The 243,793-nt window shown below is 40.7% G+C and overlaps 2 protein-coding genes and 1 long non-coding RNA gene across 13 annotated transcripts; 1 reads left to right on the top strand and 2 right to left on the bottom strand.

Moving 5' to 3' along the window:
- The first annotated feature begins 8,738 nt into the window (after positions 1–8,738).
- Positions 8,739–176,941, top strand: epb41l2 (erythrocyte membrane protein band 4.1 like 2). Of its 11 annotated transcripts, XM_059981552.1 has the most exons (23): positions 8,739–9,073; positions 77,479–77,590; positions 81,037–81,538; positions 88,129–88,350; positions 98,462–98,566; positions 103,002–103,044; positions 104,493–104,568; positions 113,906–114,124; positions 121,682–121,769; positions 125,751–125,903; positions 127,570–127,667; positions 140,979–141,151; positions 142,197–142,378; positions 149,494–149,529; positions 149,725–149,787; positions 150,575–150,721; positions 155,318–155,479; positions 155,936–156,457; positions 156,921–157,049; positions 157,407–157,505; positions 164,815–164,895; positions 167,188–167,301; positions 176,684–176,941. In XM_059981552.1, the coding sequence occupies exons 3-22, from the start codon at positions 81,047–81,049 to the stop codon at positions 167,293–167,295; spliced, it is 3,198 nt and encodes a 1,065-aa protein (XP_059837535.1). In that variant the 5' UTR covers positions 8,739–9,073; positions 77,479–77,590; positions 81,037–81,046; the 3' UTR covers positions 167,296–167,301; positions 176,684–176,941. The 11 variants fall into 11 exon arrangements, with proteins under 11 accessions (XP_059837535.1, XP_059837542.1, XP_059837539.1 ...); XM_059981559.1 differs by lacking the exon at positions 77,479–77,590 and having other exon boundaries at positions 155,936–156,013; XM_059981551.1 differs by lacking the exon at positions 77,479–77,590 and having other exon boundaries at positions 8,740–9,073.
- Positions 176,942–186,828: 9,887 nt separating this feature from the next.
- On the bottom strand, positions 186,829–195,494 carry LOC132400524 (small leucine-rich protein 1-like). Its single transcript, XM_059981562.1, has 2 exons — positions 195,294–195,494; positions 186,829–187,001 (listed from the first exon to the last, which is right to left on the bottom strand). The coding sequence occupies exons 1-2, from the start codon at positions 195,427–195,429 to the stop codon at positions 186,862–186,864; spliced, it is 276 nt and encodes a 91-aa protein (XP_059837545.1). The 5' UTR covers positions 195,430–195,494; the 3' UTR covers positions 186,829–186,861.
- A 38,492-nt stretch (positions 195,495–233,986) lies between these two features.
- LOC132400267 (uncharacterized) lies at positions 233,987–240,368 on the bottom strand. Its single transcript, XR_009514202.1, has 3 exons — positions 239,901–240,368; positions 236,247–236,327; positions 233,987–234,349 (listed from the first exon to the last, which is right to left on the bottom strand). It is a non-coding gene; the product is annotated as an uncharacterized LOC132400267 (long non-coding RNA).
- Positions 240,369–243,793: the final 3,425 nt, after the last annotated feature.

Raw genomic sequence — 243,793 nt, 5'->3', positions numbered from 1 at the left:
AAGACATCTCACTGCTCTTAGTTTGTAAAAATCATCTGCTACTTCATTTGGCAGTAAAGATGATCATTATTTATCTTTTTATTATGGGTTGCAGCACTGCATGATGAGATATGATGAAATATGACACACTGCATGCCGTGTGTCAGCAATTTTTTTGCGTGAGCTATCTTGGGCACGTGTGCCATTAGACTGCCACCCCTGTCCTAGAATCTCAACTTTGCTCTCCCTATTCTTTCCACTTCCATGTGCTCCTCCTTGGTGAATACTTAATTAACCACCTCACTCATTCCTCTGGCTCCACGTATATTCTTGATTGTCCTTGAGAGGGCTATTTCCCTTGCTACCCTCATACTCCTAAATTATTTATAAAATGTCTTGGGATTCTCCATAATCCTACTTGCCAAGGACATCTCATGATCCCTTTTAACGTTTCTAATTCCTTACTTGTTACCTGATTCCTTTATTTTGCTCAGGAGCCTTGTCTAGCTTCAGCTCTTAAGCCTTCATCATTTTGACTAAATTTACAATAATTTTGTCATTCAAGGTTCCCAAATTTTGCCATCTTTGTCTTTCATCCTCTCAGGAACATATTGGTCATACAGAATGGAAACTGAAAGCCATATATACAGAATCATACAGCATAAAACAGACCCCATTTCAAAGCTGTAGCAATCCCCAGTATATGGAGAAGTGCTATACTCTTCAACATATATAATGTGCACATACACTGTTAAAGGCAGATGCAGACATTTCAGCTGCATAGGAGGATACTAGAAACTTTGTGGTATTGAATTCTGTAAACTGACACAACTCAGAGTTGCATAGAGATATGTAACAACGTTTTTCTGTGAATTTTATCATTGAAGATTGCACTTTTTATTGAACTGCCAGAAATTGTGTACTGGTTACTCACGACATTGTTTTGACATCACTAGAACACATTAACACAATTGCTAGACATCTGTATCATAACTGGAGTTACATCTTACAACCATCTGTGCTGCAGAGGAACGCCATGATGAAGCACACAAAACAAGGCTGAGAGTTTTGCAAGCCTTTGAGATAGTTAAATCAAATTCAAGGTTGTATTTTCTCTGCACTTGTTGGTGCTAATACCATGCCTTATCTGCACTCACCGGTACTGACAGGGTTCTTGTCTGCATTCTGGAGCGATAGTGCTATGTATTGAAAACCTCGGGGGTATTTGTATTTAGCTTGCTTGAAATCTGACATAAGTGCTGTGTGTTCTCTGATCTTAGTAGAGCCTGTGCTGAATGTCATATGAACTCATGTTGTGTTAGCACAGTGCTGTATCTGAACTCAGCAGTGTAGCAGAGCATGTTTTTAATCTTGAGAGTTTATCACTATGTAAGTAAGTCGAGACATGTATGTGGCTTTTGATAGCTCCTCAGGTGATGTCTTGGTGTATTTAACTAAGTAATATGGTTTAATTATTATTATAGTTTTTTAAGCCTTTAAACTTAAGTTGCTTTTAAGAAAAAAAGTCACTTTATCTTTCCTATTCACACTGTTCCATACTATTCAATGGTCCTCAAAACGTTATAAATCGTATATTTTAATTGATGATAAAGCTCTAGTTTCGATCCACCTAAGGGCTTACAAGAAATTGTATAACGGTTGTTTGTAGTACAGAATTGTTTCATAAGGAAACAAAAACATTGCCCACACAGATCAACAACTAACCTGACAAACGTGCATGAGCACAAAGGCATGAAGGGACAGTAATTAAATAAATATAAAATATTACAATAATAAGGATAAGATTGAATTCTTCATTAAAATCATGAAGGCTATTTGTAGTAAATTATTTATTTTCATGTATTACATTGATCACATGATCACATTGAATGGCAGTGCTGGCTCGAAGGGCTGAATGGCCTACTCCTGCATCTATTGTCTATTGTATTTATAGAGATACAGCATAGTATACACCCTTCCAGCCCAGCAATCCCTGATCTAACCCCCGCCTAATCACGGGACAATTTACAATGACAAATTAACCTACCAACCAGTTCATTTTTGGAATGTGGGAGGAAACCAGAGAACCTGGAGGAAACCTACATGGTCACAGGGAGAACATACAAACTCCTTACAGACAGCAGAGAGAAATTAATCCAGATCACTGATACTGCAAAGGTGTTATGCTAAGCATCATGCTACCGTGATGTAAATGCCTTTGTAAGACCATGCAACTTTAATATATGGGAGCAGAATTTGGATAGTCAGTCAACCAAAGCCTCTACAATATGCAATCATGGCTGATTTATTTTTCTTATCTCCATTCTCTCACCTTCTCCACGTAGCCCTGGACCCAGTTACCAGTCAAGAGAGAACCTATCAATCTCTCCTTTAAATACGATACATCCAATCACCCAGCCTCCAAAGCCCTCCATAGCAAAGAATGCCTCAGATTTACTACCCTCTATCTGAAAATACTCCTCTTCATCTCAGTCCTAAAGGGACACCCCTTTATTCTGATACTGTACCCTTTGCCTTTGATGAACTGGACAGTAGCCACAATTTCTTAAATGTAGACAAATTCTCTGGTCCTGATGGGATGCACCCCAGGATGCTGAAAGAAATGCATTTATGATCGTTTAACAAAATTACCTAAAATGCCTAAAATGCCGCTGTTTCCCAGGAACAGAAAAGGCTACAAAACAGAAAAATGTAAGAATATGTTCTTATGTTTCCACACTAGGCTGTGATCGAACCAATGAGGGTACTCTCCACTGTGCATCTATGGGAGTTTCTCAAAGATTTTGGTGACATGCCGAATCTACACAAATTTCTAAGGAAGTAGATGCAATGTGCTGTCTTTTTTGTGATGATACTTATGTGCTGGTCTAGAGATTCTGGCGAGCCTTATTCTTTTGTTAATTTTTAAATGTTTCACAGTATTACCATAGTTAATAACCTACACACACATCTGAAGTTCAGAAAGACTTACTTCATCACCCCTCCATCATCTACCACCTTCTGCCTCACCTGGTTTCACCCATCACCTGTCAGATTGTACTTCTTTCCCTCTCCTGTTCTGATGAAAGGTCTCGGGCTGAAATGCCAACAGTTCTCCCTCTCCAATAATGTTGCCTCACCGCTGAGTTTCTCCAGCACTGTGTGTGTTCCTCAAGACCCTCTGCACCTGTAGAGTCTATTAAATTTATGATTTTCAGAAACATTTAAAAACTAGGCTAGGGGTGTGGATTTGACAAAGTTTTCAGTTGGGGATGTTGGGAGGTTGGTGGGTGGGTGGGGGGGGGGGAATAAGTTCAGTAAGGGTATCCTCAGTGTAGCAGGCCCTGCCACTGCTCAGGCTACAACAGTTTCTGAGCTGTTTCAGGTCAGAAACATAGATTTTCCACATCTGTATTCAGTAAGTATTGGCCTGGGCTAACTGTAGGTTGTGATTCTGTGTGGTGAGCCATGACCATAGCAGCTGGCCCATAGTTATTTTTGGTACTAAACCAACCCGCACATAGAATTCTAAGTAGCATATTCTATTCCTCTCCACCCAAGGGTTCATACTTTCTTAAGTTTTAAAAAAAACTTCATTATCACACAGTAGCCAGATTCAAAGACAATCTCATATCCTTCTTTGTCAGCTTCCTGTCCAAGTCATAGTGTCTGATAATTTACCCGGAAGCTCCCTTATGTTAGCAGTTGGCTCTGCCACTGTTAAATGGATCTGCTGCATGAATTTGTATGTCCTTAGATTTAATGGCTCCTGACAATTCTCTCTCCCCTTTTGTGTACTTCATCTCCTCTCTAAGACTTCTTCAAAATTTCTTGTGACTGACTACATTTCCAGAATTCATACTGAAACAAATTTGATAATTAAACTATCGTAGATATTTAAAATGAACTCAGGTACGTTCATCATCATTCCCAGGATAAATCTACTTTTCTAATATCCTAGTGTGGTATTGTTGGAATTTATCAGGGAAGATAGAAATTCTGATGAGACCCAGTTGTTGAAATGTCAAAACTGATGTTTCTGCATTGTCTTCTATTCACAGCCATCTATGACATTTCTATATAATCTGCAGTAAAGTAGTTAATGATGAATGGTCTTGGCCCAAAACATCGACTGTTTATTCCTTTCAATAGATGCTGCTTGACCTGCTGAGTTCCCTTAGCATTTTGTGTGTGTTTCTCTGGATTTCCAGCATATTATGCTAATAAAATAGTTTTACTAAATTATAGATCTTTAATTTGATCTGATTTGGATCTTTTATACTGATATTGTTCCAGAGAAGCATATTCAGGATACTGATTCCAGCTCTAGGTGGGAAATCTGGAAAACTCATCACTGAATTGGTTTGTATCTTTCAATACAATCACCTAATTATAGTATTACTCCTGGGTTTGGCTTTCAGTCTGCAGCAGCAATTATGTTGGAATCCCAGGTGGCAAAATCTCAGAGTAATTAAAGGACCTTTCAAAGGATAGAACTAGGAGGAAATTGATCAAAGCAAGGGTGAGGTTTTATTGTGTAGTCAGAATGCTCAAGGACAGTTGTGCTTCACTTTAATGAGACATTGCCTGATATACTGCTGGAGAACGGATAAGCCTCTCCAGCCTTAGGAGGAAGAAACCTACTGATGTCTAACGTGGCTAAGGAAGCTGGTAGCCAGAACATCGTGGTATGCCACTGGATTCAATGCAAAATAAGCAGTCTAAGATCCAAGCAAGAGAAAATCTGCAGATGCTGGAAATCCAAGCAATACGCACAAAGTGCTGGAGGAACTCAGCAGGCCAGGCAGCATCTATGGAAAAAAGTATAGTCGACGTTTGGGCTGGCGACTGTACTTTTTCCCATAGATGCTGCCTGGCCTGCTGAACTCCTCCAGCATTTTGTGTCTGTTGTCTAGCGAACCAGTCAAGTTAGGAAATCACTCAAATCATTCACACACCTTCCCTCTATCTGGCATTAAGACTTAATCCAACACATATAAAATCCAAAATATAAAAGCAAGGTGGCAAGGCTGACACTTTATAAGGCTTTATAACACTCTTGGAGTGTTGTGGGAGGTTTTGAGCTGCTTATCTAAGAAAGGGTGCACTGGCTTTGGAGAGGGTTACAAGAAGGATCCTGGTAATGAAAGGGTTAATGTTTGATGGTGTTTGATGTATCTGAGCCTGTACTCACTGGAGTTTAGAAAAATGTGTGAGGATCTCATTGAAGCCTATTGAATATTGAAAAGCCTAGACAGAGTGGATGTGGAGGGGATGCTTCCTATAGTGGGGGAGTGTAGTGCCAGAGGGCACAGTCTCAGAGTAGAAGGAAATTTCTTTAGAAATGAGGAAGAATTTCTTGAGGCAGAGGGCAGCGAATCTGTGGAGTTCATTGCCACAGACAGTTGTGGCAGCCAAGTTATTGGGCATATTTAAAGTGAAGATTGATAGTCAGGATGTCAAAGGTTACAGGGAGAAGGCAGGAGAATGGAATGAGGGGGATAATAAATCAGCCAAGATGGAATGGCAGACAAGTGAATGGCCTAATTGGCCCTTCTATCTTATGGTCTTATAACTACATATCCACATCCTTCCTAGTTGTGTTGTTTTCTTCTATATCACCATCTATCCATCAACCCATCAGCATCATGCATCGATTCTTCTGCAGTTTGATTCCTTTCCCTAATCATCACCTCTTCCAAATAACTGGATGACAATTAGGCAAAGATATACCATATCTTTTTATCTGTTCTTTCATGAATAGAAGAATGAGAGAGAGAGAGACTTCTGTTAATTATAAATTATTATAAATTACTACGATTGCACATTGCACATCTAGATGGAGATGTATCATACAGATTTTCACTCATCATATATGTGAAGGATGTAAGAAATAAAGTCCATTCCATTCCTTTATCATGTCCTTCCATTCTCACTAGTCTTACAAGTCCTATGTGAAGACTCGGGAATACTGTTGATCTCAGATGTAGAAGGATTCTTCATTGCTGTTTCCATAACAGTTTTGTTTCACCAGTCAGGGTTGTTAGCCCTGAGCTGAACCCTCTAATCTGGAGGACTGATGAATTGCTCTGGCCTCCAGCCTTTGACTTTTTCAGCATGGGTAATTCTACCAAGAGCCAAAGCACAAGGTCCTGATGCCAGCCAATGTAGCTCTCTGGGTCATGGAGACGCACAAGCCTCCAAACCCAATGACAGCTGAGAACATGGCCCAATTGTTGGGTGATTACAATGGGGTTCTGCTAGATACATATTGCAGAAGGAGGTCATAGTTAAAAGGAACTATGGGTTCAAGGAAAGATTCATAAGAATCGAAGTTTTGCTTTCCTACAATTTTAAAAGTACATTTTAAAAATATCATAATTAAAAGACACCTACAATGTTTGTTCTGGATGGGCTTGAAAACCTGTTAGCAATATTGTGAAACACAAACTGCGTAACTAGAAATGGAGAATCAAATTCAAAATTTGTTTCATGCCCAGATTGATGCAATAAGATTTGTGCAGACGGCAGATCTGATGACCAATAGGAAATATTGAAGGGATTTGAGAAAATCATAGATCCTTGTGTAATTCAATTGCAAAATTTTAACATAATTTTAAACCCCACATTTGCATTTTTCTCACACAGTTTGCAAATGTGGATGAATCACCTGGTGTGGAAACTTGTTTTCCTCGGACTGTTTAACTTCCAGTTCCTTTTCTCCTTGCCTTTTTTTCTAGTTTTGATTTATTAAATAAGCAGCTGAAACTATGCCATGTTAGCTATTTAGCATAAAGACATTGAGGTGCATCAAAGTTAGTGTAGATAGTATCTTAAATATTCTAGGCTTCTGATGACTCTGACTAAACCGATAGTATGAAATGCAAAAAATTTCAGCTGTACTGCTTGTTGTTCAAGCTTGTATTTGTTCAGGCTTAAATCTTGTAATTGCCTTAATTGGCAGACTTCTGTGACATTCTGCTGGTTTGCTCTAATGTCCTTGGACATGAGAGGCTCTACTGTCGACATAAATATACAGCAATATCCACTAGCACGTTTAGCATTCTATTCAGGGATTAAATTTTGATTGATTTACTGTGGTTATGATACTGAACTTATAAACATTGATTTAAATTAAATCATAACATAGCAAATTAAGGAATTAATATTTTTTTTCCAGTTCAGTTCCTTTTTATCTTTTTATTGCTTGCTACTAAACAATTATTTTCATTGTATGTTTTTTGTTTTATACACAAGTTATACCAAAGTTAATATTCTTTCTGGCATTAAACAACAGAGTCAAGGAATTAACCACTTATAAAGACAAAGTTTTTGAAAAATTCCAAGGTAGAATGCTCTGTTGGAAAAGAAACAATGAGTTAACTAAACAACTGAAAATAAATCAAGAGTAGAGGTAATGAAAAATGAACAGCTGTAAGTGGGGGAAATGCAATGGGTTTAAAGAGCTAGGTAGCAACCCTGTCTGGCATTATTATCTTTAAAAGGTCTCGGCCCGAAACGTCAACAATGCTTCTCCCTATAGATGCTGCCTGGCCTGCTGCTTTCCACCAGCATTTTGTGTGTGTTGCTTATCTTTAAATATGTTGCTTTAATGCGTAGATTTTACAGTTTTGGATCACTAACTACAATAATTTGGGTGGTACGGTAGTGTAGTGGTTAGCACAACGCCTTACAATACAAGCAATACGAGTTCAATTCCTGCTGCTGATTGTAAGGAGTTTGTACTGTATGTTCTCTCCATGACTTGTGTGGGTTTCCTCTGGGTGCTCTGGTTTCCTCCCACACTCCAATGTTGGTAGGTTAATTGGCCATTGTAAATTGCTCTGTGATTAGGCTAGGATTAAATTGAGGGATCGCTGGATGGCACCGTTCGAAGGGCCTGAAGGCCCTATTCCATGCTTGGGAAACAAACAAACAAATAAATAAATAAATTGTAATCTTCCTGTGCCATCTTCCAGTAAACTGTTTTTATAAAATACTATCCAGGTGTGTTAATAAACATTTTTCACTTTCTAGTCAAATACCTGGTTTAATAATATAGACAGGAGGATGAGTTCCCCCTTCATCAATCCTATCATTTCATTAGTAAAGCTCAATATGCTCATGTTTTTTAGTCATTTGATTGGGACACTAACCAATGAGAAGGCAGCAAAAGCACTGCCAAAAAAAAACAACATCCATCATCAAGGACCTCCACGATCCAGGCCATGCTCTCTTCTTGCTGCTACCATGTAACTGTTCCGTATTTGCGCAGTTTGTCATCCTTTGCACATTAGTCTTTGTGTGTAGATTTTCATTGAGTCTATTGTACTTCTTTGTTCCACTGTGAATGCCTGCAAGAAATTGAACCTCAGGGTAGTATTTGGTGACCGAGGGAAGGAGTGGGGCTAGATATGTTGATGAAGTGAGGGGGGCAGTGCTCAATGTGGTGATAGAAAGAGGGGCTGGGTTGTCTGTGGTGGGGCTAGATATGTTGATAGCGATGGAGTGAGGGGGCGGAGCGGCATATTGTAATGAGTGAGGGGGCGGAGCGGCATATTGTAATGAGTGAGGGGCGGGGCTGCATATTGTAATGAGTGAGGGGCGGGACTGCATATTGTAATGAGTGAGGGGCGGGGCTGCATATTGTAATGAGTGAGGGGCGGGGCTGCATATTGTAATGTGAGAGGGCGGGTCTGTACGTGGTGATGGAGTGAGGGGGCGGGTCTTCACGTGGTGATGGAGTGAGGGGGCGGAGCTGTAGTGAGGCTCTGAATTCCGCCCCCAGCTGCTCGTGGAAACGGCATCAGTTCAGCGCGCGTTCGGGGGGGAATTTCAAGCGCGGCGACGCGGGCGGTGTTTACCGGCGGCTGCCGCATCTCTTTCCTTTCCTCCGTCACGGCGCGCAGCTCGGCTTGGCTCGGCTCGGTTCAGCGCTGCGGTAGGGTGTCCGAGGCGCGCTGGCGCCGAGCGAGCAGCGGAACCCCGAGCCAGGGTGCGGGGGGCTCACCTCCCACTGGAGATCTCTCCCGAGAGCAGCGGCGCCATTTTGCGTGGTGATCACAGATTTTCCTCTTCAAGATACTGCTTCCATGTGAGTTTTATTATGTATATTTTGTCTTTCTTGAATTTCCCCTCCTGAGGTGGAAGAGCTGTGATTCCCAGTATCGAATTACCCAAGCGGTAGAGTAGAAACCAGTTATCTTCACTGTAACCCGCAACCCCTCAGCAACTCGTCTCACATACTCAGGGGAGGAGGGGGTAGCTTTCTAAATATTAATTTGATTGTTTTGCATGTTATTTCCCTTCTTGCAGTGTAACGGTGTGCGTTATGAAGGGGTGTAGTAGCTGTATGGCAGCCTGTTTCAAAGTGCCGCGTCCAATGTTGCCTCGCCCACTTGTAGGCGAGAATGAAGTGTAGGAATACTTCACCAAGTTTTATTTTGTGATCCTTTTGGGTGAACTATTGGTATTTCAGAATCCAATGTTGTACCGTTCTTGTGTTGTGCAATAGTTTGCGCATATTCTCAAGCAAAAGTCCCTTTTTCCGGATGGGCAAGAATTGATTACTGTGGTAATTACAAGAAATACAGTGGGCTTCATGTGTTTGTCTTCGTTATGGTCGTGAAGCGTGTGTACATCTTCGTAGTATTCGCGGAGTCTCCAGTGCGCGTCTCTGTTCCGTGACTATTGGATTGTGCTTTTTCAATGATAGCGTTGTTATTACTTGTCGCTTGCACATGCTGTTTTCTTCTCATTTTGTTAATTTGCACTGAGGAAAATCTGTATTTAATTTCACTTTTCCTTTTGAAAGCAATCAGTATTCAGGAGGAATTTAAGTAATAAGGGTTATATTCTACAAGGTTGAGGATGAGGACGACATAATTTTGACGTTTTGGTGGTTGGAGAGTCCAGACCAGGGGTTCCCGACCTTTCTTGGGCCATGGGCCCTCACTAAGGGCTGTGTAGACCTCAGGCTGCGCACCCCTGGTCTACAACGTACATTTATCATGCACAACTTGACCTCGCTGTACTTCTCTTCAAAGGCAGAATGTTTGCAAGTGTGGTTGACGACCTTTTGAAGGCGTTGTAGCGGTGAAAAAATGTGTTGTATGAATGTACACCATTCCTTTAAAGAGAATTAATTTATCACTACAAATAGATATGTGCATTATATGATTGCCTTTATGGTGACTTCGCTGCAGACCGGTTAAGACTGGAACTGATTATCCAAGGAAGGCTGGCAAGGTATGAGGATTGGGTTAGGGCGACTCATTAATAGATTTGAAGTGAATAGGCAATGATCTACTTTTAAGAAATGAATGTAGATATAGCTATACATCCCCTTCGTGAGTAAAAACATAGAATATTGCAAGCCAAACAAAAGTTAAGGATAATAGATTAAATGTGGAGACGTTTTTTAAAAAAAAACGTAGCGTGCTTGATGACCGTGGTTTCATAACGGCAAAAAGAACCAAGAGTTTGAATGAAAGAGTGAAAGTAAGTTGGAATAACTTCTAAGGAACAAAAATGTGGACTGTTTTCAATTTTCCATGGGCATGTAAAAAGATAATCAAGGGCAAATGTACTCAGGAATATGGGAATTTATAAGAAGGGACAGATGAATGTAGCAGCAGCCCTTAATGTAGAGGCTTGACTGGAAGATCCTCATCCTATTGTGGAGAGGCCTGTGAGTTCCTGAGATCCAGAAAACTATACTCTTTGGAGTTTAGCCATCTGGAACTTAGCTCCTGCTAGGATCACCCATGACGTTAAGGTCAAGGTGGGAGGTTCTAGAACCAGGGGTTCCTAACCTGGGGTCTGCAGACTCCTCGGTTAGTAGTAGGGTTTCGTGGCTTAACAAAAGTTTGAGAACTTCTGTTCCACACGGTGATCCAACCAGGATCTCAATGGTGAAGCTGTCAGAAAACAATGACACATCATAACAGCAGTGAAGGCTGAGAAAAGCTACATAGTGAAGGGTCCCTAGTTGTCTTGCATTAGATGCCACTGGACACTGGTCTGTCAAGCACCTGTGCATCACCCTTTCCACGTTGAACAAAGTCTTGCATGTGTGTTCTCCATTAGGGGAATCCACTCTAAATATGTGCATCCCAGGATTTATTTATTTATTTAGAGATACGCGTGGAACCCTTGCAGTACAAATGTCTTGCAAATGGTGTTGGAATTAAACTCCAAACACTACTGAGCTATAATAGCATCACACTTACAGCTAGGCTATCGTGGTGCCCCAAGGAGATCAGTCTATGCAGTCACCTCATGACCCACCAATAGACAACCCCTTAAGAGAATATCATACTCAATTTGAGCAATCACAGTACAATATTACTACTGTGAACAATCCAAAAATGATGGACAAGGGCAAGTTGTAGGATTAAGATGTGATATGTACTGGGATGGATTGACATACAGTATGTCTAGGATTGAATTGGAATTTTACAAAGTTCATGCAGGAGATGATGAACATGGATGATATCGGGGTGGAATTGGAAGCTCAGCACTGATCTTTCAGACTAAAACAGGTTGCATATTTACTTTTCAGCCCAGAAGGTAGCTACTGAGAACTAGAATTTGGAGCCCAAAATAGAACAGACATGCTTGACGAGGTGGCCCTTTGTGTGACAGACAAGGTGACAAAGGAAGAGTGTGGGGCCCTTTTGCAGCAAGGGATATCACTGAGTAAATTGCTGCAATTGGAGTTTTGAGCTGAAGTATGAACAATGTATTAATTTTTATCAATGCTGAAGTGCTTCAATTTTTTTTGCGCTTGTTGGTCTTTACAAACTGTAGCAGGTGTCTTCAGACATATTTCCCAGTCAACTGCATTAAGTATGCCACCTGAGTTTATTTTTCCTCTGAGTACAGAGACAAAGCTAAGCTCTACTCCTACAATGGTCTCATCACAGCTGTGTATCAGTCCTAATCAGCAAGGCATCAGCTTTCCTTTACACATTTCTTGAGCAAACAAACAGCTGTGTGAAGAGATGGCAAGAAGGGGGTGTGCAGGAATGAAACATAGAATATAGAAACATAGAAAACCTACAGCACAATACAGGCTTTCGACCCACAAAGCTGTGCTGAACATTTCCTTTCCTGAGAAATTACCTAGGGTTACTCATAACCCTCTATTTTTCTGAGCTCAATATACCTGTCCAGGAGTCTTGTAAAAGACCCTATCGTATCCGCCTCTACCACTGTCACCGGCAACCCTTTCCACGTGCTCACCACTCTCTGCGTAGGGAAAAAAAAACAACTTACCCCTGACATCTCCTCTGTACCTACTTCCAAGCACCTTAAAGCTGTGCCCTCTCGTGTTAGCCATTTCAGCCCTGGGGAAAAAGTCTTGACTATCCACATGATCAATGCCTCTCATCTTATACACCTCTATCAGGTGTCACCTCTCATTCTCTGTTGCTCTAAGGAGAAAAGGCCGAGTTCACTCTACCTATTCTCAAAGGCATGCTCTCCAATCCAGGCAACATCCTTGTAAACCTCTTCTGCACCCTTTTATTTCCCCATCCCTCCTATAGTGAGGCGACCCGAACTGAGCACAGTACTCCAATTGGGGTCTGACCAGGGGTCATTACCTCTCGGCTCCTAAACTCAATACCACGATTGATGAAGGCCAATGCACCGTATGCTTTCTTAACCACGGAGTCAACCTGTGCAGCAGCCTTGAGTGTCCTATGGACTCAGACCCCAAGATCCCTCTGATCCTCATCACTGCTAAGAGTCTTACCATTAATACTATATTCTGTCATCATACTTTACCTACTGAAATGAACCGTCTCACACTTATCTGGGTTGAATTCCATCTGCCACTTCTCAGCCCAGTTTTGCATCCAATCAATGTCCCGCTGTAACCTCTGATAGCCCTCCACGCTATCCATAATACCTCCAACCTGTGTCAACAGCAAATTTACAAATCTATCCCTCCACTACTTCATCCAGGTCATTTATAAAAATCACAGAGTAGGTGTCCTAGAACAGATCCCTGAGGCTCTACCACTGGTCACCGATCTCCATGCAGAACATGACCCATCTATAACCACTCTTTGCTTTCTATGGGCAAGCCATTTCTGGATACACATCCACATATCAATTTCCCCTTGGATGCCATGCCTCCTTACTTTCTTCATAAGCCTTGGAGTGGTACCTTGGCAAATGCCTTGCTGATACTCTGCAGCTACTGCTCTTACCATCATCAATGTGTTTAGTCACATCCTCAAAAAAATTCAATCAGGCTCATAAGGCACAACCTGCCTTTGACAAAGCCATGCTGACTATTTCTATTCATATTATGCCTCTTTAAATGTTCATAAATCCTGCCTCTCAGGATCTTCTCCATCAGCTTACCAACCATTGAAGTAAGACTCACCAGTCTATAATTTCCTGGGCTATCTCTACTCCCTTTCTTGAATAATGGAACAACATCCACAACCCTCCAATCCTCCGGAACCTCTCCCGTCCCCATTGATGATGCAAAGAACATTGCCAGAGGCTCAGCAATCTCCTCCCTCGCCTCCCACAATAGCTTAGGGTACATCTCATCAGGTCCTGGTGACTAATCCAACTCAGTGCTTTGCAAATGCTCCTGCACATCCTCTTTCTTAATATCTACATGCACGAGCATACTCAAGGTTTAGTGGTACAACCTCCAATCAAAGTTAGCAAGACCAAAGAATTGATTGTGGACTTTGGGAGAATATTCATCAGTTTTCATTAAAGGGCCAGTGGAATAAAAAGAAAAGTAGCTTAAAGTGTCTGGGTGTCAAGATCTTGGTGGACAGCTTAGCATGTTGTTGCAATGCTGAAGGCGAGTCGGTGACATTTTTTAAAGAGTTGGTAGATTTGGTACATCACTTTAAAAAAAAAACACAACTCTGATTTCTCTGTATGTATGATGGAAAGCATTGTGACTGGTTGCATCACCTCCTGGTATGGAGGCTCCTATGCAAGAGACTCAGCCAACCAGTTAGCATGATGCTATTACAGCTCGGGGTGTCAGAATTCAATGGATCCTGTAGGATTGTTCCTAACTGGAGCACTACTGAGATATTGCTTAGATTGTGTGAAAAGAGCATAGATTGTTTGTGGATAGCTGGACTGTTATTGCCACTCTACATAGCTCTAATGTATTTTAATTTATTTCTGGAATATGCATCTGCCAGTCAGCCTTAACTGTATCTTGCTGTTATGATGTATACAGTTAATTTATGTTGTAATCTTCACTACATTTTGAATTGAATGATCTTTATTGTCATTATACATAGATACAATGAAAATCTGTTTGGCTTCCTCTCAGGCAATTAAATAAAGTGGTAGATAAAAACAAGACAGCAATAGAAAAACAATATTAAATAGTTAAGTAGCAGCAGCACCAGAATATCACAGTAATGCACAAAGTGCCATTAGTGCAAGTATTTGAGTCCTTGTGTGTGCTCACAGTTTCAGTCATTGTTCTGTGGGAGTGGTGTGACGGAGGCTACAGCTCTGGGGTAGAAGCTGTTCTTCAGTCTATTTGTTCTGATTTTTAGTGTCCTGAACCTTTTGCTGGATGCCAGTGGGCCAAATGGAGTGACCGGGGCGTGTGGTGTCTCCAGTTATGCTGATTGCTTTCCTCCTGAGTCTGCTGGAATAGACGGTGTCCAGTCCTGGGAGCTCCATCCTGACAGTTCGCTGGGCCGCCTTCACCACGCAATGCAGGTCTTGCTGCTCAGCAGCTGTTCAGCTGGCACACCACACTGTGGCGCTGTTGGTCAGGATGGTTTCAGTTATGCTTCTGTAGAAGTTGAGCAACAGCTTTTGAGGGAGTTTGTCCTGTTTCAGCTTTCTGAGGAAGAAGAGTCTTTGTTGTGCCTCTTTTACTAACAGCGAGGTGTTTGTTGGTGGTCCATGTCAGCTGTTTTGACAAAATTCCATGGAATTTTAGGTTTTCCACACTTTCCACCGTGTATATGGGGGGGGGGGGGTATGTACTCTGTCCTTTGATCTCCTGAAGTCAATGATCATCTCTTTTGTTCTAGAAGTGTTAAGGACCAGGTCATTGTTCTTACACCACTCCATCAGATGACCCGCCTCGAGCCCGTAGGCTGCTGCGCAGGTTGACTCTGTGGTTAAGAAAGCATACTGTGCATTGGCCTTCATCCTCGTCTGAGATCAGGCCAACCACTGTGGTATCATCCGCAAATTTAATTATGGAGTTGAAGGTGCAGTTGGGGGTGCAGTCATGTGTGAAGAGTGTGTAGAGCATAGGGCTCAGCACACAGCCCTGCAGGGTGCCTATTTTTAAGATGAGGGTGGTGGAGGTGTGCTTACCAACTCTGATTTGCTGTGGTCGGTCTGTGAGAAAGTTCATGACCCATGAGCACAGGGAGGAACCAAGGCCAAGAGTGTTCAGTTTGTTGACCAGTTTATGGGGGATGACTGTGTTAAATGCAGAACTCAAGTCCACAAATAACATCCTCACATTAGTGTTCATCTTAATGACAAAATTATCAAGAGATTTTGGAATAATTATTGTTTACAGGGAAAGCGATTGAACCTGATTGTGACTTATTAACCAATATTTCAAATTGCTATTTTTAAATTTTGCACAGAAACAGCAACAAAATTAGCTAAAGTTTTCCATATTTGAATACAATGGATTCCAGTTAATTGGGGCACATCAGGACCAGTACATTTTGCTCCAAGTAAGCAGTTGCCCAATTAGCTGAAGTTCCATGAAAATTGTTAAAATTGTTTTTAAATAATTAATCAGTTTTGTATGTATTTTAATGTAATTAAATAAAATAGAACAAATGAGAACATTACCAATACTGATGGATGGTTGTCTATTGTATCCAATGATGACAGAAACCTTTGGAAAAGCCAATGCACTGGGATGGTTCCATTGTCTTCACCTCAGAAGTCTTGGTCCAATGTTATGCGTAGTCGCCACAACTAGGGCCTATCTTGGTTGCAGTGGATGACTATGATGTCTTCAGTGTCTTTCATGCCTTTACTCTCCATAAAGTGTTGCAGAACTTCTTTAGATCTTGGATGCCACCATTGATCTCATCTGCCCAGTCTGCTGCAGCCTACTTTGCATGCTAGGACAGGCATATCCCTATCTCACTGGGGTATGAGACCTGCCTGCTACCCTCACTTGGTTCAGCCTGCCTGTTAAAGTGGTGTACTGGAGTGTGACTGCCTTCTTGTGCAAACAGCTACTTGAAGCCACAGGTGAGAGCTGAGTGTCTGGAGGGGACCAAAGATGAGTGAGCTGCCCTGGAATGGACACGACAAGCCTCTTCACCAGAGGTGCTACACCTCATTAGGCTCCCCATGCATCTACTAACAGCTTGCAACTAACGGGCTCCTTGACCAGCTGCAGGGATGACTGGCATCAAGGCTGTGAATTCACTTTCATGAGCTTTAGTTTTTTTTGCTTTCATTGTTGGCACACTTTGCTCTTTTTTTACACAATGGGTGTTTGATTTTTTTTATGGATTCTGTTTTTTGTTTTGTGACTGACTGTAAGGAGACGAGTCTCAAGTTTGTATATAGTATACATGATACTGTACTTTGAGCTACCAATACTGCAACAGTACTATAAAACTGGATGAATTCCTCTATCAATAACTATTAAGAGCTAATACAGTATGCTGGCATTTTCTTTTGACAGTAAATGAACAAAATCAGTGCAAGTGCCTAGTACAGACAATGGACTGCCTTCAGACAATTCTTTAGATGATTTCATCCTCCAAATCTTCATTTTCATCGTAGCATTCAAAATGATTGTCAATACCTTCAAATTCTGTGTAGTGTCTAAGTTGTTGGAGTAGAAAAATCAATTCATTTTCACTTCTAGCTGTTTCTGGCATCTCCAAGCCTGAATTCTTGAAACCCCACAGTGAGCAAATGAGTTCTGAATTGTTTTATTGCTTATTTCTCACCAACTATTAGTGACAAAAAATCTGCTTTTTGAACAGAAACGTATGCAACTCGCTATTTTTAGATTATTTGCAGTAAGCACGGTGTACTGTCTAATGACCACACAATTGCATGGGACATGCTAATTAGAAACTGACAGGTCTCCTGTCCCAATTAAGCAGCATAGTGTCCTAAATTAATGAAGGAAATCTGTGAGCTTTTTCTCAATTAGGTTTTGTTCTTCTTCGAAAGTAAGTGGCTGTCCTGATTAACTGATGACCAATTAACAATGGAGTCCATTGTTTGAAGGATAATCAAGTTGTGGAAGCAGCTGTTTTGTGTAGCAACATTTTAAAAGCTAAAAAGATGCATAATAGTAAATGCCAAAAAAAATGCATGGTATCTTTTGCTGTTTTATAACGTCAGTTATATAACGGTTGGGTAAGTAGCTTTTGGGGTTTTCATTGAGATTTCATTAGGTATTTTTAAGTGGCCCATCTCCAGAGAAAGTTCTCAGTAACTGCATCTAACTTAATTGCATTCCTCGGCAAGTTGACCTGGATATAGAGTGTACCAAATGGATCACACCTTGGAGTCGATGACAGTGAGCTTTGACTGGATGGCATCTTTCACCACATCAGTAGTTGTTCAGCATCAGTTGAGATTTATCTCGGTGTTAAATAAAAGTGCATTGGGAAGTATGACTGTCTCATTTCTGGAGCAGTCCCATGATCAAGTGGTGGAGCAGGCTCAAAGGCCCAACTGGCCTAATTCTACTCCTAAATCTTATGATCTAATCATCATAAAAGCTGTATGTAACGTGACATGTCCTCTCAGCATCAGTCAAGCAAAGACTTGATGTTTGTTTGAATGCTGTGGTGATGAGGCATTCTGCCAAATAACTTTGATGTTCCTCTTGGGCAGCTACCTTTTCATGATCTTCTGTGTCCTTTTCCTGCAGGATATTTGACTTGTGTTCTTCTGAATCAAACATCGTAACAGTGACATGGTATGACAGAGTGACTAAAAAGTTGCATCCTTCTGTACACTGGGGATGGAAAGCACTTCTGCATACTAGGTGTTTGTGTACTTGGTCTGAGCATAACTTGATGTGGCCATCTGATTGTGGAATGCTCATTACATAATTTCTGTTTTTCCAAAGTTCCACGAGCCCAGTTCACTTTTGAGCTTCAGATAAACTGTTTGGGCTTGATGTAGGGTTTTGGCCCAAAATGTCACCTCTTTATTCTTCTCTGTAGACGCTGCCTGACTTGCTGATTTCCTCCAGCATTTTGTGTGTGTTATGAGTGATGAACAGACCTGATGGTCAATGGGGTGCAGAGTTAACCATTCCCAACCCCCCTCCTGAGAACTACAAACTATTGCTTTTGCTATATATATATATATATATATATATATATATATATATATATATATATATGGAGAGGGAGGGAGAGAGAGAGAAAAAAAGAACATGGGCAAGAACATCTGCTACAGATAAGAGGGGGAGAGAGACTGTTGACTTACTATTGTTTGACTCTTCCTGGATTATTTACCTTCCACTACAAGGACTTTACTTTGCTCGTTGACATTCCTCAGGAGATAGCAGGAGTGGCCTGATTTGATGGACACAGTCATTCAGGGTTGATGGATAGCTGAGACCCTGTGAGTGGGGGTAAAAGATAGGTCTGGAGAGACACCCTTCAGACACACCAGTGGACACTGAGTGTTGGGAAACCACGGAAAGGTGGGGCTTCGAAGACCGAACCAGGAGATCGGTTAGTAAAGCTCAGTGTTACAGCAGGGCCGGTGGGGACTTGTGTGTGTCCACTCATGCCAGAGTGATGAGTCCACCACAGAAGAACGGTCTAGCTGAAGACCAGAGGGGCCATAACTGAATGACTACAACGACACAACGGATTAAGAAAGCCACAAAAGGTTTGCCTGCCACAGCTGTTGCTGTTACATCTTGCTTGCTCTCTCTCTCTCTCTCTCTCTCTCTCTCCAACGATTTCAATACAACAACCATAACCACCTCAGCATTTATGAACTGAACTCTATACTTTCCTATGACAATTCATTTACCCCTAGACATCGATAGAACTTGTTTATTATTGATTATTATTATTCCTACACTTTTAGGTTTATTACTGCTAACTTTTTTATATGTATATTTGCATTTTTGATATTGTATTGTGTAGTTTACTAATAAACACCTTTAATTTGGTACCACCAGACTCCCAACAGATACTTCTTTCTCTACTGGTCAGACACCCAGTTATGGGGTACGTTACAGTGTTATCAAAGATTCTGGGTGGTTGTTACGATGTTGATATAGGGTGTGCAAATAAGAGGACCTTTTTATTTAAAGACAGTTTATTTCCTGTGAATGAGAAGGAAGGTAACAATACTATTTCTTCACCATTGTACACTAAATTGCTTGTTTCTCACGCTTGCTTCTCCTCCAAGCCTTATTCCCAGCACTCTCAAGTAATCATATTTAACAGTGAAATGAACAAAAGGGTCAAAACCAGGCAAACAAGAACAGGGGAACTACAGTGATGGTTGTAGATGCATATCGATCTTTGGATGAGCTGCAGATTCTGGTAGAAGATGATGCTGTTATCCATGCAGGCCAAGTATTTCCTGTGGAGTTTGCGCTGCCTTGAATTGACACTTTGATGTTTGTGTCCCACTTGAAGGACGTGGTAGAAGTCCCTGTGCAACTCATTGCAAATATGCCAAGCAATATATTGTTAAAACTGTATTATCAAGAATTTGTAATATTTAATTTAACTGTTCTCAGATCCCTTTTACAAGTAAATCTGAGGATTTTTTTCAATGCCTTCATTAGCAGAAGAGAAGTACCCATGTTTTTTTGTTTGTGTCGGATGGAGAGTTGGCTGCTCCATGTATTTTAAGGCTCCTTTGAAACAGTTTTTAAAATAATTATTGAAATCTAGTGTTCTCTTTGGTCTATTGAAGCTCTTTAGTTAAACATTTTGATGTCTGATTGGGTTTTGAATTTTACTGAAAGCACTTTACTCGAACACAAATCTTATTAAACCCAAGACCAGACATCTTGGAGAAGTTGCTTGCATTGTTGAAGACTAATTTAACAAATTAAGGAATTATTTATGTTTAAAACTCTAGATATAGATTTAGTGCTGTGCAGAGTAATGAGAAAGAATTTTCTGTGATGCTGATGATAATAGCAGTTATTGCCTTGATGTGTGCTTGTAGTAAGTTGATGTGTTCTTTTGAAGCCGTTTGATTTCTAGAAAGGCAACAGCAGCATTTCTGGTGTAAACGATCTTATTTTTGTTTTATTCCTGGTGATTTATTTTGTGGTGTACCACTAATATGGATGTTTCTTGTGTAAAAATAACTGACCAGATTTTAGCCCCAAAACATCTGAAATGCACGGAGTACTCCATCTGGCCCTTCTAATAGACAATAGACAGTAGGTGCAGGAGTAGGCCATTTGGCCCTTCTAGCCAGCACTGCCATTCACTGTGATCATGGCTGATCATACACAATCAGTACCCCATTCCTGCCCTCTCCCCATATCCCTTGACCCAGCTATCTATAAGAGCTCTATCTAACTCCCTCTTGAATGCATCCAGAGACTTGGCCTCCACTGTCTTCTGGGGCAGAGCATTCCACATATCCACCACTCTCTGGGTGAAAAAGTTTTTCCGCATCTCTGTTCTAAATGGCCTACCTTTTATTCTTAAATTATGGCCTCTAGTTCTGGACTCGCCCATCAGCGGGAACATGCTTCCTGCCTCCAGTGTGTCCAATCCCTTAATAATCTTATATGTTTCAATCAGATCCCCTCTCATCCTTCTAAATTCAAGTGTATACAAGCCCAGTCACTCCAATCTTTCAACATACGACAGTCCCGCCATTCCGGGAATTAACCTTGTGAACCTATGCTGCACTCCCTCAATAGCAAGAATGTCCTTCCTCAAATTTGGAGACCAAAACTGCACACAGTACTCCAAGTGGGGTCTCACCAGGGCCCTGTACAGCTGCAGAAGGACCTCTTTACTCCTATACTCAATTCCTCTTGTTATAAAAGCCAGCATGCCGTTAGCTTTCTTCACTGCCTGCTGTACCTGCATACTTGCTTTCATTGACTGGTGTACAAGAACACCTAATCTGCTCTCATTCATCAAGATTGTAACTGATCACTGAGCTTGGCATTATTTTCCTGTACTATCCTGATATACTATGATTTCCTTTAATAGCCAGTGAGGTTGAAGGCTGATGACCCATGGAATCTGTGATGAGACATACTGTTCCAATGATAGGCTGATGCTGTTTCTCTTTAACTTGGTCCTAAACTTGTAAAACCCTGTGAGAATTTTGCAAACTTTAATGAATATAGCACATTTAAAGGACAATACCCACCTTTTTGGCTCATGATATTGTGTAAACTCATTAACTTTTAAGATCAATCTAATCCGTAATCCTTAGTCCTGTTTTTCTATTATCGTATCTAATAGTTTCATAAATGCCCCTAGTATATCTGCCTCTAGCTTGTCCAATTTATCCTCAAAACATACTCTCTAGTATAGGCAGCATCCTGGTAAATCTCCTCTGCATCCCCTCTAAAGCTTCCACATCCTTCCTATAACCAGAATAATTTCAAGTGTGATCTAATCAGGATTTTATAGAGCTGCAACTTTATTTCACAGCTCTTGAAAACAACTTGGTTAATGAAGGAACTCGATCAAAGGTAGTGGCAGGAATTGAACCCTGGTGACCTGTACAGTAAAGCATTGTGTTAACCACTATGCTGCTGTGCCACTCCCAAATCACTAAAAGCGGGGGTCCCAGATTACATCTCTGCGGAACACCACTGTTCACTGCCCTCCAGGCAGAATATACTATACATGCGTCCCCTGTTATGAAAGACCTACTTTAGTTACCTGTTTTTGCTAACAGAAGGTGTTTTCACTGTTCCGAAAAAAGGCAGCATGTGCCCAAAGCAGCCAAGCTCCTGCCCCGGAACTGCATTCTAGCCGGCATTGCTTAAACACGTGCCTGTGAGTGTCTGTGCTTTATGTCGATATATTTTGTGCATCTGTTAGCAAGATGAGTTCTATGGTATCGGAAAAGCCGAAAAGAGCATGTGAGGGTGTTAAACTTAGTGTAAAACTAGACATAATTAAACGTTTCGATCATGGTGAAGTAAGGACATAGTGAGTTTGGCTAAGGAGGCTGGGTTTGTGGAAGTTGATGAAGATGATGAAGAGGTTTTGGCATCCCATGATGAAGAATTCAGAGATGGAGCTGATGAAGAGGAAAAGATAACAATTGAAACCGCACGCAGTAGCGAACTGCCCGAAAGTGAAGTTATCCAGGAACTGAACATGAGGCAGTTGCGTGAGATTTTCGCTGCAATTGTTAACGCTGCAATGATTGCAGAAAAGAATGACTTTAATTTTGAAAGGGTATGTAGGTTTAGGGCATATTTGCAGGATGGTTTGAGTGCAAAGAACTGTATGATTGAAAAATGCGCAAGGCTAAACAGTCAAGCATACTGTTGTTTTTCAAGCCTTCCACATCAGCCACAGCAGACAATGAACCTCGACCTTCAACACCGAGGAAGGCAGACAAAGAAGAAGGTGACCTGCCTACCCTGATGGAAACAGATGACGATGAGACGTCACCCCAGTCTTCCACCATCCCAACCTCCTACGACTCAGCCAAACACACCACCATCAGTGTACTCACTGTCTTCCTGATTCCAGTAAGAGAAACTGAGAATGTGAAAAGGGTAAGGGGTACGTGTAGAGGGGGTGGGCGAGGGGTAAGTGTAGCAAAATATGTAGACAGGACAAGAGAGAGGTACGTCATTGGGGAAGTAAGGAGAGGTAGCTAAAATAAGGTGCCAGGCCAGACGTGGAGACCACAAGGAAAAGGGGACCTGCGACCACAAGACAATATGCTTGACAAAGTATTTTGAGGATACCTATTTCAAGTGTTTTGAAGTGCATCAGTATTAATTCTAGGTATTACGCTTTAACCTTTGCTAATTCTGAGTATTTTGCATGCTTAGCTATGCAATAGCCAATCAATTGATTAATTTGAATCAGTAACCATATTTGCGAATGTAGTACCCTGCTTTTGGGTATAAGTATGACCTTTGTAAACCGACAAATTGGGAGTTGGCTACCGTACTCCTGAAGTGCGTAAGGGCTGCAAACTCCTCTCCGAATAAAAGCTGCTTCAGAGGTAATTTCGTGTCTCTGGTGTTTTTCCTCAACTGAGCCGGTAACAGTTACAGGTTGACAATTGAAACTACACTGTACATACATTATTTCTACTTTATATAGGCTGTGTATTTTTATGTGTTATTTGGTTTGATTTGGCCGCTTCATAGCTTAAAGGTTACTGGAGAGTGTGTTACTGGAGAGAGTATTTCTGCCGAGAGCGCTTGCGTGAGATTTTCGCTACGGTGGACAGTACTGCAATGATGGTAGAAAAGTATTCCTACTTTATATAAGCTATGTATTTATCAGATCATTCCTGCTTTTACTATGTATTACTATTATTTTGGGTTTTGTGTTATTTGGCATGATTTGGTAGGTTATATTATGAGTCTGCGAACACTCTCAAATTTTACCCATATAAATAAATGATGATTGCTTCTTCACTTTACGATATTCCGGCTTACGAACCATTTCATAAGAACGCTCTACCTTCGGATAGCAGGGGAAACCTGTATCTATAAACACACATTGTCTTTTTAGGCAGTTAATTTAGTATCTACACTACCATATTTCTCTGGATCCAATGCCTCCGACTTTCTGAATAGACCATCAATTGAAGACTTTGTCCAACCCCTTACTAAAACCCATATGCACCAGAGCTACTGCTCTATCTTCATTAATGTGCCTTGCCACATCCTCAGCATGGTAAGACATGATCCCTCACAACACCATGTTGACTATCCCTAGTAAGAGTGTTTCTCCAGTAAATCTTGTAAATTTGTAAATCTAGTCTCAAAAATCTTCAAAAATTTGTCCATCGCTGAAGTAAGACTCCAGTTCCAAGGGTTATCCTTACTCAGTTCCTTAAAGGAATAACATTTGCCAACATCCAGTCCTCTGGTACTACTGCTGTGGCCAGCAGGGATGCAAAAATCATCATCAAGGCTCAGTAGTCTCTTACCCTTGCTTCCCATAATAACCTGGGATATATACCATCTGGCCTGAGGGCTTATCTATCATATTTTTTCAAAAGTTCCAGCACATCCTCTTAACATCAATATGTTCTAACAAATTAGCATGTGTTACATTGCCTTTACAAATGTTAGGGTCTCTATCATTGGTGAATACTGAGGAAATGTATTCATTCATGGCCTCTCCTCTGACTCGAGGAACATTTCCTCTATTATCACTGATGGGTCTCACTATCAGTTTAACTATTCTTCACATGGGTGAAGAACACCTTGGGAGTTTACCTTACTCCTACTCACCAATACTTTCTGACCCCTTCTAGCTCTAAGTCCATTTTTCAGTTCCTTCCTGAGTACTTTGTAACTCTGTAAAGTTCTATCTGATCCTTGCTTCCTAAATCTTGAGTAAGATTGTTTCTTCATCTCTTTTCAATCATTATTCCTTCACCCTACCATCTTTCCCATGTTTCCGTGGGGCAAATCTATCCAGAACTCCATGCAAGTGCTCCCTAAGTAACCTCTACATCTCTGCTATACTTTTCCCTGAGAACGTTCCCCTCCCCTAATTTAATATTTACCTATACTGTTTGCTCCTATGCCTCTCCAAAGCTTGTAGCAAACTTCAAGGAGTTGTCACAGTCTCCAATCGATCTGACACCTGACCTGTTTCATTGCCTACCACCAGATGCAACATGGCCTCTCCTGTAGTTGGCAGTCTGAATATTGGTCCTGGATACCTTTTTTAAAAAAAATGCCACTCCATCCAAACCTTCTGCACATAAGAGGTGCCAATCACTCTGCTTCCCATCTCCTACAAACTAATTTAAAACCTCCCTATCAGCTCTAGCAATGAGCTCTACTCATTCTTTTAAGCCCCGTATATTTTAGGGTTTCTTTATCTAAATGGTATATTAAAGAAAAACTGACGTCATGTCTATAGACAGGAAGTATGCCCTAGATTACTGTTGAGTTGGCTTTGTGGCATTGCCAACAGGAAGTGAGTTTCAGTATCTTTGTTAATATTAGGGTTGTAGTTATATGCCTTGTTGAGATTAAAATAACATTTCCTTCTCTGTGTCTCTGTCATAGTTCTATATTTTAGTGATAAGGTAATGGATCACCAACATTTCTTTCAGTAACTTTTTAAATGTTTTATTCAGATGCTTTCTGCATGGATACTGATGCTGCCAAGAACAAATTAAATAGAACCCAGCAAGAGGGCATTTGATTCATGTCTACTCTGCTATTTGATTAGGTCATGGTGGTTCTTTAAACTCTGCTCCACTTTCCTGCGCTAACCCCATATGATTTTAGTCCCTCAGTCCCTTTTTTGAATCTACTCTGTAATGATCCCCTGAACTCTAGTTTAAGGATATCTTTCATCCTCATCCGGTTTGAATGGCAAGCTCCTTATTATAAATCTGTAAACTAGATATCCCAGCCAAACAAAGCATCATCTCTGCATTTAACCTGATAGGAGCTATTTACAGAAATTATAATTGAATTGTCTTGCCTCACAAATTCAAGAGAACGAATACCCAGTTTGTGTAATCTCTCCTTGAAGAACAAACTGCCAGCGACAGTGATAGAAGTGGCTTCATTTGTAACATACAAGAGAAGTTTGGGTAGATACATATGTGAGATACTAACGGTTATGTCTAGGTCCAGGTAGATGGGATCACACAGAAGACCAGGTTGGCATGTACTAGATGGGCCAAAAGACCTGCCTCTGTGCTGTGGTACTTTTACTTTATGAATATGCACATGCTGTTCAATGAATCTGTAGGAAGTAAATCCATCCTTGGGTCAGGAGAGAGGACGTGTACATATTTTAGATACTCATCTGAGCTCTTGGGTAAATGGAGCAGTACATCTCTACTCTTCACTCAAATCTGCTTACAGAAATGGCCAAGGTAATATTTGCCCTCTTGTCTGTACACTGCCACTTAATTTTCCATGACCATTGTAACAGCCGCAATGTTATTTGAACACAATCAGATTTTCTTCATTAAAATCAAGTTGGAAAAGTCGAGGCATCCAGAAATATTTCATTTCCATTCACTTAATACCCAAATCTTCATAAAGCCTCTGTTTGCTCTTTGTAGTCTATCCTACTGCCTTGTTCTGTATCATCTGTGAACATGGATGTATTCCACTTGATCTTTTCCAAATTGATTTTAGGTTGTTGACTAGCTAGGGCGCCAATACTGGTACTTGTGGCGCCTCATTGGTTAGGGCCTCCTGACTAGGGAAAACAAGTTTATTTCTGTTCAGTTTTGTGTCCAAACTTCAGCTTATTCCACTATATTATCTCCCTGTACTTTAATTTTGTTTAATATACTTCATTGAAGGCTTTCTGAAAATCAAAATACACCTCATCAACTGATTTGTCCTTGTCTATTTCGCTAATCACAGCTATTTTAAAGAAACAGGTTTATTAATAGTATAAATCCATGTTAACTCTGTCCTGTCTTACTGCTGTTTTTTCAAATACTTAATTGATCCCAGCAGCTTCCCTTCTAATATTGGGCCAACTGGTTTCTAGTTCTAGTTGCATCTCTCCCTCCAGTGGTGAGGTTATCTTTCAAACTTTAGTCTGCTAGAACCATTATAGAAAATGTGGGCCGGCAGTGCATCTGCTGTCTGTGTGACCACCCCTTTGAAAACTCAGATGGTACCAGAGTTTCAATGAATGTTGAATGGGAACTCTCACCGCTCTTTTATTTGTGAATTATGTAAATAGTATTCTGTCGTAATCGTATTCAGCAAGCTAGGTAGTCCTGAGTTGTACTTCTGGATTGCTGCCTGTCACGTGCCTGCAAGGGTAGAAACAATCTGCCAAATCATCCTAAAGCGTGGCTGAGAACCTGGTGTAGGGGGCTGGGCTTCGAGTTCTTGGATCATTGGGATCTCTTCTGGGGAAGGTATGACCTGTTCAAAAGTGACAGGTTGCATCTGAACCCGAGGGAGAACAATATTCTCGTGGGCAGGTTTGTTAGAGCTGTTGGGGAGGGTTTAAACTAATTTGGCAGTGGGTGGGAAACAGAGTGAAGGGATTTGGGATAGGACATATGGTAAAAGAGCAAAGATAGAGTGCAGTCAGACTGTCAGGAAGGGAGGCAGTTGATATAACAAAATTGCAGTCAGCAGTGTGTGCATCAGTGTATTAGGGATGCAGAATCATAAAGGGTAGCAAATACAGTAAATGCTGTACAGTGTTACCTCATTCATAGAGTATAAGAAATAAGGTGTATGATCTTGTTGCACTATTACAGATTGTCAGTTATGTTGTGGCTATCACTGAATCATGGCTGAAGGATAGTTGTAGTTGTGAGCGAAATGTCCAAGGTTACACGTTGTATCAGAAGGATAGCAAGGTAGTCAGAGGAGGTGGCGTGGCTCTGCTGGTAAAGAATGGCATCATATCAGTAGAAATATGTGACTTAAGATTGGAAGATATTGAATCCTTGTGGATTGAGTTAAGGAACTGCAAAGGTAAAAGGACCCTGATGACAGTTGTATACGGGCCTCCCGAAAGCAGCTGAGATGTGGACCACAGATTATAATGAGAAGTAAAAAAAGGCTTGTTAAAAGGTCGTGGGAGATTTCAGTTTGCAGGTCAATTGAGGTAATCAGGTTGGTGATGGATCTCAGGAGTGAGTTTGTTGAATACCTGCGAGATGGCTTTTTAGATCAGTTTGTCATTGAGTCTACTAGGGGATCAGCTATACGAGGGGTGTTATGTAATGAACTGGAAGTGATTAGGGAGCTTAAGGTAAAAGAACCCTTAGGAGGAAGTGATCAGAGTATGATTGAGTTCAACTTGAAATTTGATAGGAGAAAGTGAAGTCTGACATAGCAGTATTTCAGTGGAGTAAAGGAAATTAAAGTGGTCTGAGAGAGGAGCTGGCCAAAGTAAATTGGAAGGAGATGTTGGCAGGGATGACAGGAGAGCACCAATGGTGTGAGTTTCTGGGGGAAAGTGAGGAAGGTGCAGGAGAAATGTATTCCAAAAACAAAAAAAAATACACAAATGGCAAAATAGTACAACCGTGGCTCACAAGGGAAGTCACAACTAATGTAAAAGCAGAAGAGGGTGCATTCAGCAATGCAAATATTCGTGGTAAAACAGGATTTGGAAGATTTTAAAACCCTACAGAGAGCAACTAAAAGAATCATTAGAAGAGATAAAGTGAAATACGAAAGCAAGCTTGCAAACAATATCAAAGTGGATAATAAACGCTTTTTCAAGTATGTTTTAAAGAACTGCTAGAAAATGAGGCCGGAGAAATAATAATGGGGACAAGGAGATGGCAGATGAACTAAGTGAGTATTTTGCATCAGTCTTCACTGTGGAAGATACTAACAGTATGCCAGATATTGAAGGGTGTGAGGGAAGAGAAGTATGTGCAATTACTATTACAAGGGAGAAGGTGCTCAAAAAGCTGTAAGACCTAAGGGTACCTAAGTCATCTGGACCAGTTAAACTGCACCCTAAGGGCTCTAAAAGAGGTAGTGGTAGAGATTGTGGAAGCATTAGTAATGATCTTTTAAAAATCATTGGACTCTGGCATGGTTCCACAGGACTGGAAAGTTGCAAATGTTACTCCACTAAGGCAGCAGAAAGGAAGTTATAGACCAGTTAGCCTGACCTCAGCGGTTGGGAAGATTTTGGAGTCAGTTGTTAAGGATAAGGTTATGGAGTACTTGGTGACACAGGGCAAGTTGGGACAAAGTCAGCATGGTTTCCTTCAGGGAAAATCCTGCCTGACAAACCTGTTAGATTTCTTTGAGGAGATTACAAGTAGGATAGATAAAGGGGATGCAGTGGATTCTGTATATTTGGACTTTCAGAAGGCCTTTGACAAGGTGCCACACATGAGGCTGCTTACCAAATTAAGAGACCACTGTATTACAGGAAAGTTACTAACAAGGTTAGAGCATTGGCTGATTGATTCTTCTCTGTGGATTGTCACCTTGTCGTGGTAGAGAAGCTTGTGTGGTCCTGATATCCCGAGAGCAATGCTGTCTGGAGCTGTGCTCCTGGTAAGGTCACCCATGGCAGTAAGGTCGAGGGTGAGGTCCCTAACAAAGAACAATCCAACCAAGACCTCAGCGGTGGAACAGGCAGACGAAGTTACTTCGAACTCAATGGCTGTGAAGGCGGATGAAGGCTGCAACAAATCCATCAGCTCCAATCGTCGTGGTTTCCATGCCATTGGAATCAATTGGTTGATTAGTGTTTCTTCGAGTGCAACATCAAGTACAGGTTAAACAAGTACATGCACAGGCGTCTTTGGTCTGTGACACGGAATGTAGACCATCATACTCGACCTCGAGGGATAGCCACACCGATTGGCTGATTGGTAGGAGGCAGCAAGTGGGGATAAAAGGATCCTTTTCTGGTTGGCAGCCAGTGACTAGTGATATTCCACACGGGTTGATGTTGGAACCGCTTCTGTTTATGCTTACAAATATCAATGATTTAGATGATGGAATAGATGGCTTTGTTGCCAGGTTTGCAGATGATGAGACGATTGGTGGAGGAGCAGGTAGTGTTGAGGAAACAAGTAGGCTGCAGAAGGACTTGGACAGATTAGGAGAATGGGCAAGGGGGTGATAAATGAAATACAATGTTGGAAAATGCATGGTCATGCACTTTGGTAGAAGAAATAAATATGCAGACTATTTTCTAAACAGGGAGGAAATTCAAAAATCTGAGATGCAAAGGGACTTGTGCAGAACAAGGTTAACTTGCAGGTAAAGTATATGGAGAAGAAGGCAAAGGCAATGTTAGCATTCAATTCAAGAGGTCTAGAATACAACAGTGGGGATGTGATTTATAAGGCACTGGCGAGGCCTCACCTTGAGTATTATGAACAGTTTTGGGCCCCTCATCTTAGGAGAGATGTGCTGGTATTGGAAAGGGTCCAGAGGAGGTTCACAAGGATGATTCAAGGAATGAAAGGGATATCATACGAGGAACATTTGATAGCTCTAAGCCTGTACTCACTGGAATTCAGAAGATTGGGGGGGGGGGGGATCTCATTGAAACCTTTTGAATATTGAAAGGCCTAGACAGAGTAGAAGTGAAAAGGATGTTTCCCATAGTGGGGTAGTCTAGGACAAAAGGACATAGACTCAGGATAAGGGGGGGAGGGGTTCCATTTAAACCAGATGCAGAGAAATATTTGGCCCGAGGTTGGTGAATTTCTGGAATTTATTACCACAGGCAGCTGTGTACGCTGGGTTGTTCTTGATTGGACATGGCATCAAAGGTTACAGGGAGAATGCTGAGGACTGGGGCTGAAGAGTGGAATAAAAGGATCTGCCATGATTGAATGGTGGAGTAAACTTGATGGGCCAAATGGTGTAATTCTACTCCTATGTCTTATGGTCTTGTATTGGAGGAGCCTAACAAACTCTGGGTACAAAGATGCAGCCAATATTCAATATTTCTTTATTAAAGTCTATTGACTAACCCCACTATGGATGGTCTAAGCCTGGCTGCAAATTAAGGTTGGGCACGGGGCAAGGTTGGCAGCCTATGCCCGACTAAGGGTGATGAGCTGAAGAAGACTGTGTCTTTAATATATTGATATGACTTTGAATGTTTTTGATTGTCAATAGTTTAAAAAGTCTCAGCAAGAAATCTTCCTCTTAAAATTGAGGATTTGAAGATTGGTAAAACTAACCTTGGCAGTAATGTTGGCAGTTTTCATTTAAAAAAAATATAATACAATTTACTGAATATCTTTAATGCTATAACTACACTTTGTGTGAATGAAGTTTGTATGGTACTTGAGGGAGAAATGGCTGCATTTTGAAGCTCAAGTGTTTTTTCAAACATTGTATTTGGAGTATTGATAAACTAGTGTTCTATGGATGGCAGCAGTGTTGACTGAAGCAGTTTCAAACATGAAACCTAAAGTACTTACTTTAGTGTGGTTTAACTGGTTAGGCAAACTGCTTTTGTATTGGGCTGGTTTTTCACATCACTAAAAGGGACGATGGTTGTGGTATACTTCTGCTTATTAGGATTTCCTATTTCATGCAGCTTTATCATCAACTGCATTTAATGTGTTTATTTATAAAACTGTGATTAAATAAGCCACATCTTGTTTTTACCGTTGTGTACATTGTGGCTGTTCGTGTTTTTAAATTTGACTTAAGGGTGGAGGTCCACACTTGCTATTGAATGGCACGAGTGGATTCTACAGCTTTTTATGTAGCAGGCATGTGGTTATTCTGTGAAATGGTTGAAAGTATTTATGAAGATAATGTACATATCTGCCAACTTGGTACACTTATTTTTTAATATAAGAATTGCTTACTCGAGTTTCAGGTTTAATAATATAAAGTGGTCATTTTGGCATTTCTTTAACTGATTATAAAAATAAATGGGTAGCAATCTAGAGTGAAGATGTACATTGAGTTATTTATTATTAACATAAGTGATGTGGCATTGTAGTCTCAGTTCTCATTCCCTGCAGTGGAGAAACAGCAATTATTTTCCATTTAATTACCCCCTGGGATATACTCTTCTCATTGATGCATTGCACGTATGCTTTAACTTTTGTGTTGTACATTCAAACATGGAATTATTCTTTTAATTCTGTCTAGTTGCACTGAAAAAAGATTTACTGAAGGGGTCAGATTTGAATGGCTAGATGCTCATCTTCTCATTTTAGTTGGGCTGGATGCCCAGTTTTAAGTTTGGTGCACAAGGATCCCCCTACCTTTATTCTCTTGCCTTTTATCTTGCATGTTATTTTTTTACTGTAGGCTGAAAATGTTTGGATGTCTTTAACCTCTTGAGGGAATGGTCTAATGGCTTGCCCTGTTAACCAACTACCATTATGGAAGTAAAGGAATCGAGTTGATAATAGGAGGGAAATTAATATCTCTTCAAGAAAGAGAACTGGGATGGAAATAGATTAAGATGAGAGCTTTTCTTTGATTTCTTCCTTCTCAATCTTTTTTTTCTATTGGCATATGAACTATGCAACAAGATCTCAATCTTTAGAAATCTAGGTTGTCACTCTCTATTGTAGAACTGCTTGGCAATGTGAGTTTGAAATTAATGCTACCAAACCCCACACGAAGCATCATTTGACACTGCTTATTAAAAAAGAATGCAGTTGTAGGGCAATCTGTATGCATTATAATTATCCTGAATATGAGAGAATTCTTAAGAAACTGATTGTTAACTTAATCCTTGCATGGCCACCTGCACCAGGCGGCAACAATAGTCCCAATTTCCACTTTGTCCTCCTGTCTGAAGAACCAAGGATTAACGGTCAGGAGAAGTGATGTAGTTGCAACAGATTGGCTCTGAAAATCTGCTGATACAATGATTCAAGTATTACGGTAATCGACATCCCTGTATATGTAACAGGATAATTGAAATAATTTTGGCAACTAGTTAACTACAACCATTCCGCTCTTCTTCCAACCTTACCAAGGTATAGTCCAAAAGCACTTCAGTGGCATTGGTGATATTGATGATTGTTGCCACTTCTGTTCCTTGGCAAAAGAAAATCTTTTGTCCTGCTTTATTGCACTTTGGATTTTATTTCTTCTAGCACAATTTGTTTGAGCGTTTTGTAGCCTTGTTTATGTGGAGTTTCCAAACAAATATCTAAGCTTATTTATTAGCAGCAACACTAAACTCTACCACAATCAGTAATCTTATGGCTGACATTTCCCTCCTACAATGAATTTAGTGGGAACTGCACCAAGCATACTTATAATGATGAGGTGCTAGTCTAGTGATGAATTACATACTTGGCCAAATGCATGTAGTGTTGAGAACCAGACAACCTCAACATGAGCAGATTAGAACAAAGCTCTGCTATACCACCACAGCCACTTGTGAATAATGATGGACAATTGCAAAAAAGGATGAAGCTTCAAAAACACGTCCTCAGTGATGGACGGGAGTGGGGGGTGTTACTCAGCAAGTGAGGGCTTACAAAGGCTTGAAGTATCTTCAGTTTGGTTTAGCAAGAAAAAGAATGAAGGATAGTCTACTTTGTCTTTCTGCTAAGATCTCCCATCACAGATCCCAGTCTTAAGCCAACTTGATTCACTCCAGGAGATATAAAGAGATCAAAATCAGGTTTATTATCACTGTCTTGTATGGCATGAAATTTGTTTTATGGCAGTGCAGTGTAAATACATTAAAATTTTACTGTAACTTGTGAAATAGTGCCAAAAAAGGAATAATGAGTTGTTCAGAAATCTGCCAGAGGGGAGGGGAGGAAGCTAGTAGGCTATGGGACTTAACTATTTCTCAGTTGCAGTACAGAGACCTGCATTCCATAGCTAGGTATGCTTCTAGCCAAGTTGTTTCAGTACTGGACCTGGCTTTGAGAAAGTCTTGTTCCAGCATGATCCAATCTTGCTAATATCCCAGTGATTAATCTATGTCCTCAAAGTAATGGATACTATAATTGAGAGCTGTTGACAGAAACCATCCACCTATAACCTATTTGCCTATGCCTGGTGGGTTTCATCAGACCCATTCAGTTCCAAACCTCCTCAGGACCTAGGTCCAAATGCAGTATTAAGAGTTGAATTCCAGAGATGAATTGAGACTGATTGCTGTAGACGTCAAGGTGGAATTTGAGTGGCATGAAGCTGTCCTGGTAGAACTAAACACAAAAGGGAAGATACTCTAATGGTCGGAGTAATAACCTACATAAAGGAAGATGAAATAATTGAACAGTCCAGTGAAAGATTAAAATTTGAGTGCCTAGCGGAAGAGTGAAATTTGAACAATGTGAAGCAGTCAAGTCTGATTTCTTCCGCTTAATAACACATTTGTTCACAAAATACGTAGCTCAAAACTTTAATACCTCCTAATTAAGTTGCCAGTATCCTTTGTAATTAGAAGGAAGGATTAGATCCTGTAGCCAAGATAAATTGGCTTTGGTACTCTAGTATGCAAGCTGAATCATTAACTTGGCCCTAATCTTCATTCTCATTCCTCCCAGCAGTTCCTGTACAGCACTGACCGTTTGCATATTGGTTGGTAATATGTCATAAACTTCCTTTCCAGCACAATAGATTCAAACCTTCAGCATGCCAACAGGTGCAAAAGACGACCAATGGGTTCAGAATGTACATAAGTGCACATCAAGTAGCTATATGCAGCTGCTTCCTTTATGAATGGGTGCTTGACAGTGCCAAAACTGTTGCTTGTGCATTCTGACCTTTTACTCAGGCAGTTCATGTGGGGTCCATAGTTGCCACTTGTGAGATGGTGTCATTCTTAAGTATACAGAGCATTTGAGAAGCTCAGCAGGTCAGGCATTGTCTGTGAAGGGAAATGGACAGTAGATGTTTTGAGTCAAATCCCTTCACTTGGACAGTTCTGATGAAGAATCTTGACCCAAAATATTGACTACCTGTTTCCATCCGTGGATGCTATGCCCTGTTGAATTCTCGAGTGTATTGCCTCAAATGCCAGCATCTGTAGTCTCTTGTGTCATCGTTTATTGTTGTGCATTAGTCATGGTTAAGCTATATAATAAACATCTGAAGTGTTTTAAAGAGATCTAGATTCTGGGGATGTCAGAAGGTGTATTGATTGGGAAAAGTGAAGTTGGATGTGAAGCATATCTTCATAGAAGGTTGAAACAAGGCCTGAAAGGTCTTTGGCTTTAAAAGATATTGATAGGGCATGGAAGTGATTATCCCATGAATGCAACATGAAAGAAGTTGAATTCAAGGATTGGATTTGTGAAGATAAAACTGAACTACAAGTAGAGAAAGGTACAAAAAAGAATGGACATTAATTTGGCATGGTTGTGAATATTTAAGAAGGTAAGAGTAGATGGGTTTAGCTTCTCAGCCTATTACTTAGAACAGACATTGACCAGTGTTGTATGTTGATTCATCCAGCTAGGGATAGTGACTCTGGGTAAAAATTCTTGGTGAGGATGGGATTTTTGTGGTGGAACTGAAAATGATTGCTTGCCTCCATCCATCCATGGAGAAAATTGCTATTATCTTTCATATCATTCAAGTGTTAAGTTGAATGATGCAAAGGATAATAAAAAATAGATATTTTGAGACTATTTCATATTGAAAGGCAAAAGAAGAATTGAAGTTGGCTAAATGCTGTAATCCTCCAATTTAGGATGGTGTTGGTGAACCTCTGCAACTTCTGGCTGGTGGCTATCGAAACAAGGATAGCAGTTAAATACTTCGTTAACTACTTTTTCTGGCAAACTATCATTGCAAGTAGTAGTCTTGGAGGCAATTCGATGTGACAGAACCAAGGTGAGGTGGCAGGCCAGTTGCCAAGGGTGTGAAAGATTGGGCACAGGCCAAATCGAAGCCACGTTGTCCAGGCCCCAGAATTGACTTTATTTCTTACATCCTTCATATACATGAGTATAAATCTTTACGGTACATTTACATATAAATGTGCAATTTATAGTAACTTATAATAGTATGTACAACAGGACGTTCAATATAACATAGAAATACAGTTGTATCAGAATGAATTAATCAGTCTGATGGCCTGGTGGAAGCAGATGTTCTGGAGCCTTTTGGTCTTGGCTTTTATGCTGCGGTACTGTTTCCCGGAAGGTAGCAGCTGGAACAGTTTGTGGTTGAGGGTGACTCGGGTCCCCACTGATCCTTCGGGTCCTTTTTTACACACCTTTGTAAATGTCCGGAACAGTGGCAAATTCACATTTACATGTTGATGTAATGGAGATTTGCAGACTGAATCGAGGCAGCAAAGTCTGTTGTATCTATGTGGCAGAACCCATTGTTTGGTTGGAGAGTGAAAAGATCAGGGTGTTGTGGCCTTAGATGAGGTATGGGCTCATTTATATCATTGCTGTAAGACTGGCATGGTGCTGTGCTGAAGTATGGGACTCTATGGACTTCAGTTCGTAAATGCTATTTGCTTTGTGGTTACCGTTTGCATAATTTTTTTCATTGCACCTTGGGTGTTCGGTCTTTTTTATGGGTTATTTCATTTTTCTATGGGCTTGATGTGGTTTTTATTCTCTACACATTGAGTTTTAGACAGCCTTTTTAATATAAATATATGGAATTTGCTTTTGGGTTTCTTTGTTTCATGGTTTCCTCTTAGGAAGTGAATCCAAAGTTGTATAATGGACACACTGATAATAAATGTAATTTGAAAATAATCCCTAGTGGGGCAAGTTTGTTTGATAAAGCCTAACACCTGACATTGCATATTTGAATCAACTTAGTTTACATTGTCAGTTTCATAGCTGTCTGTGACATATAGAGTTTTTTAGCATGTTGCACTAATTTCATTGTTCTTTTAAAGATCAGTTCAATTGGTCTGTCCCATTGGCCTGTTTCCCTAACATTTTTTCTCATGTTTATGCTTTTGAAAACTATGTATTTTCAGTCTTGTTTCTACCATTTTTAAGCATTCAGATCATGCCTTTTATTTTATTCAAAATAAATTTCCTTGTCTCCAATGTTTTTACAATTATACCTGCCAGTAATAGACTTTCTACTGGTAAAAATTTTCTCGTTAAGTTTCTCTTCAGTGAATTTGTGTTCTGTACAGTGATATACTGTAAATAGTAATTTCTTTATTCATAGTTTCAATTCTCAGTCATGCTTTTGGAATTTCATAATGTGTAGAGCTATACATTGGTCTATCGAGTTATGCTTTAGCAAATGATAAACTGGAATATTTAACCTTTACACCTGAAAATTAACTGACCACTGTCTTGCCTTTCATTCCACTGCACCACATCTTGGGAAAGATAATGGGCTTATTTTATATCTTTTAAATGTATATTGGGAATTCTATGTAGTGAGAAGTCATTTTCCAATTTTTTGGTGAAAAAATATATATTCGAAAGATTTTGAGGCTCAACTCTGCCACAGGAAAATTGTGAATCTTTGTTAGAGTAAATTTGATCCATTAAATTAAAAATTTAACCAGTTTTCAAAATACTTTGAAATTGCATCATTATCTACTGCTCTAGATGGCACTGTACTCTTCCATGACTTTAGTGTGGCAGCTACGTAGCTGGAATATTTGGCTAATTATCATTGCTTTCTGATTGTACAAAGGAATGGAACAAATTTAATCAGTATTGTCATTTCTATTTAATATCGCACATTATTTTCCCTTTCCTGCTTCCTCATCTGAACTTTCCATAGTCATAAGTTTCCATTGCATACATTCGTGTTTGACTTTGTGACTTGTGTCATTCAAATCAACATATCCTCTTGAGATTTTTATTGAGTTATAATGGTTGAGCAAAATGTACGTATCATTTGACAGTTGATCCTGATTTTTGGCTTATTTCTAAGATTCATGCAAACAGTATACTTCTCAATATCAGTAAAGATTTTAAGTATTAGCAAAGCACTATAGATTTTATACTTTTATCTCTTGGGTTGAAAACTGACACATTTATTTTTGTTTAATATTGTCAACTGGGCATTTGGTACCCAGAAGTTGTCGGACATTCTAATCTTGTATTTGTCAAGAACATATGCTGGTAATTCTAAGCTTCTACTTTTGAATAAATTGTTCAGTAGCACAGAGCAGAAAAGAATCTATGGGGGTGTGGGTGGGTTTGTTGATCATTTTGCAGTAGTTAAGATCTGGGTTGTTGAAATACAGACTCCTGTGGTTCAATGGTGAGGCCCACTTTATGTTCTCAAAGCATCTATGGATAGGCAATAAATACTGGACACCCACACACTACGAATGAATAAAAGTTATGCAGACAAAATTTTGATGTCACTTACAGCAAAAGAAATGAGTACTTGTCAAGTATGATCTATGTAACCTTTCAAAAGTATTCAAAGCAAGCTATTTGTTCAAGAATTAAAGTGCATTATGTGTGATATTTCTGTTGATTTATATAGTCTGTGTTTACATTGAAACAGATGAAATACTATTTAATCTGTAGGTGTAATACAATTCCTTATTACTCCCATCTCTTAATGAATGTTGGCTTTGAGCAGGATGTTCTCCTTGTTCTAAAATTGAATTTTGACTAGAAAGAAACTAATTTCTTTTTTCACAAGAAGTTCGGGAAGCTAAGTTTTGAAATTCTAACTGCAGTTTGGAAAATAAGTTTTCTGGTTATTTGTCCTGCTGTTAATCTTGGGTTTGCTTCATTCTTCTGCAGTGGAGAGTCTGGTTGGTCCTATTGCTTATTACAATGCATTGCTTATTGAAATTATGGCAGATATTTGTGCTAATTAATATTATAGGTGGGGTTAGTGTCAAAGTTTAGAAAACAGACTTTTATTTCATAATTTTCTTTATAACTTTGCACTACCAAATTCTTGGTTTTTGTGCTTTTAAGGATTTAGAATTTTCACTCTCCCTTTTACTGAGGTGCAGAATTGTACAACATGGAAATGGACCCTTTTGGCTTCCATTGTCCCGCCAAAACTGTGATAATCTCCTTATGCTTTACCTATCTAAGTCAATATTCAGATGTCCTTTAGACATTGTAATTGTGCTTCTATTACCTCCCGGCAGCTTGTTACATATAACCATTGTCCTCTGTAAAAACACACCTTCAGATCTCCTTTGAACTTCACCCCTTACTTTAGAACTGTGCACAGTACATACTCCCCGCCCCCCAACACTATCTACCTCTGCCCTAGAAAAAGACTGTCTACCCTATTTACGACTCTCACAAAATTGCTAGTTTCTATAAGATCCCTTGTCAGCCTCTGATGTTCCACTGGGAGTAAACCCAGCCTGCCTAGTCTCTCTAGAAATGTAGCATTCCATTACAGCCAATGTTCTGGTGAATTATCTCTGTTGCTAGCACATCCTGCCTATAGTGTGGTAACCAGAATTGTTCATAAAACTCTTGAGTGTAGTCTGAATAATGTTCTGTGCATATGCAATGTGGTGCCTCAGCTCTTCAGCTCAATGCCTCAACTTATGAAGGCAAGTATATTTCATGGTGCTATTCACCTGTGTTAGCACTTTCAAAACAATGTTTTCCTGTTAATTGGGGCAGTCACTTATTTAGACAATAGACAATAGGTGCAGAAGTAGACCATTCGGCCCCTCGAGTCTGCACCGCCATTCTGAGATCATGGCTGATCATTCACTATCAATACCCAGTCCCTGCCTTGTCCCCATATCCCTTGATTCCCCTATCCATCTGTAACAAAGGCCAACATTCCATTTGCCCTCTTCACTGCCTGTTGCACTTGCTCATTCACCTTCATTGACTGGTGAACTAGGACTCCTAGGTCTCTTTGCATTTCTCCCTTACCTAACTCGACACCGTTCAGACAATACTCTGCCCTCATGTTCCAGCTTCCAAAGTGGATAACTTCACATTTATTCACATTGAATGACATCTGCCAAGTATCTGCCCACTCACTCAGCCTATCCAAGTCTCCCTGTATTCTCCTAACGTCTTCTTCGCATGTCACACTGCCACCCAGTTTAGTATCGTCATCAAACTTGCTGATATAGTTTTCAATGCCCTCATCTAAATCATTGACATAAATCGTAAAGAGCTGTGGTGGGACAAATCTTACCAGAAACAAATCGAGAAAATAGGCGGGATTCCCTTAATTTATTTGGGATGCTATGCCATTTAATTGGGGCAGGAGAGTGTTGCCAAACACTTCCTAAATAGTGTCAATCATGAGCACGTCATGTGTGTTGATAGACAGTACACTGTGCTTAGAGCGTATAGTTTCTTAATACTGCTACTTCTGTGTGTGCAAAAAGCAGTGATTTTTCTCATTAATAGTTGGCAAGTAATAAGCAGTAAGACAAATTAGAACTGTTTTGCTCACTGTGGTTTCAAGCATTCAGGCTAGGAGATGCCAAAATGTCCGGGAGTGAAAATAAAATGAGATCACTACTTCAAGTTAGTAACTAATAATTGGAAAGTATCAGCATTCATCTTGAATGTTATAATTAAAATGAAGACTTGAAGGATGCAATCGTCAAAGCAATGTTTGATAGCAGTCCACTATGTGCACTGTTTGCCCTGATTTTGTTCACTGGCAGTTTATGAAGAGTACACCTTAGCATACAGTGAATGAATTCCTTCATTGAAAACTATTAGAAACAATACAGTTGTACTGTTTTATTGACTTTTTTTATATACCTTTATAATACTTCCATGAAACTTCCGTTAATTGGGGCAGCTGCTTAATTGGACCAAATGTACTAGTCCTGATGTGTCCCAATTAACGGGAATGCATTGTATTTTATATCACTTCAGTGCACTTCTGGCAATTAATAGAGAAAATAAAATGACTTAATCATACTGGCAGTTTGAAGTTGGAACACGGAACACACTTCAGATCATTTTGTTGCAAAATGGCTTCATCCTTGGAAAGCTGAATTAGGCTCAGAAAATTGACTTGCATGGTATTGTAACAGATGATGGGAAAGGAGCATTTCCTCTCAGTACATTGGTAAAAACAAACTAAAACATCTTGCTTTAATTACTCAGAATTGTAAAACATACATTTAAAACTTGGCAGTAGAAATTGTTTGGTATGTTTTTCCTCTTCATGCTGCTTGGTAATTGACAAAAGGACTTGTTGATTGGTTTGGCACAATTTTTGTTCAGTTTTTTTGTTACAAAATCATGAAACTACAGAAAATTGTTGGAATGTAGTCTTTTCTCTCAACAGACAGTGAACAATCATTAATGCATTCTTATTTTATTTCTTCAAAACTCAAATGCATGTTTTCTCTTCAACTAGCCAAAATTTAGTTTAGCTTGCAAAAAAGAATAAAATGTGCAATATTCTTCTTGTGCTGATCATCAAGGTGCTTTCAGTTGTGTTGTATTTAAGTGATGGGGAAACTTGTAACAGCACTAACCACATCCCTCAGAATTAATTGTCAGGACAGAAGAATGAAATTCACTAGTAAACTGCCACAGGATTCTTTTTATTTTGGATATTTTGTATGGAAATTTTTCAGTTCTCCACCCCAAGACAGCAATGTAAAGGGAAAGGACCTCCCACATCAAGTGACTTCCACTGGAGACTGCAGTCACCTCCAGATAGCAGAACTAACTGCTGCAATATATTTACGCACCAGTTTGACCTTTGTCCTTCTCGATTGAGGGTAAAATTTGGAAAAAGCTAGGATGTGTTGTTTTGTAATGTGCTATTCTACACTACAGCAACTTAAGGAAACAGTCATTCCAGTTACTACTACTTATCCTTGCTGTGTTCTAGATCTATCAATAAATTTTTTCAATGTAAGAGTTCTGATTATAGATACTAATCTTCTTAAACAGAAACAAAAAATTCATTTCTTATGAACTATTAATGTCATTAGAGAAAAGAGAGAAGATGAACATATGTCTCCCCTCTAACTTCCAGAATACAGGATGTTAACAGGAAAAGTTCTCTCTAGACATGGGCAATATCTTATATATTACTAAATACCATTACATATCTCACTTTATGCAGTAATAGAAATGGGTTATTCAGCCATCAGGCTATAAGACATAGGAGCAGGATTAGGCCATTCAATCCATTGAGTCTGCTCTGGTATTTAATCATGGCTGATTGTTGCTTTCAACCACATTTTCCTTCGTTCTCCCCATAATCTTTGATGCTCTATCAAGAACCTATTCATCCTCTGCTTTAAGTATACCAGATGACTTTGCCACCACAGTCATCTCCTTAGAGTCTCTAACCTGCCAAATCATGCATGAAGTCTACTTCAACTCAATTTTATCCATGTTTGGCATGGATATCTCAGTTAAACAGATACCAGCCAGAAGTGTATTTGTAAGAATAAACTCAAATGAGTTAATGACAATTCATCAATTGAAATGTATTTTTAATATTTCAGCCAGCAAATTATGAAAATATCACATGATCAGAGGTCTAAATGAACAATCATAATTCAAATTGATCAAATATTTTGATCAAAAAGATAAGTATCAAGAAAATTGCTGGTTTTATTAATTCATCTCTGGAAACACATGCATCCAAATGTTTGTGCTTTTTCTGTGCATTATGGGTAGTCGTAACTAAATACTTTCTTTGTTAAACCAGCAATGGGAAATTTGGGCTGTTGCCTGTCATTGAAATGTCATCAACTACAATATAGATATCTGGCTACTTGTAAATAGTATTCTTTGAGATTTGTTAGTATTTGAGGTTAGTATAAAATGATTGAGAAAACACATTCATTCAAACCATTTGTGAGTTTATGATATAATCATAACGTACTGGCTGAATCACTGCTTAAAAACAATCACTTGAACTGATGAGTTGTCATTCAATGGAAGCATTGCTCTTAAAGCATCTTGTTTGTGAGCTAACATTTACAAATGCACTTCTGGCCAGCATCCCCCGTGGCTCTCCAAACTTTGTAATTATCTGCGCTAAGTTATTGCAAAACACACTGAAATGCTTTAGTAAACAAAATATTTTCCACCTTAGATGATATTACTGTACATGTAAAATGTTTGGTCCTTATTACCAGAATGGAAAGGCGGGCTGCAATAGATTTTAAGGTTGCGTCAGGACTGCTGAACCACGATTTCATTTGTAGTCTTGTTTCAGATGTGGTTGAAAATAGCTGAAGTTCAGAACTGAGATGACAGTGAATCCCTTATGATCAAACTTGACTCTGGCAATATGAAACCAGTGAAATTTGACAGTGTGAATGCAAAAAGAAACCCTGGCATGAGTAAAAAAAAATATGGGTGGCTAAGACTGACAAACCAAAATCTAAATGGTTGTAAAATCAGCTGCTTTCAGGCATTTAATCAAATATTAAGTTCCCAGTTAAGGCTTATCCATCAATGTGCACTGACTGTTATTTCAAGCAGTTATGAGCTTTACATAAAGGAAATATTTGAGTATAAAATACTTTGAAATGCAAAGTAAAATAAAGTAATACCAGTTGAAATTGAGTATTTCTAAGTTTATATTTTCTGTCCAATTCTCCTTTTGCTTCAAGTTGAGAAAATGACTCAAAGGAAACTTGAATCTTTGACAGCTATTGTTAATTGAGATTTTGTTGCTTGAACAATTGCATAAGTGTGGTTAACTGTTAGCTGAACAGCAAAGATCTCTTTTCCTTGAATTTTGTCAATGAGTTGTAAACTCATCTTGTCGAACCATGGTTTTCCTTATCATCATGACATTCTGATCTGGATGGCTTTGCAACTTAAAGTTAAAGCTTCCATAGATTTTTGAACTAGTGATGGCGATGAGTTTCCAGGTGACGGCAGTATGTGTCTTGGAGGAAACCCACAGGTAGCAGTTCTACCACATATCTGGGGTCCTTGAAATGGGATACTTATGATAATAAGGTTGTAAAACACTGTTTAAAAATTTAGTCCTTCCAAGCTGAAGAAAGTTTTCAGGGCAATGAAGACAGATGTTCAATATTAAATTTCCAGGCCTTTTTTTCCCCCTCTCTTCAGTAGTTGGCTTTCTTCGGCATATCCTTTTATGTAGGGCAAAGCCAATCATAATGTATGAGGCTTTGTGGTTGATAAATTGTCTAGTCTTTCTTGCATGGCATTTTAATCATTTGAACATCAAATTGAAAAATAATACCAGTTATTGCAATATTGGAGTGCAAAAATTTTTAATTCATGCTATATTTTAAAAGGGTGTGTTCTGCTTAATATTTATGCTGCCTATGATCAAATGTCACTCGAGCAAAAGTATTTCCTTCATTCAGGATGGCTCTGAAGTTGGGATTTTGTTTTCCTTGAAACTTAATGTTCAGTTGAATACTTCAGCTGCAACTGGAAAAATTTAAAGAAACACTGTACTATCCCAATACTTAATGTCATAAACAAGGGAATCTGCAGATGCTTGAAATCTAAGCAACACACACACACAAAATGCTGGAGGAACTCAGCAGGCCAGGCAGCATCCACAGAAAAGAATATAATTGACATTTCAGGATGAAACCCTTCGGCAGGACTGGAGGGGGGAAAAAGTTGAGTAGAAGATTTAATAGGTGGGGGGGAAGGGAGAGGGAGTGTCCAGATGATAGGTGAAACCTGGAGTTGGAGGGATTAAGTAAAGAGCTGGGAAGCTGATAAGTGAGATGACAGTGGGGGGCATTAGTGGAAGTTTGAGAAATCAATGTTCATGCCATCAGGTTGGGGGGTACCTAACTGGAATACAAGGTGTTGTTCCTCCAACCTAAATGTGACCTTATTGTGACAGTGGAGGAGGCTATGGATGGACATATTGGAATGGGAAGTGGAATTAAAATGGGTGGCTACTGGAAGATCCCACTTGTTCTGGCAGATGGAGCGTAGATGCTTGGTGAAGCAGTCTCCCAATCTACGTCGGGTCTCACCAATATACAGGAGGTCGCATGGGGAGCACCGAACACAGTAAATAACCCTAACAGACTCACAGGTGAAGTGTTGCCTCACCTGCAAGGACTGTATAGGGCCTTGAATATTAGTGAGGGAGGAGGTGTAGGGGCATGTGTAGCACTTGTTCTTCCCCCACCCAATCAACATTAGCAAAAGACTAAAGGTAATTTTTTTAACTGCACTGTGATCTTCCTGTTTGCAAATTAATCTCCATGTTAAATCTGTGACTGTATTTCACTAGTTTTGGGATATGAATGCTATAATATAAGCATAAGATGTGGAGAAGGTCTTGGAGAGGAAGGATATACAGTCAGCCCTCCCTATCCGCAGGTTCCGCATGCACGGATTCAACCAACCGTCGACCGGGAAAACCTGGAAGTTCTCTCTCCAGCACTTGTTGTTTGAGCATGTACAGACTTTTTTCTTGTCATTATTCTCTAAACAATTCAAATATAACAGCTATTTACATAGTATTTACATTGTATTAGGTATTATAAGTAATCTAGAGATGTTTTAAAGTATACGGAAGGATGTGCATAGGTTACCGCGGAACTGAAAGTCGGATCAGGTACATCCGGTATTGTTTAGTGTCAGTCAAACGTTTGTGTTAATATATAGTATATATTTTACCTTTCTGTGCATATAAACTCTTAAGAAATGTAAATATTTCAGTAATTAAGCCACTGCATTGCTTAGTAATAATTGTAGCTTTCATCGGGCAGGGCCTTTCACATGCTCCATTATTCTCACTTTATCCTTTAAAATTGTTCCGGTCATTGACCGACTGTCGCCTAATGTTTTTCCAGTGACTGATGGTGTTTCACCACTTGATCTCAACAGGCAATACTCCAAATTTGGCCTTACCAATGCCTTGTACAATTTTAACATTACATCTCAACTCCTATACTTAATGCTCTGATTTATAAAGGCCAGCATACCAAAAGCTTTCTTCACCAACCTATCCACATGAGATTCCACCCTCAGGGAACTATGCACCATTATTCCTAGATCACTCTGTTCTACTGCATTCTTCAATGCCCTACCATTTACCATGTATGTCCTATTTTGATTAGTCCTACCAAAATGTAGCACCTCACACTTATCAGCATTAAACTCCATCTGCCATCTTTCAGCCCACTCTTCTATCTGGCCTAAATCTCTCTGCAAACTTTGAAAACCTACTTCATTATCCACAACCACACCTACCTTAGTATCATCTGCATACTTACTAACCCTAACCCCATCATCCGAATCACTAATGTATATGACAAACAACATTGGACCCAGTACAGATCCCTGAGGCCTACCACTAGTCACCGGCCTCCAACCTGACAAACAGTTATCCACCACTACTCTCTGGCATCTCCCATCCAGTCACTGTTGAATCCATTTTACTACTTCAATATTAATACCTAACGATTGAACCTTCTTAACTAACCTTCTGTGTGGAACCTTGTCATAGGCCGTACTGAAGTCCATATAGACAACATCCACTGCTTTACCCTGGTCAACTTCCCTAGTAACCTCTCCAAAAAATTCAATAAGATTTGTCAAACATGACCTTCCACGCACAAATCAACTTTGAATGTTCCTAATCAGACCCTATCTATCCAGATAATTATATATACCATCTCTAAGAATACTTTCCATTAATTTACCCACCACTGACGTCAAACTTACAGGCCGAGAATTGCTAGGTTTACTCTTAGAATCCTTTTTAAACAAAGGAACCACACGAGCAATACGCCAATCCTCCAGCACCATCCCTGTTTCTAATGACATTTGAAATATTTCTGTCAGAGCCCCTGCTATTTCTACACTAACTTCTCTCAAGGTCCTAGGGAATATCCTGTCAGGACCCGGAGATTTACCCACCTTTATATTCCTTAAAAGTGCCAGTACTTCCTCCTCTTTAATCATCATAGTTTCCATAACTTTCCTACTTATTTCCCTTACCTTACACAATTCAATATCCTTCTTCTCAATGAATACCAAAGAAAAGAAATTGTTCAAAATCTCCCCATCTCTTTTGGCTCCAAACATAGCTGTCCACTCTGATTCTCTAAGGGACTAATTTTATCTCTCATTATCTTTTTGCTATTAATATAACTGTAGAAACCCTTTGGATTTATTTTCACCTTACTTGCCAAAGCAACCTCATATCTTTTTCCTTTTCTAATTTCTTTCTTAAGATTCTTTTTACATTCTTTATACTCCTCAAGCACCTCATTTACTTCATGCTGCCTATATTTATTGTAGATATCTCTTTTTTTCAGAACCAAGTTTTCAATATCCCTTGAAAATCATGGCTCTCAAACTTTTAACCTTTCCTTTTAACCTAACAGGAACATTTTCAGTACCCTCAAAATTTCACTTTTAAATGACCTCCATTTCTCTATTACATTCTTCCCATAAAACAAATTGTCCCAATCCACTCCTCCTAAATCCATTCGCATCTCCTCAAAGTTAGCCTTTCTCCAATCAAAAATCTCAACCCTGGGTCCAGTCCTATCCTCCTCAATAATTATATTGAAACTAATGGCATTGTGATCACTGGACCCAAGGTGCTCCCCAACACATACCTCTGTCACCTGACCTATCTCATTCCCTAACAGGAGATCCAACACTGCCCCTTCTCTAGTTGGTACCTCTATGTATTGCTGCAAAAAAACTATCCTGCACACATTTGACAAACTCCAAACCATCCAGCTCTTTTGTAGTATGGGTTTCCCAGTCTATGTGTGGAAAATTTAAAATCTCCCGCAATCACAACCCTGTGCTTATTACAAATATCTGCTATCTGCTTACAAATTTGCTCCTCCAATTCTCACTCCCCATAGGTGGTCTATAATACACCCCTGTAAGTGTTACTGCACCTTTCCCATTCCTCAATTCCACCCAAATAGCCTGCCTAGATGAGCCCTCTAATCTATCCTGCCAGAGCACCGCTGTAATATTTTCTCTGACAAGCAATGCAACACCTCCCCCTCTTGCCCCTCCGATTCTATCACACCTGAAGCAACGAAATCGAGGAATGTTTAGTTGCCAATCACACCCCTCCTGCAACCATGTTTCACTAATAGTTACAACATCATATTGGGGAAATTAAAATCTCCCATCACAACAAACCTGTTATTATTGCATCGTTCAAGAGCCTGTATCCCTATGTGCTCCTCGATGCCCCTGTTGTTATTATTAGGTGGTCTATATTTTAAAAAAAGTTATGTTATTGACCCCTTCCCGTTTCTAACTTCTTCCCACAGAGACTCAGTAGACAATCCCTCCATGGATTCCTCCTTTTCTGCAGCTGTGACACTAACTCTGATCAGCAGTGCCATCTCTTTTGCTCCTCTCCCTGTCCTTTCTGAAATATCTAAAGCCTGGCACTCTTAAGTAGCCATTCCTGCCCCTGAGCCATCCAAGTCTCTGTAATGATCACAACATCGTAGCTCCCAAATACTCTAAGCTCATCCACTTTGTTCATGATACTCCTTGCAGTAAAGTTGACACATCTCAAACCATCAGTGTGTGTGTGTCCCTGCTCTATCACTTGCCTATCCTCCCTTTTGCACTGTCTCCAAGTTTTCTCTATTTGTGAGCCAACCGCATCTTCCTCCATCTCTTCAGTTTGGTTCCCACCCCGCCCCCCAACAATTCTAGTTTAAACTCTCCCCAATAGCCTTTGCCAACCTCCCCACCAGCATATTGGTCTCCATGGGATTCGAGTGCAACCTGGCCTTTTTGTACAGGTCATATCAGCCCCAAAAGAGGTCCCAGTGATCCAGAAATTTGAATCCCTGCCCCCTGCTCCAATCCCTCAGCCATGCATTTATCTTCCAGCTCATTCTATTCCTATACTCACCATAATGTGGCACAAGTAGTAATCCTAAGATTACTACCTTTGTGGTCCTGCTTCTCAACTTCCTTCCTAAATCCCTGTAGTCTGTTTTTAGAACCTCCTCCCGTTTCCTGCTTACGTTGTTGGTACCAATATGTACCACTACCTCTGACTGTTCTCCGTCCCACTTCAGGATATCATGGACATGAACAGAAACATCCTGGGCCTCCTCTTTTGCCACAATGAGACTACTGTCAGGTTGGACGAGCAATCCCTCCTATTCTATCGAGGTAGCCTCAAACCTGATGGCATAAACATTGATTTTTCCAACTTCCATTACTTTCTGCTCCCCCTTCCCTCTTCAGTTCCCCACTCTGACTCACATTCTTTTCACCTGCCTATTATTTCCCCCAGTATCTCTTCTCCTTCCCTTTCTCCCATTGTCCTCATTGTCTTCTTTCTTCTATCAGATTCCTTCTCCATCCTTTTACCTTTTCCATCCAGTGTCTGTCCTCCACCATCCCTAGCTCACCTGACTTGACCTTCTAGTTTGTACTTTTCCCCTCCCCACCTTATTGTTGCTTCTTCCTCCTGCTTTTCCAGTCCAAGTGAAGGGTCTTGGCCCAAAACATCAACTGTTTATTCATTTCCATAGCTGCTGCCTGATTTGCTGAGTTGTTCCAATAGTTTGCATGTTCCATTGTTTGCTTCACCATTTTCTCTTTACACAAGGGCTGCTTGACGAAGACTTCAGAGAATTTTTGTTTATTTCAGATTTTCACCACAGCAGTTTTTTGAAATAAAAGATGTTGGCTGTAGAATTCATTATATAAAAGCATGACCCTTGCTCTTGGTATCATCTGGCTGATTCAGTTCAGTTTTGAGTTGAGATTTTTTTTGCAACAGTTCAGTTCCAGGAAGGAAAAATCCAGCTGTTCCACAATGGAACAGATGTTTGTTATGAAGAAATAACAGGCTTTGTAGCAAGCAGAGTTGCTTGTAAACCAAGCAGAAATCATTTTTATAAAATGATGGGTGTTAAAAGTAAAGCTTCTAGCATTTGAGCTATTGATGTCCACTTAAACAGCTTTTGTTTTGCTACAAAATATCTTAAGTAAAATTTTAGTTGTTTGAATTAGGCTATTTATAGAAAGCTGTCAAATATGTTAAATTTGGAAAGCTGTTGTCAAGGAAGTGAATTTTAATTGTCTAAACAGTTTTTAATTGCAAATTATATCAGATGAAAATCTGGCTATTGGTTTTCTCATGTGCGTCACAGAAGTGCACAAATTGATCTAAGTTGTCTAAGTTGTCACTGCAACCTGAATAGCTCCAGTCCCCATTAAAAATGTGATTATTTTTAAGAACCACTTAAACAGTTTACATAAACTGTTGGTGTCTGCTGCACGCAATGAAGGTGGTGAACTGGTTTTGAAGTTTGTTCCCTTTTTTGCCACAATGACTTCCTGGCAGATGATTTAGTACCAGGCTTGATGCCACATTTTGTTCATAGGTTCAAAGTAAAAGTTCTCATAATCCTCATGAAAACATCTAAAGTAATTGTTCGGACAACACTTAGGGGATCAAAAATGTAGTTTCTATTCTTCACACCTCACCCTCCCCCCTTTAGGTTTTGTAATTCCACAGAAACTAATTGGAAGAACAACACAGAAACGCAGGGAAATGTGTGTAATTAGCTTCTTTAGCAAGGTGCCCACGTATGATGTGCTGTAATGACATTCATGCATTTATTTCATACAAGCTGTAATTATGTAAGCAAAGAATGCTTAATCAGACAATATATTTACAATATTTCTCAAATATTACTGAAATATTAAATACTCTACACACATCTCTGCTTAGCTGTAAACTCCAACTCAGTATAACTAAACTCCAATCTCAAACAATAACGAGGTGGCCTACAGGGAAGAAGTCATCTTCCCTGCAGCACTTTTCCATCATAGTTGCACAAATTGAATATTTTCAAATTAATTCAATAAAAATTTCTTATCTGCGAGTCATTGTTCAGAGAAAGTTGCCTAAATTAAGCACTAATTACTTTTACTTGGTGGTTTAAAAAATTCTTTTAAAAATGCTATTGTAAAGTATGTGCAGATATGTTCAGTATCTGATTTGTTTTACTATTCCTCAAACTATCTCAAAAGTCTGGGCATAGTAGCTGTAATTTCACCTCCTGTAGAGATTTTGATGGGGTATCTCTCATTAGTAATTTTTTATTATTTGACCTGAGGCAGAATAATTAGTGTATATTATTGTTGCGAGTACCACAAAACATTGCAAAACTTAGTTTGCATGCTATCCAGGTATATCATGACATGCGCAAATACATTGAGGTAGTAAAAATGAAAACAAAATGCAGAATATAGTGTAGCAGTGACAGTGAAGGCCTACTAGAAGTAGCCAAATAAGGTGCAAGGGCCATGGCAAGTTAGATTGGGTGATCTAATCTTATGGTAGGTCAGTTCAAGGACTAAAATGATAGAAGTGGTTCTTGAGTGTGGTCGTAACTACTTTCAACCTTTTTATTTCTTCTGCGTGACAGAGTTTATAACAGGGTTGGGAGGGTTTTTGATATGTTTTTATATGATATGTTGATATGTTGCTTTCCCAAGGCAGTGGTAGAGCTGACAGTATAGGTGATTTCATGATGTTCTGGATTGTATTCACTGTCATTTCCAGCAATGCAGTGGCAATACCAAATGGTGATGCATTCAGATGGGATGTTTTCTGTGTTGCATCTTAAAACTTGGTAAGAGACATTGTGGACTTGCTAAATTATTTTAGGCTTCTGAGGAAATGGTCATTGGTCTACTTTTTGGTCTATAGTATCACCGTGTTTGAGCTAGGGTAATTTGTGATGTACATCAAACAAATTGAAACTTTTAGCTATTTCCATTTCACCACCATTGATGCACACGAGGATACTCCACCATGGTTCTTGAAGTGAATGACCAGCTCCATTTTGCTGGCATTGAGGGTGAGGTTATTGGCTTGATACCATGCCACTAGACTCTCTGCCTCTCCCTCCCTTCTTCTTGGACACCATCTTGTCATTGTTTGAGATTTGGCCCATTTTGGTGTCACATTTCAAATTTTCCAACTCAGAACAAAGCGGCATTTACTTATCTATGTGCAAGTGCAACAAATTGTTGTGAAAAACTATATACTCCTTGTACCTCTATGAACTGCAATTCTTCACTGAGGTATATAGGTGTTCAATTGCATTCAAACTTCAAAAAAACTATATTCAGCTGCATCAATATCTTCTACATGTTACCTGAATAGCAGTCATTGAGAAAATAAAGGAAAGGTGTTAGCAACCAAATCTGTTGGCAAGTATTTAAATAAAAGAAAGGAAGGAATAAATAGTAAAAGCAAAATATGAAAAGTTTTCTGCGTTACTTGAGGCTACAATGGGGGCGGGGGTGTGAAATTTCTTTTGTCCCTGAATATAACACATAATATTTATATTGAAGAAAATAATTATGCAATTTTTTAAATGTTTGTGTGATATCTGTATTTCACTGACAGTTGGTTTCCCAAGGAATATTATGAAGGATAGAAACTGATTAAATTTGAACATAGTTATAAACTATTAAGCTTGATTTGCCATTGTTAAGGTTGTTTTTTTGTTCTGCTTGAATCCTTGGTTAGAATTTTATTTCCAATTGTTTCAAACTATTTCTATAATCCTTGTGCCTGCTTCTCCATTTGATCGTTTATAACTGATCTTTTTATCTCCTTCAGTTTCCTGCATCACCCTTGTCCCTATTTTTGATTTCAATGAATGTTCAACAGCCCTCATGGGTAAAGAATTCTACCCTTTTTGGCAGGGATTATAAAAGCCAATATAACAGGAAATAAAAATAAAATATCTAATACATAGAAAGTTTCACTTGTTTTTGACCTTATCTTTGTTTCCTTTTTCCTACTATGCGCATTTTTTCAACAAATAACAAAATGAATTGGATTGTGCATCTGGTGAATAAAATGTTCAAGTTATCATTTCCATACTGCCTATAAAGAAAAATGTTTTTCTTTTCCTGACTTGAATAGAGGGAGGTCAAGGCAAGATATAATTGAAATGTATTAAGGCTTAAGACTGATTTATAGTTGAGTATGGGCTATGCCATAGCCCACACCGTAGCCCTGATTTTCACTTCTGCGTTGCTGTACGCCACAGCGAGCATGCGTTGGTGTGTGCCAAAACACTAGTTGGCGGTGGAGTTTCTGTGCCACTGTGAGTTTCTTCATGAGAGACATGGATGAGGAAATGCATTTCAAACATTTACGCATGTCAGCAGGTAGATATGATTGATTTGGTTCATCTATTTTGTATCGGTGTATGCACAGCCTAGAGACATGGGTGGAGAAGAAGCAACCAGAAATGCATAGGAGGAAATGAGATGCTACCAAGCAGACCAATCACAGTTGTTGCAGTTTGCATCGCTGCGACACTTGAGTAACTTTTCTGGAGAGGTGCACGTCACTCTATGGCGTAGGGTACCTACGGCATAGATGCGACGCACAAGTATAAATCAGCCTTTAGATATACAGACTAGAAGAAAACTATTTACCTTTGCAGAAAGATTATGTGTAGAGGGCATATAATAATGGGATTTATAGAAAGAAGTTGGTTGTATTCTTTTGCTTTGTATGCATTGGGTGTCTGGAAAAACTTTTATTTGTCACATGTACCGAACAACAAAATATTGAAACATAGTGAAGTGTCTCATTTGCTTCGACAGTGCACAGTTTGAAGATGTGCTTGGAGCCACCTGCAAGTGTTGCCATGCTCCTGGCGCCAACATAGCATGCCCACAAGTTGATAGCCCTAACCCAAATGGCTTTAGAATGTAGGACAAAATTGGAGCACCTGGAGGAAACCCATGTAGTAATGAGGTGAACATACAAACTCCCTAAAGACAGCAGTGTATTTGAGCCCAGTCACTGGCACTATAGTGGTGTTATGCTAACTGCTAGCTGCTGTACTGCACACAATTGCTGGTTGAGAATAGTAGAAAGAAAACCTTACTGCATTCAAAAAAAGTACTTAGAAAATCAAGTGCTCACTCATTTCCTACAAGACTACAGACCATGAATTGTGAACCCTAATAAGGCCAAGGAGCTGTATTTCTTTTTAGATTATATTGGCTTTTAAAATGCTGAACATTTGTTTTCTTCAACTTGAAGGTCAAGAATGATGGATCCAATGTTCATAACTTCATTTATTTTTCAGAGCTGATGGCCTTGAGCTGCATCATACAACTTGGGTACCTTAGTATCCTGCTCTTTCCAGAGATTTCTAAACTCAAGTTGAAACTGTTTGCTAGCTCCTTGATCCTGACCTCAAGCAATTCTGGCAGTGAAGGCTGTAATTCCTCTGTCACTGACATTATAATTGGATAATCAGTTTCCTCCCTTCCATAATCAACAATTGTTCTCGTATAAAAGTCTTGCCTTGGCTGTTCAATCCTATGCCAGTTCATTGATCACCTATTGAATGGATTGTTTTGATTTACATTGGTTGTTGGTCTCTCCCTGGTTTAAATACAAACAAGATTTTGTTTTGGAAGGAGGATCAGCTTTTTTAACCAGAGTTAAGTGAGCTGTTGCTAGCTGTTATCAGAGGAAAATGCCTTGGGTTCCATGCAGCAAGAATTGATCGGTGAGGCTGTGGACATGTTTCGGGGGAATTTGAGGTTCATGGTGCATTGTTGAATCATTGGGCTCCCTTCCAGAGAAGGTGGGACCTGTACAGAAGGGACAGTTCATTTGAACAGGAGGGGGAAAGTTTGTTAATGCTGTATAGTGGGGTTTGAACTAGAGTTGCAGGGGGATGGGAAACCAGAGTGCCAGAACAGTTAGTGGAGAGGTTGTGGAGGCAGATTTTGTTAAAACCCCAGACAAAGCTACGAATCAAAAGGTTGATCATTGTGTAGCTCATGTCCTGAGCTGTGTATATTTCAAATCAAGAAGTATTGTTGGAAAGGCAGATAATAGTGTTGGAGATAAGGTACCTGGGCACTTAATGCCCAAGGATACACATAGTATTGAAAGGACAGGCAGGAAAGCAGAGGGGGCGGTGTTGCTTTGTTGGTTTAAAAAAAATGTAATCAAATCACTAGAAAGAGGTGACATAGGATTGGAAGGTGTTGAATCATTGTGAATAGAGGTAAGGAAGAGAAGGAAGTCAGAGGATCAGAACGGGAGTGCAGCGGGAGCCATTTTGATTTTTTCTTATTCTCATCGGAGTTAAGAGAGGCGTGACTGCACAGGCGTGTGACGTCGGGCAGTGAAGCGGGGAAGATTTAAAAAGGACACAGCCTTAAACAGCGGACAGCGTCATTTTGCTGGCAGTGGAGTGAGCCAGGAGTAGAGTGAAGGATTAAGGGCTTTGGCTCAAACGGGCTTAGGCGGAAGAGGGTGAGGCAAGGTTTCAGTTTTTCCTGTTATTTGAGGAAAGGGGATGTATAAGTATGAGGACACCTTGTTGTTCTCGGTGTCAGGTGTGGGAGGTCCTGCAGTCTCCTAGCCTCCCGGACATCTGCGCCAGGTGTGCCGAGCTGCAGCTCCTAAGGGACCATGTTAGGGAACTGGAGCTGCAGCTTGATGACCTTCGTCTAGTCAGGGAGAGTGAGGAGTTGATAGAGAGGAGTTACAGGCAGGTGGTCACACCGGGGCCACGGGAGGCAGACAGGTGGGTCATGGTTGGGAAGGGGAAGAGTCAGGTACTTGGGAGTACCCCAGTGGCTGTACCCCTTGACAATAAGTACTCCTGTTTGAGTACTGTTGGAGGGGGTGGGCAGCCTACCTGGGGGAAGCAACAGTGGCCGTTCCTCTAGCACAGCCACCGTCCATGTAGCTCAGAAGGGTAGGGAAAGGAAGAGGAAAGCAGTAGTAATAGGGGACTCGATAGTTAGGGGGCCAGATAGGCGATTCAATGGACGCAGTCAGGAGACCCGGATGGTAGTTTGCCTCCCTGGTGTCAGGGTCCAAGATGTTTTTGATCGCGTCCAAGATATCCTGAAGTGGGAGGGTGAGGAGCCAGAGGTCATGTTACATATAGATAACAATGACATAGGTAGGAAAAGAGAAGAGGTCCTGAAAGGAGAATATAGGGAATTAAGAAGGCAGTTGAGAAGAAGGACCACAAAAGTAGTAATCTCGGGATTACTGCCTGTGCCACGTGACAGTGAGAGTAGGAATGGAATGAGGTGGAGGATAAATGCGTGACTGAGGGATTGGAGCGGGGGCAGGGATTCAAGTTTCTGGATCATTGGGACCTCTTTTGGGGCAGGTGTGACCTGTACAAAAAGGATGGGTTACACTTGAATCCTAGGGGGACCAATATCCTGGCGGGAAGTTTTAATAGAGCTGTTAGGGAGGGTTTAAACTAATTTGGCAGGGGGATGGGAACCGGAATGATGGAGCGGAGGAGAGGGAAAACAGAAATAGATCTAAGGTAGTGAGCAGTAAGGATGTCAGGAAGGATAGGCAGGTGATGGAGCAAATTTGCAGCCATTGGGATGAGTTGCAGTGCAATCAATGCAAAAAGTACTGGACTTAAGGTGTTATTCTTAAATGCACGCAGCATAAGGAATAAGGTGGATGATCTTGTTGTAAAGTTACAGATTGGCAGGTATGATATTGTGGCCATCACTGAGACATGGCTAAAGAATGCATGTCTCTGGGAGCTGAATGTCCAAGGATACACGATGGAAGGATAGGTAGGTAGGTAGAGGGGGTGGTGTGGCTTTAATGGTAAAAAAATGATATTAAATCATTAGAAAGAGTTGACATAGGATCGGAAGATATAGAATCTTTATGTGTTGAGCTAAGAAATTGAAGGGGTAAAAGGACCCTGATGGCAGTTATCTATAGGCCTCCAAACAACTGCAGTGATGTGGACTACAAATTACAACAGGAAATAGAAAAGGCTTCCCAGGAGGGCAGTGTTATGATAATTGTAGGGGGTTTTAATATGCAAGTGGATTGGGAAAATCAGGTCGGCACTGGATCTCGAGAGAGAATTTCTAGAATGTCTACGAGATGGCTTTTTAGAATAGCTTGTTGTTGAGCCTACTAGGGGTCGGCTGTACTGGATTGGGTATTGTGTAATGAACCATAGGTGATTAGAGAGATTGAGGTGAAGGTACCCTTTGGAGGTGGTGATCATAACATGATTGAGTTCACTGTGAAATTTGAGAAAGAGGAGCCGAAATCTGATGTGTTGGTATTTCAGTGGAGTAAAGGAAATTACAGTGGCATGAGAGAGGAACTGGCCAAGGTTGACTGGAAAGGGACACTAGAGGGAAGGACGGCAGAGCAGCAGTGGCTGGATTTCTTCAAATACATAGTGTAAAAGAGAGGTGAGGGATATTGGGCTACTGGGAAAAATATGTTAGAGAGGTAGTACTGGGGTACAATGAAATTGTGAATGAACTGAATAAGTATTTTGTTTCACTCGTCACTGTGGAAGATACTAGCCTTATACTGGAAGCTCCATGTGTCAGGGGTCATGAAGTGTATGAAGTTACCATAACTAGAGAGAATGTTCCTGGGAAACTGGAAAGTCTGAAAGTAGATAAATCAACTAGGCCAGATGGTATACACCACGGGGTTCTGAAAGAGTTGGCTGAAGAGATCATGGGGGTACCAGTAGTAATTTTTGACAAGTTACTAGATTCTGGAATGGTTCCGGAAGGCAGGAAAATTGCAAATGTCACTCCATTCTTCAAGAATGAAGAGAGGCAGAAGAAAGGAAATCATAAGCCAGTTAGTCTGACCTCAGTGGTTGGGAAGATGTTAGATCTTCTTATTAAGGACCAGGTCTTGGGGTATTGGATACACATGAGAAATAAAATAGGCTGGAGTCAGCATAGTTTTCTTAAGGAAAAATCTCGTCTGACAAATCTTTTGGAATTCTTTGAAGAAATAACAAGCAGGATAGACAAAGCAGAATCAGTTGACTTGGATTTTCAGAAAGCCTTTGACAAAGTGCCACTCGTGAGGCTCCTTAACAAGCTACGAGCCCATGGTATTCCAGGAAAGATACTAGCATGGATAAAACAGTGGCAGATCGGCAAGAGGCAGAGTGGGAATAAAGGGAGCCTTTTTTGGTTGGCTGCTGGTGACTAGTGGTGTTCAATAGGATACTGTGTTGGGACGGATTCTTTTTGCATTGTATATGTTAACGAATCCCATAACTGGGTCACTTACCAGCAAAGATAGAGAGGTCCGTTGAAGTCTGATGGTACTATTTTTAACAGTATTTATTAGTAAAAATACACAAAAATAATATCAATGCAACCATACAGATAATATACATCGTCAATACTAAATCTAAAAGTTCGGGTATAATAATAACCAATAAGAAATAGCTCTATCGTTGACTAGGGGATAATGTATTGTCTGATGGAAATATAAAAATCACTCAGTTCATTCAGGCTGCAGCCTTTTGGTTGTCGCTGTGTTGCACTTTGGTGGAGAGAGAGAGAAATAGGAATAGAATGGGAACAGTTACCGCTGCGGGTTTTCCAACTTTTATGATTTAGATCCTTCGGGAGTCCAGTTGGGGTGGCCGTTCACTTGTGGCCTCTCCTTTAGCTAAAGCCGTTCTTCCGTGGTGAGGCTGCCAATCCCAGGCCAAGGGAAAGGACGCACACGAGCCCCCCACCGGCTGTCGCTATTAAACGCGTCACAGGATTTCTAGCGTTTCTCCTGGTGCGTCTAAAGGGGTTGTTCCCCAGACCCTCTTTTATCCTTACTCACGGGGTCTCCGATGTCAATCAGATTGGGATGATGCAATCCCTCAACCAGCCCCCTCTGTTCATCCCCTGAGGGGCTTCAATGAATAGTACAGTACTCAATACACAATTCCGTCTCCAAGAGACAATGACCGTTATCAGTGGCTTTGTTTCTGCTGAGGCCAGGACACATTCCAAAACCTTGTGGATTCTCTCTCATTTCCTGGGTCCCAGACATGAATTAATAGCGCTCTTGCGATTCTCAAAAAGGAGGGGGTGACTTTGTACCCTTTGGCCCTGCGTAGTAGCGGCACATTCGTAGCATATGTCAATGATATGGATAATGGAATTGATGGCTTTGTCAAAAAGTTTGTAGATGATATGGAGGGGTAGGCAGTTTTGAGGAAGTAGACGTACTACAGAAGGACTTGGATTAGGAGAATGGGCAAAGAAAAAGCAGATGGAATACAGTGTTGTGAAGTGTATGGACTATTTTCTAAATGGAGAGAAAGGACAAAAATTGAGACACAAAGGGGCTTGGAAGTCCTTGTGCAGGATTCCCTAAAGATTAATTTGCAGGTTGAGTCTGTGGTGAGGAAGGTAAATGGGTGTTGGCATATATTTCAAGAGAACTAGAATATAAAAGCAAGGATGTAATGTTGAGACTTTATAAAGCACTGGTGAGGCCTCACTTGGAGTATTGTGAGCAGTTTTGGGTCCCTTAAAAAGGATGTGCTGATGCTAGAGAAAGTTCAAAGGAGGTTTACAAAAATTATTCCAGGTTTGAACGGCTTGTCATATTATGAAGAGCGTTTTTTGCCTCTGGGCTTGGTTCAGAAGAATGAGGGGTGACTTCATTGAAACCTATCGAATAGTGAAAGGCCTTGATAGAGTGGATGTGGAGAGGATGTTTCCGATGGTGGGAGAGTCTGAAGACCGGAGGACATAGTCTCAGAATAGAGGGGTGTCATTTTAGAATGAAGATGAGGAATTTCTTTAGCCAGAGAATGGTGAATCTGTGGAATTCTTTGCCAACGGCAGCTGTGGACGCCAAGTCTTTATGTATATTTAAGGCTGAGGATAGATTCTTGATTGATCAGCACACGAAGGGATATGTGGAGATGCCAGAAGTTTGAGACTGATAGGAAAATTGGATCAGCCATGATGAAATGGCAGATCAAATGGTCTAATTCTGCTCCTGCATCATATGGTCTATTTCTGGATTCTGGTTACTTTGCTGTCTTTAAGCAGTTTGATCAGGGTGGTCTGTATGGACTTGGGTGCTTATACGAAGAATGACTCTGCATGCAGCCTACAGTGGGTTAACGGTGCAGCACTGAACTAACCCGAACACGACTGGACTCATGGTTTGATGTTTGATATTGTGTTGTTCGCATGCTTTTTGCTGCTTGTGCAATTTTTTTCATGTATTGGGTTTTTGATGTTTTCTTGAATGTATTCCATGGTTTTTCTGTTTTGTAGCTGCGTGGGGGGAGGACAAGTCTTAGTTGTATTCTGTATACGTACTTTGATAGTAAATGTACTTTGCGTCATTGAATCATTTATTTACACGTATAAGGGATTTGCTGTGCTGATAGCATGATGTGTGAACAAAAATTCAACAATTATAATAAAGAATTATATAAAAATAAATTGGTTAAAGTAGATATGGAATAAAATGTACTACATGAATGCACATTTGCGTATTTGCAATATATACAGTATTATAAAAAGTGGTTTAAAGTGTTTACAGTGCTTTTGTTTACTATGATCTTGCTCTTAACTAACAACTATCTTCATCTTTACAGCTTAGCGGTTCCCTTGTCAGTGTACCCAGTGCAACTTAACGCAAGTGAATAGTTTGAGTTGTGTTTATTGAAAGATGCCCCCTGTACAGTCTTGTGCAAGATATAAACTGTTCCATTTCCTAAAGAAGGTAATCATCCGATCCTGCTGGAATGTATTAGATCTGTTATTCCAGTAAACAGAACTACAAAGCTTTTATTATATTGACAGTGAAATGACAAACAAGAGTGCCTTTCGACCAATGCGTATTCCACTTGTTCTTGGATAGGGCTTACACTATTCAGCAAGTTGTTGAAGGAAACACTGGCTTTTTGAGCTCTCATGTGAACCTTGTTTAATTTTGTTGTGCCAACAAGCTTCATCAGATTCTTCTCTCATCAGGAGCAAAGTAAGCAGTTTGTTGTTTTGTCACACAAAATTTGTAGACTTCAATGTTCTTAAGCTAAATTTGCTTTTTTGTCAGTTGTGGTGTAGCATTGAAGGATTGTTACATGTGATGTTTTTCCTGACATCATCTTTGCATTGTTTTTATTGCGATAGATGAATTAGTGTGAGAATATTTTAATTATTTCGCTTAGTGAGCTTTTCAGTAAAGGCACAGTTTTTGGAATTGACAAATTAATTTTTTCACTTTAAAAAAAACAGTTCAGCATTACCATGTCTACTAGCCACCGACTGTTGGCAGTTGTGTTTCTGGAGTGGGATGGTGTTAAAATAGTTTGTTTTAACATTACACAAATTTTGATGGCACATACTGTTGCCTGATATAACTGGCTGTAGGTACAGCCTTAAAAGTCTTGAAGTCTAATTTTTGTCAGTTTTTTTCCCCATAACTTGTCCTGAAGGGGAAAGGAATGATTTCTGAAGTATTTTGTATATTTTCTGTATTTCATAAATGCATGAATCTAGAAGTTATTTGCAAGTGCACTCAGTGTCATATTGCCCTAATATGAAAATAACTGTCATACCCAATCAAGATTGATAGATTTATAAGTTGGCACAGTAGTGTTGCGGTTAGCACAAACTCTTTACAGCACCCCCAATTGCCAGTCGAAATTCAGTTCCCACTGCTATCTGTTTGTACGTTTTCCCTGTGACTGGGTTTCATGCCATATTTATAAATTCAGAATCAGGTTAATTATTACTGTCGATGAGAATGATATTGGGCGATAGTCATTAAGACACTGGTATAATTGCTGTCAAGGACCTCCAGCAACCAGGGCGTGCCCTTTTCTCACTGTTAACATCAGGTAGGAGGTACAGAAGGCTGAAGGTACACACTCAGCGATTCAGGAATAGCTTCTTCCCTTCTGCCATCTGATTCCTAAATGGACATTGAATTTTTGGACACTACCTCACTTTTTAAATAGATATTATTTGTTTTGCACAAATTTTAATCTATACAATATATGTATACTGTAGTTGATTTATTTATTATTTTATTTTTTTCTTCTATATTATGTCTACCATTGAACTGCTGCTAAGTCAGCAAGTTCCATGACATGTGCCAGTGATAATAAATTTGATTCTGACATTCCAATGATGTATGGGTTAGCGCATGTTCTGTTGACACTGGAAATGTCAAGCACAGCCCTCTGTGATTTGATTTGATGCACACAACACAATCTTTTGAAGTACATATGACAAGTAAAGCTAATCAGTATCTTTATATGTGTTTAACGACACAACTGAGGAAAACAGGATACGTAAAATCAAGGTCTGTATATAAATAATTCAATGTTTGAGCTATATGGCTATAATTCAGTAAAACTAGAAATAACTAACTTATTGCTAGTTTGGATAAAGCTTAATCCCTAGGTCTAAATTTTTTTATGATGGGTAAAGTAACTAATGAAATCTCAATGTTCTTGTTGCCTGCATTGTGAAACGGGGAATATTGCTGCTAGAAAGGAAGGAAATATAATAATAATAATAATCATCATCATCATTTTCAACAGACAATTTCTGTCCAGCACCCATTGAACAGAAGATGCAGGAAGAGTTTTGAAGGGGTAAATCTTCATACTGAAGATGGCTATTCCATCCATTCTACTTGTACTGGATCTCAAAGCTGCAGTTTTCCTATTTCATGCCCATGAACCTTTTTTTATTCTGAACTCCACTTTGTTTCAAAAGCTTTGAAACTTCAGGAGAACAATTCCAATACTGAAATTATACCGTGATCATTCTCCTTCTCTGTTTCAATGTCTACCCCTATCTTCATCTCAAGCCAAACAGTTCCTTTACAATTCCAGCTTTCAGTGAATATGGAGAATTGCCTTGGTATTTTCTTTTTCCCACAGAAAGCAGGGTGATTGCCACTCAGTCTATTCTTGATCATTAGTTGTCCTCAAAAATATCAGGTGGCCCTGAGTCATCAATAACCTCCATTACGGATGTCCAGATATGGCTTTTGCCAGCTCCAAATGTGACAGCCTTGGTCAAAATAAGCCCAAGAGGTGAAGTGATCGTGACCATGAAGGCAGGATTTAACCAATTGTTGAATAGGGTCTCCTTGGTAAATCTGAAGTTAATGAGCATTAAAGGGAAAGCATTGGTGGTTAGATTCTTACCATGTATGAGGCTGAGGTTATTCTGCCTCAGTTACTTGCCAGTTGTCCTATGTATAACTAAGTATCAACATCTTTCCGTCCATGATAAAGTCTGTTCAAGGTGGACTGCACAGTGCCTGCAATTCTGAAGAAACTCGACATCATCCAGGACCAAGTAATCTGCCTGATGAGTGGCGCCCCATTTATCACCCTAAATATTGATTTGTGCCACTATAAGTGCAGTGTCTATGTTATTTGTGAAACACATTATGGTTATTTCAATAACCATGCCTGCGCCACTGCGGAAGAGGAGGGCAGTAACTACAAGGAAATGCCATCACTTCCCAATTTTCCACTCCCAAGTCATGTATTTTCCTGACTTGGAAAAGGCACTGTTACTCTTTCTTTGCTGCAGGGTCTGAAGGCTCATTTCAAGCATATTGAGGAATACTTGATTAATAATTCTCAATTGAATGCCAATCTTGAGACCACAGAGGTGATTTTGTTCAAATGGAAATTGAGTTTAGTCCAAAAAAAGATCATATTGGTGATGAGGTATGTTATTGGCTCTACCTATTAGAGTTTGAGTTGATCTGGTTTGTCACCAAAGACTAACAAATTTCTGTTTGTTGTTTGGTGAAAAACATTCTGACTTAGTTTCAACACAGTCTGGTATGGAAGCCCCTATACACAAGATTGCAGAGGTTGTTGACTTGGCTAGCTCTGTCACAGGCACAACCCTCCTCACTTGTCAAGGACATCTTTAAGTGGTGGTGTTCAAGAAGGCAGCATCCATCAGAAAGGACCCTCACAATTCAAAATATGCCCTGTGCTTGCTACCATCAAGGAGGGGGTACAGGAGTCAAAAGATGCAGACTCAATTTGGAAACCGCTTCTGCCCCTCGGCCATCAGATTTCTGAATTGTTTATGAAAATATGAACTTGTGGCGGCTCATTTCCTAGCGTATGCGAACCGACTCACAATTAGATAGCCTACGGGGGTTTGCGAGCACAGAGCTTTGGAGCCTCTTCGCCATGGGGGGCCGGTTGACAGAGGCTTAAAAGTGAGGCTGAAGTTTTCGAATAAAGTTTTTCCTTCGACTGCAGTTACCGACTCCGTGTCGTAATTTTAGCGCTGTTTGTAGCACACCGCTACAATTGGTGACCCCGACGGTCCAAACGATTTTTGGACCAGAAATGACCGACGCCGCCTCTGTTCATGCGGTTTCGTTGAAACTGCCGGGTTTCTGGACACAGCGCCCGGACCTATGGTTCCAGCAAGCCGAAGCCCAATTCCACGTTCGCCGGATCACCTCAGAAGACACCCGCTACTACTACGTGGTGGGCTCCCTCGACCAGGACACAGCTGCCCAGGTCGCGGAGTTCGTACAGTCGCCCCCGGCAGACGGCAAGTACACGGAATTCAAAGCTCTGCTCCTCAGGACTTTCGGACTCTCTCGGCGTGAGCGGGCTGCCCGTTTACTGCACCTGGATGGCTTGGGCGACAGACCTCCATCGGCTTTAATGAACGAGATGTTGTCTCTGGCCGAGGGACACACAGGCCTCATGTTTGAGCAGGCATTCCTGGAGCAGCTGCCCGAGGACATACGCCTGCTGCTGTCCGACGCGGATTTCAGTGACCCCCGGAAGGTGGCAGCCCGGGCGGACTTGCTGTGGAACGCCAAAAAGGTGAGCGGGGCGTCCATCGCACAGATCACCCAGCCACGCTCCCGGCAGCAAACCAGTCCAGGCCCGGCCGCAGAGCCCACTAACCCCCGGCCCAATGACCACTGGTGCTTCTACCACCAGCGGTGGGGCGCAGAAGCCCGCCGTTGCCGCCCGCCCTGCAAGTTCCCGGGAAACGCCAGGGCCAGCCGCCGCTGATGGCTACGGCGGCTGGCCATCGGGATAGCCTCCTGTATGTGTGGGATAGCAGGTCGGGACGCCGCTTTTTGGTCGATACTGGGGCTGAGGTCAGCGTTTTACCTCCGACAAGTTACGACACTCGCAGCAGGGCACCGGGTCCCCCCCTGAGGGCCGTGAATGGCAGCACAGTAAGGACCTATGGCACCCGTCAGGTGCAGCTACAGTTCGGCCCCAGCCAGTTCACGTGGGACTTCACACTGGCCGCCGTAGCCCAACCGCTTCTGGGTGCGGATTTTTTGCGAGCTCACAGCCTGCTGGTTGACCTGCCCAGGAAGAGACTGGTACACGCCGAGACCTTTCAGACGTTCTCCCTGGGCGCGGCCCAGTTGCCAGCCCCTCACCTCGGCTCCATCACGCTGTCCGACAACGACTTCACCAGGGTCCTGGCGGAGTTCCCATCGGTTCTGGCACCGCAGTTCACAGCAGCCATGCCCAGGCACGGCGTACAGCACCACATCCCGACACAGGGACCACCCCTCCATGCCCGTGCTCGGCGGCTTCCCCCGGACAAGCTCCGACTGGCGAAGGAGGAGTTCCAGAGAATGGAGGAATTGGGGATCATCCGGCGGTCCGACAGCCCCTGGGCTTCCCCCCTGCACATGGTGCCCAAAGCGACGGGGGGCTGGAGACCGTGCGGCGACTACCGCAGGCTGAACGAGGCTACCACACCGGACCGCTACCCTGTGCCGCACATTCAGGACTTTGCGGCAAACCTGCACGGCGCCCGGATCTTCTCCAAGGTCGACCTTGTCCGAGGGTACCATCAAATCCCGATGCATCCTGACGACGTCCCCAAGACGGCTCTCATCACCCCGTTTGGCCTCTTCGAGTTCCTCCGCATGCCGTTCGGCCTGAAGAATGCCGCACAGACGTTCCAGCGGTTAATGGACGCGGTGGGACGGGACCTGGACTTCGCGTTCATCTATTTGGATGACATCCTCATAGCCAGCGGCAGTCGTCAGGAGCATCTGTCCCACCTCCGTCAACTCTGCGCCCGACTGAGTGAGTACGGTCTTACAATTAACCCTGCCAAATGCCAGTTCGGACTTGATACCATTGACTTCCTGGGCCACAGGATTACTAAAGACGGGGCAACCCCTCTGCCCGCTAAGGTAGATGCGGTCCGCCACTTCCCCCGACCCACCACGGTCAAAGGCCTTCAGGAATTCGTAGGTATGGTCAATTTCTACCGCCGCTTCCTCCCTTCAGCTGCCCGGATCATGCGCCCCCTGTTCGCCCTGATGTCGGGTCCGAGCAAGGACATTACCTGGGACGAGGAGTCCGCCGCCGCTTTCGTTCAAACGAAGGAAGCTTTGGCTGACGCCGCAATGCTGGTACATCCCAGAATGGACACCCCTACCGCCCTCACAGTGGATGCATCAAACACGGCAGTCGGTGGGGTGCTGGAGCAGCTCATCGCAGGTCGCTGGCAACCCCTGGCGTTTTTCAGCAAACACCTGCGGCCACCCGAGCTCAAGTACAGTGCTTTTGACCGGGAACTGTTGGCGCTCTACCTGGCAATCCGGCATTTCAGGTACTTCCTGGAAGGTCGGCCCTTCACCGCGTTCACGGACCACAAACCGCTTACCTTTGCGTTTACGAAAGCATCCGACCCCTGGTCATCCCGCCAGCAACGCCACCTGTCCTACATCTCTGAATACACAACGGATGTCCGGCACGTCTCGGGTAAGGACAATGTCGTGGCGGATGCGCTCTCTCGCCCTACCGTTCATGCCCTTTCCCAAGGGGTAGACTTTGAGGCACTGGCAGAGGCACAGCAGGTAGATGAGGAGATTCCGAGTTACAGGACTGCAGTCTCTGGTTTGCAGCTCCAGGACTTCCCCGTGGGCCCAGGTGAGAGGACCCTACTCTGTGACGTCGCCACCAACCAGCCCCGTCCGGTCGTCCCCGCAGCCTGGCGGCGACGTGTTTTCGACTCCATTCATAACTTGGCGCATCCCTCCATCCGGACAACTGTCCGGATGGTTTCCAGCAGGTTCGTTTGGCACGGACTCCGCAAACAGGTCAGTGAATGGGCCAGGACGTGCATGCACTGCCAGACGGCCAAGGTTCAGCGGCACACCAAAGCCCCACCGCAGCAGTTCCATCCCGCCCACCGGCGTTTCGACCACATTCATGTGGATATCGTGGGCCCCCTGCCAGTGTCGCGCGGAGCGCGTTACCTCCTGACTATCGTGGACCGGTTCACAAGATGGCCAGAGGCGGTCCCGCTCACCGACACCACCTCCGAATCTTGCGCCCGAGCCCTGATCGCCACCTGGATATCCCGCTTTGGTGTACCAGCCCACATTACCTCCGACAGAGGCGCCCAGTTCACCTCCAGCCTGTGGTCAGCTATGGCCAGCCTTTTGGGGACTCAGCTGCACCACACCACTGCCTACCACCCACAGTCGAACGGGCTAGTGGAGCGTTTCCACCGTCACCTGAAGTCGGCCCTCATGGCCCGCCTGCGAGGAGCCAACTGGGCGGACGAGCTTCCCTGGGTCCTTCTCGGCATCCGCACAGCGCCCAAGGACGACCTGCACGCCTCGTCGGCCGAGTTGGTATACGGCGCGCCCCTGGTCGTCCCCGGGGAGTTCCTACCAGCCCCGAGGGGGCAAGAGGAAGAACCCGCTGCAGTCCTGGGCAGACTTCGCGAGAAGCTCGGTAACCTGGCCCCCATACCCACTTCACAGCATGGGCGGCACCCGACCTGCGTACCCAAAGACCTACGGAACTGTAAGTTTGTGTTTGTACGAAGGGGCGGGCATCGGCCACCGCTGCAGCGGCCATACGAGGGGCCGTTTACGGTGCTCCGGAACAACGGGTCCACGTTCGTGCTGGACGTTGGGGGGAAGGAGGAGGTTTTCACGGTGGACCGCCTCAAGCCGGCCCATGTGGACCTGACGCAACCGGCCGAGTTTCCGGCGCCTCGGCGCAGAGGCCGACCTCCCAAGCAGGTTCTGGCCCAGGCTGTGGACATTGGGGGGTGTATCGCCGGTTCTGGGGGGGGGGGGGTTATGTGGCGGCTCATTTCCTAGCGTATGCGAACCGACTCACAATTAGATAGCCTACGGGGGTTTGCGAGCACAGAGCTTTGGAGCCTCTTCGCCATGGGGGGGCCGGTTGACAGAGGCTTAAAAGTGAGGCTGAAGTTTTCGAATAAAGTTTTTCCTTCGACTGCAGTTACCGACTCCGTGTCGTAATTTTAGCGCTGTTTGTAGCACACCGCTACAAACTCTCCTTTTTTTCCCTTTTTTGCACTGTTTATTTTGTAATTGTTAACAAATTTATCTTTGCACTCTACTGCTGCCACAGGACAACAAATTTTGTGTCTTTTAAGACATGATAATAAACGCTATTCTGATTGTGCTGTACTATTTAAATGTATCTTGTTTTGCAGTAGATGACTTTGTTCACAGAGCATCTCACAAATGGTTTTCCTTAACTTGTGTGAGCTTGTAAATTTGTGGAGCTACGAGAATGGGTTAGCTGGATTGTCCTTTCATTATAAAACGTATGAATGACATCTTCCTATTTATGACCATCCTGTGATTAACAGCAGGTGGAGAAAATTGAGTTGAGGTTTCCAAATTATATCAAGCTTATCTTTTCCATTATTGGATCTGACTGTTTAATAGATTAGATTGATAAATTGATATTTTCTTTGCAGCTCAACAATCAATTATTGGCTTGTATTTTACTGAGTATAATTATATACAAGTAACTGCCTAGTCTGCTTCCTAGACTATGCAAGTTCAGTGTGTTCTTCTAATTTTCCTTCTCTGTAGTATGGAAGAGGTATACCACAAAAAATGTTATCTTAATCTTCTTGGATCTCAGCTTTTCCTTCACTTAATAAACCTCTATCACTGTTCATTTCAACAACATTGTTCTATCAACACTCAGTAAAATGAATGTAAAGCAACAAGTATTGTGCTGCTTTCCTGACATCTGGAAGAACCTTGGATTTAAACAGCAGAATCCAACACCCTTTAGCATTTTCTAAAGAATTTTTATTTTTATGCATGCCAAGTTGTGTATATTTTAATTTTATTGTCATGTTTACTGTATACTGTACTGTTCTACTGTTGAAAACAAGCTATTTGTACCTTGTATGCTAATGACAAGAATAAACTTCAGCAGATGGAAATTCTGAAACTGTTTAGAACCCAGATTTTGTAGCGATTTGGAATCAGATTTATTATTGATATGAGGTATTATAACTGACATATTGGGAAATTTGCTTTTTTTTATGACAGCAGTACAGTACAAGCCATAAAAATTACTACAAGTTGCAGAGGGAAAATGTGTAAAAGCAGGATTGTGGGGTAATGCATAGTGTTCAGAAATCTGATGGTGGGGAAGAAGTCATTCCTAAAATAGTCACAGAACACTACAGCACAGAAACAAGCCCTTCAGCCCATCTAGTCCATGTCGAGCCATTAATCTGCCCACTACCATCGACCTGCACCCGGACTATAGCCCTACGTACCCCATGTACTTATTGAAATCTCTTTTTAGCGTTGAAATCCAAGTCATATCCATCACTTGCACTGTCAGATTGTTCCACATGCTCTCTGAAAATATTCCCCCTCATGTTCCCCTTAAACATTTCACCTTTCACCCTTAACGCGTGACTTCTGGTTGATGTCCTGCCCAACCTCAATGAAAAAAGCCTGCTTGCATTTGCCCGTCTAGGCATTTCATAATTTTGTGTACCTCCATTAAATCTCCCTACAGTCTTCTACGTTTTAAGGAATTTTAACATGCAGGTCAATTGGGAAAAATCAGGTTGGTAATGGATGTCAAGAGTGAGTTTGTTGAATGCCTATGAGATGGCTTTTTAGGATAGCTTGAGCCTACTAGGGGATCAGGGTGTTATAAAATGAACCAGAGGTGATTAGGGAGCTCAAGGTAAAGGACCCCTTAGGAGAAAGTGATCATAATATGATTGAGTTCAACTTAAAATTTGATAGAGAGAAAGTAAAGTCTGATGTAGCAGCATTTCAGTGGAGTAAAAGAAATTACAGTGATATGAGAGACGAGCTGGCCAAAGTAAATTGGAATGAGGTGTTGGCAGGGATGACAGCAGAGCAACAGCGGCGTGATTTTCTGGGGGAAAATGAGGAAGGTGCTAGATAAATGTATTCCAAAAACAAAGAAATACTCAAATGGCTGACATGGAAAGTTAAAGCTAATGTAAAAGCAAGAGAGTGCATATGACGAAGTGAAAATTAGTGGGAAGATGGAGGATTGGGAAGCTTTTAAAATGCTACAGAGAGCAACTAAAAGAATCATTAGGAGGAAAAAAATGAAACATGAAAGCAAGCAACATCAAAGTGCATAAGAAGACGTTTTTGAAGTATGGAAAAAATATAAGGGAGATGAGAGTGAATATAGGACCACTAAAAATGAGGCCAGAGTAATAATAAAGGGGGACAAGGCAATAGCCGATGAACCAGATGAGTATTTTGCATCAGTCTTCATTGTGGAAGACACCAGTAGTGCACCAGATGAAGGGTGTGAGGGAAGAGAAGTGCTGCTCAAAAAGCTGAAGGACCTAAAGCTACATAACTCTCCCAGTCCAGATGAACTATACCCTACAGTTCTGAAAGAGAGTGATAGAGATAGTGGAGGCATAGTAATGATCTTTCAAAAATTATTAGTTGCTGGCATGGTGCCAGGGGACTGGAAAATTTCAAATGTCACTCCACTCTAAGAATGGAGGAAGGCAGCAGAGAGGAAATTATAGACCAGTTAGCCTGACCTCAGTGGTTGGGGAGATGTTGTAGTCAATTGTTAAGGATGAAGTTATGGAGTACTTCGTGATACAAGGCAAGGTAAGCATGATTTTCTTGAGAGAAAATCCTGCCTGACAAACTAGTTGAAATTCTTTGATAGTACAGGTAGGATAAATAGAGGTGCAGTGGATGTTGTATATTTGGACTTTCAGAAGACCTTTGACAACATGAGACTACTTACCAAGTTAAGAGCCTATGGTATTACAGGAAAGTTACTGGCATGGTTAGAGCATTGCTGATTGGTAGGAGATAAAAGGATCTTTCTATGGTTGGTAGCCAGTGACTGGTATTCCACAGGTGTCAATGTTGGGTCCGCTTTTTATGCTGTATATGAATGATTTAGATGGTGGAATAGATAGTTGTTGCCCAGTTTGCAGATGAATCAAAGTGGTGGAGGGGCAGGTAGCTTTGATGTAATGGGTAGGCTGCAGAAGGACATGGACAGATTTCAAAAATAGGCAAGAAAGTGGCAAATGAAGTACAATAGTGGAAAATGCATCGTCGTGCACTTTGGTAGTAGAAATAAATGACAGGCTATTTTCTAAGTGGGTAGAAAATCCAAAAATCTGAGTTGCAAAGGGTCTTGGGAGTCCTTGTGCAGAACACCCTAAAGGTAAACTTGCAGGTAAGTCGGTGGTGAGGAAGGCAAATACCATGTTAGCATTCATTTCAAGGAGGTATGTAATGCTGAGGTTTTATAAGGCACTGGTGAGGCCTCACCTTTGAGTATTGTGAACAGTTTTGGGCTTTTCGTCTAGGAAAAGCTGTGCAGGCATTGGAGGAGGTTCTACAGGGAAGATTTCAGGCATGAAAGAATTATATGAGCAATGTTTAATTGGTCTGTAATCACTGGAATTTAGAAAGACAAAGGGTATCTTATTGAAACCTTTTGAATGTTGAAAGGCTTAGACAGTAACTGTGGAAAGGATGTTTTCCATGCTGGGAGAGTCTAGGATAAGAGGGCACACCCATTTAAACAGGAACATCAATTTAAACAGGTGTGGAGAAATTTCTTTAGCCAGAGTGTGGTGATTTTGTGGAATTTGTTACCACAGGCAGCGGTGGAGGCCAGTTAGTTTGGTGTATTTAAAGGAGAGATTGATAGGTTCTTGATTAGACATGACTTCAAAGGTTACAGGGGAGAAGGCCGGGGAGTCCCATCACTGATCGCTGCAGCACACCACTAGTCAGAGGCCTCCATTCAGAGAAGCAAATATCTACTACCACTCAACACACACAAAATGAAGGAGCTCAGCAGGACTGGCAGCATCTAGGAAAAGAGTTCAGTCGACGTTTTGGGCTGAATTCCTCCAGCATTTTGTGTGTTGCTCAGCATCTGCAGATTTTCTCTTGTTTGTGATTGGTCTGCAACCACTCTCTGGCTTCTCCTGCAAAGCCAATGTCTAATCTAGTTTTCTACCTCATCTTGAATGCCAAGTAACCAAACCTTCTTGACCAACCTCTTATGCAGGACCTTGTCAGTGACCTTGTTAAGGTCCATGTAGACAACATCCACTGCTTTGTCTTCAACTTTTCTGGTAATTTCCTCGAAGAATTCTAAGATTGGTTAGACAAGAACTGTCACATACAAAGCAACATTGACTATCACCTAATCAGTCCCAGTCTATAGAAACTTAGAAAACCTGCAGCACAATATAGGCCCTTCGGCCCACAAAGTTGTGCCGAACATGTCCTTACCTTAGAAATCACATAGGATTACCCATAGCCCTCTATTTTTCTGAACTCCATGTACCTATTCAGGAGTCTCTTAAAAGACCTTATCATATCCCCACGCTCCACCACTGTTGCTGACAGCCCATTCCACACACTCACCACTCTCTGCGGTTTAAAAAAATAAAAACAACTTACCCTTGACATCTCCTCTATACTTACTTCCAAACACCTTAAAACTGTGCCCTCTCGTGCTAGCCATTCCAACCCTGGGATAAAGCCTCTGACTATGAGGCTTGCTGGCTTATAACTTTCTTATTCTTAAGAGCCTTTCTTAAATAATGGAACAACATTAGCTATCCTTTAATCCTCTGCTAGGGCCCCTGCAATTTCTGCTCTTGCCTCCCACGGGGTCTAAGGGAACAACTGGTCAGACCCTGGAAATTTATCCACCCTAATGTGCCTCTGCAGCAAACACTCCCCTGCCTGTTAACTGTATAGGGTCCATGACGTTGCTGCTGCTTTGATTCACTTCTATAGACTCTGTGTCAATTCAGAAGTGAGTCAATTCAGATTCAAAAAAAAATCCATTTACGGTCTTCTGCCCCCCCAAATCTTTTTTAGCCCCCTGCAAAGGACCAATTTTGGCCCTTACTATCTTTTTGCTCTTAATATATTCTGAGAAAACCCATAAGATTCTCTTTCACCTTATTTGCTAGAGCAACCTCCTGCCATTTTAGCCCTCCTAGTTTCTCAAGTGTTCTTCTGCATCTCTTGTATTCCTCAAGTACCTCATTTGTTCCTGCCTGCCTGTATGTGCTGTGCACCTCCTTTTTCTTAACCAAGGCCTCTATCTCTCAAATAACAGTTCCCTAAACCAGTTATCCTTTCCATGTATTCTGACAAGAACAAGCTCTGTACTCTCAGAATTTTCCTTTTAAAGGCCTCCCACATACCAGGTACGCCTTTGCCAGAAAACAACCAGTCCCAATTCATGCTTGCCAGATCCTTTCTGAACCCATCAAAGTTGGCCTTTCTCAATTTTAGAATTTCAAACCTGGGATCAGACCTACCCTTCTCCAAAATTACCTTGAAATTAATGGCATTATGATCACAAGATGCAAAATATTTCCCTGCACAAACTGCTGTTTCCTGCCCGGTTTCATTCCCTAATAGGAGATCTGCTATCACACCGTCTCTGGTTGGGACTTCTATGTACTGATTAAAAAAACTTTCCTGAACGCATTTGCAAACTTTCCCATCCAGCCCTTTTATAGTATGAGAGTCTCAGTCAACATGTGGAAAGTTAAAATCACCTACTATCACACCCTTGTTGCTTGCAGCAGTTTTTGATCTCTCAAGTTTGTTCCTCTAAATCCTGCGGACTGTTGAGTGCTCGATAATGTAATCCCACTTGCTTGATCTTACCGTTCTTACTCAATTCTACCCATAAAGCCTCACTACTCAAAAAGCTCTCCAGCCTGTTCTATCTGAGCACTGCCATTTCATTTTCCTTGACTAGTAATGCTACCATCACCAGTTAATCCCTCCCTTTCCGTCACATCTGAAACAATGGAATCCCAGAACATTGAGCTGCCAGTCCTGCACCTCCTCCAATCAAGTATCACTAAGGGCTACAATGTCATAATTCTGCGTGATGAGCCATGCCCTGAGCTCATTCAGTTTTCCTATGATCCTACAATTCTTGCATTGAAATATCTGTGGGTCAGAGCATTAGTCCCTCCATGCTTGACCTTTCGATTCTTGACTTTGTATATAGGCTTAATTACATCTTTATCAACAACCACTCCATTAGCTGTTCCGGCACTCTGGTTCCCATCCCCCTGCCACTGTACTTTGCACTAGCAATCCTTCCTATGAGGATATTAGTTCACCTCCAGGTCAGGTGCAAGCCATCTCTTCTATCCAGGTCCCACATTCCTGGAATAGAGCTCGATGATCCAGTAATCTGAAGCTCTTCTTCCTGCACCATCGCCTTGCGTGTTAAACTGTATGATCTTCCTCTTTCTGGCCTCATTAATATGTGGCACAAAAACAACACTGAAAATTTTGAGTGAGGAACTTCAGGTTCCTCCCTAATGATGGTAATGAGAAGAGGGTATGTCCCAGATGCTGAGTCTTTAAAGATGGATGCTACTTTCTTGAGGCACCACCTTTTGAAACTCTCCTCAGTGATGAGGCTGATTGTGCCTATGGTGGAGCTGGTTGTATTTACAACCTTCTACAACTTCTTTCAATTTTGTGCATTGGAGCTTCGACACTAGCTGGTGATGCAACCAGTCAGAATGCTTTCCACTATTTGCTTGTTTTTATGACATGTCAAAGCTCTTCGAACTCTTAATGAAGTACAGCCTCCAGCGTGACTTTATGATTGCATTAATGTGTTGGGCCCAGGATAGATCCTCTGATAGATCCTTGGCTTTGTTGATGTTGAATGTAAGGTCATTGCGATACCACTTAACCAGTTGATCTATCTTACATTTTCATGATCTGAGATTCTGCAGTGGTGTCTTTAGTGAATTTATAGATAGTGTTAGAACTGTGCCTAGCCGCAGTCATGTAGTGGGATTAGAGCAGAGAACTCTGCATACTTCCTTGAGATGCACCTGTGGTTGATTGTCAGTAAGGAGGAGATGTTATTACTGATCCACACAGGTTGTGACCCCTCACTGAGGTCAACAATCCAGTTTTAGAGGAGGTATGAAAGCCCAGGTTTTAATCCTTGTTCACTAGCAATGAGGGGATGATTGTGTTGAATGCCAAGCTGTAATTACTGAACAGCCTGATATGGATATTGCTGTTCAGGTGATCCAAGGCTAAGTGGAGAGCTGGGTGAGTTTGTAGATCTGTGGTGACAGTAGGTACAAGAAACTGGCCGTTCCCCCAGTAGACTTCATGAGTACTGCAATCCAACTCTTGAATGCAGTTACAAGAACATCTAGCAAGAATCTCTAGAAGATCAGGGCTTCAATTTTTTCCATGAATGGCCCTTGTATGCAATTTGGGTTGTTGATTAATCTGTCCCACAAACGTGCTTTACATGATGTAGTGATGCTGTAGCTTGGGTGCTGTTGTCTTCCATGTTAGAATTTTTTACAACTATTTTGTTGAAATACTTTTTAATGTAGGATGAGAAAAATTCATGTAATTTAATATTCAACCCTGCTTGTTTATGCCACTTGTGATACTTATGGCTTTTTTTCCTCCTTCGTTACAGCTACTAACATTTGCCCCATAACCGTCTCACTTCTCCCTTCTATTTATTCATTCAACTTTAAAAGAACCGACTTTAAGGGATTTTTGGGATCATGTTACACTGTAGGACTTGTTTTTAACAACTGTTTAGGTGAAATGATATGCTTTATTTGAAGCTGTGCTTGGGAAAACTGACATCCTATCTTGAATAAACCTGGTAGTTACAGTAGATTACACACATTCTATAATCTGACTCCATAATTTACATGAGAAGAATGTGTCAAATGAAGCATTATAAGACGATGTGGAACAATTGAATTAAAGGATGCATTTGTGCAGAACTTTGGAACAGATTGATAATCAGACATCTTTTCCAGAAATACTTGCAGGTTGCATCGTACTTTTATTCCCTTGAAACATCATGTGATACAAAATGTACAATAAACTTTCTTTCTGGTCCCCCCCCCCACCTTAAATAATATTGTTTTTACAAGAATCTCAAGGAAGTGAAAATTGATTCTCCATTTAAAAGCCAACCCTTGTGTTAATAGCATTCCAGTTTTTTTTTGATTATGCTGCTGCCCCAGAGGTCTGAATTCTGACAATATTTACTGAAAGAGAGATGATAAAGCAAAGTTCAAAATGTATTTATTAAAGTATGTATGCTTTATACAACCTTGAGATAACACTCCTTCCAGGCAGCCACAAAACAAAGAAGCCATTTAGAACCCATTAAAGCAACAGAAGATTGTCAAGCACCCAATATGAAGAGAAAATAAACACAAATCAGCGCAAACGATAAAAGTAAGCAAATAGCACTGAGTGAATTCACAGCCAGGCAGATTCGAGCTGAAGTCCAGTGCAGAGAGAGATGAGTAAACCTTGTGGAGCAGCGAGCTGAATCTGCCCATAATTTGCCTCCAGCCCCAACACGCTGACCTTTTCAATCTGGCCCAGCACTTATTTCATACAAGCCTCCGGTTATTCCTTGTTCTCTGACCCGGACCCCACCGCTTCGATGAGCTGTCAGGCCCAGGCCCCGTCGCCTTAATTCAGCCTGTACCCAACCTTTCCAATTTGGCTTGATACTTGAGTCGATCAAATACTGGATCTTTCCTTGATCTTGGCCCCGGGCCTGTGCTCTGCCTTGTCTCTGTTCTGCTGCATCAAATTGCCTCCAAGACTGCTTCAGCAACGGGCAAACATTGGCTCATTCCCTGTTCTCCAGCCCAAACCCTGCCACCTTGATTCGGTCTGTGCATGTTTTGCAGCAAGCATCCTACACCTTGGAGACTTCAGTTCATACTGCAAAAATGCCAAGTCGTATGTGTGGTTCAAAAGCTCAACCCGAAAGGGAAGTTACAGGCTATTGTTTGCAGTGATCATTTATCAGAAAAAGTGTGATAAGAAGGTATTTAGTAGTTGTTTGTTTTTATTTGCCACCAGCATTTAGTCATTGAGTTTTGCCAGCATGATTTTAAACTCAAAGAGCATATGGTCAACAGCAATATATTCTATATTTATAAATTAAAATTTGTAATAGTGATTGTAGGCTGTATTAGGTGGGTGGGGGGGGGGGTAAGAGTGAAAGGTGAGAAGTAGGAGACCCTTCCTCCTCCACCCCCCACCCAAATCTGGAATGTCCTTTGTCAGGGAAAGTGGCTTCCCTTCTGCTCTTTGATGGACACCTTTTCCTCCATTTCTCCACCTTCCTCCAAATCAGAATCAGGTTTGTTATCACTGATACATATTTTAAAACTTGATTTGCAGCAGCATTACAGTGCAATGTTGAGGCTCTATAAGGCATTGATAAGACCTCACTTGGAGTATTGTGTGTAGTTTTGGGCTTCATATTTAAGAAGGGATGTGCTGACGTTGGAGAGGGTTCAGAGGAGATTCATTAGAATGATTCCGAGAATGAGAGAGTTAACATATGAGGAATGTTTGACTGCTCTTGGACTGTACTCCTCGGACTTTAGAAGAATGGTGGGGGAACTCATAGAAACATTTCAAATGTTGAAAGACATGGACAGAGTGGATGTGGAAAAGTTGTTTCCTATGGTGGGGGAGTCTAGTATGAGAGGGCATGACTTAAGGATTGAAGGGCGCCTATGCAGAACAGAGATGCAAAGATATTTTTTTAGCCAGAGGGTAGTGAATCTATGGAATTTGTTGCCACGGGTGGCAGTGGAGGTCAAGTCATTGGGTGTATTTAAGGCAAGAGATTGATAGGTATCTGAGTAGCCAGGGCATCAAAGGTTGTGGTGAGAAGGCAGGGGAGTGGGACTAAGTGGGAGAATGGATCAGCTCATGATGAAATGGTGGAGCAGACTCAATGGGCCGAATGGTCGACTTCTGCTGCTTTGTCTTATGGTCAATACCTAAAAATACAGTGCCTATAAAAAGTATTCACTCCTTGGAAGCTTACATGTTTTGTTGTTTTACAGCATTGAATCAGTGGATTTAATTTGGCTTTTTCTGACACTGATCAACAGAGGAAAACTTCTTTTGTGTCAAAGTGAAAACAGATCTCTACAAAGTGATCTAAATTAATAACAGGTATAAAACAAAATAATGGATTGTAAAAGTATTCACCCCTTTTAATGACACACTGAATCATCATTGGTTCAGCCAATTGGTTTTAAAGTCACATAATTAGTGACCATGTGTAGTCAAGGTGTTTAAATTGATTGTAGTAAAAATACACCTGTATCTGGAAGGTCCAACTGGTGGTGAGTCAGTATCTTGGCAAAAAAAGACACCATGAAGACAAAAGAACATTCTAAGTAACACTGTGGGGAAAAAGTTAAGCACAAGTTAGGAGATGGATACAAGAAAATTTCCAATTTACTGAACATCTGGCGGGGGGTGGGGGTTGGTGCTATGTTGGGTAACATAATTGGGAACCGACATTGAGTTGGAGTTGTGCTTTAAGAGGCTGGCCTGCCGTGGTAACATTATTACGCAAAGATTTTTTGCAAGCTTTTGTGTTTAGGTTTTTGAGTTCAATAAAATGTTACAGGTTTCATTAAACATAAAATGCCTCACTTTGTTTCTTTTGCGAAAACCTACAATATCATTTAATTTTTGGCCATTTCTCACATCTCCAAGACTGAATGTTTGAAAATGCAGTGAGCTAAACTGTTCTGCATTTTCTTACTGCTTTTTATTCACCAACTATCAGTGACAAAAATCACTGCTTCTTGAACACAAACACCCGCAACTGATGCTATCTAAACTGTTTGCTCTAAGCAAGCTGTAGTGTCTAATGGCTGCACAAGTAACCACTTGTGCTAGTTTAAAAACTGGTTAGCAACAGTCTCCTGTCCCAATTAACTGGCATCAAATAAACAAAAGAAATCCTGACTATTTTCTTGATTAGTTTTTGTTCTTCAAGAGCTGCCCCAATTAATAGTGCAAAAAGAGAGGAAAATAGTAAGCAAGACACACAATGTTGGAGGATATCAGCTTTGGAGGAGAATAAACCATCAATGTTTTGCACCAAGACCCTTCAGGATAGTGAGGGAATGTTTATGGTTCCTGCTCATTCCCTTCTCCTGGTTGTTGTCTTCCCACTCTGCTTTAATCCTGACTGATACTTCCATTTCCCCACAAATGCTACTTGACCTCTGAGTTCCTCCACAATATTGCTTGTTTAAGGTCAAACTGCTTTCATTCAGTTTTCTGCTTTGTGCAGATAGTGATTTACACAGTATTTAAAGTTGTAATCAGGATATTAATGAACTTGAAAGTTTATGTAAAACTAATTATAAGAGTTGTGTGTGTCTAGCAGTCAACTGTATGAACCTTAAGCATAAGAATCAAACACAGTTTGAGTTGTTGCAGGAGGTCTGTACATTATGTTGCTATTTTGTTGCCACCTACACTGAAAATGTCAGAAGTACAATTGTCTAGCATACTGGAAGAATTCAGATGTTCTGAAAAGTATGGAATGATTCACAACTATTAAATAAGTAAAGCAGAAACTCTGAATTTGTTGAAAGTCTTCCAGTGCAGTCATGGAATTGTTGAGCTTTCTTGCATAGCAAGAGGCCATATAGTTAAATTGTTCCCACACTACCACTGTTTCCACATATCACTAATGTGTTTACTCTTCCAGATATTTATCCAAGTTATTTTAATCTAATTCTATCAACTGCATTCCAACTGAAGTTTTACATTTTTCCTTGCATTATCTAATTATTTCCCAATCGAATTAAATGTAAATTTGAGTAGGAAGAATCCAGTACTGTATTTTAAAAGAAACTCTCAAATCAGTACAAGCTGCCAATTATTTAAATTAGTGAATTGATTCATTCAATGGTAAAAGAAACAAGATCTTTTTTTACCCCCTGACTGGAGTATTATGTTGGTATGCCTTTTGAATATAATTTTCTTTTGGATAAGTAATGCTACCACTCTGAAGGACTGAGGTAATTAAAAGACAAATAATCCTCTTGGCTTTTTCTATCATTGTTCCACCAGTGTGAATGGTGTCACTTTCAATGTGATTGTTCTACAGTCAAATTTCCTATTTTGTACTGGGTCTGCAGAAGAAGCAATGATTTGCTCTGTTTGCCTATCTTTGATTCATTTGAGTCTAGGAATCGATTTACTGCCTCAAATATTGTCAGTAACTTTGCCTCCACTGCTTTCAACAATAGAATTTTACAGGTTCACTACTTGGAAATTTCTCAACTCATTCAAAAATGGTTTTGCCCCATAACCTGAGATGCTAATCCAGGTTCCCAACCTCGGGTTCACAGGTGCCTCAGTTAATGATAGGGTGGCCCATGGCAAAAAAAAAGTTGGGAACCCCCAGAATTATCCCTTTTTGTTCTAAATTCCCCAACAGGGTATCTGTCCTCCTTGTATTCAGCCTTGTCAGACTTTACTGTATTTCAATGATATTACCTCCTTCATCTAAACTTTAGTGAACCTAGGCTTGCCTGTTCGGTCCCAGATATTGGTCTGGTGAAGTTTAGTTGCTCTTCCTCTATGCTGAGCATATCCTTGGGTAAAGGGATCAGACCAAAATTATGCATAATTGCCCAATTGTGGTATACCAAGACCAGTTGGTACACCACACTTTGCTGCTCTTATGAAAAGCAACATATCATTGGCTGCATTAAGCCGATGCATGTGCATGCCTGCTTTCAGTGACTGGTGTTACAAGGCCGTTTGGTTCTAGTTTGTGTTTTCATCTGCTCTGATCTTAGTTGTGCTGTTTCTCATTTATAATTTTGCATTTATTTACTTTAATCAGCCACACATTTCCTTTTTCACTCAAATTGTCCCCATTGCTTAAAAGCTTTGTGTCCTCCTTGCAGCTCTCAGTCCCATTATTTTGTGTAAATGTAAGCTTGAAGTATTTTATTTGGTTCCCAGTAGAACATATATTCCTTACTGGAGCAACTTCATAACTACTAGATTGTATGAATGGGCATGTAACTTGAAATGGTTCATGGAATTTGAAAAACTTACTGTGGCATTTTTATCACAATCATTTAAGCTTCTTGACTAGAGTACACTGCCCTTTGCATTTGACAATTGAATCTGCCTTTTTGGATCATGCATGTGCAGTTCGATCTGGTTGAAAATGACTAGATGGAGCTGAATGCACAGACTACAATGGCACAACAGTTGGGGAAATTAGACAAAATTTTACAAATTTCTAATACATTTATTGTACACCAACATTGTCCTATTAGGTTTTCTTTTTGTTTCTAAGGAAGCTACTCAACTAATGTATCAGTTTAAGTACATAATGTAACATTATTGGAAGAGTCAGTTATTTACCTAGTAACTTAATATTTTAAATTTGTTATTTATCCGATGTTCATATTTGAAACTTTTGCTGGGGGGGGGAATAACCCCGCAAATGTGTTAAGGAAATTATTGTTGAGATTTTGATAATAGATTGCAGATCAAGTGAGAATTTTAAAAATTCAATTTTTCTAATTAAAACTTTCTAATTTGTTAAAATATTCTTTTTGCAATTGTAGTTGACCAATTATGACGACCGAAGCTGGATCTACAGATCAGGTAAAGGAAGAGTCAAAAGAAATGGAACAGGGTGATTCTGAAGCATCAAATCCTGACAAGTCTGCCAGTTTAAATCAGGAACCAGAGAAAGAAATCCAGGAAGATAAGCAGTCTGAATCCACAACACAACCCCAGGAAGAACAGGAGTCAAGTCCTTCAGCTTCAAGTGCAAGTATGCAGGCCACTCCTAGCAGTGACAAAAAGGATCAATTGGGTGGTAAAGGATTGTCCCGTTTTTTGCCTGGATGGTTAAAAAAGCAAAAACCACTTTCCCAAGTGGAAACTACAGAAGGGAAGGAAGCCGATGAAGGCATTCAAGCTGATGACAGAAGTTTAGAAAATGAACAACCAGAGTTAATGAAGACTGCATTAGAAAATGAAGTAGTGAAAGGAATGGAAGAAAAGCAGAGCCATACAGGTGAAATAAAGGAGCAGCAGTCTTTGAGTAGTGCGGAACTGCAGGTAAAATTGATTATGATTACCATTTTAAAATGCAATGCTGTGCTGTTATACTGGATTTCTGTAATACTGAATCTCACACACTTGACCTTTTTTGTCACATCTTATTTTCAATTCTCTTTCAAGTCTATATTTTGTGGAGTGCAGTTTTAATAAAGATCTGAGTTTTGCAACATGATCCAAATTGGGGAAGGATAACTTGGATTGTGGGGGGAGAAGAAGCAGATGATGCTTCAAGTGCATATTAGTTCTGTGTAACATTTATAGAACATGTATTTGAGTATTTTCAGCTTTGTTAGCTTGTTGCATGACCTGTAATATATCTGAAAATAGATATTTTGTGAACATTAGCTTGACCCGAGAAAGAATTTTATTTAAGGCACTGAACCTTCTGTTCATTTCCAAAACTGTAATTTCAAGTAGATAATCAGGGCACCTACTGGCTGATTTTTTTTTGGTCTTTTTAAATAGTTTTAAGTATGGTGATGTGAAGTTTACTGGACTAGATAAGCCTAAGGTCTCTCTAGTTCATCTTGTGCAATTTTTAAAAAAATGCTGCAGTAATTTGATGTATAACGCTAAACTGCTGTCACAGAAACAAATTTTATGACATATATTCATGATGATAAACCTGATTCTGATACAAGACTGTAAGATATAGGAGCAGAATTAGGCCATTTGGCCCATTGAATCTGATCTGCCATTTCATCATGGCTGATCAAATTTTCCCCTCAGCCCCAATCTTCTGCTTTCTCCCTGTATCCCTTTATGCCCTGACTCATTAAGAATCTATCAACCTCTAATATACCTACAGACTTGGCCTCCACAGCTGCCCATGGCAAAGAATTCCACAGATTCACTACTCTCTGGCTAAAGAAATTCCTTGTCTCCATTCTAAAAGGATGCCCCTCTATTCTGAGGCTCTGTCCTCTGGTCTAAGACTCTTCCACCATAGGAAACATCCTCTTCACTTCCACTCCGTTAAAGCCTTTCAATAGGTTCAATGAGGCCACCTCTCATTCTTCTGAATTCCAGTGAATAATACCAGAACCATCAGATGCTCTTCCTATGACAGGCCATTCAATCCCAGAATCATTTTCATGAACCTCCTTTGAACCCTCTCCGGTTTCTCAGATAAGAGGCCCAAACCTGCTCTTAATACTCCAAGTGAGGCCTCACCAGTGCTTTATGAAGTCTGAACATTACATCCTTGCTTTTATATTCTAGTCATCTTGAAGTGAATGCTAACATTGTATTTGTCTTTCTCACCACAGACTCAACCCACACACTAACCTTTAGGGAATCTTGCACGAGGACTGCCAAGTCCCTTTGCACATCAGTTTTTTTTTTGTATTTTCTCTCCATTTAGAAAATGGTCAACCTTTTCATTTCTTTTACCACAGTGCATAACTATAGATTTCTTGACACTGTATTCAATCTGCCATTTCTTTGCCCACTCTCCTTCTCCTCTAGCCTCTCAACTTCCTCAATACTATCTGCCCCTCCACCTATCTTCATATTGTCCGCATATTTTGCAACAAAGCCATCAAATCCAACATCCAAATTATTGATGTATAATGTAAAAAGAATCCGTCCCAACCCCTGTGGAACATCACTAGTCACCCCGGCAGCCAACTAGAGAAGGCTCCCTTTATTCCTACTCTGCCTCCTGCCAATTGGACACTGCTTTATCCATGCTAGAATCTTTCCTGTAATACCATGGGCTTGTAGCTTGTTAAGTGTGTCACCTTGTCAAAAGCCTTCTGATAATCCAAGTACACAACATTAACTGATTCTCCTTTGTCTGTCCCGGTTATTACTGCAAAGAATTCCAACAGATTTGTCAGGCAAGATTTTCCCTTGAGGAAATCATGCTGACTGCGACCTATTTTATCATGTGCCTCCAAATACCCTGAGAGCTCATTTTTAATAATTGATTCCAACGTCTTCCCAACCACTGAGATTAGACTATCTGGCCTATTGTTTCCTTTTTTCTGCCTTTCTCTTCTTGGAGAGTGGAGTGACATTTGCAATTTTCCAGTTTTCTGGTACTATTTCAGTACCCAGTGATTCTTGAAAGATCATTCCTAATGCCTCCACAATTTCTTCAGCCAACACTTTTAGAACTTTGGGGTGTACACCATCTGATCCAGGTGACTTATCTACCTAAGCACCTTTCAGTTTCCCAAGAACTTCTCCCTATTGATGGTAACTTCATACACTTCATGCCCCTGACATCTAGAACTCCACCATACCACTAATGTCTTCCACAGTGAAGACGGACAAAAAATACTTATTCGGTTCATCTGTTATTTCCTTGTCCCCCATTACTATTCTCCATCGTTGAACTGCATCTGATATCCATTCACACCCCACTTTATATATCTGAAGAAACTTTTGGTATCCTCTTTAATATAATGGGCTAGGTTACTTTCGTATTCCATCTTTAATGACTTTTTTAGTTGCCTTTGTTGGTTTTTAATAGCTTAGCAATCTCTAACTTCCCACTAATCTTTGCTCTATTATATGCCCTCTTTGGCTTTTATGCTGGCTTTGGCTTATTTGCCATGGTTTTGTCATCTTTCCTTTGGAATACTACTGCCTCTTTAGGATGTATATTTCCTGTACCTTCTGAATTGCTTCCAGAAATTCCAACCATTGCTGCTCTACCATCATCCATGCCAGTGTTCTTTTCCAATCAATTTGGCCAATTCCCCTCTCATATGTCTTAATTCCCTTTACTCCACTGTCATACTGAAACATCTGATTTGAGCTTCTCTTTCTCAAATTCTGGGGCGAGTTCTATCATCTTTTGATAATTTTTCCCCTAATGGTTCTTTTACCTTAAGCTCTCTAATCAATTCTGGTTCATTGCACAATACCCAATCCAGAAAAGCTGATCCCTAGTGGGCTCAACCACGAGCTGCTCGAAAAAGCCATCTCGTAAGCATTCTGGATATTCTCCCTCCTGTAATCCAGCACCAACCTGATTTTCCCAATCTACCTACATATTGAAGTCTCCCATGACTATTGTAACATTCCCCTTTTGACATGCTTTTTCTTTCTCCAGTTATAATTTGTAGGCAACATCCTTGCTACTCTCATTATCCAACTCTCATTAGGGTCTTTTTACCCTTGCAGTTCCTTAGCTCTGTCCACGATGATTCAACATTTTCGGACATTGTCACCTCTTTAAAATTAATTGCTTTCATTTTTGGCAACAGCAACGCCACCCCCTCTGCCTTCTTTCCTATCCTTTCGATACAATATGTATAACCATGGATGTTAAGCTCCCAGCTATAATCTTTCAGCCGAGATTCCATGATGCTTTCAACATCATACCTGCCAATCTGAAACAGTGCTGCAATTTCATCTACCTTATTCTGTATACTGCGCGTATTCATATACAAAACCATCAGTCCTGTATTCACCCTTTTCAATTTTGTCACTCCATGTTCAACCTTTTGATTCCTAACTTTTTCTGAGGTCATATCAACATCTGCTTCTGCCACCACAGCCTCTCCACTAACTGTTCTGCCACTCTGGTTCCCATCCCCCTGCCACTCTAGTTTAAACCACACTGTGCAGCATTAACAAACCCGCCCGCTAGGTTATTTGTTCATTCCCCCCCCACCGCACCGTCCCACTTTCTGTACAGGCCCAATGATCTAAAAATCTTGTGTCCCCACACCAACTGCTTAGCCACATGTTAAACTGTATAATATTTCCAGTTTTAGAGAAGAATTGATTATTTTCTAAGTGGAGAGAAAATTCAAAAATCTGAGTTGCAAAGAGACACAAGTTCTTGAGCAGGATTCCTGAAACAAATTGTAGGTTGAGTCAGTGGTGAGGAAGACAAGTGCAAAGTTAGCATTTATTTCAATAGGAGTAGAATATAAAAGCAAGGGTGTAATGTTTTATAAAATTTTATAAGGCTTTATAAGATGCTGGTGAGGCCTTACTTGGAGTATTTTGAGCAGTTTTGGGCTCCTTATCTAAAGAAGGATTTGCTGACATTTGAGAGGTTCAAAGCAGATACACAAAAATTATTCTGGAATTGAATGGCTTATCATATGAGGGGCGTTTGTCTCTGGGCATGTACTCACTGGAATTCAGAAGAATTGGGTGGGGGGGGGGGTCTCATTGAAACCAAACAAATGATGAAAGGCCTGATTAGAATGGATGTGAAGAGCATGTTTCCTCTGATAGGGGAGTTTAAGACCAGAGCCTCAGAATAGAGGGATGCCCAATTAGAATGGAGAAGTGGAAGAATTTCTTGTACCTGCCTGATTTACAAACTTGCTCTCCACTCCACATTGAGAAGTACAATACTGTGCAAAAGTTTTAGGCATCCTAGCTAAATATGTGCCTAAGGTTTTTTGCACACTACAATAAGTAAAATAATGAGTGTATGTTCATTACCCTGTAATAGACCCAAGATGGAGGTGAAGAATTTGATTATATTCACAGGCAAAGAGCTTGAATTCTCACAGAACCAAAATAGTTTCTGCAAAATGTGCAAAATTAGCAGCTGTAAGTGTTTTGAGTGGGGTAACTGAACTTCGATTATATTTGTTCTTGACAGGAATGTGTAATTTTAACATGGCTATAGCAAACACAATCTGATATTTACTGATTATAAAAATATTGAGGGCCGAATAAAGCTTTCTAAAAACATTAGATACTTCAGAGAAGTATCTAAAGTACAGCATAATATATGTGAATGTTCAGTGATTGGTCTTGAATCTTGGGTGTTTACACTTTGAATTGTGTTGTGGGTTATCAGGCACATAGTTGAAATACACAGCAGTTGAAACAGTACAATAATAAATGTTGTATTTTTAAAAATTGATACTCATTAAAAGCATGTACATTATCACAAGGCTATCTCAGCATTGTACACAATTAAAATCAAGTCAAATAAGAGCAGTGGGGTGATGAGTTCTGAGGAATTTGTAACAGGGGAAGGGAAGATGATTGTGAGGTTGGGTAGCAAGATGGGGCAGAAGGATAGATGACAAGACACAGTAGTAGATTGTAACAATGGACAGAACCTAGTTTCTTTAGATAGGATGAAGAAAGTTAGAGGGAAAATAAAATTGGAGATGGGCACGGGGTAGATGTTTACTATGCAGTGGGAACAGTGTAGGTGTAGTTATGCTTTTAGTGGGAGGTGCAGCTGCACTGAATGAAAAATCAATCCATATGTTTGCTTGTTATTTGTCTGGCCTTTTTCAGAAGTTGCATGTCTTTAACATGACTTGCAACTTGTATATTGGCATGTGTGTAGCAATTACAGTGGATTCTGGTTAATTGGGGCAGCCACTTATCTCAAACAACTCTAAAAGAATAAGTAATTGAGAAATAGCCAAGATCCCCTTTGTTTATTTGGAACATTATGCTGCTTCATTGGGACAAGTGGCTGTTCCTAAACAGCTGACTAGCATCAGTCACGCATACCTCTGTGGCCAATAGATTCTACAGTGTTTAGTGCAAACAGTTTTTAAGTACCTTCATATACATATGTTTGTTTTCAAAAAGCTGTGATTTTTGTCACTGATAGTTGGTGAAAGGAAAAAGTGAAATGATTTCACTAACTCGTTAGGAACTACAAAGAATTAGAAATTGACAACCATCTTGAATATTACATTGAAAATGAATTGGAGGATGCAATCATTGAAAGCATTGTATGAAGGCAGTCGATCATCTATACTCGGTGTACTAGGCACAGATTTTTTTCATTAATAGTCAATTGAAAAGAACATGGCAGTGTACACCGGATGAATTCCTCTGTCAATAACTATCAGGAACTATACAGTTTCATAGTACTGCAGCGATTTTGGTAGTGTTCTGATTGGTCTGTATTTCACTTAAGTGCATAATTTGTTACTCAGTTAAATGATAGTTTATCTTGTACCTTTTTAACTATTATATTTTGAGAAACAGTGATTTACAAATTAGAGCTGAGAATGACCTGGGTGTGAAAATAAGGAAAGAAAATTGCAATAAGGAGCAAGAATGCATGAGAAAGTGGTGGAATCATCAAAGTATAGAAGTCAGGTTCATGATAGCAAAGGTGAAAGGTTAGCACCAGGGTAATGGCTAGAGTTTTAAGCAAAAGAACTGATTGAAACATCCAGGCCTAATGTAAGAGAGAAGTACATTTGGTAAAAGGAATTGAGCTGAAAATGTAAACTTTTCACAGTTAGAAATTTGATTATGTTCTTGAGGCTGTGATTTGAATTGCATAATTATGATTGTTGAATGACCAACATTTGGAATATTGTTTTGGAGAGAGTACCCATTTTGTTATGACGTATGATCATCAAATGTTATTGTGTTCCTCCTTTAAAATGAATACTGGTTTCACATTTTTATAGGCTGATTTGACTGTTGCAGTAGCCTTTTTGTGGAAATGGAGGTGATGGCTTCTGAATCCCTGATGAAAACGGTCATAGTGAAAAATATATTTTGGTTTTGAAATGCAGTATATTGGCTCTTTTAAATAAACTGGTATTTTTATATTAAGATTTGGGTGAGGAATCTATACTTTGCAACCCTTTGAATTATATAAAGCAAATTCTCTTTTGCAGCCAGATGAGGAGAAAAAACTTGAACAAGCTTTGGATAAGGATGCAGATGTGAACATTGAAGAGGTGGTACCAGATGACAAAAAAGATGAAAGTAGCAAAGATGAGATTCAGAAAGATGAAGATGTAAGCAAAAAATCCCCCCTGAAAATTCCCAGAAAGATTAAGATGGTACAGAGCAAGGTCTTTATGCTGGATGGTTCAGAGTTTACTTATGAAATTGAGGTAAGCACATCATTTATTTAAAAATACCATTTATCATATTAACTGGTTGCATTATATATAACTGTGTTACTTAAAAAGGTACTATGTTGTCTTTATTAAATGATTTAGAACTTGGTTTCAGAATGTGGACTGCATAGATTGCAGTTATTTTGTGCGTTCTCCAAAGTATCCAGAGATTTAAAAAGTGACATTACCATTTTTATTAGAACCAATGACAGTGATGCTTTTTCATGTAGTGATAGTGGACAGTGAAAACTGGATGTTTAATCCAGTTGAAGATGCAGTGTTTTATTCAACAACTCACTTGTACAATCTCCCTGTAACAGATAACCTTTGTAAACAAGCGTTGCAGTTACGTGACTCGGTTAACATTTTTTGCCTTCTATATACGCTGGTTATTATATATTACATATTTTGTTCAATAAATAATACCTTTTGGTCTGCGCTGCCTACTTGGGTAGTGTAAAATTGTAAATAAATGATGGCACTTCTTTCCATGTAGAAACTTGATTCTAAAGCAATGCAACCTCTTGCGGTATTGAAATAGTAATTCTTGTATTGTGTTTAATTTCCTTTTAGAAAGAAGCTAATAATTCACAGGTTTAGTGATTGTGCATACTGCACCCTCAGAATTACCCAGCAAAGCAGATGTTTAGATAGAATTTTTATTATATCGTCCGGGTCAAGCTCAATGAAAATAGGCTTCAGTAAAAAGGCTTCAGAATTCAGTGCAGCTTTCATTCGTAAATAACATGTTTAGAGAGTATATCTAATAGCTGGAACTGATTTGTCCCTTTACAGATTCATCACTTTTAAATAATACAAATATTGCCTGTCAGATCAGATGCAAGTCACTGTATTTTGTGACCAAAATCATTTACAGAAATGTTCATGATCAGCTGAATTAGCTACTTTAAAAAGAATCTCTTAAATAGTAAAGAATCATAAATTATGTCATAACAGAATTAGAAACAACAAACCGAACAGCACTCTGATACTCAATCTTCCTCCCAGCTATTCTGCAGTTCTTGCTGGTACGACTTAGAACACAAAATATGTCCTAATTGGAGGAATGCTCTTTTCATGGATTGTGACATCAGCACGACATTAAACTTGGATTTGGTACTACTTGCTGATACTCTTATCAATGGTAGACCCACATTGATAAGATTTTGTGCTCGCTGGTGAAACCTTTCTCCTGAGGTAGTTTGAATATCCTTGCATGGGGGACTTGCAGACCAATTAAAACCTTTATGGTTGTGGGGGAAGAAACCTAACAGTGTGGAAACGTTTTCATGAAGGTTTTTTGTTGCCCCTACAATAACAAAGATCTCCCCCTGCTAAATGAGTCCCAGTAGTTTGTGTGGTAGCAGACTCCATTCAAGAGTATTTTTCTCTTGATAGTATAATATGGAAAAATAAATGATCACAAACACAAAATTTTCTCTCTCTGTACACATCAGCAGAGGGCTTTATTAAAAGTATCTTTGGGGGCTGAAGGAAAATGTTTCTTAATTTGTAAAAATGCTCTTGTATGATTCCAACATTTTAAAAATGCATTTATGAGGTCCTGCAAATTTCCACATTTTTTTAAAGCAGTTAACTAAGGCTGGAGAAGTAATTGTTTTAAAGATGACTTGGCATACATTGTTTTTTGATAAGTTATGTTGGGTAACCAGGTTTGGTTAATTGTGTTTCAGGCCTTTATTTTGGCTTTAAGATGCTATACTTGGTTGGATACTTTGTAAATATTGTGAATACATCTGGTAATTACACTCAGTGGCCACTTTATTAGGTACACCTGTACACCTGCTTAATGCAGATATCTAATCAACAAATTATGTGGCAAAAATCATGCAGACATGATCAAGAGCATCAGTTGTTGTTCAGACCAAGCATCGGAACGGGGAAGAAGTGTAATCAAAATGACTTTGACCATGGAATGATTGGTGTGGTTTGAGTATCTCAAAAACTGCAGTCCTCTTGGGATTTTCACACACAGCAGTCTCTAGAGTTTATAGAGAATGGTATGAAAAACAAAAGAAAAATATCCAATGAGCAGTAGTTCTATGGGTGAAAACACCTTGCTAATGAGAGGTCAGAGGAGGATTGTCAAGCTGTTTCCAAGGTGACAGTAACTCAAATAACCATGTGTTACAGCACAACACACTGAACTTTGAAGTGGATGGGCCGTGGACTACAGCAGCAGAAGACCACAGACATACACTCAGTGGCCACTCCTTTGGGTACAGGAGCTACCTAAAAATGTAGCCATTGAGTGCATATAAACTTGTTATTGCTGGGATCTCTCACTTGGCTTATCACAAGAAGTTTGTAAAATAAAAATCATTATAAATCAGTTAGAAAATAAACCCAGGTCAAATGATAGCACTTATGCCACTCGAGCTTGGGGCAGTAATGAAGGTTCTACATCTTTGACGGTGTTCAGGGCTTCCTTCATCATGTCAGAAGCTTCCTTTCGGTTTTCACTACTGTCAGTCAAGCAAGTCTTGGGTTGCACATAGATGTAGAAGCATTCTTCATTGCTGTTTCTGTAACGATTTTGTTTTACCATTCGGGGTTGTTATCCCAGAGTTGAACCCTTGAACCTGGAGAATTGGTAGACCACTCTTAGTCTGGCCTCTACCCTTTGATCTATTTGGCATGGCTGACCCTACCAAGAGCCAAAGTCAGGTGTTTACAGGTACCACTGGACTAGACCTGCCCAGGCATCATCTCTGATGAAGATGGCCAAGTTTCTCATCGAAACATCAATTATAATCGATACCTGTACCCAGCTGGAGACCTGTGAAGAGTTTATTCAATCTTGGAGAGTATTTTGAGGAAGTTAGCAGGAAAGTGGATGAAGGCAAGCCAGTGGATGCAGTCTACATGGACTTTAGTAAGGTACCTTGTGAGAAGCTGGTCGAGAAGGTTCAGACACTCGGCATTCAAGATGAGAATGAAAATTGGATTAGACATTAGCTTTGTGGGAGAAGCTGTAGAGCTGTAGTAGAGGATTGCCTCTCTAACTGGAGGCCTGTGACTAGTGGTGTGCCGCAGTGATTGGTGCTGAGTCTTTGTTTGTCATTAATATCAATGATCTGGATGATAATGTGGACTAGAGGGGCTGAATGGCCTGTTTTCGTGCTGTGGTTTTCTATAACTCTCCTTGCATAACTGCACATTAAGCTTGACTAGAAAATTGAACTGAAGAAAGAGGTGCAAGAGTTCCTTGCTGTGCCTTTTATCAGATTGTGACTCTCATGAGACTTGACTTCATATTCAGCTGAACCTCACTTTGCAGGGGCAGAGGGTTTGTGTTCCTAGAAAAGAGTCCTAGCAGCAGTGTGTGTAATTGAGCAGAGTCGTAGAAGGAAAAAACTCAAGCAAGAATGAGGGAAAACTACAAGAAGCCGTAAGTTGTCCTTAGCAAGTAGGATTATAAAAAAACTGAGGCATTTTATACTTAAAACAAAAGGATAACTAGGGAGAGGTAGGACCAGTCAAGGAAAAAGGAAGGAAGTTTTGCTTGTAAGACATGGGCAAGATACTAAGAAATACTTTGCACTGGTATTCACTGAGAAGGATATGGAGAATAGTGGGACATGTTTATGTCCTGGGGGATGTTGAAATTAAGATGGTGATGGTGCTGAGACTCTTGAAGAGCACAAAGGTGGATAAGACCACAATACTTGTATAAGTAGCTAATATTGTTCCTTTGCTCAAGAAACAAAATGGGGATCATCATAGGCTGGGAAGTCTCATGCCAGTGTTGGGGGAAGCTATTAGAAAGGATTTTGAGGCATAGGATTTATGTGCATTATGGAAAAGAATGGCTTGATTAGGGACAGTCAGCTTGGCAGGTCATGTCTTACAAGCCTGACTCAGTTTATTTTGAGGTGACAAATGTGATTGATGAGATAGGACAGTAGATGTTATCTATGAGGGAAGGGATTTGGTTCTTCATGGTTTGCTGATCCAAAAGATTAAGCAGCATCAAAGCCACAATGATTTATTAATTTGGATTCAGATTTAGCTTGCCCAGAGGAGGAGGAGGAAGTGGCAGATCATAGAACTTAACTCTGACATCCTCCTTGTACCTATGTCCAAGCACCTTAAAACCATGCCCCTTTGTGTTAGCCATTTCATCACTGGGGAAAAAAGCCTCTGGCTATCCACATGATCAATGACCCTCATCATATGCACCTCTACCAGGTCACATCTCATCCTCTGTTGCTCCAAGGAGAAAAGGCCAAGTTCGCTCAACCTATTCTCATAAGGCATACGCTCCAGTTCAGGCAATGTCCTTGTAAATAGAATCATAGAACATTACAGCACAGAAACAGGCCTTTTGGTCTTTGGCTGTGCCATTTAGAGGGAATTTCACTTATTACTGATGAACATTTGGCTCTTTAGAAATGTTCTTGTAGTCTTTAACTAGCTTCATGCATCTCTACAACTCTGATGTCCTCTGGAAGTTGTTTTGATCGAGGCATGGTGGACATAAACAGATCATTCTCGAAGAGCAGGCTCTGTCAGTAACCTGACTTTGTATGTCTTTTTTTTATATAGGGCAGGGCACCTCTACAACCCACACCTCCAATCTCATCACATTGACTGGAGCACATTACTCCAATTAGCTTTTGTAGAAGACATTGCCCCAGTGATTCACATACTTTTTCCACAGATACATGTAATATTGGATTATTTTTGACAAAGGGTCTCGGCCCGAAATGTCAACAATGCTTTTCCTTATAGATGCTGCCTGGCCTGCAGTGTTCCGCCAGCGTTTTGTGTGTTATTTGAATTTCCAGCATCTGTAGATTTCCTCGTGTGAGCAAGTATAGTGTCTTTTGTTTTATTTAATTTGATTAGCTCTATCTACTTTTAGGACTTGTATAAAGATCTGATCACATTTTAGTTAATACTTAAGCAGAAATGGAGAAATTTCTACAGGGTTCACAAATTTTCCAGCACGATTATAAATGTCTGTTGTTTCAAACATAACCCAATAAGCACATTTGCCTCCACGGATTATTGTTCACTTATTCTACCTACATTCCATTACCAACGCTTACTTAGCCATTTTCTTAACGGGCTCATCATTAATGCAATTTTTTTTGTTATCAGTATGTGTCTTTAAATTTAGAAGGGAAAACGATCCTTCTGAAATTCTAAAGGATCTGTAAGTACAACCTCTATACACAAAAGACAAAATTCAGCCCAATTATTCTGCACCACAAACAACTACAAAGTATTGAACACATTCTTGTTCAAGCATACATTTAGTATGTTGTCTCAAATTCACTTGTGTGCTTTAATCAAGCAGATTTAATAGATTTAATTTCATAGTCTCACTATGCTTCCTGACTCCATTTAATTCCAAGAATCTATTATCACAGCCTATTATGTATAAGCAAAGAACTGCATAAGTAAACACATTATACACTATTCTGTAAAAGAATACAAGCTTTGTATAAGGCATCCTTTACAATCTTATTAAGTGAAACCAAAGCAGTCATGATATAATTTGTTCACATTTCTAAGTATGAAATGCATTTGTTGGAATATTTCCAAAGCCTACTGTCCAGTTGGAAGAAAAAGTGCTAAAGCTGCAGGAAACACATTCCTTTGCTTTAGATGTCCTACACCATGGCGCTTTGAAGATCCCAAGGCTTAACTATAAATATGCAATAGAAATATTAAATAACAACTCCATGAATAAATTTAACCATGAGGAAATATTCAGGTTTGATTTTTTTAAGAGAATTTTTTGCACATGGTGTGTTCTTTCGTGCAGAGGAAGTAAACAGTCTATACATCTCGGCAGAGAAATGATGAGGCCCAAAGAATACTATTTTGAGTATTCTTTTATTCCAAAAGTGAAGCCTTCAAGGGCAATAACTAATTTAGAGCATTACTGTATTCATGTACCAGGTTAAGAATAAAGTCAAGAATAGATCAAATTCACCAACTTGAAGTGAAGTCAGGAGCACCAATGCATAACCAACTTAATCTGATTGATGCTTCTCATTTATAAAGAGCCTAAAGATGAGCATCAGAAATTTGTGCACTCCTCTTCTGTAGGTGCATAGATGAAAGAAAAATGGGGGGCTATGTGGGAGGGAAAGGTAAGATTGAGCTTAGTGAGTTAAAAGGTAAGCACAACAATGTAGACCCAAGGATCTGTACAGTGCTGTTTTGCACTCTAACACCAAGCCAGTCTTAGCACTCAGCATCATCTCCTTTATAAGCAAGAAACTGTCTCATCCTCCATTTCTAGCAATCTTTCTGCCAGGATCACGCTTTAAGTCTTAATAGTTTGAATTCCCATCCCACTCCACTTGTTTTAAAATTGTTTCATTGGGCTGTCTGAAATTTTGGTGGTGGTGGTGGTAGTCAGTAACTCAAATAATCACACATAACAATAGTGGTGTGCAGAAAAGCATCTCTGAGCGCACCGTGTGTTGAATCTTAAAGTGGATGTGCTACGGCAGCAGATCTTGAACATACAGAAATACACTCAGTGGCTACTTTTTTTTTAGATACCTCTTGCACCTAATAAAGTAGCCACTGAGTGTCGTAGTACCAATCAAAAATGGAGTTTGCTCTACCAGTACCACAAGCCTTACTCCAAGTTTCTTTGTAGAATGTCGGCCTTTTCAGTGGAACGGAGAGAAAATTTGTTTCAACTTGATACCTGTACAAATATAACAAGCAACAATAGTGGAAATGCAAAAAAAAACAACTGCATTTCAACATCTCTTTTGGCTCCATCAATAGATTACTATTCTGATCTTCCAGAGGACCAGTTTTGTCAGTAAAATATCTGTACAAGCCTTTAGGATTCTTCATCTAGTCTGCACACCTTCCTTTAGCTCTCCTAATTTCCTACCTCATTTGTTCCTACTTGCCTATACCTGCTATGCACCCTCTCTTCCCCCCCCACCCCCTTAACCAGGGCCTCAATATCTCAAACCAAAGTTCCCTAAATCTGTTATCCTTGCCTTCTATTCTGACAGGAAAATACAAGCTTTGTACTAGCAAGAGGGAATCTTATCAAGAAGGATGATTGGGGGGGGTGAAGGTGGGAATCTCATTGAAACCTTTCGAATGTTGAAAGGTCTAGACAGAATACATGAGGAAAGGATGTTTCCCATGCTAGGGAAGTCTAGGACAAGAGGACACAGCCACAGGATAGAGGAGCGTCCATTTGAAACAGATCCATAGAAATTTCTTTAGCCAGAGGGTGGTGAACTTGTGGAATTTTTATACCACAGGTAGGTGTGGAGACAAGGTTTTTGGGTATATTTAAGGCAGAGATTTATAGGTTCTTGACTGGACAAGGCATCAGAGGTTACAGGGAGAAGGCCGGGGACTGGGCTGAAGGGGGGAGTAAAGGATCAGCCATGATTGAACGGCAGAATGGGCCAAATGGGCTAATCCTGCACCTGTGCCTTTTGGTTTTGTGGTCTTATCAAAATTTATAGGTTCTTGACTGGTCAAGGCATCAGAGGTTACAGGGAGAAGGCCGGGGACTGGGCTGAAGGGGGGAGTAAAGGATCAGCCATGATTGAATGGCAGAATGGGCCAAATGGCCTAATCCTGCACCTGTGCCTTTTGGTTTTGTGGTCTTATCAAAATTTACCTTTAGAAGGCCTTCCACATACCACATACATCTTTGCCAGAAAACAGTCTGTCCCAATCTGCACTTACTGGATCCTTTATAATACCATCAAAATTGGCCTTTCCCCTACTTAGAATCTCAACCTGAGGACCAGACTTGTCCCTTTCAATAATTACCTGAAACTAAGGCATTATGATCACTAGATGCAAAGTGTTACCCTATTCAAACTTCTGTTAACTGCCCTGTCTCATTCCCTAACAGCAGATCAAGTATCAAACACTCTCTCATTGGGACTTCTATGTACTGATTAAGGAAACTGTCCTGAACACATTTACAAACTGTATCCCATCTAGTCCTTTCTACAGTATGGGAATTGCAGTTACTACGTGGAAAGTTAAAATCACCTTGTTTCTTGTAACAGTCTGCAATGTCTCTACAATTTTTTTCCTCTAAATTCAGCAGATTGTTGGATGGTCTGTAGTATAGCTCCATTAACGTGGTCATAACTTTTATTCCTCAGTTCCACCCATAAAGTCTCAATAAATGTTTTTCAGTCTATCCCGACTAAGCACTGATGTGACATTTTCCCTCACTAATAATACCATCCCTCCCTCTTTAATCCTTCCTGCTCTTATCACATCTAAAACATTGGAACCCCAGAATACTGAGCTGTCAGACTTGCCCCTCTTTCAACCAAGTCTCACTAATGGCTAAAATATCATAATTATGTGTTGCTCCATGCCCTGAGTTCATCCACATCTCCTACAATACTTGCATTGAAATATATACAACTTTGCACATTAGTCCCACCACACTCAACCTTTTGATTCCTGACCTTGACGTCTTAATAACATCTGTCTCCACAACCTGTTCTGGCAGTCTGGTTCCCATCCCCCTGCAACTTGAGTTTAACCCTCCCCCCCCCACCCTGTGCAGTTTTACTAAACTTTCCCACTAGACTATTAATCCTCCACCAGCTTAGGTGCAAACTGTTTCTTCTGTAGAGCTTCCACCTTCTCTGGAAGAGAGTCCAATGATTCAAAATCTGACACCCTCCCTCCTGCAGGAACTCCTTAGTCATGTATTAAGCTGTATAATCTTACTACTTCTGGCCTCATTAGCACATGACACAGGTAGCAATCCTGAGATCACAGCTGTTTTGGAGGTCTTTTCCTCTAAGTTAGCATTTAACTCCCTGAACTCACTTTGCATAACCACATTCCTCTTCCTACCTATGTCATCGGTTCCTTTATAGACCATGACCTTCGGTGGCTCACCCTCCAGCTTAAGAATGCTGAGGACTCGATCTGAGCTGTCTTGGATCCTGACTCACGGGAGGCAACATAACATTTCAGAATCTCATTCTCATATATAGAACCCTCTTTCTGTTCTCCTAACTAATGAATCCCCTCTCACCACAGCTTGTTTTTTCACTGCCTTTTCTTTCTGAGGCAGACTCGGTGCCAAAGACCTGACTGCTGTGGCTTTCCTCTGCTAGGTCATTCTCCCCCCCCCAGCCCACAATACTGTGCCGGATGTGTATGTACTTTAGAAATTACCCATAACCCTCTATTTTCCCAAGCTCCATGTACCTATCCAGGAGTCTCTTAAAAGACCCTATCGAATCCTCCTTAACCACCATTGACAGCAGCCCATTCCATGCAGCCACCACTCTCCATGGAATTTAAAAAAAACACTTAACTCTAACATCTCCTCTGTACCTACTTCCAAGCACCTTAAAACTGTGCCCTCGCCTGTTAGCCATTTCAGCCCTGAGGAGAAAGCCTCTGATTATCCACACAATCAATGTCTCTCATCATCTTGTACATCTCTATCAGGTCATCTACATTGTGTAGGCCATGTTGTTAATGTGTCCAACACAAGACTCCTTTTTTTTAAAAAAAAACACTCTACTGAGCTAGATTTGAAAATGTGTTTCCAAGCGCATAAAGAAAAAAATGTTCAATGATGTGCTCAATGCTTCCTTAAGAAATGCAACATTGCTGACCCTTGGGAATTCCATGTCTACTTGGAGTAGAGAAGTTTGTCGTGTGATGCAGTACTTAAGTTACTTCCATGTGCTCCTAGTTCATGCACTTGGTTCTCAATAGCATCCCTTTCACTTTAAAATATGTTGTTAAAGGAATATAGGCATAATTTTTTTTGAACCTTTGATTGAGATGAGAAATTATTTATCATTAGATGGCCTCAAACTGAAAAAATGTGTAAAGGTTAACCCAGGGTAATATATGGCAATGTTAATTGCAAAAAGTTCCCTGTCTCCAGTCTGGAAAAAGAAACTCAATCTACATTTTGTTTAAAACTCTTTGTCAGAACTACACTGTCAGTCATGTTGTGCATTCCCCAGTGGTGTTTTTGTTAATAATGGTAATGAACCTCATTTAAATTGAAATAAAATGCTGTTTTGTAGTATTAATTTTGCATGCAGATTAAGTTACAAATTTACCTTTTGTTTTTCAGAAACGTTCAAGAGGACAAATAATGTTGGACAGGGTGTGTGAACAAATAAATTTATTAGAAAAAGATTACTTTGGTCTCACTTTTCTGGATACTGCTGGTGAAAAGGTACGTTATAAATTTAAATGTCCATATATCTAGGTAAAGTTAACTAAAATGGGAGGATTTTAAAATGGAATAGAAAATCTATTTCAGTCACTGAGGAACAAACTTTAGTTTAAAATCCATTGTTTGTTGAAGCACACTTATCTATACAAATAGAATACTATGAATTTTTAAACACAATAAGTTGTTGTTCAGTTGCTTTAGAAAAATTTTGACAATCTTAAGTAACCAAATACTTGAAAGCCAGGATCTGCCTTGTTTTATGGATTAGTTGTCACTTTTTTTGCAAAGGAGATGAATGTTTTGCCATCTCAGCATAACTAGTTTGGGAATATTTTATAAAAGATTAATTGTTAGATTACTGATCAGTAAGGACTTCAAAGATTGCAAGAAGAAGATAGAATGCGGTTGAGGGGGAATAATAAATCGGCCATATTGAATGGCAGATAAGACTAAAGTTAAATGGCTTAATTTTGCTCTTGTCTTATGGACTTGTAGTCTTAGTATGGATGCTAGAAATTAAATTAGCTGAACAATGAATATGTCCAGTGATTCAGGCTGCACTTGTGTGAAGCCGTTAACTTTTCGGGGTACTACGGAAGATGTACATCATCCTGTTTGTTGTACTGTCTCAATAAAAATAGAGGTAAGAATGGATGTTAGATGAAAATATAGGGGACAATTGGGCAAAATGTGATGTGGTTGAAAAGTAAATTGACTTGTTCATTCAATATACGTTTCATCTGGTCAGTGTACAAGAGACTGGGGCAATGAATAAAATATGCCTATTTGAAAGAAATGCAAAAAATTCTTGTTTCACTTGAATGGATTATTGGACATTTTGGCCATTGGGGGAAAAAGAAGGCAGTAAGGAATGAATGGCATTTATTGTGATTGTATGAAAAGCAGTGGGAGAAAATGATGTGTTCATAAAGTAGTCCAAGGCGTCATGTAGGCAACATTCTCCTTGGAATGCTGGAAAGGAGGGTGAAAATGTGATTGGTGTGAATATTGTCCTTTCTTTACATCCTTAAAATCTTTTGAATGCGATTGTAAAAAGTGATTTTGTTTTTGTAACTAGGAAGGAACAAATTGGATTAAGTGAAGAGATTTCAACTAAAGCTCTAAACTGTTCAGGAACATTTCAATACCAAGTATATTGCAAAAGTGGGTTAAAATGGGAAGCATTTTTGAAGTGAATATATAAACTTTTTGAAATTCAAATTGAAGTAACCATGGCTAGTTTTGCAGACGATGGTTAGTATGTGCAATATTTTCAGTATGTGCACTGTGCAGATGGGGGGAGAGATGCCTGAGGAAGAAGAGATTTTCCTTTAACGGTTCAAGATTCAGTGGTATTTATATTTTGAAGTGCTTGTTAATAATTATATTAAACATTTGGCACTGAAGGTCAGAAAGAAAACCATAAGATTTGGAAGTGTCAAATATCTAATGATGTTCAAGCACTTTCACAAAATATTACTTTAATATGTTCACTGTTTCCATTTATCACCAAGAATTTCAATCACTCTGTTGGAAACAAAATGAAGAAAATCCAGTATTAAAGATCTGCAATAGATCTCTATCATAGCTTTCAGTTCCATTTTCACTCATTCAATTCATGTCGATAGATTGCAAGGAAAATTATTTTTCTTAACTACTGCAAATAAAGCAAATCCTACAGTTGAACTGCTCCTTGAGTAAAGATGTTGCCCTTCTCCGTGATCCCCCTGCACTATCTTGAAAATATTTTTGCTTGTAGTTCTTCCATGTGCTGTGTCGATTGCCTAAGTTTTAAATCAAAAATAAATGGTATTCACTTTGCCATTTTCTATTCATGATTGTTTAAGACAGAATTTGAAAAAAAATAATTGCAGAAACTTTGATCTTGAACAGGATGAGTGTAGGCAAATTGCGGTTTTTAGAAAAAATATGTATCCCAGCTTAATTCTTGTAATGTGATTTGGAAAATGTACTGTCTTGAGTTGTAGGTGTTAACAAGAATTCACAATATAGTTCAGAGTGATCTGTCTTCCTTGCACTAATTCTTAAACTATAGAAGCTATTGTTACTTCTTGGCACAGCTTGGATTTTTTTGCCTCTCCTCCCCTGCAGTGACTGTTTTTGACTCCATGATAAAATGCTAAAAATCTTTAACTTCAAGTCTGCTTTGCTGAGTACTTGATAATCTATTCTTCTCATTCAGTTGCTCCAGGCAGCTATTTATTAACCAGCTGTTCTTTTCAGCTGCAGCTATATAGAATGCAAGCTGCATAGCTGCATACCAAGCACCCTTTAGATCTTTCATAAGACTGGCCTCCAGATTTGTAGACGCGAGTTTATAGTTAACCAAGACATGAGTATTGTGAAGTACTTCATTTTACTTGATCTCTCTCCTAATTAGTGTTATTGTTGAGCTTTTCAGGATGTACAAAATTAAAAAGAATTGAAAAATATTACAGCTCATTGAATTGGTAGCGGTCTGGAGAAGAAGTATTTTACAGAATTTTTGTACCAGAATTAATAAATGCATTTAAACTTTAATAAAGTTCATTTTCATGAAATTATTATTTTTAATATGTTAATAACTTAATGGAAAGACGAAATGTGAATATATGGGGCTGTTTTGATATCTGAATGCAGGAATACATGGAAAATCTTATGTTGCATGCTTAAATGGAAAATGAGTACAATATGAATGTTGAAAAATCAGTTAGATTGTTGTTAGTTACTAGTCTTGCATTCCAGCAAGCATTTTTAACCCATCAATATTATGGTACATAAACTTTCTTCAATAATGATTGAAGTAATTAATCTAAAAATTGGAAAAAGTGTATTTAAAGAGGACATTTGGGTACAACAAGTGCATAGCAAGTATAGGAAAGTAAGAACAATGAGAAGCTTATGGAGTACAAGAAATGCAAGAGAACAAGGTGAAGGAGAATCCTAAAAGTTTCTACAGGTCTGTTGAGAGCAAAAGAACTGCAGGGGACACAATTGGCCCTCTGAAAGACCAGAATGGTAATCCATGTGTGGAGCCAAAACAGATAATCTTAAATGATTTCTTTGCATTTGTATTTACCCAGAAGAGGAAATTAGAGTTTGTAGAAGTGAGACAAAGTTGCATCAACTTCATGGACCTTGTACAGATTACAGAGGAAGAGGAGGTGTTTGCTACCCTGAGGCAATGACAAGGTGTTCCCTCTGACCCGATGGGAGGCAAGGGCAGAAATTGACAGGATCCTGGCAGAGATGTTTAAAACATCCTTGGTCACAGGAGAGGTGCTGGAGGATTAGAGGATAGCCAATGTTATTCCACTGTTTAAAAATGTCTAAACAGAAACCAGTAAATTGTAGGCCGGTGAGTCTGACATCATTTGTGGGAAAGTAATTGGAATGTATTCTGAGGGATCAGATATAAGTGTTTGGATAGACATGGACTTATTAAGGATAGTCAGCATTGCTTTGTGTGTGGTAGGTCATGTCTGACCAATCTTAGAGCTTTGGAGGAAGCTACCAGGAAAGTGAATGAAGGCAAGGCAGTGGATGTTATCTACATGGACTTTAGAAAAGCATTTAACAAGGTACTGTATGGGTGGCTGGTCAAGAAGGTTCAGTCACTGGTCATTCAGCATGATGTAGTAAATTGGGTTAGACATCGGCTTTGTGGGAGAAGCCAGAGAGTTGTAGTAGAGGGTTCCCTCCCTGTCTGGAGTCCTGTGACTAGTGGAGTGCTGCAGTGATCAATGCTGGTCCATTGTTGTTTGCCATCTGTATCAATGATCGGGATGATAATGTGGTTAACTAGATCAGCAGATCTGCAGATGACTCCAGGATTAGGGGTGTAGTGGAGTGATAAAGGCTACCATGGTTTGCAGAGAGATCTGCATCAGCTGGAAAAATTGGTTGAAAAAAGGCAGATTAATTTAATACAGACAAATGCGAGGTTCTGCATTTCAATAGGACCAACCACGGTAGGTTGCCATGTCTGGAGGACCAGAGTTATAAGGAAAAATTGAATCGGTTAGGATTGCGTTCTTTAGAATGTAGAAGATTGCGAGGTGTACAAATTTGAGGGTTCTAGACAGGGTAAATGCAAGCAGCTTTTTCCATTGAGATTGGGTAGGATTACAACCAGAGGTCATGAGTTGAAGGTGAAAGGTGAGAGGTTTAAGGGAACTTGGGAAATTTCTTCACTCGGGGTCATTAGAGTATGGAATGACAAGTAAGAGAAGTTTGGTGAGGTACATGGATAGCAGGAGTAAGGAGGGGTATGGTTCCAGTACAGGTCAGTGGGAGTAGGCAGTTTAATGGTTATGGTATGGACTAGATGGGCTGAAGGACCTATTTCTGTGTTGTACTTCTCTTTTATTCTGGCATTTGTAGGAATTTTTCTGAATTAGATTCATTCTAATGTACTGTTGTTTACCTCTTTTAGAATTGGTTGGACCCTGTCAAGGAAATAAAGAAACAAATTCGAAGTAAGTTTGTTGTTACATGATCTGCTATAGTTGACATGGGGGCATTTAAGATTAATACAGATATGCTTTCACTGTCATCTTGCACGCCATGCAGGTTGTTCTAGAAATGACCACGCTAATGGAGTCAGATATAAAGGGTTCTTTTTAGTAATGTACATAGTTTTATGTGACTGATAATGTTACTGTACTGAGCATGTTGTGCAAATTCCTGCCCTACACATTGCTGTGCTGGGAAGCTGGCACGAATGCACCAATGATTCATCCAGACGTTTCAGAGGGCTGATGTTGGAATGAGCAATGCAATTGCTTTGCACTGAGATACGGATTTAGGCTGCACTCTGGCCAGTACTGTAACTGAGCATAAGATTTCAGATTTGAATGATCTCATGAGGAATTCTACAAGTGTAAAATGTAAGCTACCTGTTCCTTGTGTTGACAGGCCTACTGAATCTAATGGCCTTTGTCACCACTGCATGTTGATTGTAATGGAAGCTTCTGTCTCTCCCTTCTGTTAGGCTGTGCAACTCTACTGAGCCTGCTGGTTTCTCTATCAGTGCCTTAAATGAAAATGTGTTAGATCAGGCACAAATCATTGGAAGGAGTCACATTTGAGATAGTTGTTTTTCTTTTTAGAGAAAGAGAAAACCCCATTAAATCAAACCTGTCTCTCTCATCTTGTTCCTGTTGTTGATGTATGTGGAGCAAAAGTATTGATTACCAAAATTTTCAACTTGGAGTCGGTAAACTGAATGCAATAAGTTTTTTAGGCATATGGAAGACAATTCTTAAAGAAAATGGCTTAATTATGAGCTTTAGCAAATTATGTACTTTAGCAAATGTCATGTAAGGAATACCATGGGCAATGTTTTTCTGAAATTATTGTTCCATGTAATCACGTGTTTCAATTATCCTCTGAAAACGGTTTATTAACCACCCCAATTTCCATGAGAACGGACTTTTTAGTAAAAATGTGTTTAAAAGCTTACATTTCCTTCTCCCCAGCATGATTGATTCATGGGGTAGTGGGCTGGAGCAGGTGAAAGTCAGCAGATGAAGATTTGTTTGTGCATTGAGTGTTATCAGTTATCAATTTTCATGCTTTTTTTTTGCTGTACTATAGCTTGCTGAAATTGGGTAGTTATGCAGTCTTAGGCTGGCACATCGAAGCATTCAAAACCACTTTATTTTGTTAACACAAAGTACACTGCAGAATCTGTGGTCAAATCAACACGTACAATACGCTGGGTGAACTCAGCAGGTCGGGCAACATCTGTGGAAACGAGCAGTCAACATTTCAGGCCGCATCCTGACAAAGGGTTTCGGCCCAAAATGTTGACTGCTCATTTCCATGGATGTTGCCCGATCTGCTGAGTTCATCCAGCGTGTTGTATGTGTTCACTTTCCTCTGTTGTCACGTCATTTAAAATCAGAATTGTATGTGATTGCAGGTTGTCCTTGGCACTTTTACTTTAATGTAAAATTCTACCCTCCTGATCCTTCACAGCTAACTGAAGACATCACAAGGTATAAATTCATCAGATTAATTCAGTTCTTGTGGAAGTAATTATTAAATGTTGAAATCAATGTTTTTAATTAAACATTTATGGTATTTTATAAGTATGTTTTATTTATATGTTCTAAATATGTTCTAGTATACAAGAGATTTCTTGCAAAATAATTGGAATTTCTTCAAATCTGCTAGTATTGACAGGCTTGATATTCAAACATTAAAAATATTAAACTCTGTCTCAGGTCTGTACAGAGATAAGTTGTCCAAATCTGACTGCATATGCCCAACTAATCCAATTTGCCAATATTTGGCCATTCAAACCAGTATAAGCCCAGAATGTACACCTGCACATACCGTGAGTCTTTGACTCACTAAGTGACATGTGGTGCTGCATCTGTCGCAGTGTTGTATCCCTGTGGCAGATCCAGGTCTTGTTGCATTTTTTCAGTATAATGCTTGAGAAATTGGTGTTCTAATCATAGAACAAACCTAGAACGATTGTTGAAATTGATGGAGTCATGGATTAAATGTAAAATCTTGGATTTGATTTGAAAGTGGATTCTACTTGTGTTAAATGTGAGGGAAAGAGTTTTTAAAATTATTTTAGTTTTGAATGTTTCAAGTTATTATGAAGTTTCCAGTCTACATTTTAAAGTAATTATTTTAATACAATTTTAGTGTTTTTTTTTAATGATTATGTTAGTCACATCCACTTTGAAATGGGGAAGTTTGAATGCCAGTGTTGTCTTCTGCCAAAAACCTTGGGGATTTCTGAAAGTGTCTTTATGGTCTGTCAATTGAGACTTAATCATTTGCTAGTTATTAGTGGCTAATTCAGAGTGGGGTGGGGGGAGAAGAGGAGGGTGGTGTTGCGGGTTAATGCATATGAAAGCAATAAAAATAAATCATTCCCAAAAAGGAAGCCATTCTTACTGTCTTTATCCCCTTCTTGTAGAGCAAATGTGTTAGTCTTTCCTGTTCTTCGACAGTTCTGCAAATTTTACTTTTCAATGTTTCAGGCTATTTTGAAGTTTCCGATCTACATTTTAAAGTAAATATTTTAATACAATTTTAGTTTATCTTTGAATGTTTATAATGTTAGTCACATCCAACTTTGAAATGGGGGAAAGGAGAGAATGGTGGCATGGACTATACCTCTTCCCACCCTGCTAGTTGTAAAAATGCCATATCCCCTTCTTTCAATTCCTCCGTCTTTGCAGGTTATGCTCTCGGGATGAGGTTTTTCATTCTGGAACTAAGGCGATGCCTCCACCTTCAAAGAAAGGGGGTTTCCCTTTCTTCACCATCAAAGCTGCCCTCACCCGCATCTCTTCCATTTCACATATATCTGCTCTCACCCCATCCTCCTGCCACACGACCACAGATAAGGTTCCACTTGTCCTCAACTACCACCCCACCAACCTCCATGTCCAGTACATTATTTCTCCGTAACTTCTGCCATTTCCAATGGCACATCTTTTCCCTCTCTTTGTCCCCTCCTCTCCCCCCCCCCCCCCCAACATACTGCTTTCCATCAGGATCACTCCCTACGTGACCCTCTTGTCAGTTTGTACCTCCCCACTTGAGCTCCCACCTGGCACTTATACTTGCAAGTGGAATAAGTGCTACACCTGCCTCTTTCCCACCACCTCGCTACCATTTAAGACCCCAAACTGAGGTGGATTGTATACTGTATTCGGTGTTCCTGGCGTGGCCTGCTGTATATCTGTGAGACCTGACGTAGATTGGGAGACTGCTTCCTTGAGCACCTACGCTTCATCCGCCAGAAAAAGCGGGATATCCCAGTGGCCACCCATTTTAATTCCACTATCCATTCCCATTCTGATATGTCAGGCATGACCTCCTTTACTGTCGTGATGAGGCCACTCTCAGGTTGGAAGAGTAACACCTTATATCCCATCTGGGTAGCCTCCAACCTGATGGCACGAACATCAAATTCTCAAACTTCTGGTAATGCGCCCTCACTCCCACCATTCCCTATTCCCATTTCCCCTCTCACCTTCACTCCTTACCTGTCCATCATCTGGTGCTGCTTCCCCTTTTCTTTCTTCCATGGCCTTCTGTTTTCTCTCATAAGATTCCCCCCTTTCCAGCCCTGTATCTCTTCTACCAATCAACTTCCCAGCTCTTTACGTCACTCATAAGACATAGGAGCAGAATTGGGCCATTTGGCCCATAGAGTCTGCTTCACATCTCTGTTTTCAAAGGGTGCCCCTCTATCCTGAGGCTTTCCCCTCTCATCCTAGACTCTTGTACCATGGGAAATACCCATTCCACATCTACTCTGTCTAGGCCTTTCAACATTCGAAAAGTTTCAATGAGATTCCCCCCCCCCCCCGAATTCCAGTGTGTACGGACCCAGAACCATCAAATGTTCCTCGTATGATAACGCTTTCATTCCTGGAATCATCCTTGTGAAGCTCCTCTGGACCTTCTGCAATACCAGTATATCTTTTCTAAGATGAGGGGTCCAAAACTGTTCATAATACTCAAGGTGAGGCTTCACCAGTGCCTTATAAAAGCCTCAGCATCACAGCCTTGTTTTTGTATTCTAGACCTCTTGAAATGAATGCTAACATGGTGCTTGCCTTCCTCAACACTAACTCAACCTGCAAGTTAACATTCAGGGTGTTCTGCACAAGGACTCCTAAGTCCCTCTGCATCTCAGATTCCTGGATTTTCTCCTCATTTAGAAAATAGTCCACACATTTACTTCTACTACCAAAATGGTATTTCATTTGTCACTTTCTTGCCCATTCTCCTTTTGGTCCTTTGAGCCTACACTCCATTCATCGGGATTATCGCAGATCTCAGCGCTATCTCCTCACACCATCTTTACATCTGTGATTCCCCTCATGTCCAGATATCTAGATCAGTGCTTTGAATGAACAGAGTGATGGAGCCTCCAGGGTTTTCTGGTTGGGGAATTCCATAACTTCAGCTGTCTAAAACCTTCTGCATCCTACCTGTATCCTCAACACTACCTGCCCCTCCACCAATCTTCGTATCATCTGCAAACTTGGCAACAAAGCCATCTATTCCATCATCTAAATCATTTGTATATAGCATAAAAAGAAGTGGTCCCAACACCGACCCTGTGGAACACCACTAGTCACTGACAACCAACCAGAAAAAGATCCTTTTTTTTCCTCACTCCCTGCCTCCTATCGATCAGCCAATCCTCTAACCATGTTAGTAACTTCCCTGTAATACCATGGGCTCTTAACTTGGTAGGCAGCCTTGTGTGGCAACTTGTCAAAAGCCTTCTGAAAGTCCAAATATACAACATCCACTGCATCTCCTTTATCTATCCTACCTGTAATCTCCTCAAAGAATTCCATTTGGTTTGTTGGGCAGAATTTTCCCTGAAAGAAACCATGCTGACTTTGTCCTGTCTTGTTCTGTGTCACCAAGTATTCCATCACCAGGCTAACTGGTTTATAATTTCCTTTCTGCTGCCTTCCTCCTTTCTTAAAGAGTAGATGAACACTTGCAATTTTCCAGTCCTCTGGCACTGTGCCAGATTCCAATGGTTTTTGAAAGATCATTTCTAAAGCCACCTCTAATGCTACCTTTTTCAGAACCATGGGTGCAGTTCCTCTGGGCTAGATGATTTATGTATCTTTAGGTCTTTTCAGCTTTTTGAGCACCTTCTCTCTTGTGACAGTAACTGCACCCACTTCTCTTCCTTCACACACTACAACATGAGGTGTACTGCTAGTGTCTTTTCACTCCAAGTGAAAATTTATGCAAATACTCATTTAGTTTATCAGCCATCTCCTCGTCCCCCATTATTATCTCTCCTGCCTCATTTTCTATACCCACTCTCATTTCTTTTATTATTAACTTATTTGAAAAAACTTTTACTATCCACTTTGATATTATTTGCTAGCTTGCTTTTATATTTCATCTTTTCCCTTTTAATGGTTTTTTTGTTGCTCTCTGTAGGTTTTTAAAAACTTCCCAATCACCTATCTTCCCACTAATTTTTGCTTTGCTGTGTGCCCTCTCTTTTGTTTTTATAATAGCTTTGACTTCCTTTGTCAGCCACGGTTGTACTATTTTACCATTTGAGTATTTCTTCATTTTTGGAATACTCATGTCATGCACCTTCCTCATTTTTCCCCAGAAATGCAAGCCGTTGCTGCTCTGCTGACATCTCTGCCAGCAGCTCCTTCTGATTAACTTGGCCAACTGCTCTCTCATACCACTAATTTTCCTCATCCACTGAAATACTGCTACATCAGACTTTACTTTCTCCCTATCAAATTTCAAGTTGAACACAATCATATTGTGATCACTGGTTCCTAAGGGTTCTTTTACCTTAAGCTCTTTAATCACCTCCAGTTGGTTACATAACACCCAATCCAGTATAGCTGATCCCTTAGGCTCAATGACAAACTGCTCGAAAACGCTTTCTTAGGTATTCAACAAACTCACTCTCTTGATCCTTTACCAACCTGATATTCCCATTCGACCTGTGTTTAAAATCTCCCATGATACCATAAATTGCCCTTTTGACTTGCCTTTTCTATTTCCTGTTGCAACTTATGGCCCACCTCCCAGCCACTGTTGGGAGGCCTGCATATAACAGTAAGGACCAAGAAGGTTTGGACAAGGGAAGCACAAGAGCCACCTACAGGACTACTTTGAATCGGACTGGATTGTATTCAGGGATTCATCTTTGAATCTGGATGAGTATGCTGCAGTTGTTACTGACTTCATTAAAACCTCTGTGGATGAGTGTGTGCCTACAAAGACTTACTGTAGTTCCCAAACCACAAACTGTGAATGAACCAGGAGGTACGTTGTCTGCTGAAAGCTAGATCTCTGGCATTCAAGTCTAGCAACCCAGGCCTGTACCAGAAAACCAGGAATGATTTGTAGAGGGCTATTTCAAGAGCGAAGAGACAATTTTGAATGAGGTTGGAGGCATTATCAGATGCATGGCAACTCTGGCAGGGTCTGCAAGACATTACTTCTTACAAAGTGAAACCCAATAGTATTAATGGCAGTGATGCTTCACTACCAGATGAACTCAATGCCTTCTATGCACTCTTTGAAAAGGAGAACACAACTACAGCTGTGAAGGTCATTGCTGCACCTGAGGACTCTGTGAACTCCGTTTCAGAGGCAGATGTTAGACTGTCTTTAAAGAGAGTGAACCCTCACAAGGCAGAAAGTCCCGATGGAGTACCTGGTAAAGCTCTGAAAATCTGTGCCAACCAACTAGCAGGAGTATTCAAGGACATTTTCAACCTCTCACTGCTACGGGCTGAAAGTCCCACTTACTTCAAAAGGCAGCAATCATACCAGTGTCCGAGAAGAATAATGTGGGCTGCCTTAATGACTATCACCCAGTAGCACTCACATCAACAGTGATGAAATGCTTTGAGAGGTTATTTATAACTAGACTGAACTCTGCCTCAGCAAGGACCTGGACCCATTGCAATTTGCCTGTTGCCACAATAGGTCAATGGCAGAGGCAATCTCAGTGGCTCTCCACAGGGCTTTAGACCACCTGGACAACACAAATGCCTACATCAAGATGCTGTTCATTGACTATAGCTCAGCATTTAATACCATCATTCCCACAATCCTGACTGAGAACGTGCAGAACCTGGGCCTCTGTACATTCCTCTGAAATTGGATCCTTGACTTCCTAACCGGGAGACCACTGCCTGTGTGGATTGGTGATAACATATCCTCTTCACTGACGATCAACACTGGTGCACCTTGGGTGTGTGCTTAGTCCACTGCTCTACTCTGTATACACATGACTGTGTGGCTAGGCATAGCTCAAATACCATCTATAAGTTTGCTGATGATGCAACCATTGTTGGTGGAATCTCAGGTGGTGACAAGAGGGTGTACAGGAATGAGATATGCCAACTAGTGGAATGGTGCCGCAGCAACAACCTGGCACTCAACGTCAGTAAGACGAAAGAGCTGATTGTGGACTTCAGGAAGGGTAAGACGAAGGAGCACATACCAATCCGCATAGAGGGAACAGAAGTGGAGAGAGTGAGCAGCTTCAAGTTCCTGGATGTCAAGCTCTCCGAGGACCTAACCTGGTCCCAACGTACCGATGTAGTTATAAAGAAGGCAAGACAGCGGCTATATTTTATTAGGAGTTTGAAAAGATTTGGCAAGTCAACAAATACACTCAAAAACTTTATAGTTGGTGAGCATTCTGATAGGCTGCATCATTGTGTGGTATGGAGGGGCTAGTGCACAGGACTGAAAGAAGCTGCGAAGTTAGTAAATCTAGTCAGCTCCATCTTAGGCACTAGCCTACAAAGTATCCAGGACCTCTTTAGGGAGTGGTATCTGAGAAAAGCAGCATCCATTATTAAATACCTCCAGCACCCAGGGCATGCCCTTTTCTTATTTGTTACCGTCAGGTAGAAGATACAGAATCCTGAAGCTGAAGGCACACACTCAGTGATTTGGGAACAGCTTCTTCCCCTCTGCCATCTGATTGCTAAATAAACAGTGAAGCTTTGGACACTACCTCACTTTTTTAAAATACAGAGTATTTCTATTTTTGCACATTCTTTTAAATCTATTCAATTCTATTTCTCTCTGCTAGATTATGTATTGCATTGAACTGCTGCTAAGTTAACAAATTTCATGTCACGTGCTGGTGATAATAAACTTGATTCTGATAACTGCCATCAATGTCCTTTTACTCTTGCAGTTTCGTAACTCAACCCACAAGGATTTGACATCTTCCGATCCTGTGTCACATATTTCTACTGATTTGGTGCCATTCTTCACCACACCACCCCCTCTGCCTACCTTCCTATTTCTTCAAAGTAACGTGTAACCATCGACATTCAGCTCTCAACTATAACCATCCTTCAGCCACGATTCAGTAATGGCCGCAACATCATACCTGGCAGTCTGCAATATTGCAACAAGATCATCCACCTTATTTCTTATACCACACGCATTTAGATACAACACCATGAGTACCGTATTTGCAGTCCTTTCTGACTCTGCATCCCTAATGATTTGATGCTCAGTCAGTTGGCTGCAATTAAGCCCCATCAACTGCCTGCCTTTCCTGACAATCTGACTGCACACTATTGTTACTTTTACCATCTGCCCTTTCCTGAGTCCCTTCACTCTGGTTCCCATCTCCCTGCCAAGTTAGTCTAAACCCTCCCCAACAGCTCTAACAAACCTGCCTGCAAGAATATTGGTCCCTCTCGGGTTCAGGTGCAACCCATCCCTTTTGAACAGGTCATACCTCCCCCAGAAGAGATCCCAGTTATTCAAGAACTTTAACCCTGCCCCTCTGCACCAGCTTCTCAGCCACACATTTATTTGCAAAATCATTCTGTTTCTACCCTCACTGACACGTGGCACAGGCAGCAATCCAGAAATTTCTACCTAGGAGTTCCTGCTTCTTGACTTTCTACCAAGCTCTCCAAGTTCTCTTTTCAGGAGCTCATTTCTTTTTCTTTCTATGTCATTGGTACCAGTATGCTCCCCCTGCTCCCCCTCCAAAATGTTGTAGATGAGATCTGAGACTTCCTGACCTTGGCACCTGGGATGCAACATGCCATCCAGGTGTCCCATTCACATCCACTGAATCTCCTGTCTGTTCCCCTCACTACCAATCCCTTCTCTCTTTCCCTTCTATACCATGGACCCATGCTCGGTGCCTGTAACCCGGTCGTCGTGGCGTTCTCCTGGGAGGTCATCCCCCACAAAAGAATCCAAAGCGGTATAAGTGTTTTTGAGGGGAATGGCCACAGGGTACTCTGCTCCAACTGCCTATTTCCATTTCTCCTGATGGTCACCCAGCTACTTGCCTCCTGCAACTTTGGTTCCCTGTAACTTTGATTAATTACATCCTCGCTATCCCATACAACCTGAAGGTCATCCAGTTGCTGCTCCAATTCCCTAACACGGTCTTCAAGGAGCTGCAGGCAGATGCACTTAACGCAAATGTAGTTCCCTGAGAGACTCTGGGTCTCCCAGTTCTGCCAGAGCGCACCACAGCCATTTAAATGGTACAGTAAGAGAGGCGAAAAATAACCAAAAAGGAAACCTTAACAGACGCTTTACATAGAGCCAATGCCTCTTCTGAGCCAAAGCCTCCTTTGAGCCAAAGCCTGTGGCTTTTACTCTTGCTAGAGGCCTACTCCCATACAATGGCCACTCTGCCTATCCCTTCTACACTTTTATTTATTTTATAGAGGTCTGTTGACGCCGCTGATAGGCCACGTACAATGGACAAATGCTCTCAAAACTCCCTTTTTAAATAACCGGTGCCAACCTGTGAGAAATCCCTCTTGGTAGAGCTCTATTGATGCAGCTGATGGGCCCTGTACAGCAGAGCTGCCCCCTGCCCACCCCCACCAGTTTCACTTATAACCTTGTGTTTCTTCTTTCCCTCCCCCCCACCTTCTTCCTTTTTCTGGTCATTTATAAACTTATTTATGTACCCAGAGTTTCTCAGGGAAATACAGTCCATATCTGATGATGCATCCAGTTAGAATGCTCTCCACCTGTACATTTGTAGAAATTGGTGAGAATCTTTAGTGTCATATTAAGTCTCAAACTCCTAGTGAAATATAGCTTTCTTTGAAATTGCATCAATATATTGGGCCCAGAATAGATACCCAGAGATGCTGACAACCAGGAATTTGAAACAGCACACACTTTCCATTGCTGATTCCTCTCTTGAGGATTGGTACGTATTCCATTGATTCTCCTTCCTGAAGTCCACAATCCATTTCTTGGCCTTGCTGATGTTAAGTGTCACATCATTGTTGTGACTCCACTCAATCAGCTGATCTAACTCACTGCTGTACACTGCCTCGTCACCATCAGAAATCTGCAAATAATAGTCTTCAACTAAATGGCAATCTTCAAGTTGCAATAGAATAATTCCACGTCTGTTTTCATTAGTTGGAGGACCCATCTCCTCTTTAAAAAAAAATGCATGCCTTAATGTATAAATAACTCTTAATAAAAGGTAGAAGTTAAGATAGATGCAAAGGAATTAATTTTATTTACTTGGGTAAAATTACATAATCCTCTGATTAAATGTGAATCTTGTCTGCATGTCCGTGGTCCTCAATTAACAAACATATCCATGTTTATTTACTTTAATAGCTAAGTTTTAATATTATGTTTGTATTTTTTCTAACTGGCTAAATCTTAAGTAAACAAAGAAGAAAACCTTTGAAAATTTTTAGTTTACTGAATTAATGAAACATGAGTTGTCTTTAAGTGGAATGTCATTAATGAAAGACCCTTGGTATCATTTGAAGTTTTTCTCATCCCAACTGGCATTCTCCATTATCTTTGCAGATATTATTTGTGCCTTCAACTCCGGCAGGATATCATATCTGGTCGTTTGCCATGTTCGTTTGTAACTCATGCCCTTCTCGGTTCTTATACATTGCAAGCGGAACTTGGGGATTATGATGCTGAAGAACACAAAGCAGGTTATGTCGCAGAATTACAGTTTGCTCCAAACCAGTCAAAAGAATTGGAAGAGAAGATCTCTGAACTGCATAAAACACACAGGTAGAAATCAGCAATAGTTGCTTGTCAAAGTATGTTTACTTATCATTGCTAAGTAATGAGGTACTCATGGGAATTATAAGGGTGGCAGTGTGAAGGTATCTGGTAGTAACTGATGGCCTAGTTAAATGATAAGTTACCTCAGTATATGTTTTTCTAGAATACATAATATTAAAATTGGTAGAATTTCTGTAACAGGTCTTCTGTTTGAAAATCAGAAAGTTACAGGCTCTGAAAATCTAAATTAAGGATAGAAAATGCTGAAGCTGAAGTATTGAACAAGGCAGACAAAATCTCTGGAATGAAAAACTTAATATTTTTGCTTAAAGACACTGTCAAAATTTGGAAAGAGTAAACATATTTTAAATTACAGAAAGAGTTGATGAAGGTATGATATTTTGAACTGGATTGTCAGTGCTAAACTATTGATGAATCCATAAGATATAAGAAGAAAATTAGGTCATTTGGTCCATGGATTCTGTTCCACCATTCAATCACACCTGATTTTTTTAACCCCATTTTCCCACCTTCACGTAACCCTTAACCATGACAACTGTATCAATTTCTGCATTAAACAAACCCAATGTCTTGGCCTCCTCAGCCCTCTGATAATGGATTCCACTGATTTGCTACTCTGTAGCTGAAGAAATTCTTCCAAATTTCAATTATAAAGGTTGAACAAGTTAGGTCTTTATTCTTTGGAGCATAGAAGGTTGAGGGGGGACTTGATAGAGGTATTTAAAATTATGAGGGGGATAGATAGAGTTGACATAGAAAGGCTTTTTCCATTGAGAGTAGGGGAGATTCAAGCAAGAGGACATGAGTTGAGAGTTAAGGGACAAAAGTAAAATTGGATAGGTATATGGGCAGGAAAGGAATGGAGCGTTATGGGCTGAGTGGAGGTCGGCGGGACTAGGTGAGAGTAAGCGTTCAGCAAGGACTAGAAGGGCTGAGATGGCCTGTTTCCATGCTGTAATTGTTATAACCTTTATAACCATATAATGTCTCAGGCCTCCTTCCTTCCTTCTGAGCCACGAGTACAATTCCAGAGCCATCAAACATTAAGCCTTTCATTTCTGGGATCTTCTCTTGTGAATCTCTCTGGACCTTTTTAGGCCAGTGTACCTTTCCTTTGATATCGGGGCCAAAGTCACAAGTTATTCTGAGTGCGGTTCGACCAACACTTTAGAAAGCCTCAGTATTGCATTCTTGTGTTCGTAGTTTAGTAATCCCAAAAAGCATGTTAATGTGACAGTTAGACCATAAGTTGTAGGAGCAGAATTAGTCCATTTGGCCCATTGGGTTTGCTCTGCATTTATTTACTTTCCCTACTACCAATTCAATCAGTCCATGTCCTTTACACTAGCAGCCCCTCCACCTGGCTTGTTATCGTGTGCAAACTTGGAGACAATGCCATCAATTCCTCCATCCAGATTAGTAACGCATAAATGAAAGTTGTAGTAGTCATCCTAAATGGAAATGATCAAATATTCCTGTTTTGGACTACTGTAGCTGAATACTTCAGTAAGCAACATTGTTTTAAGACCTTTAACTTAAAACCTATTGATCATCAAAATCGATTGACCCCTAGATAGAAGACTTGGGTTGCAAGTGCACTTACCCTTTATTTAAAAAAAGAGAAAGCATGGAATGTGTGCTGGGCTACAGGTACGATTAAAACGTAAAAGCTTTAGGTGCCGGCTTCTGACTATCCTGCTGGCAAGTGTACAGTCTCTGAAAAATGTAATTGAAGACTTCAGAGCAAAATTGCAGTACCGGGGGATATCAAGGACTGTTTTGTACTTTGCTTCGCAGAAACACAGCTCACCTCTACCATTTGGGATGTAGGGCTGCATGTGATTAACTCTTGGTGGTGCACAGACGTGATGGCTGTGTCTCAGTCCTCTCACCCAACCTGGAATATCTGGCATTGAAGTGTTATATATTTTATCTGCTGAGGGAGTTTTCCACCATCATCCTGATGGCAGTATAGGTTCCATCTCAGGCCTTGGTCAGGCAGACACTGGAAGAGCTGAGCACCGTGATCAGTAGTACCTTCCATTTCATTATGGAGGATTTCAACCAGGCCAGCTTGGTCTTACTACAGGTTAAGAATGCTTACTGTGCCATCTTGTGCCCAGACTTTCGAATGTCTGATCACCTAGCTGTATTTCTACTACTGATGCATAGGCAGAAACTAAAGACCAGTGGTGATGACCAAGAAGGTATGGTCAAGGGAGACTGAGGAGTGCTTACAAGACTGTTTTGAGTCAGTGGACTATACAACATTCACTGATTCATCTTTGAATCTGATTAACTACGCCTCAGTTGCCATCTGCCTCATCAAGACCTGTGAGGATGAATGTGTGCCTTCGAGAACATACTGGACGTAACCAAACCAAAAGCTGTAGACGAACCTGCAGAATCATGGTCTACTGAGGGCTAAATCTATGGCATTCAGGACTATACAAGAAGTCCAAGTATGCTCTGTGGACAGCTATTTTAAGAGCAGAAAACAATTCTGATTGAAGTTAGAGACAGAGTCGTCTTTGGCATGGTTTGCTTTACCTGGAGAAAGTAGAGTTTACTTTCTACAAGGTGAAACCTTACATCATGAATAGCTGTAGTGCATCACTCCCAGATGAGTTCAGTGCTTTTTATTGCACACTTTGAAAGGGAGAATAAACCTACACTTGTGCAAATCCTTGCACCATCTGGTGACCGTAGAATCTCTGACTCTTGGGCCGACGTCAGAACATCTTCCATGAAGTAAACCCTCACAAGGCATCAGGTCCCGTTGGTGTACCTGGTAGGTTACTAACAGTATGCTAACCTATTGGCAGGAGTGTTGAAGGACATTTTCAGTCTCTCACTTTTGCAGTTGAGGTTCCCACTTGCTTCAAATGGGTGACAATCATACCAGTGCCCAAGAGGAGCATGGTGAGCTTCCTCAATGATTTTCACCCAGTAACAGTCACATCTACTGTGATGAAGTGCTTTCAGAGATTGGTCATGGCCAGAATCAACTCCAGACCAGGCAAGGACCAGGACTCACTGCAATTTGCCAGTAGATACAATAGTTCTACAACAGATGCAATCTCATTGGCTCTCCACTCATCCTTGTATCACGTGGGCAATGTCAATACCTACACCTGGCTGCTGTTTGAGTATAGCTCAGTGTTCAACACCTTCATACTCTAAGTTCTAATCAACAAGCTCCAAAGCCTGGGCCTCCGCAACTGGATTCTTGACTTCCTCACTGGGAGACCACAGTCAGTGTAAATTAGAATTAAAACCTTCTCACTGACTATCATCATTGGTGCACCTCAAGGATGTGTGCTTAGCCCACTGGACTAATCTCTTCACCCACTGCTGCGTGGCTAGGCACAGCTCAAACACCATCTATAAATTTACTGATGACTCAACTACTGGCAGAATTACAGATAGTGATGAGGAGGCATACAGGAGTGGGATGGGTCAGCTGGATGAGTGGTGTTGAAATAACAACCTTGCATTCAACATAATTAAGATCAAGGAATTGATTGTGGACTTCAGGAAGGGGAAGTGCAGGCCATATGTGCCAACATTTTGAGGGGTCAGCAGTGGAAAGGGTGAGTAGTTTCAAGTTCCTAGATGCCAACATCTCTGAAGATCTATCATGGACCCAACATACTGATGCAATTACAAAGAAGCCATGACAGTGGCCATTTTTCATTAGGAGTTTGAGGAGACTTGGCTAGCAAATTTCTACATATGTACCAGGGAGAGCATTCTGACCGCCTTACTGCCTGGTATGGAGGGGCCACTGCAGAGGATCGGAAAAAGCTGCAGAGCGTTGCAAACTCAGACAGCACTAGCATAGGCAGTAGCTTCCCCAGTATTGAGGACATCTTCAAAAAGGTGACATCTGGCACTAAGGACCCAGAATACGCCCTCTTCTCATTGCTACCATTAAGAAAGAGGTACAGGAGCCTGAAGTCACGCACTCAGCATTTTAGGAACAGCTTCTTCTTCTCTGCCATCAGATTTGTGAAGGAACAATGAACCAATGCACACCACCTCACTATTTTTTTCTTTGCTCACTTTTTGCACTAATTTAATTTTATAATATATATTTCATATTGTAATTTGTAGTTTTTTATTATGCACTGCAAAGTACTGCCAGTATGCCAGTGATATTAAACCTGATTCTGAAGTTGCCCCAACACTAACCCCGGTGGAACTGCACTCGTCACTGATTTTCATTCCATTCCTTTTATCCCCACTCTGCCTATCAGCCAAACCTTTATCCATGCTAGTACCTTGCTTGGAACACCACAGGCTCTTGTTTAGTTATCTCGTGTGCAGCACGTTGTCAAAGCCCTTCTGAAAACCCATGTAAACAAAGTCCCCTTACTGATCTTTGCCTCTCCTGTTCCCTCAAAGAATTTTAACAGATTTGTCAGTAAGATCTTACCTTAAAGAAACTGTGCTGACTCTGCCATATCTTATGTACACCTAAATCTTATCCTTCAAAATGGACTCCAAAATCTTATCAACCAATAAGTTCAGGCTAACTGACCTATAATTTTCTGTGTTTTGTCTCACTCCCTTGGGTGTTATGTCTTGGATTTTATTCTCCCCAATCATTTGAGACCGTCCCTGTCTCGTGATTTTTGAAAGTTTACTTTAATTCCCTGCAAAATCCCTTCAGCTACCACTTTTAAGAACTGGGTTATAGTCTGTCTGATCCAGGTAATTGTCTCCTTCAAGCCTTTCAGCCTCCCTAGCACTGCACTCTTTTCTGCACCCAACTTTCTTGAATTTCTGGCATATTGACTGGTGCCTTCGACTGTGAAGACTGATGCAAAATGCCTAATTCAGTTCCTCTGCCCCATTAGTACCTCTCCAGCATTATTTTCCAGCAATTCAATCAATGTTTACTGTTGCCTTTCTATTACCTTTTGACTTATCGAAAGAAAAACTTTCACAATAATGTATTAATTGACTGTTTATCCTCATTTCATCAAGCCATTTGATAAAGTGATGAGGGCAAATGGAAAGGAGAGAAAACAGACTTTCTGGTGAGTTTCACCAAGCAGGACACAAGGAAGCAAATTGCTAATTAATAGTTGATTAGAAGGTAAGGTCAAGTGAAGTGGCCATTTCTTTTAGAGTTTGGCAGTTATGCTTTGGCTGAAGAGGTGGAGTCATTGATCCAGGTGAGGGAGAGTGAGCAGCTCCTTAAAGACGCGTAAAGATTGTCAAATAACCAATGTACAAAAGAAAATAACTTGCAAATAAATAAACTGAAAACATGAGTTGTAGACTCCTTGAAAGTGAGTTTAGGCTGTGGGATCAGTTCTGAGTTCTGATGTGTGATGGTATCCACACTGGTTCAGGAGCTTGATGGTTGTAGGGTTCAACTTTTGAAATTTTCCATTCACCAAAGCTATTTTCTGAGCAATGTCGTTGTAATCTTTTCCCTTTCACATAAATTATTGATAGAACAAAGGGATCTGGAAATACAGGTAATTGAAAATGGCATCACAGGTAGATAGGGTTATAAAGAAGGCATTTGGCACATTGGCCTTCATAAATCAAAAAATGGGATATGTTGAAGTTGTATAAGATGTTGGTGAGGCCTAATTTGGAGTATTATGTGCAGTTTTGGTCATCTACCTACAGGAAAGATGCAAATAAGGTTGAAAGAGTACAGAGAAAATTTACAAGGATGTTGCCAGGATTGGAGGATCTGAGTTATAAGGAAAAGTTAAAACTTTATTCTTTAGAATACAGGTGTGCGCTGCATAACATCCATTCGGACAACAGCTGATCGCATATACATCTTTAGTCTCAATTGGAGAACGTGACGTAGCGGAAGTAATCAACCTCGTGTATCGCGTGTCTCTTGAGTGTAGTAGCGTTACCTCTCTGCTTAATTTTCTTTCGAAAATATTACCGTAAAGTTCATCATGACTTCCAAATGCAGCAAAACCACTCCTAGTGATAGCAGCAGCAAGAGGGAAAGGAAAAGTATTGATTTGGAAGTGAAACAAAAGGTTATTAAACAATATGAAGGTGGAAAACCAGTGAATGCTATTGCTCGGGATTTAGGCATGTCGCAGTCAACAATCACGATGATCCTGATAAATTGTGTTTGATATAGACTAAGAAAGTATTTACATAAAAGTTTAAAAAGTGAAAAAAATGAAAGTTTAAAATGAAATAAAAAATCATAGTGCATGTATTATGGTATACAGCATACAGTTTTAGTGTAAGTTCTTGGCTATTTAGTCAATATAGGTACATTACAGTACTCAATATAGGTTTGCTAAGTATATAATATGGTGTTCGCACAACGTCCAAATCACATCACATCCGATTTCACAGAACGTATCATGGACGTTAAGCGACGCATACCTGTATAGAAGATTGGGTGGAGATTTGATAGAGGTATACAAAATTATAAGGGTAAATGCAAGTAGACTTTTCCCACTGAGGTTGGGTGGGTCCACAACCAGAGGTCATGGGTTAAGGGTGAATGGTGAAAAGTTTAAGGGGAACATGAGGGGAAACTTCTTCACTCAGAGAATCATAAGTATGGAACAAGTTGCCTTCGCAAGTGGTGCATTCAAGCTCAATCTTAAGATTTAAGTTTGGATAGGTAGATGGATGGTAGGTGTATTGAGAGCTATGGTCCAGGTGCAGGTCAATGGGAATAGTTTAAATTGTTTCAATAATGACTAAATTGGCTGAAGGGCCTGTTTCTGTGTTGTATTTTTCTATGACACCTCAAACATTATCTTTGTGTTTTCTTTCATAATTCAGGTCATTAAGATATGAAATGATCAGCTGAGGCCTCTGTTCCAGGCCTAGAGGAATAAAGTATCACATTTTTGTCAGAATACATTTCTGTATTCCTCTTGTGTCAACTTAAGTGAATTATCTCATAACTTGTGACCGAGGTCTCAAATTGGTAATCTTTTGTTCCTGGCACATTTTTCCTAAACTCAAAAATGCACTTTTGAAATTCATAGAGATACTCTCCTACCGAACATGTTAAATATTTCTCAATGCAAAACTAAATGTGACCTACTCTTAACAAATACATCCAACTGTCCATCTCTTATTGAAATGCTCATTTATTCTTGTCCAGATAGACTTAAAGCAATATCCCTTCAATTGATTATAAATTGCCATGTTTCGACACTCTATGGGCAATATAGTTAATAATTCCAATTGACTCATCTGGCTCATTTTTAATGTGCCGACAAATTTGGTAAAACAAGTTAAGCAGACACAATTGAAAAATTGGATCATTTTTCTATCTTGATTTTTGAGGTGATAAAGTTCATTTGTTTTGTAATATACTTTAGCTCAGTCGGATTCAAATTGTTTAAGTCATCATAGACTTTATAGCAGAAATCACTTGTCCCTCAGTGCATTATCGGTTCATGTATTCTGATCTTCTCTTTATAACATTTTTTATATAAGAGAAAAAGAGCTTTAGTGATTTTTAAAACAACTGAATTAACCGTCTGATTTTATGCCTTTTGCCGTTACTTGTTTGTTTACTAGGGGTTTAACTCCAGCCCAGGCTGATGCTCAATTTCTGGAAAATGCCAAGATGCTTTCCATGTATGGTGTAGATTTGCACCATGCTAAGGTAATCACTTACCACTTGGTTCTATCATAATGAATGGGAATGCCAGGTTGGCAAATTTAAGTTGATGTTGCTTTGCAGATCATATCACAGTACTTTTAGAGAATAAGAATATTTTCATTTCAAAACTTTTTCCCTTTGCAAAAAGTCATCAATAAGTACTTGCTGTATTTCTCCAATAAAATAATCAGTCTGTTCTGTTTATTTGGTGGTTTTGTTGATGATACTGCCATTATCTTCCAAATCTCACTGTACAGCAGCAGTGAAATTAATTTTCATTGAGTGAAGAGGAATATGCAATATATGAAATTAATACTTTATTGGTCATTTTAACATAACAGCCTGAATGACACTTGTCCCTTGCTGGTGACTTCTCTAAGTCAAAGCAGTGATGCTTTTCACTCCTATACATTGCAAAACAGAAGTCAAGAGCAAGCTTGGAGTTGCGACATCTTCTGCTCCATCCTTAGAACCCCCACTAAGTCTTGGGATGGTTCGACAGCACCCAAGGTCCCATTCATTTAATGCTATTACCATTTTTGATCTAAGATGGTCAAATACCATCTTAATTATGATTTTTTTAAACTTACAAATTCAATGACTGTCAGAGATGGCTAAGAATGCCTTTGATAGTTTTTGAGGTATTTGAAGAGTACCTCACCTAAGCAGAGCTCTCACTGGGTCCTCTTGTTACTACCTTCATGGAGGCAGTTCAGAATAGGTTTCAAAAGGTACATTATGCCTACTGCCATAAGTGGCTCTCCACCTTGCAGCACCTTGACAATTGTAAAACATGTTAGACTATTTATTGGTTATGACTCTTGTGTTCCACACCACTATCCCCTCAGAATTAGTCAGTAAGCTTATAAAACTGGGCTCTGCCTTGCTCTGCACCCGGATCCTCAACTTACTTACTGAGAGACTGCAATCAGTATATGTCAGTAATAATAATTCCTTACTGACAGTCAACACAGGCATACCTCAAGGATGCGTGCTTAGCTCACTGCTCTATTCTCTCTACAGTCATGACTGTGTAAGACTAGGCTTCAACATCTCATAGACCCAACATATTAATGCAGTCATGAAGGAGGCATGGCAGTGGTTATATTCATTAGGAGTTTGAAGAGATTTGTCATGTCACCAAAGAAGCTTGCAAATTTCTACAAATGTACAGTGGAGAGCATTTTGACTGGTTGCATCACTACCTGGTGCAGATACTCCAATTCACATGACCGCAAAAGGCTACAGAAGATTGTAGTCTCAGCCTGCTCTGTCATGGGCACAGTTCTCCCCACCAAGTGTATGGCATCCTTTACTAAAGCCCCTAACCATTTGGGACATGTCCCTTTGGTGCTATAATCAGGGAAGAAGTACAGGCCATGGACTTTTGCCATCAGTTTTCCAAAAGATCTGTTATTCCTTCATTTTATTCCTGTGTTATTTGGTTTTTGCACTATTTATTTATTTTGTAATTTATAGTATCTTTTATTTCTTTGTGCTATACTGCTGTTGCTAAACAAATTTAATGTGCAAGTCAATGATAATAAGCCTGATTCTGGACTGCAGCTGTTCAAGAGGTGCCTCACTACCACCACCTCAAGGGCTGCTGGGAATGGATATGGGAATTTGTCAGCAACTCTCGAGATTACATTAATACATCAAAAGTAGTGGAATAAATTGAATATTGGCTAATAGATTTAAAAGACATTTGAGAATTTATCATATTTTTAAGTTAAGAGAATTAAATACAATATTGTTTAATAGAAACAAAAATAATTTTTCAGGGTGGATAGAGTTGCGTTCAGATCATTTTTATGCACACAGGCACATATTTAAAAGTGACTGGGAAAGCTAGGAAGTCGATGTTATTTTTATGAAAAAAGAATGTGGTCATTGGACATGTGAGTCAGAAGTACATAATACGTTGAAACAGATGCAGACAAGAGCAGTTAGCTTTATTTGTCACATGTACATTGAAAGATACAGTGAAATGTATTGTTTGTGTCAATGACCAACACAGTCCAAATATGTGCTGGGGGCAGCCTGCATGTGTAGCTATGCTTCTAGTGTCAATGTAGCATGTCCACAACTTTACTAACCCTAACTCATACACCTTTGTAATGTGGGAGAAAATTGGACCACCAATATAATCATGGGGAGAATGTATAAGCTCCTCACAGAAACAGGAATGGAGCCCGAATCTTACAGCTGGTGCTGTGAAGTGTTATGTTATCTTCTACACCACTGTGGATAAGGGATTGAAGTTGTATAGCAAAAGTGTGGGGCCTTTACCCAAAAGTTAAGAAAGGTTTTGATAAAATGGAACCTTCCAGAGCAAAAGTTGATTCTATGCGAAGAAAGCAAATTTATGATTTTGCAGAGACCACAATTAAGATCTGGATCATACAGTTTGACAGGATGTTGGAACATATTTAATAATTGTTTTAAACAAAAAAGTTGGATAAATGAAGCGGAACATTTCTAAATGGGTCAAGACAGATAAGTGGGATTAATTGAATAGCTGCAGTCAGTGTTACATTTTAAGTGTGGTTTGAAGGAGCCATGCAAAATTGCAGTCAATGGGCATGGGGTAAATTACTCCATTGGATAGAGTTGTGATCTGTACAAATTGAGATGGTTGTTATTGTTAAAAGCCAACCATGGCAGGTTTCTAACAAGAGAAAATATAAACTTCCAACTCTTGATGTCTGATAGCATGACTATGATAATGTCTCCACTGTCAGTACCCTGGGGATTATCACTTACTAATGAATCATTTAGATTAGCCTACTAAACTGGCAACAAGTACAAATCAGAGTGAAGGTATTCTGTAGGGAAATGTTATGTCCCATTGTAAAGTATGACAACTGCACCAACCTTCATGTTATCTGCAAACTTGCTGATCTTTCCACTTCCCCTCTCCATTACCCCATTCTTTCCTCCTTCATCTCCACATCACCCACCATGCACTCCCAGTTTCCCTTTTATTCCATGTTCAACTGTCGTCTTCAGCTCTTTGTTACTACCACGTTCCAGAATCCCACGTCATTCCAACTCACCCCTTCCCTCACCTGCCGATCATCCCTGTTCCATTTGGATCCATCTTTCACCTACCAGCTTTGGCTGCAACCCTTCATCCCTACGTCAGCCCTCCCAGTCCTGATGAAGGGCTTTGGCCCAAAACTTTGAATCTTTGTTGTCTTGCATAGATGATAGTTAGATGGAAAGATACTTTATTGATCCCAAAGGAAATTAGTGTCACAGTAACATTCCAAGTGCACAGATATACAAATATTAGAAGAGAAGTAAGAAAGGATAAAAAATGCTACCTTAAAAATAAGATGTACAAGATTTGCAAGTTAAAGATTACCCCAACTAAAGGTTGACTCATTATAGAGCCTGGTGGCTGAGGGTAAGGATCACCTCCTATAGTGCTCTTTGGAGTAGCCAAGGTGCTTCATGATTGTCTGGTTTTCTTCTGTGTTCCATTTGTTGCAATGCACGTACTCCCCATTTCATTCAGATTGAAATTTGTGAAGGCTATCTTTGCTTCACTACATTTTCAAGACTTGCCCGTAGCACTGTAATTAAGTGGTAGTATTTTTTTCTTTAAATTGTATATGTCATACATGCTTTGGGATGGGTAATTTCTAAATACTGATGCTTACTGTAAATTTTTACATTGGACGGTAGACAGACTTTAAATGCAAAAGGATCTTTAGAGTTATGTTATTATGTGTTAAATTAGATCATTCAGTGTTTTCCAAGAATTTTGACCCATATACCGTAGGTCACATGAAGCACTTGAAAATCCAAGAAGTCCTGTTTGTTATGATGCTCCTTCCAAACTTTTGGATCAATCAATCTTTTTTTGTACTAACGTGTGTTATTGATCTAAGCTTTGAATTGTCCAATAGTTCAAGGTACCTAAAAGGAATATTCATATTTTAATGAACTATACTGTTTTTCTGTTGGCTTTCACAGGATTCAGAAGGAGTGGATATTATGTTGGGTGTATGTGCAAATGGACTGCTCATCTACAAGGATCGTCTCAGAATTAATCGATTTGCTTGGCCAAAAATCCTTAAGATTTCTTACAAACGAAGCAACTTCTATATTAAAATTCGACCTGGGGAAGTAAGAACTTATCCTTGCTTTTTAAAAAATAAAAAAATTTAAGGTTAGTGGAATGCTAGTTAGGTACACAGGAGACTTTAATAAAATATTGAACATTGCTAATGTTCACGTTCCAAATAAGTTAGCTACGTATAATGAAGCACATTCACTGGTGTGGAATCACCATTGTGGGTTCTGATAATAGAAAGGTATTTGTGCAGGATTTGTTTGATTTACTCAGTGTCGTGTGGAGTTGAAGTTTTTGGTCCCTTCATTGGGACTAAAAGGAAGGGATTCAACCAGCATAAAAAAATTTGAGGGTGAAGGGGTGTACCAAGAGCTAGTAGGTGATAAATGGATCCAGAATTTTACTCGGTCACTAAAATTGGTGACCTGAAAATTAATAAATCAATTTGGTACTTCTGTAACAAAATTAGAGGAAATTCAAGTTATTGCCCTGTCATCTGGAAGAGACCAGGGAATTGCTGTAGATAAAGGTATTAACTTTGGTTATCCTATTGCTTCATAAGTAGGTACTAAGGGAAAGGTAGGAAAAGGAAGAGATAATAGGAAAAACAAAGTAACAAATCTAGCTCTAGAAGCAGCAGCTTTTTTTCTCTATGGTGGGGATATCCAAAACTAGAGGGCACAGCCTCAAAATTGAGGGGCAACCCTTTAGAACAGGGGTAAGGAGGAACTTTTTTTTTTAGCCAGAGAGTAGTAAATCTGTGGAATTCTCTGTCACAGACTGTGGTGGAGACCAAGTCTGTGTGTATATTTAAGGTGGAAATTGATGGTTTCCTGATCGGTCAGGACATCAAAGGATACGGTGAGAAGGCAGGTGTATGGGGTTGAGTGGTATCCGGGGTCAGCAATGGTGGAATAGCGGAGCAGACTCGATAAGCTGAAATAGCCTAATTCTGCTCCTATGTCTTATGGTCTTTTAATGAATTGTATGGTAAGCCATTTGGTAAACATTCTTAGGCAAAAAAGTGTCTCAGAGAGAAAGGATAAGTTAGATGTGTGAAAATTGGAAGTGTTATACATTAATTCATTGTTTGAGAATATCACGACTTAGATAATATCTAAAGTCAAAATACAGAGAAAGCACTTTGTACAATTGAAAGTGATCCATATACCATGCAATAGGACATGGGTGGGAGAGAAAGAGGAGGTGAAAATATATTCATTAACTTGAAGGAGGATGATGAATCCTAAATCTTGGAGCAAGTTTTAAGTAATAAGTTGATCCTATAACTGATGAAGAATAGAACTAGTCTTTAACCATACCAACTACCTCTCAGGCTACTGAATTGCTGGTGGAAATCTTCTTTAATCCAGTGAAGCATCTATAATTTTTGGCATGTCCAAAGTTAAACACACTGTTGGATAAAAGCTCACTTTTTGATATTTTCTTTACAATTTCCCTTAAGTGAGCTCATTACATTGGAGATACCCTATTTAGCAGATGATTGAGTGGGGAATTATAATAGTCATAAGTTTATTCTTTAACCCTAAAGATTGTTTTGCAGTCAGTTTGAGGAAGAAGAGCTAATTAAAATTGGAGTGATATGATGCAAAGTTAAAGTAAGGAAATAACTACAGTTTACAAACAGCTTTCAGCTGTTAATAGATGAGGTTAACAAAAACAGTACTACAAAGGTGTAACTATGTTCATTCTTTCCAGATAGATCAGTTTGAAAGTACTATTGGTTTCAAGTTGCCTAATCACAGAGCAGCAAAGCGATTGTGGAAAGTTTGTGTGGAGCATCATACTTTTTTCAGGTAATGCTATTCAGGGATCTACGGGATAGCGCGCTGTTCTTCAACCCAAAGAACAACAGCCAATTTTATCAAGTTCAGCCAAAGAAGTAATATTTCTAAGAAATTAACTCTTATTTCAGTAAATATGATTATGGAAAGGCAAAATTTCAAAATATATTTAATATCAATGTATACAATATACAATCTGAAATTTGTCCTCTTCATAGAAGTCCACAAAGCAAAGAACCCCCATAAACCCATAAAAACATTGAAGCCCTGAAGCCCCTCCTCCCTCGCCAAGCAGCAACAGAAGGATCGACCCCTCCCTTTACTCCTACCCACACCAGCAGAAGCACCACCGCCACTACCCCTCCACCATGCAGTCAGCAGCAGAAGCACCAATGTCCATTGATCCAGAACTATCTAACTACAGTTCACAAACCAGCACTTAATTATCTCAGATAGGCTCTCCCTCTCTCCAGTGAAGAAGAGGGGTTGCTCTTGCAATAATTAGAGTGGAGACCAGCGACTTACTGTTCCATTGTTACCATTTTCAGCAACATTTCTCCAAACCATCCCCTCACCTCACTGTCTCAAGGGCCGACAGGCTCCCTCCCTCCATCAAGAGAGGGATCACTCAAGCCTTCATCTGACAGCAGCTGGCAATTAACAAACACACTGCTTTTTGTCTCAGTATTCCTGCCTCGATGTTTCAGTCTCCTATGACGCTTCAGACAGCAAAATCAGCTAGAAATCTAGTCACCCGTGAAGCTGCTCCCCAACTTCCGACCTCCCAGCCCTGAGGGCACATGTCTTCTGTGCTGTTCCTGGAGGTGGCGAAGCCCTAGAGCACACAGTAGGTCTGAAAACCCACCGATTGCAAAGAACCATAGTTTGAACTGGGGGTCACAGAATCTGACAGAACAGCAACCACCTTGAGAAGGAAAGAAAGGCATAGAGAAGTAAAGTATTTCATGGACAGACTGGAATAAGTTACCTGGGTCTGCAGAATTTGCTGGTGTCATTTTAATATTCTTCTAAATCAGTAAAACATTACATCTTTAAAGGAGGGCAAGGTTTACAGTCCATGCCCCTTCTATGGACCATTCCCAAGAAACCTTAACCTAGTTTAACAAAACATAAGCCATGGACTATTTAAAAATGCTCATGCCATGTAGCTCCAGTCAAATTCCTTTTGCCCTTCTGGCTGCTACCCTTGGTTTCTGTTCTTTTTCCTCGAGCTGCATTGAAATATCTCATATAACAGAGAATGCTGGAAATAGTTCAGACAGCATCTTTGAGGGACAAGTTAGATAATATTTCCAGTCAATGATTTCTCTTTAGAATATAATGATCATCAACCTGAAATGTTAGAGAAAATGCAGGTGTTGGAATGGAAATGTGAAATAAAATTGAAAATGCTGGATGCACTTGGCAGGTCAGCCAAGCCTGCTCAATATTTCCAGCATTTTGTTTTCATATCAATAATGAAATGATAACGCTGCATGCCTCTCCAGGCACTTACTGACTTTTGAGGACTTCCAGTATGTACAGTATTTTTCTATATTTCCTATACTGTTTAATGTCATTTGAACATCCCTCCAGTTGATGAGGTGGAAGGGCTTCCATTTGAATGGCCCAGCTTGTTGTCAAGTTGTCTAGACCGTCTTGAGGCAGAGAAGTCTAAAAGGTAACTCCAAGTCTTCAAGAAATATTAGATACAAAACACATTTATTCATATTCTTCTCATAGGACAAGTGCTTCCCATCTCTCTGAGTCACTATCCACCTTCAACATTTCAGCTTTTTTTTATCTGAATTGTTTGCCTTTGTGTTTACTTAAAATTCTTTAACAAGAATAAATGCGGAAGGGAACTTGTGGCAGGGATGGTAATAATTCAGGTTGCTGTAGCCCATCATGTCTGTCCCAGATCTTTAAACGACCTTGTCAAAATTGCAGTTGGAGCCAACAGGGGACATGTGCTCATTTATGGCATGTTATCCATTCAGATCTGTGCCTATCAGCGCTGTACCCATGATTGATATGTGCCCTTTGCCTGTAGAGTCCTACTGTATGAAAATAAGTACTTTGGCCCGCTGAGTCCATACTGGCTATTACGCATCGATTAATACTAATCCTATGCTAGCTGCATTCGAATCCCATTTACATCAACTCTCCCCAGGTTCTACCTCTCACTAACACACTGGCCAGTTAGTCTTTAAATCTGTTCATCTTTGTCATTTGGGGGGAAATTGGAGGACATAGAGGAAATTCCCAAGGTCACAGGGAAAGCATTCAAACTCCATGTAGACCTGATGGAGTAAGGATTGATCTTGGATAGCTAGAGCTGTGAAGCAGCTATTTGCTTTGCCATCTTACTGTCATCGAATTATTGTGATAGACCTCTGTCTGCAAGTGTTCTATGTTCTAGTAATGGGGATGTAGTAGATAAGCGAGGAAGACTATCATGGCTTGCTGCAGGATCTGGACTGGCTGAAAAATGGCAGATAGACTTTATTGCAGACAAATGCGAGGTGTTACACTTGGTTGGACCAACCAGGTCTTACAGAATGAATAGTAGTGAGGAGTACAGTAGAACAAAGGGAACTGGGAATGAAGATCTATAATTCATTGAAAGTGACGTCACAGGTTGATAGGGTTGTAAAGAAAGCTTTTGGTACATTTGCCTTCATAGATCAAAGTATTGAGTACAGGAGATGGGATTTATGTTGAAGTTGTATAAGACATTAGTGAGGAGTGAGGCCTAATTTGGAATACTGTGTGCAGTTTTGGTCACCTACATGCAGGAAAGATTTAAATAAGGTTGAAAGAGTATTGAGGAAATTTACATGGATGTTTTTGGCAAGACCTGAGTCATATGGAAAGGTTGAATTGGTTAGGTTCAGAATCAGATTTATCATCACTGGCATGTGACGTGAAATTTGTAAACTTAGCAGCAGTAGTTCAATACAAAACATAATATAGCAGAGAGAGAAAATAATAATTAATAAAATGAATATAATAATAAAGTAAATCAATTACAGTATATATAAATTGAATAGATTTTTTAAAACGTGCAAAAACAAATACTATATATATTAAAAAAAAAACAAAGTAGTATCCAAAGATTCAATGTCTGTTTAGGAATCAGATGGCAGAGGGGAAGAAGCTGTTCCTGAATTGCTGAGTGTATGCCTTCAGACTTCTGTACCTCCTCCCTGATGGTAACAGTGAGAAAAGTGCATGCTCTGAGTGCTGGAGGTCCTTAATAATAACCATATAACAATCACAGCACGGCAACAGGCCATCTCGGCCCTCCTAGTCCGTGCCGAACTCTTAATCTCACCTAGTCCCACCTACCCACACTCAGCCCCTAACCCTCCACTCCTTTCCCGTCCATATACCTATCCAATTTTACCTTAAATGACACAACTGAACTGGCCTCTACTACTTCTACAGGAAGCTCATTCCGCACAGCTATCACTCTCTGAGTAAAGAAATACCCCCTCGTGTTTCCCTTAAACTTCTGCCCCCTAACTCTCAAATCATGTCCTCTCGTTTGAATCTCCCCTACTCTCAATGGAAACAGCCTATTCACGTCAACTCTATCTATCCCTCTCAAAATTTTAAATACCTTGATCAAATCCCCCCTTAACTTTCTACGCTCCAATGAATAGAGACCTAACTTGTTCAACCTTTCTCTGTAACTTGAGTGCTGAAACCCAGGTAACATCCTAGTAAATCGTCCTTAATAATGGACGCTGCCTTTCTGAGACACCACTCCCTGAAGATGTTCTCGTACTTTGTAGGCTAGTACCCAAGATGGAGCTGACTAGATTTACAACCTTCTGCAGCTTCTTTCGGTCCTGTGCAGTAGCCCCTCCATACCAGTGACGCAGCCTGTCAAAATGCTCTGCAAGATACAATCCAACTTTAGAAGTTTTTGGCTGAATTTGTTGATGTGCAAAATCTCTTTAAACTCCTAATAAAGTATAGCCACTGTCTTGCCTTCTTTATAACTACATTGATATGTTGGGACCAGGTTAGATCCTCAGAGACCTTGACACCCAGGAACTTGAAGCTGCTCACCCTCTCCACTTCTGATCTCTCTATGAAGATTGGTACATGTTCCTTTGTCTTACCTTTCCTTCTGTGGAACATAGAAGATTGAGAGGAGATTTGATAGAGGTATACAAAATTATGCGGGGTATAGAACAGATAAATGCAAGCAGGTTTTTCCCACTGAGGTTGGGTGGGACAAAAGCCAGATATTTGGGTTAAGGGTGCAAGGTGAAAAGTTTAAGGGGAATATGGGGGAGGGGTGTGGGGGGAACTTCATTCAGAGGGTTGTGAGAGTGTGGAACAAGCTGCCAGTGCAAGTGGTGCATGCAGGCTCAATTTCAACGTTTAAAAGAAAGTTGGATAGGTATGTGGATCGGCTATGGTCCTGGTAGGCAGGTTAAATGGCTCAGCATGGACTAGATGTGCTGAAGGATCCGTTTATGTGCCCTACTTTTCTCTGACTTTATAACTATGCCAACATGTATATCCTAGTGTTGTTCAAGGACAGATCTTTTTTCATTTCTGCTGTACCACAATGTTCTATTTATAGACCAGTTCCTTACCCAATGTCATGTGGTGACAGTTATGTGTAACAAATTTATTATTTTTGTTATTCAGGTAGACCTTTGCTGTTAAGTATTTTGTTGTACTGTGACAGACGTGTGAGCACAGGTACACTACACAATGTAGGGCCTAGGGTCCTTGGTTATACAGAGGCTCTGATTCAGGCCTGGCATGGAGGAATAACCCTAGATGCAGGCCCAGCATTGAAAAGAACCCCAGGCCCTGGGTAGACAGCTGTGGGAGTACAGTTCTACATCGTGGTTTCCAGATATTTGCCTTGATTTTAGTAGGGCCATGCCTTTTAGGGATCTGGGGCTGCTCTGGAAAATCCCAGTAACTGCTGGAAGGCCTTTAGCCAGATCGGCTACTGTGAGTGCTGAACTGGGCATTGCAGGGTTTTGGTGATGGTAGATGTAAAGATGGAAGTGGCTTATCTGCAAACAGCTGTATGTGCATCTGAAAACTTCAGCTGCTGACACCAAAACTAATAAATGCTAATGTGAATTTGTCAGACTTTTATGCAGTCAACATAAACATAACTGCAGCTATAATTCATGTTTTGCAATGGGCAAAATATACCTTCATTTGAGTTTCCTATGCCTTCCTGAAGACTGTGTGTGCAGGAAGTGTGTCCAGCTGCAGCTTCTGATAGACCGCATGGTGGCACTGGAGCTGCACATGGACACACTTTGCAGCATCTGAGATGCTGAGAATGTTGTGGATACCACATTTAGTGAGTTGGTTGCACCGCAGTTTAAGGATCTAAGGAAAGATAGGGAATGGGTGACCAACAGGATGAGTAGTAGCAGGAAGGTAGTACAGGAGTCTCCTGCGGTCATCTCCCTCCAAAACAGATATACCGCTTTGGAGTCTGTTGGGCAAGTTAGCTCATTAGCTGAGGGCAGCAGTAGCCAGGATCATGGAACCGTGGGTGGCTCTGCTGCGCATGAGGGAAAGAAAAAGAGTGGCAGAGCTAGTGGTCGCCAATGATTCGATCGTGATCGACTGGTTGATCTTTGAGACTTTCCCAGTAATCCCAAAAAAAAGAAAAATTAATGCACAAATACTGTTGTAATGTGAGCATTATAAATAAGCGTAATACTAATTAGGTTAATGGTAATATAGCAATACTCCTGCTATGGAAAGCTGTTTGTAAAGAGAGGTTGTTTCCAAGATTGCAGAATTTTACTTCCATTCTTTCTGCCCAGTGCCCTGAGCAGTACTGTGTTTACCCAGACAAACTGGCAATGGAGTTCGATCGGCGTTCTGGGGAGTTAAACGTCATGAAAGATATTGCTGTATTTATTTTGAAACCATTTCTGCAGATTGATATAGAACAGATAGCAGCCAAATTCCAGCAAGTATTTGGTGCCAAGTGATATTGAAATGGAAATACTTCATTTGTAAAATGACTTTGAGCTTCAAGCAAGATCAGGGGATGTGACTTTTGCGGGCTTGTCAGCAGGGAGAAGTTTCCTCATCTCACCACGTGCGCTAAAAGTCAGTGCCTACTTCAGGTCAACTTATCTATGTGAAATTGCATTTTCGTAGATGAAAATTATTAAATCTAAGTACAGGGGCTGTCTTACTGACAGACACCTCACAGACTGTCTCAGACTGGCTGCCTGTAGCCCCAGTCATCACACTGAGTGCAACAGTCAATTTTTCTTCATTTATTTTTTGTGTCCAAATAAAATTAAGTAATGAAACTTAGAATTAAAAGAATGAAGAATTGTAATATTCTTAAAGAAAGACAGCCATGGCCTGTTTGATATGCTAGTTAGTGTTTTCTTGGTTGAATTAATTTGAAAGTTTGACAAAAGCATTTTATGTAATTCAAATACAATTAGCCCAAATAAAAGGCCTGAAGTTGGAAGTACAATCTGAGCTGTTTTTTCTCTAAACAATTTAGTAGGTAGATCTAAGGCCAAGGTAGGGGATCTTGGGCTTAAAAAGTTTGGTGACCACTATGGTAGGGGATTCTAAGGTAAAGGGAATAGAAAGGAGTTTCTGTGGCCGTAAGAGGGACTCCCGTATAGTGTGTTGCCTCCCAGGTGCAAGGGTCAGAGATGTCTAGAAGAGACTGCAGGGCATTCTGAAAGGGGAGGGTGAGTAGCCAGCTGTCTTGGTGCAGGTAGGTACTAATGATATAGGAAGAAAGTGGAATGAGGTCCTACAAGCTGAATTTAGGGAGCTAGGAGATAAATTAAAGAGTAGTACCTCAAAGGTAATAATCTCAGGACTATTACCGGTGCCACGTGCTAGCCAGAGTTGGAATAGCAGGATAGCTGTAGCTTGAGCGGTGGTGCAGGAGGGAGGGTTTCAGATTCTTGGTGTATTGGAATTGCTTCTGGGGGAGGTGGGACCAGTACCGTCTGGACGGTCTGCATCTGGGTATGGCCAGAATCAATATCCTAGGGCAGGGGTCGGCAACCTTTACCACTGAAAGAGCCATATGGACCCGTTTCCCACAGAAAAGAAAACACTGGGAGCCACAAAACCCGTTTGACATTTAAAATGAAATAACACTGCATACAACGTTTTTTTTTGCCTTTATGCTATGTATAAACAAACTATAATGTGTTGCATTTATGAAATCGATGAACTCCTGCAGAGAAAACGAAATTACATTTCTGCATGCAACAAAAACATTTTGAACTCCGAAAAAAAGGCGTTGGGTTGAAGGTTACTTTTAAGTAAAATACTCAATGTCTATTTGAGTCCTTCTTGTATTTATGAAAAACGCCGAACTTAAATTGTCTGCCAGCAGCAAACCAAAAATAACGTCAGCCAGCTGTCAACCTGAAAAATAAAAGGACTATTTCATTGAACCATGAAAAAATATGAATATACGTAAAATAATAGGCAATTAAAATATTTCTCATATTTGGTTAATGGGATTTCTGCTCCTGGACCTCAGTGCACAGCATCTGCACATCAGGGCTGTATGACGTCACCTTCATCTTTACACAGGATCTCAAGCTGTCATCTGTGAGGCGTGCGCGATGTTTGTTTTTAATAAAGTTCGTGTTGGAGAACACCTGCTCGCATACATATGTGGATCCAAAGATCGACAGTATCAGGATCGAAAGTATCCAAGCGCATACTTTTTAATGTTTACATAAATGTCGGGGATAGCATTCCATGTTTCAAACACAAGTTTGTCTGGTTTGAGGAGGTTTTCAATATCACTCCATTTGTGATTCTGAGCAAGAACGGCCTTCTGACGGGCAACATCTTCAAGGTCTGCTGTCAAGTGTCTAAACTTGGACTCCCATATGTCCTTGTTGGCTGTGTCGGCCAGTTCCATCTCAAGATCAGGTTGACTCACACCTGCCAATGCAGTGTATTCAGTAGGGATGGATCGATGCTTAGGGGAGTGACTGGGAAGGATAATATGTTTTTTTTTCCTCTCTGAACTCACAGAAGCATTTCCCAAACGATGTTTGCATTGCGATGATTGCAGAATGTAAATACTCTGAATTTATCATGTCGTGAGCTTGTTTGAACTCTCTCAAATTGGGGAAGTGAGACAATGTGCCTTTCTGTAAATCTCTGGCAAGCACTGTCAACTTGCGCTCGAATGCCAAAACATCCTCCAACATGTGCAGGGCTGTGCGTCCTTTCCCCTGAAGAGCTGTGTTCAGCGTGTTCAGGTGCGCTGTCATGTTTACCATGAAGTGTAGCTTTTCCAGCCACTCTGGCTGTTCCAGCTCAGGAAAGGTGAGCCCTTTGCTGCCCAGGAAAGTTTTCACTTCTTCCAGACACGCGACAAAGCATTTCAGCACCTCCCCTCTTGACAGCCACCGGACTTTGTTGTGCAGCAGGAGATCAGAATATGCGCTTTCCAGCTTGTCCAGTAACAAACGGAATTGACGGTGATTTAAACTTTTTCCCATTTTATTGACAATCTGAATGACAACATCCATTACTTCTGTGCATTCCGGAGGAAATGTTTGAGCGCACAGTGCCTCTTGGTGCAAGATGCAGTGAAAAGTCAGCAGCTTTCTGTCCAGCGACTTCTGCAGTAAAGCCACAAATCCCTTGTGCGCTCCTGTCATACTTGGTGCCCCATCAGTAGTTACTGACACCAAGTGGGTGGTCTTTATTCCTTTGACTCTTAAACAATTCAAGACAGCCTCACAGATGTCCTCCCCCGTGTTTGGCCTTTTAGAGGTATCAACTCAATCATTTCTTCCTGTGGCCCGGCAGAGTTTACATACCGGCAGAACAGCGCTATTTGTTCAATATCACGTTTGTCTTTAGACTCGTCACAGGCAATCGAGTAGGCCACAGCTGAATTGATGTCTTTAATTTGCTGTCTTGTGATGTCTTCTGCTATTTTTATGGTTCTGTCTTTGACAGTCTTTGCAGAGAGGGGCATATCCCTGATTTTCTGCACAATTTCACTCTTGTTTTTCAAGTCCATGAATAGATGTTCTGAAATCTTAATGAAAGATTCTTTTATATATTCACCATCTGTAAACTGCTTCCCGTGCCTGACTATTTCCTGAGCGGCAACAAAACTAGCATATGTAGTTGATTTTCCAGACTTCATCCACTTCTTGAAATGATTTTTGCTCAGATCAACCTTCCGCATCAGTTCCGAAACGGCTTTTTTTCTCTCATCTCCATCCGGATATTTTTGAGCAAAGGCTGCGTGTTTATTCTGGAAATGTCTTGCAACATTTGACTTTTTGTTGTTTGCTAGTTTCTCATTGCATACTAAGCATACCGGTAAACCAGTCTTGTCCACAGTGGAAGCAAATGAATCTGCCCACATATCATTAAACGTTCTGTTCAGTCACTTTTCTTTTTTTAGAATTCTCCATTGTTAGCCTACCTTGGATTGAAAAATTAAAGAAATCGCGCACTGGCAGGCATTGGCAGTGGTGACGTATATTAATAGCGATAAAAAACACGTTGTAGCGGTGTGCTACATGCAGCGTTAAAATAATGACACGGAGTCGGTAAACTGCAGTCAAAGGTAACTTTATTCGAACTAAACAACCTTGCTTTTAAGCCTCCCTCAACCTGCCCCCCCCCCCCATGGGCGGGGATGCTCCAAAAGACACGTACTCACAAACCCCCGTAGGCTATCTCCCTTAGCCGGAACGCTGGCTAATTGTGAGCCAGTTCGGAAATGGGTTGCCACAACGTTTTATTTAGATTGTACAAGATCACCATAATCTTCAAATTTAGAATTACATTTCAAAAACTAACAAACTAACATAAAATACATTTTAATTATATACTCATCATTTATTTTCCAAAGCCACAGGGAGCCGCAGCACAGAGATGAAAGAGTCGCATGCGGCTCCAGAGCCGCGGTTTGCCGACCCCTGTCCTAGAGCGATTGTTTGCTTGCGCTGTTGGGGAGGTTTTAAACTAATATGGCAGGGAGATGGGAACCCACACAAGAGAAGAGGGAAGTGATGCAGAGACCAAAGCTAGAGTTAGTGAAGAAAAATATAAGAGTAGAGTACATAAAAGTAAAAACCAAAAATCGCATAGGTCACTAGATGCTGAAAGGACAATGAGTATAAGGGCACTTTATCTAAATACCCGTAGTATTACGTTTGTGGAAACAAGATTAGTGAAATTGTGGCACAGGTCAGTACCAAGGCATATGATTTAGCGGCCATTACAGAAACCTGGTTGCAAGGTGGAGATGACTAGGAATTAAATATCCAAGGGTATCAGGTAATACGGAAAGATAGGCAAGAAGGCAAAGGAGGTGGGGTGGCACTCTTAATTAAGAATGAGATCAGGGTGTTTGTGAGAGACAATGTAAGAGCTACGGAGCAGAATGTTGAGTCCATCTGGGAAGAGATTAAGAATAGTAAAGGGAAAAAAATCACTGATGGAAGTTGTCTATAGGCCACCTAATAAAAAATATTGCAGTGGCAGAGGCAATTAACCAAGAAATAACTGTGGCTTGTAAGAATGGAACAGCAGTTGTCATGGGGGATTTTAACTTCCACATAGATTGGGTAAATCAGATTGGTCAAGGAAGTCTTGAGGAGGGCTTCATAGAATGCATCCGTGATGGCTTTCTTGAGCAGCATGTTAGTGAACCTACAAGGGAAAATGTTATCTTAGATCTGGTCCTGTGCAATGAGACGGGTAAGATTAACAACGTGCAGTCAGGGATCCTCTTGGAAAGAGTGATCATAGTATGATTGAAATTTGCATACAGATGGAGGATGAAATAGATCTAAAACTAGTGTATTATGCTTGAACAAGAGAGACTACAACAGGATGAGGAAGGAGTTGGCTAATGTGGATTGGGAGCACAGGCTATTTGGTAGGACAGTTGAGAAATAGTGGAATACTTTCAAAGAGATTTTTTACAGTGTTCAACAAAAGTGTATTCCAGTCAAAAGTAAGGACAGTAAGTGTGGGGAGAGCCAGCCTTGGATAACTAAGGGAATAAAAGATAGTATCAAATTAAAAGTTCGTGTACAAAGTTGCAAAGAGTAATGGGAGACTGGAGGATTGGGAAAACTTTAAAAAGAAGCAAAGAACAACTAAACAAGAAATAAGGAAAGGGAAGATAGAGTATGAAAGTAAATTAGCACAAAGTATAAAAGCCAATAGCAAAAGTTTTTATAAATATATAAAGCAGAAGAGAGTGGCTAAAGTCAATGTAGGTCCCTTGGAAGACGAGAAGGGGAAATTGATATTTGATGATAAGGAAATAGCTGAGGCATTGAATGACTGTTTTGTGTCATTGTTCATGGTGGAGGACACGTCTAATATGCCAAAGAATGATGTTATGGACGAAATGGGAGGTGAGAACCTCGATAAAATCACTGTCACAAAAGAGATGGTGATGAGCAAACTAGAGGGCCTGAAGGCAGTTAAGTCCTCTGGTCCTGATGTGATGCAACCCAGGGTGCTGAAGGAATTGGCAGAGGTTTTAGTAGACACGTTGGTAATCATTTACCAAAACTCTCTAGACCCTGGGCAGGTCCTGGCTGATTGGAAAACAGCAAATGTCACACCACTTTTTTAAAAAGGATGTAGGCAAAAGACGGGCAACTATAGGCCAGTTAGCTTAACATCTGTAGTTGGGAAAATCCTTAAAGCTGTCATTAAGGAAGAAATTGCGAAGCAGTTAGAAAGGAATGGTTCCATTAGACAGACACAGCATAGAGTTAGAAAGGGCAGGTCCTGTTTGAAAAATTTACTGGAGTTCTTTAAGGACATAATGAATACAGTGGCTAGAGGGGAACAAATGGATGTTGTATACTTGGATTTCCAGAAGGTGTTCGATAAGATGCGCATAAGATACTTACAAGATACGGATGCATGGAGTTGGAGGAAGTGTATTGGCATGGATAGTGGATTGGTTAACCAACAGAAGGCAGAGAGTCGGTATAAATGGGTGTTTCTCATGTTGGCAGGGCCTGAAACTGTTTACCATTTACATTGATGATTGGGAAGAGGGGACTGAGTGTAGCGTAGCAAAATTTGCTGATGACACTAAACTGAGTGGAAAAGCAAATTATACAGAGGATGTGGAGAGTCTGTAGAGGGATATACATGGGTTAAGTGAGTAGGCCAAGGTCTGGCAGATGGAATGCAACGTTGATAAATGTGAGATCATCTGTTTTGGAAGGAGTAATAGAAGAGCAGATTATTATTTAAATAGTGAAGGATTACAGCATGTTGTTGTGCAGAGGGACTTGGGAGTGCTTGTGCATGAATTGCAAGGAGGTTGGTTTGCAGGTACAACAGGTTATTAAGAAGGCAAACAGAATGGTGGCCTTTATTGCTATAGGAATTGAATTCAAGAGCAGTGAGGTCATGCTGCAACTATACAGGGTACTGGTGAGGCCGCATCTGGAGTACTGTGTGCAGTTCTGGTCTCCAGAATCAGGAAGGGTATACTGGCTTTGGAGGCAGTGCAGAAGAGGTTCACCAGGTTTATTCCAGAGATTAAGGGGTTAACCTATGAGAAGAGATTGAGTCACCTGGGACTATACTTTCTGGAATTCAGAAGAATGAAAGGGGGTCTTATAGAAACATACAAAATTTTAAAAGGGGATAGATAAGATAGAAGTAGGAAAGTTGTTTATATTGGTAGGTGAGACTAGAACTAGGGGACATTGCCTCAAGATTCAGGGGAGAAGATTTAGAATGGAGATAAGGAGAACCTGTTTTTCCCAGAGTGTGGTGAACTTGCAGAATTCTCTGCCCAGGGAAGCAGTTGAGGCTTCTTCAAATATATTTTAAGATACAGTTAGATAGATTTTTAAATAGGGGAATAAAGGGTTATGGGGAAAAGGCAGGTTGATGGAGCTGACTTTACGGAAAGATTAGCCATAATCTTATTGAATGGTGGGGCAGGCTCAACGGGCCGGTTGGCCTACTCCTGCTCCTATTTCTTATGTTCTTAAAATATTTTAAGTGCATGACTTATGATGGACTGCCTCAATATACATTATAAAAGAGGGAAAACAATGGTATGAAATACTCCCTTTGGTAAGAAGTTTGTATGAGAAGAATTTCACTCAAATATTTACATAATATTTAAATGGTGAAAATGCAGTCTGCTTCAAAAAGTACTCAATGGTTATGATCACATAGCATTTTTGTCTGAGCTGTTTAATAGTTGTTTACTAAGTTTGAAATACTTTGAAATGTAACTGTGTATGTTCACCTACTTTCAACTTTGGACTTTTGAATCATTCTTTCCAGGTTGCTGTCTCCCGAGCAAACCCAAAAAAGCAAGTTCTTGACTTTAGGTTCCAAGTTCCGCTACAGTGGGCGCACCCAGGCTCAAACGCGGGAGGCAAGCATTCTTATTGACAGACCTGCACCGTATTTTGAACGTACTTCAAGTAAAAGAATGTCTAGAAGCCTTGATGGAGGTAGGCGCAGAATGATCCATTCTTGGAAAATGTAGAGTATTTTCTGTTAACAAATTCACAAAGTCTCTTAAATTTAAGTATTTTCAGATAACAGAGAAACCACAATTCAGTTCATATTTCCCCCCCAGAGCTTTTGTAGTTATGATATAATTAGTCACAATTTGAGATGAAGTTAGAAACCGAAAACACCACCATCAGCATTTCACAGCAGCAATATTTTTCAGGTTACTATGACTCTTGAATCATTGTCTTAACATTCTTCTGAACTGTCCTTTTTGGAGGGACCAAAGACAATAAAATTGAAACAGATGCTTCTACTTTGGTACCTGTATATTTTCTCCACCATCTACTAACATTGCTTTTTCTCATAGAAGCCACAAGAGCAATGCAGCATGGATCATGGATACAGAAACTGTGGCCCAACTAATCTTTGCCATCCATGTTGTCCACATAAAGTAGCTTGTCCTAATGATCTGCATTTGGCCCATGTTCCTCCAGGCCGTTTCCATCCATAGATCTATCTGAGTATTTCTTAAATCTGATCAATCTTTATTGTACAGATGAAGCTGCGAAAGTGATTTAATTTAGATCACATTATAGAGATATGTTTTCACTTTGACTTGAAATAGTCTTTTTCTGTTGATCATTGTCGGAAAAGCCAAATTAAATCCACTGAGATTCAATGTGGTAAAACAATAAAACATGCAAACTTCCAAGGAGATGAATACTTTTTATAGGCACTCTTAACTGTCATCAGGGTCCTTCTACCCTTTCAGTTTAACTCAGTTCACAAGGATTCAATATCTACCAATCCTGTGTCACATCTTTGTACTGATTTGTGATAAATTCCAATGTAACAATGATCCTTTATTTTACTCTGTTGAATTATAGATCTGGTAACATCTTTTCTGATATTGGAAAGTATCTAATTTCTCAGGTACGATTTTCAGATCAGGAATAACATGTTTTCATCATGCCACTGTATTTGATATATTAGAATTTATCCAACTGTTGTAATCTAACAGAAATCCTCTTTTTCGAACAGCTCCAGTAGGTGGCATTAATGAAGTGGGTCTCCAGCAGGAATCGTCATGTCTAGATTCAACAGCAGAGGACACTGCAACATCAGCTGCTGTCGATAAAACAGAAGCAGATAAAGAGTTGGCACTAAAAGATGTAACCACTGATTTGAAAGCTTCACAGCTGCAAGTATCTGTGGAAGCAAAGGTACAATATTTTTATAGTTTTTCATTTTTTGGGAGCAATATTGCATTGTTCACAAATGAGAATATAATACAAGACATAGATGTAGTACAGAACTCCTGTCTCCTACATTCCAAATAATTTACCACTGCATTGGCCAGGTGTAATGAGAGGCTTAAAAGCAGGTTTTTTAAATTCAATATGAAGTTGTCAGTCCACCGTGTCTCCACAATGCATTAGGAAGAAAAGTAAGATTAAAGGTCATGATTCATAGTGTCATTGAAGCATGCATCCATGAGACATTAAGGAATGTGAAATGTCAAGATGACTTGTTTTTTTCTTGCAGAAGGGCAATTGACATGTAAAATTCATTAAGAAATCAGTTTTAGAATTGTAACTAACTGGAATGCATAGATTAGGAAAGAAGTGAGGGCTTTCTTGATTAAATGTGAGTAAGGAGCAAGCTCATTGGATTGCTACTTGTTCCAGAATCATGATCGGTGATACATAATGTTTATATAAAATATCTCTTTATTGTTCTTTAAATAAATAACCTGTAGCAGTTTTGAAGTGTTCTTCCTCCCTCATTGATTTTAATCCTCAAAGCCTGCTTGTTTTCCAACTATACTAAGTAATATTTATTCAGGAAATTTAACGCATTAAGTATAGCTACTCAAAATAAGAAAGCTGAAGTATTTTGAAGGAGTTTTCTGGCCAAGCTAGAAGAAATCACAAGGATTAATTAGTAAGGTATTGAATGACAACTCTGCAAACAAATAATTGAAAAAACAAAACATTGCATTGAAAGTATTGCAGAAGAGATATTCAGCTCTGTGTATAACGACACTGCTCAGAAAAAGGCAATGGCAAACCACTTCTGCAGAATTTGCCAAGAACAATCATGGTCATAGATTGTCCATGTTATATGACAAGGCACATAATAATGTGATGTAAGTGTTATCTTTGGAATTAGTAACTAACTGAATGGAGTGGCAATTATGCCACTGAATGTTGAAAGTAAAAGGAAACACTTTTGTGTTTGCTACTGTTGTTCAGGAGGATTTAAACTAATGTGGCAGGGGGATGGGAACAAGTGCAGAGAGACAGAGGGGTGTAAAATGAGGGTAGAAGCAAAAAGTAGTAAGGTGAAAAGTAAAAGTTGCAGGCAGGCAAATCCAGGGCAAAAAGGGCCACTTTGCAACATAATTGCATAAGGGCTAAGAGTGTTGTAAAAACAAGCCTGAACTTTGTGTGTTAGTGCGAGGAGCATTCGTAACATGGTGGGTGAATTGAATGTGCAGACAGTTATTAATGAATATGATATAGTTGGGATCACAGAGACACGGCTCCAGGGTGACCAAGGATTGGAGCTCAACATTCAGGGATATTCAATATTCAGGAGGGATAGACAGGAAAGAAAAGGAGGTGGGGTAGCATTGCTGGTTAGAGAGGAGATTAACGCAATAGAAAGGAAGGACATTAGCCTGGAGGATGTGGAATCGATATGGGTAGAGCTGCATAACACTAAGGGGCAGAAAACACTGGTGGGAGTTGTGTACAGGCCACCTAATAGTAGTAGTGAGGTTGGGGATGGCATTAAACAGGAAATTAGAAATGCATGTAATAAAGGAACAGTAATTATAGTGGGTGACTTCAATCTACATATAGATTGGGTGAACCAAATTGGTAAGGGTGCTGAGGAAGAGGATTTCTTGGAATATATGCGGGATAGTTTTCTGAACCAACATGTCGAGGATCCAACTAGGGAGCAGGCCATTCTAGATTGGGTATTGAGCAATGAGGAAGGGTTAGTTAGCAATCTTGTTGTGCGAGGCCCCTTGGGTAAGAGTGACCATAATATGGTGAAATTCTTCATTAAGATGGAGAGTGACATAGTTAATTCAGAAACAAAGGTTCTGAACTAAAGAAGGGTAACTTTGAAGGTATGAGACGTGAATTAGCTAAGATAGACTGGCAAATGATACTTCAAGGGTTGAAGGTGGATATGCAATGGCAAGCATTTAAAGATCGCATGGATGAACTACCAACAATTGTTCATCCCAGTTTGGCAAAAGAATAAACCAGGGAAGGTAGTGCACCTGTGGCTGATGGGAAATTAGGGATAGTATCAAGTCCAAAGAAGAAACATAGAAATTAGCAAAAAAAAAAGCGGCACACCTGAGGACTGGGAGAAATTCAGAGTGCAGCAGAGGAGGACAAAGGGCTTAATTAGGAAAGGGAAAAAAGATTGAGAGAAAGCTGGCAGGGAACATAAAAGCTGTAAAAGCTTTTATAGATATGTGAAAAGAAAAAGATTGGTCAAGAAAAATGTAGGTACCTTACAGTCAGAAACAGGTGAATTGATCATAGGGAACAAAGACATGGCAGACCAATTGAATAACTACTTTGGTTCTGTCTTCACTAAGGAGGACATAAATAATCTTCTGGAAATAGTAAGGGACCGAGGGTCTCGTGAGATGGAGGAACTGAGGGAAATACGTATTAGTAGGGAAGTGGTGTTAGGTAAATTGAAGGGATTAAAGGCAGATAAATCCCCAGGGCCAGATGGTCTGCATCCCAGAGTGCTGAAGGAAGTAGCCCAAGTAATAGTGGATGCATTAGTGATAATTTTTCAAAACTCCTTAGATTCTGGATTAGTTCCTGAGGATTGGAGTGTGGCTAATGTAACCCCACTTTTTAAAAAAGGAGGGAGAGAAAAACCAGGGAATTATAGACCGATGAGTCTGACATCGGTGGTGGGGAAAATGCTAAGAGTCGGTTATCAAAGATGTGATAATAGCACATTTGGAAAGAGGTGAAATCATTTGACAAAGTCAGCATGGATTTGTGAAAGGAAAATCATGTCTGACAAATCTTAAAGAATTTTTTGAAGATGTAACTAGTGGAGTGGATAAGGGAGAGCCAGTGGATGTGGTATATTTAGATTTTCAAAAGGCTTTGGACAAGGTCCCACACAGGAGATTAGTGTGCAAACTTAAAGCACACGGTATTGGAGGTATGGCATTGATGTGGATAGAGAATTGGTTGACAGACAGGAAGCAAAGAGTGGGAGTAAACAGGACCTTTTCAGAATGGCAGGCAGTGATGAGTGGGGTACTGCAGGGCTCAGTGCTGGGACCCCAGTTGTTTACAATATATATTAATGATTTAGACAAGGGAATTAAATGCAGCGTCTCCAAGTTTGCGGATGACACAAAGCTGGGTGGCGGTGTTAGCTGTGAGGAGGATGCTAAGAGGATGCAGGGTGACTTGGACAGGTTAGGTGAGTGGGCAAATTCATGGCAGATGCAATTTAATGTGGATAAATGTGAGGTTATCCACTTTGGTTGCAAGAACAGGAAAACATTATTATCTGAATGGTGGCCGATTAGGAAAAAGGGAGGTGCAACGAGACCTGGGTGTCATTGTACACCAGTCATTGAAGGTGGGCATGCAGGTACAGCAGGCGATGAAAAAGGCAAATGGTATGTTGGCATTCATAGCAAAAAGGATTTGAGTACAGGAGCAGGGAGGTTCTACTGCAGTTGTACAAGGCCTTGGTCAGACTGCATCTAGTAGAGTATTGTGTGCAGTTTTGATCCCCAAATCTGAGGAAAGACATTCTTGCCATAGAGGGAGTACAAAGAAGGTTCACCAGATTGATTCCTGGGATGGCAGGACTTTCATATGAAGAAAGACTGGATCGACTAGGCTTATACTCACTAGAATTTAGAAGATTGAGGAGGGATCTTATTGAAACGTATAAAATTCTAAAGGGATTGGACAGGCTAGATGCAGGAAGATTGTTTCCAATGTTGAAGTCCAGAACGAGGGGTCACAGTTTAAGGATAAAAGGGAAGCCTTTTAGGATTGAGATGAGGAAAAACTTCTTCACACAGAGAGTGGTGAATCTGTGGAATTTGCTGCCACAGGAAACAGTTGAGGCCGGTTCATTGGCTATTTTTAAGAGGAAGTTAGATACGGCCCTTGTGGCTAAAGGGATCGGGGGTATGGAGAGAAAGCAGGTATAGAGTTTTGAGTTGGATGATCAGCCATGATCATACTGAATGGCGGTGCAGGCTCAAAGGGCCGAATGGCCTACTCCTGCACCTATTTTCTATGTTTCTATGTTTTAGCTCACTGTCCAGGTACACAAGTTTACAGAGTCTACTAAATATTGAAAAATTTAGTGTCAGAGCATAAATTGCATTAGTGGTAATGTTAAGTTAGTAATAGCTAATATTATAATTCAGTAATGAAATAAGACCATGGTTTATAAATTTAACCAAATAGGTTTGATTGGGGGGTGGGGGAGGGAGGGAAAGTTCAATAATCATATACATAATTTATTAGTGTTTTGTATTTCAAATTGATTATGTCCACAGGAGGAATATTGACTAATTATTGTGCAAATTGTTTTGCTTGTTTTTCCTTTGTTGTTTACTCTACTCATCTTGTAAAGACTATTGTTAGTCTTCATTCGTTTGAAATGTGCAACACTTCCTTGTATGACTCTCTGACTAATATTTCTCTTTTTGTTTCCTTTGCCCTCTTCTTTCTGGAATATGAACGTGTATACACTTTGAATTTAATTTAGTTTCGCAACATTTGTCCACCATCTCCTACATATTCGAGCTATTCACTCCCTTCTAATCTCTTTCCTATTCCAGAGACAGACACTCTGTCTGACATTTCAGAAGATAGTGCATTTTCAGTTGGTGAATTTGACCAAGAATGTATTTCTGGGTCTATTTCTTCTCCTGACAGATTATGCACAGTACTTCCAAAGAATGAACCCAGGCTAACCACACATTATCTTGCTCCAGTATTTACCACTCTCTCTCAATGTTCTAATCTTGCAGTACAGGATCAGAAAGAAACCAAAATTAAATCCAGTTCTGTAAGAAAGGCATTGGGTTCTGCATTTCTAAATCTATATAAATGTCTTCTTCCCAAATTTCCTTCATTGCTTGATGAGGATGGGTACATCAGCTTCCCCAGTCTCCCTGATAACTATGTTGCTTTGATACCACCAAGCTTTCAAAAGTATATCCCCATTACATCTCCATCTCTAATTCCTTCCATCATCCTTATCTTTGTGCTGCTTCTGTCCACATCCCAGTCTGTTCCGTTATCGCTCATCCTGTCCCTTCCACTTGCTTTGTCTCTCTGTTACCTGGAGCCTAAGCCGACTACATTATATGGCTGGTATGACAATGACCTGAGTGAGAGAGCAGAGGAAGAGGAGGTGTGTAATTTTGCCACTTAATGCGCAGCATTTAACAAACTTTTTTAATATATTAAAAATAGTTAAGAAGGTTTTTTTTTGGGTTCAGGAAGTTAGGACCATTTTTTATCAATGTTGTATCTTGTATTTTGGGGTCTGATTTTTGACCAATTGCTGTCATTTCGTTGATGTCAAAATTTTCCTGCTGATTTCATAGTTTCTGAATGTACTCTTGAATTAAGTCTGTTTCCACTAAAGCTGGGAGCGGAGAGCCTTCAGACTGATGTGGAATCTATTTGATCTGTAAACATTTTCCACCTCTTACTAAACTCCCACTTGAATGGATGTTTATCACTCATTGATGCAGAACTTTTTTCCAGTGATCTGCATTTTGTGGAACTTGTGCAACAGTTATAGGTCAGCTGCAATGTGCAGTCAGATATGCAATCAGATCAGTGTGTATTGATAAATCTGATGGATTGGTGGAAGAAGCTGTCCCAGAGCCTATTGGTCCTGGCCTTACTCCTGCAGAACAGTTTGCCAGATGGAAGCAGCTGAAGCAGTTTGTGGTTGGAGTGGCTGGAGTCTGTGATGATCTTCCGGGCCCTTTTTATGCACCTGCAGCTACTAGGGTTGGTGCTACTGTCAACAGCTAGAGTTAAGTTTTTCTTTGTGAATTTCCATTTTCATCTGTGCCCTCCCACCTCTATACTCTGCTTGACTGACAGTTTTGGAATTTGAATTCGGTATGTTGAAGCCTTCCAAGTTGATGACAATGTTTTTTTGTGTCAAGTGCATTTCCAATATACTGTATGAAGTAGCACTCTAGATGTATCATATTTCTATGCAAATCTGTCACTTCCAAATAGCTGCCTTCCAAATAAAACCTGTTGTGCCCTTAATCTTCAACATTGATGTAAATTTGCTAATGTATATATATTTCTACAAATTCTAACATTTTATTAAACCTATCACAAATCAGAGGCTCCTCAAGCCTGCTGTACCATTCACTAAGTATTTGACTGATTCAGTCTCAATATTGACACTAATTTCCCACACTCTTGGTATACATTATACCTTCATTCAAGTCGTCAAGACTAATAGTGGAGGCCAAAGCTTTTATCCCTGACACCCGATTGGCTCCTGATTGCTAGTCCAAAAACAGCCTATTTATCATGACTTGTCTGATGGTTAGCCAGTGTCCTATCTATATTGGTATGTTATCCCCAACCCCATGCACTCTTGTAAAGTAACTGTATGTGGCATCTTTATAAATACTTCTGGGATTCCAAGTATGTTATATCTACTAGTTCCCTTTTATTCACCCTTTATGTTACACCTCAAGGAGCTCCATCAAATTTGTCAGATGTGATTTCCCTTAAATGTTGCCTGATATATTTCTATCAGTCCTGCAGTTAGCACCTCAAGACAGATTCTAGCATTTTCCCCAATTATGGATATAAAGTAACTCCTTGTAGTGCCTCATCATTTCTTGATTCCACCCATAAAGTCTCACAGGATGAGTCTTAATTCATCTTCTGACTACTACTGTGACATTCCCCTTAATAAAAAATGTAACTCCCCTCCTCTTTTTCCTCTGCCTCTTGCCTGAACCACCTGTACTCAGTGTATTAGCCAGTCTCCCTCTTAACCATGTTTCTGTAATGGCTGTAATATCCTAGTCCCACATAGCTTTCCAATCTAAGTCCATTGGCCTGATCTGTCAGACCTCTTGCATTGAAATAAATACAGTTTAACCTATTTATGAATGTTGGTGAAAGGTAGAAAAGTATTGCAACTAGAGGCAAGTGAAATAAACAATGTATTTAAGATTGTTATTGTTTGCATTTATTTGTCATTTTTTAAGCAATGGATTAATTTTTTCTTTTTATGACTTACTGAATGCATGCAGACAGAACAGGATGAAACTGCACCTCAACAGCTAAAGGTTGAAGCAACTCAAGTTCTTTCATTCTTTTTCCCATTGGTTTTTGGCTTTGAATGTTTTGGAGTGGCACATGGGATGTGGTGGTGTAGATTTTAATTCTAAAATGTCTTTTTTCTGATTTTTACTGTTTTAGTGCTTGCATGTACATTTAATTTTATTTTTATGTTGGATTTTTTTCTCCTTTCAATTTCACAGAATAAGTCATTGAGCATAGGAGGAGAAAATATTTATATCAGACATAGCAATTTAATGTTGGAGGTTGGTATAAAATAAAAGTATTTAGACAGACTGATGCATTGCACTGAATGACCTTTCACAAGCAGGCCGGCACAGAGAATATTGCATGCAGTGCATGGGAATGGAAATGCGTGCTGCTCTTTGCAAAGCCACATTTCTCAAATTCTGGGCTGTGCTGGGATTAATTTAGAATTTTAGCATGCAGAGGAGACTAAACTGAGCGCCAGGTAGAATTGAAAGCATTTTATTGTGGTTATATTTGGATGAATGAACACATTTACTAACCAGGATACTGTACAAAAGAAAACTAATTGACGTTTCTTGCATAATCTGGTAAAATCTCACTGTTTTACCCAATAATATGCATAATATTTACTAAAATCAGCCACTCCAGTTATCGAGCTAAATGTGCATTTTCTACACCTCGTCTCACTGAATGTTTTTAATTGGTTGCATTAAGTTTATAATAAGAAAAGAAAACATTTGTAAAATTTAAAGCAAGTCTGTTTCACATTTAAACATTATCCTAAAACCACATAAATTGATCTGAAGTTGAATCCAGTTAAGAACATGTTGTTTCTAATTGTTCAGAGCCTTCATCTAGTTATTGAAGTTTGGTGTCAGTGGGCACCCGCTGTTTGGTGTTGCTGCTCAGTAAATAATTCCAACCTATTTAATTACTATCCCAAAAATTCTCAATTGAGAACCTATTTTTCAGTGAGCCATGGTGTTCCTGTGTGTTTCTCATTGTACTAATTTAGTTTTAATCTATTGTCTCATTCTTGTTGTGTACATGTGCGGAAATTAGGACCTTGATAAAACCCAGGAGGATCTATTGAAACATCAAGCTAGCATTAGTGAGCTAAAACGCAATTTCATGGAATCCACACCTGAACCACGTCCAAATGAATGGGAAAATCGGTTGACTAAACCCTTATCACTCCAAACAGAAGGGGTACGTTTTAGAAACAGAGCCTCAGGATATAATATGAAGCATGTTTAATTTGCGTAGCATGTAATTCTTCAACCATAATAGTTGACTATAAAATAATTTTCTATACTTGGTATCAGTATCAATGATTGAGCACATCTATGAGATGACAATAGTGTGTACTTACTGAGCACTACTTAATTTTTCCAATGTTTTTACATGCAAGACAAGGTAGTTGAATCTATCACATAATTAGAAATATGCTGCTGATAAAAGATTTGTTATGATCGTATTGAATGCCAAAACAATGGGGTGCAAATGGCCTGTTTGCAATTAGACTTTTATATTTAGTTTAAATGTCAGTTTTAAACCTACAGGTGTTGTTCCCCTATTCAAATTTTGCTCAAAGCTACTTAAGAATCTTAAACTGCACTTTTCCATTTATGAAATCTCCCAAAGTTAGGTTGAAAACCAGTTTCCATTAATTGGCCCAGTTTGATAAGTTCATCAGGTTTTTACCTAGTTTTTCATTTGTATGTATTAATTGACTGATGGGCAATAGGTAGATGGGACCTCCCATACTGAAGCCATGATCATTATGGTGAAAGGAAGGTTAATTTCTGACCTTAAGGTAAATTGTTTTGCATAAGCACACTGGTTCATGGGGGTTAAAAAGGTAACAAACAAGAACAAGAAGTTAAAAAAAGGTAAATAGCACTTTGTCCTTCATTACCCAGGGGTTGGAGATTAAAAATAAGGCTTTATTGTAATGGTACAGATGTTGGTGAAGCCTTACCTGGAATACTGCATATCTTTTCATTTAAAAGAATGATGGGTTGCTTTGTTCAAAAATGCAAGTTTTACAGGGTAGAAGTTAGGATGTTTTCAGTAGTGGATTGTTTTGAACAAGGGAAGGGGTCATAACTATAAGATGAGGGCTAGTCACTATTTTGTATGTAGAAATCTCATCTTGCAGAGGGTGGAAACAGCATTAGAAGCATTTAAAGTTGAGGTGGATAAATATGAGCGAGATCATGGAACAGTGGGATAAAGGGAAATGGTACAGAAGTGTAAGGCTAGTATAGATGGCCATAATCAAATTAAATAGTGATGCAGGCTTGAAAAGACTAGCCTGCTTACACTGCTAATTTATTGTGTTTTATGTCCAGGCATGACCTGATAAGAGCATAGAATTGTGTCCAAGGTTCCACTTAAGTAAAACTACTGTAGCGTCAGCATCTTTGGGTGAAATTCCAAGTTTATGTACAATAGATCTTTCAAATAAGAGTTGCTTCTTTAATCTAATTAACTTTTATCTGTCACCTGTAAGCTTCATGTTTGTCTTTGTGATATGTTGCTTTTTTTTCTGGTATCCATGAATTGTTTACATCTTTGGCTGTATCCTGTTTGAACAAAACTATTTTGTATTCAAGTCAGAAGCCACTCACTCTTGTAAGTACCACATCAGCAGACCATTTCAAGGGAATGTCATATCTGCATCTTCCATACTGACATTGTCAGCCAGTAAAGCCATGTGATTTCTCTTATTGACACTGTTGCTGTAAAATTAAGGAATGAAGTTCCATAGTTTCTGGGTTACAATTTTCCAAATTAATATACAAAGAGTATAGTCAGCAAGAGGGGTATTTTATTCTATTAACCTGAGAATTTAAAATTGTTGTCCTAGAGATTGAGAAATATTCTGGTTGAAAAGGATAGGACCAGTGAGCAAATCCATTAATAATCAGTAAACATCTTTCTATTTTTTTTTCTAGTTCTTTCAATTGTTTTATCTTTTTGCAGTACACACAAAATGCTGGAAGAACTCAGCAAGTCAGGTGTTGCTTAAGATTTCCAGCATCTGCAAAATCTTTTGTGTTTTATCTTTTTAAATTGGCCTTAATTTTCTTCCAATTCTGTGGCCTTATCTAGATTGAAAATCTCCTGTTTTGCTTCCATTCCCATACCAATGCTGCTGTTGGCATGTGTCAGCTACTCATCCTTGGACCCTTTTACTTCTCATCTCTATGCAACCCTTCTGCAATGCTAACTTGATTTCATTACTTCATCCTTAATTTCATTACCTCCAAATGTGACTAGTTCGGCACATTGTTGGCCAGCCTCTTTTGTTACACTTTCTTTGAATTTTAAATGGGGCTTGTGACCTTTAAATAATTGACTTATTTAAAAATATATATATTCACAAGTTCTTTGAATTAGCTGTTAAACACGACCAAAATGCCAATAAGCTGACTTTATAATTTTCTAATTGTGCAATTTACAGTCATCTTCCTGTGTTCAAAATGTTCCATGAGCTGACTCCAGCTCACTTCTAACTTTGTATATTCTGGATTCCTCCTGTTCCTACCACTCAGCCATCACTGAATAATTTTGTTCATCATTTGTTTCAGTGCTACAGTATCAAATACTTCTGCCTTGACTTCTAACTTGCACAAATTGACCGTGCTATTCTCGAGAAGGATATTGATAGAGTCAAAGTTGCTACCCCAGTCTAGGCACTCTAACCCTTTAATCTCATGGCAAAGCCTAATCAAGTTAACTATGCAATAACACAGGAGTAGCTTCAACAAAAAGAATTCCTAAGAGTTCAGTTTAAAATCAACTTGGCATCATGAGGCATTCTGGGAATATATCATCAATTTGCAGAAAGCTATTTTATAGGCTATTTAGCCTTGTGCTTTCAGCAGCTCTGAATGTCAGACTGGTGACAATTAAAGTTTCAAGCCTGTTAATTTTGTATGAAAGCCCCAATTACAGCAGTTTTCTCTGTCGTAGTGGAAGTACCAGGCTAAACACTCTACCTTTGAAATTTAATGCAGGGTGAGAGTGCAATAAAAAGAACCGGGAACTGTATGGAAGCCATCAGTAATCTCAGAAAATTTTTAGACAGACAGGTGCTTTCACCTGGAACCATGGTCATTACCTCAAGTCTTTGCCACAGGACATAATCTACAGTGGGTTGGAGATGATACAGGAATGTTTGCATTTTTCTGTTTCAATGTCAATGCTTCCCCACTGCTGTGATTTCGTTTTTGCCTCTCCTCCAAACTAAGTTCTACCTTCTTGTAGCTGGGATAATAGGGAGGTAGTGTGGGGGGAAGGTAGTACTCTGCAGTTGGCCACTACATTTCTTTGACTGCATGAAATTATACTTTTGCTCTGAATGAAAGAAGCAAGGGAATGGCAATTGCTCATCTACTCAGAACTTTGTACAATCCCTTTGGAAGGTCAGGATCCGTTGTGCGGCACTTGTTCCACCTGACCTCATTGGTTACAAATGGAACGGCATTGAATATCTTGAGTAAGAACCTAACCCAGATCATATTGAAAACATGAGAAAAGTAGTTTTGCTGTATTAATGTTAACCTAAGAATAAATGCATTCATTTGTATTCACATTGATAGAGGTCAATGAATTGATGCCCTCATCATTCAGAGCTCTGCTGTTTGTTCTCTGTCAATCATGCCTGTCATATTTGAGTTGGCTCCCAATCAGCAATGCCTGTATTTTAAATCGTCATTTTCTTCTTTCTAAGACCCTCAGAGTTCTGTCAGCCTCTCCCTGGTACAAAGCCTCTGAATTAACTCCAGTAATCATACCTCTTTGGTTGTCCCTGAACTTAACTGTATTGCCATTGTCAGCCCTGCCTTTGTGACTTTTAAGGTCTGAAGCTCTGGATTCCCTCTTAAATCTGTCTGCTTCTTCTCCTTCCCATTTAAGGTGCTCTTTAAAACCTACTTTTTGTCTACGCTTTGGCCGTTACTAATATGTCCATGTGGTTTGGCATCAAATTTTAAAGTACCTATATTTTGAGATGCTTTCCTGTTACACTAAAAGCATTATATAAATTGAAATTGTTCATTGTTTTAGTGACCAAAATATTGTGGTATATACTAGTATACTTGATATAAATAGTATATATGAATATAACTAAAAAATATGATTCATTAGTCTTGACTGGAATTTGGTCTTATCAGCAGCTTCTGGAGTAACAAAATAACCAACTTATCCAAAGGCTCTTAAATGGTAAACTGGCTTATTGTAACCTGTACTAAGGTCCAGTGAAAAACTTGAATACCATTCATGCAGATCATTTCAGCACAACAGTGTATTATACAAGAGGAAAATGATTAAATGCATAATAAAATGTAACAGTTATGGAGAAAATTGCATTGCAGGTTGGTAATGAGGTGTAGAGTCATAATGAGCTAAATTGTGAAGTCAAGAATACTGATTGTGATGCATTCAGATAGGATTGCTGTCAATTAATTTGCCATGAAATATTAAAACTTTTCACAAATGCTCCAACATTTGGAATATGGATGATTTCCAACAGGTAAACTGTCATTTAGTGCAGTAAACTGGAGTTCTTTGTAACAATTAATAACAACGTAACTTTTTGAGAATGTAATCATTCAAATTTGGCAATCAGTTTAGACCGATTATATAGGTTTTACGATATGCTGTATGAGCTGTTGTGAACATTTTGCATGTTTTGTTTACAGGTGAAAGATTTTAGGTGTATGCTATAACTTCTCTCATACTTGTTTTCTTCAAGGCTGTTGTCTTAATTTTATTCTCAATTTTCTAACTGCATAGAGCTTAGAAGAGGAGATAACATCGCTCTTATTTAGTAAAGAAAGCTTCTCAACTGGCTTGGTGGCCTCATCTACTATTTCTCAGGCATCAGAGGATGCTGGGTTGAAAGAAAAAGATGCTGCTGAATCTGTTTCTCACATACACGCCAAGCAGCTGTCTGAGGTGCTTTTAGAATGGAATTTATGCTCAGTAATTAAGTCACAGTATGTGTCACATACTACCTTGATTTGTTTTGTCCTGGTCATTATTTGCATGTTCTCACAGTTTTAAGCCATTTTGAATTCTTTTTCTCTTCATTGCTGTGCAATAATGAGTTTAATTATGTATTATACTGAACGCAGCAATTTCATTTGCCGTAATTATTTCCCCCCATAAATTAGTGGTAAAGAGTGACTGCTCATTGTCCTTCAAAACTTATTTTACAGAACAGAATGCTTTCCTACAGGAGCTCAAGATGTGCCATGGTGGTCTTTATTAGAAATCCATCAGCGCATAGCCTCAGTCATGTTATTCATCGTTTATTTTGATTTAAGTTATCATCCTTTAAGTTTGCATGGTTGTATTTCACGTTTCTTGCCTCATTTGATTTTTTTTTTCCCATTCATTTTCTTTGTGTAGACCTCAGATGAGAAACAAAAATCCGAGATGGAGGAGCAGGCAGAGGTTGTAGTAGAAGAAGCAGTAGTGATTGAAGAGGTAAAGAGTGCACCCAGCCATTCAAAAGTAAAACTTGAAAGCTCTGTTGAAAACAGGACAATTTTGCCCCTTGTTGAATTGGCAGCAAAAGAGAGTAATGTCTCATCCTCTGATAGCCATAGTGACAGTGAGGAGGAGGCAGAATACCACCCACAGACCAAGGAAGGAGAAAATATAAAGAGAGACCAAAATGAATTTAAGACACTGACTACAGTAGCAATGGATTTTAAGAATTCAGTAACAAATACTGAAGAAGTGCATTTTCCTGCTACTGTGATACATAAAATGCAGGATGTTCTGGAAGAAGATTTGCAAGAAATGCAAAATGGAAAATTGCAGGAAGCAATGCACAAGCAAGATCAAGAAGATACCAAACCCAAACTAAATGGAGATGTTTCCTATATTGATAGTGATGCTATGCCAGGAGTTGTTTGTTACTCAGAGGTAAATGTTCATAGCATTTGGGTCAGAAGTAAATGTTAATGTGTTGAAGTCCTCCCCAGTATAATACTGCTTCTTTACCTGGTCTGTCATGGGTTTTCTGGAAAAACCTTCGATTCACTCAAATTTTAATAAGGTTACGTTTTTTTCCAAAATGGGCAAACACGATAATCAATTCCTCTCTGCCTGCTTCACTCTTGGTTTCTGGCTGCCTTTCTCACATTAGAGGGCAGGGCAGCCACTATATCTTTCCTTTATGATGGTCCTTTATATTTAAATGCAAACCAGTTGTACCTTTATGTTATTTGCCATACTCTGTTCTATTTTCCATTAGTCCATTTCCAGTGCAAATCTTTTCCATTCTTTAATTTTATGTTAATATTTACCTTCCCTGGTTTTGAAATTTCAGTTAAGTTGAAATCTACTTTTAATATATTTTGGTTTAATTTAGTTCTCTTTCTAATAGCCTCCTGTAGTAAAGACCGAAATGGTGACAATCTCTGATACTGAGAGTCCCGACAAGACTGAAATTACGACAAAAGAAGTTCCAATTGTTCAAACAGAAACTAAAACCATTACATATGAAGCTGCGCAGGTAGACTTATCTTCCTAATGAAAATGGTGAACGGTTTTTCATAGTCTTGATTATGGTTATTTTAAGTTCTGTATAAAATTTTCTAGCCATTAGTTGAAAATGTTAATTTCAAAATTAGAACAGTTCTACATTTTTCAAATGTTGTAGTTGCAATTTCTAGTTTGAAATATGAATCAGCACTTGCTGTAAATAATGGCTAGCAGTAATGATTCCCTTTGGATGTGTTGCATCCTTGTTTTTCCTGTCAGAAGGAATGCTTTTTAATGGATCTACTTTGTTTACCTGATTGGAAATACTAAATACTCAAAGGCACTCAGTTATTATTTCTCATAACTGTACAATTTTATATATTTCAAGGGTGATGGCAGTGGAGACAATGATCCTGGTGTCCTGATGAGTGCTCAGACAATAACTTCTGAATCTTTCTGCACAACCATGACGACCCAGATTACCAAGGTATATAATGTGTAGTAAGCATTATATAAAGAGAGTCTAATTTTGTTTGTTTGCAAGTAAGCTACAGTACTTAATTTAAGAAACACAAAATGTTGTATTGTTTACTCTTCCATAGATGCTGCCTGGCCTGCTAAGTTCCTCCAGCATTTTGTGTGTGTGTGTGTTGCTTGGATTTCCAGCATTTGCAGATTTTCTCTTGTTAATACTTAAGCTGATTTTCTCCATCTATCAAAGTTCATTGCTGAAATTACTGATGTTAATTTATTCATACCAGTTTATTTTCTTTGCATTTATTGTTTTAATTAGTTTGGGCACTTAGAGCCCTTTGGATGGAATAACGTTCCTCCAGCATGTTTTTTTTTGTATTAAATTGCAAAATCTTTTACCAATGTGTTCTTCATTCAAAAAAAAATTGCATAGGTACAGTCCATTTGTATCACATTTCAGTAACATTTGGCTGGGGTCATGTCTACATAACAAATTTTTACTTAATTGTATTCCTTGACCAAACAATTTTGAGATTTTTAACAAAAACAAAATCAAAAAAACTAAACTGACCATTTAACTCTGTTTAGATTCCCACAAATGTGTCCTTACCTCCTGTGTCTGTTCCTGTTTTATTTTAGATTTCCGGTACTTATTAGATTTTTATTTACAGCACTAGTCAAGTTAATTGCTACTTCTGTTCCAGAAATGTCTGACTTGAACTCCCTGACAGGATTTCTGTCTAGTCTTGGTTTCCTTGTTTTCTGTTCCCTCCCCGCCCCCCCCCCCCCCTTAATAAGCTGTTGACCAAAATCCAATTCCACAGTTCACCTTGTTTTTTTGTAAATATTTCCATCTTTGACCTGTAGGGTTTTTTAACACTGATTCCAGCTATACAATGTGCAATAGTGGCACAGCTTTAAACTATAGTCTTGGGGCCTGTTTGGCAGCTGTATCAAATGTCAGTACAGCTCTTGGTACATAGTCTCAATCTTAGTATGTGTGTATGTGTGTTAACTAAATGTATTTTGTAGAGCACGGAGTCCTGTTTTACACTGCTCCTTAACGTGGACCTTAACAATGCCACTGCAGCTCATTATATCTTTACTTGGCAATTGCACCTTTGAGTAGCTGCTGTCAAAGTCCTTAGCAGCTGTTTCTTTTTCCCTCCGACATGCGGTCTGATGACTGAAATCTATGAGCCTGTAGCTGGGCATACATTAGGGATGTGTGGACTGTAAAGCAAAGGTGAGGTAAGAATTGGGATTGTGACAGCAGTTTGTCCTCTCAGTTGCAGGAATAAAACATGTAATTTGTTCTGAGTTACTTTTAGCACTTTCCACACCCCATGCCTAATCTCTACAGCAGTGATGTGTGTCATTTAATCTTGAATATCAAAAAGTGAGATTGTCAGTCGAGACCGTGTCCAAATCTCCAGAGAAAAATGACTTGACATTTATGTTGATGGCTGCATTTTTGTGTGATTATGCACAAGCTGTATTAAAGTGTGCGTAAAATGAATGTATAAACGCAAAGTGCTACTACTGAGATTATACCTGTCCTAGGTGTTGTATGCTCTATTACCTTTCTAGGAAAATACCTAGGAAAGCTTATAGAAAAGGACACCTTTTGACCATTAGTTAATCATCTAGTCGTTTGCATTAGATATTCTGTGGCCCGGTAGGAAAAGTGGATTGAATTGGATGGTATCCTAAACAGACTGACAAATTCATTAAAACAATCATTTAGGTTTTGCTTGGCTAGTGGTGTGAAAGGCTCTTATCAGATCTCTCATGTACAGCCCATGTCTCAGCACAATCATAGGCAGCTGTGAATAAGACCCCAAAAATTTAGAACGCTCGCAGTGTCTTCAGGGAGTAGGGAATGATGAAGGAATGAACTGATATTACTCTTCACAGTGTGGGGCTTAAAACAAATGTGAAAGTTATTAAATCATTATTTTTATGGCAAGTGAGTTGAGCTGCATTAAATGTATAATATATTATCTAGTAAATCAAGCACTAGGCGCTTCACTAAAATCCAATTGCAACTCTGAAGTAAGCACAATGGTCCATCCCACTCTGCCATTTTTGACTCCATTTTTCTCCCTGAGCATCCACAAATTAATTCAAAATGTATATAATCTTGTGCTGCCTTTGATCTTGATTCACGCTTCAAATGTTACGGGCTAAAATCTCTGCAGTGTAGTCTGCCTTTATTTTCAGTATATCTACTATTATTGCACATATTAGTCACAATTATAATGTTTTTATTTGAAACCTCTCATGTCTATGTTCATAAACTGCATCTGGCACAATGTTCTACCACCTGTGCCTCTCCCATGTATAAGCATCATTTTCTCCAATATTTTTGCTTCAAGCAACCATGACTGGCTACCTATAACCTGAAGCATCAGTTAGGAAAGTCTTCATCACGTGCCCTATGAAGCCCTGTTCCATTTTATCTGTATACATGACAGCTTTTTCACCTGCAGCTTTCAGTTCTTGAGAGACTTGGGCTTTGCTGACATATGCTTAGAAGTAATGATTTATAATGAAAAGGCTGCAAAACTTATCAAAATATTGTATGTAGTTTTAAGTGAGATAGTAATTGTTGCTAAAGATGTAATGCTATATACTTGTATCTGGGTTTGATAATGTCTGCAATAGCAAAATGATTATAAAAGAAAAACAGTGTAATTACCTGTTTTCGGCACTCAGTTGTAGTAAAACAGTCTGTTTAAAGTGATTTACATTGTGAAGAAGATTGGGGGGGGGGGGGGGAGATTTTATGGAGCAACACACACAAAATGCTGGAGGAACTCAGCATGCCAGACGGCATCTATAACCAGTCAGTGTTTCGGGCTGAGATCCTTCTTCAGGTTATGGTTTAGTTTTTCTAAAATGATTAGATGCATCATGAAACTACTGCAATTAGACAACAGTTTATATTATTGGAATTTTTTAAATCTAAATTGTCTTAATAGCAGCGTAGACAAGAAAAAAGCTGCAAAAATATGGCTTTTCATGGGGGATATTAGTGGTTAAGTACCTAAGAACAGTTTAAAGTAAATATGGCTAAATATGGTGGGATAAATATGGTTTATGTTTATGAGAAAGATCAGGGTGATAGTAACATGAATAATGAACGCTGTGCTTTGATCAGTACGTATTTATGCATAGCTTCCAGTCATAAACATACTTGGAATTGCATCTGCATTAGAATTAATTATTTAAGAAGCAGACTTGATAGGCCCATGTACTTACCTTGCGTTCATGGAATAGCTGCACACTAGATCAACCATTTAAGATACCTTATGTTTGATGGTATTGGGTTTGCTAGCTGCAAAGTTCTAAACTCAAACAAAGATCTTAAACCCTATCTGATATAGATAGCTACAGGTGGCCCCCCCCCCCACTGAAGGGAGGGGGTTATACTGTAGCCACCTACTCTTCAAAGGCGAGATCACTTCTGTTTATCTGCCACAATGAGTTTAGCTGCCAATACCCACTATTTGAGTGGTGGGTTCCCCCTCCGTACCAAAGAACTTACAGCTAACAAAGTAGCTTAAACAGTCCATTTAAGTGATACACATTTAAATCTGGACAAAGTTCATAAACCACATTTAAAACTCAAAGAATTGCTAAGGTATAAAAGATTTCCAAATTGTAATCTATTTCTAAAACACAGGTGCAATTCCTATAAGCTAAAAAGACATACTGATGAGTTGCAGATGAACAATGTTCTGCCATCTCTGCGTCTCCCAAGTATAACCTCATTTTCTCCAATATCTTTGCGTCAAGCAGCCATCACTGGCTATCTATAACCTGAAGCATCAGGTAGGAAAGTATTCATCGCATACCCTGTGAAACTCTATTCCATTTTATCTGTATACATGACAGCTTTCTTTCACCTGCAACTTCCATTTCTTGAGTGACTTAGACCATGGTGTCGTATGCTTAGAAGTGATGATTTATAATGAAAAGGCTGCAAAGTTTATCAAAATATTGAATGGCCGATGGATTCTAGTTCACCCCAACCTTTTGTCGTTCTTCTTGCTGTTCCTTACCCATTCCTAACAAAGTTGATTGCCCTCTAACATTAATGTTGTTTATTTTACCACTTGGGTGACTTCACGCACAGGATATTTTTTTCAGTTGCCTTTTCACAGAGATGATCTAAAAACTTCACAAAAAATTAATGCTGAGAGTGTTGACGTTTGAGTACTCGTCTTCCAACTAATCAATCAAAGGTTTCAAAGGTATATTTAATGTCAGAGAAATGTATACATCCTGAAATGCTTTGTCTTTGCAACCATCCATGAAAACAGGAGTGCCCCAAAGAATGAGTGACAGGTAAATGTTAGAACCCCAGAGTCGCCCCCAGTTCCCTTCCCTCCCAAGCATAAGCAGCAACATGCAGCAACCCCCTCCCCCCACCAACAAAGCAGAAAGCATGGACACCCACCACCAATCACAGACTTGCAAAGCCACAGACATGCAGTATACTAAAGACTAAAGTTCATCCAGTATTCGACATACCACAGGTTCTCCCTCTCCCTAATAAGGGAGAAAGGGGTGTCTCTGATCAATTATTTGATGTGCTAAATGATAGTATCAAATTTCATTGAGCAAAATAACTTAGCCAGTGTTGTCTGATTTGATACAGGCCCAATTAACACAACCCCATTGTCTTATACTGCATCACTTGAGCAGTGAGCTCTCTGCTATAGACAGTGTTGTTTGTAAATTTGTCCTTTTAACTTCAGATTGATTATTGTTTAACATTTACATTAATAACTGAAGACTGGCTCCTGTTTATGACAAGAGGCTGAGCAAAGAATATTGGTTGGAAGTTTATTTAAAAACTACTTTGTTCTCTACAAGTGTCAGCTGCTGTGTTAGAAAGCTGAGCCTGGCAAAAAACAAAAAGCCACCCCCTTCCCAGCCCTGGACAGTGAATATCCACCACATGCAAAAATTTGAAATACCATATAAAAATTGTGATACTCTTTTTGATATTGTCTGTGTGAAGTGTAGTTTCTTTTATTGTACATAATGTCCCATACGCTGCTGAAAAAATTATTATACTCTCATCATTAAGTTGTAAATTGGACAACTCCCAGTAGTTAATAGTTCGCGTAGATCTGGAAGGTACTTAATGAAGTTATCTTAATTATCCAAAGGCTTTGTTTTCACTGTAGCAGAGATTTTCGACATAGATTTACACGGAATCCTGCTAGGCTGGTAATTTTGTATGAATGTCCCTGATGACTATGCCTGCAAGAAGTGCGGTAGCTACGGCTTCTTATAGGCAGTATCGAGGAGTTAGAGCTGGAACTGAATGAACTCCAGATCAGTTGTGAGTCTGAGGGGTTGATAGACAGGACATGCAGGGATATAGTTACACCCAAGGTGCACGACACAGTTTATTGGGTGACCATCAGGAGGGGGAGAGGGGGTAGCTTTGAACTAGAATTACAAGGGGATGGAAACCAGAGCTCCAGAATAGATACTGGAGTGGTGTAGAGAATGATGTTGTTAAGCCTACATACAAAGTCTGGAATCAAAAGGTTGAGCATGGTGAGACTAATGTTCTAAGCTGAGTATACTTCAACGCAAGGGATATTGTAGGAAATGTAGGTAATCTTGGGGCATGGATTAGCATGTGGAATTGTGACATTGTAGCCATTAGTGAGACTTAGTTGCAGGAGTGGCAGGGATGTGCTGGGGTTCAAATGTTTTAGACATGATAGAGTGGGAAAGATTAAAGGGGGAGGAGTGGCATTACTAGTCAAGGAAAATGTCAAGGCAGTGCTCAGACAGAATAGATTGGAGAACTTCATGGGTAAATTTAAGGAATAAGAAGGGTATGATCCCACACTATAATGGGATTATATTATAGTCCACCCAACAGTCCTCAGAATTTAGAGGATCATATCTGTAGAGAGATCGCAGACTGTTGCAAGAAGCATAAGGTTGTGGTAGGTAATTTTAACTTTTCACATGTTGACTGGGATTCCCATACTGTAACAGGGCTGGATGGGAAAACGATTGTCAAACGTGTTCAGGAAAGTTTCCTTATTCGGTACATAGAAGTCCCAACTATAGAGTGTGCAATACTAGATTCTTATTAGAGAATGTTTTCTCAATTAGAGGGCAGGTGACAGAAGTTTGTGTAGACGAACACTTTGCATCTAGTGATCATTAATTCATTAGTTTTAAGGTAATTATTGAAAAAGGATAGGTGTGGTCCTTAGGTGGTGGTTCTAAATTGGAAAAGAACAATTTTGATGGCGTCGGAAAGTATCTGGAAAATGTGGCTTGGGACAGGTTGTTTTCTGGCAAAGGTGTACTTGGCAAGTGCGAGGCCTTGAAGTGAAATTGTGAGAGTACAAAGAAGTGAAATTGTGAGAGTACAAAGTTTGTGTTCCTGTCAGAATAAAAGGCAAAGGTAACAGGTTTAAGGAACCTTGGTTTTCAAGAGATATTAAGGCCATCATTAAGAAAAAGGAGGTAGTGCATAGCAGATATAGGCAGGTAGGAATAAATGAGGTATTTGAGGACAATAAGAAATGCAAGAGAATACTTAAAGTAAAAATCAGGAGGGCTAAAAGAAGATGGTTAGACAAGGTGAAGGAGAATCCCTGGGTCTTCTATAGATATATTAAGAGCAGATGGAGAGCAAGGGACAGAATTGGTCTATTGGAAGATCAGAGTGGTAATCTGTGCGTGGAGCTGGAAGAGTCAATGGAGATCTTAAATGGGTAGGTACATGTGTGTATGTATATATGTGTGTATATATAGTCTGTGTGTGTGTTTGTATATGTACTGTATATTTGAATGAGAATAAATTGAGCTTGTCCAACTCTTGAAGACGAGTCAAGTAATCTCTGGCACTAGAAATTAACTCTTGCAGTTGAGAATCTTGTATCTTGATTTTTTTTTATGGTAAATCTTTTAATACCTCTCCCATTCCTGCTTCTTCCATCCCTTAACTGTACTTAATTTAACACTGAATTCACTATTCCAATTGACAACTCATGTTTAAACTCTTCCTCATCTATAATTCGATTAACTCACTTTCCCTCGTCTATACAGATATCAAATCCACTGTCGAGGATGTTCTGGGAAAATACAGTAAAATCCATTGTAAAGCCCCAGTTTGTACGTGGTCAAGTGTAGCAAATGACTGGTGTCATTTATTTGCTGCTGAAGGATACTCAGCCAAATAAGACTGACTACATCAGTATGAAATTTAGAATGGTTGTACAGTATTTAATAAAGAATAAGATGATAAAGAGATGCCTCATCTATTTTCTTAGACTGTTAAAGCTGGAGTTTCTGAAACGAGAATTGAAAAGCGAATTGTCATCACAGGCGATACAGACATAGACCATGATAAGGTTGGTTTTATTTCCCCATTATAAATTTGTTTTGTTTTAAAAGTAATTTTGAAAATTAAGCTTTACAGTCTGGTGATCAGCAGTACAAAGGGACTGAAAATGAGGATTTTGCATGAGAATAAATTGGCACCTACTGGGCAAAACTAAAACTAATGTAATTTTAATACATTTATGCCTAAATACCTTGTAAAATATGGGATTCATTTGTTCTGACATTCTCTTTTAAGGTGACAGTTTATCCAAGTATGTTAAGGAAGTGTGGATTTTTTCTATCAATGTCTGTAAGGTTTGGTACAATTTTTAAAACAAGAAAATTGTACTGTGCACGATTGAGCCCTTGGGCCCACAATGTTCTGAAATGATCAATCTAATAGTTAAATACCTCACTAAACTAATTCCTTCTGCCTTCTCCATATCTGCACCCCTTCTCATTCTTTGCAACTTTGTGTTACTTTCTGTGAGTCTCTATTAACCTCATCATATTTGCCTCTGCCTCTAGCTCTGCAAATCTCCTTTGAACTTGTAACCCTCACCTTAAATGTATGCCTGCAATTATTAGGCATCAATACCCTGGGAGAAAGATACTAAGTGTGCCTGTACCTCTGGTAATCTTAAGCTCTGTCAGATGTCCCCTTATCCTCTGCTGCCCCAGAGAACAATTCTACTTTGTCCAACCTCTCCTCCAATTAGAGGCACATGCCCTCTAATCCGAGCATCATCAAGGTAAATTCTTCTGCATCTTCTCAATAGACTAATAAAGCCAAGTATACCATACACATTCTTTACCACCCCATCAACCTGTGCAGGCACTTTCAGGGGCCATGGATTTGCACCCCAAGATCCCTCTATACATCAGTACTGTCAAGGAACTTGCCATTAACAGTGTAGAACCACTTTACATTTGATCTCCCAAAGTGCCACACTTCCCATTTGGCTGGTTTGAATTTCATGTGTCATTCCTTCACCCATATCTGCAACTGATCTAAATCCTCTTTTATCCTTTGACAATCTTTTACACTATCCATAGCAATGACAGCAATCTTTGTATTATCTGCAAACTTAAACAGCAGAGGTCTCTGTATAGATCCTTGTGGAGCACTGCAAGTCACAGACCTTCAGCAAGTCCTGGTGACCTCTACCCTCTATCTGAGTCTGAATAGATCCCATCCATTTTAACCATCTTAATCTTCTGGATGAACCTCCCGTAAGATGAGAGTTTAATGTTTGGTTTTGGTGACATTCGCATGACTGTAATTTCCTTTTTTCTTTTGTTGTGATAAAGGTTTAGGTGGAAAAGAAATTTAGAACTTCTGATCGTCGTAGGAAAAATTAGTGACGTGACTGAGTTCCTGTGAACTCAACTTATCAGTGCAAATCTGTATCTTTAATATTACACACAAACAAGTTTGCCAAGAAATGAATGTTACATCTATTTAACCACTGTATAACTATTAAGCTTGATGGCTTCTTTTTGGAATTGCATCTTATCATCTCTCTTTTGCTAAAAAGACAAGTTCAGCCTCATTTGTATGTATTTTCATGACGCTTTAAACAACATTTTTGGTGACTTTAATATCTTGTAGTAAAAGCAGCAAACTATAAGTATAACTTTATTGGCAAGTACTGCATGTCATCATCAAGATAGTCATCCACAATGTAACTGCATGGACAAAACAATTGAAGCACTAAATGTTACGCTAAGGCATTATGTGCTTTATTGCTGTCAACTGACAGAAAAAAAAAGTGGGATGAAACAGTGCTGAGTGACTAGGATCTGTGGAGGAGCAAGAAGATTTAACTGACTGTGATGCTCCTCAGTAAAAGTTAGCGCATGGGTACACAAAGAAGCTAATGAAATACAACATTATGGGGTGAAGTTGACCTATAGACCAGCAACATTCTAATTGAGTGAGGTCTTAGTGGCCTATAAACATGCCCCGATCAACGGTTATGGGCATCTTTGCTTCTCACATGGAAATGATGGATATAACACATCACTAAATAACTAGTTTAATTACCCTGTTCCTTTTTATTTGCCTTTTCAAACAAATTATTAATTTTTAGTCAACTGTTAATTGATGAAGGATACATTTAGTAATGTTTATTAGTTTAAGTATCTCTTTTGTTTTACTTTGGATTTTAAGATGTTTTTGGCACAGGATTGAATTCTGCTTTTTATTTTTTTTTAACCGTAACATTTGTAAATTTGCTTTAAATATGCCATTGCTTGTGTATTTTAATTTGTATTTTATAATTTAAACCCCATTGTAAATTGTTTGTACTTCTGGGTAGGCCTTAGCCCAGGCAATAAAAGAAGCCAAAGAGCAACACCCAGACATGTCAGTCACCAGGGTAGTGGTACATAAAGAAACAGAGCTCACAGAGGACGGGGAGGATTAAGTTAAGGTAAGGGAATACAGCATCTACTAAGGCAGTAGATAATGAAAATCTATGTTTTGTAGCTCACTACTTTCTTAGTATGCTTGCTTTTGCAGATTAGTTTAATTAAAGAGGGAGAATTAAATGCTTTGAACGTACATTAAATCTTAGTTGGCCACTAACTTTCAATGATTGCCTACTATTTCTCTTTTCTATCTTGTCTATTAAAAGTTATGATACTCCAGTGAATCCCAATTGTTGTGGATGGGTTGCAGAAGGATTCAATAAATACCAGAAAACCAAATGTCTTTGAGCTTAAATGTCAACTGTTGGGCCAAATATAGACTCGATAATTTTTACTTGACTAAAAGTTTAATGCTTTTCATTACAATTACAACAAATGACCTTTGGAATACAGGGTCAGAATGGAATACAGGGTCACAAATCTATTTTGAAATTCACAGGACTATTTTTTATTTATTTAATGATGCAGCATGAAGTAGGTCCTTTCGGTCCTTCAAGACGTGCTGTCCCGGCAGCCACACAATCCCAATTAACCCTAGCCTAATTATGTGGCAATTTACAATAACTAATTAACCTACTTGGTATGTTTTTCAACTTGAGAGGAAACCAGAGCAGCCAGGGAAACCCATGCATTGTATGGGGAGGACCTACAGAGAATCCTTCCAGAACGTGCCAGAATTGAACTCCAAACTTTGGAAAGGCGAAATACTAACTGCTATGCTACTGTGGTTCCTAGTGCAATATAACAAGTCTTTAGCCATCTAAATATTTACTAAATTGGGCTTTTTTTTTCTTATTGCCTTGCATCCTTTACTTACCAGTTTTAATTTAAATGAGGAATTCTCTATTGTATGTTTTGTGAGTTTCATATTTCGATTACCTGATTTAATTGATTTATTTTGCCATGATTGCTACATTTATTTTACTTATTTATGTTTGAACGTCATCAAAGGAGCTTTATTGAAAGATGCATTTTGAAATATTCAGACTAAAGATTTTGCTTTCTAGAATTTTGCGGTTTCCTTTTATGTACTATTCGATGTCATATTGTAGAAATTTATAATGGACTTCACAATCATTTAGCTGAATCTTCTCCATGTCACTCTCCTGCAAGTTGCTGTCAACTGCCAATTCTTTCAGTGGAGTATTGATGGGGACTGTGCAGCACTGCAGTTGATGGTATTCACAAGCTCTGCATACCTACAGCGGAAAACAACTTTAAAAATTAGTTTAACTATTAATAAATGGCAAGTGAATGGAATGTAAATTAAATTTGTGATGAATTTCGTCACTGAAGGATTGGATTTAAGAATTATTAATTCTAATAAATCTGTGGTGCCATTGGTGACATAACCCTCTAACAGAGGGACCCTACATTGGATTAGGTGACCTAATCAAATTGTTTTTGATGTTCTATGAAGGAAATAATTAAAGGAGAGGAGTTGGAAGAAATATAACAAGTCAGGCTAAAGTGCACTGTGCACTTACTTCTGATGAATTTAGACCCCAAATGTGGATTATTTCGCATTAATCTGGACAGGAAAATGAAGCAATCTATTTATGGTATTCTTTCAAGAATAATTGTCTTTAAGCATGCTAGCTATAACCTGGGTCTTCACAGCATTGGGGAAAACTGGTCTGAAATGAATAGAGATTAGGAAGATTAAATGAGTTATTTAAGAGGACAAAGAAGTAAGAGTTTAGAAAATCTACTCTAGAGGAGGAAGCCCAAACCAAGTGTTGAGATGTGAAGCCCAAAACCAAAGGTAGGGTGTACAGTGGACAGTGATTAAAGTTTTTAAAGTGGGGTCAAAGGTGGGTATAAAAATTGTAAGGATTGTAACTGGATTTTTTTAAGCGCAAAAAAAATTACCTTTGGTATTTTGATTGGCCCTACATGAACTGAACTTCACTGAACATGAGTAAATAAGTTAGATTAAATATGAATAATGACCAGTTTATGCTGGGTGAGGAGAGAATGCTTTTATAAGTTTTTTTTTGTGAAATGGCATATGGGGAAAGCTGGCATTATGGTCTATCTGCCTTTGAGGTACTGGGTACTATAATGATCCATGTGTTTATGTGTTAAAAATATTCCCATAGCTTGTTGGGGAGTACTAGAATTTTGTCTCAGTGAAGGAGGAGAAGCAGTGGTGTGTACAAATTGACTTGGTATGACTTCGAGTGATGCTCTGAGTACTTTTGTCCTTCTGGATAATCAACATCACAGTTTTGGAAATGGGTGCAAAGGGACTTGGGACTCCTTGTGCAGGGCCTCCGAAAAGTTATTTGCAGATTGAGTCAGTGGTAAGGAAGGCAAATGCAATTTTAGCGCTCATTTCCAGAGGACTAGAAATAAAAGTAAGGATGTATTGCTGAGGCTTTATAAAGTGTTGGTCACATCGCACTTGGAGAATTGTGAGCAGGTTTGAGCCCTTATCTTAGAAAATACGTGTTAGTATTGGAGAGGGCCCAGAAGAGGAATGAAAGGGCCTGTACTTGCTGGAATTTAGTGGGGTGGGGGGGAATCTTAAATAAAAACTCCAATATTAAAAGTCCTAGATAGAGTGGTTGCGGAGAAGGTGCTTCCTATAATCCAGAGGGTATGGCTTCAGAATAGGAGGACACTTCTTTAGAACAGAGATGAGCAATTTATTTAGCCGGGGGTGGTAAATCTGTGGGATTCAGAGCCACAAATGGCTGTGGAGGCCAAATCATTGAGTATATTTAAAGCAGAGATTGATAGGTTCTTGATTAGGCAGAGCATCTAAGGTTCCAGGGAGAAGGTAGGAGAATGGGGTGAGAGTGATAATATATCAGCCATCACACACAAAATGCTGGTGGAAAAAAGGGGCTCCTCCCCTTCTTACCCCATCCCTGACATACTTGGTTTGTTTTTTATCTCTCTCTCTGCCCATCACTCTGCCTGTTCTCCATCTCCCTCTGGTGCTTCCCCCCACCCCCTTTCTTTCTCCTGAGACCTCCCGTTCCATGATCCTTTCCCTTCTCCAGCTCTGTATCACTTTCGCCAATCACCTTTCCGGCTCTTAGCTTCATCCCACCCCCTCTGGTCTTCTCCTATCATTTCACATTTCCCCCACCCCCCACTACTTTCAAATCTCTTACTATCTTTCCTTTCAGTTAGCCCTGACGAAGGGTCTCGGCCTGAAATGTCGACAGTGCTTCGCCTATAGATGCCGCCTGGCCTGCTGTGTTCCGCCAGCATTTTGCATGTGTTAGAATTTCCAGCATCTGCAGATTTCCTCGTGTTTGATATATCCGCCATGATGGAATAACAGGGCAAACTCAATTGAATTCAAGTTTAATTGTTATTCAACTTTACAGGAATACTCATGAATCCAGCCAAAGGAGATAGTGTTACTTCAGGGCCAAGGTACAAAACACAGCATCAACAGTCATACATAGCATGTATAAAAAAGATACATCCATTAAATAAAGGAGTACAAACTCAAGTCATCCAACACTGCCAAATTCTGCAGACGACCACAACAGTGCTTGTCTTCTGTCGAGAGAACAGTGGGGGCGGGGGGGTGGGGGAGGCTAGCACTGACTCCAAATGGCCTAATTCTGCTCCTATGTCCTCTGGTCCTAGTGTCAGACAAGGCTTGGGAATTTGACACAAATCCTATTTTCTACTGGATATTTTGCAAGCCTGACATGCTGGTGGTAAAAGTTAAGTTGCTTTTTATTGTCATTTTGACCATAAATTGTTGGTACTGTACACAGTAAAAACAAAACAGTGTTCCTCCAGAACCCTGGTGCTACAAAACTACACTAGAAACAACACAAAACTACACTAGACTATGTGAGACAGCAGAAGGTTACACTAGACTGCGTAAAACAACATAAAAACTGCACTAGACTACAGACCGGCACAGGACTGCATGAAGTGCATGAAACAGTGCAGGGCAGTACAATACTTAATAAACAAGACAATAGGCACAGTAGGCGACAAATTACAATGTCAGTCTAGTCTCTGGGTATTGAGGAGTCTGGCTTGGGGGAAGAAATTGTTACACAGTCTGGTCGTAAGAGCTGGAATGCTTTGGTATCTTTTACCAGGTGGCAGGAGGAAGAAGTGTTTGTGTGAGGGGTGCATTGGGTCCTTCACAATGGTGTTAGCTTTGCAGGTGCAGCGTGTGGTGTAAAAAGTGTGAATAAGTACAACAGTGAATTGTTTTGTCCAGAAGTGATTTGCTTATTGTTGCAGCTGCAACAATAAGCAAGTCACTGGAGTGTATTCTAATAAACTGCTGAATTCTCACTTGTAAGTGGTGAAGAAACTTAGTGTTGAAGGAAGAGTCATTTTCTGCAGAATGTCCCAAATTCTTTTCTCCTTCAGTTCCTGCAATAGAGCATGCCCAGTTATATTTTTGGTTAATGTGACAGGGAATCTGACGATTTCTAAGTACAATTGTCTTGAAATATCAAAAAGGGAGCTGTTGTTCCTCAACTAACAGATTTTCACTATTTAATGACACAAACGTTTTTTGTGGTACATTGTCATTCCAAGATTAAACATTTTCCAGGTCTTGGGAGCAGGTGAGCATGGACTGATGTATTATTTGGCATTGCGAACAGCATTGAGAAAGCCGTTATTATCAGGCAGCCTTGCTTCACACTCAGTGATGAAGCATAGAGTATTTATTTATGAAGCAGTTTAAGGCTTTAGACCTGAAACACTACTCTTACAATCTCCAGTGTGATGCCGAAGACTAAAATACTAGGCTTCCCAACAAACAGTTGAGAGCTGATTCCGACCAATAGGAAGTTTCCTCCTGACCTCAGTTTTATTTCAAGTTCTTAATGGCAAGTTCTTCACTGTTGCCTTGAAGACGAAATATAGGCATACTCATGTTAATTCTGGAATTCAGCATTTAGTCCCAGGATATATAAGATCCAGAATTGAGATATCAAAGTGGAATTAATTCTGAGATTCTGCAAGCAGATTATTGGTGAGTAATTGTGATTTTTAGGACCATTGTTTTTTGCCCTAATTTCTGTCTAGGAGACATATTAAACAAATCTGATGATAATATACAAAAAATAAAAACACAAAATGCTGGCAGAACTCAGCAGGCCAGACAGCATCTATGGGAGGAGGTAGTGACGACGTTTCGGGCTGAAACCCTTCATCAGGAGTGAAGTAACATGGGATGGTTGGGGGGGGATAAGAAGTGGTGGGAGGGATGAAGCAGAGAGCTGGGAAGTGATAGGCTGGAGGGAAATAGGCTAGGGGGAAGGTGAAGAATTATGGGAAGTAAGAGAAAGAAAGGTAGGGCTTGGGGGAGATTATAGTGAGGGGGGGAAAGAGAGAGAAAGAGAACCAGACTAAAATTATAGATAGGGATGGGGTAAGGTGGGGGCAGGGGTATCAACGGAGGTCTGTGAGTTGAATGTTCATGCCGGCAGGTAGGAGGCTACCTAGGCGGGAGATAAGGTATTGCTCCATCGACCTGTGTGTGCATGCCAGAAGGTAGGAGGATGCTTTACATCTCTTCAAAGATTTCAAGTTCCCTGGCCCCCACCGCCTCATTTTCACCATGGACATCCAGTCCCTATATACCTCTATCCCCCACCAGGAAGATCGCCAAGCTCTCCGTTTCTTCCTGGATTCCAGACCCAGCCAGTCACCCTCTACCACCACTCTTCTCCGCCTTGCAGAATTAGTCCTCACCCTTAACAATTTCTCCTTTGGCTCCTCTCACTTCCTTCAAGCTAAAGGTGTAGCCATGGGCACCCGCATGGGTCCTAGCTATGCCTGCCTTTTTGTCGGCCATGTGGAACAATCTATGTTCCAAGCCTACACCAATCTTTTCTTACGTTATATACGCTGCTTCCTGCACACATGCTGAGCTCATCGACTTCATTAACTTCTCTTCCAACTTTCACCCCGCCCTCAAATTCACCTGGTCTATTTCCAACACCTCCCTCCCCTTTCTAGATCTTTCTGTTTCTATCTCTGGAGACAGCCTATCCACTGATGTCTACTACAACCCTACAGACTCCCACAGCTAAAAAGCTCCCAACCTGAAGATAATATACACTTAGTTACAAATTTTTTAAGAGGTTAAATTGGGCAAAGTATTCTAAAAGAGTCAGCCTGGCAGGGTATTGAATACAGTACTGTATTTTTAAACAATCTACTTCAGAGCTAGGATAAGAGTTTTGACAGTGCTGAAGATGTGGTACAGGTCAACACTTGGTACTCTGAAAACTACATTGTAGTAAAGGCAAGTTGATTTTTTTTATTTTGGTCATCAGCTATGGCTGACTTGTGGGTTTCTTTGTCCTTGGTCAAATACCCTGCCTAATAAATTTTAGGCTTAAAGTTACTGCCTAATAGAAAGGCCCAAATTAATTTTGAGATTCTAAGCATGAAAATTTGTTTTTAAAGTTATCTTTCAATTTTTAATACTAGCAACAAAAGGATTGCAGTCCATGAACAATTGATTTATTGAGCTAGTCCCATCATTGAAATTTGAGTTAACTGAAGCTATATTTTATGCCTAACCACATTGAGTGCTTTTTGATTTTCTTTTTTAAATTTAATTTTTTTAGGTTGGAATCTTTTAGCATTGTTGTTTTAAGATTCAGTGTATTGAAATGATGACAGCAGCTATTGAGCAAGAATCTGTTAATTAGCTTAACCCTTCAAACCAAGTTTAATTCTTATAAAATTAGCCTGCTATTCTCTAATGTCCTTACCAGATGCTAAGAAGAAAAAATACCAGGAGATTAAACATTAAACATTCTGTTCATTAAATTTCAAATTTAGTAAATAATGTTGCAAGCAGATGAGCTCAAGAGCATGGACCAATACTTGGAGTTTTGGTGTTGTGGCCATTACAAAGTCTTGGATGGCTCAGGGTAGGAATGGTTAGAGTGCCAGGCTTTAGAAGTTTCAGACAGACCAGGGAGGGAGGCAAAACAGGTGGGGATGTGGCACTGCTGATCAGAGATAGTGTCACAGCTACAGAGAGGAAGGAAGTCATGGAGGGATTTTCTACTGAGTCGCTGTGGTTGGAACTTAGGAACAGGAAGGGGTCAGTAACTCTACTGGTTTTTTTTTAATGGATCACCCAATAGTAACAGGGACAACAAGGAGCAGGTAGGGAGACAGATTCTGGAAAGCTGTAATAATAACAGGGGTGTAATGATGGGAGATTTTAATTTCCCAAATATTGATTGGCATCTCCCTAGAGCAAGGGGGTTTAGATGGAGTGTAGTTTGTTATGTGTGTTCAGGAAGGTTTCCTGACACAATATGTAGATAAGCCTACAAGAGGAGAGGCTGTACTTGATCTGGTATTGGAAAATGAACCTGGTCAGGTGTCAGATCTCAGTGGGAGAGCATTTTAGAGATATTGATCACAATTCTATCTCCTTTACCATAGCACTGGAAAGGGATAGGAGCAGACAAGTTAGGAAAGAATTTAACTGGAGAAAGGGAAATATGAAGCTATCAGGCAGGAACTTGGAAGCGTAAATTGGGAACAGATATTCTTAGGAAAATGTACGGCAGCAATGTGGCAAATGTTTAGGGGATATTTGTGTGGAGTTCTGTATAGGTACATTCCAATGAGATGGAAAGGGTGGTAGGGTACAGGAACCGTGGTGTACAAAGGCTGTGGAAAACCTAGTCGAAAAGCTTACGAAAGCTCACTACGGAATGGATCTTGGTAATTGTAGGGATGACTTACAGCGGATTGAAAAGCTTGAGCATGCAGACTTTAAGAAAGAGGATGTGCTGGAGCTTTTGGAAAGCATCAAGTTGGATAAGTCTCCGCGACCGGATGAGATGTACCCTAGGCTACTGCAGAACGTGAGGGAGGAGATTGCTAAACTTTTAGCAATGATCTTTGTATCAATGGGGACGGGAGAGGTTTTTGGAGGATTGGAGGGTTGCAGATGTTATTACCTTATTCAAGAAAGGGAGTAGAGATAGCCCAGGAAATTATAGACCAGTGAGTCTTACTTCAGTGGTTGGTAAGTTGATGGAGAAGATCCTGAGAGGCAGGATTTATGAACATTTGAAGAGGCACAATATGATTAGGAATAGTCAGCATGGTTTTGTCAAAGGCAGGTTGTGCCTTATGAGCCTGATTGAATTTTTTGAGGATGTGATTAGACACATTGATGAAGGTAGAGCAGTAGATGTAGTGTATATGGATTTCAGCAAGGCATTTGATAAGGTACCTCATGTAAGTCTTATTGAGAAAGTAAAGAGGCATGGGATCCAAGGGGACATTGGTTTGTGAATCCAGAACTGGTTTGCTCACAGAAGGCAAAGAGTGGTTGTAGATGGGTCATGTTCTGCATGGAGGTCGGTGACCAGTGATATGCTGCCTCAGGGATCAGTTCTGGGGCAACTACTCTTTGTAATTTTTATAAATGACCTGGATGAGGAAGTGGTATGATGGATTAGTAAATTTGCTGATGACACAAAGGTTGGGGGTGTTGTGGATATTGTGGAAAGCTGTCAGAGGTTACAGCGGGACATTGATAGGATTCAAAACTGGGCTGAGAAGTGGCAGATGGAGTTCAACCCAGGTAAGTGTAAGTGGTTCATTTTGGTAGATCAAATATGGCAGAATATAGTATTAATGGTAAAACTCTTGGTATTGTGGAAGATCAGAGGGATCTTGGAGTCCAAGTCCATAGGACACTCAAAGCTGCTGCAGAGGTTGACTGTGTGGTTAAGAAGGCATATGCTGCATTGGCCTTCATCAAATGTGGGATTGAGTTTAAGAGCAGAGAGGTAATGTTGCAACTATATAGGACCCTGGTCAGACCCCTTTTGGAGAATTGCACTGAATTCTGGTCACCTTGCTACAGGAAGGATGTGGAAGCCCATAGAAAGGATGCAGTGGAGATTTACAAGGCTTTTGCCTAGATTGGGGAGCATGCCTTATGAGAATGGATTGCATGAGCTCGGCCTTTTCTTCTTTGAGCGTCGGAGGATGAGAGGTGACCTGATAGAGGTGTATAAGATGAGAGGCATTGATCATGTGGATAGTCAGAGGCTTTTTCCCAGGGCTGAAATGGCTAACATGAGAGAGCACATTTTTAAGGTGCTTAGAAGTAGGTATAGAGGAGATGTCGGGAGTAAGTGTTTTTAAGCAGAGTGCTGTGTGCGTGGAATGGGCTGCCAGCAGCCATGGTGGAGGCAGATATGATAGGGTCTTTTAAGAGACTCTATCGGGATAGGTACATGGAGCTTAGAAAAATAGAGGAATATGGGTTACCCTAGGTAATTTCTAAAGCAAGTACATGTTTGGCACAGCATTCTGGGCTGAAGGGCCTGTATTGTACTGTAGGTTTTCTATGTTTCTATATTGTTTATCTTATCTGATTACTTTCAGAAATGAATATTGGCTGAACTGAATGTAGGATTTGAACTTTAGAGTGACCACTGCCATGATCAATGAAGAAAAGCCTTGGAGCATTGGAAAATTATCTATGTTACAGACATCCATAGTGTGAATATTTGAAGATGTTAAAGACCTGCAGAAACTCATCATTGGGTTTAGACATTTAAAAGTTACCTAATAATTTTACCATTCATTCTTTACTAATTTGTTGGCTCATTAAAATGTACCACATTTACACACTGTTAATATCCACGCAAAGGCTGCAAAGTAGGTTTCTTTTAAAGAAGTTTTGTACAGAATGTTATAACTAATTTAGATACAGTACGTGGATCTGTTTCAGAAACTGAATATGTGTAAACCTGTTGCAGAAATATTTTTTAGCATGATCAAGTAGTTACCAAATATTATGGAAAAGGAAAATATGAAAAGACTTCATGTCACTTAAGAGAATTAAGTCTGTATAGAAAAATCTTCTGTGCCACCTATTAAGTGAAAAACAAAATTTGAAGGGGGCCTGATGCAGGCAAATATCATTCCAACAAATTTTTTGCACTGTTAAACATTTACTCTATATTTTCTTAGGTCATCCATGGAACTAGGATATCTATACTGGAAAGGAATACTTTTCTATTAACATCTCTTTAACCAAATAGGCAGCTTAAAATTTAATACTTTTAAATCATATTTCTTCAATTGAAGCCAAATCATAATATTGAATACATTTCGATAAATTCTTTTATGTTCTTACTATGAAAGATTAAGCTTTAGTGTGTAACTGTTAATCGGCAAATTGTGTTGCAGAGCTTAAAAGCCTTGTCTAAGTTTTGAGGAAGATTTGAAATTTTAAAAAATTGTAATATTTTGTCTTTTCTGTAGATAATATTGCTTTTAAACAAATGCTAAGCAATACTGAATCCTGATGACTGTGTTATTATGCTTTTGACCTTTATATCTAGGCAAACAACCAAAGTAGCACTCTGGCAGCTTAAAAGTTGTGCTGTTGTATTCCTGCTTCATGTAATCCTGTTTTAAAAATAAATAAATATCCCTTAAAATATATTTGCTCTGACTACGTTTGTATGCTTGACTCACTTTTTGAACTCTTCAGTAGTATTTTAATAATGCACATGATCTTTCAGAGTAACATTAAAGACTTAGAAAATATATCATTTCAAAAATTACTGTCAGATGTTTTTTTGGATGTTGTGGGGATAGTGAGAGAATGTCATGGAAATACATCCCATTTGATCCAGCTGTTAATTTCTTCTACTGTTCCTGAATCAGTGTTTCATTTCACTGACTATACCACAGTTTGGTCTTCATTTGAGCTTCTGTAACACTGGACAACACATTTTCTTCGAACTTTGCTTCCTCAGAATTTTTCTTAATAATAGACTGCTTGAAGCTGAACACAAATATAATTTCAGACAACTTGGATCATGTAGGAACAAGAAATTAACTTTTATTGAATATAATGCTTTTAATTCCATAATGGTGCTGATGCTTTGCAATAGTTTAAGTTAAAACTGTTTTGATGATGAGTTTCATTTGTCCTCTGTGTCCTCTAATAAGCCAGCATTGATTGATTCCAGTTACTCTGATACGGTTTGTCCATGACCACAATGTCACGTTGCGCTTCATGGTTTTGTATACTTGGAGCATGTTATCAATCAGCTGCATGTAGTTTGATGCTCTGAATTTGCAAGAATATTTTTAACAGTATCCTTGAATGCCTCCCTTGCGATTTTTCTCTGGTCTCACTAGAAGTTCTTTGAATTGCTTGCTGCTGATGATCTGTTTGATATGTGGACCAACAAAAATGCCTTCTTTAATCTTGGCATTCTGATTTGAATTATGAATTGAAATAACAAATTAAGGCAATTTCAAAAAATGGTGCATGTTAGAATGATTGCCAAAAATATTAAACACCTAAAGCCCCTCCCCCTCCCATGTACACTCCCATCCATTCAGCAGATTACCTTTTGTATTGACCCCTGCATGTTACACATTACAGTTTCGCATTCTTTTCCCCAAACTTTTCACTTGGTTACTCACAAACATTGATAGGCTCAGGGATACTCAGAGCCTTACATAAGAAATAGGAGCAGGAGTCGGCCATCTGGCCCATTGAGTCTGCTCCGCCAATCAATCAGATCATGGCTGATCGCACCATGGACTCATCTCCACCTACTTGTCTTTTCCCCATAACCTTTAATTCCCCTACCATGAAAAAATATATCCAACCTTGTCTTCAATATATTTACTGAGGTAGTCTCCACTGCTTCATTGAGCAGAGAATTCCACAGAGTCACCACTCCTTGGGAAAAGCAGTTACTCCTCATCTCCATCCTAAATTTAATGCCCCGTATTTTGAGATTATGTCCCTTAGTTCTAGTCTCATCTATCAGTGGAAACAACTTTCCTGCCTCTCTTTTATCTATCCCTTTCATAATTTTGTGTTTCTATAAGATCTTCTCTCATCCTTCTGAATTCCAGCGAGTACAGTCCCAGGAGACTCAATCTTCCTCATAGTCTAACCCCCTCATCTCTGGAATCAACCTGGTGATCCTGCTTTGCACCACCTCCAAAGCCAGTATATCCTTCCTCAAGTAAGGAGGCCAGAACTACATGCAGTACTCCAGATGCAGCCTCCCCAGTACCCTTTGCAGTTGCAGCATAATGCTCTTAAATTCAATCCCACGAGCAATGAAGTCCAACATTCCATTTGCCTTCTTGATAGCCTGCTGCACTTGCAGTCCAACCTTTGGTGATGCATGCACAAGCATTCCCAAGTCCCTCCGCACAGCAGCGTGCTGCAATCTTTAACTATTTAAATAATAATCTGATCTTCCATTTTTCCTTCCAAAGTGGATGACCTCGCATTTACCAACATTGTACTCCATCTGCCAGATCGTTGCCCACTCACTTAACCAACCATATCTCTGCAGACTCCATACCCTCTGTACAATTTGTTTTACTCAAATTAGTGTCATCAGCAAACTTAGATAATGGACAATAGGTGCAGAAGTAGACCATTCGGCCCCTCGAGACTGCACCGCCATTCTGAGATCATGGCTGATCATTCACTATCAATACCCAGTCCCTGCCTTGTCCCCATATCCCTTGATTCCCCTATCCATCAGATGTCTATCTAGCTCCTTCTTGAAAGCATCCAGAGACTTGGCCTCCACCGTCTTCCGAGGCAGTGCATTCCACACCTCCACAACTCTCTGTGAGAAGTTCTTCCTCAACTCTGTTTTAAATAACTGACCTCTTATTCTCAATCCATGCCCTCCGGTACTGGACTCTCCCAACATCTGGAACATATTTCCTGCCTCAATCCTATCAAATCCTTTAATTATCTTAAACATTTCATTCAGATCCCCTCTCAATCTCCTCAACTCCAGTGTGTATAAGCCCAATCTCTCTGCGTAAGACAGCCCTGCCATCCCAGGAATCAACCTAGTGAATCTACGCTGCACTTCCTCAATTGCCAGAATGTCCTTCCTCAAACCTGGAGACCAAAACTGTACACAATATTCCAGGTGTGGTCTCACCAGGGCCCTGTACAAATGCAAAAGGACATCCTTGCTCTTGTACTCAATTCCCCTTGTAATAAAGGCCAACATTCCATTTGCCCTCTTCACTGCCTGTTGCACTTGCTCATTCACCTTCATTGACAGATGAACTAGGACTTCTAGATCTCTTTGCATTTCTTCCTTACCTAACTCTACACCGTTCAGACAATACGCTGCCCTCTTGTTCCTGCTTCCAAAGTGGATAACTTCACATTTATTCACATTGAATGACATCTGCCAAGTATCTGCCCACTCACCCAGCCTATCCAAGTCTCCCTGTATTCTCCTAACGTCCTCTTCGCATGTCACACTGCCACCCAGTTTAGTATCGTCAGCAAACTTGCTGATATAGTTTTCAATGCCCTCATCTAGATCGTTGACATAAATCGTAAAGAGCTGTGGTCCCAATACAGAGCCCTGTGGTACCCCACTAATCACCTCCAGCCAGTCCGAGAAACACCCATTCACTTCTACCCTTTGCTTTCTATCTGCCAACCAGTTTTCTATCCATGTTGAAACTCTGCCTCCAATGCCATGAGCTCTGATTTTACTCACCAATCTCCTATGTGGCACCTTATCAAATGCCTTCTGAAAATCTAGGTATACAACATCCACTGGCTTACCCTCGTTTAACATCTTTGTTACACCCTTAAAAAACTCCAACAGATTAGTCAAGCATGATTTGCCCTTGGTAAATCCATGCTGGCTCGGCCTAATCCTATTACTGCCATCAAGATGTGCCACTATTTCGTCCTTAATAATGGACTCAAGCATCTTCCCCACGACTGACGTCGACTGACGACTGTTTTCTCCTTCCCTCCCTTCTTGAAAAGTGGGATAACATTAGCCACTCTCCAATCCTCAGGAACTGATCCTGAATCTAAGGAACATTGGAAAGTGATTACCAATGCATCCGCAATTTCCTGAGCCACCTCTTTTAGAACCCTCGGATGCAGACCATCTGGACCCGGGGATTTATTAGCCTTCAGTCCTACCAGTCTACTCATCACAGTTTCTTTCCTAATGTCAATCTGTCTCAATTCCTCTGATATCTTATGACACTGGCCCATCCATACATCTGGGAGATTGCTTGTGTCCTCCCTGGTGAAGACAGATCTAAAGTACCCATTAAATTCTGTTGCCATTTCCCTGTTTCCCATAACAATTTCTCCCAATTCATTCTTCAAGGGCCCAACATTGTTCTTAACTATCTTCTTTCTCTTCACATAGCTAAAAAAGCTTTTGTTATCCCCTTTTATATTCCTGGCTAGACTGAGCTCATACCTGATTTTTTCTCTCCGTATTGCTTTTTTAGTCAAGATCTGCTGTTCCTTAAAACTTTCCCAATCACCTGTATTCCCACTCATCTTAGCCCTGTCATACTTCTTTTTCTTTAATGCTATACAATCTCTGACTTCCTTTGTCAACCACTGTGGCCCCTTCCCCCTCTTTGAATCCTTCCTTCTCATTGGAATGAACTGCTTTTGCATCTTTTGTATTATCCCCAAGAATATCTGCCACTGTTGATCCACTGTCTTTCCTGCCAGAGCATCCGCCCATTTAACTTTGGCCAGCTCTTCCCTCATGGCTCCGTAGTCTCCTTTATTTAATTGCAACACTGACACCTCTGATCTGCCCTTATCCCTCTCAAATTGTAGATAAAAACTTATCATGTTATGATCACTACTTCCTAATGGCTCCTTTACTTCAAGATCACTTATCAATTCCTGTTCATTACACATCACCAAGTCCAAAATAGCCTCGTTCCTGGTTGCCTCAAGCACAAGCTGTTCCAAAAATACATCCCTTAGACACTCCACAAACTCCCTATCCTGGGGTCCAGCACCTACCTGATTCTCCCAGTTCACCTGCATGTTGAAATTTCCCCTAACGACTGCATTACCTTTAGCACATGCCAATGTTAACTCCCTAATCAACTTGTACCCAATATCCACGCTACTGTTTGGGGGCCTGTACACAACACCCATTAGGGTCTTTTTACCCTTACTGTTCCTCAGCTCAATCCACACAGACTCTACTTCCCCTGTTCCCAAGTCACCTCTTGCTAAGGACTGAATCTCATTCCTCACCAACAGGGCCACCCCACCCCCTCTTCCCATATTTCTGTCTCTACGATAGCACGTATACCCTGGTACACTCAATTCCCAGGCCTGATCCCCTTGCAGCCATGTCTCCGTTATCCCAACAATATCGTAGTTCACCATTTTCACCTGAGCTTCAAGCTCATCTGTCTTATTTCTGACGCTGCGCGCATTCAAGTATAGAATTCTTAGCCCATTCCTCTTCTCTTTGCTTAAAACACTGTCTATTGCACCTAACCCAGCTCCTTGAACTTCCATCGGGCTAATTGCACCTTGAATTTTGTTGACCTTCTCAAGATCACCCAAACCTTCTACACATTTAACCCCATGCTCCTTCTGACCAACCCTCTGTACATGTAACTTTTCCAACACATGTTCTGTCTCACCTTTCTCCTTTACACAATTAATATTTGGGAAACGTGTATTCCCCACCTGTCCCTTATCCATCATATCATCTTCTCTCGTAATCTGGATCCCTGCCCCCTGCACATCTAGTTTAAACCCCCCCCCCCCCCCCCCCCGAGCAGCACTAGCAAACATTCCTGCAAGAATGTTAGTACCCCTCCAGTTCAGATGTAGACCGTCCCTTCGAAACAGATCCCAATGTCCCTGGAACAAAGACCAATTATCCAAAAACCTGAACCCTTCCTTCCTGCACCATGCTCTCAGCCTCGTATTAATGTGCATAATCATTCTGTTCTTCGCCTCACTCGCACATGGCACAGGTAGCAATCCCGAGATTGTCACCCTGGAGGTCCTGCCTTTCAGCTTCACTCCCAACTCCCTGAACTCTCTAAGCAGGACCCCTTCACTCACCTTACCTACATTGTTGGTCCCTACATGGACCACTACATCTGGGTTCATGCACCCGTTCTCAAGAATAGCCTGCACCCGATCTGAGATGTCCTGGACCCTGGCACCAGGGAGGCAACATACCATCCGAGACTCCGGATCTGCCCCACAAAATCTCCTATCTGCCCCCCTGACTATAGAATCCCCTAAAACTATCGCTCTCTTCTCTTCCCTCCTCCCCTTTCTAGTTGAGGGTTCAACCTCTGTGCCAGAGGCAGGACCACTACAGCTCATTCCTGGTAGGTCATCCCCATCAACAGTATCCAGTACAGTATACTTATTGTTAATAAGATACACTACACTCAATCCTCTCTTCTGGATCGCCAATGTATATCGTGAGCAGTTGCTTCACTGATTGCCAACCAGAGTAACACCCAAGTATCCCAACTTCCTGCTCTCTATTGGTTAACAATTCTCTATTCATGCTAATACATCATCCCCAACTCTATGCATCCTTATGAACAAGTGTTTTATGTGGCACCTTATTGAAAATCTTCTGGAAATCCCATTTGTTCCCCTCTATCCACTGCGTCCATTATATCTTCAGAGAATTCCATTAAGTTTGTCAAACAGGACCTCCTTTGCTGAATCCATGCTGCATCTGCCTGATGGATCAATTTCTTTACAGATGCCTCACTATTTCTTCTTTAATGATAGCTTCAAGCATTTTCCCAACTACAGATACTAAACTATTTGGCCTATAGTTACATGTCTTCTGCCTACATTCTTTTTTGAATAGTAGCATGACATTTGCTGCCTTCCAATCTGCCGGGACCTGCCCAGAGTCCAGAGGATGTTGGTAAATTATCACTAAAGCCTCAACTATAATCTCTTCTTTCCATTTCTTTCGGTATCCTGGGATGCATTCCATCAAGACCAGGGGACTTAACTATAATCAGGCCCACAAGTTTGCTCAGCACTACCTCTTTAGTGCTATCTATTGTCTCAGGGTCCTCACCTCCCATTGCAACCATATCATCTCTGTTCAGCATGTTAGATGTAACATGTACCATGAAGACCGACACAAAATAGTCATTCAAAGCCTCGGCCATTTCCTTATTACTCAATATCAATTCTCCCTTCTCATTCGGTTATTATTCGGTGGCCTATAGACAACTCCCAACAGAGATTTTTTTTTTTCCCTTTACTATTCTTAATTTTTACCCAGAGATTCAACATTCTTAGACCTTACATCGTCTCTCACTATCGCCCTGATCTCATCCTTAATTAAGAGTACTACCCCACCTCCCTTACCTTCCTGCCTATCCTTCCGTATTACCGGATATCCTTATATATTTAATTCCCAATCCTCTCCACTCTGCAACCATGTAATGGCTCTTTATCATTCCCCTTTATACTGATTTGTGCCGCAAGTTCACTGACCTTGTCTCGAATACCACAGGCATTCAGATAAAGTGCCCTTGCACTCACTGTGCCTTTAAAACCTAGTAATTTATCTCTTATGCACTTGACTTTTCTGCACTCCACCCTTCTCTTTTTTAACTTATGCTTTTACTTCATCTTTATCCACAATTTTCTCTTACCTTATCCATGCTTCTCCAATCTGTTGAACCCACCCCCACCCTATTCACATCCCTAGTTATGCGATTTGCCAGGATCCAGGTCTCATCACGGTTCAGGTGGAGCCCATCCCAATGGAACAGCTCCCTCCTCTGATACTGGTACCAGTTTCCCATGAATTCAAACCCACTTCTCCCATGTCAATCCTTGAGCCATGCATTTAAATCTAATTTTCTTAATCCTGTGCAAATTTACATGTGGCTCAGGTAGGAATCCAGAGATTACCACCTTTTTGGTTCTGCTTTTTAATTTAGTCCCTCGCTGCTCAAATTCCCTCATCAGAACCTCTTTCCCCATTCTACCTATGTCGTTGATACCCACATGGACCACAGCAACTGGATCTTTTCCCTCCCACTGCAAATTCCTCTGCAGATCAGATGAGATATCCCAAACCAGGGCACCAGGCAGGCAACACAACCTTTGGGGTGCTCTGTCCCTGTGACAGAGAACTTTGTCTATTTCCCTGATGATACTGTCCCCAATTAACACTACATTTCTCTTCTCTTCTCCCCCCCCCCTTGAATGACCTCCTGAACTACTGTGCCACAGTTAGATTGCTCATCCTTCCTACAACCCCACTCTCATTCACACAGAGAGCAAGAGTCTCAGATCAGTTGGACAAGCACAAGGGCTGAGGCCCCTCCAGCACTGTCTCTTGAATCCCAATACCTGGCTTCGTTTGCTGTCACACCTCCTTGTCCTTGTCCCTGACCACAGACCAAATTTGAGGCAGCTAATCTAATAGGTGTGCCTACCTCCTAAAACAGAGTATCCAATTAACTCTCCCCCTCCCTGATGTGCCACAGTGTTTGAAGCTTAGATTCCCAATCATCAACTTTGAGACTGAGTTCCTCGAGCAGCCAGCATTTGCTGCAGATGTGGTCACCAGGAACCACAATGGGGTCCACCAGCTCCCACACCATACAGCTGCAGCACATCACCTGATCCTGCATCTTCCTTTCTTTATTTAATTAGTTGTAGTTTGGTGACTTTTTATTCAACCACTGCAAAAGCCGTACACGCTCTTCAACTGTGTCTCCTCACCGAAGCCTCTTGAGCCCACATTGGTAAACTCTGCTCTCTCTGTCAGTAAACTATACTATGAAGCGACTTTTAATCCTGCCTTGTTCGGCCTACAACAACTTTGCCCCATTCTAATTATTGGTTCGCTTTCTCCTTGGAAAAACATGCTAAGTGCCTCTATTATCGCTAGCACTAGTGAACTGCTTATGCAAAGGTGAGAAAACTGGCCACCCTAAACAAGAGATAGGCTAGAATGAAATTCCCTTGCGGCCTCTGTAAGGCAACCAAAATCGAGTTATATAAGCAGCTGCGTCCAAAATTTGAAATAGAACAAAAGAATGTTACAGGCCAACCACCCAGACCTCTTTCTCTCTCTCATACACACTCCCCCAAACAGCGTGCACAGTCAGAGCAGAGTCTGCTACACTAGTACCAGCTCAACCTGGAAGGGTCTGTAAGATGGGGACCTCTACCTCGGGGTTCTTCCTACACAAACATATATTCTTCAGTTTCATTTTGTGTTAATTTTCCCCCATACTTCCTCTTGTTATACATTCCCAGACAACATTCTTACTGCATGTTCTTGGATTTCAGCTTTATCTCGCTTACATTATACTTTGTTCCATATACCTTCCTCTTCATTTGTTTTTGCCCACTTTAACACAACTCCCTTTCTTATTCCTGCCTCACCCAGAGCTGATATGACCTACTCACATTTTTTAAGTTTGTCAGCCTCTTTCCACTGCATATCCATTACAGGTATATGCCTTGCTTGATCTTGGTGAGTTAAATTTGCTGTCTATTTTTGTAAAATATAATAGCTTTGGTTAATCAGATGTATTGTGAAAAATTAGCAGGATGTGAGAAATAAGATGACTTTGAAATGGCTAATATAAAACATTTTGAATATTGTTTGTACGACCTTTTGAAGTAAAGTTATCCCCTTGATTATCTGTCAAAGTCATTCTTGATAAAGTAATCAATAATTTTTGTTGGTTACCTTGAGAGATGGTTCAGATGCATTAATAACAGTTCACTTTTGGAAGTGGTTCTTCACATAACTTTCATTGCTAGGCCTTGTATTCCGTGTTCTATATTCAGGCGGAAAATCATTGAAGTAGCGTTCTTTGATAAAGTTCTTAGGATTTTCATTCATTGCTATTTCGTTATTCACTGTTGAGAGACAATTATTTCAAACAATGAAGTGCTTTATTCTAATACAAACATACAAATTAGGAGCAGGACATGTGTTTCCATTGAACCTGCACTACAAATTTAATGAAACCATGGTCAGTCTGACTGAAACCTCAATTTCACATTCCCTGTCTATCCAATAACCTGGAACTGCCTTGCTTAAGAAGGCACCAACCAACTTGTACCTTAAAAATATTCAAGAATATTCTGGGTTCAGATGGTGCTATCAAGCATGTGCAACAGCTCACTGGTAGTTTGGAGGCAAGCGTCAGGCTGTTTTCACTCGCTCTCCCACAATGTTCATTCCTCTCTCAAGCGGCTGTTATCTCTGCAAGTGTTCTTGTCCTACTAATATGATGCACTGAGTTGGGGCTTGGGCCTACTCCAGCTGCTCTAGGGAGCGAATCTAAGGGCTGAATCTGGTTCAGAATGATGTTTTTGTTCCTATTGTTTGTATGCCGTATGTGTGTGTGTTTCTTTTTCCCTCTTTCTCATTTTTTTTAAATTGGGTTCTTCAGGTTTCTTGCTTTGTGACTGGCTGTAAGCAAACGTAGCTCAAGGTGTATAATTCATGCATCCTTTGATAATAAACGTACTTTGAATCCTGTGTTCACTTCCTTTGGAAGAAATTCTAAAGACCCTTAAATCAAATGACTACACCTACATATTAAATGGGTGACCCCAGATTCTAAATCTTCTCCCTATCAACATACCCTTGTATGTCTAATCCACCCTTTGTGTCTGAATTTTACCCTACATAGCTTTGTGTCTCTAACCTTTCTTAATAAAACAACACTTACTCCAGGTATTAATCCAATAAACCTTTTCAGAACAAATTCCAGCACATTTACATTGTTCTTTAAACACAAAAACATGTAAGTGATTCCAATGCCTTTCATATCTGAGGTACAAACCTCTCTTTGGGCCAAATGGTGATATCCTGTGTCTATAAATTTAATATCAAATGCCTCTGCAGCATACACCATTTTCTTTATCCTTTGATATTTTGGAAGACTGCATGTATTGCTTTTTTTTAAGGATTCTGAAATGAAACTGCCTGGTACCACTTGGTGACTGTGATTTTCCTAAGTTGCTTTCTACTGTTCATTTTCTGATTTACATCCATTTGTAGTATATTATTTCTATCCTCTCTATGGTGAAGGCTGATACAAAAATACCTCTTTAATTCATTTAACTTTTTTCAGTTATTAATTCCCCACACTTTTAACAGCAATATTCATTTTGATATTTTTTCCCACGTTCTGAAGAAGCACGTGCCGATTTTGCATTTTTAGCTTGATTTTTCTTGATTGTTTTTTGTTCTGTCTTTTTTTTTATTTGTTATATTTTGCTCATTAACTTTTAATAAACCACACATGGTGGGTTAACCTGCAGATTCTTTTCATTGGAACATATTCCCTCTTGTATTCTGGAAGATCCATGTAAATGGAGCTGGACTCTGACCAGTCACAGAGGGGGAGCAGGAGAAGACAGCTACCTTTTCACTTAGGTTCACACTCAAGATTAAAAAGGCAGCGCTTTGTGACAGTTTTTTGGAGTTAGACTGCGACCAATCATGGAGCGGGATCCATTAGAAAGGAAGAATAAAGATAAGGCAGGTACAGGTGGAGCAGCTGTTCTTGAAGAGGCCGGCGTTGGAGTGGCTTTGGCTCATCAGGCTTAGGCAAGGTAAGTATCTGGCAGGTTTCTTTTTTTTCTTTATTCTTCATTTCTATACTGTTAGGGCATAGTGCAGTGAGAATAGCTCCAGGAGCTGTACTTTATTCTGTGTGTGAGATGCGGGACTTCCTCCAGCCTCCCAGATAACCACACCTGACCAGGTATACCGTGAAAGCATATTAAGGAACTGGCGCTGCAGCTCGATGACCTTGAGAGTGGAGATGTGAGAGACAGGACCTACAGGGAGGTAATCACCCCCTAGCTTGCAGGAGAAAAGTAACCAGGTGACTGTCAGGAGAAGGAAGGGAAATGTACAGCCAGTGCAGAGTACCCCTAACGCCAATAATAAGTATATCACTTTGGATGCTATTGAGGGGTGGTGACCTACCAGGAGGAGCCGCAATGACCAGGTCTCTCACACTGAGTTTGGTGCTATGGTGCAGAAGAGAAGAGACGAAGAGGACAGCAGTGGTGATAAGAGATTCCATAGCCAGAGGAACAGAGCAAAGATTCTGTGGGCACAATAGAGTCAACCGGATGGTATGCTGCCACCCAGCTGCCAGTGTCAGGTTGTTTTGGACGGGGTCCATAGCATTCTAAAGGGGGAGGGTGAGCAGCCAGAGACTTGGTACATATTGACACCAATGACATAGGTAGAAAAGGTGAGGAGGTCCTGAAGAGAGACTTTAGGGAACCAGGTAGAAAGCTGAAAACCAGCACCTCTAGGGTAGTAACCTCTGGACTGCTGCCTATGCCACATGCAAGTGAGGGTAAGAATAGGATGATATGTTAGATAAATGTGTGGCTGAGGAACTGGTACAGGAAGGCATGGATTCAGATTTATTGGTCACTGAGATCTCTTCTGGGGAAGGTATGGCTTGCACAGAAGGGACGAGTTATACCTGAACCCAAGGGGACCAATATCCTTGTGGGTAGGTTTTCCAGAGTTGTTCGGGAGAGGTTAAACTAATTTGGCAGGAGGCTGATGATAGGGCAAACTTGCAGTAAACAGGATGAGTGGCAATGTAAAAGGTGCACAAAATTGAAAAGGGTGAATACAAGACTGAGGGTGTTATATTTGAATGCACACCTTATACGGAATAAGGGAGATAAATTTGTAGTGCAGTTACAGATTGGCAGATTGTCAGCAGCACTGAATTGTGGCTGAAGGGTGATCAAAGCTGGGAGCTTAATGTCCAAGGATACACATTGTATTGAAAGGATAGCCAGGTAGGCAGAAGGGATGGTATTGCTCTGTTGATAAAAAATGAAATCAAACCTTTTGAAAGAAGTGACATTGGATGGGAAGGTGTTGAATCATTCTGGGTAGAGCTAAGGAATGGCAAAGGTAAAAAGACCATGATAGGAGTATTATACAGACCCCCCTCCCCAACCAGTAGTAAATATGTAGTCTGCAAATTACATTGAGATATAGAAAATGCATGCCAAAAGGGCAATGTTATAATAGTCATGAGGGATTTCAATATGCAGATAAATTGAAAAATCAGGTTGATGCTGGATCCCAAGAAGGGGAATTTCCAGAACACCTACAAGACGGTTTTCTAGAGCAGATCGTGGTTTAGCCCACTAGGTGATCAGTTATTTTGGATTGGGTGTAGTGCAAAGATCCAGAGTTGATTAGAGAGCTTAAGTTAAAGGAACCCTTAGGGGAAGGGATCATAATATGATACAATTTATCCTACAGTTTGAGAAGGAAAAGTTAAAGTCAGATGTGCTGATATTACAGTGGAGAAAAGGAAATTACAGAGGCATGAGAGAGGAGCTGGTTAAAATTGTTTGGAAAGGAACACTGACGGGATGACGGCAGAGCAGCAATGGCTAGAATTTCTGGGAACAATTTGGAGGTGCAGGATATATACATTCAAAATAGGAGGAAGTATTCTAAAGGCAGGATGAAACAACCATGGCTGACAAGAGAAGTCAAGACAACATAAAAGCCAAAGAGAGGGAATATAATAGAGCAAAAATTAATGAGAAATTAGAGGATTAGAAAGCTTTTAAAAACCAACAGAAGGCAACTTATTAAGAAGGAAAAGATGGAATATGAAGTTAAGCTAGCCAATAATAATAGAGAATACCAAAAATTTCTTCAGATAAAATGTAAAAGAGAAGTGAGAGTAGATACTGGATCACTGGAAGATTATGCTGGAGAGGTAGTAATGTGGATCAAGGAAATGGCGGATGAACTGAATAAGTATTTTGCATCAATCTTCACAGTGGAAGATACTAGCGGTATGGTGGAAGTTCAAGAGTGTCTGCGGGTAGAAGTGTTTGACACTGCCATTACTAGGGAGAAGATTCATAGGAAACTAAAAGGTCCAAAGATAGATAAGTCATCTGGACCAGACTGTATACAACCCAGGGTTCTGAAAAAAAGTAGCTGAAGAGATTGTGCAGGCATTAGCAATGACTTTTCAAGAATCAATTGATTCTGGCATGGTTCCAGAGGAATGGAAAATTGCAAATGTCGTTCCACTCTTCATGAAGGGAGAGAGGCAGAAGGAAGGAAATTACAGGCCAGTTAGTCCGACCTAAGTGTTTGGGAAGATGTTGGAGTCGATTGTTAAGGATGTGATTCAAGGGTTCTTGGGGGCACATGTTAAAATAGATTATAGTCAACGTAGTTTCCTCAAGGGAAAATTTTCCCTGACAAGCTGTTGGAATACTTTGAAAAACCAACAAGCAGGATAAACAAAGGAGAATCAGTTAATGTTGTGTACTTGGATTTTCAGAAGGCCTTTGACAAGGTGCCACACATGAGGCTGCTTAACAAGTTATGAGCCCATGATATTTCAGGAAAAATATTAGCATGGAGAGAGCATTACTTAATTGGAAGCATACAATGAGTGGGAATAAAGGGAATCTTTTCTGGTTGGCTGCTGATGACTACTTGTGTTCCTCAGGGGTCTGTGTTAGTACCACATATTTTGACTTCATTGAAATCTGCAAAATGTTGAAAGGCCTTGAAAGAGTGGGTATGGAGAGGATGTTTCCAATGGTGGGTGAGTCTAAGACCAGAGGACACAGTCTCACATAGAGGAGCATCCTTTTAGAACGAAGTTGAGGAGGAATTTCTTTAGCTAGAGAGGAGTGAATCTGTGGAATTCACTGTCACAGGCAGCTGTGAAGGCCATGTCTTTATGTATATTGAAGGCAGAGATTGATAGATTCTTGATTAGTCAGAGCATGAAGGGATATGGGGAGAAGTCAGGAGACTGGGGCTGAGAGGGAAATGGATCAGCCATGATGAAATAGCAGAGTAGACTCGATTAGCCAAATGGCCAAATTCTGTTCCTATATTTTATGATCTTATGGTCTTAAGTGCCTGCCACTGCATCTCCCTTGAACAATTCAATAATAATTTGCTGGATCACTTTAGCTTTTTCTGCTTTCATACCCTCAAATATTCTTACATAGCAAAAAGGCTGAAAAATTTGACAAAGTCAAATGCCCTATGAGAATAGGTTGAGTGAATTTGGCCTTTCTCATTGGAGCGACAGAGGATGAGAGGTGACCTGATAGAGGTGTACAAGATGATGAGAGGCATTGATTGTGTGGAGAGTTAGAGGCTTTTTCCTGGGCTCAAATGGCTAACACGAGAGGGCTTAGTTTTAAGGTACTTGGTAACAGGTACAGAGGAGACGTCAGGGCTAAGTTTTTTTTACACAGAGAGTGGTGAGTGCATGGAATGGCCTGCTGGTGATGGTGGTGGAGCCAGGTATAATAGGGTCTTTTAAGGGATTTCTGGATAGGTACATGGAGCTTAGAATAATAGAGGGCTATGGGTAACCCTGGGTAATTTCTAAATTAAGTACGTTTCAGCACAGCATCGTGGGTTGAAGGACCTGTATTATGCTGTAGATTTTCTATGTTTTCTAAAGTCAGACTGAAATTTATTTTCATTCTAGAATTATCATGTGCAATCAATTCAGAGCAACAAGTACAGTAAGTGCCATCCGCTGTTTTGTGAACGGTAAGTAAACATTAGCTTGATTTGAAGGCACATTCAGCTTGAATTAGAAACCAGACTTAGACAAAGTGTTATTATTATCCAGAGCATCAAGTGACTGAATAGAACAAATTTAATGCTACAACCAGAGGTAGTGCATCTGAGGGTGAAACCTAGAAAAATTACATAAAATTTCCTATGAATAAATATCATAGCTGTGAGTTTGAGGTTATTCTCAATAATTAACTTTAAAAAATAATTGGTATGAATATGGTGAGGTTACAGATTCCCATAGATTAATTTTCTTCCAGATTGAGCATAAACATCTAATCATAGTAAAATGAGTGCTCTTAACCCAAGTGCACTTTACTAAAAAAAGTTAAGTTTCTTTTGTTTCTGTGTTCCATTTCAAATTAGTACTGCAATGTGCTGTGTGGACGTAATTTAAAGTCAAAATAAATAATTTGATCAGTTCCTTTGAATTGCAGATTATGATTATCTATGCCTTTCAGATTTACATAGAAAACCTACAGCACAATACAGGCCCTTCGGCCCACAAAGCTGTGCCAAACATGTGCCTATCCAGGAGTCTTTTAAAAGACCCTATCGTATCCACTTCCACCACCGTTGCTGGCAGCCCATTCCACACACTCACCACTCCCTGAGTAAAAAACTTACCCCTGACATCTCCTCTGTACTTACTCCCCAGCACCTTAAAACTGTGCCCTCTCATGTTAGCCATTTCAGCCCTGGGGAAAAGCCTCTGACTGTCCACACGATCAAGGCCTCTCATTATCTATACACCTCTATCAGGTTACCTCTCATCCTCCGTTGCTCCAAGGAGAAATGGCCGAGTTCACTCAACCTGTTTTCATAAGGCATGCTCCCTAATCCAGACAACATCCTTGTAAATCTCCTCTGCACCCTTTCTATGGCTTCCACATCCTTCCTGTAGTGAGGTGACCAGAACTGAGCACAGTGGGGTCTGACCAGGGCGTATATAGCTGCAACATTGCCTCTTGGCTCCTAAATTCAATTTCACGGTTGATGAAGGCCAATACTATATACCATATGCCTTCTTAACTACAGAATCAAACTGCGCAGCTGCCTTGAGCGTCCTATGGATTCAGACCTCAAAATCCTTCTGATTCTCCACACTGCCAAAGGCCTTACCATTAATACTATATTCTGCCATCATATTTGACCTACCAAAATGAACCACTTCACACTTATCTGGATTGAACTCCATCTGCCACTTCTTAGTCCAGTTTTGCATCCTCTTCCTCTTCCTTAATATCTACATACTGAAGCTTTTCAGTCCACTGTAAGTCATCCCTACAATCGCCAAGATCCTTTTCCGTAGTGAATACTGAAGTAAAGTATTCATTAACTACCTCTGCTATCTCCTCCGGTTCCATACACACTTTTCCACTGTCACACTTTGATTGGTTCTATTCTCTCACAGCTTATCCTCTTGCTCTTCACATACTTGTAGAATTTACGGCTTGCAAGGGTTTGAGAATCTGTTTACTGACATTGGTGAATGGCTGAATTGCCCAGATACTCTTCTGGCCTCGCACAAGAAGGATGAGAGCTGATGCTACTCATTGCCTGGGCTTGAACACCATCGAAAGGGAAAGCTGGAACAACCAACCTGTCATGTTTTTTTTTGCCTACCACCCATGTGTTTATGAAGATTAACTTTGAAAATAAGCATCTTACAAGAATAATTTGCTCCCTCACTGAAAAATACATGAAGGAAAATCTATTGCATTTGTTAACAAAATTAAAAACAGCTTGCAAGGTATGTGCAATGCTGATCTGGGAATAATAACCTGCAATACTGCTGTGTTGGTAGTATAGTCATTGCATTGTGATTCAAAATATGTTTTGTACACAGTGTAGCTAAATTAACTATTTCTCCATTACCAAATTTCACTTTTAACAGTCATCATAGGTTGACTTTGAAAAATGTTTCCTTTCCCCCTCTGGTTCCTGTTTTATAATTACTTTTATTTAGGGTTTCTTTCCTATAGCGTAAGCAACATGATTTCATGACTGATTTTGGATACTAATGTGGCAATAAACTACAAATCTCCTTGTGTTTATCTTTGTCAACAATGTCTTTATTTATCTTTTGAATTATGTTGATTTTCAATCCATTCATTTGAAGACTGGGCATTTTTTCACTTAATTGAACCTCATTGCCTATTCACTGCATAGTGTTCAATTTCCTTCCTAATCCCAGATTAATTTGTTCTCTCCCTAATTGCCCTTTAAAATCTTCCAGTTTGAAGTGATCATTCCTTAAAGCATTGGCATCTCTAGATGAAACTCTAAGAACTGTTAACAGTTGAAGTTGGAAAACTGCATAACTGCACCATAATTCCAACTGTATGAAAGACAAGCTTTTCACGGTGCCTTGGCTCAATAATAATAAAACATTACCAACTTCAACTGTTAACAGTTCTTAGAGTTTCAATTTTGAAGATTATTTTCATGTTTTTATATCTATTTTCACAAGTAATTATTCTGATACTAAAATTTGAGATTGAAATCTTGTCCTTCTCCCCTTATGTGATAAACAAGAGTTAAAAAAGCTCTGCATTCCTTCTACATACCTTTCTTCAATTCCAGTCTGAAGTAGGCGAGTAGCAGCAACAAGAGCAGAGTGACTGGTATGAATATTCCAAATATAAGAAACCACAGAGGGAGGGCTTGAAAAACTTCCACAATCGATGAGTATCTGTACACCATGATAGAACTCGTAGTTTTCAGCTGTAGTCCCTGAATGTCTTGTTTAATTGGATCCAAAGTGCATTGTTTGGACTTCGTTCTGCTTCAATAAGCATGTGATTTACAAACGTTTGTAAGCAGATTTATAACCTTTGCCCACGTTCGATCTCACTGATTACATCAACAAGATAACTTTTTTGTTTTTATTGACATTCTTCTTATGAGTGCTGAGTAAATTTTAGTTTTTTTTCTTTTATGGGTACATTGCATTTTTATATTTTACTCAGAATTAGATTAATTTGTCACATATATCGAAATATACAGTGAAGTGCATCATTTATATTAACAGCCAACTCTACCCTCGAATATATTGGGACAGCCTGCTGGTGTTGTCACACATTCTAGTACCAACATAGCAGGACCATGGTCTTCAGCAGAGCGACACAAGCAACAACAGCAGCCAGACAATCCCCTTTCCCACTCATATACACACACAGACCCAAGGCGTGCTGTCTCAGGGTCTCCATTCTCCAGTCCCTGGCCCAGAAGCACAGACATCGGGCCTCTGACTTCTGAAAATGCTAACCCAGGGGCTTCGACCTTCAAGCTTTTGACCTCCAGACTCACCAACTTTGGTTTTCGCCTTTGCAGCTCCAACCTCTGGAACTGACCCCAGCGCTGATGGTGGGAATTTCAACGGCAGGCCCTGACTCCCATAATCGCACTCAGCTCTGGCTCAGGGCTCGCCAACCTAGGGATCATCAGCCTTTGTGCTTCCGGCCCGCTCAGTCCTCCAGCCGCAGGACTTCACAGCCTGAGGGGTCACAAGCCCTCAGGGCCTGCCAACCCTTGTCCTTGACCACAGGAATTTCAATATCAGTGTCTGCTGAACTGTCCCCCAGGAATCGCTGGCCGACCATGGAGCGTACACTGTCTCTGTCTGGACTCTTCATTTACTGCCCCAGACCTCTAATTCATCTCAGCCCTGCTCCTAAACTCTTCTGGGGGAGGTACCTGAATCCAAGGGGGACTGATATTCTCGTGGACAGGTTTGTTAGAGCCATTGAGAGGGTTTAAACTAAATTGGCAGGGGAATGGGAACCAGAGTGAAGGAACTCAGGAAAGGAGAGCGAAGCAACAGCAAAGACACAGGCTTGCAGTACCCCAAAGACCACTCGTTCACCCAGTAATTTGACATACCACAGGCTCTCCCTAAGCGAGAGGGGAGACATAACAAACAACTCACTGGTTTACGATATTAAAAGTCCATTGCCTTGCTTTTTTTCCGAGCTCTGTGCTCAAAGATCTTGGGTCTCTGGGCACGCAGCCAGAGATCTTCCACCTCCAACGACACACCGATCTCTCGCAGAGGCAGCAACCTCAGATCCCCTCATCTCCAGAGCCATGAAATCTCCGTCATCCGAAGGCAAGCAAAGCCCTTAGGCCGAGCCCTTGGCGTGCCGAACAATGACCATTCCTGAAACCCTGAGAGCGGGTCCCATTCCTGCAAAGAACCATAATCAGTGTGAACAACTCTGACAGGGAAAAACAGATATTAAAGATAGAAATAAGAGTTGTTTCCAAAGATACAAGCAAAGGAGTCGCCATTAGGCGCCATTAGTCCTCCTAAGCTTTTCAAGTATGATGTTGTAGCCATCACTAAACCGTGGCTGAAGGATAGTTGGAGTTGGGAGCTGAATGTCCAGAGTTAGGTATTGTATCAGAGGGACAGCAAGGTAGGCAGATGGGATGGTGTGGCTCTGCTGGTAAGGAATGGCATTCAATCATTAGAAAGATGTGACATAGGATAGGAAGATGTTGAATCCTTGTGGGTTGAGTTAAGAAACTGCAAGGGTAAAAGGACTCTGATGGCAGTTATACACAGGCCTCCCAACAGTAGCTGAGATACAGATGACAGATTGCAGTGAGAAATAGAAAAGGCACGTCAAAGGGGCAATACTATGATAGCCATGGGAAGTTTTAACATGTCGATTGATTGGGAAAATCGGGTTGGTAATGGATTTTAAGAGAGCGAATTTGTTGAATGTTTATGAGATGGCTTTTTCAAGCAGTTCGTCATTGAGCCTACTAGGGGATCAGCTATACCGGATTGAGTGTTACGTAATGAACCAGAGGCAACCAGGGAGCTTAAGGTAAAGGACCCCTTAGGAGACAGCAATCACAATATGATTGAGTTGAACTTGAAATTTGATAGGGAGAAAGTAAAGTCTGATGTAGCAGTATTTCAGTGGAGTAAAGGAAATTACAGTGGTATGAGAGAGGAGCTGGCCAAAGTAAACTGGAAGGAGATGCTGGCAGGGATGACAGCAGAGCAGCAATGGCGTGAGTTTCTGGGGAAAATGATGAAGGTGCAGGATAGATGTATCCCAGAAACAAGGAAATACTGAAATGGCAAAATAATACAACTATGGCTGGCAAGGGAAGTCAAAGCTAATGTAAAGGCAAAAGATAGGGCATGCAACAAAGCAAAAATTAAGGGAAGTTAGAGGATTTGTAAGCTTTTAAAAGCCTATAGAGAGCAATGTAAAGAATCATTAGGAGGGAAAAGATAAAAGCAAGTTAGCAAACAATATCAAGATGGATAGAAAAAGCTTTTTCAAGTATGTACAAATTAAAAGAGAGATGAGAGTGGATATAGGACTGCTAGAAAATTAGGTTGGAGAATTAATATCTGGGGACAAAGAGATGGCAGATGAACTAAATGAATATTTTGCTTCATTCTTCACTGTGGAAGACACTAGCAGTGTGCCAGTTGTTGAAGGGTGTGAGGAAAGAGAAGTAAGTGCAGTTACAATTACAAGGGAGAAGGCACTCAAAAAGCTGAAAGATCTAAAGGTACATAAGTCATCCAGACCAGATGGACTGCACCCTAAGGTTTTGAAAGAAAGATTGGTAGAGATTGTGAAGGCATTAGTAATGATCTTTCAAGAATCATTGGGCTCTGGCATGGTTCCGGAGGACCGGAAAATTGCAAATGTCACTTCACTCTTTAACAAAATAGGGAGGCAGCAGAAAGGAAATTATAGACCAGTTAGCCTAACCTCAGTGGTTGGGAAGATGTTGGAGTTAATTATTACGGATGAGGTTATGGAGTACTTGGTAACCCAGGACAAGATAGGACAAAGTCAGCATGGTTTCCTTAAGGGAAAAACTTGCTTGATGAACTTGTTGGAATTCTTTGAGGAGATTACAAGTAGGATAGATAAAGGAGATGCAGTGGATGTTGTATATTTGGACTTTCAGAAGTCCTTTGACAAGGTGCCACACATGAGGCTATTTACCAAGTTAAGAGCCTGTGGTATTACAGGAAAGTTGCTAACATGGTTAGAGCAATGGCTGATTGGTAGGAGGAAGTGAGTGGGAATGAAAGGATCCTTTTCTAGTTGGCTGCCAGTGACTAGTGTTCTGCAGGAGGCAGTGTTGGGACCATTTCTTTTTATGCTGTATATCAAAGATTTAAATGACAGAATAGATGACTTTGTTCCCAGGTTTTCAAATGATATGAAGAATGGTGAAGGGGCAAGTAGTATTGAGGAACCAGGTAGGATGCAGAGGGACTTAAACAGATTAGAAGAATAGGCAAGAAGGTGGCAAATTAAATACAATGTTGGAAAATGCATGATCATGCACTTTGGTAGTTGAAACAATGTACAGACTGTTTTCTAAATGAGGAGAAAATCCAAAAATCTGAGATGCAGAAGGATTTGGGTCCTCGTGCAGAACACCCTAAAGGGTGAGTTGGTAGTGAAGAAGGCAAATGCAATGTTTTCATTTATTTCAAGAAGTCTAGAATATCAGAGCAGGGATACGACACTGAGGTGTTATAAGGCACCAATGTGGCCTCATCTTGAGATTGTGAAAAGTTTTTTGCTCCTTATCTAAGAGATGTGTTGGCATTGGAGTGGGTTCAGAGGAGTACACAGGGATGATTCCGGGAATGAGTTATCATATGAGGAGCATTTGATGGCTCTGGGCTGTACTCAGTGGAATTTAGAAAGATGGGGGGAGGGGTATCTTTCAAATATTGAAAGGGGCTAGACAGAGTAGATATGGAAAGGATGTTTCCCATGGTGGGGGAGTCTAGGTCAAGAGGGCACAGCCTCAGGATAAAGGGTCATCTACCTAAAATTTATGCAGAAAAACTTGGTTACCCAGAGGGTGGTGAATTTGTGGAATCTGTTACTACAGGCAGCTGTGGGGGCCAGGTTGTTGAGTGTATTTAAGGCAGAGATTGATAGGTTCTTGATTGGCCACAGCATGAAAGCTTACGGGGAGATGGGCTGGGGATTGGGGCTGAGGAGGGAATAAAGGATTGAATGGTGCCGCAGACTCGATGGGCCAAGTGGGCTAATTCTGCTCTTATGTCTTATGGTCTTATGCCCTAAACTGTATTTTGACCCCTAGCCACACTGCCACCATGTTAGTTCCATGTTTGAAGTCAACCCTTATAACTAAATTCACTTTGTACCGAAGCAAGCTTAGTGTCTTGTTTTTCCCAACGGGTACTGTGGATCCTTTTTACAAGAAAACAAGTAGAACTATGTTGGGTGAAATTATTAATGGTATAGATAGAACTGTATTGGGTGAGATTATTAATGGTATAAGTAGAAACATTTGGGTGAAATTATTAATGGTATAGGTGGAAACATTTGGCTCCCACTTGTTGCTGAATGACTGCTTCTATACAGAGAGGGCTTGTTTAATTTTGGAATAAGTTTTCACATTGAATGGATATTGCAGCCGATTTTTCCCCCAAGAGTTCAGACAATTTAATTTCCGAAATCAAATTCCCCTGATCAAATTTCTAATGTTTAAACATATCACTGACAATAAGAACTTCACTAAGACTTTTGCCCCCTTCACCAGCATTTTATTTTTTGAATTTGAACTGCTGTGACCTGTTTATTTTTCCCTCTTTCCTTTGTCAACCCCTTCCCCGCACTCAAAATCACTGAGGCCATGAGAGGGGAGATTGTCAGAAATCCACATTTGGTTTTTAACAGCGGTGCCTGAAAGTAGCAACATGCCTGGATAAAGTGTACTCACTAGAGTTTAGAAAAATGGAAGGGGAAGGGGTTACCTCAGCGGGTAATCGTGGAGAGAATACCTCCAATAGAGGCAGAGTCTAGGATCAGAGGGCACAGCCTCAGAATAGAACCACCCCTTTCAATCAGAGATGAGGAGAAATTTCTTTAGCTAGAGGGTGATGCATCTGTGGAATTCATTCCCACAAAGACTGTGCAGGCCACAAAATTGGGTATATTTATTTATTGAGGTATAGTGTGGAATACACCCTTGCACCACTTTGAGCACCTAACCCTGGCCTAATCACAGGACAATTTGCAGTGACTAATTAACCTACTAATTGGTATGACTTTGGACTATGGGAGGGGGAAGAAACTCCCTCAGTCGGTGCTGGAATTGAACTCCAAACTCTGTCACCCCGAGCTGTAATAGCGTTGCACTAACTGCAACACAGCCATGGTGCCCCATGTGAAAGATGTGCAAGGTTGATCAAAGGTTATCATGGGGGTCAAAGGTTAGAGGGAGAAGGCAGGAGAATGGGGTTGAGAGGGAAAATAAATTGGCTGCGATCGGACTCGATGGGCCATGGCCTATTTTTCCTCCTGTGTCATATGGTAAAGAAAGACATATGGCATGCTATTTTCCATGTGGGGGTTCCTCAGTGCAGTGGTCATGGTCAAACAATCTTCAGCAGCTTCATCAATGGTATCTCTCCTATTACAATCTCAGAAGTGGTGACTTCCTCTGGTTGCACAAGGTTCGACTGCAACTTTTCAGCAAAGAAAGCAGTCCATAATCTGCATTTACCAAGAAATGAACAACATTCAGGCGTGGACTGATTTCTGGCAGGTAACAGTTGTGCTACAGAACAGTCTGACCATCAACATGTGAAAATCTACATGAATACTGCTGGCGACAAGAACAGGTCAGTTCCTGGGTATGTGTCGGCGAGTGTTTTATCAGCTCCTACCATGTACTAGACCAGGGGTTCCCAACCTTTTTTTATACCATGAACCCCTGCCACTAACTGAGGAGTCTATAGACCCCAGGTTGGGAACCCTTGTACTAGACACAATTCATCTGTATGATACTGTCTCTTTGCCAGGGTGAATGCAGCCCCAACGATACCCATCCCAGACAAAGCAACTTGATTGGCACCCTATGCAGCACAAAATACTTACTCATTCTACCATTTCTACATCATAGTTATGGGATGTCCCAATTACAAAATGGACAGCAATTACCTTAAAGCTACTCTGACAGTCTACTGAGGGGAGCTGGAGCTGCAGACAGATGCCAACACTACATGTTCCTCGCCACGTTGCACACCTTCGTGGCTTGGAAACGTACTATTATTCCTTCACCATTGCGGGATCCGAACCCCAGAGTTTTTTTTTCTGGAAGCAGCGGCAGTTGAAGGCAGCTCTTACCCAATGCCTTCAAGGACAGTTTGGAATGTGAAATACGTACAGAATTTTGTGATGCTTCTGCACTGAAAAGTTCAGATTTTGTAGCCGATCTTCACGTGAAGCTTTTCATTAATATTTGAGGGTGTTATCTATCTGCCTGATTTAGGGGCATGTGTCAACTTCTCATCCAACTGAAGCTTATGGTGAATTAAATGAGTGAATTCCACTTTATAGAAGCTGAACTATATTAGTTCATGTTCCATTAACCAACTCTTTGGACAAGGTAAGGATTAGCTTTATTTGTCACATGTACATCAAAACATACAGTGAAACTTGTTTGTGTCAACAGCCAACACACTCTGAGGGTTGAGTGGGGGGGGGGGTGCCATGCTTCCATCACCAACATGCAGTAGTGTGCCCACAACTTACCAACCCGCACGTCTTTGGAATGTGGGGGGAAGCCAGAACACTCAGAGGAAACCCACACGACCATGGGGAGATTGCCAACGTTATAAAGCATTGTGCTAGTCAACATGTTGTAACCTGCTACAACATTGTTGGGCATTTCCCACTTACGTTTTGCATACTGTAATTGGCATCAACTTCTTAATTTCCATAACCCCTTTATTTTTGGATTCTCATTTCAAATTGCAAACAGCTCCGCTGCCTTCGCTGTTTGAGGAATGGCGGTGTACACAGGTCCTCTGCCTTGACTTTCCACCCTCATTCCTATTTTACATATTCTCCTATCCATTCTCTTCACAATAGTTCAGCTTCCGGCCAGCTTTTGTTTGCTCTGAGCTAACTTTTTTTTTGAAGAACCCTACTCGTACATGTTAAATTTATTGTGCAATAGTTGTTTCTCAGCTTAATGCTTCAGTCCATTAAAAGGTGAAGTTGGACACAGGGTGATTCTGGAGTGAGTTTAAGTATGAAGGGATGGGAGTAGGGGAGGAAGAGATGGGGTTAGGGGAGGAAGGAAGGGAGGGTATCATGAATATGGTGGTGAAGACATTTAGGGCTGGAGGGTGGCGAGACTGGAAAGGGTAAAGATGCAAATATGAGTGAATAGTATAAGACCACAAGACCATAAGATTTAGGAGTAGAAGTAGGCCATTCGGCCCATTGAGTCTGCTCCACCATTCAATCATGGGCTGATTCACTTCATCCAGTCATCCCCACTCCTCTGCTTTCACCCCATACCCTTTGATGTCCTGGCTAATCGAGAAACTTAGATAAAGTAAAGATCTATCTCCTCTTAGCCCTGAAATTTTTTTACCTTCCAGTATTTATTTAATTTTCTCTTCCAAACTATAATTAATTCTGCATCAGGTAGTAAATTCCAGATCATGACCACTTTCTAGCATCAAATACTTTTCCATTCATCTTATGCCTTATCCTTTAAATTTTCTGCTATCTACCTCAATGTCCAGCATATTTCTGAACATCGATATCAGATCATTTTTGAAATTTCATCCTGTGTACCTTGCCCAAGTCATAAATGTATATTTTAAAAAACATCCTGCCTAGTTGAGAGATGGATTACTTGAATATAGATTAAGATTTCTTTAGAGCATTATAAGAGGACAAATAGAGTGGGATTTCCAATTAAGGTGGCAGGCAACTGCAAGCCCAGCATCACCTTTGTATCTTTAAGAAAGGTGGTCTGTGCAGCAATCGCCCAGCCTGCATTTGATTTTACGGAGACTTTGCTGAGGATACTGAGCGCTATACGTGAGTGAATCACCACTTCACCTGCAAGGACTACTTGCGTTCTGGATGATGGCAAGAGAGGAGGTTAAAAGGCAGGTGTTGAAGAGGCAGTTGCTGTGAGAAGGGAAGGGGTAAGTGAAAATAGAGGGGAGAATCTCGGCCCTTTGGAATGCTAGAAAGAAAGGGGCCGATTTGTCAGTTGGTGTAATTTTATTGAAGGTGGCAGAAGGTGACCCATTGAATATTGAAGATGGAATCCCATCATTGTGCTGTTGGGAGGAGAGAGAGTGAGGTTAAACATAGGGAATAGTAGCAGTTTAGAGCCTTCTCAAACATGGAGATGTAGATTTACAGCAAAAAAAAACGGAAGTACTATTACTGAAGACGTAAAGCTAGTTAAACTAAAAACTCACAAAAGATGCAATCATAGGACCCATTTTGAAGTGGTCTAATTAACATAAATGTTTGACTAAGAGGGCTATTTGCCCCAAGAGCATTTTAAAGGCAATTAAGTAATAGTTCATCTTTAATCATATTCCATAAACAGGTATTTCATATATTCTTACCTAAAATCAAATAATCTCACTTTAAAACTTGCAATTAAAATACTGAATTGCAACTTGCAGGAGTGAGTTTTTCCACACTTCAAACTCTGTGTGCTTTAATTATGCTCAAATATGAAAAACATGCTGTTACGGCCGCCTGCATTGTGATGAGATGTCACCTTTGGCATGACCCAAATTCATTTGAGTTAATAACTGGTTGGAAATGTAACATATTCCATGAGCTCTTCGAGTACCAAGTTGTCATAAAGTCTACTCAGCTCTCATTTAATGAGACTTTTCAAAGAGACCTTCTCATCAGTCTGTTAATTAAAATCATCATTCAAACTTCATGAGTGGATGTAGATAACATCTTCAGGCTGTAATAAGGCTGCTAATTTGCTCAAATTAACCCAGGCCTGACATCCCCCCCTAGTGGTGTTACCAGTTAATGATATGCATCTACTACTTCCACAGGGCAATATTTCTATAGATTATTTTTACCGATGCATTATAAAAAGTAGAGGATGATTTTTTTTTCCAGAATTAGTTGTTAATATTTTGCTTGAATTCATGCTTAAGAATTCTTTCCTTGGAATTGCCAGAGAACCGTATTTTAAATTCACACTGTAGCTTATCTAAAAATTCAATGGCATCATGGTGCAAATTCGTTAAACATTGATGTAATTCCGAACAACACACAAAATGCTGGAGGAACTCAGCAGGCTAGGCAACACCTATGGAAAAAGCACAGTTGACATTTCTTTCTGAAACCCTTCAGCAGGATGTAATTCAGAGCTTTGCTTTAATTCAGGTTTTTTTTTAAAAAATCCATTATTAGTCAACAGAATCGCATATCTCGTGTCAAGTGTAAAGATAGCTGACTAACGTGTTCTGAAGCAAAAATTTCAAACGGTTGTTTAATGCTTTAAGAATTTATCACTTATCAACAGGTTGTGTGCACAGGCCAAGAAATAAATCTCAGATCCTCAGTTCTCAGATGTTTACTTTCAGAGGATAGATGTGGGAAAAGGTTCTGACTGCTTGAATGCAGCTGAAATTTTTGAATTTGGAAGGCAGCTTTTTTCACTTCAGCTCTTTGGATGGCCGAGTGCTTTTCTTTTTGAAGAAAGGATCATGCATATTACAAACTTATGCCGTATTTAAGTCATAGTTTCATGCCATGTATAAGGTTGCTGACAAAACTACTGCCGTCGGCCAAGTGAAAGGTGATGACCAATCAGCATACAGAAGAGAGAATCTTTAAATCTGGCTGAGGGGTGCCGCAACATCAACCACTCACTCAATGTCGGCAAGTCCAAGGAGCTAGTTATTGACTTCAGGAGGAGGAGAGCGGAGGTTCACAAAGCAGTCCTCATTGGGGGAATCAGAGGAGGAGAGGGTTGGAGTTATCATTTCAGAGGATCTGTCCTGGGCCCAACACGTAAGTGCAATTGTGAAGAAAGCACAGCAGCACCTCTACCTCATTAGAAGGCTGAGAAAATTTGACATGTCATCCAAAACTTTCATAAACTTCAGTACTGGGGAGTATGTTGACTGGTTACACAATGGCCTGGTACGGAAAATCCTACAGGAAGTAGTGGGTACAACGTAGTCCATCACAGGTAAAGCCCTCCCCACCTTTGAGCACATCCACAAAGAGCATTATGGGAGGAAGGCAGCATCCATCATCGAGGACCCCTACCACCCAGGCTGTTGTAATGTGAACAAAGTCAACCAGAGAGACATGGAAACTCGTGGATACTGAAGTGTTTTATTCAACAAAATGAGTTATTCTCAGAGGAAAAGGCCTGTTCGACCCAATATTACATTTCATATGCTAAAGGTCAAAGGACAATTTTATAGTTACAATGCTTCCTTTGAACTAACAAATAATTTTTGCAGCTCCTTCTGTGCATACAGATTCCAGGCACCCAAAATGAATGCTAATCAACATTGTCTGGTTTACAATTAACTGGTGTCCACAGCTCCAGGAAACTATTATCCAGAGCTGTATTTTAAATTTAATCTACAATCCACATTCAGGTCTAAAGATTAGCTCCTGAAGTTAGTCTTTACCCTAACTCCAAAATATGCTCTAACACAGACCATGCTGTCTTCTCGCTGCTGCCATTAGGAAGAATGTATAGGAGCCTTAGGTTCAGGAACAGTTATTACCCCTGAACCATCAGACTCTTGAATCAGTGGGGATAACTTCACTCGACCCATCACTGAACTGTTCCCACAGCCCATGGACTCACTTTCAAGGACCCTGTGTCTCACGTTCCTGATATTTATCGCTTATTTATTTATCATTGTTTTTTTTTATTTTGTCTTTGAACATTTTGTTGTCTTTTGAACATTGGTTGTCCTGTTTGGTGTGGTCTTTCATTTATTCTGTTATGTTTCTTCGCCACAAAAAAAAACAGATCTCAGTGTTTTATATGGTGACATATATGTGCTTCGGTAATTGACTGTGAACCTTAAATTGCAAGTGGCTGCTCGCCTGTTAAGTAGGAACAGGATTCCAGTTCATGACTCCTGAACAAACCAGTACTCAGCAATATGCAAAGTCAATGTACATGTATTATCAAAGTACATTTATGCCACCATATATGACCTTGTGATTCATTTTCTTGCAGGCATTCTCAGGAAAATAAACAAATAATATAGGTTTATGATGAAAATTATACATAAAGACTGACAAGCAACCAATGTGCAAATTATGCAAATAATAATAAAAAGAAATATTAACAGCTAAGTAAGTACTGAGAACATGAATTGTAGAGTCCTTGAAAGTGAGTCTGTAGGTTGCTGAGCCTGATGAACAGAAGGGAGCAGTGGGTGGCATTAACTCAAAGGGCTTGTGTGTCATTCCTAACACCACGTCGGCCAGGTGGCGCGGAATCTCAGCACCGTGTAGAAACACAACGGAATCTTTCTGTTCGTCAAGAACTACAGCCGGGGAAATCCAGGAACAACGCAAAGTGCCAGAAGCAATTATTAGTTCAGTAGGAAGAGGAAGAGTCACCATGCCAGGTAAGTTGGTTTATTATTGTCACATGTGCTGCGGTACAGAGAGAGGCCTTTGTTATTCATGTCACCCATTGGGATAATATCATTACAAACGTGCATTGAGGTTGTACAAGGGAAAGCAATAACAGAATGCAGAATGAAATGGTAAAAACAAGCAAGTCTTCAGATGCTGAAAATCCAAAGTAGGAAAAAATGTTAGCTCAACATCAAGTTTATTATCACCGACTTATGTCATGAAATTTGTTCTATTGTGGCAGCAGTACAGTACAATACATAAAAAATTACAATGGGTTGCAATAAAAAACAGAACTAAACAGTGCAGCTAGACAGTAAGTTGCATGGCCATCCTAGGGTCATGGAATTGAGATTTAAAAGAGTAGGGCAGCTTTTAATGAGTCACCATGCCCCAGTGGCAATGACCTCCTACTAATGTTAATTAAAGTTACAGAAAATAAACCACTTGCCAGCATTTTGAATGCGAGTGTCTGCTTTGGATGCAGCAGCCATCGTTGGTGTAAAATTGAGGTGTCTGATGAGATGTGTATCCAACTCTCAACTCTCGAGGATAGACAATGGGAAAGGTTACTGGAAATTGTTCTATTGAATATTGAGTTCCAAGAGGTGCAACCTACCTAGATGGAATAAAAGATATTGTTCAATGAGGTTGTGTAGCATTGGAGCAATATTGGTGTTCAAAAACAGAGGACAGAGAGAAGTGGGACAGAGAATGAAAAGTGACAGCTGATGTTGTGCCAGGGTCAGGGTCACCTTTGCAGAATCAATGGAGGTATCCTGCAGAGATTGTCCATCCTATATTAGCTTCCTTTAATGTAGAACAAAGCACAGCATGAGCAATAGCAGACTTGAAGTCAAGATGATAGGGCTAACAATTGAGAGAAGAAAGTTTAAATCCCAAAATGGTATGTATGGAATTTTAATTCAATTGGTATATATTTTGGATGTTTTTAATACAGTGTCACAGAAAAGATGATCAGGTTGTCATTAAAACCCATACTTTGCTAATACGCTACTTAAGAAGGAAATTTGTCATACTTACCCATTCTGACCAACATATGAGTTCACTTTAACTACCTTCTGAAACAGTTCCATTATAAACACATATATTTAAATATTATTCCCGGAAGAAATGCACCACAGCAAAGTGGGCCCAGTCTTTCACAGTCTTTCTCAAAACATCTGGGCACCTCAGCAGTGGGTATTTGTAATTAATCATGCGCCATCAGCAGCTACAGGCATGTACATCACAGCCTGACACATCACTCAGTTTACTTTATTATAAAGCCATGGGATCAACCCAATTCAGTGGGGACTACAGAAGGATATGTTAGGAGTAGCAAACCCAGGCTACAAAGTTGTATAAATATCTGACAGAGGAGATCAGCGAGGAGAGGTTGGAGCAGGAGGTAGCAATGAATTGGGTCGTTCTTCCAAACAGCTGGCACAGACTCACTGGGCTCATTGACCAGCTCCCAAGTTCGACTGCTCTATGATCCTATGACAGGACAGTCTTAGAATCGATGCATGACTTTGGGCTTCTACTAAGTTTTAGCATCATAATGGCAAACATCAAAGTAAATTTGTCATAAAAGTTCACAGATGTTACCATATACTACTTTGAGATTCATTTTCTTGCAGGAAATGTAAGGAAATAGAATAGAATCAATGAAAAACTGAACAATATTGGCAAGCAATCAGCGTACAAAAAAACCAAAACGAGCAAATAACAAAGATAGGCCTCTTAACTTGATTGTTTCATGTACTAATGGAGGGTCCTATTTTCTGATTAATTTGCCTCAAACCAAGGAATAGCCCTACATAATGTGCTGTAAACTAATTTTTATAATTTGGTCTTAATCTGTTATTATTGGGATTTAGTTTACCTTCAACATTCCGGAGCTGATAAACACCGCAGTTGGCCACTAGGAGGCGTGCAAGAACTGCTCTAAACTGCAGTTTCCCAGAAGTTCTCAGAATTGGAATCAGGGTTATTATCACTGCCATAAAGAAACAGAGAAAACCTACAGCACAATACTGGCCCTTCGGCCCACAAAGCTGTGCCAAGCATGTACTTACTTTTAGAAATTACCTAGAGTTAGCCACTAGCCCTTTATTTTTCTAAGCTCCATGTACCTATCCAGGTGTCTCTTAAAAGACCCTATCGTATCCGTCACTGTTGTCGTGAAATTTATTATTTTGTGGCAACAATGCAGTGAAATACATAAAAAGTTATTGTAAGTTAAAATAAATAAATAGTGAGTCAAGAGAACAAACCAGAATTCAGGAATTCTGCTCGAGTTCAAAGGCCTTCTTTCACTGGTCTCTTAAATTTAAACAATCTCCCTCCTAAACAATCCTAATCACTCCTAAACTGTGGAACTCAATACCTAAAACTATAAGAGATGCAGACTCAGTTGACACTTCTAAACACCAGCTCAAAACCTATTTAACCTTGCTTTTTAACTGACATCTTTTTCATTTTTATGTTCATGTTTGCAATTTATCCCATTTGTAAGTCACTTTGAATTACATCGTTTGTATGAAAAGTCCTCTTTCAATGTGTTATTATTGTTTTTATTAGGAAGTTCTATTGAGAATAGTGCTCTCAAGAGTTTTGTGCTATTCCATGATATATTTGTACACTGGCTCCACTTATAATATGCCAACTGAAGATAATTTATATCAGTAAATTAATCTCCCAAATTTTAAAAAAAGCACAAACTCTAGAGATTCTGTAGGTGCAACTGAAGTTTTGTAGTTGCAAAAGCAATTAAGGAATATAGCAACACACACACACACACACAAAATGCAGGAGGAATTCAGCAGGCCAGGCAGCATTCAGGCCGAGACCCATCATCAGGACAGGGAAGGAAAGGAGTAGACGCCAGAATGAGAAGATGAGGTGAGGGGAAGGTGTACCAGCTGGCAAGTGATGGGTGAAACCTGGGTGCGATAGGAGGAATGAAGTAAGAAGCTGGGAATTGATAGGTGGAAGAGGTGAAGGACCGACGAAGAAGGACTCTGTTAGGAGAGGATGGAGGGCCAGGGAAGGAAGTGAAGGAGGAGGGGCATTGTAGGGAGGTGATGGGCATGTGAGGAAAAGAGAAGGGATGAGAGGGGACTGGAATGGGGAATGGAAAAGGGGAAGAGGGAGGTAGAATTGGCCGAATTAAAGCGATTGATGTTCATGCCATCAGGTTGGAGGCTAGGCAGACAAGAGTATGAAGTGTTGCTCCTCCACCCTTAGTGTGGTCTTATTGTTGTCGTCAAGATGTCGGAATGAGAATGGGAAGTCAAATTGAAGATTCCTCCTTCAGCCTTTACTGTTTACACCTAACTCCTCCCAGTTCTTATTTTATCTCCCCTCCCCCATCCACCCTCTCCCCCCCCCCCCCCCCCCCCAAGCTGGTCTCACCTATCACCTGCCAGCTTGTACATCTTCCCCTTCCTCCACCTCCTTATTCCGGCATCTTCCCTCTACCTTTTCAGACCTGATGAGGATTCTCGGCCTGAATCATTGATTGTCTATCCCCCTCCATAGATGCTGCCTGACTTGCTGAGTTCCTCCAGCATTTTGTGTGTGTGTGTTGCCCAGAAGTAACATGCCTTAGATGCTCATGGTGAGACTAATTAAATACTGTTCACAGTTATTGTCTCAGTGCTTAACAAGCTGTTCTCTACACAGCCTGCTATCACAGTATTGGGCCAAAGTCTTATTCTCAGTTTGAGTGAAACCAACCCCATGTACACCATAAAAAGTGGGCGTAGACTGTAGTTTTTAAGTTGAAAGCATTAAAGGGAGCCGGTACAGGAGTTGGTGTGAGGCAACAAGGTGAGGGGGATGGATAACAAGAGGGCAGACCTTCTGGTGGTTGGCATGGTGATGGCTGTCCTACTTCCCACCTGAACGGCCATGATGGCTGGTGTCCCAGTGCTTCTCCTTGCTAGATATCATCTCAATGGGCCAGCTTTCTGGGTTTCAGTATTCTGGCTTCAATCTATTTAATCTCTGAATGTCTGTCCATGAGCTGCTTGTTTAAATTTGTCTATCAGCTCCCAAATCACATCCTGTTGCTAGGCTTTCTTGACTGCAAGCTGACTTCTATGAGTAAGAAGCTGATATACATCATCTACTAGGTATTTCTGGCCACAGATACCATAGTAAGCACTGCAGCTTTGTTTATGGCATTCACATGTTGGGCACCAGGATAATCATGGATGGGAATTTCACAGATTCTGTTAACTGTTTAGTTGTCCACCACCACTCGTTGCTGGATATGACAGATCCGAAAATTTCAAGGCCAGATCGAAGTTGCAGGGCCTGGGCCTGAGAGTGAGGAACGGGCCAATATTTGGCTGATTTAAGCACGGGGTCAGATTGGAAAGGTTGGGGTATTGGGGCTGGCGGCAAAGGATAGGCCGGAGTTCAGCTCACTGCTCGGCAAGGTTTACTCGTCTCTGCACTGAACTGGGACTCCTGGACCAGCTGTAGCGACAAACTGACTCGTGGCTGTGGACTCACTTTCGTGAACTTTAGTTCTGAGGATTATTCAGTTATTTTTTATTGCTTGCATGATTTGTTCACTTTTTCCACAGATTTGATGTTAGATAATAGAAAATAGAACACAGATCAGCACATTACAGGCCCTTCTGTCCACAATGTTGTGCCAACTCTTAAACCCTGCCTCCCTTATAACCCGCCACCTTAAATTCCTCCATATACCTGTCTAGTAGTCTCTTAAATTTCACTAGTGTACCTGCCTCCACCACTGACTCAGGCAGTGCATTCTTCGCACCAACCACTCTCTGAGTGAAAAACCTTCCTCTAATATCCCCCTTGAACTTTCCACCCCTTACCTTAAAGCCATGTACTGAGCAGTGGTGCCCTGGGGAAGAGGTGCTGGCTGTCCACTCTGTCTATTCCTCTTAATATCTTGTACACCTCTATCATGTCTCCTCTCATCCTCCTTCTCTCCAAAGAGTAAAGCCCTAGCTCCCTTAATCTCTGATCATAATCCATACTCTCTAAACCAGGCAGCATCCTGGTAAATCTCCTCTGTACCCTTTCCAATGCTTCCACATCCTTCCTATAGTGAGGCAACCAGAACTAGACACAGTACTCCAAGTGTGGCCTAACCAGAGTTTTATAGAGCTGCATCAATACATCGCGTCTCTTAAACTCTATCCCTCGACTTATGAAAGCTAACACCCCATAAGCTTTCTTAACTACCCTATCTACCTGTGAGGTAGCTTTCAGGGATCTGTGGACATGTACCCCAGATCCCTCTGCTCCTCCACACTACCGAGTATCCTGCCACTTACTTTGTACTCTGCCTTGGAGTTTGTCCTTCCAAAGTGTACCACCTCACACTTCTCCGGGTTGAACTCTATCAGCCACTTCTGCATCCTATCAATGTCTTTCTGCAATCTTCGACAATCCTCTACACTATCTACAACACCACCAACCTTTGTGTCGTCTGCAAACTGGCCAACCCACCCTTCTATCCCCACATCCAGGTCGTTAATAAAAATCACGAAAAATAGAAGTCCCAGAACCGATCCTTGTGGGACACCACTAGTCACAACCCTACAATCCGAACATACTCCCTCCACCATGACCCTCTGCCTTCTGCAGGCAAGCCAGTTCTGAATCCACCTGTTTGAGGGTCTTTTTTCAAAAATTAGTTCTGCTGGGTTTCTTTGTTTCTCTGGCTGCCTGTAAGAAGACAAATTTCAAGCTAGTATATGGTATACCTACTGCATATTGATAATAAATGTACTTTGGTCTTTGTCAATAGCTCTCTGTGTGCAGTTTGGGTATTGCACTCTGCTTAGCAGACATGATGTGACAACTAAGCACCAATTGGCTGACTACCCTCTGGCTAAATGAATCCCTCCTCATCTCTGTTCTAATTGGACTGAGACCGTGCCCTTTGGTGCAAGACTCTCTCAATGGGAAACATCCTCTCTACATCTTCTCTATCCAGACCTTTCAATATTGAATAGGTTTCAATGGGACCTCCCCCCATTCTTCTAAACTCAGAGCCATTGAATGCTCTTCATACATTAACCCTTTCATTCCTGGAATCATCCTTCTGAACCTCCTCTGGACCCTTTCCCATGCCAGCACACCTTTTCTTAGCTAAGGGGCCCAAAACTGCTCTGAATACTCCAAATACAGTCTGACCAAATGCCTCAGCAATACACACTTGTTCTTACAGTTTCGTCCTGAATGCTAACATTGCATTCGCCTTCCTTACCACCGACTCAGCCCGCAAGTTAACCTTTATGGAATCTTGCACAAAGACTCCCTTTGTATCTCTGATTTTTGGATTTTCTTCCCATTTATAAAATAGTCTATAGCTTTATTCCTTCTACCTAAGTGCATGACCAAGCACTTCCCTGCACTATATTCCATCTCCACTTCTTTATCAATTCTCCCAATCTGTCCTTCTGCACACTCCCTGCTTCCTTACCACTACTTGTCCCTCCACCTATCTTCGTATCATGGGCAAACTTGATACAAAACCATCAATTCTGTCATCCAAATCTTCACATATAATGAGAAAAGAAGTGGTCCCAGCACTGACCCCTGCAGAACACCACGAGTCAACCGGAAAATGGTCTTCTATTCCCACTCTTGGCCTCCTGCCAATCTTCTATGCATATAGTATCTTTCCTGTAATACCATGGGCTATTATTTTTTAAAACAGTCTCAAGTGCAGCTCCTTGTCAAAGACCTTCTGAAAATCCAAGTAAACAACAGCCACTAATTCTCCTTTGTCTATCCTGCCTGTTATTTCCTCAAAGAATTCCAACAGATTTGTCAGGAAAAATTTCCCCTTAAGGAAACCTTGCTGACTACAGCCTATATTATCAGTGCCTCCAAGTACCCCAAAACCTTATCCTTAAAGGACTCCAACATCTTCCCAACCACTGAAGCTAACTGGCCTATGATTTCCTTCCTTCTGCCTCACCTACCCTTCTTAAAGAATGGGTGACAGTTTCAATTTTCCAATTCTCTTGAACCATTCTAGAATCTAGTGATTCTGGAATCAGTAGATCATTATTCGGACCTCCACAATCTCTTCAGACACCTCTTTCACAACCCTGCGGTGTAGTCCATTTGGTCCAGGTGATTTGAAAAGGCTGACGAATACAGGACTGAAGGTGTTATATTTGAATGCACACAGTACACAGAATTATGTAGCGCAGTTAGAAATTGGCAGGTATGATGTTGTGGACTTCACTGAGCCGTGGCTGAAAGAAGATCATAGTCCAAGAACACACGTTTTATCGAAAGGGGGAGGCTCTGTTGATAAAAAATTAAATCAAATCTTTGGAAAGAGGTGACATACGATCTGATGTAGAATCGTGGGTAGAGTTAAGAAACTGCGAGGGTAAAAAAGACCCTGATGTGACTAAATAGTAGTCAGATGTGGGATTCAAATTACAACGGAAGATAGAAAATACATGTAAAAAGGATTTTAGAATCATCGTAGAGGATTTCAATACACAGGTAGATTGGAAAAATCAGGTTGGTGTTGGATCGCAAGAGAGGGAATTTGATGAATGCCTACAAGAAGGCTTTTTAGAGCAGCTTGTGGTTGGGTCCACTAGGAGAAAGGCAATTCTGGATTGGGTGTTGTGTAATGAACTGGATTTGATTAGGAAGTTTAATGTAAAGGAACACTTAGGAAGCAGAACAACAATGGCTAGACTAGGGGTTGGCAACCTGCGGCTCCGGAGCCGCATGCGACTCTTTCATCTCTGTGCTGCGGCTCCCCGTGGTTTGTTAGTTTTTGAAATGTAATTCAAAATTTGAAGATTATGGTGATCTTGTACAATCTAAAAGCGTTGTGGAGACCCCATTTCCTGACACATCCGAACCAGTTCACAATTAGCCACTGTTCTGGCTAAGGGAGATAGCCTATGGGGGTTTGTGAGTACGTGTCTTTTGGAGCATCTGTGCCCACGGGGACGGGTTGAGGGAGGCTTTAAAGCAAGGCTGTTTAGTTTGAATAAAGTTACCTTTGACTGCAGTGTCTTTATTTTAGCGCTGCGTGTAGCGCTACACCGCTACAACGTGTTTTTTATCGCTATTAATATACATCACCACTGCCAATGCCTGACACCCACCAATGCGCACTTTCTTTTAATTCTTCAATCCAAGGTAGGCTAACTATGGAGTAACCTTCAACCCAACGTCTTTTTTTTCGGAGTTCAAAATGTTTTTGTTGCATGCAGAAATGTAATTTCGTTTTCTCTGCAGGAGTTCATCAATTTCATAAATGCAACACATTATAGTTTGTTTATACATAGCATAAAGGCAAAAAAAACCTGTTGTACGCAGTGTTATTTCATTTTAAATGTAAAACGGGTTTTATGGCTCCCAGTGTTTTCTTTTCTGTGGGAAATGGGTCCATATTGGCTCTTTCAGTGGTAAAGGTTGCCGACCCCTGGGCTAGACATTTCAGAAGAGATGCAGGGTAGTTACACCTAAAAAGGTGAAGAAGTATTCTAAAGGGAAGATGAAGCAAATACGGCTGACAAGGGAAGTAAGTCAAAGACAACATAAAAGCATAAGATTTTATAAGTTATAAGATTGGCAATTTTTAAAACCCAACAGAAGGCAACTACAAAAGCTATAAGGAGAGAAAAGGTAAAACATCAGAATCAGGTTTGTTATCACCGGCATATGTCATGAAATTTGTTGACTTAGCAGCAGCAGTTCAATGCAATACATGATATAGAAGGAAAAAAACAAAATAAAATAATAATAATAATAATAGTAAGTAGATCATTTGCAGTATACATTTATTGAATAGATTAAAAATTGTTCAAAAAACAGAAATAATATTCTGTATATTAAAAAAGTGATGCAAAAAAAAAAGGGTTGAATGTCCATTTAGGAATCGGATGGCAGAGGGGAAGAAGCTGTTCCTGAATTGCATGAAGAGAAGCTAGGCATGATATTAAAGAGGATACCTAAAGTTTTTAAATCAAATATATAAAGCAGCATGAGTGGACATCAAACTGCTGGAACATGATGCCGGAGAGGTAGTAACGGAGTCAAAGAAATGGCAGAGGAACTTCGTAAGTATTTTGATTCATTTTTTACTTTGGAAGGTACTGGCAGTATGCCAGAGATTCAAGAGTGTCATGGGACAAAGGTGAGTGTTGTTGCTATTACTAAGGAAAAGGAGCTTGGTAAGAGGAATCTTTCCTTGATCATCTCTTTATGACTCTGCAATTCTGTCCCTCTATTCCCCGTTGTATTTTGCTGTGGTTCATTGCCAGATTTAAAAATATGAATGAACTGTTCAAATGAGCACAGAATATGATAAATGAAATTCAGCTTGGGGACGTGTGATGTTAAGTTTCAAGTTTATTATTCATTCAACCATACATGAATCTAGGCAAACAAAACAAAGTTCCTCCAGGGCCAAGGTGTAAAACACATTACCACCAGCATATAGTGCACTGTATTCAAGCACATGACCAGACAGCACAGAGAGTTACGATTTCAGAAAAACATGCAAAAAAATATAGCCCAAGTCTCTGAGTTGTCCCCCTGCTTGTTCTTCCATCGAGTGAGAATTGGAGGGCATCAGCCCCCAGTCCTGTATGAAATACAGTGGCACCCGGCCAGCCCTGGTGTCACCTTCACTGGCAACTGCAAACGGTGACACATTTATACATGCAAAGAAAGCAAAAAAGACAAGGAGTACACATGAAATATCCAGCTAATGCCCTTTCCCATCACAATAACTATTGACAGCTTCAGTTCAGTGGAAGTACAATTATTATCAAAGTATGCACGCCGTATACAACCCTGAGATTAGTCTTCCCAAAGAAACAGCATGGAACCCCTTCAAAGAAACTATCAAACACACATCGCCAAAAAAAAGAGCAATTTGTGCCAATAGCAAAAAATGAGCAAAAGAAAAAACCCACAGAAAACAGAACACCAAACCATAGAGTAAATGCACCATTAAAAAGCAAATCTCAGGTTTCGATAGTAGCAGAATCATACTTGGAAAAAGTAGAAAAAGAAGTAGTTCTGTAATCTATCTGAAAGACATTGTCTTTGGTCAAGTCAGTTGCTGGCACCATCTTCTGTTCAAGTAGAGATGTGATGGTTGAATAATTGGAGATAGGATCCTCAGTGAAGTGTGCCCTACTTACGGTGCCTATAAAAAGTATTCACTCCCCTCGGAAGTTTTCATGTTTTATTGTTTTACATTGAATCACAGTGGATTTAATTCAGCTTTTTTTGACACTGATCAACAGAAAAAGACTCTATTGTGACAGTGAAATCAGATCTCTGCAATGTGATCAAAATTAATTACAAATCAAAAACACAAAATAATTGTAACACACACAAAATGCTGGTGGAACACAGCAGACCAGGCAGCATCTATAGGGAGAAGCACTGTCGACATTTCAGGCCGAGACCCTTCGTCAGGACTAACTGAAAGAAAAGATAGTAAGAGATTTGAAAGTAGTGGGGGGGAGGGGGAAATGTGAAATGATAGGAGAAGACCAGAGGGGGTGGGATGAAGCTAAGAGCTGGAAAGTTGATTGGCAAAAGGGATACAGAGCTGGAGAAGGGAGAGGATCATGAGACGGGAGGCCTCAGGAGAAAGAAAGGGGGAGGAGAGCACCGGAGGAAGATGGAAAGCAGGCAATGAGTGATTGTGAGAGGGGCAGAGAGAGAAAGAAAGAGAGAAAGGGTATGGGAGAGAAGAATAATGAATAAATAAATAAGAGATGAGGTAAGAAGGGGAGGAGGGGCATTAACGGAAGTTAGAGAAGTCAATGTTCATGCCATCAGGTTGGAGGCTACCCAGCCGATATATAAGGTGTTGTTCCCCCAACCTGAGTGTGGCTTCAACTTGACAGTAGAGGAGGCCATGGATAGACATATCAGAATGGGAATGGGACGTGGAATTAAAATGTGTGGCCACTGGGAGATCCTGCTTTCTCTGGCAGACAGAGTGTAGATGTACAGCGAAAGTCTCCCAGTCTGCGTTGGGTCTCACCAATATATAAAAGGCCACACCGGGAGCACCGGACACAGTATACCACACTAGCCAACTCACAGGTGAAGTGTTGCCTCACCCAGAAGGACTGTCTGGGGCCCTGAATGGTGGTCAGGGAGGAAGTGTAAGGGCAGGTGTAGCACTTGTTCTGTTTACAAGGATAAGTGCCAGGAGGGAGATCGGTGGGAAGGGACAGGGGGCACAAATGGACAAGGGAGTCACGTAGGGAACTATCCCTGTGAAAAGCAGAAAGGGGAGGGAGGGAAAGATGTGCTTGGTGGTGGGATCCTGTTGGTGGTGACGGAAGTTACGGAGAATTATATGTTGGACCCGGAGGCTGGTGGGGTGGTAGGTGAGGACAAGGGGAACCCTATCCCAAGTGGGGTGGCAGGAGGATGGGGTGAGAGCAGATGCGCAGGAAATGGGAGAGATGCATTTGAGAGCAGAGTTGATGGTGGAGGAAGGGATGCCCCTTTCTTTAAAGAAGGAAGACATCTGCTTTGTCCTGGAATGAAAAGGCTCATCCTGAGAGCAGATGCGACAGAGTCAGAGGAATTGCAAGAAGGGGATGGCATTTTTGCAAGAAACAGGGTGGGAAGAGGAATAGTCCAGGTAGCTGTGAGATAAGTATTCACTCCCTTCATGTCAGTGTTTAGTAGCTGCACCTTGGGCAGCAATTACAGCCTTGAGTCTTTGTGGGCAGGTCTCTATAACGGCTTGGCACACTTTTCTGCAATGTTTTCCTATTCTTCTTTACAAACCTATCAGATTGCATGGGGATTATGAGTGAACAGCCCTTTTCAAGTCCATCCACAAATTTTCAATTGGACTGAGGTCTGGACTCTGACTTGGCCACCCCAGGACATTAACTTTGTTGTTTTTAAGATATTCCTGTGAGCTTTGGCTTTATGCTTAGGATCATTGTCTTGCTGGAAAACAACTTCCCTCTCAAGTCACATTTCTCTTGCAGACTGCATCAGGTTTTCCTCCAGGATTTCTCTGTATTTTGCTGCATTCATTTTACCCTCTACCTTCACAAGCCTTCCAGGGCCTGCTACAGTGAAGTTTCTCCACAGCATGATACAGCCACAACTATCCTTCACGGAAGGGATGGTGTGTTTTGATGATTGATGCACCATCAATAACTCTCTCTGAGACATAAAGGCGAGATATCGTCTTTTATTGACTGGAAGAAGGAACAAGCAGTGGTTGACCACCATACTACATCCTGGAGACTGAGAGGTCGGGCTCAGGCCTCAATCGCCTTTATACCGGGGTCCGTGGGAGGAGCCACAGGAGCAGTCAGCAGGGGGCATGTCCAGACAGGTATATGTAGTTCACCACAATGATGTGTGGTGTTTAATTAATGCCAAACATAGCATTTAGTTTGATGGGCAAAAAGCTCAATTTTGGTTTCATCAGACCATAGACCCTTCTTCCAGCTGACTTCAGGGTCTCCCATATGCCTTCTAGCAAACTCCAGCCAAGATTTCATTTGAGTTTTTTTCCCCAACAGTGGCTTTCTCTTTGCCGCTCCTCCATAAAGCTGTGACTCATGAAGCACCCGGGCAACAGTTGTTGTATGTGAAGTCTCTCCCATCTCAGTCACTGAAGCTTGTAACTCCTCCAGAGTTGTCTTAGGTCTCTTGGCCTCCCTCACTAGTCCCCTTCTTGCATGGTCACTCAGTTTTTGAGGACAGCCTGTTCTCGGCAGATTTACAGCTGTGACATATTCTTTCCATTTCTTGATGATTGACTTAACTGTACTCCAGCAAATATTCAGTGACTTACAAAATTTTCTTGTATCCATATCTCAACTTGCACTTTTCAATAACCATTTTGCAAAGTTGCTTGGAGTGTTCCTTTATCTTCATGGTGTAGTTTTTGCCAGGATACTGACTCACCAGCAGCTGAACCTTCCAGATACAGGTGTATTTTTACTACAATCAATTGAAACACCTTGACTGCACACAGGTGATCTCCATTTATCTAACCCTGTGACTTCTAAATCTATTTGGTTGCACTAGTGATAATTTGGTGTGTCATATTAAAGGGGCGGGGTGAAATCTTATGCAATCATTGATTTTGTGTTTTATATTTGTAATTGATTTAGGTCACTTTGTAGAGATTCTGTTTTCACACAGAAAATTCTTTATCTTTTGAGCAGTGTCAAAAAAGCCAAATTAAATCCACTGTGATTCAATTTTGTAAAACAGTAGTACATGAAGACTCCCAAAACTTCTAAGGCACTGTAATTAGATTTTCCTTAAAGCTTGGCCTCCTTGGAACAGAATCTGTCCAGGGGCCATTAAAAAATGTGTTGTTCTTGTTAGAGATTATTCTTGAGGTATGAAATTATGGATATCAAATATTAATAAAAATGAGAATTGTCTTCACAAAATAAAACCACATCACAATTTAACTTGAACTGATATATTAAAATGACTGAAATCAATTTATGGGGTGGGGTATTCTAACATTTAAAAATAATTTAATGAACAAATATAAAATACATGAGTTAAAATGAATGGGAATAATGTAAATAAATGATACTTGGAATTGGATTTTGTGTTAAAAGATTATGAAATTTTTTGTTTTGATGTGCTGATTGACGCCAAATATGTTTTTGTATAAGTAAGACAGGTAGGCATAATAAGCTGTAGCTTCAGCCTACACCCTTTCGGTCTGTTTTAAAGATTTTTGTTATTTAATTTTGTCTTATGAAATCATCGTTGAAAATGATGCTTTTTGTTATGTTTGTTCTGACTGAAATAAAATTTCATTCATTCATTCAATTCTGTATTATGAAGGGGAAGACACTAGATAAATGTTCTTGTTAGTCCCTGATAATTAGTGCACAGTTCAGGGCAGGTCTGTTCTGTCACTTAATATTTTGGCTCAAAGTTCAAAATAAATTCATTATCAATGGGAGCAGGCAGTTTAAATGATTCGGCATGGACTAGATGGGCCAAAGGGCCTGTTTCTAAGCTGTACTTTTCTACGACTCTATCAATGTATACAGTATGTTACTATATACTACCTTGAGATTCAATTTCTTGCAGGCATTTACAGAAAAATAAAGAAAATCAAAAGAAGTTATGAAAAGCTATTCAGCCTTCCTTTAACACTATAATAAATGAGGTATATTTTGGATGTCTAGAGTTTGTAGAGCTCCTGGTTCAGTCACCAGTACTGAATATTCAAACTGATTCTATTGGTTAGGATGTGTTTTCATTGTAAATACGTAATTCTGCGAAGTTACCAGTCCATATTCAAAATTATATAATTAAGTGGGTGTTTATAGCCATTGAAACTGTAGTTAATCATTTATTGTTGTCTTTTTGTGTTTAAAATGTATAAATTATTGTGGCGGGAGAGCTCGAGGATCTGCTGTATTGAATAGGGTTTAATATCACCCAGTTACAGAGCTCATCTGGCTCTGTTTTGTCAGTCACAACAGCACCTTAGAGGTGCGGGCAAGGTGTATGTGGATGTTGCTGGGCTTGGAGAATTTCAAGGAGGAAGAGAGACCAAAAATAAAAATCAAATAACTTTGTGTCCTCAAGGTCACTGGCACTGGGTTTTTCTTTCATATTATCCAAAAATAAGATACAGGTACGGTTTGGAGGACTGTCTGTGTGTGAGAGTGGGTAGGTAGGGGGGAGGAAAAGGCTCGTTTTGTTGTTATTGCTTGTGTTGTCCTGCTGGACATTGTGGCCATGCCATGTTGGTGACACTTAGACTATAAGATCATAAGACGTAGGAGCACAATCAGGCCATTGAGCCCATCAAGTCTGCTCCGCCATTTCATCACGGCTGATCCCGGATCCCGTTCACCCCCATACACCTGACCTCGCACCATATCCCTTGATGCCCTGACCATTAAGGAATCTATCAACTTCCACTTCGCATGTACCCATAGACTTGGCCTCCATCGTGGTCTGGAACAAAGCATTCCACAGATTCATCACTCTTTGGCTAAAACTTCTATTCTAAAAGATTGCTCCCTCATTTTGAGGCTGTGCTCTGTAGTTCCGGATACCCCCACCAGAGGAAACATTCTCGCCACATCTACCTTATCTAGTCCTTTCAACATTCAACGTTCTGCAGGTTTCAATGAGATCCCCACGTATTCTTCTAAATTCCAGTCAGTACTGGCCCAAAGCTGCCAAATGCTCCTCATATATTAACCCCTTCGTTCCCAGAATCATCCTCATGAAGCTCCTCTGAACTCTCTCCAATGACAATGCATCCTTTCAGAGATATGGACCCTAAAACCATTGACAATACTTCAGGTTCGGCCTGACTACTGTCTTATAAAGCCTCAGCATTATATCCTTGTTTTTATATTTTATTCCCCTTGAATTAAATGCCAACATTGCATTTGCCTTCTTTCCACAGACTCAACCTGTGAATTAGCCTTCTGGGAGCTTGCACAAAGACTCCTAAGTCCCTCTGTACCTCTGTTGTTTGAATTTTCACCACATTTAGATAATAGTCTATTTGTTCCTTTTACCAAAATGCATTATCATACATTCCCCAACACTGTATTCCATCTGCCACCTTTTTGCTCATTCTTCTGATTTGTCCAAGTCCTGCTGCAATGACATTGCTTCCTCGGTACAATCTACCCCACTACCTATCTTTGTATCATTCACGTTCTTTGCCACAAAGCCATCAATTCCACTATCTAAAGCACTTGTGGGCTGTACCCAGCACATCCTTAGGCTACACAAAAATACAACTGCAGATGCTGTGGATCAAAGAATACGTACACAACGCTGGAAGAACTCAACAGGTCAGGCAGCATCTGTGAGAAAAGAGTAGCCAACGTTTCGGGCCGAGACCATCAGGAATGGGGGGAAGAGAGGGCCGAAGCCCAGTAATAGAGACAGGGGAGGGGGTAGGGCCTAGAGACGCCAGGTGGAAAACCAATCAGAGGAAAGATAAAGGGGGAGGGGAGGGGGTAAGCATGAAAGAACTGTAGAGATAAAGAAGCAGAAAGTTGAAAGGGGAGAGAGGCAGAGAGGGATCTGAGGTAGGGGGAGGGAATTACCGGAAATTGGAGAATTCGATGTTCATACCAAGGGATTGGAGACTACCCAGACAGTAGATGAGGTGTTGCTCCTCATCATGGCAGTAGAGGAGGCCATGTATGGACATATCTAGATGGGAATGAGAGGCAGAGTTGAAGTGGGTGGCAGACGGAGTGGAGGTCCTCGACGAAGTGGTCCCCCAATCTGCGTCAGGTCTCGCCGATGTAGAGGAGGCCGCACCGGGAGCAGCAGGTGCAATAGACAACTCCAGCAGACTCGCAGGTGAAGTGTTGCCTCACCTGGAAGGACTGTCTGGGGCCCGGAATGGTGGTAAGGGGGGAGGTGTGGGGACAGGTGTAGCATTTGCACTTGCAGGGATAAGTGCCAGGTGGGAGTTCTGTGGGGAGGGACGTGTGGACCAGGTAGTCGCGGAGGGAATGATCCCTGCGAAAAGCTGAGAGGGGTAGGGAGGGAAAGATGTGCTTGGTGGTGGGGTCCTGTTGAAGGTGGCAGAAGTTGCAGAGGATAATATGTTGGATCCGGAGGCTGGTGGGGTGGTAGGTGAGGACAAGGAGAACCCCGTCCCTGTTGTGGTGACGGGAGGATGGGTTAAGGGCTGAAGTGCGGGAAGTGGAGGAGATGCGGGTGAGGGCACCTTTGATGACGCCAGACGGGAAACCATGCTATGTTGCTCAGGCTATGTTGGTTGTTAATCCAAATGATGCATTTCACTGTATGTTTTGATATACACATGATAAATAATGAACTATCTGAATCTGAATCTGAACTGTATTTAAGTTTCATGCTTGGATATTGTTGTAATGTGAACAAAGTCAGTGAAGAGACACAGTTGGTAGATATAGTAACAGACTTTTATTTGACAAAATGAGACACTGTCTGGGAATCATTTTCTTGAACCTCCTTTGAACCCTCTCTGGGTTCAGCATGAACTTGCTAAGTTAAGGACCCAAAACTGTTCACAATACTCCAAGTGAGCCCACACCAGTGCTTTATGAAGTCTCAACATTACATCCTTCCTTTTATATTCCAGTCCTCGCAAAATGAATGCTCAAATCGCATTTGCCTTCCTCACCACAGACTCAATTTTCCAGTTAACCTTTAGGGAATCCTGCACAAGGACTCCCAAGCCCCTTTGAGCCTCACTTTTTTGTATCTTCTTTCCTTTTAGAGAATAGTCAAACTATTCACTTCTCTACCGAAGTGCATGACCAATCACTTTGCAACACTGTATTCGATCTGCCAATTCTTTGCTCATGCTCCTAATCTAAGTCCTTCAAGTAGCCCCTCTTCTTCCTCAAATCCACCTGCCCCTCTGGTTTTTCAACCACCTGCCGTCCGCAGTTCAAGAGATCTGTTGTACAGGGCAGCATATTAAATCTCATCTACAATGCATGTTTAGGTCTAAAGATTGGTTGCTGAAGCTGTTATTTCACTATGCACCCAAAGTCTAGAATATGCACTAACAAATAAAAACTTTTTACTTTAAGTTTCTGGATTTCCAGCCAAGTAACTTAACCACAAGTCTGAACTCTTATAGATTCTGGAACTGCACTTTGATTTACTATAGGACTTTATAATGAAGTGAATCAGAATTATTATCACTGAAGTGTGTTGCTGCACAGCAGAACAGTGTAAAAAAAGAGCAACAAATAGTGAGTGGGTCCACTGTCTGTCAGAAACCAAGCTGTTCCTAAAACATCAGTCTCCTGTACCTCCTCATTGATAACAGATCCCTAACAGTACCACAGCCTGGGATAATCTTAAAAATCTCTTACAAAAATTACACTTTTTTATTTTCCTTTTCTCATCTGATGTTTTCATTTACATTGTGCTTTTAAGATAATTGGAGAGCCAATTGAATGGACGCCTGTGCCATCGACGAGATTAAAGGAGCTGAATTTGAGACAGCGGGGAATGAGAAATTAACCTGGGGTGTCACAGCAGCCTGTTGCTTCTTGACAATGAAAAGCAACTGCACTGATTTTTGGTGTGAAATGTTTACAAATTAGATGTTGGCTCCAGCATCTGACAGACAACTCAGCAACCTAATACACACAGTGAAAATGTGGTTCTCTCTGTAGTGAATGCTCCATTGACAGTGGCAATGCAATTATTTCCATTATTCTCTGGCAAACAGCAGCAAAAATATTAACTTTTTACTCTAGGTTTCTGGATTTCTAGTCCAGTAACTTAACCACAAATCTTGAACTCTCATAGATTCTTAAAGATGGTTGAACTCTTATAGAACCTAGAGTAAAGGTCCTTCAACCCAATGAATCCATGCTGAACACAGTATCCACTAATTTCCTGCATTTGGACCGTATCTCTAGGCCTGCATCTCCATGTGCTTCTTAAATGATACTATTATACCAGCACACAGTGAAGGATGCACACCCCAAGTCTATGCCCCCTAATTCTGGACTCTCCTACCCTAATGAAAAGACTGCTACCATTCACCATATCAATGCCACTCATGATTTTATAAACTCTGCAAGTTCACACCTCATGCTCCTAAGCTCTAAGGAGTGAAGACCTAGCCTGGCCAATATCTATCTATAATTCAGGGGCTCTACTTCCTGAAACACCTTTGTAAATATTTTCTGCACTCTTTCCAGTTTAACCACATTTTTCCTATAACAGGGTGATCAAAACCGTACACAGTACTCCATGCGTGGCCTCATCAATGGCTTATACAACTGCATCATAATGACCCAAGTCCTGTACTCAACACCCTGACTAATGAGGTCAATGCGGACATAGCAAATTGCTGTAAGTTACAAAAGATAGGGCAATAGCATGGTGGTAGTTTTCATGGATCATTCAGGACTCTGACGGCAGAGTGAAGGAACTGCTCCTAAATTGTTGAGTATGGGTCTTCAGTCTCCTGCACCTCTTCTGTGTAGTAATGAGAGGAAAGTTCTGAGGAAACCTTACGTCCTGTATCCTGCCTCACAGCAAGTCCTGTTTACCTATCCACTTTGGCCTCCAGATGAACAACTTTAATTCTACTGCTTTCATCCTGTTTTTAAATTCCCACCAAAGCCTTGCCATCTTTGCAATTTCATCCAGTCTAACACGCTCTGTTTCCTGTATTCCTATAATCTGCCTCTTGAACATTTATCGATGTATTTCCCCGGCATTGACAAGTATGCTGCAAACTGCCAGCATAGTCCATGCTCTGAAAGTCCCTCCCTCAAGCTTCTCATCTCTCTCTCTTCTCTGCTGTTCTTCAAGATGAAGACCATGGAACTGCTGTCTCACGGCTACACTGTTCAATTCTGACCTTGGGTCCTGCTGTGTGGACTTTGTGCATTCTCCCTGTAGCTGTGTGGGTACTCAGGTTTCCTTCTGGATCTCCGAGAAGTAAGTTATTGCGTTAATTGGTGAGTGGAGAATTATGGGGAAGTAGAATAAAATGTGGGAAAAGTAGGATTAGTGTAAAAAGGAGTTTGATGGTTGTGGTAAACTCTGTGGGCTGTGTGATCCTCTAAGATTCTCATTAAAACCTTCCTCCTTGACTGAATGTTTGGTTATTAGTCCTAATATCTACCCTGTGGCTCAGTGTCAGATGCCTTCCTTTACGTTGCTGTGAAGAGCTTTGCTAATTGATGCTGAGGAAGGAAACAAAAATATTGCTTAGTGCTGGATTTTTTTTAACTAAAACAAAACAAGCTGGCTAAAATTGAGAGTGATGCACTATCAATTACTCCAAAAGACTGGAAGTAGAGTAAATACTGAAAGGCTTTTATTAACAGTAAAATGGATCCACGTCCATGCTGTATGTCTGTCCTGGACAGTGGGAGGGGCAGTGACACAATCGCCTTTATACCGGGGTCTGTGAGAGGAGCCACAGGAGCAGTCAGCAGAGGGGCGTGTCCAGACAGATAACCCAGTTACAACCTATATACATGGTTTACCACATTCACCCCTCCTTTTTAAAAAAGAGAGTTCCGCAGGGTGAAGTGACTGACAATATTTAAAACAAGCATATTTACAGGTCAAGTCTATCAGGCAGTCGAGTCCGTCGCTGCGATCTACGTAGCACCGGTGGTGATTGCACCAGTGATGGTGGTTGTGCTGGCTCCGGCCTGACTTGAGGCGTCAGCCCATTAGGCATCAGTAATTCTTCATGTGTGTGAATGGAGCCCGGTATGGGAGGGTTGTGAGGTGTCTGTGTAGGGTTTGGAGTGCACGGTGTCTTGTGGGTATATATATCGGTGGGTACAAGGTTCATAGTCACCGTGGAGTGTTCGGGGTAGGGGTCTGATGCTCCTGTGGGCGCCAGGTTGCAGATGGAGACCGTGTCCTCCCGCCCATCAGGTAAAACCACAGAGGCAAACCGGGGGTTCGTATGAAGTAGGTGAACCCTCTCGACCATTGGGGAGTATTTATTGCTCCTCGCATGTTTCCGGAGCAGCACTGGCCCTAGGGACGTCAGCCAAACTGGTAGGGTGGTCCCAGTGGCAGACTTCTTGGGAAAAGAGAATAGGCGCTCGTGAGGGGTGGCATTGGTGGACGTACATAACAGAGAGCGGATAGAGTGGAGTGCCTCAGGGAGGACCTCCTGCCATCGAGGGACCGGCAACCCTTTTGACTTAAGGGCTAAAAGTGTGGCCTTCCACACTGTGGCATTCTCCCTCTCCACCTGTCCATTCCCCCGGGGATTATAACTCGTGGTCCGACTAGTAGCAATGCCCCTAGCCAGCAGGTACTGGCGCAGCTCGTCACTCATAAACGAGGACCCTCTATCACTGTGGATATAGCAGGGATATCCGAACAGAGTGAAGAGCTGGCACAGGGCTTTTATGACAGACATGGCAGTGGTATCAGGGCAGGGGATGGCAAAGGGGAACCGCGAGTACTCGTCGATAATGTTGAGAAAGTAGACATTGCGGTCAGTGGAGGGAAGGGGGCCCTTAAAGTCGACACTCAGTCGCTCAAAGGGGCGGGTGGCCTTGATAAGTTGTGCCTTTTCAGGACGGTAGAAGTGTGGTTTGCACTCAGCGCAGACTTGACAGTCCCTGGTCATCGTCCCGATGTCCTCAAGGGAGTACGGCAGGTTCAGGGCTTTCACGAAATGGTAAAATCGGGTGACCTCCGGGTGGCAAAGATCTGCATGGAGGGCATATAGCTGGTCGAGCTGCGCGCTGGCACACGTTCCCCGGGATAGGGCATCAGGGGGCTCATTGAGCCTTCCAGGCCGGTACAGGATGTCATAGTTGCAGGTGGAGAGTTCTATTCTCCACCTCAAAATTTTATCATTTTTGATTTTGCCCCACTGTTGATTGCTAAACATGAACACAACTGAGCGCTGGTCGGTCAGCAAGGTGAACTTCTTACCGGTGAGATAGTGCCTCCAGTGCCTAATAGTTTCCAGTGTAGCCTGGGCTTCTTTCTCCACCATGGAGTGCCGAATTTCAGGGCCTTGAAGGGTACGAGAGAAGAATGCTACTGGCCTTCCTGGCTGATTGAGGGTAGCAGCCAGCACGAAATTGGAGGCGTCACTCTCTACTTGGAAAGGAATGGTCTCGTCCAGCGCATGCATTGTTGCTTTGGCAATGTCCCCTTTAATGTGGCTGAAGGCCGCACAGGCCTCGGCAGAGAGGGGAAATGTGGTGGACTTGACCAGGGGGCAGGCCTTGTCTGCGTAGTGAGGGACCCATTGGGCGTAATAGGAAAAGAAGCCCAGGCACCGTTTGAGGGCTCTGAGGATGGTGGGGAGAGGGAGTTCCAATAGGGGGTGCATACTGTCGGGGTCAGGGCCAATGACCCCGTTCCCCACGACATACCCAAGGACAGCAAGTTGGGTGGTTCTGAACACACACTTTTCCCTGTTATAGGTAACATTGAAAGCTTTAGTGGCTTGGAAAAATTTACAGAGGTTGTTGTCGTGATCCTGCCAGTCGTGACCGCAGATGGTGATGTTATCCAGATATGGCAACGTGGCCTTCAGTTGACACTGGTCCACCATCCGGTCCATTTCCCTCTGGAAGACAGAGACACCATTCATGACACCGAAGGGGACGCGCAGGAAGTGATAAAGCCTGCCGCCCACCTTGAAGGCAGTGTAGGGGCGGTCCTCCGGGCGGATGGGGAGCTGGTGATAAGCGGATTTCAGATCTATGGTCGAGTACACCTTGTACTGAGCTATCTGGTTGACCATATCCGCGATGCGGGGTAGGGGGTACGCGTCAAGCTGCGTGAATCTATTGATGGTCTGGCTATAGTCCACGACCATACTATTTTTCTGCCCGGTCTGAACAACGACCACCTGGGCCCTCCAAGGACTTGTGCTTGGCTCAATGATCCCCTCCCTGAGCAGCCGCTGCACCTCTGACTGAATGAAGGCCCTGTCCCCCGCGCTGTACCTCCTGCTTTTAGTTGCCACAGATTTACAGTCCGGGGTCAGGTTGGCGAACAGCAGTGGGGGAGGGATCTTGAGGGTGGAGAGGCTGCAAGTGGTGTCTGTAGTGCGGCTGTTAGCATGGTGTTGGGTGGGATGTGCGGGTCGGTGTGTGTGTGTGTGGTCAGTAGCGGGGTATGTGACGAAGTCCCACAAAACTGAGGATTTCTGACAGTGATTGGTGGGAAGGGCCCGTCATACTCCATTGTCACACTTTTCAGGTGGCTCTGGAAGTCGAGCCCCAATAGCACAGGGGCAAACAGTTGAGGCATGACCAGTAATGCAAAGTTCCGATATTCTGTGCCCTGCACCACCAATGTCGCTAGACAACCCCCCCCGGATGTCTGTTATATGCGACCCAGAAGCCATGGTGACCTTCTGGCTTACCGGCCGTGTCACGAATCCGCAACGTTGGACCGTGTCCAGGTGAATAAATCTGTCAGTGCTGCCCATGTCAAACAAGCAGCTAGTCCTGTGTCCCTCCACCAGGATGTCCATCATTGACCTTGCGAGCTGGTGTGGAGCGTTTTGGTCAATGGTCACAGAGGCCAGAGTTGAATCGCTGTCTTGGTCCGGCATGGTGGGGTGCTCGGTAAGCACCCGTGGGTCGTAGGTGGTGCGAGGCGGCACCAACCAAGATGGCCACTCCCATGTCTCGCACATGGTGGCAGCGTGCAGGCGAGATAGCGACCCCCATGCCTCACATGCGGCGCTGCTCAATCCTGCTCGCGGTTTGGGCTTACAAGCCTTGGCTAAGTGGCCCTTCTTTCCGCAGCTGGAGCAGGTAGCTTCTTGGGTCGGGCAGCGTTTCCGGGGGTGCCTCTCGAGTCCGCAGAAGTAACACAGAAGCAGCAGCCATGGTCGGTTCGCCAGCGGGTTGCGGGGTCTGCGGCATCCACAAGGCTGTCAGGAGATTGCGTGCCTGGAATGCATCAAAGTTGTGCAGAGTGGCTCCAGCATGTCAGCCAGCTCCATCGCCAAACATAAGGTAAGATCGGTGTGTTCCAGCAGCCGTTGGTGCTCATACACTGACCTGGTCCCCGTGACGAAGGCGTCTCTTACTAGGAGCTCTGCATGCTGTTTGGCCGTCAGCCCCCGGCAATTACAGGCCCGCATGAGTGTCTGTAGGGCCCGGACAAACTCAGCGCTCGACTCTCCAGGCCGCTGCTGCCGTGTCGCTAAGCGATGTTGTGCATAGACGGTATTGTCTTCTGAGAAAGCTCATCACACCATTGTAACTTGGCTGGTCTCTAATCATTGAGTAGACCCATGGACTGACCCTGGAGAGGAGAACTCTGTGCTTCGCGGCAGACTCGGTCACTTCAATCTTCTCCAGGTATGATTCGAAGCAGGCTAGCCAGAGTTCGAAAGCGTTTCCGGCCTCAGGTGTTTGTGGGTCGATATCTAACCTCAGGTCTCAGGACATGTTCTATACCTTAAAATTACTGTTATTAAAATTGATGCACTATCAATTACTCCAAAAGACTGGAAGTAGAGTAAATACTGAAAGGCTTTTATTAACAGTGAAATGGATCCAAGTTCATGTTGTATGTCTGTCCTGGACAGTGGGAGAAGCAGTGACACAATCGCCTTTATACCGGGGTCTGTGGGAGGAGCCACAGGAGCAGTCAGCAGAGGGGCGTGTCCAGACAGATAACTCAATTACAACCTATATACATGGTTTACCACACTCACCCCTCCTTTTTAAAAAAGAGAGTTCCGCAGGGTGAAGTGACTGACAATATTTAAAACAAGCATATTTACAGGTCAAGTCTATCAGGCAGTCGAGTCCGTCGCTGCGATCTACATAGCACTGGTGATGGTGATTGTGCTGGCTCCGGCCTGACTTGAGGTGCCGGCCCGTTAGGCATCAGTAACCCCTCGTGCGTGTGCGTCGCGCCAGGTATGGGAGTGTCATGAGGTGTCTGTGTAGGGCTTGGTGTGCACAAAGAGAAAGAAGAATTTGTTTTGAAAAAGTATTTCCAAACCGTCTACATTCATTTTGTATGAGTGAGGTTCACGTGCTCATATTGCTGTCATCGGGAAGGAGGTACAGTAGCCTAAAGGGACACACTCAAAGATTCAGAAATATCTTCTCCCCCTTTGCCATCTGATTTCTGAACGGACATTGAACCCATGAACACTAACTCACTACAGTTTTTATTTCCATTTTTTTGCTTAACTAACTAAAATATGTGTATACTGTATATATACTTAGTGTAATTCAGTTCTCTTTTCTCTCAGTTATTGTGTGTTGCAATGTACTGCTGCTGCTAAGTTAACAAATTTCACGACATATGCCAACAATATTAAACCTGATTCTGACGCTGTCACAGATTCAAGCCCAAGTTGTAATATTTTGGTGGGATCTAACAAACAATCAGTCAAACATAATTAAGTCTTTCTTACACCTGTAGTCTCAATGTACACTTCAGTCATCTCAAAACAGCAAAATGGGAGCCTGAGATCTGATGTCTAACTTTACGCTCTTTGCCCATTCTGTCAGTAGTGCCCCATAGAAACAGTTGCTCGACGTAACATGCGTTAACATTCATTGGCTTAGCTCTAATAAACAAGACCTCTGTGAAGCACTTTGGGGTGTTCAGGCTTCCCTGCCAAATTCTCATCAGTCAATGAACTCGGAAAGATATTCATCTCCTGTAACAGACATCTGTCATCTTCTCCAGTCCGTTCTGCGCTGGCTCTCTGCACACGAGGAGTACTCCACAAATGTACAGTGTGGATAATATTTTCCCTTTCAGATTCAATGTTGCTAGGATCTGCTACAGTTTCATCTTTCCTCTGTGAATGTCAATTGCATATATTTTATTAAAAAGCTCTGACTCTAATAGAATTTCTTTTTTTAAAAAAAAGTAAAATAAAATGGTTCTTTTTAATTAGGATAATTGACTGAACATCCCCCACACTCCTCATTGAATTCAATTCTTTAAGGGGCTTTAATCATTAAATCTCCCTAATTTTTAATCTTCTCTCTGTTGGTGCTGTGAGGCAAAAACAAAATGACTCTGTCCTACATTGAAAGAGGAATCCTCACACGGAGCCCTATTTTAGGAAAGAGAAATGAGATCAGACTGTCTCATCTATACGACACAGGATTTGTGCTTTCAGGTCTTACTGTTTACTGAGCTTGAAAACATTTTTAATATTGCACATGAACCTGTAAATAAATTTGTTATGTGCAATTGCATATTGTGTAAAGTAAATAATGAGCAGGTAGTGATTATTAATTTAATGCATTATAGTGCATCAGGATTTGCCCAGTGATAAATACAAGAGTGAGGCTTTCAACACTTTATCTTTGTCTTCTCTCACTTGCATCATCTGATGCATGTTAGGATGGGGGCAGCAGGACTGGCCTGCAATTGGCTAGAGTCCTATTACAAGTTTACATGTCAGTGGTTACTTTACTGGGTACCTAATAAAGTGGCCACTGAGTGTGCATTCGTGGTCCTGCAGACACAGCCCATCCAGTTTAAGGTTTGACGTGCTGTACATTCCAAGATGCTCTTCTGCACAGCACTGAGGTAACAGGTGATTATTGAGTTACTGTCACCTTCCTGTCAGCTTGAACCAGTCTGCCATTCTCCTCTGTCCTCTCTCATTAACAACATGTTAACAATTAACAACCCACAGAACTGCCACTCACTAGATATTTCATTTTGCTTTTTGCACCATTCTCTGTAAGCTCTAGTGGCCGATGTGCATGAAGATCCCAGGAGATCCGTAACTTCTGAGATACTCAAGCCACCCTGTCTGGCACCAACAATCATTCCATTGCCAAGACCACTTAGATCATGTTTCTTCCCCATTCTGATGTTTGGTCTGAGGAAGAACCGAACCTCTTGACCATGTCTGCATGCTTTTATTCTTTGATTGGCTGACTAGATATTTGCATTAACCAGCATGTGCACAGCTGTACCATTGACTGTATTTCAATTCCCTGCTCTCCCAGGCTACTCAGATCTGACATTATCAAACAATTGCTTCTCCCTAGATATTAATCTATTCACCACTTCATAGTTCAGAGGCACAGCAGCACAATGGCTGTTAATTGACTTGTTTCCTGAGGCCTGCGCTATTGATCTGGAGACATGAGCTTGTGAAATGCCACTGTGCTAACTGGGGGAGTTAAATTCAAGCAATTTTAAAAAACTGGATTTAAAAAAAAAACTAGTGTCAACAATGATGACAGAAACTGCTGGCCTACCGTAAAAATCGTTCTGGTGCACCAATGTCTTTCAGGGAAGAAAATATACAATCAGTATTGGTCTGGCCTTTGAAGCACGTATCAGTCCCAGACCCGGCATAAGCAATCAACTGGGAACTGCTGTGTGAAAAATCTCTCAAACCACATAGTTCAGGTACAATTAGGAGTGAGTATTCTTCTGTGAACTTCATTAGCCTGTATATACATTCAAGTAATTGCTTTATAAAAATGCACATTGTTGTGACTATGACCAAATTCACTGGAGAGACTCTGAAGCTGGTGATAATAGAGTCTTTATTCATCAGAACAAACAGACATCATTGTGAAGATATTCTTGGCAGAGGCTCACAAACCCAGAGGTACATCATATTCTTTATAGAAGAGCAGGAATAGGCTGTTTGGCTCTCCAAGCTGACTCCATTTCATCTGAATTTTACTGGTTATCTATACCAGAGAGAGATGATGGGCAGGAGAGAAGAGAGGGGTAAGAGAGGAGCCAGAAAGGAGAATGGAAAAAGGGAGAAAGAGGAGGGAAGAGAAATTACCAGAAGTTAAAGAAATCAATGTTCATGCCATCAGGTTGGAGGCTACCCAGACAGAATGTAAGATGTTGCTCCTCCAACCTGAGTGTGGCCTCATCACAACAATAGAGGAAGGAAGCCATGGATGACATGTCAGAATGGGAATGGGAAACATAGAAAACCTACAGCAAAATACAGGCCCTTCAGCCCGCAATTTTATACCATACATGTACTTACCTTAGAAATTACCTAGGGTTACCCATTGCCCTCTGTTTTTCTAAGCAAACTGTAATGGGTGGCCACTGGGATATCCCACTTTCTGTGGTGGATGGAGTGAGGGTGCTCAACAGAATGGTCCCCCCAATCTACATTGGGTCTCAACGAGGTAGAGGAGGCCACTCTGGGAGCACCGGGTATAGTAGATGATACCAACGATCTCTCAGGTGAAGTGTTGCTTCACCTAGAGAGACTTTTTGGGGCTCTCAGTGTTGGTTAGGGAAGAGTTGTAGCAGCAAGTGTGGCAATTGCCCTCTTGCTAGGATAAGTGCCAGGAGAAACATCATTGAGGAGGATCGAGTAGACCAGAGAGTCACATAGAGAATGATCAACAAGAGATCACCTCCCTCTGTTGCCCCTCCTCCTCCATTTTCTCCCATGTTTCTCTGTCCTCTCCTACTAGATTCCTCTTTTTCAAACCTTCCCCACTTCCCCTATCACTGCCCAGGTTCTTACTTCATCCTCCCTCTCCAACCCACCCACTAACCTTCCCCTTCAATTGTACTCCTTATTCAGGCTTCCTCCCCTTCCTCTCAAGTCCTGATCAATGGTAACTGTTTATTCTGCTCCAGAGATGTAGCCTCATGTTCCTCCACCATTTTTGTTTGTTACTTTATTCCTTAATTGCTTTTGTATCAAAGAAGCTTCATCTGCTTTGCCGATGATACCTCATAATGCTGTCCATATATATGACTAATTTCACATCTCCTTCATCAGGACCCTCTTCTGATATCATCTCTTGAATAAAGATTTCACTCACTAATGCCGGCCTTTATGGTGTCCTCTGAGCAACTCCATTATATTGAAATGATTGTAAAATTGAGTTCTTGATAAAGAATATAATTATTAGAAGTGCATACAATAAGTTGCAGAAATACATGTATTGAAAATAAAAACATCCAAAAACTCCCAATAATTTTTGAACTGATTGGAATCTATTTGTTTTCGTACGCACCATCAAGATGTTGCTGTCATTCACAAATGAAATCAGCAAAGTGTATGCAAAGCATAAAGCACATTTTTGATGCGGCAAGTTGGCACAAGAAGATGTGGTGTTTCTGAATCATTCAAATTAACACAGAGAATTGGCTGTTTCTATGTCACAGAACAGTGACATGGTTAGCATTGGCCTTTGTTAAGAGAGCATAACAAGTAGAAATCAAATGCATTGTGTTGATCTGGTGGACCATTAATAATTTCAGACTATAATTTAGTTTATTCACAGTACTGCATATTTTGTCAGTCTACAAAGATATTTATCATACATTCATTGTTGTTTCTCATCCAGGAGTGGGTGGCTGTTATTGAGAATTGTTCTCAAAATGAAGACTTTGATTTTACACTTGGCCTTCCAATAAAGGGGTGCTCTTATTAACTCTGCTGATAAATTTAAAGGCCAATATAACCACCAGCATTTCTAGTAGCATCACCTGATTGAGTTGTTCAGAGATGTGGATATAAAATAGATTTCATAATGACTCATTGGAAATTCTCCCCCAATAATCCAAATGCCTTTGGCTAGATTTCTTAAAACCAATATCTACCTTGTTTGGGAGGCTTGTGAGTCTCAGATTGTTTCACTTCAAGCGATCTTCAGCAAGACATAGCAAGGGCAATCAAGAGTTCTACACATAAAAGACATTTTAAATTGTAATTAATTAATCAAGTAACACTATTAATATCCAAGATGCACTTGAGTCCCAGGCTTTAAACAAGTTGATTAAGTGCTCTTACAAGTACTTGCACTGAATTTCTTCCTCTGTTGTGCAGAGGATGTGCGTTGTGTTCCTGTGAAGAATTCAGCCTGGGTTAATGATGAAGCACAATGACATTTCTGCTTTGTTTTGTCCACCCTTGGTCTTTATCTTTGATCCTGAAGTACATGGGGGTGCACAGCTCCAGTGCATTATGGCTTTGTGTCAAGTTGACAAAAGGTTGTTTTTCTCTACAAAAATTCCAAGGGGAACTGCAAACATCTCTGCCATTGTGGCACTCTGCCTGTGAGATGAAGAAATCATTTGTTGAGTGGTGCACTGAAGCCTGGTGCACCCAATGCAAAGGCCCTATGGGGAAGGACCACAGTCCAGGCTCCTTCCTGACGAAGGGTCTTGGCCAAAATGTTGACTGTTTATTCCTCTCCATAGATGCTGCCTGACATGTGGAGTTCTTCCAGCACTTTGTGTGTATTACTCTGGGCTCTTTTGGTTATCACACATGCAAGAAGGGCTGAATTGGGCAGGGAAGACTTCACACCGGGGGCCACATAATAGACAATTGTGAGATAGTTTTAAAAAGTACACTAACTCTTCTTAATGTTTTGACCATGAACATAAAACTTACACTGACTCTTCTTTTGAAGGTTTTCATTCTAGTTAATTGGGCCATAGGGGCAGCTACTTAACTGGGGCAACTCTTAAAGAATAAAAACTAATCAAGAAAATACAAACAAGAGAAAATCTGCAGATGCTGGAAATCCAGGCAACACACACAAAAAGCTGGAGGAACCCAGCAGGCCAGGCAGCATCTATGGAAAAAAGTACAGTCGAAGTTTTGGGCTGAGGCCCTTCGGCAGGACTGGAGGAATAAAAGCTGAGCGGTAGATTTAAAAGCTGGGGGGAGGGGAGAGAGAAACACAAGGTGGTGGGTGAAACCGGGAGGGGGAGGGATGAAGTAAAGAGCTGGGAAGTTGATTGGTGAGAGAGATACAGGGCTGGAGAAGGGAGAGTCCAATCAGAGAGGACAGAAGGCCACGGAAGAAAGAAAATGGGGGAGGAGCACCAGAGGGAGGCAATGGGCAGGCAAGAAGGTAAGGTGAGAGAGGGAGAAGGGGATGGGGAGTGGTGAAGGAAAGGGATGGGGGGGGCATAATCGGAAGTTTGAGAAATTGATGTTCATGCCATCAGGTTGGGGGCTATCCAGACATTCTGTCTGTTGTTCCTCCAACCTGAGAAACCAATCCTCCAACCAATCAAGAAAATAGCTGGAAGTCCCTTTGTTTATTTGGTACACTATGCCACTTAACTGGAGCAGGACACTGTAAGTCGCGTGCACCTGCACGGCCGTTAGACACACACTGCGCTTCAAACAAGCAGTTTGTAAATTGTGTCAGTCGTGTGTTTTTGATCTCAAAACACAGCATTTTATTGTCGCTAATAGTTGGTGCAAAATAAGCCGTAGAGCAATGCAGAACTGTTTTGCTCGGTGTGGCTCCAAGCATTCATGCTTGGAGGTGCCAGAGATAGCTGGGAGTGAAAATCACACAACTTCCCTACTTCAACAAGTTAAAAACTACCAAGAATTTGAAGGTGTTAGGGCAAATCCTGGAGTTACAAAATAGAGCAAAAATTAATTTCATCAGCAACCAGTCTTCATACCTGAATGTGGATTATAGATTGAGTTTTAAATACAGACTAAAACAATAGTCTTCCTGGCATTGACTGCAGACCAGTGAATATTCACTTGAGGTGTCTGCATATGCATGGATGCAGCTGTAGAGCTGCAGATTAATCTTCATTTTGGCTGTCTGGACAGTTGGGGTGAAGATGGAGGTGTTTGAAAATTATACGTAATTCAAAGGAAGCGCTGTGGATACATTGTAATTATAGAATTGCCCTGCTGATACCTTTGATCTTTAGCATATAAAAATGTCATGTAATATTGGGTTAGGCAGGCTATGTTCTTCCCAGAGTGTCTCACGTATGATGCCTGCTGCTTGTTTTGCTGAATAAAGACTTCTATATGGACTGGCTTAATTCTCTCTCCAGTGACTTGCTTCACCCTCACAACAGAAGCTATGGACTATCATCTTGAATGTTACAATGAAAAATACAAATTTGGAGGATGCAATTGGACCAAAATGTACTGGTCTCAATATGTCCCAATTAACTGGAATTAAGTAATTCCCTATATAGGCTCCACTTCCTGGAGTGACATATTTCCCTTTCAAGGACCCAATCCATATTGACAGCAAAAGAAAATTCTGGAGTGGCAAGACATACTTATTACTTAAACATCAGATTTAATTGGACAAGGCATCTCTCCATACTCAGAATACCAGAAAGAACCACTACTTAAAAATCTCTGCTCCCCTGTTAGAGCATATTCCGGATTTAGAGTGCATAGCAAAATATTAACTTGAGCAACCAACCTTCAGATCTGAATATGGACTGCAGATTAAATTTAAAATGTAGCTCTGGACAACAGCTGTGAAGCACATTTAAATGGAAAACCAGACAATGCAGATTAACATTCATTTTGGTTGTCTGGAGTGTGTGTGCAAAGAAGGAAGCATTGTAGATACATTGTAAATATAGAATATAGAAATGTAAATATAGATCTTTAGCAAATAGAATGTCATGTAATATTAAGTTGAGCAAGCCTCTTCCCTAGAAAGAGTCTCAACATGATGCCTGCTGTTTCTCATTTTGTTGATAAAAGTCAATATCATATTTATTGTTGTTGCGTGGTCACCAAGAAAAGTACCGGTAGATATGATGTAGCCTCTTTATTTGAAAGAACAAGATAGAGCAGGCATTATATGGAAACCATTTTGGCTGGAAAAAGGTCTGCTGTGCTCAACACTGCACACATTTTCTGTGCTAAAGATCAAAGACAGTTCATGACAATTCAAACATCCATATTTACAATGCCTTTTTTGAGCTACTCATGTGACAATTTCAAATGCCTGGAACTTCCCACCATCACTCCCAAAATAAGTGTTAAATACCATCATATCCATGCAATGGGATGCTGATTGGATTCATGCCTATGTAGACAATCAGTTACGTGCCCGTTTCCTGGTCTGTCCGGTCTGCATTTTTTAAATGTCACCTTCAATACGCATACAAATCTGAAAGCTAGTGGCCGAAGTTGGTGAAGTTAATTGCTAAATGTGTTAACCCCAATAAACAACCTTGTCACTTTGGTGACATTGTTCACTCTACAACACTCCCAAGTCAACACTTCTACTCAATACATTTTCTGCAAATTGATACGAGCTTTTTAAAGTGATGGCTAACTTCAGTAACAAAACATTCCTTAATAGGAGAGAGCAAATAAAATTCTTGATTTTGATCAGTGGTTATGCATTGACAAAGTAGGCCTGATTTTTACATACTAATGAAGAAAAGAAATTAAATTTCCTGAAGGTAATGAAAGTAACAGAAATGTTGCTGCTTGTAATGACCCCAGAATCTCACCTGTCAATCATTTCTGGAGATTGCACTGCTGTTGGAGGCTGGAATTGATTTAATGCAGCTAGAGAAGTATTTTTATTATATTTGGAAGTCTCTGTTGCTGTCCCAACTTGTTGGGTCTCTTTGCTCTACTGCACCTTATGGTCAAAATCTTTTCAGGGAAGTCTCCAACCGTACTTCAATGAACAGCACAGATAAAGTCCAGAACTTTGTGACAAAGACCTTCTTTGCCTCTCTCTGTTCTGCCAATCCTTATGTTTCATTTTATTTAGCTGCAGTTCTCATCCATTATTTCCAACTTGTGCTTTTGTTCAATCCACTAGAAAACTTTCCTGTGACTCTTTCTCATTTTTCACACTCACCCTGGTTCCTTAGATCAATGCTTCTCTGTTCTAGAGTCTACCTAACGGCAGAGTCAGGGACTGCACAATTTACCTGTTTTTGGATCGCATTGGCTCAGATTGGCTGAATCGTGACCTTCATCTCTTTTTACCTTGCGACCTTTGGTTACAATTATAATGTGTTATTTATATCTGAGCACTTACTGACGTGATTAAGTGAGTCATCAGCTAATTTGAGCTATATTTATTTGGATTTCACGGTGTCTTTAGGTGCGGTGAAAGGCTGTTTATTGTGTAGTATGTTTTCTGCTCTTGCTCCCTCAGACGTTTGTTCCTTGGTTCTGTTCTACTTCTGAGACATTTCCCCAGGATGGAGGATGTCTTGTTTCTACTGCATTTCTGAGGAGCCGCGCATCGGAGCAGCCATTGTAACCTTACCACATAGAGACATACACACACATGATCTTGTCCATGCCCCAGCCCTCATGCCTCTTCACCCCTTTCCTGAACCCTTGCTTCTTTACCCCTCAGTATGTTCCCCTTCCCCTGCTGTCTCCCTCCTCCCAGTCAGCGCTCTTCACTTACATATCCCTCCGTCATAGCTACTTTCTGTGATTCTCTCACTCTCTGCCCGTCCCCAGTCGATGTAGCCATCTCCGCCCTCCTGGCTTCAGGTTTTCTGCCAGAGGAGGATGGCCTACAGTAACAGCAGCTCGTCCATCTCCCACACTGCTCCTTACTCAAGAAAAGTCCCAGAGTGTTGTCAGATGATTACAAAATGTGCCTTAAGCTTAAAGGAAGGTTGGAGAGGGAAGGCCACTGAATTGTAAATGAACATGGATGACGAAGAACCCTGAAGGGAATAATGGGGTTTGGAAGTCTCTCTGGGTTTAGGGGAAAGATGGAGGCTGGGAGATAGAAGCCCTTGTGGGTTTAAAGTCTGGGCCAAAGGAATTTTTGATTTAAGCCTGTCCATGAGGAAGACCATAAATGCCCAGACTCCTATATGCCTCCCAAAATCTTCACCCAAACACCAGTGCCTCAGATGACAATGGATTGTGTGCACTCCAGTGTCCTGTGGATGAATTCTTGGGTCATTTCTGCTGTATCATTTCCCAGCTGATGGAGACAGATTAGACTAGTGAAATCTTTACCTAGATACTCTATCTATGAACCTTTGAACTCGCAGCTCTTACCCAGAAACAAGCACCCCCTTTGAACTAATCTGGAATCAAAATCTCTGCTTGCATCTTCTCAATAGCCGTGTCATATGGATGCTCATGGAGTGGTACTTGATCTCTAAACAGAGCGCTTTTATTTTATGAGCAATGACCTTTGTGCTATTTTACTTTGGCTCTGAAATGCCAGCAAAGAAATGTTATTTACAGACTAAAATGTCAAAAAAGAAATCCTCTTTCACCCTTTGGCTCTAATCTTCCATGTCGCGAGTCTCCTGCAGACTCCTGCAGATAGGAGGGCAATATCTGAGAACAGGCCATAATAGGCTGTTCCTCACTGACACTAAATGAGGACAGTACTGACCCCTTCAAACTACCTGAACAACAAAACCGACAGAGAATTTTAAAGGACTTTACCTTTAGCAGAGTTGGTGATTCATTCTGGGAAGGTAATAGAACTAATAGAGAAACAAGACTAGGTGACAAAGTGCCAAATTAATATTCAGCAAAGAGTAATAAGTAAAAATATTTACTTTCTTATTTATCACCCTTGTAAAAGTTCTTAAATCTGGCTAGTGCCCAGTCCTTAAACAACCTCTGTATAAAGTCAGCACCTGTTTCGTTCTGTATGAAAGGTAATTTTGTAATAAACAGGTTGTTTTATATGGATTTGAAGCCTCCTTTCTGTCTGTTCTTTATTTATCCAGCAGTCAACCCATCACCAGTCATTGCTCACTAATTACAGTCACTGCTCTGGTAATTAATAAACTAATTACTGTTCTTGTGTAATTCAAAACCTGACATCATTGTTATTCCATTAATTAAAGAATTTGCAAATTTATTATTTCCAAATTTTCTTCATTGTGTTTAAATGTGCAAAATATACTTACATAAAAATGTCTGTGTGTGATATAACAATTGTGCATCATATCTTTAAAGATTTAATTCCTCCTTACCTAGAAATTCAAGAGTGTGGATTTCTGAATTTGCCTTGCACCTGAGGCAGCCTGACTGTTGGTCAGAGGGATGGGAACTTGGTAGTGCTTGCCTCCATAAAGGAAATTGGAAATCTTTACAAAGAAATTGGAATTATCAATCAGAGGAGACTAAGATCTCCTGGGATAATTGTTATTGAACAGGGACCAAGGATCACCTCTTACACCCCTTCCCAACTCTATCCACTCTTTCCCCACCAAGTGCCAGTTCCCTAACTTCGGAAATGTGAATTACCTTTTTAGTGAACATTATGGTTTATGGTGCCACCATTCAGCATTCAACTTCTGCCGCTGTCTGTAAGGAGTTTGTACGTTTTCCCCATGACCGTATGGATTTCCTCCAACATTCCAGCTTCCTCCCACAGTCCAAGGATGTACAAGTTGAGGTTAATATGTTGACGCTAGAGCCAGACGATATTTGTGGGCAGCTCCGGCACATCCTGGGACTGTGTTGGTCATCAACATGAATGACACATTTCATTATATGTTTATTTATTTAGAGACGCAGTGAGGATTAGGCCCATCCAGGCACTACCCAACGACCCCTGACAACCCTAATTTAATAACTGGCCAATTTACAATGACCAATTAACCTACCCGGTATGTCTATGGACTGTGGGAGAAAACTGAAACACTTGGAGAAAACCTACATGTTCCATGGGGATGATGTACAGAGACTCCTTCTAGCGAATGCCAGGGTTGAACTCCAAACCCTGACATCCTGATCTGTAATAACGTTGTGCTACCCACTATGCTACTATGGTGTACAAGCGACAATTAAACTAATCTTTTAATAAAAAGAATCATGCTGATGCCATGAGCTTTCTACACTATCCAATGTTAATAGTTCAAAGTTCAAAGTAACTTCATTATCAAAGTACGTACATGTCACCATCTACAACCCTGAGATGCTTTTTCTTGTGGGCATACTCAGCCGATCAATGAAATATAACAGAGTCAATGAAAGTCAGCACCCAGCAGGATAGATGAACAACCAATAGCAAGAGACAACAAACCCTGCACATTCAGGAAGAAAAATAATAAATATGGTAGCAATACATATTGAGAACGTGAGATGAAGAATTCTTGACATAGTCCATAAGTTGTGGGAACAGTTCAGTGATGGGGCAATTGAAGTTGAGTGAAGTTATCCACACTGGTTCAAGAGCCTGATGGGTTAGGGTTAATAAGTATTCCGGAACCTGGTGGTGTGATTCCTGAAGCTCCTGTACTTTCTTCCTGAAGGTAGCGGTGAGAAGAGAGCATGACTTTGGTGGTGGGGGTCCCTGATGATAGACGCTGCTTTCCTGCAACAATGTTCCATATAACTGTGCTCAGTTGTGGGGAGGGCTTTACCCAAGATGGACTGGGCCATATTCACT

This window comes from Hypanus sabinus, chromosome 10 (assembly GCF_030144855.1).
Source record: "Hypanus sabinus isolate sHypSab1 chromosome 10, sHypSab1.hap1, whole genome shotgun sequence".
NCBI lineage: Eukaryota > Metazoa > Chordata > Chondrichthyes > Myliobatiformes > Dasyatidae > Hypanus > Hypanus sabinus.
Note: the sequence above shows the minus strand (reverse complement) of the source record. Positions and strands in the feature narration are given on the sequence as shown.

Coding starts and splice junctions, on each gene's coding strand:
- LOC132400524 (XM_059981562.1), bottom strand. CDS start 195,429: ATGGTGTACAGATACTCATCGATTGTGGAAGTTTTTCAAGCCCTCCCT. Junction 187,002..195,293: donor CAGACTGGAATTGAAGAAAG/GTATGTAGAAGG, acceptor GTCTCTCAACAG/TGAATAACGAAATAGCAATG.
- epb41l2 (XM_059981552.1), top strand. CDS start 81,047: ATGACGACCGAAGCTGGATCTACAGATCAGGTAAAGGAAGAGTCAAAA. Junction 81,539..88,128: donor TGAGTAGTGCGGAACTGCAG/GTAAAATTGATT, acceptor TCTCTTTTGCAG/CCAGATGAGGAGAAAAAACT. Junction 149,530..149,724: donor CTGCACCTCAACAGCTAAAG/GTTGAAGCAACT, acceptor TCAATTTCACAG/AATAAGTCATTGAGCATAGG.